Raw genomic sequence first — 288,358 nt, forward strand, 5'->3', positions numbered from 1 at the left:
GGCTCTTGGAAGAGGATGATAGAGGTTGAAACATTATGCACAGGGTGGGGGAAATGGATGCAGGAAGCGTTTCCCCCCTCTTTCATAATACTAGAACTTGGGGGAGCATCTAATGAGGTTGATGGGCAATAGATTTAGGGCAGACAAGTGATGTGAAAGACCCTCTGCCTGAGGCCCTGGAGAGCCACTGCCGGTCTGAGTAGACAATACTGACTTTGATGGACCTTGATGTTCTGATTCAGTAGAAGGCAGCTTCGTGTGTATGCCTGAGATTTGTGTATTGATGGTATTTTAAATTTCTCACTACTGCTCCCACGCCAAGCTACATCTTTTGTGGTGTTTTGATATAGGTGTCGATGTGGGAGGAGATTCAAGACACTTGTGATGAAGCAGATAACAGGAATTGCTTGCAATGGTTGGCGTGGAGACCAAGAATTTCTCTTGCAATTCAAGTGTTATTTTCTGCAGTTATTGTTGTTGGAAGTTGGCACTGTGTGTATGTTGTATGCATTTGAGCTTTGCATTGAAATGTTACAGACCGGAGTTGTTGAATACGTGTTAATAATCTGTATGTATCTGACCATCGAGGTTAGTGATCTGCGTATATCTGACAACCAAGGTTCATGAGCTGTATATATCTGAAAAACTTCAAGCTTTACATGAAGTGTGCTCTAGCGTGCACAGTTTCTGTGATGTCTATAAGACTGGACTGCAAGCAGCATGGCTTTAATAACATGTATTTGACTTGCTAGGATATTGAGATTTGATAGCCATCAAATTCATAATTATTGTGGCGGGAAGTGGCATTTGTACGTGTCACAATAAACTGTGGTTTGTTACTATGTCCAAAGCAGCAAAGTGGACTTTGTATGTATGTTTTGTGGTGATCATTGTTTGTTGTGATGTCCAGATTCACAATTTGTATTCCTGTTGTGTTTCTGACACTTGGGTAACTGGGCGTATGGGATCTTTTCCCACAGGCTCTGTAATAGCCAGTGCTGTTTAGCTTTTCAGTTCTAAATATAAGTTGGATGGATGGATGTAATCTCTTTTCATGTGCTTTCTGGCTATATATAACCCCTATCAGTCGATAATACTATTTGCAATAGGTTAAGCTGCCAGGAAGTATATAATAGTAATTGAATGTAACTTTGACATTTATTTTAGTAGACTGCTTGATGCATATTTTTCCCATTTATTGTGTAATAAACCTGAGTCAAATAATCTCTTCCCTCTTCCAGTTCTTCACTGAAAGCAGTCAGTCAATGTGACATATTCCAGAAGAGATAAATCAAGGAGCATTTACTTAGTTTTAGATGAGACTGGTTACTTTTAACACCTTGTTTCTCCCCCATATTTGCTCTTGAAGAAAAAAGCCCCACGGATTTCAGTGAAATTAATTCCCGAGTAAGAATTTCTCTGCAAGAACGTGATCCGAGGAGAGCTGGCATGCCTGTGGCCCAGTGAACTCAGCTACAGTTAATCTCTAGGCTGGATCTTAATCTTACCAGTTAATAATTCTGCTGCAGTCAGTGATTTCGGTCCAGGATTTTGGCTCTGGGTTTGCATTCAGATATAGCAGCCCCAATTTTTAAAGAGGCAACGGGAGTAGCTGTCCTAGACTTTCACAAGCAGGGGCCACATTTCAGAGTTTCACTACACTGGAATGGGGCGATGGTCCTGTCGAAATTGAGTTTGGGGGATGTGTTTCGTCACCCTTTGAAGTCTCCTGTGTAGCACAAGGAAGGAGAGACACCGGCACAGTCTAAGGACTGAGCATGCTTGTTATCCTTGTGCCGTTGAGGGCTCTTAAGGGTTGGGGATACCAGGGATGTCGGGCCTTGTAGTATCGTGGATGGTAAGATTTTGAGCAGAGATTTTATAGCAGTGATTTCTTGTGGGCCTCCTGCTTGATGCAGAAGACGATTTGTGCTTTCTTGAATTCTAGGGCCGCAGAGCAACGCTGACAGAAGACAGTTTCTGCTGGAGCGGTTATTGGATGCAGTGAAACAGGTAAGAACCCGAAGCTCCTGATGGAAGAGAGTCCTTTCGTCTTGGAAACCTTCCTAATTGTAGTTGGAGCTTTCATGTCAGAGAATAATTAGGGTCAGTTGTTATTTGTTGTTGTTTTTTGTGTGCACGTATCCGTTTTTGTTCTGTAAAATAAATATGCTTGATCTTTAGCCAGCGTGGTATAGCCAGCATGGTATAGTGGGTTAAGAGCGGTAGTTTGGAGTGGTGGAGTCTGATCTGGAGAACTGGGTTTGATTCCCCCGCTCCTCCTTGTGAGTGGCGGATGCTAATCTGGTGAACTGGATTTGTTTCCCCACTCCTACACACGAAGTGACATTCCCAAATCATGGCTGGCTAGTAAGCCAAGCAAAAATGTGTGGATTCTTGTGACTTATGCAGGGAGGGTCCGTTTGCATCTGAAACACCTTGCGTCTTTGGGCTACTTTACAAGTTTTAATAAAATTGGATCTTATGCTGAGTAATGTTTCCTGTTAAAAAATAAAGTTATTTAAGATTTAATGGAGGTGGTTGTGCTTATTGCAGTGCCAGATCAGATTCGGAGGAAGGAGAGAGATCGCCTCTGATTCAGATAGCAGGTAAGTTGCTTTTGCTTTATGATGTGTGAATCGTGCCGTTTTAATTGGTGGCTGCCTTGGTGGCCCTGACTTGCAGAAAAGTAGGATTTAAATGCAAGTCAATAAAGTGTATATGCATGGGCTTTTGAGGCTGAAACTGAGGGGTTACGGCCCTGACCCAAGATTGACATAGCATTTGGGGGGCTTCTACAAACACAGGTCGATGATTCAGAGACCCCTATCCTTATGACTCTGTGCCCTTAGTTGTGGCCTTTGACCCAATGCAAGAAGTTGTGTTCTGAAGTGGAAATCGGGGCAACCTCAATACATGTCCTGGAACTAGGGTTGGGAAATACCTGGAGATTTTGGGAGTGTAGCCTAAGGACGACAGGGTTTTGAGAGAGAAGGGACTTCAATGCCATCGAGTCCAATTGCCAAAGCAGCCATTTTCTCCAGGGGGACTGATTTCTGTTGCCTGGAGATCAGTTGTAATAGCTGGAGATCTCCAGCCACCACCTGGAGTTTGGCTGGCAGCGGATACTGGGTGCCAGCCTTCAGTGTGATTTCCCCTACCCCCACAGTCTTTTTTGAGATGAAGGGGGGAAATCCTGTTGCATAAATATAATTAAGCAGCTGGAAATCAGGATATCTGAAGGACCACCCACTCCAGTGTATTCCTTCCGAGCATTATAGGCCCGACTTTATTTTCCATAGTACTGGGTGCAAGGCAGATGAGAAGATGAGCCTTTTCCATGGTGGCACCCCCAACTTTGGAATGTCCCCCCCCCCCAGCTAATTGGCTGGCACTGAATCTCCTGACCTGATGGCAGGCAGAGGCAGTTTTTATCTAGACCTTTTATTAGATCTGGAGGCCAAGGCGGTCAGCTTGGGCTCTGGGTCTCCACTGGTGCGTGGTGTGGTGGTTAAGAGCGGTGGTTTGGAGCGGTGGAGTCTGATTTGGAGAACTGGGTTTGATTTCTCGCTCCTCCATATGAGTGGCGGACGCTAATCTGGTGAACTGGGTTTGTTTCCCCACTCCTACACACAAAGCCAGCTGGGTGACCTTGGGTTAGTCACAGCTCTCTCAGCCCCACCGACCTCCCAGGGTGTCTGTTGTGGGGAGGGGAAGGAAAGGTGATTGTAAGCTGGTTTGAGTCTCCCTTAAATGGTAGAGAAAGTCGGCATATAAAAACCAACTCTTCTGGTGACTTGTATTAAATCATAATTGGATGTTGTGGGTAGGAATGGATACAGTGTGCGTGTGTTGGGCTTTTCTGGGGGTTACTGGGCGTAGGGTACGATTACTTCTCAAGAAGTAAGGCTTTTCTGGGAAGAAGAATCTGCAAAACTTCCACATTTTGCAGTTTCCCTTCTCTTTCATTTGAGCTGTTTATAGCACTTGCGATTTTGACTTTTTTTAAAGGGGCGTTCTGAGTTTCTGACAGTTTATGCTCATTGTCTGACAGCAGAAGAACAGGAGCCAGTGGGGTGTGATGGTTAGTGTACTGGGATAGGATCTGGGAGACTCAGGTTCAAACCCTCACTCTGTCACGGAAGCTTTCTGGGTGACCTTGGACCAGCCACACGCTCTCAGCTTAACCTACCTCACAGGGTTGTTAGGATAAAAACAGTTTAGGCCTCTTTAGCTTGGAAAGAAGGTGGCTGGGGGGAGACATGATAGAGGTCTATAAAAGTACGCATGGTATGGAGAGAGTAAACAGGGAGAAGTTTTTCTCCCTCTCCCATAATACTAGAACGCGGGGGTCATCTGCTGAAGCTGGAGGGTGAGAGATTCCAAACAGACCAAAGGAAGTATTTTTTCACACAACACATAGTTAAATTGTGGAACTCCCTGCCCCAGGATGTGGTGACGGCTGCCAACTTGGAAGGCTTGAAGATGGGAGTGGATATGTTCATGGAGGAGAGGGCTATCCATGGCTACTAGTCCAAATGAATACTAGTCATGATGCATACCTATTCTCACCAGGATTGGAGGAGCATGCTGAATATATTATGTTCTGTGGAAGACAGGCAGGTTAATGCTGCTGCAGTCATCTTGTTTGTGGAGGCACCTGGTTTCTGGAGGCACCTGGTTGGCCACTGTGCGAACAGACTGCTGGACTTGATGGGCCTGGGTCTGATCCAGCGTGGCTTTTCTTACATTCTTATGTTCTTAGGGGTATAATGTCAGCCACTTTGGGTCCCCATTGGAGAGAAAGATGGGGTATAAATGAAGTAGATCAAATGTTAGAAAAAAGCCCATCCCTTCCTGGTTTCTTTGGGAGATCGTAGAAGACAAGGAGCTCCCTGCAGACATTTTAGCTTCCTCTGGCAGAGGGATGGTCTTACGCAGGCCCATTCTGGTCTTGGCTGAAAATACTCACTTAGGCCCCTTGTGGGTGGGCAACAGCGACTACCGTTTGTGGTTTGATGGCAGTGTTCAGTGTAAATGACTCCCCAGGTAAATGGAGCATTTAGCATCTAATTCTAGTTCCTACTCTTGCCTCCATAACCCACAGCATTTCTCATTAAGCTTGCCCGTTCTTTTGCAGAGTTACATGCCTGTGTGCTCAGTTCGAATCTGTGCTTCAGCATGGTTTGAAGAGGACCCGGGGACTAGCCTTAACTGCAGCGGCAATCAAACAGGCAGCAGGCTTCTCCAGTAAAACGGAAATGGGTAATTTGGGCTTCCAAAAGGCTTTGCTTGTTTTTAAAAGGCTTTGTGGTGTTTTTTTTTTTTTAAATTGGTGTGTGAATAGTTGGTAATAGATCTAATTTTAGCCATACAGATAACTATCATTATAGCTTGTCTTTCTGCCTCTCCTTACCCCATTTTGTAACCTTCCTGCCCTGTGAGCATGAGGGGTTGTGAGCAAGTAGGTTGCCCCCTTTCCCTCTCTGGTCCTGTTTCTATGTCCCTAACAGCAGTCCGACATAAAGAAATGAATCAGGTGATGCTTTTTTTCCCTAGCAGGAAAGTAAGTTATGGGGGGGGGGGAAGTTTCAGTTAATTAACTTTGGATCTGGCTACCTTGCAGGCAAAGGGAGCTTTGGAAGCCAACAGCAGGTTGCCAGAGGGACCTAGCTTTGCCTGATCCAGACCTAGAGAGACCTCTTGTCTGGTGCCCCCAAGTGTTTTTAGGAAGCGGGTGGGGCCAGCAAGGCTTCCTGATTGAGTATAGGGGATCTGATTGGCTGTGCAGATTTTTTTTAAATGTTGCTTTGGCAGCCGCTGCCACCGCAGCACAAGGATCTGCTCTGTGTTGTTGCAAAAGTGGGGGCAGTCACGTTGCCGCTGGCTTTGCCTCCCGTGGCGGCCATTTTGTCGCTGCGCACACTGGGCCGAGTTCCAAATGCGCCAGCAGGCTCAAAAAGATTGGGGAGACCTGCTTCAGAATGTTTGTTTATTGTCATGACCAGTGCTCTGGGGTTTGCTGGGTGCATGTCTTGGAAGGTGAAAAGCTGCTATAATCTTATAACCCCTTCTGAGGCTTTGAGTGTTTTTGGCATCTGTTTTTAATTCTTGGTTAAAGAAATAGTTCTTGCCCTAAAGCCTCTTTGTTAATTAAAAGGAAATCACCTAAGCAGCAGGCCGAAACATTAGTCCCTTCGCTTCGGCTACCCAATGACGATTAAACGTTGAGCTAAATGACCTCTAAACACAGGAAATTAGGTTTGGCCCTAAAAGATGGATTCTCTAGGGCTACGGCAGATAGTTTCAGAGCCATTATGTGCAAGAAGATCCAGTGGCGGGTTACAGGTTCAAACAGCTGTAACATAATTCTGTTTTAAAGGGATTCAGCCAGCAATACAGTTTTCTGAAATAAACCCATCGTGTGGTTAGCTGCTTGAATGCCCAACTTGAAAGAATCTGGGGGTGCATGGTCATACAGCCTGGGAGCTTGAGAAGGGAGTTGACGAAAACAATTACTTGACGTTGAAATTCCTTTAGAACTAATTTAGATGACTTCAGCTGCAAATGTGTACATTTTTTTCCCTCCCAGATCCTGTATTTTGGTACTACGTGAAAGAAGTTCTTAACAGGCATGAACTCCAGCGTTTCTACTCTCTGAAGAACATTACGACAGACACGGGCCGAGGCCGTGCCTGGCTCCGTTGCGCGCTGAACGAGCATTCTTTGGAAAGATACTTCCATATGCTGCTGGCAGATAAGGATCGGCTTAGGTAATTTCTGCGTAGTGCCTTTCCTGATGGGTAAATTAGCGTTGGCAAGGAAGGAGCCCTTTGAGGCAGCAGAAAGGGCAGTAATTCCTAATTTCAGTTGATACATGAACACATACATGAATATGCCTTATACTGTCTACTCAGACTGGAAGTGGCTCTCCAGGGTCTCAGGCGTGGGGGGGGGGTCTTTCACATCACCTACTTGCCTAGTCCCTTTAACTGGAGATGCCGGGGATTGAACCTGGGACCTTCTGCATGCCAAGCAGAGGCTCTACCACTGAGCCACGGCCCCTCCCCTATATTCCTGTTCACCTGTGAAGGGTTCTGAAACATGGGGCTCTCCCGTCTCCCATTCTTTGAAGGGTGGGAAGGCAGATTTTTAAAGAAAACCACTTTCAGACTGGACCTATACAAAATTTGCTAAATGGAGAAGTGATTTAAGCCTAAGGGAGACTGAGGAATTGGGCGTATACCAAAGAGCTTTTTAAAAGCTTTTTAAGATTCTAGGCACCTTAACCGACATTCATTCTGTGTGGTTGGGAGAGCCAAGACTGGCCCAAGGTCACTTGGCAGATTTCATGGGGAGGAGTGGTGAATCGAACCCAGTTCTCCAGATTATGTAGCTTTCTTTCTTTCTTTCTTTCTTTCTTTCTTTCTTTCTTTCTTTCTTTCTTTCTTTCTTTCTTTCTTTCTTTCTTTCTTTCTTTCTTTCTTTCTTTCTTTCTTTCTTTCTTTCTTTCTTTCTTTCTTTCTTTCTTTCTTCACAGTGTCTTCTATGAAGACTGGTCTTTCATGATGGATGAAGAACGCTCCAGTATGATACCAACCATGGCAGCTGGTAAATTAAGAAGACTGTTTTCGCTTTCTTGCCCACATCGGGATGAAATGGGATGTGTGCTGGGATATTATTTATCTTCAGTAATGACATTCTAGGGGGCATTCTGTTGAGTTTTGGGGTGCGGAGTTACGCTGCCTGAGGGATCTCCCTTGCTTTACCCAAAGGTCTGAACCCGATTCTTTTTGCAATCAACATCGATAACAAGGATTTAAATGGACAAAGCAAAGGTGCTTCCACAGTGTCCCACCTTCTCAAGGAATCCACTCAGAATGTTACCTCGCTGTTGAAAGGATCCACCCAAGGGGTCAGCAGCCTTCTGCGGGAGATCACGGCATCTTCTCCCGTTTCGATTCTCATCAAGTCAGATCAAGACACTGACCCGTCGCCTGTTTTTCCAAAGAGCGCTAGTGGTGGTAAGTGCTACCAAGATGCCTGAGGTATTTACGTGTGTCATGGAGGAGAAGAAGAAGAAGAGTTGGTTTTTGTATGTTGATTTTCTCTACCTTTTTAAGGAGAATCAAACTGGCTTCCCTTCCTTACAATGTATAATGGGGTATACAATGTATACAAGGGGGGTATAAATGGAATACAATAAATAAAAACAAAATAAATATGCTTTTCTTAAAATCAGATCGTATAAACATTATTGAAAGTATCAGAAATAATAAGAACAAAGTAGCGAGGCAGAAACGAGAGAATGCCTGGAAATAAATAATGGCCCATGCGCAGTGAAGCATGAATGGTGCAAAGTTTGTGGAGTAGTACTTTCCACCTCTTCCACGCAACCAAATTGTAGGACAGTTAGTTCTTTGCAGTCCCCAAATCCCTTTGAAATAACCATTTCTGACATTGCTTAAGCATGGCAAGCCCTGACAAAATATTTGTGCTCTTCCCTGCCACGGTCTCCTCTGCTGTACTTGAAAACTGCCTTATTCCATAATAAGGCTTTTAAAATAACACAACCATGCCTATTTGTATTGCATGTGTGTGTGAGAGAGGGAGCAATGTTCAGTTTTCGCCTCTCTCTTCCAGATCTGAATTACGGAAATGGCGGGAGGAGGAGAAGGAAAGTCAACATTATTTCCTTTGACGACAAGGAAGACGAACCAGATTTGGGCAACGTCTTTCGGGTGACTGTTGCCGACGGAAGCTCGGAAGGGAACTCTGACTGGTCTTCAGGGCACGGCTTGTCTTCCTCTGGCCCCCTGGCTAAACTGAATGGGAACCCGTTGATGACTTCGTTCAAAAACGATCCCGTTCATCTGAATGGAGACATTGGTTTCCGGAAGCTGGATGTTAAAAGTATAGACGATGATGATATTGAAGATAACGAAGAGACCTATGGCAAAATCATGGGAATCCACAGCTTAGTAGAAGAGTCAGACTCCTGCGGAAAGTGAGTATCCTGGGTGGTACTAAGGACAGAATATTGTGGTCCTTAGGCCTGGAGCTGTTCTTGCACGACATGCTCATGGAGGAGAGGGCTGTTCATGGCTGCTGGTCAAAATGGATACTAGTCATGATACATCCCTATTCTCTCTAGTATCAGAGGAGCAGGCCTATGGTATTAGGTGCCGTGGAACACAGGCAGGACAAAGCTGCTGCAGTCATCTTCCTTGAGGGCTTCCTAGAGGCACCTGGTTGGCCACTGGGTGAACAGACTTGATGGACCTTGGTCTGATCCAGCATGGCCTTTCTAATCTTCCTGCCTGCCTGCCCTCCATCCCTCCTTTCCTTCTCTCAAATATCAGAGAAGCATATGATATTAGGTGCTGTGGAACACAGGCAGGACAATGCTTCTGCAGTCTTCTTGCTTGTGGGCTTCCTAGAGGCACCTGGTTGGCCGCTAGGTGAACAGACTGCTGGGGACTTGATGGGCCTGGGTCTGATCCAGCATGGCCTTCCTTATCTTCCTTCCTTCCCTCCATCCCTCCTTCCTTCTTTCCTTCTCTCTAGTATCAGAGGAGCATTCCTATGATATTAGGTGCTGTGGAACACAGGCAGGATAAATGCTGCTGCAGTCAGCTTGCTTGTAGGCTTCCTAGAGGCACCTGGTTGGCCGCTGGGTGAACCAACTGCTGGACTTGATGGACCTGGGTCTGACCCAGCAGGGCTTTCTTTATGTTCTTATGTTTTTTTTAAAAAAATTTTTGGAAACTGTTCAGAAAGACCTGAAAAAGACAGCAGATTTCACTTTTGAGACCTGCTTCTGGCTGGCTGACCCTGTCAGGCTGAGAGAAAAACTTACCAAATTCCAGTCAACGCAGCATTGCCAGTTATTTAGGGGGGAGAGTGAGGCAACCTCTAACGGTCAAAAAAAGCATGCGTAACCGAGGCAAAGCCCCGAAGTAGTCGGCGAGGTGACTGCGAGGAAACAGCCATGCGTAAATAGGCAGAGTGTTCCTTCGCGTGGGAGCACGCGTGCTGTCCTACTGCAGCAGCTATTGCTATTTTGCTTTCAGACTAGTGGAAAACAGTCAGCCTGGATTAGATGACCACACACCGTTCCTTTTTCTTAAAATTTAGACCCTCTCAGGGTGTGACGGGCAGCTTGCCGGTCAGCACTTGGGCTCCTCTGCAGACCCTGAACGACGATTCTGACGTGTTGTTTCCTGTCAGCGCCGTTGGCTCCTGCTCCCCAACCGGTGGGTATTTATTGCCTGGTTTAAAAAATAATGTTGAATATTTCTGTGGCCGGATTCAATGAAGCGTGAAGAGTGTCTGACAGGAACAGTTATTAAAATGCATGCCGTTGGAGCTGGCTGAGGGGAACGGCTGTCCTTGATGCTGGGGTTCGTACAGCTGCAGGAAAGCCCTTGGCTTTCTGTTGCCCCCTCTTCCCTAGCCCCTCTCCCCAATGATTTTGGGAGGATTTCTTTGGCATTGCAGAGAGAGCAAGAGAAAGCTCTGTATTAACCCAGGAAAGAGTGTTTTGATGTCTAGCTTCCCGTATATTGCTGTGCTGCCTTGTCTATATGTGGTTGGAAGATAACAACTGGAGCTCTGAAAAAATACAGATTATTTTTTGTATAGCAAATAAAAAGGGAGTTTTTTCTTTCTTTTACAACATGGGCACAAGAATTTCCTAGCTAATACCCAGTCCGGGGGCTTTTGATTCTTAATTCAGCACTGAGGGGCTTTTGATTCTTAATTCAGCACTGAGGGGCTTTTTTGGCTCTGTAAAAAAATTGTCATATTTGCAAAATCTGAGGGAGATACCAGACTCTTGCTTGTTCCTTAATACACTGTCGGGGTTTCCCCATCTCTCTCCATTATTTTTATCCTTTAGCTGTCTCTTAACGGCTCTTGATATTGCAGTGGAATATAATGCTGTAGAGTCCACCTTCCAAAGCGGCCATTTTCTCCAGGTGAACTAATCTCTGTTGCCTGGAGATCAACTGTAATAGCAGGAGATCTCCAGCCACCACCTGGAGTTGGGCACCCTATACACAGGGCATATTTCTGAGGCAGTCTGATTCAGTGATGCCGCTCGTATGGGCTGCGTTGATCTCCACAGAGAGTGTCGGGGAAAATATGCTAAATAAACAAGAACCTTGATTGCTTGATTCTGAGAAAAAAATGTGTCCGTCTTAAATAAAGACGTTCAGTAATAGGCAGATCTCAACCCTCTTCTCCCCCTTCCTCCCCCTAGCTGGTTTCCTTGATTATAATGTTTAATTTAATGAATCAAAGCCTTACTTCTCCAGATCAGGACTCATCCCGGTGGGACTTCCTTGTACAGCTGAGAGCAAATGTTAATGAGGCTGGGTACAAAACATAATGTGGAGGGGGGGGGGCGAAAAGGCATGGCGCGAGCTGGAGCTGTGCTTATGATATAATTTATTCTAATTATCTGTGCGCGATTTTAGATATCCTGGAGAACGGCGATGGGCACGAAAGTGCCAATTTCGTGGTTGAATTGGATCAAAGGAACGCTGAACTGCACTACAGGTACATAGCCGATTGGACTATTTCACTATTAAAAAAAAAAAACAGCTCAAATTGTTAGACGTATTTTGCAGGAAGAGATCTTGTTTCTGAGCTAGAAAATAAGCAGGTCCCTGAAGGCCAGCTTAAAAGAGCCAAGGTTTCACATTCAGTGGACCTTGTAGGCCAGGGGTGGGGAACGTTTTTCCTGCCAAAGGCTATTTGGATATTTATAACATTATTCAGGGGCCATACACAATTATCAGCTTAAAAACTAGCCTGCTATATTTGGTCAAATGTTTAGCCAAGAGGCATGACGGGACGGCTCCGAGTGTCTGCCACGTAGAGCGACTGGCTTTTAAGCTCTGCTGTCCCCAGCTGGGCCCAAGAGATTCAGCCAGGGCAGCATCCTTTTGAGCTAGAGATCTGCCAGTACCTATGAAGGGCCAGACCAAATGATTTCGCGGGCCTTATGCGGACCCCGGGCCTGACGTTCCCCACCCCTGTTGTAGGCAGTTGTTTCTAAAATCTACAGGCCACCAGTCTTAACTACTACTCCACTCTGGCTCTCTTCTAGCCATTATTTAGTTTACAGGATTTATACTCTGCCTTTCTGCCCTCTTAAGAGCCACTGAGCAGATTGGTGCCCTGCGTTTTTGAAAATCTGGTGTTCTCTGTTCTTCTGTCGATAGTCTTTGCTTCTTTTTTTTAACAAAATAAAAACAGGGGAGAGGCTAGCCCTCGTGCCCAAGAGAACCCTTCAAACCATCTGTTGCCATCGGCCAGCGTGCCAGAATCCATGACAGTGGGTAAGTAGCAGCTGAACTAGAGTGGGAAGAAAACACATTTTTAAAGTTCTTCAGGTTTCATCCGTGCAGATGAGTGGGTGGGGTGCTTTGGGGCTCGGGCAGAGCCTCTGCTTGGCATGCAGAAGGCCCCAGGTACAGTCCCTGGCATCTCCATTTAAAAGATCTTGGGAAGGAGGTACTGGTAAATTCTAGTGGATGAGGGAGTATCTCACCAATTGCTTCTTTGTTCATAATTTTACAAGTCTTTATTGTGATCTCGGTTGAGTGCAGGAGCAGATTATTGTAAAAGGTTTTATTAATATATTTTGTTTATACTCTGCCCATCTCCTCCAGTGGGAGCCGTACGTTATTCTCCTTTCCTCCGTTTTATCCTCTCAACAACCCTGAGAGGTTGAGCTGAGAGTGTGGAAGCAGCTTTTTTGGGAAAAAAAGCGAGCTTTACCCAAGCAAGCTTTTTTGAAAAATAAACATTTTATTAAGGGTTTTTAAGGGTACAGAAGGAAAAGAGTGATAGAGAAGGGGGGGAATATTAAGATTTCTGTGTCCAAGCTGTTCCAGTACATTTTAAACATGTCTCATAAATTAGTTTGGTTTTGGGTACACCCTTTGGTATCTTATAAACTACACAGCATGTTCTTTTATAAACCTATCTTAATCACCTGTTAGTTTCTTTTCTACTAATATTATCAGTAACTCTGTTAAAAGCTAGCACTATTTAAACCAGCATTAAAATATATATAACAAGTTGGTATGTTAAATATAATTAGCAAGATTCATTGTAATGCATATTTGTCATATAGTGGTTGCCATTTGCGCTTAAAATCGTCTCATGCTTGTTGTTGTTTTATCAAGCCGGTTAGTTTTGCCAACGAAGCAAAATCAAATGATTTGTAAATCCATTCGTTCATTGTGGGTATCTTAGAGTCTTTCAGGTATAAGGTGTCCAAAGTTCTGGCCGCAGTAGCTGCATATTGACAGAATTCTTTATGAATTGGATTCACTTGTGAGGGGACAATTCCCAACATCATAAATTTAGGATTTAGTTCAAATTGTATTTGCAAGATACCTTGGATTTTGTGACGGAGTGGGGAATTTGAACCCGGGTCTCCCAGAGCCCTACTCCAGCACTCTCACCTCTGTGCTAGCCCAAGTCCCACCGCTTCACCTGTGGGCGGCTCTTAAACCATTGTTTGTGATGCTCGAACACAGAATGATACACGATTCTAGCAGAGGCTAGGTGACCGTCTGACAGCAGTGCTGATTCTGTGAACTGAGGTGTAGATCCTGCGAGGTAGGGCAGGAAGGGTTAGTGCTCGGCTCTTGTGGCCCTTTCTTACATCTCCAGGGTAATGCCCTTCGCCACTTTGGGGTCAGGAAGGAATTTTCCTCCGGGCCAGATTGACCAGGGATCCTGGAGGGGGTTTTTTGCCTGCCTGTGGGCACAGAACAGGACCCACTGGGAGTGTAGGGGTGGGAAGGTACATGTGAATTTCCTGCATTGTGCAGGGGGTTGGACCAATAACCCTTGAGGTGCTGTGGCTCAGTGGCAGAGCCTGTGCTTGGCATGCAGAAGGTCCCAGGTTCAATCCCCAGCATCTCCAGTTAAAGGGACCACGCAAGTAGGTGATGGGAAAGACCTCCGCCTGAGACCCTGGAGAGCCGCTGCCAGCCAGAGTAGACAATGCTGACTTTGATGGACCGAGGGTCTGATTCAGTAGAAGGCAGCTTCATGTGAGTTCCCATCTAGCTCTGTATTTATACGAAGGTTTCCTGGTTTAGAGTGAACCCCAATTGGCTGCAGTTGCTGAACTGGTTTCTTCTTTCACCCAGCGCAGCTGAGATTCAGTGCGAGGAACAGCACCTCTAAACAGAAAACGCCAATAACATGGCAAGTCAGCACAGCATCTAAAAATGGTATAAACATAAACGGTGAAGAAGCAAGCGTTCTGCCATCTTAAAATTCTGGAGCGGCAGGGTGAGAATCCCTCTCCTCCCGTTGCTCTCCTGTTAAGAATTCCCATTTTAAAAGCAAGGTTTTCTTCCGGGCGCATGGGAACGCTGCTTGTCATGGTTTGAAGGAGGGAAAGCCCCCACTGCGAGCCATAAGAATACTTTCCCCAAAGAGTACAGGTAATGGGCTGCAAACATGCTGGTTGGCAGTAGGGGGAGGAATTGTTCTTTCATTCCCTACCCGCGTGTTCTGCAAGTCAATTATTTTAAAGTTATGTTCTGTATTTTAGTGGGTGATATTTAACCTCGTTTTCCAGCTATGCTAAGAATTGATTTAAACATAAACATGAACATTGTCAGTGCTAAAACTAATGCTAATGATTTGCTTTGGAGGAGAGAGAGTGTCGCGCAAAGCTGGGTGTGGGAACTGTTCACTGACATAGCCTTTATTTAGAATTCGCTGTAAAGGAAGTGTGCAACTGGAAACTCAGAGTGGATTCTACTGGTTCTTTCTGGTACTTATCTGGTCACTGTGTGTGTGTGTTAAGTGCTGTCAAGTCGCTTCCGACTCATGGCGACCCTATGAATGAAAGTCCTCCAAAATGTCCTATCTTTGACAGCCTTGCTCAGATCTTGCAAATTGAAGGCTGCGGCTTCCTTTATTGAGTCCATCCATCTCTGGTCACTACTGGCTGGTAAATTACTGTTGAGGGACATCTGGGCCACCACCTTTGGCTCAGGGTGGATAGAACATTTCCTCTTCTAACTATATAGTAGGGTTGCCAGCTCTGGGCTGGGCAGTACCTGGAGATTTTGGGGGCAGAGCCTGAGGAGGGCGGGGTTTGGGGAAGGGAGGGACTTCAGTGCTATAGAGACCAATGGCCAAAGCAGCCATTTTCTCCAAAGGAACTGATTTCTGTTGCCTGGAGATCAGTTGTAATAGCGGGGGATCTCCAGGCACCACCTGGAGGCTGGGAACCCTACTCTGTAGCCTCCAAAATTCTCCCCTCTCCCTTTTAAATGTTGGCATTGTTGGAAATTTTGTGCAGGCTAATGGTGGTGGTTTGTGTACTTAAAAATAATAATAATATGGCGTAGTGGTTAAGAGGGGCAGACTCTAATCTGGAGAACCAGGTTCGATTCCCCACTCCTCCACATGAAGCCTGCTGGGTAACCTTGGGCCCCACCTACCTCACAAGATGCCTGTTGTAGGGAGGAGAATGGATCATGACTGTAAGTCGCTTTGAGCTTCCTTAAGGTAGAGAAAAGAGGGGGTATAAAAACCTTCTCTTTTTCTTCTTCTTCTTCCTGTAAAGTATGGAGGCAGCGCAAAGTGCCATTATGGCTATTTTGTTCTCACCCTCGACTCCCACTGCAGGATCGAGGTGGGTAGAAGGAAAGGACACGTAGCGCTGTTTGTTTTCATATTTGGCCTGCTAAACCATTGATGTCATATCCTGTCCTTTCTTGCAAGTCTCCACTTCAAACACGTGTGCCCAAATCTCGAAGGAGCAGCTGCTCCTAAGTCTTGAAATGCTCTAACGGTGTTCTCGAGCAAGAGTAGCAAGCAGTAGGATTTTTTTTTTTAATAATAAAATGTTTTTTGGAAAGGGTCTTCTAATAGCTGCCCTTCTGCCCTCCTGTCATTAGGGGAATGGCTTCCAGCTTGTTGCATAGCAACATAACTCTATAAATGGGTAGCAGGTATAAAATGCAAAGCACAGCATGATAATAAGAGGCCGCACGGTGCACAGCAAGTGGTTTTTAGTGGTCATCTGTGTATTCAGAGCCAGGGAGTTACAGGCAGACTGAAAGGAAATGTTGTTGTGCTCCTTTCTTTTCCTTTCAAGCCAAAAAGTCATCGGTTCCTTTCACAGTTTTGTGATATGCAAAAGCCTAGTAATTTGATTGTACGATTCTATGTCTAATTGTGTTGTATGAGTGTATTTATTTGGTAGGATTCTGCCCGGCCGTGTATGAGTTATATGTGTGATTAGATTTTAACTTGTAATAAATTTATATAGATATTGTGCACTGACGTGACTTTTTAATTGTTCAACTTTTTAACTGTATAACTTTTGGCCTTGTATGTTTCTTTTTTCTTGACCTTTTTGGGTACTTCATTCTGTTTTTTAGGGTTAAGTCCCCCCTTTTTTGGGGGGGGGGTACAGATGCCAGGGATTGAACCCGGGGCCTTCCGCATGCCAAGCAGGTGCTCTACCACTGAGCCACGGCCCTTCCCCAGAACACATGAACATGTGAAGCTGCCTTCTACTGAATCAGACCCCCGTTGGTCCATCAAAGTCAGGATTGTCTACTCAGACCGGCAGCAGCTCTCCAGGGTCTCAGGCAGAGGTCTTTCACATCACCTACTTTCCTGTTCCCTTTAACTGGAGATGCCAGGGATTGAACCTGGGACCTTCTGCATGCCAAACGGATGCTCTACCACTGAGCCATGGCCTCACTCTATGACTCTCCAGGGTCTCAGGCAGGGGTCTTTCACATCACCTACTTGCCTGTTCCCTTTAACTGGAGATGCCAGGGATTGAACCTGGGGCCTTCTGCATGCCAAGCGGATGCTCTACCACTGAGCCGCGGCCCCTCCCCGATTTAATAGATGCTCCCCTTGTTCTCCTTAGCTGAGCTTCGGCAAGCCATTGTGGCCATGATGACCAGGAAGCACGAATTGGAAGAGCAGAGCAGGTAAGAAGATCATAACGCCACGAGGACAACCACGTTCCTCCGCTACGGTCTATTACAAGAAGGGGGGTATCCTTGGAGAGGACGCTTCGCCACATCGGGTAGACCCCCGTTCAAATTTGACTGGGACTCGGTGAACATTTGCAGCGTTCGGTTGAAACTGTCCAAACCTGCCTCGAGGATAATGGAGGTTGACTTTCGTGGGGTTTGCAGGTTTCTGCTGTCTGTTGCTGGAACAGGATGGCTGATCTCTGTGATCAGATCCCCCTAAACGTGCCCGTCTGTTGATTTAGAATTTAGATAGAAGCCTCACATGCCCAGTTCTGGCTTATTACACGTAGCTGTAATGTACAGGGACTCCCTCCTTGGTCGTTCAGCTGGATGTTTGGTCTGTCAGCCGATACGGTGTGTGAACGGCGATTGGTGGCCGCGGTAATGCTTGTCCCCCTTTTCTCAGATCTCTGCGGAACCTCCTCGACGGAGAGATGGAACACTCTGCGGGGCTACGCCAGGAAATCGACAGTCTGAAGAGGAAGGTTTCGGAACAGGAAGAGCGCTATGCAGCGAAGATCCAGGCCTTGGCGAGGTAGGGAAGTGTCCCTTTGCTTCCCCTGGCCAGTGTGGGTATGTGGGCGGTGCGGCTGAAGCAGGGAAGAGAAGAAGAAGAAGAGTTGAACACACGAACACACAAAGCTGCCTTATACTGAATCAGACCATCAAGGTCCATCAAAGTCAGTATTGTCTACTCAGACTGGCAGCGGCTCTCCAGGGTCTCCAGCAGGGGTCTTTCCCATCACCTACTTGCCTAGTCCCTTTAACTGGAGATGCCCGGGGTTGAATCTGGGGCCTTCTGCATGCCAAGCAGAGGCTCTACCGCTGAGCCATGGCCCCTCCTCCTTGGTTTTTATATGCCGACTTTCTCTACCACTTAAGGGAGACTCAAACCGGCTTACAATCACCTTCCCTTCCCCACAACAGACACCCTGTGAGGTCGGTGGGGCTGAGAGAGCTGTGACTAGCCCAAGGTCACCCAGCTGGCTTCATGTGTAGGAGTAGGGAAACGAATCCAGTTCACCAGATTATCCTCCGCCGCTCATGTGGAGGAGTGAGGAAGAAGAAGAGTTGGTTTTTATATGCCAACTTTCTCTACCACTTAAGGCAGAATCAGACCGGCTTACAATCGCCTTCCCTTCCCCTTCCCACAACAGACACCCTGTGAGCATAAAACATAAGAGCATAAAAAAGGCCCTGCTGGATCGGACCCAGGCCCATCAAGTCCAGCAGTCTGTTCACACAGCGGCCAACCAGGTGCCTCTAGGAAGCCCCCAAACAAACACAGAAACGTTGTATCTATGTTTCTGCTGTTTCCTGTTGTAAGCTGAATGTTTGATTTTGAAATTGTCTCCAAAATACTGTTACCTTTGCCGGCTTCATATCTGCAGTAATGTTTCCATCCCTAGCGATTTCTCCCGGAGTCTTCCTGTGCTCCTGCAGAGTAGAGAAATGCTTCCAACAGTGTCGGGAGGGGGGGGGGGGAAACGCAATATCATTCAATGTTTATACAAATAGGTCAGCTGTCAACCTCGGTGCAGCCACAAATGGATCTAAGGATTTGCAGCGAAACCTCAAATAACAAAGAGGCATTCAAGTGTTAGATTGCATTGTCTCTAGTGGTGTGAAACGCACCGTTTAAACTTAAGTGTGCTGTGCTCTGTATCAGCTGTTGCGTTTTATAAATGGCAGAGTCCCTTATGTTGATTCTCATCTAAGTCAAAGTCGATTGCAGTTTGGCTCAGCACTGGGTACTTTCTTTTGTTTTCCCTAAAGAACCGGAGGCTGTTGTTTGTGTTGACGTAGCTATTCTTGTACTCTGGCACAGCTATACCTTTGTGCTAAAAACTGCTTAGAGCATGTGCCAACATTACTGCAGTGTTGCTATCCTCCACAAATTACTGATTACATGAGTAACCTAGGTTCCAGGTTCAAATTTATTGTGTATGGCCAAAGGCCGTTACAAAATGTACGAGTAATCTGCTTGCTGGAGCAGTAGAAATGTTGGATGAGCCGCCTCCTGCAAGATTACTTCTTACATGGACAAAAACATGTTGCAAGTTTCTCTATTTGTGGGAGAGATCTTGGAAGAGTTTGCCTTTCTGGTAAGAGAGAGCCAGGGCCATGTGACAAGATACTTGTGGGAGGTTTTTAGCGCAAAGTTAGACAGGCAGGAACACAAGAGAAAGCTTATGTTTTCCCCATTTGGACTTTGACCAAGAACCAACCCTGGTTTTGATAGCCAGTTGGTTTATTAAAATTTGTGTCCCGTCTTTCTGCTTGACTCAAGGCGGCTGGTAGCATTTTATATCTGGGTTCAGAAAGCACGTGTCCTTTTTAAAAAATCCATTGACAATTAATTTCATTGCCCTATCAATTATGAATTAGAGATCACCAAAATGTAAGATATATAAAAATATTATTTTCTTGACTGTTCTTGTCCTCTTAGAGAAAACGAGGTCCTGAAAGTACAGCTAAAGAAATACGTCGGAGCTGTCCAGATGCTGAAAAGGGAAGGTCAGACCGTGGAAGGTGAGCGTCACAGGTTTCTGAATACACACAAGACACACCCCTTCCTTTTGTGGCATCATATGGCAGAGCTTCCTATTCGATGCAAAATTAATTGCTAACGAGTCGTTGATGTATTCAGTCTTGGGGGGGGGGTAGAAGGAGATACTCTCCATCCTTTAGGCCGCAGCACTGTTACGCAATAATTTTTAGATGCCGAGGGAGGCTATTGCATTGCTAATATCTCTCCCCGCCCCCAAGCAAGGCTTGATAAAAGAGCATTTGATGGTTCAGTCTTGCCAGTCTTGTGCGTGTTGTGAACAAGTGATAAGGCAACTTGCTTTTATTTAAGTGAAAATTGCAGTAAGTGCCGCTTCAGATCCCTGCAGCGAGCCGACTCTCTTCTTTGAAAGGATGACAACGGGCAACTATTTATGGCTTAAAAAGTTGCTGTTTCTCCAGCAGAACTGAAAAGAGATTTCTTGAAAACCTCATTTCCTTCAAACACTCCTTTGTGATTTTTTTTTTTAATTTTTGCACAGGGGAAGAAGTGTCTGTATGTGTATATAAGTGTGAGTTGTACAGGGTACTCGTGAAGCCTGTGACAGCATTTTCAAAGCGTTAGGCCACTGCCTGTGTGCACCAATACTGTAAGTAGTATGTTCTAGCTGGATCACTTGCGGCTCTGGGCGTAGAGCTTGATTTGAAGGTGGCCTGGAAACAGCAGTTGGTTCAGAACGTCAGCAGCCAGGCTGCTAGCTGGTAAGAACAGAAGGCAACATATCTTCCTAGTACTTAAAGAGCTCTACATACTTCCAAAGAGCTGGCTTCCAAAGAGCTTCTGCAAAAAGTTTTCTTGAGGATCCGGCCCCTAGGGAGGAGCCGTGGCTCAGTGGTAGGGCATCTGCTTGGCATGCAGAAGGGTCCCAGGTTCAATCCCCGGCATCTCCAGTTAAAGGGACCAGGCAAGTAGGTAATGTGAAAGACCTCAGCCCAAGACCCTGGAGAGCCGCTGCTGGTCTGAGTAGACAGTACTGACTTTGATGGACCTATGGTCTGATTCAGTAGAAGGCAGCTTCATGTGTTCAGATCAGGTAAATAGGTCATTGAGCTGCATTAGAATAAATGGGAAACCTCGCATACGACCTGATTTCCCTCTACCTGGTTGCACACCACCGTCTTCTGCCAAGAAATGTTTTCAAGTCTATATACGTTTGATTGTTTCAGCGTAATGATCTGTATTGAAATTATTCACGGAGAAACGATCTTTTGAAGATGCTCATAATAGGAGAAATTATCCTTCATTAGATGCTGGCAGTTTTTGTGACTAGTGTAATTATGGTGTGTGTGTGTGTGTGGTGGGGGGAGGGAATCTTGGCTAGCTGAATTCTGCTGTGTTACAATTATGGAAATGAAGGAGCTATAAGAATAGAATCGGAGTGGGAGGGTCAGGTTTTATAGAAGGGTAAAAAACGGGGTGGGGAGCAGAATGATAGCGAGGTTTCTAAAAATGAATGGTTCCACGCCGTTCCTTCCTCTGCTGCCTTTCATCAGCTGTGGGTTAAATTCCCCCCCATCACTGCTACTAAGAATAAACCAGAGCTGCACATGTGCTATAATTTGTATGATTGAAAGGATGTTTTGTTTGGGCCTGGGTTTATGTAAGGGAAGCGGCTGTATCACTACGAGTCTTGCCGATAGGTAAGTTACGGTGCGTCGGCTGCTTGGCATTAAATACACGCTCGGGGCACATGGCAGATAGTGAAATACTCGGGCCGGGGCCTGAAGAGCCCTTGCGTCCCCAAGTGGGGTGGTGTCTTTCAAGCGACTTAGGAAATGGGGGGGGGGGACTCTATCCAAAGCAGTTTGTGGTACTGCACTGGGGTGAGACCCTGACCTGGCTAGCCTGATCTCGTCAGATCTCAGAAGCTAAGCAGGATTGACCCTGGCAAGTATTTTGGATGGGAGGCCACCAAGGAATACGGAGGCAGGCAACGGCAAACCACCTCTGACACGGTGACACGGAGGCAGGCAACGGCAAACCACCTCTGGACGCCTCTTGCCTTGAAAACTCCGCCAGGGGTCACCATAAGTCTGATGTGACTTGATTTTGATGTTTAAAGCTCTTCCCCTCGACCAGGGCCAGATGGGATAGCCTCCCGAATGAGATCAGGGCCCTGCGGGACCTCCAACAATTCCACAGGGCCTGTAAGACGGAGCTATTTCCGCCGGGCTTATAGTTGAGGCCAGCGACGGTTCTCCCTATAAATCCTGGCCTCCCTAGTCCTTTTCCCCATCCCGAGGTTGAGCCCTTCCCCCGATTTAGTCCTTTCCCCCATCTGTTATGCTGCAGACCATTGCTATGTGATTTTAGCGCCATCAATGAGACTATTTATTGAATGATTTGGGCTATTTTAAATGTGTTTAAATTATATTTTTAAAGGGTTTTTATTGATTTGAATCTGTATTTGTGAGCCTGGCCTTTGGGTAAAAGTGTAATAAAATAAATAAAATAAAAATTCACGGCCTAGGAGTCATAGGACAGGCTCCTCCCATATTCTCCATGTACCACCTATGGTCTTCTGGCTGCTACCCGTTAGCTGTTCCCTTCTCAAGGGCGTAGCTCAGCCTGGGTCTTCTAGATCATGTGTGGAGTCTCTGATCTCTATATAATGCAGTCTTTGCAAGCCATATAAGCATGCTCTGGTTTTCTGTGCGATTGCAGGCTGTTGTTTTCTCGATTCATGCTTCCGAAAATCCAGCTTGCCTTTGCAGGCTGCGGTTTTGCTGTTTGATTGGCGCTTCTCCGCCGGTCTTAAAACCAGCGTCAACACCATGTGAATTTACCCTTCATATATGTCTTTGAAGAGCCCCGTGGCGCAGAGAGTTAAGCTGCAGTACTGCAGTCAAAAGCTCTGCTCACAACCTGAGTTCGATCCCAACAGAAGTTGGTTTCCACGTAGCCAGCTCAAGGTTGACTCGGCCTTCCATCCTTCCGAGGTTGGTAAAACGAGTACCCAGCTTGCTGGGGGTAAAGGGAAGATAACTGGGGAAGGCACTGGCAAACCACCCCGTAAACAAAGTCTGCCTAGGAAACATCGGAATGTGATGTCACCCCATGGGTCAGGAATGACCCGGTGCTTGCACAGGGGACCTTTACCTTTTTTTATATATCTTCCAGACCTGGGGTAGTGTGTGGGGTGGTGGTGGTGGTGTCTTTAACCTTTTTAAAGGAAAAAAATAATAGCGAATATACTTGTTAGCAAAGGCTTTGGGCCTGTGGAGCATTGTGTGTGTGTTTAACTTTGGCTTATGGTTGTATAATAATGAGATAGAATGTCCAGTGAGCGGCTTCTGCCTGTTTCCTTTGTGTTGCCAGTCGTTTTATCAGTAGAGTACCAGATTGCCTTAGGAGTTTTGATTCCTGTCCTCTTAGGACTTTGCCAGCTGCCGGGTCAGTGCAGCCAATCTGTGTGAGTTGTCCTTGGCTGGCAGATTCACACATTTATTCTTGGTTTCTTTTTCCTTATGGGGAAAAGGATTCTTTGGCAGCTTTCAACAACCACATCGGCGGGTGTACATTCATCCTCTTAGCATGGCACGGCTGAATTTCACTTCTCTCCTTTGCCAGAATGACTCCTAAATTCACTGAGCTGTCAAATAAAAGCCATGTAATCTTAGGAAAAAAAATAAAAAAATTAAGGCCAAGCAAAATAATACACAACACAACATCGAGTTGGATGTTAAGGGTGGTGGGAACCCTGGCTCAGCAGGAGAGCATCTGCTTTGCATATGGAAGGTCCCAGGTTCAATCCCTGGCATCTCCAGTTAAATGGAGTACGAGATGCAAAAGACCTGAGAACAATTGGTGCCAGTCAGAGTAGACAAAACTGACCTTGATAGACCAGTGGTCTGATTCAGTGTAAGTCAGCTTCATGCGCATCTGAGCAATAGTTTTAGGGGAGGGGCCGTGGCTCAGTGGGAGAGCCTCTGCTTGGCATGCAGAAGGTCCCAGGTTCAGTCCCAGGCATCTCCAGTTAAAGGGACCAGGCAAGGAGGTGATGTGAAAGACCTCTGCCTGAGACCCTGGAAAGCCATGGAGAGGGGCCGTGGCCCAGTGGGTAGAGCCTCTGCTTGGTATGCAGAAGGTCCCAGGTTCAATTCCCAGCATCTCCAGTTAAAGGGACTAGGCAGGCAGGTGATACTGACTTTGATGGACCAAGGATCTGGTTCAGTAGAAGGCAGCTTCATGTGTTCAACAAAAGATCTTTCCAGCTGTGGTCTTTAAAAGGTTGTTTGTCAGCACCTTGTGTAGAATGCTAGCTTCCATGGGTGCAGGGTACGCCTGGCTGGAATCAGTATTTGGGGAACAAACTTTAATGATACTGTTCAATTGAACTACTGCAATAACTACAGATTCCCCTGAAGAAGCCTCTTGGGCAAAACACATAGGGAATTTTTATTCTGAGTAATCTTTTAAAAATCTTTTTTCCTATTTTGGCCTTATTTTTATTTCCTTTTATTATTATTTGTGTGCAAAACTGCCTTACACCCACAAGATGTGAATTTTCCTTGTGCCCTGTTTTGCTTTGAACATCTAGGCCCGAAGAAGTGATCTGTGTAGCTCGAGAGCAGATGAGTGTATATAGCTGCTTTTCTCCTGAGTCTGTCTGTGGGTCCATTTTTCTCAGCAGTGATTGGCAGCTCTTCTACATCAGCTCAAGCAAAGAAAGGTCTTTTCTAACACTTGCTATTTAAGGTCCTTGACCTGACCAGGCTATCCAGACCTAGGATCTTGTCAGACCTAGGAAACCAGAGTGGTGTAGTGGTTAAGAATGGTAGTTTGGAGCGGTGGACTCTGATCTGGAGATCCGGGTTTGATTTCCCCCCTCCTCCACACGAGCAGCGGAGGCTCATCTGGCGAACTGGATTTGTTTCCCCACTCATACACATGAAGCCAGCTGGGTGACCTTGGGCAAGTTACAGTTCTCTTAGAGCTCTCTCAGCCCCTCCCACCTCACAGGGTGTCTGTTGTGGGGAGGGGAAGGGAAGGTGATTGTAAGCTGGTTTGATTCTTCCTTAAGTGGTAGAGAAAGTCGGCATATAAAAACCAACTCCTCCTCCTCCTCCTCAGCAAGGTTGGCCCTGGTTAGTATTTGGATGGGCAACCTCCAAGGAACACCAGGGTCGTGAGGCAGGCAATCGCCAACCATCTCCTAATGTCTCTTGCCTTGAAAACCCTACGGGGTCACTATTAGTCAGCTGTGACTTGGTAGCACACACACACAAAAAAACCCTGTATTTTAGTATATATTGTATACACAATCACTATCTGCAAAGACTCTGACTCACGTTAATTAAAAACAGGGGAGCAGGAACAAGTTTCCGGTTGCCCAGATGCAGCATTCGGTTGCCTGGGGGCAGTCAGGCGGTGGAGTATCGGTGCACCTGAGCTTAACAGGTTTCTGCTGTATCCAGCTCCAACAATCTGCCTATTAGGGTGGCGGTGACAAATGTTGGGAGGGGATGGGAGCTTGACCCATTTCGAGTTAATTATCACCAGCAGAAACGGAGACGTGTCAAAATCGCCGGTAATTCCTAATTGGCCCCGAATGTTCATTTATTTAGGCCATGGCTGCTGAAGTCACAATGGGTGGGGGGTAGCGCGCACTTGAGCCACTGATCCGGCTGTCGGCCGCAGCATACCTCGAGACGAGAACGGGTCGATTCCACAAATAGCGCAAGCACCCGGGCGGTGCGGCTGACAAGCCACCTGCCTCCTCCAGCTGTCTTAACTGCTTGTCAGGTCCACTGAACGTCTCTTGCCTTGAAAACCCTACTGGATTGCCATAAGTTGGCTGCGACTTGACGGCATCTTACACACAAACACGCACACACACGCATATTGTTGCAGTAGCCAACCTGTTTGTCTAATGTAGAGGGTGGAAGGGCACTGCTGGCATATGATGGTATAAATCATGTTAGAAGGCGAACAGGAGCATTGTGTTTGCCTTAAGATTTAAAGAATGTAGATTTGGTTTTTGTTCAGTTTTTTAAAAAAACAACAACTAGAAAGGATTGGGTTTCTTGCAGAATGAATCTCTACTAGTTTAAATCGACACTTTTGCACTTTATTTGGGTTTCAGTACTGCCAAGCCTTTGGAACGTGGAGAGTGAATTTAGCATTCCTGAACAAAAACAAGTAGAAAATAACGAGGAACTAGCCAGCTCCTATGAGAGAAAGCTGATTGAGGTAAGAATATTTTACTGTGCAAAAAAAAAAAAAAAGTAATGCGAATTGTATAATATGTCTTTGCTTTGGCAGCAGAAATATTTTACAGTCCTAATGCTTGGTTTTTGTTTACCCCTGTGAAAGCGCATTTTTAGGCGGAGTTATACCGGGGTTTGGGGAGGGGAGGGACTTCAGTGCCATAGTCCAATTGCCAAAGCAGCCATTTTCTCCAGGGGAACTGATCTCTGTCACCTGGAGATCAGTTGTAATAGCGGGGGATCGCCAGCCACCACCTGGAGGTTGGCAACCCTATGTGGAAGTGATTCTAATCATGACCTGGGCAGCAGTTCATCTGGGGTCCGTCAAAGCAGTCCACATGGCACAGACATGACCAGTGTCAGCTGACAGTGGTTTGACCAGTTGGAGCGGGTGATGAGCCCAGAAGTATTCCATGTGGTTTGCAAATGCTTTGGAAATAGAAGCCTAGATGGGTTTGCATCGGCAATAAATCATCAGGTCCCAAAGTTCAAAATCCAGATGTTTCCAGGCTATGGGGAGAGGCTGTGTGGCTCAGTGGTAGAGCATCTGCTTGGCATGCAGAAGGTTCCAGGTTCAATCCCCGGCATCTCCAGTTAAAGGGACTTGGCAAGTAGGTGATGTGAAAGACCCTTTTCTGCCTGAGACCCTGGAGAGCCGCTACCAGTCTGAATAGACAATACTGACTTTGATGGCGCATGGGCCTGAATCAGTATAAGGCAGCTTCATGTGTTAGGGGAGGGGCCATGGCTCAGTGGTAGAGCATCTGCTTGGCATGCAGAAGGTCCCATGTTCAATCCCAGGCATCTCCAGTTGAAGGGACTAGGCAAGTAGGTGATGTGAAAAACCTTTTTCTGCCTGAGACCCTGGAGAGCCGCTGCCAGTCTGAGCAGCCAGTACTGACTTTGATGGACCAAGGGGGGTCTGATTCAGTATAAAGGCAGCTTCATATGTTCATGCTGTGATCTGAAAATGGCCCAGCCAGCTCCTGTATGAATTTCCTCCTACAAAAAGAGCTGCAAAGGATTGTAGATCTCAGTGCAGAGGTGGCTCTGATCACACCATCCTGGCCCCACCAGGTGTGGTTTCAAGACGTAATATGCTGGCCATCCCTTGGTGTCTTCCAGTCAGTAAAGACCTGTTGTCTCAGGGTTGCTTTTCCATCCTCAACCAGAGTTGTAAATCACTTTGGGGGTAGAGCGGCAGCAGTTTAGAGAGGCCATTCCCACGAGGTTGCCTGGACCGCATCAGCCTCCAGGAGATCCTTCACCAAGAGAGTTTATGATAGCACTCAGCAGATTTTTTCGTCCTGGTGTGAGGAGAAGGCAATTACCCCATTTAGGGGACACGTTAGAGAGTTCCTTAAGTTCCTTCAGACGGGGTTGGCTAAAAGCTTGGGTACCAGCCTCTTGAAGCATCAGGTTGAGGCTCTCTTGGCTGTAGTATGAGCCGAGAAGGAGAAGAAGAATTGGTTTATATATGCCGATTTTCTCTACCTTTTAAGGAGAATCAAACCAGCTTACAATCTCCTTCCCTTCCTCTCTCCACAACGGACACCCTGTGAGGTATTGGGGCTGAGAGAGTTCGGAGAGAGCTGTGACTAGCCCTAGGTAACCCAGCTGGCTTCATGTGGAGGAGTGGGGAAACCAAGCCAGTTCACCAGATTAGATTCTTCCGCTCCTAACCACTACACCTCGCTGGCTTTCACACAGAAAGGGCAGGGTTTTTCTAGCCACTCGTATGTCAAGAGATTCATCAGGGGAGCCGGCATCCCCCTGGTAATGTGTGATTTCCTTCTTGGAGCTTAAACACCATGATGAAGGCTCTTTCCACTGTGAAGGGAAATTTACGGTAAGTGAAAAAAAAAACCTCTCCATTCTTTGCCTGAGGCTCATTCCCCTGCCTCTCAAGACAGCCAAAATGTAAGTAATGGTTTTACTCAGTGTAAGACAGCTTCATACGTTTGCAGCTTTCGTTTGCCTCCGAGCCCTCTGCTGGTTTTTCAACTGCTCAAATAGCCCTTTTCTGAAGCGATTCTAACAGGATGCTGGATGCTGAATGTGTGGAGCAATTGCCTTGTCTCAGTTATGATTTATGGCTCTCTTGTGTCGCTGCTGTGCCCGGATCACCTACGAAGGTGAGTCCCAGTCCAGCATAGCCATTAAGACTGCGAAACCTTAGAAATGAGCTGCAATTTTTCACCGTTTGTTGGACTGAACTGACTGAGATGTTTGTCTCGCCGCATGGTAGCGGCCGTTTACAATCTGCTGCTTCCATCCCCACACACAGATTTTTATTTTTTTTTTGGATCAGTGGTGAGAGGCGATCACTGTAAAAATGGAGCTTGCTCCTCGATTGTGCTGTAATTTGTTTTCCGGTAAGGGAGGCACCAGGTTCGAAATGAACTTGGGAGTTTGGAGGAGGGGGGGACTCCAAAAAAGTTGCATCCTAAGCAGGCAAAGCTCAGGTCGGGCAAGACAAATGGATTCTAATGCGTCATAAAAGCAGATTTCAAACTAAGGGTTACAGGATAGGATGTGACGTTTGCCACGCTGGAGGATGCTATAAACAGCCGACGCAGTGGGAAGAGGCGTAGACCTCTTTAAGAAGAAGAGTTGTTTTTTATATGTCGACTTTCTCTGCCACTAAAGGAAGAATCAAACTGGCTTACAATCACCTTCCCTTCCCCTCCCCACAACAGACACCCTGTGAGGTAGGTGGGGCTGAGAGAGCTGTGACTAGCCCAAGGTCACCCAGTTGGCTTCATGTGGAGGAGTGGGGAAACCAACCCGGTTCACCAGATCAGCGTCCACCGCTCTTAACTACTACACCACTTGCATCGCGCGTACTTTCGCAAGAAACCAGAGCTTTTTGTTTTCTTGGCGGGGCTAGGTCAGTCAACAAAGAAGACAAAAAGCAGCTGTGTTTTGATATCTTTGTTTGCACATCCTGGACAATGTCTGTTCTTTAGGGGGTTGATCCCCACGAGGGACTGTTATTATTTGCATTGTCCTGTTTTGTTTTGGACTGGCAGCGATCGCTTCCCGAAATGGGAAGTTTGGCGGAAAGTGACGTGCTGGATGACGCCATTAGAAAGTACTCTTAATGAGAGCACAAAATCTCGCTTTCCTTGCAGTTTGGTCCAATTTAGGACTCTATTCATGGCCTGCTTTTATTTACGGCACAAATTGTTCATCAGCATTAAAGCGCCAGCTTTGCTGGAGCTGATCTTTTGTGATGGCCTGAAGTGCGGCTTATCGTGAGGCCTGTGGGAGCCAGCCGGAGTGGCGGAAACTTCTCTCGTTCCATTTCACCCGGGGGCAGAAAACCAAGATGGGTGAAGGAAGGCAGGCGTTGTGTGCAGGATTGTACATTTCATGTCTCTTGATCCCTGCCCAGAATGAGTTTTTAGGTATAAGGACGGTCCATTGAGTGCAGGGAACAGCTGACTTGAAAGCAGTTACTAAAGTCTTGCCGTCGAGGTTCCCTGCTTCCAAATGGGCCATCTCTCAGCTGGGTGTCCTCTTGGTGGTCTCCTCGCTATTCTTGGTGTGTGTGCGTGTGTATTTTCGTTAGCTTCTCTCCCTTGTGTGACTCTCTTGTGGTCCTGCAAAGCTCGAGTGTTCGGGTTAGTCATACGAGAGCACTTAAAATTATGGGGAGGGGCTGTAAAGGGACTAGGCAAGTCGGTGATGTGAAAGACCCCTTCCTGAGACCCTGGAGAGCTGCTGCTGGTCTGAGTAGACAATACTGACTTTGATGGACCAGGGATCTGGTTCTGTAGAAGGCAATTTCATGTGATGTGGAAGACCTCTGCCTGAAGTTTAATGTGATGTGAAAGACCCTGGAGAGCCATGTAGAGGGGACCTGGCTCAGTGATAGAGCATCTGCTTGGCACGCAGAAGGGTCCCAGGTTCAATCCCCGGCATCTCCAGTTAAAGGAAGTAGGCAAGCAGGTGATGTGAAAGACCTCCGCCTGAGACCCTGGAGAGCCGCTGTCAGTCTGAGTAGACAATACTGACTTTGATGGGCCAAGGTTTCTGATTCAGTATGAAGGCAGCTTCATGTGTTCATGTGTTCGTGCTCGTGCAAATTTGACTTGGCATGACCCAGTAGGGTTTTCAAGGCAAGAGACGTCCAGAAGTTGTTTGCCATTGCCTTCCTCTGCATAGCGACCCTGGTATTCCTTGGAGATCTCCCATCCAGGACCGACCTTCCTTAGCTTCTGAGATCTGACGAGATCAGGCCAGCCTGGCCCATCCTGGTCAGGGCAACAGAGCCACAGAGAGCTTTAATATGCTACTCATGCAGACCTCGTCTTTGCGCTCCTGTATTCCGGCAGGCGCACGATGGTGTTCGTTTATGAATATTTATGGGAGGCTGAGTCTCAGTTTCTGTCAGAAAAAGGTTGAATTTGGCGTTTGAAATGTTTGACAAATTGTACAGCTCTCTTCAAATCCTGCTGGCATGAAGCACTTGAGAAAATGATCTACGGAAGCATGTTTTTGACATATTAATCCAAGCCTTGTATGTCCTGGTTAGGTTTTGTCATTATTATTTTTTTAATATCTCTTTAAAATCTCGAGGTTAGACTGCGGCAGGGCAAAGAAATGGTGTTTCTCCAGTGACGGTAGGCTAATGTCTGCTAGCTTGTCTCGTTCTTACTACCACGGGCGTCTGACGATGAGGAGCGTACTCGATTTGCAGTCCAGCCCCACGCGATTACCACTTTGCAGCAAAGCTTCCAAAAAGTCAAGTCTGCTGGTTTGCCATAAGTTGGCTGCAACTTGTCCGTGCTTTGCACCCACACACACACACACACACACACACACACACACGGCTGTCACTGGATGGTTTTGGTCTGCCCTTTATCGCTGCTGGCATTGATCATTTCATTTGTTCTTTTCGTGCCGCGTACGTGCACACTTGCTTCCCTTTATGCATTCAGAGTATGTAATTTGTACATGGCACGCACGGAGAGTGCTGGCAAAGCTCATAAGCTTTACGAGAGGCGTGGTCAGGTCTGGTCTCTCAACGTGAACCTCTTATTGGTGTGTAGGAAACAAGCGTCCTCTGAAGGTGAATGCTCAGATGACCAAGTCGAAGGCTTTTCAGTGCTTGGGACTGCGAAGGGCCATGCAAACGTCTGAAGATCTTTGTAGCCGTGAAATTTACACTTAAAGCACACCTTGCTTACAGTTTAGAGAACTGTTTGTTTGGAAGGGGGGGGTAGAGCGTGTAATGTTTGCAAATATTTAGCTAAATCAGATTGCACCAAAACGAAAAGGAATTTCCCGCCTTTGCACCTTTGAGCGAAAGAAGCAAAACGGAATGCTTTGATCGTTCCCGTGGTCGGGAGAGGCAGGTTGCACATAAATGGCTCCTTTACTTTGAGCGGCCAGGAAAATGAAGTCAGGGGCAGACGGCTGCGGCAGTGAAAGACACTCAATTGTCCCCAAGCGGGTGGGGAGAAAACAATCCACGTTGCCGTTACTGTGTCAGGAATTACTTGGTAGAAATAACTGTGAGCACCTTTTCCAGATGTCCGGGTGTCGTTGTGACACAATCTATGAACAATTGTTGCTCCTCTTTTTTGCCGCAGGATACAGATTTCTGTCAGTAGCTTCTAAGGATCGTTGCATCTTCCTGGTAACAAAGCTTCATGAGTTCGTGGTTCTGGAAATAACTGGCTGCATGGATATGTTTATTCCCCCCCCCCACACACACACACACAACTTCCTTTCTATATTCGCTTGCATTTGTAAAAATTACTTATCTCTTCAGCATTTCAGAAATCGTATTTTCCAGTTTCAGCTGTAAATTTACAAGGGAGATCTGAGTCTTTTCTTTGATTCCCCACTCCACCCGAGCCACGGACTCTAATCTGGTGAACTGGGTTGGTTTCCCCACTCCTCCACAGGAGGCTTGCTGGGTGACCTTGGGCTAGTCTCAGTTCTCTCTGAACTCTCTCAGCCCCACCTACCTCACAAGGTGTCTGTTGTGGGGAGAAAAAGGGAAGGCGGTTATAAGACTCTTTGGTTCTCCTTAGAAGGTAGAGAAAGTCGGCATATAAAAACCAACTCTTCTTCTTATTGCAAAAGTAACCTGTCACTGTATTTTGCAGTCAGCAGGATAAGACTGCTTTCACAATCACTGTGCAGCTCTAGGGTTCTAGATTTCCCCCCTCCTCCAATTCTATGTATACTTGCTATTGCAGAACACTTTATAATTAACCAAACTAAAATATCTAATCTGCAGCTGTCACAACTGAAGTATAGCGGGCTCACAGAACAATAGATAAAACAGTTGTGAAGTACGTTAATCATAATGATATAGGGGAGACCAATAAATGATCCTGATCCAATCAGGACTTTTGCATCAGTCATTTAAAGGATCACAACTTCAAATGCTGTGTAATTACATCAGGACATTTTGGAGTGTGTGTACTGGAATTCAGTAGGCAATCAATTGTGTAATATTTCTCTAAGAAGTCAAGTTCATGCAAACACCAGCTGTCCATGGAAGAAAGAAAAACATAATGGCAGATAATGAGCACTAACTTGCATGTATAACACAGATAACACACTGTAGTGAGCTTGGGGGTGGGAACAGGAGATGTCTTGAAAATGATGATGCTGGAAGGAGGTCCAGGTGTTTTCATGGCTAGGAAGAAGGGGGAAAGATGCTCTTTGCCGGAAAATGCCATCCTTTCCAGCTGGGAGAGACAACACACCAGCCCTCCTTTCATATGTTCACACCACTTGATCGGAGGGTGCAGGTTTGGCGGGCTGGAGACCCAAATCTTAGCACCCAGATTGGCTGAAGACCCCAGAGCACACGTGAGGGTGGGGTCTGAAAAGGGGAGCCGTTCCTTTGTTTGGGGCTTCCTTCTGGTACAATGCCCACCCTCCAAAGCATCCATTTTCTCCAAGGGAACTGATCTCTTTACTCTGGAGATGAGCTGTAATTCTGGGGGATCTCCAGGACCAATCTGAAGGCTGGCACCCCTAGGAGGGAGGGACCTCAGTGGGGTACAGGGCCATAGAATCCACCCTCCGAAGCATCTGTTTTCTCCAAGGGTGCTTTTCTAAAGCAGAATACTGTCCTTTGAAAGGCTACCTTTTAGGTAGTTTTTTTTTTTTTTTTTTTGCTGAAGACACAGTGCCTGTTGAACCATATATTTTTAAAAGGAACGCACAGCACATATACACTTCGATTGCCGTAGCCACATCTAAAGAGAGTGTGATGATTTGAACCAAGCCGGCATCCAAAATAGTTTCCAGGTGTTCTTGTTCACCAGATGGAGCAGGTTGCCTTTGGATAGCGGAATATCGGCACCTGTGTGATATTTATATCTGAACTAGACTGTCTGCACAAAAGGTAAGGCATGTTAATGCACACGGCCAAATTCGGACGTGGTGAGAATTGGAAGCGCAGCTTCTGTTTTATACCCCTTTCCCCCCGCTTGTGGCAACGTTTGGAGTTGTTAAGCATACAGCGTTATATTCTGCAACTTTATTTACTGTTTTGCCTTGTGCTAGGGCCATAGTGGTATAATGTTTGGCAGTCTTAATTGGTGCTGTCGAGAGTAGAAGGCTGGTCTCGGCTGCAGTAGCCACCCCACCCTCCGATTTCTGCTTGCCATGTCTGTAACATCTTGTATGAAAACAGTGCTTTCACGTATCCTTAATACAACTGTCAGGACCTGACAAGAGCATTGCAGAATAAGCCTGTTCTTTTTTTCGTGACATGCGTTGCTGCATAAATAGTGGGGTGTCAGGAGTTATCTATATTAAAAAAAAAAAAAAAAAAGCAAGCCGAACTCAATTCTTCTGCGATTTATGGTACTGGATTTCAGGATTCTTTTTGGAGAATCAGGTGAGGAAAGGGTTCTTTTTCGCGTCTTGTTTATCCCTCTGAATTTTGGTCGCAAACAGATGTTTGGCAGCTTGAAAAGAGCCCCCTGAAAGCAGCGGGATTGAAAGGCTGAGGCCAAGTTGTGTGTTTTTGGTGTGTTTCTTCCTCCGCCCCTCCTGCTCTGTGTAAGCTCGCGCATGTTACATATTCATGAAATAGCAACCGTGACTTCAGGGCAAAGCAACTTCAAGCACCCTTTTGATGCAGTAACAACTGTGACAGGAAGTGTGCAAGAATAAAGCAAGCAGCAGGAGTTGGTTTAGGCCCGTTCCACCAGCTATGTTCAGGTAGCGACTGGAGGGTTTTATGAGGCACTTTTGTGGCCCTGATCCTGACAAAACTTTGAGGCTCCTTAAAGGTAGAGAAAAGCGGGTATAGAAAACATCTCTTCTTCTTCTCCGGCATGGTGTAGTGGTTAAGAGCGGTGGTTTGGAGTGGCGGACTCTGATCTGGAGAGCCGAGTTTGATTCCCCGCTCCTCCACGTGAGCGGTGGATGCTTATCTGGTGAAACGGGTTGGTTTCCCCACTCCTCCCCATGAAGCCATCTGGGTGACCTTGGGCCAGTCGTAGTTCTCTTAGAGCTTTCTCAGCTCCACCTACCTCCCAGGGTGTCTGTTGTGGGGAGGGGAAGGGAAGGTGATTGTAAGCCGGTTTGATTCTTCCTTAAATGGTAGAGAAAATCAGCATATAAAAAACAACTCTTCTTCGTCTTCGTCTTCATCTTCATCTTCGTCTTCCAACCAAGCTATATATTTTTTAAAGAACAAGATCTCTTATACTCTTGCGCTGCTTTGTTATTTTATGCTGGCCAATGGCCGTAACTGTAAATGTATACTCTTTTGCATTGTAATTCAGATATTCTTCCATTTGTGGTGGGAAAAGTTCATAATTAGACCAGCTTATTTGCTGCTTTATCCTTTAAAAAATAACATTAAAGGAAAAAGAAACTGGCAGTGAGCAAATTAGCAATTGAAAAATGTGTGAGGGTTTATTGATGGTGGGGAGAATAAAAATGGGTGCCAGCAGGGAACTTGTGGTAATTATAGAGCAAGTAATTGAACCCAGAGTTAGTATAACTCTTTGGCTTCTCATGAGTGATAATTACTACAATAGTATGAAACCAGGTAAATTGTTGCACAACATGCCAGACAAATTAAATCTCATGCTGCATTGCCCTTTCCCCCTCTGATACGAGGAAGTAGAAAGATAAGAATTGGACCTAAAAAAAGCGTGATTTGAGCTTGCAGTGGGCCTCACCCATTAAAACTCGATCCTCCGCTCTCTTCCGGCAAACTCTCTTGTTCGCGCCTTGCGCCATCTTGATCGCACGCTCTCCAGCGTACGAGCGCACCGATCTTTTAATTAAGATCTCATCTTTGACACTCTGTGTGTCGTTTATATGCTAGTTTGAGGATGTTCTCCTAGGTTTGGCCTTGGTGTTGGATTAATAGAAGGCCCACGTATCTCGTTCGTTTGTATGTGGGGTCTGGTGGCGGGCACGGAACATTGGCCCCCTCCGTTACCTTGGGTTGGTTCTTCCTTTCTAAAGAAAAGCCTTTAAAGAAAAGTCTGTGAAAATAGACACACGAGGCTGCTTTATACCAATTCGCACCATGTATGGTCTGCTCTGACTGGTAATGGGTGCTTCAAAGGTAGCAAGGGGTCTCTGCCAACTTTGCTACCAGACCCTCCTTCTTAGTGGAGATGCCAAGGGACCAGGGACCTTACAAGCAAACCATTCTGTTGACTGCGACCCAGCTTATGAGCATGTGAAGTGGAAGGGAAGGTGGTTGTAAACTGGTTTGAGTCTCCCTTAAATGATAGAGAAAGTCGGCATATAAAAACCAACTCTTCTTCTTCTTCTTTTCTACTGAATCAGACCAATGGTTCCTCTACACAGTACTACCCACTTTGACTCTCCAGGGTCTCAGGCAGTGGTTGAACCCACTGTGGTTGAACCCAATACTAGCTGCATGCGTAGTCTGTGCTGTGCTGCTAATCTTAAGCACCACTTAAAACAGAATCAAACCGGTTTACAATCGCCTTCCCTTCCCCTCCCCACAACAGCCACCAGGTCAGAGTCCACCGCTCCAAACCATCATTCTTAGCCACTACACCACACTGTCTCTCACGTATATTTGGCAATGCCCGTCAGAAGTCTCAGAATCCCTGCAAAGTTGGAACAATCAGAGTTTTAACTGTGCGCCACGAGCATCAGTATGCATGCATGTGCAAATAAGACACACAAATTTGTGCTCAACTGCACAGTTTATCCATGGTTCAGAATGTTGGCTTTTGAATGACTTGGGTGCATTTGTGTGAGTGTGTGTGTTTTTAAAGATGAGAATAGGAATACTGTGTCCAGTTTCGGGCTCCACAATTTAAGAAGGATGTTGACAAGCTGGAGCGTGTCCAGAGGAGAGCGACCAGAATGGTCAAAGGTCTGGAATGTATGCCCTATGAGGAGAGACTTAAGGAGCTGGGTTTGTTTAGTCTAGAGAAGAGAAGGTTAAGGGGTGACATGATAGCCATGTTTAAATATTTGAGGGAACTAGCTTGTTCTCTGTTGCTTCAGAGACTAGGACACGGAGTAATGGATTTAAACTAAGAGAAAAACGATTCCACCTAAACATTAGGAAGAACTTTCTGACGGTGAGGGTGGTTCGACGGTGGAATGCACTGCCTCGGGGTGGGGGGTGTCCCCATCTTTGGAGGTCTTTAAGCAGAAGTTGGCTGGCCATCTGTCAGGAGAGCTTTGATTGTGGGATCCTGCATGGCAGGGAGTTGGACTGGATGGCCCTTGTGGTCTCTTCCAACCTTGTGTGATTTTGTGATTCCCCATCTATGGCTCACTGTTTTTCTTTCAGTACTGATTGCTGTATTCTTTGCCATCTCCACTGAAATGTTGAAACGTTGGCTGCAATCCAGAGAATGTGCGGTGACGTCCAAGCGCCCCACAGGCAATTGTCTTTTTGCTGCTGCCTTGGTTTTCTTTTCCTAGTGGCAGATTCTTTAAGGGAAGTTTTGGAAGGAGATGCCCTGAACTGGATGGCCCAGGCTCGCCCAATCTCGTCAGATCTCAGAAGCTAAGCAGGGTCGGCCCTGGTTAGAACTTGGATGGGAGACCACCAAGGAAGTCCAGGGTCACTATGCAGAGGAAGGCAATGGCAAACCACCTCTGCTGTTTATCAGAACAATGCATCCTGATCAAGCAAAAACGATCAGGCTCGGGAGGATGCAGTTCTCTTTAGGGTTTCATTGTCGGATTCTGAAATTTTGCCTCTGCATGCAAATTTGAGTTTCAGAATTTGAGGTTTGTTAATAAATAATGATAAATTTAAATTTTATTTGAGGCTAGTATGCCAGGTAAAACAGAAACGGACCATACAGAGTATATGTTTACAACCGAGGCCAACAAAATTAGGAATCATCCAATTTTACATTTCCACAGATTTAAGGAAGTACATTGAGGCGACGTAGGTTCATTGCTACTGGACAGTATTTTGGGACCTGCGTGGTGATTGGTGAGCTATCTCCCAGCAGAAACCTTTTGGTTTGCTAATATATCCTGTTTCCATTTTGAATTCAGATCCCTTGTGAAGAGTGACAGGTTACCATATGCCACACTGCGTTTACAAAAATATATATATATCATGTTTCACTATATAATTTATATAGGTTGAAGAAGCTGACTAGTTGCTTTTTATGGTGAAGTGGAACTGTTGTCTTGAGGCTGATTGTTCAGGAAACAACTGGGATATGAATAAAGAATGCTTTAATTGCTAGCATGGAAGACATTGTGTGTTTGATCTTATCCAAACAACCTAGCGTTGAGTAATTAATGAGGGAGTCTTTAATTAAATCAAACGAGGCTGTGAAGTGAGTCCCTGCAATGGAATTAAGTAGAAGAGAAAGCAGAGCAAGCGCAGAGAAGAAGGCAGCGAAGGGCTGGAATTAAGCAAACCTAATATGGATATAGGATGGAATGCACACATTTCAGTAACGAACCCGTGAAGCTGCCTTATACTGAATCGGACCCTTGGTCCATCAAAGTCACACACACATACGTAAACCTTTATTGGCATAATAACATCATTATGGCATACATTAGTACGAGCATCATGAAAAAAAATCATATTCTATCATAAACTGTTCATCAGCTAAAATCAATGCATAAATAAAATTGCTAAGTCTCTCCATCACTGTGTAGTGGTTAAGAGCGGTGGTTTGGAGTGGTGGAGTCTGATCTGGAGAACCGGGTTTGATTCCCCACTCCTCCCCATGAGCGGCAGAGGCTAATCTGGTGAACTGGATTTGCTTCCCGGCTCTTACACACGAAGCCAGCTGGGTGACCTTGGGCAAGTCACACTCTCTCAGCCTCACCTACCCCACAGGGTGTGTCTGTTGTGGGGAGGGGGAGGGAAGGCAATTGTAAGCCAGTTTGATTCTGCCTTAACGGGTAGAGAAAGCCGGCATAGAAAAACCAACTCTTCTTCTTCCTTCTCATATCACAACAAGTGATACCATCCAGACTCCTCCCCCTCCCCTCCCCCTCCCCTCCCCCTCCCCTCCCCCCCTCTCTCTCCCCTCCCCCCCTTTTCCTGCTTTCCTGCTTTCCTTTCTAAAGGGCTTTTAGATATTTCTTACTACATATTATGATATGATAATATTATTAGGATGTGTGATAAGTTATAATTCTGTACTGACCACTGAAGAAGGCCTTTCCAGGCCAGAACGCGTCTGGTCCTTTTTGGATCTCATATTGGTCAATGAAAGATTGTACATCGCAGTTGTTCACGTTTGTATATGTTGCATGTGTAAGTGTCTGCTTTTACTAGGAGTTTCATGTTTTTAATCTATATGTGCACCTTATTAAAATTTATATATTTGTAATTTTGGCATTTTTCAGCTCAACCTCTTTGGTTTGTAATTTTCTCATATCTGCCACTAGCTGTAGCTGATCCATCAAAGCCAGCATTGTCCGCTCAGACCCTGTCGCTTGTTTTGCATCTTTTGCAGGTGGCCGAAATGCACGGAGAGCTGATCGAGTTCAATGACAGGCTGCATCGGGCGTTGCTGGCGAAGGAGGCGCTTGTGTCCCAGATGAGGCAGGAACTCATCGACCTGAGAGGACCGGTATGTTTCATTTTAGTGCGCATTCTAAACCTTTCGTGCTGCAGAGGCAGAAAAGCTCGTAAAACGTATACGTGTAAAGTTCCGGATCGTATCCAGTTTCCCCCTAAAATTCAAACCCAGAGTAACAGCCACCTCCTTGGAATTCATATCGCGTACGCTTAGGAGAAGGCAAGACTCACTGGAAAAGACAATAACGCAAGGAAAAGTTGAAGGTAGCAGGAAAAGAGGAAGGCCCAACACGAGATGAGATCGACTCCAGCCATGGTCTTCAGTTTGCAAGACCTCATCAAGCTGTTATGATGATAGGATGTTTTGAAGGGCATTAATTCACAGAGTCGCCATTTCGGAAACAATTTGATGGCACGTAACTCACACATGAGCATGTGTTTCCAAGGGAACTTCAGCTTCCTTGTCAAAGGGTTCCCATACTGCTCCACTGATATGCACTATCATGGTGTCTCTGCTTCTTGTTTCATTGCTATTTGTTTACATTATTTCCTTCCTTTTTGATCAGACTGATCTACAAAACGGATAATGCATAATTTTTTTTAAAAACCAGATTAAAATGCAAGCAATAATCCAATCAAAACAAGAGAGAACATCACAAAAAGCAAAACAAACTAGCGTTGCAGACTTATGCATGTTCGGTTGGGACCAATCCCCACTGAGTTCTTATTTACTTCCAAGAAAACATGCATAGGGTAGTGCTGGAATGAAGCAGCAAAAATACCAACAGGGTCACCATAACAAAGGACTGCTGCTGAAAGTTAAAAGAGAAAGTGCCAAAGCAGGACTACATCAAGAAGACAAAAGGAATGACTACAGGAGAATTACACAACTTAAAGATTGACAATAAGGAAATTGAAATTGTTAAAGGTTTTCTATTCCTTGGCTCCGTCATCAACCAAAAGTGAGACTGCAGCCAAGAAATCAAAAAGATATTGAGACTGGGAAGGGCAGCCATGAAAGAGCTAGAGAAGATTCTGAAGTGTAAGGATGTGTCACTGGCCAAGTTAATTCATGCCATCGTATTCCCTTTTACTGTGTATGAGTGTGAGAGCTGGACAAGGAAGAAAGCTGATAGGAAGAAAGTAGACTCTTTTGAAATGTGGTGTTGGGGGAGAGGGTTACGGATACCGGGGACCGCCAAAAAGATGAATCAGTGGGTTATAGATCAAACCAAGCCTGAACTGACCCTAGAAGCTAAAATGACTAAACTGAGGCTGTCGTATTTTGGTCACATTATGAAACGACAAGAGTCACTGGAAAAGACAATAATGCCAGGAAAAGTTGAGGGCAGCAAGAAAGGAGGAAGACCCAACAAGAGATGGACTGACTCAATAAAGGAAGCCACAGCCCTCAGTTTGGAAGACCTGAGCAAGGCTGTCAAAGATAGGACATTTTGGAGAACATTGATTCATAGGGTTGCCATGAGTCAGAAGCGACTTGACGGCACTTAACACACACACACACACACACACCATAACAAAACCAATTTAACAATTAGCAGAAATGTATGGCTCAGGAACCTGTTTCCGCATGCCTTCCTCCCCACCCACACACAGCGTTGCTCGGTGCAGAAAGGTCAGCAAACATAGGGGCAGAATAAATCTCCCAAGGATGGGAGACCGAGAGTTCTGTGGCCACCATGGGAAAGTTATATCTCTCCCCTTTTAACATATAAATCGAATGCCTCTATCTCTGACATAATGCCTTTTTTATTGAGTGACAAGGATCCCAAGGCTACATTGTCAGTGGCAAGATTTATTTCAGGCCTTATATCCCTCAAACATTAGTTTTATGCTGCTCAAGATCAGTGGATCAAGGAGCTTCTAAAGGAAAGGTTAAGTTTGAATAAAGAAGGATAAAAAGAATGTTTCAGGTGATACAGTGAAGAGTGCTGCAGCTGACCGAGCTGTAGAAAGGAGAGGAACTTACCAAGTTAATAGTTTTCTGACGTCTTCTGCGAAGAAGTAAGCTTGTTAGGGGCAAGTGGAAGTATCTTAACCTCTTTGCACACAAAAAATAGTTTTAAACAGTCTAGCCGAGAGAGAAGTTTGTAAAACGTATTTTAAATCTGTCAAGAGATCCCTCTTGGGATGGATGTTCTTTCCGTAACTGCATTTTTCATTTCTCTTGCAATCGGCAAACAAGTTTGCATTTATATACAAGATCCCTCATTGCTCAAGTATATGGATTTGATGCACTTTGCAAAGTGTGCGTAATTGCTTGAACAATTTCCTTTTTCTAAAAGATGGAAGCTAAGAAATTTCGGGACATAAGTTAACGGTAACTTATTCAGTCTGTCAAGTGTAAATGCACTGTATAAGCAGTTGTAGACAAAAAACAATTTGCTGTTATTTCCCGAGTTTCTCAAATAGCAAGGATAGAAAGGAGGAAGGGGAAGAAATGAAAATAGAAATGTCAGGCATAGGTGTGGGAACCGCTGATAGTTTCCTCTTTCGAAGAAGTCTTTATGTACCTTCCCATAGGAGCATGCACAATATATTTGTTGTCTTGGAGCATGGAAGTCTACAGCAACATCTATGGAATTGTTCCTTTTTTGCAGCTATAAAAGTAACGTTGGCAGCCCCAAAGTGTCTGGACAGATGTATTTAATTACACACCACATGTCATTTACAGGGGGAGAGTTAATATGGAGTTGAAGCCACAATGTCAATTTAAAAGCTAATTTAAAATGGGGATTTTGGTGTTGGTTTTTTGGGTATGGTGGGCAAACTGGAACTCAAATTTTAGGACGCCAGCCTACCTTAGAGATGGGAAGATGTATCTCCTTAGAGTTTGCCCGCCTTTTTCGAATTCGAGATAAAACCGGTTTCTGAAAAACGTGTGCGAAACGCAGGAGGAAGAAGAGAAAGAAGAAGAGTTGGTTTTTAAATGCTGACTTTCTCCACCATTTAAGGCAGAATCAAACCGGCTTACAATCACCTTCCCTCCCCCTCCCCGGAACAGGCACCCTGTGAGGCAGGTGGGGCTGAGAGAGCTCAAAGAGAACTGTGACTAGCCCAAGGTCACCCAGCTGGCTTCATGTGGAGGAGTGGGGAAACAAATCCACTTCACCAGATTAGCCTCCGCCGCTCATGTGGAGGAGTGGGGAATCAAACTCGGTTCCCCAGATCAGACTCCACCTCTCCAAACCACCGCTCTTAACCACTCCACCATGAGGTGACCTCTGACGGTTGGAAACAGCATGCATAATCCACACAAAGACCCGAAGTCGTCGAAGGAGTGACGGCGAGTGAAAGAGCCATGCATAAAAGGCCTCCGATTAGCAGCAGATCTCTGGCCAACCCGACTACCAAGATTTACCTGTGTTCAGTATGTTCTTTATGCATTCAAAACATTTGCCTCGACACTGCGCTATGACCCTGTCCACCCCCAGTGCTTTCCTTCCCCCCCCCCTCCGCTGCAAAATGTCTTTAAAGCATCAGAGGATAAATCCTAAATGTCTCCAGCTGAAACAATGAATTTAACAATTTTATTCCTTCTGCAAACTTCAGGATTTTTTTTTTTAAAAAAAACTTACAGCTTTGCAGGGACCCTGAAGAATAAACGCCGTGCTTTAGTATGGTAACTTTAAAATATCCATCGTTCTGCAGGGGGGTGGGGGTGGAATGCAAAGTGTGACTCATTTCCCCCCCCCTTTAAATGCAGCAGAGAACCAAGCAACTAGATGTTTAAAAAAAATGTTTTCAGCATTCAGAGGCTGTGCCAAGTCTGTAAATACTGAAAGCGTTTCTTACTTTTATGGATTACGAAGCTGGTTTTCTTTTTTAGAGCCACTGCGAATGGAAAGAGAATATACCATGAGGGATCTTTCAAGTGCAAACTTATTTGCAGACTTGCTTCCCGCGGTGTGTTCCCCCCCCCCTTTCCTTTCTCGGCTCTCTGTTAAAATTTCTATGCAGGCTTGCTCTTTTTAAGCTCGATATGGGGCGGGGGATAGCTCTGGAGTCAGTACTGCCTTCGAATTTTTAGAGCAAGGGAGAAGGGAGAGACTGTGTCTAGACCTCCAGTCCGTCGGGCATTTTCTAGCTCCTGTGAATAATTGAAGATAGAAGTTAGCATTGTTGGTCTGCAGGGTTTCTTTCCACTTCAAGTGTCACCTTGGCTTTTGAACTTGGCAGGGATCTGTTTCTAAGCCATGGTTTTTGGCTCAGCCCCTCCACCCCTGTCTCTCCAGGATGTGATGCCTTGAACTGAATGCAGACAAGATGGAGAGGATGACGGTGGGAAGAAATGATATGCTAGAGAGGAATAGCCTTACTTTATTTTTTTTACTTGAAACTCATCTGAGCACGTTGAGAGTCTTGTGGTGCCTTTGGATGCCCTGCTGCTCTTTGACAAACACATCCAATCTGTCGAAAAGGAGTTGTCCTGTGAAGTTGTATTTTTCCCCCTGCGCTTCATTCTGCTAAGTGTTGGAATCGTGTGTGCTCAGTTAATGCAGCTGACTGAAATCTCTTGTTAGTTAAAGAAAGGTGGGTGACAAGAAGAACAGCACACGCTAGCTTTATTTCCCCCTAGCCATAGTACCCATGCCCATTGCCTCTCCTCCACTGTCCTGTAGAAGGTCAGTTTGGGGCACGGAGAGAGAGAGAGAGATCCTAGACGATGCCCCAAGAAAGATGGGGCTCTTGAAATGGCACTAGCGCCAGTCACAATTACCAAGATGCCTTTCTGCAAAGGTTAGATGCCTTCGTGCATAATTCCTCTAGCTCTCTCCCCTGGAAATCCTCTAGATAAAAATAATCAGCAGGTTTTGATAGCGCAGATAATGGGAGCATAATTACAATGCATTTTTAAAGAACATAGATTTAAAGGTCACCTAGCGTAAGGGTTACTGCTATCCAAAACACAGCTCCCCAGTGCTTGCTTCAGAGTATTTTGTATAGTGAATAAATTTCAGAGTAATTTTTTTTCTAATTCTTTTTAATTAAAAAAATAAAGGAAAATTAAACGTAATCTTATACACTGTTTTTTTTAAAGAACTTGATGCTTACTTCCTAGCTTACTATGACTGCAGTTTGTCAGGGAGTTAGTAAACTGTTGAATCCTAGTTAAATATCCAAGAGATAGTGAGTGGCTCAGTTCAGCTATCACATGTAAAAGGTAAAGGTCCCCTGTGCAAGCACCGGGTCATTCCTGACCCATGGGGTGACGTCACATCCTGACGTTTACTAGGCAGACTTTTGCTTATGGGGTGGTTTGCCAATGCCTTCCCCAGTTGTCCTCCCTTTACCCCCAGTAAGCTGGGTCCTCATTTTCCCGACCTCGGAGAGATGGAAGGCAGAGTCGACCTCGAGCCGGCTACCTGAAACCGACTCCTGTCGGGATCGAACTCAAGTCATGAGCAGAGCTTGGACTGCAGTACTGCAGCTGACCACTCTGCTCCACGGGGCTCTGATATCACATGAGTTGGCTTAAATTTAGTCACTGTCTGGTTATTTCACCAAGTGTGGTTCTGGTGCGCCAAGCTAGATCAAACGGCATCGTGCTGATCTTTTAACCGTGGTTAGGCTGAACTTTGGTTTCATGCGACGTACAAGTGTGGACATCCTGGGTTCTTCCTTATTATGGCCCTTGCTGCAGTGCATATCAGAAAACCAGCCGGGTCTCTTTGGGGAAAGAGCAAAGGCAACGAAACCAGGTTGCCAGGTCCCTCTTTGCCACCGGCGGGAGGTTTTTGGGCCAGAGCCTGAGGAGGGCGGAGTTTGGGGAGGGGAGGGGCTTCAATGCCATAGAGTCCAATTGCCAAAGCGGCCATTTTCTCCAGGGGAACTGATCTCTTATTGGCTGGAGATCAGTTGTAATAGCAGGAGATCTCCAGCTAGTACCTGGAGGTTGGCATCTCTAAGCAGGGTCCCCTTCCCTCAGTTCCTTCTTTGCTGCCATCAGAGTTGGTTTATTTAGCATTGGTTCTGTCCAGGCGATTGATTTTTCTCTTCCTCCATGGTCTTACTTAGCTGCTTCTGAGGTTTTTCTACCTCAGCCCCCCTCCCTGCCTGGTTAGCTTTCTACATGCAGGGAGTTTTTCGTGCCGGGAAGCATTTAAAAGGACACGGCTTTCCACTGACATTCAGAAGTGATACAGTCTACTGTTATAACCTCAGAAGTTGACTGCCCGATTCCCATCCCCTATGTATAGGCCAGGCCTCCATTTCTAAAGGATTGTGCCTTGTTTGCTGGCGGAGGCTGAAAACCCTGAAATCCCCCTTGGGGTTGTACAAAAGTGAAATCCGTATTCTTCTCCCCCTCAGAACTTAAAAGGACGAGTCAAACAGCATCTCTACAATCCACCCAATTAACCCCTGCAAATATTTCCCCCTCCGCTTTTGCGCAACCGCTGCAAATCTGGCCTCTCTGCGACAAATTTGCCTTGATTAGATGATGGGAATACAATTTTGGCTTGACAATGCCCCTCATCTGGTTAAAAATAAATTCCTCCCTTGGTTCAGAATGTAAAGAATAGCAAAGTAAATCGTGGCATATGGAATTGAGACTTTTGTGGGCCACATCAAAGGCTCACTCCCTTGAAGATTTGTGGGATTTAATCTAAAACTAGTATTTTGCTCCTTACAGTTAGATACTCTGCTGCCGCGGTTTTCGGATTTCACCGGTTCCAGCAGAACCCCAACATTTCTTGGGGACCTTACTGTCCCTCTTAACCCATTTGAAATGACATGGGAGCACAGCCATACAGTATGAAATGGCACAAGTGTTTCTGTAAAGAAATTGAGAGCCAGCGTGGTGTAGTGGGTTAAGAGTGGTGGTTTGGAGCGGCGGACTCTGATCTGGAGAACCGGGTTTTGATTCCCCCACTCCTCTACATGAGCGGCGGAGGCTAATCTGGTGAACCGGGTTGGTTTCCCCCCTCCTACACATAAGGCCAGCTGGGTGCCTGTTGTGGGGAGGGGACGGTAAGGTGATTGTAAGCTGGTTTGAGTCTCCCTTAAGGTAGAGAAAGTCGGCATATAAAAATCAACTCTTCTCCTCCTCCTCCTCCTCCTCCTCCTCCTTCTTCGTCTTCTTCGTCATCATCATCTCCTCTAGCTTCTTCATCTTCTTCATCATCATCTTCTTCTTCTTCAACTGCAACAACTCTGGCCAGCTACCTTGACCACAGCCAAATTTTAAGGCCGAGAGCCCACCCACCACAGCCATATTTTAAGGCTGAGAGCCCACCCACACCGTCCTATTATCGCCTCCACACTGCCTCTTTGCTGAGGAATGTCAGGATGTGAAAATTCTTTTTTTGTCCAGCAACTTGCCGTTTCAAGTTCCTTCCTTGTTGAAAGGGTGGGCAAACCAGCTTCCTGTGTATGAAGTGGCCCATAGCTCTTGTTGATGTGTTCACTGTTTGTGAGGGGGTCGATCCAAAAAAACCCTGTACTTTTTATGTGCAGTATATTAATTTAATTGGCTAGATAGCTATTTCCCTTTATCACATGTATAATTTTTTCTCATTCAATGGGAGAGATCATGGATTTCAAAGAGACAGGGTCCGGTAGCTTTTCGTGCCTGGAAAGCTGTTATCTGAGATGCCCTGCTTCTTCTTTTTTAGTGAGAGAATTGTGTCCCAAACCATCTTGATTTAAAGAAAAGACTGCCTTTTGGTATCTGGTGCTAGTCAGTCGGAATGTTTATATTTTCTTTTCAAAATACCTATTGCCATTTTTCCAACGTTTCCTGCTTTGTAACTCTTGAACGCCCTTTAAATTCTGGTTTGCTTTTCCTAAGTACTTCCAAAATGTCTTCTAATACTGGAGCCAGCACTTTCAAAATAGGCCTGCTTCTAGCCAGGCTGCGCTGTGCTCATGGCTACCAGGTTTCTCCCCATCTAATATCTGTTTCTTCCTTTGTCTTCACAAAAGGATTAAGCAAGCATTTTAAAGAAGGCTTTAATATCCTGAGCGGTGGTGGCAGATGTGGTTTTTATAGATATGGGACCTTTGATTAGGGTCCGGAGACAGGTTGAAGGTTCAGGGCGGACGTTCAAGCTAACAAGAATTTTGCATATCCTCTGAGGCCTGTATCTATCAATGGAAGAAGACAATGTGTTAATGCTGTTAGGAATTTATTTTGTTAGAATCATAGAATAGAATCATTGAGTTGGAAGGGACCACCAGGGTCATCTAGTCCAACCCCCTGCACAATGCAGGAAACTCACAACTACCTCCCCCCCACACACCCCCAGCAACCAGAAGATGGCCGAGATGCCCTCCTTCTCATGAACTGCCTAAGGTCATCGAATCAGCATTGCTGACAGATGGCCATCTAACCTCTTCTTAAAAACCTCCAGGGAAGGAAAGCTCACCACCTCCCGAGGAAGCCTGTTCCACTGAGGAACCGCTCTGACTGTTAGAAAATTCTTCCTAATGTCTAGACGGAAACTCTTTGGATTTAATTAATCTTTTGATTAATTTGATTTAGTTTTTACTTTCCTCCAAGTAAAGTTGGTTAATTTGGGTCAAGCTCAAGATTTCTTTTCAGTAAAGCAATTGAATGTGTCCTAGTAACGTTGGCACCATCATGGAAAATTTAAATTTATGTTAAGTGCTGTGCAGAAGGAGAGCACTCTTTATATGTAATGTAATTGTTTTTTCTGTTCTTTCCCCGGCAGGTTCCCGGAGATCTCAGCCAAACATCTGAAGACCAAAGTCTGTCAGATTTTGAAATGTAAGCTGAGGGAAAGTGTGATTTTGATATCATTTTTTGCTGCTGTTTCTAGGGAGTTAGAAAAGAAAATGGATGAAATAATGATGGGATCAAGTTCGGTGTTGTTGCTAAAGGATAAGTGTATTTTCTGTCCGGTGATATAATCTACACCGGGGAAGGGTTCACTATATCCTTTTTGTGGCAACTGGTAGAGCCTCTTAGATTTGAGTCCGGTAGCACCTTGGAGGCCATTAAGATTTTCCAGGTATAAGCTAGGGAATCCTGTTTCCGTGTGCCAAGCCACTGCGTGGTAATTTTTGTCTAAACTTCTCTGGGAATGAAAATATTGGAGTGACGATGAATGTATTTTGTTTGAGCAGTGAGTTTTCTGTGGATCCTTATTCCCCCCCCCCCCACCAACTCTCAATTCTAAACCAAATTGATCTTAGGAGGAACTGGCTCTCCCTCCATTCCAAAAACTGGCTGTGCAGTTCCAATTGGTTATCGGCAATCTCAAAGCCACCCCTTTCATCTGACTAGAGAACCAGGGTGAAAATGCATGGTTGCTTTATTCCCTGTTTCAGCCAGGATTCAGCCAGGATGGAACACACATTCGATCCTGGTTGAATCCCGGCTGAAACGGAATAAAGGAGGCTAAAGCGATCGTGCGTTTTCGCCCCCAGTGTCTGAAACTGTGGTATCCGACTGAAAGAGTGGTTTAAAGATAGGCGCTGGATGGATCTTTAAATGGATGGAGATACATCTGTGTTCTTCCTTAGACGATCTCTCTGACAAAGCGGAACCTTCTCTCTCTCTCTCTCTTTTAAAATTCAGATCAAACAGAGCTCTCATAAATGTCTGGATTCCTTCCGTCTTTCTCCGCGGAAAAGCAGCGAATGCATTTCATGTTTACCAGGTAAGTTTCATGATTCCCTTTTTCCCCAGTTGCACTTTGTATTGGCAGAACGCTCCACAGAGAAGCTTAACAACAAGAGTCATAGCGGCTCATTTTAAATTTATTTGAATATTTATTCCCTGCCTTTCCTGTTGGCTCAGGGTGGCTTTGGGGAGGCCATTGCATCGTTTTGAAAGTATGCTGTGTGAATATCTCAGGTGGCATTCACAAACTTAGGACCTTGACAATGTCTTCCAATAGCTTAACTTCCTTTGCTGATAGGGCCCACAATTATGCATGTGATTTTAATATGCCAGCGTGTAAGAAAATAATACTTTAGTGTTGTTAAGGCAGATCTGCCTGAGAGGATAGTGAATCCCACCTAAATGATGTGCGTACACTGAATACATATTTTATCTTACATGGTAACCAAGCACAGTATTACGGCTACAGCATGTATCTCCCTTCAGGTTTAGGCATTTGCATTAAAATATCATGTTTGTGTTACACTTTTGAGGTGATCGTTGAGTTCTCTTCATGTACGACTTGCCGAGGGCTCTTCAGTACAATAACTGTATTTATGTTCTCCAGTAAAATTTCCTCCTTTCCCCCCACCTCTCCGTTGGTCACGATCTCCTTGGCATTCTGCCTCTGCTAGTGCCGTTGGCTGACCTGCTGCGTTTTTTCAGTAGGAGCCGTCAGCTTTAGGACTAGACCGCTAAGGGGCCTTCCGAGATGCACACAGTAATTTTAGTTTTAGCTAATTTGTCTTTGGAAATGAACCTTGAACTTCAAGCTTCATTTTCTTTGTTTTGGTGCCCTGTGTACAAATTAACCGAAGGGAGTTGCACTTTCTGCTCCCCCCCTCTACACACTCAAGATTGCACAAAGCCTATGCTCATCTCTTGTACACACAATCCATTCCTTGGATAAACTAAGTATGTGAATGGTACTTTGAGGTGCCCTTGAATGCAGTAAAGTTGGGGGTGGGGTGTAGTAGCCACAACTCTGATTCTTCTCACCCATGTCCATATTCACAATAATTTGAACATGGATGTGTGTATGCATGAGCAAGGCAGAAACCTCTCAAGCCTTATTGTGCAGGCAAATGCAGCCTGTACTGCTCAGTATGAAAATTGGCTTGCAAATTATCTTCTACTCCTCTGCCGCTGTTTCAAAATGTTTCACTCTATCTGCAGTAGGGCTTTCAAAGCGAGATTTGACGTTAGAAAACCCATCTATCTTGTTAAGCGGGTGTATAATGTCATCTAATTCACTTTGCCATTATTCCAGTTTGTGTAATGTGATTTGACTTTGGTTTGTTCGCTGTGATGGAATCGTTTCACATGGTACAGAAGAGAAAACAACATGAGAAAGTGGAAATTGTCCCCAAAGAACACCTGTAAATATTGTGTGTGTGTATGTGTGTGTGTAAGATAACTGGTTTATTTACTGCAGCCACGATGCGCATCAGATTGATTTTGTTTTTAATTTATGCGGGGCAGGCAGTGAACTTCAGCGTGTCCAGTCGCTTTCTTCTTCAAATGATTTGTCAAGGGAATGGTTGTTCCCCATCAGTGGAAGAAGGTATCCTGAAATTGATCACAGCCCCTTTTCACTCCACAAGCAGGGCTATAAAAACGATCTTCGCAGTGCTTCCCCTTCCAGCTAGGGGGTGAGCCCCACTCAATGGTCTGCCTCGCTCCGCATCGGACAAACCTCCGCAGCTGTCCCCTTCTCAAAAAGGGAGAGCGAGAGAGACGTGTTTAGGTGAAGGAAGGAGTAAAAAAAAGGTAAAGGTCCTCTGTGCAAGCACCGGGTCATTCCTGACCCATGGGGTGACATCACATCCTGACGTTTCCTAGGCAGACTTTTGTTTACGGGGTAGTTTGCCGTTGCCTTCCGCAGCCGTCTTCCCTTTACCCCCAGCAAGCTGGGTGCTCATTTTACCGACCTCGGAAGGATGGAAGGCCGAGTCGACCTTGAGCCGGCTGCCTGAAACCAACTTCCGTCGGGATAGAACTCAGGTCGTGAGCAGAGCTTGGACTGCAGGACTGCAGCTTAAAACACTCCCAAAAAAGTCTTCAGGCATGGCAACTGCCCATGCTAGTGCCTCTTCAGCGGAGACCCTGAGTACCCAGCTGCCTTAAGAGTAGATATCGTGCCCACACTGGCGAGAATTATTTTCCCACTTCTTTGTAAAGGCAAAGCAGGCTTTTGCAACTGCCTGAGATTTCGTTCTACCTGTTTGGTCCTATGGATATTCAGGCATGCTACACAGCCACAATCGTTCCTGGGCGGTCCTCCTGGGCTCCGTGTCCTTAACTGCTTTGGTTTTCTCCCAGCCAAAATTAATTTCTCTGCCCAAGAGAACAATTATATATAGCTCGCTACAAACGCATCTGATTAGAAATTCAAAAATGAATGGGGGAAGTATTCTGTGAGTGAAAAATCCCGGACTGTTCTCACCTCTGCATTACATAACTGCAGCGCTCACTAAGAGGAGCTAAAAATACGCCCCTGTTGTAATGCGTGGGAGCAGGAGGAGCTGCAGTCTATCCCTGAGTCTTCCAAAGAGAATGGCAGTATTTTTAAAGCCAGTATATTTCTTGAGAAAACTATTTGTCAAGATCGGTGGTTTGGAGCGGCGGACTCTGGTCTGGAGAACCGGGTTCGATTCCCCACTCCTCCACGTGAGTGGCAGATGCTAATCTGGTGGACCGGGTTGGTTTCCCCACTCCTCCACACGAAGCCAGCTGGGTGACCTTGGGCCAGTCACAGTTCTCTTAAGAGCTCTCTCAGCCCCACCTACCTCACAGGGTGTCTGTTGTAGGAAGGGGAAGGTGATTGTAAGCCGGTTTGATTCTTTCTTAAATGGTAGAGAAAGTTGGCATATAAAAAACCAACTCTTCTTCTTCTACTGTGTAATACTGTCACTATCCTCAAACATAGGCCTGGCGGAACATAACCAAAATCTAAACAAATGATATCAGCAACATGTAGTTTAATAGGTTTGATGCAATCTGTATAATGGGAAAAGTCCATGTCAGTTTCTTACAGTTGCTGTCCTAAGTAGAGTTGTACTTTCTGAAGTCCATTGAAGTATACGGGGTTAAAGGGGCGTAACTGCTTAGGGTGCTTTAGATCCTGCAGGTGAGAAGCTCCTGAGCGATCAGAACGGATGAGGCTGTTGTATAGACACTACCTGCGTCTGAACGAATACTTCCATCGAGCCTTGGAAGATAACACGGGTGGACAGGAAACATCTTCACTACACAGCAGTTCGCAATCTAATGCTGAAAAGTTGTCATCTCCCCTGCCCACCCTGCTATGCTGGCCCTTGACACTGGTAGCCAGCGTAGTGTAGTGGTTAAGAGCGGTGGTTTGGAGTGGTGGCCTCTGATCTGGATTCCCCCACTCCTCCACATGAGCCGCAGATGCTAATCTGGTGAATTGGATTTGTTTCCCCACTCCTCCACACGAAGCCAGCTGGGTGACCTTGGGCAAGTCACACTCTCTCAGCCTCACCTACCTCACAGGGTGTCTGTTGTGGGGAGGGGAAGGTGATTGTAAGCTAGTTTGATTCTCCCTTAAGTGATAGAGAAAGTCAGCATATAAAAAACCAACTCTTCTTCTTCTCCTCCTTGGTCCTCCTCAGTGCAAGACCTTCTTTCACAGCCTGTTTTCTGCTTTTCTCTGTTCTTCTTTGAACGTAGGGCTGTTTGTTTTCACTGAATTTTTCTTCACAACTCCCTAAAGCTCAGTGTTTTCCCAGATCAGTTTACAACAAGATAAATGCTTCAAGGTCTGGGAGTTTTCCTGGCTGGTCGTTCACGCTCTCTGAATTGCACCGTTTGGCAGTTCATTCGCACGCACATAGAGTCATGAAACGTCGCAGTGTGAGATGCTCCAGAGAACGGAATGGAGCTCTTTAATCTCTGCTTTTCCCCAAGATTCAGCACTAAAGCTGCAGCTTGCAGGATGGTAAAGTTGATTGAGTCGGCACCAAAAAAGCAACCTTGTTCTCAGCACAGACAATATCCTAAACATCTGTGGAGGCCCTTTGGGGCTTGGACAACCTTTGCCTGGCTATCCTGCCTGGGGAGGGGGCTGTGGCTCATTAGTAGAGCATCTGCTTGGCATGCAGAAGGTCCCAGGTTCAATCCCCGGCATCCAGTTAAAGGAACCAGGCAAGTAGGTAATGTGAAAGACCTGTGTCTGAGACCCTGGAGAGCCACTGCCGGTCTGAGTGGACAATACTGACTTTGATGGACCAAGGGGGGGTCTGGTTCAGTAGAAGGCAGCTTCATGTGTGCCTGGCCCTTGCCTTCTAAGGGCACAGTGAGATCCAGCCAAGTGCCAGAGGAGATGAATGTGGCTTATGACTAGATCCCGAGGAGAAGCTTGTCTCAAAGAAGTAAAACTTGCCCAGTTAGGAATGTGTTTTTCAGTGAAGCTTTTGCATTCCAGAATTGATTTCCACAGCTTGGTTTTTCAAAGCGTCAGATGGGAGTTTTTGGGCGGTGGAGCCTGAGGAGGGCAGGGTTTGGGGCAGGGAGGGACGTCAGCAGGGTGTTATGCCATAGACTCCCCCTTCTAAAGCAGCCATTTTTCTCCAGGTGAGCTGATTGCCGCCTCCCGGAGATAAGTTGTCATCCCAGGAGATCTCCAGCCACCACCTGGAGATTGGCAACCCTAGCTGGGTAACATCTGCATATTGGTGACACCGCAGCACATACCTCCTTGTGACCCTCTCCCAGCACCTCTACATAGGTGTTAAATAGCATGGGGGATGAGATCTAACCCTGCAGAACCCCACAGGTCAGCGGCCTTGGGGCAGAGCAGGAACCCTCCAGCCCCATCCTCTGAGACGGCTGTTTAAGGACAAAATAAAACCACATCAGGCTATTTTTTTCAGGGTGACGATTGATCACAGGCTTCGTTTGACGGACGTTTTAAAACTATTTAGCCAGACTCTTAGAGAAGCAAAAGGCGGGGCGCTTCCAAATCCACGAAACTAAGCGACGGGTTTTTCAGTTTCGAAGAAGTAGCGGGGAACAATTATTGATTTAGCAACCAGAGAGCTCTTAATTTTCTCCCTCCTGCTGGCTGCATCGGGCCAAATGTTAAGATTTATTTATTTTTGCTGGCTTGGGAAAGGGCCCTCTGATGCACGCCGCTGTGCTTTTATTGCAGTTTGAAACTCCAATACCCTCATTGACAAATGAATTGTCATCAGGTTATTACCATCACACATACACCCCAACCAGATGATAGCATAATTTGTTCTTTGAGTGCTGGCCTTTTTCATATCTGGCTAGAACTGCTGCTGGGGTAGAAAAGTGCAAACTTCTGAAGTCTGCTGGGAGGTAAGAGGGGAGACTGAGGCAGGAAGAGTAGTCCAGCAGTGGAATCGGTTGCCTAGGGAGGCAGTGAGCTTTCTTCACTGGCAGTCTTCAAGCGGCAGCTAGTCAAACACTTGTCAGGGATGCTCTATTCTGATCCTGCATTGAGCAGGGGGTTGGACTAGATGGCCTCTATGGCCCCTTCCAGTTCAGTGTTTCCCCGCTCCTACACACGAAGCCAGCTGGGTGACCTTGGGCAAGTCACACTCTGTCAGTCTCACCTACCTCACAGGGTGTTTGTTGTGGGGAGGGGAAGGGAAGGTGATTGTAAGCCGGTTTGAGTCTCCCTTAAGTGGTAGAGAAAGTCGGCATATAAAAACCAACTCTCCTTCTCCTCCTCCTCCTCCTCCTTCTTCTTGCTAAGTCAATTCCACATGGTTTTTAAATGAGCAGAAATAAACGGAGGTTTTTTTTTTTGCTTTGCTCATACCACTCCCTGTTGAGATAATGGCCCTTTATTAAAGACTTGCACCAAAGCAGAAAAATGTAACACGCACCTTCAAGTTGAAATATGCAATCCTTTCCGTACAAATCGCCAATATGAGGTCCCATTGATAATCCTTCAGATCGGTGTGGTTTCAAAAAGACACTTTCCTTTAATTAAAAAAGTAGGTCAAACCAACACCAACGTATATGGGAAATATTTCTGCCATCTTTTTTTTAAAAAAAAAAATACAGTGCGTTGGGATCCTTAATTACTTAACAACAGGTTATAGCTTAATCTGTAACACTGAACTACATGATTCATCAACACTATGATTTTCTCTGCAGTGGAGTTCAGTGGGGGAAATTGGGATTCGTCTCGAGAAGGGGAGGGGGACAGAATCCTGTCTATTACAGTCAAAAGGGAAAATGAAGGAAAAATAATTATAAAGGGCCATTCTCTTACGAAAGTGAGTGGCAAGAGAGGAGCGAAATCTAAAATTATTTCAGCGTTTTGGTTTTCTGCCTTCATTAGCAGCACAGATTTCCCAGCCCAGGAATTGGGAGCTATAGTGATAGCTCTGAATACCAAAGATTCTTCATGCCCCCCAACAAATACATATCCACCCAGAGGAAAAAATTGAATTTTTCAATTAAGTCACAGGCTGTATATTATAGCGCCTCTCCCTTCCCTTGCAGGAGAGCGAAGAAGTTGAATACCGCACAGCACCGAGAGATTCTGCATTTATATCTTTGCTACGAAATAAGTACTGCACAGAATTTGTAACAACAACTGCACTGCAGCAGTTGGGGAATTTTGAGCTGTCAAGAGGTAGAGAGGGTTGGGAGCGCTTAGAATACCTTGAAATGATCCATTCCCCGTCAGCCTTTGCTGTGCAAAAACATATCTCGGGCGGTCTCGGGACAAACTAAAAAACATTTCATATGTGATAATTCCTGTAGCCAATTCTTGCTGTTGCTTCCCTCGAATCCAATATTTTCCTGCCAGTTTTTGTACATATCGATCAGCAAAATGCGGAGTGCCCCAAGAAATATGCCCCATTTGCTTTTGCGGAAATGAAGGCAAAAATGGCATGAATCATCCTAGAACTTGGGAGTGCTTCCTCAGATTTAGTGGGAACAGGGAGAAGTTTTTCTCCCTCTCCCGTAATACTAGAACGCGGGGTCACCTGCTGAAGCTGGAGGGTGAGAGATTCAAAACAGATAACAGGAAGTATCTTTTTCACACAACGCATAGTTAAATTGTGGAACCCCCTGCCCCAGGATGTGGTGATGGCTGCCAACTTGGAAGGCTTGAAGAGGGGAGTGGACATGTTCATGGAGGAGAGGGGTATTCATGGCCTCTAGTTAAAATGGATACTAGTCATGATGCATACCTATTCTCTCCAGGATAAGAGGAACATGCCTATCACATTAGGTGCTGTGGGACACAGGCAGGATAAATGCTGCTGCAGTCGTCTTGTTTGGGGGCTTCCTAGAGGCACCTGGCTGGCCACTGTGGGAACAGATTGCTGGACTTGATGAGCCTTGGTCTGATCCAGCAGGGCCTTTCTTGTGTTCTTATGAACAAGGCAGCCTGTGCCGTTGGGTCACCTGTATGACAAAATATAATTCGCGCTTTCACTTGCTTAAAAGAAATATAGTTGATTAATCATGCCTCAGTTAATTGATTAAATCTGCATATATTTGCATGTGAGTAAAACAACTTGAAGGGGAAAGATACTTTGTTTCTAAGATGACGCAGGCCCCCTCTTAAAGGTATTCCTTTCCGTGGAAGAGACAGCGAGGAATTGCTTATTCCAAGAATGGCATGTGCCATCTTTAAGGTTTTTTTTAAAAAAGCATTTATCTTAATTAACCTTTTTAGCTGATGAAAACCATTTTAATCATTTAATGAACCGATTGGTCAGGCAAAAATGTCATCTGTTAAAACGATCGACTGTCCGTTCAATCTACTGGCTCCCGGACATAGGTCAGCTATGCCTTTAGTTAAATAGAATGCCATGCCTATAATTAAAATTGGTATTTCCCCCCCCCCCAACAGGTATATATCAGGATTAAAGATGACGAGTGGAACGTTTATCGAAGATACACAGAATTCAGATGCCTGCATCAGAAATTGCAATCAAAATACCATCAAGTGAGAAGTTTCAACTTTCCACCAAAAAAGGCCATTGGGAACAAGGTAAGTAAAGACATTGTGAATGCATTAAGGATGGGGAAATACTCCTTTGAAACGGCCTGTTTCAGTAAATAAATGCTATTTTAGGAAATGTGTGAATTCCACAGTTTATTCCAGGTTGAGAGAAGAAGGGAAGAAAACTAATCTATATGGCCTGCTGGCGTGGTGTAGTGGTACCGTGCTAGAGTCACAGGTTCAAATCCCTGCTTCTGCCACGGAGCTTGCTGGGTGACCTTGGTCCAGTCACACTCTCTCAGCCTGGGCTACGTCACAGGGTTGTTGTGAAGACAAAACAGAGGGGGCGTAATGGCGTGCATTTCTTTGGGGTTCCCTTTGGGGAGAAAACCTCCCTTTTGTCACCGGCGGGAGGTTTTTGGGGCGGAGCCTGAGGAGGGGATTTGAGGAGGGGAGGGGCTTGATGCCATAGAGTCCACTTGCCGGAGCGGCCATTTTTCTCCAGGGGAACTGATCTCTGTCAGCTGGAGATCAGTTGTAATAGCAGGAGATCTCCAGCTAGGACCTGGAGGTTTTTCTTCTTTTCTAACTTCCAGCCCAATTTCCTGCGAGTCTGTCTGTGTATCTGATACTGGGGGTGTCAGATTTCTCGTTGGCCTGAAAAGGGCTCATGCTTCCTCACCTCCTGAAAAGGGCGCGCACTCCATAACCTCCTATGCCCTCACCAAGCTTACGTTCAAATCGGCCCAGGTTTTAGCTCAGTGCCCCTTGAAATTTCACTGCATTGCTCCTACGGATAAATGAACGTTATTACCATAATGAAGGCAGAGAAACTATTTTAGCAGTGGCCTTTTTTGAGAGGGGAAAAGGGAACTGCAGAGCTTTAGGCAGCCCTTGAGTTCATCTCCATCACTAATTTTCCCCCTTGCATATTATTTATTCCAGCATTTTATATTCCATGCCTCATTTAAATCTCATTAAACCTCGTAAAGCTAATGTATTCAAATGGTTTTTTTTTGTCAAATGTATGTCGCTTATAAAAGAATTGTATCGAAATTTATGTGGGTGAAAATGCACATCTATATAAAAAAAAAGAACCTGACCCAATGCCTCTTTTTGTCGGTTTGATATCTAGCCCTATCAGCATGGGATTCTTCAATCCATTAGTTTCAGACTTTTAAGAACAGCCATTTGTACTCCGCATACTACCAAGTCACAGTTAACGAGTATTAATGAAAGCAATTTACAGTTGAGAATTATTTAATATTTTAAACTGTAATTGAGGGGAATTATGCTTCCAAGGGTGCTTGTACTTAGTCAGCGCGTGCTGATGTTTTTGAGAAGAGATGCTGAGAGATCTGGACAGCAGGGGGAGGCAATTTTATCGGAGCTGCTGTTGAAAGAAGAGATCCAGGGTCCCATTTGTGGCAGCGAACGGTGCGCTTTGGAAATGGCTGCATGAAGTCTATGGGTCTCATAAGCTGGTGGTATGAGAGAGCGCTCTACGCATGGTCCCAGTGGCTTTCACAGTGGTAGTGCCACTTTCACAGTGGTACTGCCCTTTCTCACAGTTTTCGGCAGCGTATTGTGTGGGAACCACTTTGCGCAAATAGTTACAGGATAGCCTTTGCTAGGGGTCCCCAACCTTTTTGAGCCCACGGGCACATTAGGAATTCGGACGTGGCATGGTGGGCCTAGCAACAAAATGGCCACCACAGAATGGCTGCCGTAGGAAGTGGAACCAGCCACAAAATGGCTGCCACATAGGGTTGCCAGCTTCGGGTTGGGAAATACCTGAGGAGGATGGGGTTTGGGGAGGGGAGGGACATCAATGCCATAGAGTCCAATTGCCAAAGTGGCCGTTTTCTCCAGGTGAGCAGATCTCTATTGGCTGATGCTGATACATCTGAGAAGTATCAGCAAGACGGAGACATTGGGTTAGACAGGAAGGACGAGGTTAGTTGTGGAAAGGTAGATTGGGGAGTCGTGTTGAAATATGAATGCGGAAGCTATGAGAGAGGATGCCGTTCCTTGGCTTGAAGGTGGATGTCCTTGAGAAAAGTAGGCCAAGAGTGGACATTTCTTGGACTTCTCTGTTTCTTGCTGGGATTCCAGATAGTGGGGTATGCTCACATCCCCCATTTCGGAATTGACGGGGTTCTACTTGACTAAAAGCATCTCAGCTTTTTATTATTATGTAGTGAATGTGTACATCTCTGTATGTGAAAATATTTCAATAAGTTGACTCAGTCAAGAGTTACCTCTCAGTCTCGATGCTTAATCTTTCTTTACAAAGAAAAAGCATCACTGTCTTATATCTCTAACTAATGAGAGTAAAATAATTCTAATAATTTTTAAGTATATGGTTTGCTGATGTGTTCCCAAATGCACAATTTTATTGCAAATAATGTGCTACCATGCTTTTTGAATTGCAATGTATAAAGAATAACTTGAAAGCGCTTGAAAATCTCGCCACGTTTATTGCCTTATTTACTTTACTTAAGCACCTTCTTGCGCTCACAAGGCAAAAGAAAATGTTGAACTTGCTTTAAAAACTAATTTCAGTTGGCAGAGAAACTGAACGAGATTGCATTTTTAGAGTGGTGTGGGTTTTTTGCTTTTCATTTTAGATACCTTCTCTTTGGAAAAGTGCTTTAAATGTACAGAATGTGCATAGTACAGAAAATTATGGCGCCAGATATTGCATCTCTCAAATGTTCTCCCATGTGGTAGTTGATGGGGGCTTTAATTTAACCTGTCAGTTTTATAATGTTGAATATGTAATAATCAGGGTTGCTCCGTTTAATTGATTTGTCTGTTGAACCCATTATAAGCCTTAACTGGGCACCACCTTTAAAAAAAAAACAGCACAACAAGAGTATAGAAGAAGAAGAGTTGGGTTTTTATATGCCGACTTTCTCTACCACTTAAGGGAGACTCAAACCGGCTTACAATCACCTTCCCTTCCCCACAACAGGACACCTGTGAGGTAGGTGGGGCTGAGAGAGCTCTAAGAGACCTGTGACTTGCCCAGGGTCACCCAGCTGTCTTCACGGGGAGGAGTGAGGAAACAAATCCAGTTCACTAGATTAGAGTCCGCCGCTCATGTGGAGGAGTGGGGAATCAAACCTGGTTCTCCAGATCAGACTCCACTGCTCCAAACCACCGCTCTTAACCACTCCACCAAGTATACAGCCTAGGTTGCTGCTGGCCCCGTTTTATTCTGCTCTCCCAACTTTTTGAGTGTCATTGCTGACGTTTTATGAGTGTCTGACTCACCTTGAATCCCGTTTTGGAGGGGAAAGCAATGTCGCCACTTTAAAAATAAGTATAATAAATAATTGAAGATGGCAATAAAAAAAGGATAATGAAAAATAAACTAATGCCTGGCTGAACAAAATATAAAATAATGTGATCTAACATTGCATTGGATAATTTGCAAAAGCAAAATGCAGTTTTCATTGTGGACATTTTATTAGTTTTATAGCGACGGCAGGCTGCTTTGCACAGTAGGAGATTATAGATCTCTGCCCTCGAGGAGCATACAATTAAGCATTTCACAAGGGAGATAAGAAAGGCTTCATTGCAGTGGGGGATGGGGGCTTGAGATGGAAAAAGAGAGTCAAATGTATATATATGAAGAAAGAATGCTGTTCTCGCAAGGAGTGTGATCAAGAGGAAAGTCCCCAAAAAGAGATGGATTATTGTTATAAAACTCCAAGCAGCTTGTCCATGACTGTATCGAATGATCAAGGAGAACAAGACAAGCTGTGCTCGCAAGCGGAATAAAATTCAGATAGGCAGACTCCTTTTGCTGTCCAAAATCTTTGCAGTCAGGGTTGTCATCCCCACCCCCCCAATTTTTGCCAGCTCTGATGATGATGTGTTATTTTGCACACCACACAGGTGAGGTGTCCCTGTGCCCCCCCCTCCTTTCTAAGATTGCTCTCAGAGCCTAATCTGTATTCTGTGAATCAGACTCTGCTTCCTGTACCACTGGGACTGTAGAGGAAGGTTAGAGGAAGGGATTGTAGGCAATTGTTGCTGGAAGTCTGAAATAACCATCCTACAGTCACCCTAGCCTGGAAAGTCAGGGGATAAGAACATAAGAAAAGCCATGCTGGATCAGACCCAGGCCCATCAAGTCCAGCAGTCTGTTCACACAGCAGGCAACCAGGTGCCTCCAGGAAGCCCACAAACAAGACGACTGCAGCAGCACCATCCTGCCTGTGTTCCATCCACAGCACTTGATATAACAGGCATGCTCCTCTGATCCTGGAGATGATAGGCATGCATCATGACTAGTATCCATTTTAACTAGTAGACATGAATACTCCTCTCCTCCATGAACATGTCCATGCTGGAGGGTCAACAGTCCTGCTGACTTTCCTCATTCAGGTCCTCTGTTCCTCCATCTGCATCTCCAGACTTCTGGTTTCCAGCCTGTCCGCCCACACCTTCGTAGGGTTGCCAACCTCCAGGTAAAAGCTGGAGATCTCCCGCCATTACAACTGATCTCCAGATAATAGAGATCAGTTCCCCTGGAGAAAATGGCCGCTTTGGCAATTGGACTCTATGGCATTGAAGTCCCTCCCCTCCCCAAACCCCACCCTCCTCAGGCCCCTCCCTAGAAACCTGCTGCTGGTGGCGACCCTACACTTTCAGTGTATTTCAGAGGTGCGTGGCTTTGTCCTAAGCACCTAGCAAAGCAGAGTTCCTGGATAAGCCAGCTTCATTATTGTTTATTTTCTATTTACCCCCTTTCCCCTGTGGACCATGTTGCTGGCAGGTATGTTTCCCCCCCGCTATACACAAGCCACAGCAAGATAGTAAAATGACGAACTGCTAAACTTCATTAAGCGGCTACCAGAGCTCTTTGTCACTCTCCATTCTGGGCTTCTGTCCAGGTTTCTCTTTCTAATGCATTTGTTGACTGGAAACCCTGGGAGCTGAATTAGATGAGACTCAAATAAATGGGGACGCTTCGGTTTGTGCAGATGTAAACACAATCCTTGGCCAGATATCTTGGTTCCTACCAAAACAACAGTGTGGGATGCTGAAAACCTTTGTGTGTGTGTGTGTGTGTGTGTGTGTGTGTGTGTGTGTGTGTGGTGGTGGTGGTGGAAGGAAGGGGGGAAGATAATGTTTCTGAAGGGCCTGTAGAGACAGCAGATAGAATCCACAAAGCACTATATCTCTGTGGACCCCTCAGGGGGCAGCAGGACATCATAACTGACGTCCATAGGCAGCAGAGATTAACCAGATGCAGTGGTGTGAACACATGAAGCTGCCTTCTACTGAATCAGACCCTTGGTCCATCAAAGTCAGTATTGTCTGCTCAGACAGGCAGCGGCTCGCCAGGGTCTCAGGCAGGGGTCTTTCACATCACCTACTTGCCTAGTCCCTTTAACTAGAGATGCCAGGGATTGAACCTGGGATGCCAAGCAGATGCTCTACCACTGAGCCATGGCTTTCTAGGGTCTCAGGCAGGGGTCTTTCACATCACCTACTTGCCTAGTCCCTCTATCTGGAGATGCCGAGGATTGAACCTGGGACCTTCTGCATGCCAAGCAGAGGCTCTACTACTGAGCCATGGCCCCTCCCCATAAGTGCCTCTGTATTGGATGCAGCAAAGACCACACAGGCTTTCCTCACAAGTGCAGTTTCCTTCACCCACCACCTACTGCTCCTTCAAACCTCAGGGGGCTGAGCTTTTCCTCTGCCTTGCTATGAGTTGGTGCTCTCAGGTGAGTTGTGGAACTAGGGTTGCCAACTTCCAGGTGGTGGCTGGAGATCTCCCGCTATTACAACTGATCTCCAGGCGACAGAGATCAGTTCTCCTGGAGAAAATGGCCGCTTTAGCAATTGAACTCTACTGCTCTGAAGTCCCTCCCCTCCCAAACACTCCCCTCCTCAGGCTCCACCCCAAATATTTCCAGGTATTTTCCAACCCGGAGCTGGCAACCCTATGTGGAACCCTGTTTGTGGGACTGCACAAGATTCCCTAAAACTACCTTTTTTGGTGCAGCCTTTTGGCAGGTCCATGTTATTAGTGCGCATGCGTACAGAGCAACAGTGTCATGCCTTCATTTATGTGCAGATTAGCAGTAGGATGGTAAGGTAGTGCAGTGGTGGGGACATCTTCATGGCTCTGACCTTTGCCATGTTCTTCGTTTCAGTACACCTCCTTTTAAAAATAAAAGGCAGCCTGAAATTCTACTGAGCTACAAACTCAGCAAAATTGCATGGGTGAACAAACCCATAAACTTGGTACCCAGCAGATAGCTGAATGTACAGAATGGGCCATGCCCGCTGTAAGCATGTTCCCATAGAACAGAATGAATATTTCTGCAGCAATATAATAAAGAAATGAGCGAGAACCAGAAAGAGAGGGAAGAAGAAGAGCTGGGTTTTTTAGATGCCGACTTCCTCTACCACTTAAGGAAAAATCAAACCAGCTTACAATCTCCTTCCCTTCCTCTCCCCCCAACAGACACCTTGTGAGGTAGGTGGGGCTGAGAGAGCTGTAACTGGCTCAAGGTCACCTGGCTGGCTTCACATGGAGGAGTCGGGAGACCAACCCGGTTCCCGCCGCTCTTAACCACTACACCACGCCGCCTCTCATTATCACAAAAATTATCTGACAGTTGCTTTTGAGTTTAGTGGGTTTGGGCAAGAGGGTAACGGAAGAAGCTGAGGCTGGGTAGGCCCATTAATTGAACAAACCCTAGCAAAGGTGTTTAGTGGCTTCTACTGCTGTGGGTGGGGTTCGCTTCCCGCACATTATGCGTTAGCATGGTGGCCACATCCTCTCCCGTTTCTTGTCCTGGTCCAAGTATGCTTCTGATCAATCATTAAGGTTTGTGTTTCAAAATAAACACTGAATCCCGTTTGCTTCTCTTCTCTCCCCCCCCCCCCCAGGATGCAAAGTTTGTGGAAGAACGACGGAAGCACCTTCAGAATTACTTAAGAAACGTGATGAACAAAGTCATCCAGATTGTGCCAGAATTCACTGCCAACCCTAAAAAAGAGGCTCTTATACAACTGATGCCCTTTTTTATGTAAGTACCGCTCAAATGTATAGATATGCCATATATTATTAAAGGTGTTTTTCTTTCTTGTTACCGTTTTTACAATATTAACACCGGCCCACTGTGAAATATTCACAATACGGTGTTGGGTTTCATTTAAAAAAAATGAAAACCACACATTAGAATTCAGGGGGCTTGGATGTTGATAGGGAAAGGAATTATCCAAGCACACGGCTCTTTTAACAATAGGTGTACAGCTTTTTGTTGCTTAAAATTAAATATATTTTGACGGGAATGAAAGCAGGAGGGAAATCATATTGCTGAAGGTCTCTAGCGTTCCAAGCAGACTAGTGGTGTATAGGCATGCCCTTTTTTGCTTTTTTAAATTTACGCTATGCATACATATGGTTTCAACTACAATTGTTCACTAGCAGGGGGTGTTAAAAAACAGGGGGGGGGAATATAACATGAAATGAATTAAACACGGTATAAAAACAGTAATTTACAACTGCAATAAAACCGCAGTAAAGATTCTGAGCTAATTCCCAAATGCCTGGCAGAGGGGGGAAATGCCGCTGTGACAAAAGACCTAAATCCTTATTAGGGCTCAAGGGTGTTACCTGGAGCTTTTGGGATCCTGAGGTTTACATTACAAAAACCCATTCATTTCCATGACACATCGGGCCATCCTGCCAGACTGAATCCTTTTTACAGAAAGGACAATTCAGTTTTGACCAGACCACCTAGTTGGCATGGAAGTTCAGGGCCGTTACCAGACGCTTGAGGGGTGGGACTGTCGTTTACTAATTTTCTGATTGGTAACAGTAGCCTCTGACGTCAGAGATGGAGCTTTGCATGGGATTGGATACATCACCCATCACTCTTAGGTTGTTTTATGGTCCAAATCCATTGACTGTAAACCTGTGGACATTTGGGATTTTCCCGTGTCTTCCGTGGGAACTGGGGTCCACAGGAGGCTGGGTAGGGGTTAAAGACTCCTCCGACATCTTGTTACTGTAAGGAACTTTGCACGTGCTCTGAGGAACCTGGTACAGCCTTGGTAATGTGTTCTTAGCTGAGTTTGATCAACTGTATTGCTTTTTATTTGAAAGCCTGTTGGCTATGCCATTGTGTTTCTGGTTTTGCCCTTTTCCCACCCCTTTTTTAATCCAACAAGGCACTTAATTGAGCTGCGGGCTGCTCCAGTTGTGTCTAAGCAGGTGGGATTTGCACACGGGATGTAATTTTTCCCCCCACATTTGAGATCTATAGAAAGAGAACTTTGACAAAGGAAAAGAGGTGGGGGAGAGAGAGAGACTGGTGTTTAAAGCACATTTCTTATTACAAGTCAGCCTGTCATTCCCTGACAGGGAAATTTCCATAATTTCAAGATGCTTGCGCCATATTCCAGAGGGCTTTTCATTTTTTTAAAAAATGAAATGAAATAAAGCAAAATAAAAATATATGAATGCCTTCAAGTTTTAATGAGTTTGCTTGCTCCGTGTCTTACACTGCATCTGACATATTGATTCTGTGGAGAGAAAGGTTTTTTTTTTTTTTTTTTTTGCTGATTCTCTTTAAATCTCAGTGGTTCTTTTTGTACTTTCAAGCCAGAAGCAATCTGTACTTGCAAACAAAAGTTGTTCCTGTCACTTATTAGCCTATGCATCTAAATATCGTGCTTTGGACATTCTCTGTAGAATCACCTGTCCTTTATCCAAAACCTGGTATTAAAAATATGAAGAATCCCAATAAGTATCTTGCTCTAGGCAAAGCGTAGCATGGGTTCCTATCCTGGAGGGCAGGTAAATTTTTGGCCTGTGTTAATCCTTCTGTTCTCTCCCCCTTCTCTAGTATTCCATCCTGGTCCCTGATCGATTGCCTGCTACTCTCTAGGATTGATTGATTGATTTAGACTGATGAATCACCAACCTGGGGTGGGTGGGGAATAGTCACTTACCATAAGTTGCAAACTTGCCTGAGTTTTGTAGGCATTAAGCTGGGGAATAGTTTTTTATATGCTGACTTTCTCTACCACTTAAGGGAGAATCAAACTGGCTCACAATCACCTTCCCTTCCCTTCCCCACAACAGACAGCCTGGGAAGAAGGAGAGAGAGTGTGTGTGACTAGAGAGAGCTGTGACTAGCCCAAGGTCACCCAGCTGGCTTCATGTCTAGAAGCGGGAAAGCCAACCTGGTTCACCAGATTACCCTCCGCCGCTCATGTGGAGGAGTTGGGGAATCAAGCCTGGTTCTCCAGATCAGAGTCCACCACTCCAAACCACCACTCTTAACCACTACACCATGCTGGTGTTCATTCTTGCCAAAGTAAAAGCTCTTCTGAGCTTTGGAATTGTCAGGCGACAGAAGTACTTCAGCAGTTGTTTTGGAAGGGCAATATTGATTGACAAGATTAATAAAAAGCCCCAAACTCAATGCTAAGGTTCAGAGCAGGGTTTGAGGAGGGGAGGGACTCCAGTGCCATAGAGTCCAATTGCCAAAGAGGCCATTTTCTCCAGGGGAACTGATTATCGGCTGGAGATCAGTTGTAATAGCGGGAGATCTCCAGCCTCCACCTGGAGGTTGGCAACTGTAATGATTGCACCCCCCCCAAGTTATTTAGAAAAAGGAATGCCGGTATGTTCGCTTCCTCCCCCCCGCCTCTGCAATATTAGCCTGCGTCAGCCTGACAGCTTTCATTGGTAGCAAAGCACATAGAGGCGAATATAACAAATGCATTTGGAAATTACTCCATCAAGCTTTTTCAAATGTATTGAGTGATTTTAAAGCACTGTTGCAGCGGAGTGTTCTGCAGTCCAAAATAAATATGAGTTGGAACAGGCGTATGCTGTAAAAGAAACATAGCCCTAATATATAATTCCAGAACCAACACACTACCATGAAGGCACGCTGGTGAGTGTTTTGAGATTTCTTTGGTGCTCCATAGAACAGGCATGTAATATTTTCCTGTTTTACTAAGATTGAGGTTGGGGGGGTGTATTATAAAATCCCAACTTGATATTAAATCTCACCATAAAGCTTCATTCGGCTTAGCTTTCAGAGCCTGCGGCTCTTAAGCGAGATTAGCATCTAAATAAGAGCAATAAGATGTTGCTTGCTGGAGTTAATTGCTGAGGATTGTTCAACAATCCTCCCCAAATAGATAAATCATGGGCATTTATGAAATCTATTCCCACGAAGCAAATTCAACTGAGCTCCTTTGTATGCAAAGCTACCGTTGCTGAGAGAAGCTCATGAGTTGGAATTATTTTAGTGCCTACAGAACTCCCAGCTGAATGCTTTATTCAGAGACATTGGCATTTCATAGAATGGTAGAATCATAGAGTTGGAAGGGACCACCAGGGTCATCTAGTCCAAGCCCCTGCACAATGCAGGAAATTCACAACTACCTCCCCCCCCACCCCAGTGACCCATACTTCATGCCCAGAAGATGGCCAAGGTGCCCTCCCTCTCATCATCTGCCTAAGGTCATAGAATCAGCATTGCTGACAGACGGCCATCTAGAGTTGCATTTTGGACCTTATCACAGTTTACAAATTCCCTTTTAGTCAAGAAGTGCTTGATAAGTAGGGTTATCAACCTCCAGGTGGTAACTGGAGATCTCCTGCTATTACAGCTGATCTCCAGGTGACAGGGATCAGTTCACTTGGAGAAAATGGCCACTTTGGCAATTGGACTCCATGGCATTGACGTCCCTCCCTCCCCAAACCCCGCCCTCCTCAGGCTCCATCTCCAAAATCCCCAGGTATTTACCAACCTGAGCCAGGTTGGACAATAAAAAGAGAACAAAAGTCCTGCCACGTTGACAATAATGAATTTACAACTTGTTGGTGCAAGTTTCGAGAAGGCTCATTCTTGTTTAGAAAATACATTTGTAGTGCTGTTGGCAGTTATGCACGTTTTTACCCCTAGGGTTTAAAACATGAAGCTGAGGACCATTTCTGCCATGTTTCCAGCTCCAGATCTTGAGTGCTGAGAATTGCATAGACCGCAGAATTGTGCTGGGTGAACTTTTAGCAGAACTAAGAAAATTATGTCTCAAGCCAGAAGGCCTAGTTAGCAGTATGGTTCTAAAGTAATTATTTAGTATAAGATCACTCTATCTAATAATGACGTTGCCAGGCCACCCCCCACCCCCCATGCCCACTTGAGTGGTTCAGTAGGTAAAACTAAATTACCGGTATTGTAGATTAATCAAAAGGGGAGGGAAGTCCTCAGAACACACTGATGAGGGTTGAGCGTGCTCCAGGAAAGTGAAATGTCGAGGGCATGCATGAGTCCAAATAAAAAACATCTTTTCAAACCCTCCAGGAATTCTGGAGGGGGAGATGTAGCTATATGGAAATGTTCCGAATTATTCCCTTCTCTCCCTCTTCACAATTCCTCACACAAAGCTGCCTTCTACTGAATCAGACCCTTGGTCCATTAAAGTCAGTATTGTCTACTCTGATTGGCAGCAGTTCTCCAGGGTCTCAAGGTAGAGGTCTTTCACATCACTTACTTGCCACTCCTTTTAACTGGAGATGTCGGGGATTGAACCTGGGACCTTCTGCATGCCAGAGGCTCTACCACTGAGCCACGACCCCTCTCCAAGGCTCTCCAGGGTCTCAGGCAGAGGTCTTTCACACCACCTACTTGCCTGGTCCCTTTAACGGGAGGTGCCAGGGATTGAACCTGGGACCTTCTGCATGCCAAGCAGAGGCCCCACCACTGAGCCACAGCCCCCTCCCCTCCTGGGCTCCTAGCATGTTCCCTCTGATAGTAAAGCGTAATGGACCATGCTGATCGCAAAGGTAGCATAATAGGGCCACCAGTGAGCAAGAGGGAGATTTCTGAAGATCTGAAAGAAAGACTGGATATGTAGAAAGACAAGGGATTCCCAGTTCACCTCTTACCCAAAAGTAGGCGGTGACCCCAAAGAAGGCAGAAACAAAACTCCAGGCAATGGGACAGTAGAGTTCAGACCCAAGACCTGTCCGCTTGGGGGTTGTTGCGCTTCCTTCCTTTCACTCTAGTTGGTGGTAGAAATCCAGGAGACTGTTAATGGGTGTTTATATCTCCCACACATACTCTGAGATTCTTTAAACGGTTGGTGATTTATTTTTAACTTGGAGGGGAGCCCTTTGCCTTTAGCAGTTTAAACCGTTACTTAAAATGTGTTAACAGCCCCTAATTAACGTCTTCCAAACAAACCAGGAAGGCGTCTTAACATAAGGGACCTTGGTGTATAGTATATGAAATTGGGGTCAGGCGTGTCACCCGTTCCATCTCCCCTCCCCTCCCCAGGTGAGGCTGCAGTTTCTCTGGCTTCGCTTCAGCTTAAAATTCTGAAAAAGCAAGAGGATGGAGAGGGTTTTCCCCCCTGTCCCTTGCAGTTTCTCCCAGGTCTGCCATTTGTGTGCTTTGGTTGCATTGTGGACATTGGGCTTCTGTTTTGCAAATAGGATTGTTTCCATTTTAAACACCTGGGAGGGGGATCTGTTTTCAGGTAATTTCCACATCTCCCACCCCCAAAGAAATCCAACAGTATGTTGCGACCGTTGGGTGCCTGTTCCATCAAAAATGTTAACGTTTCAGCCATCTAAGAACAGGTTAAAAAACGGAATACTTTCCAAAGTAGAACATGCAACTGCTTGAAGTTTTAGGTCTTTGCTGCAGTGATGTGGTTTCCTTGGTAACAAGCGCCTGCCATCTCTCTGTCTGTCTCTCTCAAAATGGAGCACCCTCGATAGGCGGTCGGCCCGTTATGGTCGCAGGTGGCTCGTGAAATCTATTAGCAAAGAATGGGCTCTCCCCAGCTAATAAGGGAATCTCTGTTCCCGATGGCAGAAATGAGGAAAATACGATCAGAAATCTTTCCCTCTGATTACAAGCCTAGGTAAAGGGACTGTTGGTGTTTAAAAAAAAATATATATATTTTTGTGCTTGTCTGTATGAGTGTTTTCCTCTCCTCTCCCAAGCTGCATCGGTTTTCGGACTTTTCTTCCACAGTGCTGCTGTCTTCCCTGTAACAATAAAGCTGTTCTTGGCGTCAGCACGAATAGCAGTGCTTTTCTCAAACTGCTTCGGGGCATTTATCTCTGGGATCCTCACGACAGCCCTTTAAGGGAGACCAGTGCTGCAGCTGTTGAAGGCTTTCTATTCCTTGGCTCCATCATCCACTAAAAGGGAGACTGCAGCCAAGAAATCAGAAGGAGGTTGAGACTGGGAAGGGCAGCCATGGAAGAGCTAGAGAAGATTCTGAAGTGTAAGGATGTGTCACTGGCCACCAAGATCAAGTTAATTCATGCCATCGTATTCCCTATTACTATGGGTGTGAGAGCTGGACAAGGAAGAAAGCTGATAGGAAGAAAGTAGATTCTTTTGAAATGTGGTGTTGGGGGAGAGGGTTACGGATACCGGGGACCGCCAAAAAGACGAATCAGTGGGTTATAGATCAAACCAAGCCTGAACTGACCCTAGAAGCTAAAATGACTAAATTGAGACTGTCGTATTTTGGTCACATTATGAGAAGACAAGAATCGCTAGAAAAGATGGTCATGCTAGGTAAAGTGGAGGGCAGCAGGAAAAGAGGAAGACCCAACAAGAAATGGATGGACTCAATAAAGGAAGCCATGGCCCTCAATTTGCAAGACCTGAGCAAGGATGTCAAAGATAGGACATTTTGGAGGACATTGATTCTTAGGGTTGCCATGAGTCGGAAGCGACTTGATGGCACTTGACACCCACACACACAGTGCTGCTGCTGGCTTAGAGGTGGAGAGGTGAGTGTGAGAAGCTCAGGGGTTTTCATGAGTGCCTAGGTTCCTCTTAATCTAGCAGTCATCTTCTATTATCACTCCCAACAAATATTTATTGAGGGCAGACCGTGTGGCCTGGTTGAAGCATCTTTAAGGAGGTGACCACGAGACATCTGCTTTGCACATACAAGGTCCCAGATTCGGTCCCTGGCTTAAAGGATCAGGTAGTCGGTGTCATGAAAGATCTCTGCCTGAGCGATCTAGTTGGAATAGACCAGGGCAGATCAGTTGTGCTGATGCAGTATAAGGTAGCTTCACGTGAGGAGGGGCCGTGGCTCAGTGGTAGAGCATATGCTTCATGGTGGAGTCTGATCTGGAGAACCGGGTTTGATTCCCCACTCCTCCACCTGAGCGGCGGACTCTAATCTGGTGAACCGGGTTTGATCCCCCACTCCTACGTGTGAGCGGTGGACTCTAATCTGGAGAACTGGGTTTGATTTCCCCTCTCCTCCACATGAAGCCAACTGGGTGACCTTGGGCTATTCACAGCTCTCTTAGAGCTCTCTCAGTCCCACCTACCTCATAGGGTGTCCGTTGTGGGGAGGGGGAGGTGATCGTAAGCCGGATTGATTCTTCCTTAAGTGGTAGACAAAGTTGGCATCTAAGAACCAACTCTTCTTCTCACAACAACCCTAAAAGGTAGGCTAAGTGGAGAGAGACTGGCTCAAGGACATCCAGTGGGATTCAGACTGGAGTTTCCCTGGTACCAGTCTACATGACCCTGCCCCACACTGGCGCTGCCAGTAGTATTGCCTTTCAGGCCCCGGCCGTGACTGTTGCAGTTTGGGGTTTTGTGCACTCGGCAGATTCAGTCTTTCGGGCATTACTGATTTCTCCAGCTCGCGTGCTTGAATATAAAAACAATACAAGTGGAATGAAGTCCCCCCCCTTTAGGATTAATTAGAAGAAGTTAATCCAAAGCCCATTAAAGTTATTGAAAATACTCCCCAATACTTCAGGAGAGCTTTTAAGTTAGCGCAGGAGAGCATGTTTAACCAAAGGGGAACAGAACCGCTATTACAGAGTAAATTGGTTCTTATTAGAACACTGGGTTTTTAATTATTATAAATGCATTCCAGAATAGTCAAGGGAAGTTGTTTTGCAAGATAGGATCTCCCCGTTGCATTAATATTTCCCTTGTCCTGAGTAACCGGGCAAACTAGACCTTTTATTTTTTATTTTTTTTAAAGAAACATAGCTTCATGGCTTACAGCAAAATTTATAGGGGGAAGGGGTTGTTAGGAGACCGTTTTCTAAAATTGTAATCGTTGAACAAACTCCAGCCAAGAATAATTTTTAACACTGTCTGGGATTAAAGAACAGAAGACGGGAGTTGGAACCGCTTCCTCACTGCACGGAAGACGTCAATTTTAGTTTGAGAACTGCTGCAGACCTGGAAGGCATCTGTTATTTTGGGGGAAGAAAAAGCTGCAGTTAGAAATAGTCTCACAGGAGAGTGAGTGGTGGTGGGGGGGGGGGAATATTCAGAAAGCTGCTGTTAGCATTTTACATTTTTTTAAAAAAGTTGGGTGTTGTTTTTGAACAGAATTGAAGCCCCGACTATGATCCGGAGCATCCGTGTTTGAACTTCATACCAGTTTACACTCAGGGTTGCAGAATTGGTCATAGTTATGCTGTATATATTTATGTGTGGGACCTCTCCTGTCTGCTCAGAGCATTTTGTTGACTTGTGTGTTATGTGTTAAAAAAAGGCAAAGGTCCCCTGTGCAAGCACCGGGTCATTCCTGACCCATGGGGTGACGTCACATCTCGACGTTTCCTAGGCAGACTTTGTTTACGGGGTGGTTTGCCAGCGCCTTCCCCAGTCGTCTTCCCTTTACCCCCAGCAAGCTCATTTTACTGACCTCGGAAGGATGGAAGGCTGAGTCAACCTTGAGCCGGCTACCTGAAACTGACTTCCGTCAGGTTCAAACTCAGGTCGTGAGCAGAGCTTGGACTGCAGGACTGCAGCTTTACCACTCTGCGCCACGGGGCTCCTGTGTTATGTGTTAAGGGATGTCAAAGCCGCTTCCAACTCAGGGCGACCCTATGAATCAGTGTCCTTCAAAAGGTCATGTCTTGCAAACTGAGGGCTGTGGCTTCCTTTATACAGTCGATCCATCTCATCTTGAGTGTTCCTCTTTTTCCCCCGCCTTCAACTTTTTCCTAGCATTATTGTCGTTTCCAGTGACTCCTGGAATGGTGAACTCTGATCTGGAGAACTTGGCTTGGTTCCCCACTCCTACACATGAGCGGCGGACACTAATCTGGTGAACTGGATTTGTTTAGGAGTGGGGAAACCAACCCGGTTCATCAGATTAGCCTCTGCCGCTCATGTGGAGGAGTGGGGAACCAAGCGCGGTTCTCCAGATCAGAGTCCACCGCTCCAAACCACCAATCTTAACCACTAAACTATGCCGGCTCTCTGCTCTATGTTTTAATTTACTGTTTTATATTCTTTTATTTATATACTTTAATTTAGATTAAATTTAGATCAGTATGTGTTTCATTATGTGGGGTTCTGAAGCGTAACCCCCGAAGCCTCATTGGTCACATCTAAGGCAGCTCTTTGAATCCCCATTCTCTCTTCCCAAAGGGTTGTCACAATTAGTATTTGGGATATGCAAACAAATTATAGCAATTGGGCAATTATGTAATCCATTTTTGGAAATGGTCCAGGCACTCCTCTGGAGCAGTTGTACTTCTTACCATATAAGCCTCTTGAAATGTCGCTGTCGGTTTGAGTCGCCCTTGAGGACGACGTTCTTGCCGCGAGTACCGTAATGAGGAAATTTAATTGAAGGAGTCCTAAATGAGCAAAGTAGTTCCACATACATCAGTTGCTCGGAACGAGCTTGGGCTCCTAAATTGATATTTTTATGCATGCGCAGACTCTGCCTGCCTTTATGTTCGCAAGTCCCTCAAGGCTGATTTTGTCACGAGGAAGACATCGAGGGTTTCTCCTGCCGTTAATCGATTGTTTGTTAGCAAGGCTCTCAGAAGGCTGCTGTTCTACCGGCAATCAAATTGTGCCTATAGAATCATAGAATCATAGAGTTGGAAGGGACCACCAGGGTCATCTAGTCCAACCCCCTGCACAATGCAGGAAATTCCCAACTAACTCCTCCCCACATCCCCAGTGACCCACACTACATGCCTAGAAGATGGCCGTGGCCTCCCTCTCATCATCTGCTTAAGGTTATAGAATCAGCATTGCTGACAGATGGCCATCTAGCCTCTTCTTAAAAACCTCCAGGGAAGGAGAGCTTACCACCTCCCGAGGAAGCCTGATCCACTGAGAAACCACTCTAACTGTTAGAAAATTCTTCCTAATGTCTAGACGGAAACTCTTGATTTCATTTCAACCTGTTGGTTCTGGTCCGACTTTCTGGGGCAACAGAAAACAACTCGGCACCCTCCTCTATATGACAGCCCTTCAAGTACTTGAAGATGGTTGTCATATCCCCTCTCAGTCATCTCCTCTCCAGGCTAAACCTACCCAGCTCCTTCAACCTTTCCTCATAGGACTTGGTCTCCAGACCCCCTCACAATCTTTGTTGCCCTCCTCTAGAGACGTTCCAGCTTGTCTACATCTTTCTTAAATTGCGGTGCCCAAAACTGAACACAGTTACTCTAGGTGAGGTCTAACCAGAGCAGAGTAGAGCGACTGCCAGACTGTAGAAAGAAAATGTGGTCAGGAACATCATCAGCAGTTCACGCTCATGATATTAAAGTGTCAGAGAGTCAGGTGGTACCTTGAAGACCAATACCGCAGTGGCTTTGTTCTGACCCACACACGTTTGTTAAACTTCCTGATTGTTTTGCCGGATGCAGGAGGTTTTGTTCTCAGATGGCGAATACACGTGTTTGTGTGTGCCAGCTGAAAAAGAGGCAGGCAGGGCAATATTATTACGCTGTGCGGCCGAAAAACTGGACAGTCCAGGATGTCTACAGATGTGTCATGCGGGAGTACACAGGTTCAAATCCTCACTCCTCCAAGAAGCATGCTGGGTGACCTTGAGCTGGGTCACCTTGAGCCGGTCACCAGCATGGTGTAGTGGTTAAGAGTGGTGGTTTGGAGCGGTGGACTCTGATCTGGAGAACCGAGTTCGATTCCCTGCTCCTCCACATGAGCAATGGAGGCTAATCTGGTGAACCAGGTTGGTTTCCCCACTCTTCCACATGGGGCCACCTGGGTGACCTTGGGGTAGTCACACCTCTCTCAGCCCCACCTCCCTCACAGGGTGTCTGTTGTGGGGAGGGGAAGGGAAGGTGATTGTAAGCCGGTTTGATTCTCCCTTAAGTGGGAGAGAAAGTTGGCATATAAAAACCAACCCTTCCTCTTCCTCCTCCTCTTCCTCCTCTTCCTCTTCTTCCTCTTCGTCTTCCTCCTCCTCCTCCACTCTCTCTCAAAATTCCCAAGTTTAGGGACCCCTGGGAAAGGTGTTCCAACCCTTTGATCGTTTTGGTTGTCTTCCCTTCACTTTCTTCCAGTTGTAGACTGGGATGTACTTAAATCATCTTAATGCTAATTTGGGAACTCCGCTCTCGGGATTATAGACGCTGGATTTGCAGCATGAATATTTATGTGTCCATTCAAATTTTGCAAGCGAGATACTCTGTCTGCCTGTACAAGGTGAGACTCCCTAGGAGAGAGGTGGCATTGCCTTCCTGAAGTGGGAGAGAAGGTGTGTGTGGCTGTACTCCAGCGAGGAGTAATTTCGCTGCACGGTTTGGCAAAAGAAACACACTTGGCTTCTTTCTTTCATTTTAGCTTTTCCTAGGAAAATCTGGCTTCTGTCCGTCTCTGGTATTGAAAGCAGCACGCGGTTATCTCTGGGCTGCCACCAGTAAAATGTTCAAAATCCATAACTCAGTAACGGCATTCTTAATCCGTCGGCTAGGGAGTAAGAGCTTGCAGCTTTTCAGTTCCTGTTTCGAATAGGCCTGGCATTTGAGTTTTGTTGCCCTTCTGAGTCCATTAAATATATTCATAGTTGGAAAATTCCGAGTTACTCCAAGAGCTGCGCAGGCGCTTTTAACATTATCAGTAGCGTTATTGATTTCTATTTTACATAGAATCCCTGCCGAGCAGCAGTTTTTGTTGGCTTCGCAGAAAAATAATGCAGGTCACAAAATACGCTGCCTTATGTATAGTTGGTGAGAATGGGGAAACTGGAGAGAGCCAGAGTGGTGTAGTGGCCAGGAGCGGTGGACTCTAATCTGGAGAACCTGGTTGGTTTCTCCACTCCTATACATGAGTACCCAGCTTGCTGGGGGTACAGTGTAGATGACTAGGGAAAGCAATGGCAAACCAACCCCATCTCCCATCCAAGTACTAACTAGGGAGACTAATAGAGGTGGCTTACCATTGCCTTCCGCTGCATAACGACCCTGGACTTCCTTGGGGGTCTTCCATCCAAGTACTAACCAGGGAGACTAACAGAGGTGGTTTGCCATTGCCTTCCTCTGCATAACGACCCTTGACTTCCTTGGTGGTCTCCCATCCAAGTACTAACCAGGTCCGACCCTGCTTAGCTTCTGAGATCTGAGAAGGTCAGGCTAGCCTGGGCCATCCAGGTTGGGGCCTGCTGCTAATCGGCCTTAGAAATGCAGCCTTGTGCTTTTTTCTTTTTCTGATCTGGAGAACCGGGGTTGGATTCCCCACTCCTCCACACAAAGCCAGCTAGGTGACCTTGGGCCAGTCATAGTTCTCTCAGCACCACCTCCCTCACAGGGTGTCTGTTGTGGGGAGGGGAAGGGGAGGTAATTGTAAGCCGGTTTGATTCTTCCTTAAGTGGTAGAGAAAATCAGCATATAAAAACCAACTTTCTTCTTCTTAGTGCATAGTATGGGTTACTTAGCTTAAACACTTGTTATGCAGGGCAGTTGAACACGGAGGGCTTCCACTCTTTTGCAAATCATAATGGGAATATTTGCACAGTTCTTTGCCGCATATTGTAGATTAATTAACCTTTATCCCTGTCTGATCCATCCTCAGTTACTGACACAGGCCCTCCCTTGGGAAGAATGAGGTGCTGTTATAGATGCTAAGTAGATAGTTGGCACAGAGAGAGCTCCCCCCCTCCCCAAATGTTGGTTGTATCACTTGCAAAAAAACGAAAGAAAAGGACTCAGCTGGTATTCAATTGCAAAACACTTGTAAAAAAAAGCCTTCTGAGCCTTTGGGAAGCACATTAAAGAGATTCTCTTTGCAATTATTTTAAAACTTACCCTTCAGTTGGGGTTTCCTTGAATTCTACCCATAGCCAAGTCAACACTAATTACAACGGGGGGGGGGGACACACACCCACCCACACCAAAGCTTCTCTTTTCAATTATTCCGTTTGTGCGGATGAATTTGGAACGCGATTCCTTTCTAGATATGTGTTTGAAACGGCCTCTCAGCCCCCTGTGGATTTCCCAAGGGTCCCCCCACACACAACACAGCAAAGCTAAATAGTTACTCTAGAAATAACTTACAATATTCATTTGCGGCTCTTTTCCCCCTGATCACAGATTCCCAGCTTGGTTCTTATAGGGCTGCAGGGCTTAATCGGCCCGGAACGGCAACCTCTCCCAAGTCCTAAGACAATATACTCGAAAAATAAAATTTATGTTTTTGGGGGGGAGTAACAGTGAAGAGCGTTCAACTGAATGAAACCTGGGGGTTTAGTTCAATGTTTTTGAGTCTGAGAACAGGCTAGGGTTGCCAACCCCCAGATGGTAGTAATCAAACAACGGCCTGCAAGTGCTATTCAGGAGTATGGAATTCAAAATATGGCACAAGACAATTTTTTTCCAAAATTAGGAAAACAAAAATGCAAATATGCAAATCTTGCTTTTAGGTAAATATATTGAGAACAATTATCATACAGTCACACTTCTTGAGCAGAAAATATGTAACAATTGGTCTAAAGAAGACCCCAATTCATAACATAAAGTGTTACAATGTGAAGATATAAAGGCTCAATTCTTATTCAGTCTGTTTCAAAAGAGTCCATAAATATTGCACCAGTAGGCAACGGAAACAAGACGTGATACAATGGAGATACTCGGCACATTCCTATCTGTCTGTCTTACTTTGACGTCTTACTTTGCCATCCAAATACACAGGAAAGGTACACTGCTTTATGCATTGAATGAATAGTGCACGGAAAAACAGAAGGCTTGAGAAAGTTTACACGAAATGGAATTATACCGGATCTCCATTGTATCACGTCTTGTTTCCGTTGCCTACTGGTGCAATATTTATGGACTCTTTTGAAACGGACTGAATAAGAATTGAGCCTTTGAGCCTTTATATCTTCACATTGTAACACTTTATGTTATGAATTGGGGTCTTCTTTAGACCAATTGTTACATATTTTCTGCTCAAGAAGTGTGACTGTATGATAATTGTTCTCAATATATTTACCTAAAAGCAAGATTTGCATATTTGCATTTTTGTTTTCCTAATTTTGGAAAAAATTGTCTTGTGCCATATTTTGAATTCCAAACCCCCAGATGGTGGCTGGAGATCTCCTGCTCTTACAACTGATCTCCAGCCAATAGAGATCAGTTCCCCTGGAGAAACTGGCCGCTTTGGCAATCGGACTCTGTGGCATTGAAGGCCCTCCCCTCTCCAAACTTCACCCTCCTCGGGTTCCGCCCCAAAAATCTCCAGGTATTTCCCAACCCGGAGCTGGGAGCCCTAGAACTGGCCTGTGTTTCTCAAAGATATCCAGCGCTGAGGCCTACTTTATTCTTTACTTATGGTAATAAATTAAAATTGTATTTTAGCACGCATTGAGCCTTCAGTAGCAGTTTTAAGACAGACAGATAGGAATGTGCCGAGTATTTTTTCTGTGGGCCACACGAAGATCAAATCATCGCTGCTGTCAGCAAGAGAGAGTAAGGGGATGCGAAGTGTTTACTTGTTCTTTTTCCATTGCCATTTCTACAAATTTAATTTTTTAGCAGCCCCTCCAGTTTGCTGACCACCGGCAGGTAGCCGCGTTCGCGGCTCAGCAGGCAGCCTGCAGGAGAAATCAACAAGAGGATTCGGTCCCAGGAGCTGGCAGCCTGGCCCCTCTTTCCTCGTCCTCCAGAAAAGCCAATAGATGAAACCCAGGGTCATTTTTAAGGAGGGTGGGGGGAGAGGAATGTGTGGGTTTTAAAGCTTTTAATTTTTTTTACCCATATAACATTTGTTTCCATGGAAGCAGGTCTGGCCACCAGCAGCTAAAATGGAAATTCGGCTGCTTGTAGCTGTTTCCATAGAAAAGAGCTCTGGCTGCCTGGCAATCCTTTTTCTGTTTATACATTGTGGACATTTCTTCATTAGAGCCACGGTTTCATCACAAGAGCCGTGAGCCTGGATTAACTACCGGGGCAAGTGCGTTTTGCAGTTCAAACCTCGAGCGGGCAGGTTATAGAGCGGCAGCCCTCGACGTGGTACCCAGGGGCTTCACCGACACCTTTCCTGGGGCTTGTCAAGTCTTTTTAAAAAGTGGGTGGGGCCCGGTGGGGCTTTTGCCCAGTAAGGTTTCTAACTGGCCGCTGGAGATCTGATTGGCTGTGCAGATTTTTAAAAACATTGCTTTGGCGGCAGCTGCCATCATAGAACAAAGATCTGTGCTGTGTGACCCCTATTCCATGCCCAGAAGATGGGTGGCGGGGAACCTCTCCAGGATCTCTGGCCAATCTGGCCTGGAGGAAAATTACTTCCTGGCCCCAAAGTGGCGATCAGCACTACCCTGGGCATGCAAGAACGGGCCCCGAGAGCCCAACACTGATGCAAACCTTCCTGCCCTCCCTCTCATGAACTGCCTAAGGTCATAGAATCAGCATTGCTGACAGATGGCCACCAAGCCTCTGCTTAAAAACCTCCAGGGAAGGAGAGCCCAATGCATCCCGAGGAAGCCCGTTCCACTGAGTAACCGCTCTAACTGTTAGAAAGTTCTTCCTATTGTTTAGCCGGAAACTCTAAGAAGCCCTTTAGTCTCATAAAAATCTTTTCTATTCTCTTCACAGGCAAAATATTCTAGCATCCCACCTGCCCCTCCAATAGACCTTAAAACTTGACATTCATTTTAAAGGAGCCGTGTTGGGTTCCCTGCTGAGCCCTGTTTGCCTCTGGAGCCGCAGGTAGGGTCGCCAACCCCCAGGTACTAGCTGGAGAGCTCCTCCTATTACAACTGATCTCCAGCCCATAGAGATCAGTTCACCTGGAGAAAACGGCCGCTTTGGCCATTGGACTCTACGGCATTGAAGTCCCTCCCCTCCCCAAACCCCGCCCGCCTCAGGCTCTGCCCCAAAAATCTCCAGGTATTTCCCAACCCGGAGCTGGCAACCCTAGCTGAGAAGACCTCTGCTCCAAACCAAACGACTGTGGTCGCTGTTCTATGTGTTGACCAGCAGGAGGAGCAGTTGCATTAAGGATGCATGCGGAAAAAATGAGCCGAGGAGGTCTTGCCTTCATCTAGAGTTCTTGCAGTATTTTTATTTTTTGCCCTTGAGGCAATTAGCTTGGTTAATTGCTTTCGCTTTACCCCCGTCCCTTTCCAGGTTCAATTTGGAGTTGGATGCATTTGTCCTGGCAGGGTCCTGTTCAATGATATTGAATTAATGCAAGGGCAGGCATGCAGGGATAGCCAGTTAAACAAAATGTGGTGTTTAGAGATAGAGACCTCTCCTTCTTAGGGTTGCCAGATCCTTCTTCACTGCCGGATGGAGGTTTTTGGGGGTGGAGCCTGAGGAGGGCAGGGTTTGGGGAGGGGCTTCAATGCCATAGAGCCCAATTGCCAATTTTTTCCAGGGGAACTGATCTCTATCGACTGGAGATCAGTTGTAATAGCAGGAGATCTCCAGCTACTACCTAGTAGTTGGCAACCCTACTCCTTCTCCATGAGCCAACCCAAAGTGTGTGTGTTGGGGGGGAGGATATACCTTAGGCACAATATGTGATCTGAGATATCACTTGTTCTGTATCCCAGGATCCCCAGAGAACAAAGCAGAATTGCAAAGGCCCCTTTTAGCCACAGCAGAGCAGCAAAATGCCTTTGGGCCAGCTCTGAAAGCAGAATTGGCACAGTCCTTAGAACTAGGCACCCTGGCCTGGGTGGCCCAGGCTAGCCTGGTCTCATCAGATCTCAGAAGCTAAGCTGGGCCCGCTCTAGTTAGTACTTAGTCGGGAGACCACCAAGGAATACCAGGGTTGTTATGCAGAGGAAGGCAATAGCAAAACACCTCTAGCCTTGAAAGTAGGGTTGCCAACCTCCAGGTAGTAGCTAGAGATCTCCTGCTATTACAGCTGATCTCCGGCTGATAGAGATTGGTTCCCCTGGAGAAATTGGCCTCTTTGGCAGTTGGACACTCTGGCATGGAGGTCCCTCCCACCCCCACACTCCGCCCTCAGGCTCCGCCCCAAAAACCTCCCGCCGGTGGTGAAGAGGGACCTGGCAACCCTGCTTGAAAGCCCTGCTGGGTTGCCGTAAGTCAGCTGTGACTCGACGCACGCACAAGGAACTGGTGCCAGAGAGATGCATGAGCACACCTGGATTTTTTCCCTTTGTGAATCTCTTTGGCACCATGCTCGTGACTCCCCTTTCCCACTCGGTTAATTTGCCAGGCCGTTCTGGAAGACCATACCTCATTTTCAAGGGTCAGACGTGCAAGTCAGAAAGCCAGGCCTGTGAAGTGACTCATTCCAATGTGCCCTCTGTGTCTAGGGTCTGCATTACTGCTGGAATGAGGCAAGGCTGCATAATGAACACATGAAGCTGCCTTCTACTGAACCAGACCCCCCTTGGTCCATCAAAGTCAGTATTGTCGACTCACACCGGCTGCAACTCTCCAGAGTCTCAGGCTGAGGTCTTTCACATCACCAATTTGCCTGGTCCCTGTAACTGGAGATGCCAGGGATTTAACCTGGGACCCTCTGCATACCAAGCAGAGGCTCTACCACTGATCTACAGCCCCTCCCTATGGCTCTCCAGGGTCTCAGGCCGGGGTCTTTCACATCACCTACCTGCCTAGTCTCTTTAACTGGAGATGCCGGGGATTGAACCTGCGACCTTCTGCATGCCAAGCAGAGGCTCTACCACTGGGCCGCAACCCCTCCTTTTGACCATCCGAATGTTCTTCTTTTCCCATCGTCTCTCTTGCTCTGTCTCATGCACACATGTGCAAAAGCCCTCTGAACATTTGGCAACATGGCCAGTGCTGTTTTGATGTCCCATCCCAGTCTTTGTGTCAGCAAATGATCTTTATTTTGGCAAAGTGTTCTAATGAAAACCGCCACCAACAAAATGTCCTTGGATGTGCTGCTGAAGAACGAGCACCCTCCACACGAGCGGCGGAGGCTAATCCAGTGAACCGGGGTGGTTTCCCCGCTCTTCCATGTGAAGCCAGCTGGGAGACCTTGGGCCAGTCCCAGTTTGCTCCAAACTCAGCCTTACCTACCCCACAAGGTGTCTGTCGTGGGGAGAGGAAGGGAAGGGGATTGTAAACCGGTTTGATTCTCCTTATTAAAAAAAAAAAGGTAGAGAAAGTAGGCATATAAAAACCATCTCTTTTTCTAGCCACCGAGAGCCCTCTCCTCCGTGAATCTGTCTAATCCCCTCTTAAAGCTGTCTGTGCCTGTGGCCATCGCTACATCCTCTGGCAGCAAATTCCACATTTTAATCACTCACTAAGTGAAGAAATATTTCCTTTTTTCCCCATCCGGAATCTACTGCCTCTCAACTGCATTTCATGCTCTGAAAATAGTGGCTCTGGCTGGCTTGTATAATGGAGTCTTGCAGAGACCTCTTGGGGGGGCGGGGAGATAACCACCGGCAAAAAGTACAACTTTATTCCTTTTGTGCTGTAGTTTTCCGAGGAGTCTGTAGCCTGTGAATGACTGCTAGGTAAGACGCATCTTGCGATAATTGTCTGTGGTAAAGAATGGCTTCTCAAGTAAGTTCTTTTTCAGCTACTCATTCATGAAAAGGTCAGTCTGTTGCTTGGTTCGAATCGACTGAGTAGTGTCTCAGAAGGGGATGTATTACTAATGTGCTTCACCGTTTGTATCCATCCATCATTAGAACAATGTTCTCTAAAGAACATTAGTGGTTTGTTAAAAAAAATATATTGCCTGTGTGTCTGATAACGTTGCCTCTGAATTTCAGGCCACGGAGTTGTCATTTTATTCTACTACATTTTGCAAGAATACATTCAGTCATTCCCTAGTTTTCTATGCAAATAATAGCTGATCCAGTAATTGTTATGGTAGGAAGGGGGAAATGGCGCCTTTCCTTGCTGGGAGACTCACTTAGACAAAGGGTGGCCTGAAAAGTACCCTGTCACCAGCTGCCACCGCTCAGGACCTCCTGAGAACATCTAGACTGACTCACTGAGAAGGTAGCCTTCCAGCCCAGTAAAAAAGGTAACAGTAAAGGTCCCCTGTGCAAGCACCGGGTCATTCCTGACCTATGGGGTGACGTCACATCCCGACATCCAGACTTTGTTTATGGGGTGGTTTGCCAGTGCCTTCCCCAGTTGTCTTCCCTTTGCCCCCCAGCAGGCTGGGTACTCATTTGACTGACCTCGGAAGGATGGAAGGCTGGAGTCGACCTGGAGCCGGCGACCTGAAACCAACTTCCGTCGGGATCGAACTCAGGTCGTGAGCAGAGCGTGGACTGCAGTACTGCAGCTTACCACTCTGCGCCACGGGGCTCCAGCCTGGTACTAGAGCAATAACAAAATAACTTATAACCAACCTAGCAGCACCTGTGCAGTCTAGCACATGGGGAAGAGATTAAGAGAAATATCCCAGAGAAATAGATTGAACTAAGTGAAGCCGGAAAAAAATGTCTTTATAAAAAGGTTTATTTTAAAAGACTGGGTGGGGGGGAGGAAAAGGACGATTGGATTCAAAAAGGGGTGGGGAAAAAGGTAAAACAGAATACAGGGGAAAACGCACAGCAACAACAGTGCAGAGATATTCAAGAGGGAAGCTATACAGTTGAACTAACTAAGCTAAACACACGTTACCTATGCTACAGCAGGTTCCTCAGAGCATGTGCAGAGTTTCTTGTGGTAACAAGAAGCCGAAAGAGTCCTTAACCCCTACCCAGCTTCCCGTTGACCAAGTTTCCACTGAAGATTGAAAACCGAAGACAAGGAAAAATCTCAGATGCCTCAGATTTATGCTAACTGGAGTTGGACCTGAGCCGGCCTCCTTTCTAAGAATGACAAGCGGGTTTCTCCAATCTCACGCAAACCCCCACCTCTGATGTCTACTTTAACCAAACAGAGTCGTATACAATATAGGCCCACCTCCATCTAGCACTTAGTAACAGGGATTGTCCTTTGTCCAAAAGGGTCTAAGCCTGCCAGCATGGTCCAGCACAGCATGGAAGTGAATAGCTCATTCTAAGGGAACCTCTAGGGGTCCAAGATCCCAGACGCTCTAGGTGGCGTTGTTGAGCCTTGGTAATTTTTAGGGTTTCCGTCACAATGGCGTTGTCATTTTATTCCACTACATTTTGCAAGAACGTGGTCTGTAATTCGTTCCCTCGTTTGCTACACAAAGAATGGCTAGTCCAGTAAAACCAATTGTTGGGTTTACCAGGTCCCTCTTCGCCACCGGCAGGAGGTTTTTTGGGGGCGGAGCCTGAGGAGGGCAGGGTTTGGGGAGGAGAGGGACTTCAATGCCATAGAGTCCAATGGCCAAAGCGTCCATTTTTCTCCAGGTGATCTGATCTCTATTGGCTGGAGATCAGTTGTATTAGCAGGAGATCTCCAGCTAGTACGTAGAGGTTGGCAACCCTACCAATTGTGTGTGATGTGCCGTCTTGCTTTGTTTACAATGCTTTCCCCATATACGGGGGGAAGATAATACAGGATTGTTTAATGCACGCCGTGAACTTGTTTGCAATCTGTCATATCCTTTTGTTTAGTGATTTCCAACCCGCTGGAGAATCGGCAAGCAAAAGCAATCACCAGCGAGCCACGCCCCGGTTCCCACGACTGTCCCGGAGCCATCAAAGAGAGCCACGGAACCTGGAGCCTCAAAGCGGTGACCTCTGACTCTCCGAACAATTGCAACCACTAGTATCATGTACTTGAAATGGCCCCCGTTGGTTTTGTTCAGCCCTCTGCAGTTTGATTCCAGAAGCCTCTGAGAACTTCCTTGAGCTTATAGCCAGAAGGAAAACCCTTCTGTGATAAGGATCAGTGTTCAAATTTAGCAGGTCACTTTTTTTTTAAAGTAGCAACTCCCCCCCCCCCCCCATATCAATAGGAGGACGTTTTGGCCACAGTCTCCAGAACTGGCCCGTGCTTCCACTGGTTGGCCAAATAGCACGTCGTGCTTTCTCTTTGGATTGTATTGGAGTATCTTTGGTGCTGGGGCAACGGCCGTTCATTCGGCTCCTCTTAGCTTCCGAAGGCTTACATGTTATTAGAATGTAAGTTCCCCCACCCCTTTATAATTAAAGCTAGAATGGTAGGCTTATTTATTTTTAAACCTTCCAAACTCTCCTTTTTCCCCAAATTCTTCCTTTTACTTTATGCATAACAAAGGACAAGAGTGAACAGAGGCTGGTCTAGCCAAGTTTCTCCTCAGATATCCCCGGATCTTCCTCCCTACGACCGAGTGACTTTTATCAGATCTGTCACTTCACAAATGAAATGTTGTCTTTTTGGGGGGAGCGGGGGGGTTGAAGCCGAGTGCCGGAATTATTCAGTTCCTCAAGGCAACGGGAGGAAATCAAGGGCAAAAAAAGGCCTGAGGTGAGGAGAAGGATTTTTACACAAGGCGGGAGAAGTTTTTCCAGCTGTTTGCCCGTGCCCGGTTGTTGATTTCGTGCCGGTGTATTAGAAAAACCCCTTTCTCAGCATCCAAATAAGACTAGGCTCGAGGGCACCCTTGCCGCCGCTTCTGAAAACACGTGAAGTGCCGTTGCTGAGAACTGCCTAACGAAAGTGCCTATTTGCCTCATCTCTTCTGACTGATGCATTTCCAGTGAGGGTGCGGGATGGACAATTAAAAGGAAACTGGAGTGGGGGGGAAGGGGCTGTTGTATGCAGTGGTTGTGTATGCAGTGGCCCGCAGATGGCGACACCAAGGTACTGCACTTCCATGGATCATAAATGACTTCTTTGCTATTTTGCTTCCTTTAGTAACCCCTGCCCGGCATACCTCCTTGTTTTGTTTTGTCAAAGAATCATCTCTGTCTTTCCTCTGTAGCAGGGCAGCTCCCTTGAATCATGTTATGCAGATCTGAGCTTATTGCTCCACCATATCGCTAAACTGTGGTCCCGCAGTTACAAAACTGCTTTCCCAGAGACATATTGGTAAAAGGCAAAGATAGTCCCCTGTGCAAGCACCAGGTCATTCCTGACCCATGGGGTGACGTCACATCCCGACGTTTACTAGGCAGACTTTGTTGGCGGGGTGGTTTGCCAGTGCCTTCCCCAGTCATCTTCCCTTTCCCCTCAGCACACTGGGTACTCATGGGTACAGAGACATGTGTGTATGTATATATATATATATATATATGCCAATGATTAATGCGCACCCCCCACACACACCAAACAGCAGTATTATTAAAACGTTTCACAAACTCAGATTTCAATCTGCTTAGCATGAGTTGTAAGGAGCAGCCCTTGTGGACAGCAGTAATCCTGGAGATTTTGTACAGGAAGGTGTGTCTTGGTGAGAACTTTTTGGTGCGAACTGCGTTGGCGGAACCAGCATATCCACGGGGCAGAATTGCGCATGCGGGCACTCGATGGTGCAACGCGTGACTTGAATGTCGGACAGATTGCGGACCGCTTCTTCTGACTTTGGGGAGATGATTTGCACGGATGAGATCTGGACGGAGCAAGGTCACACGTTCCTGCCTTGCGGCGGTCGCCGCCACCTCCTCACACCGAGGAAACCTTACTAAGTTTTGACAATGAGATGTTAATGCAAATGCATTTGTTTTTCTTTTTTTAGCCTGCAAATCCTTCAGGGTGTGCTGTGTCGTTTCAGGGAAAGCCTGCAGACAGAGCCTCAGTTAGCAAAACCACCGACAGGAGAAAAGTTGGAAGCGTTACTAGAATAAACCACAGTCTACATATAAGAGCAGCCCTGGTGGATCAGATCTAGGGTCCATCTAGTCCAGCACTGATTTTTCCCCCCATAGCGTCTGCTGGGATGGCTCTGGAGAGCCCACAACCAGAGCATGAAAGCAGCAGTCCCCAGCAACTGACTGTCAGAGGTACAGGGCCCCTAATACAATTCATTTAGTCATCTTACCTAAGAGCTCTTGATAGATCTGCCCTCCAGGAATCTGTCTTGTCCCTTTCTGAAGCCATGTAAGCTAGGGACCATCGCCGCTTCTTGCAACAACAACAAAAATCCGAAAGTTTAACTATGCCTTGTGTGAAAGAAGTCCTTTTTTTTCTTATCTGTATTGAATGTGCCCCCCTTTGTGGGGCGTCCCAGAATTCAAGAGGGAGAAGAAGCTGGAGAGCCAGCTTGGTGTAGTGGTTAAGAGCGGTGGTTTGGAGTGGGTTTGATTCCCCTCTCCTCCACGTGAGCGGCGGAGGCTAATCTGGTGAACTGGATTTGTTTCCACACTCCTACACATGAAGCCAGCTGGGCGACCTTGGGCTAGTCACAGCTCTCTCAGCCCCACCTACCTCACAGGGTATTGTGGGGAGGGGAAGGGAAGATGATTGTAAGCCAGTTTGAATCTTCCTTGAGTGGTAGAGAAAGTCGGCACATAAAAACCAACTCCTTTTCTTCTTCAACGCATGAACACATAAAGCTGCCTTCTACTGAATCTGACCCTTGGTCCATCAAAGTCAGTATTGTCTACTTGGACTGGCAGCAGCTCTCCAGGGTCTCAGGCAGGGGTCTTTCACATTGCCAACTTGCCCAGTCCCTTTAACTGGAGATGCCAGGGATTGAACCGGGGACCTTCTGCATGCCAAGCAGAGGCTCTACCACTGAGCCACTGCTCCGGCCCTTTTTTCTTCTTCCTCTTCCTCCTGTTTGCTTCACATCTAGGAATGCACACCTAGGCAGCCCCAGAGATAGAAAAAACTATGATGTAGCATGGAATTTTCCTCCGCAGCATTCCTGCCTATGGGATTCCTGCCTAAGGGATTCAGCACAGGTGCCACAGCATACCATGAAGATCTCTGTTGTGTTAAGAGTTCACCAAAGACCCGGAAAACCGACAATTCGTAAATGTCTCACAGACTGCTGGAAGCCGACACTTCTTTCAGCTTCTTAGGCTAGTGACAGGCAGTAGCTGAGCTGGCGTCAGAGACCGTTGCCCACCGGGTGCACGTTTGTCCTATTTTCACTTCTGGTTAACGGGCTTTTCGCAGTTTTATGTTTGATTCAAAATCTTGCCCCCCTCTGTGTGACCAGAGACAACGTGGGGCCGAAAGAAATGTGCAATAGGCGCCTCCCTCAAAACATTTCCAGTTCTCTTTTTTTAAAAAAAGACAATTGCCTGTCTCCTCCCTCCGTCTGGCACCTGACATTTACTGTCAGCAGCCAGACTGGCCACAGCGATGAGCGGGAAGCTGACCTTGGCAGCACTCGAGAGTCACGCCTGACAACCAGTAGGATTGGCAGGAGCCTTCCGTGCCAGCCCCAAACGTCACCTTCCCTTTTAACACACTAAGGTGCAGGTGAGACCTCATGAAACCTTTTGCAGAGCAGTGGAGTTTGTATGCATCTGCTTTCAGAAAACCGCAGGGTACACACCCAGCTTTTCTCTGTGGCCTTTTGAAATAAGGTCTCCCCTCTCCTAAATATGCCCTTAGTCCATTAAATAATTGGGGGTGGGGGGGAATCCAATTGGTGTAGGCCGCCTTTCTGAAATCTGGCTGACTCGTAACTGTTACCCGTGGTTCCTCTGTCTTATTCTAACTGAAGTCGTAATCCTGTTGTCATTTATTTGGGCAGAAGCCTTTTTATTTGCACTGGGAATTGCCTCCAAGTGAACGCCGGTTAGTCACTGTTTCTGAGGGCTGCTCTCAATATTCCATTTCTGCCTTTTCACGTCACACATTCTTTCATAGAATCATAGAGTTGGAAGGGACCACCAGGATCATCTAGTCCAACCCCCTGCACAAGGCAGGAAACTCACAACTACCTCCCTCACACACCCCAGTGACCCCTACTCCATACCCAGAAGATGGCCAAGATGCCCTCCCTCTCATCATCTCACCCCCAGTGACCCCTACTCCATGCCCAGAAGATGGCCAAGATGCCCTCCCTCTCATGAACTGCCTAAGTTCATAGCATTGCTGACAGATGGCCATCTAGCCTTTGCTTCAAAACCTCTAGGGAAGGAGATCTCAACACCTCCTGAGGAAGCCTGTTCCACTGAGGAACCGCTCTGTTAGAAAATTCTTCCTAATGTCTAGATGGAAACTCTTTATTGGGGAAAAAAATGGCATGGCTATTCCCCTGAGTCATGGCAGCAGGAGAATAAATGGGACAATTGGTGGATTGTTTAGAAAGATTTTGTAAGATGGGAGCTTTTCTACTTAGGGCATCCCTGCATTTCAAGAGCTATAGATAACAGCCCTGGCGTATGCAGCTCCATTAAACGAAGCTTCCCGTTTAGTTAAAAAGCACGCCAAGATTTATCTAAGGTGCCGTAATGGAAGCCGTACAGCAGGCATAACAAAACAAGTTATTATATCCCATCTTGTTAACAAAGATTAATAATTTCAAAACCGAACCTGTTTGCACAACATATTGCCGGAGGGGAAGCAATAAACAAATTGCATCAATTTGAGAAATAGACTTCTAGTCGTAAAACATGGTGACAGATCTTAATACAGCAAGCCAGAGAGAGATAAGGTTCAGGAGCTGTAAATTTTGAAAAAAAAAATTGGCTCATCGGAAAAAATAACAACACACCCAATATGTTAAAGGTTCAGTTTGCCATCATGAAATGAACGCTTCGTTGTATGGGGGGAGGGGGATAATGTTTAGTTGTTAGCTGTCAAATGAAATGAATAGGAACTTATTAAGAGACTAGGGATGGCTTGGTTGGTGCAGCTATAATAAATGGGACTTGGAATGCGCGCCAACGGAGCTGGTAATGAGATGTTGCCTGTCACATCAGATTAACGATTAAAGGAATGATACCATCCTTTCAGATCTGAAAACTCTTGTGCAAGTTTTAGAACGGATGGAGAGATTCTGAAAAAAAAAGAGGACGTTTGTGGAAGGTGAGAGGGAAGGTAAGAGAAGAGATAAGCCCCATTCGGTGCTTCTAAACTTTTAGCTACCAGGAATCCTGGCATTGTTGTATCTAGCTAATACAGAATGTGCAGTCAGACTTTAAAAAAAATAGTCGTAAAATGCTAAAGTTGTCTTTAGTTGTCAAAGTCCAAACACATCCTGCCCCTCCAAGGCCCACAAAAATTTAGAAGAAAGCAATAAGAGGCAAGGAGTGGAGGAGAAAGCAGAAAAGAGTGTCAGAAAAGCTAATTACCCATCTATGATCGCCGCTTGTCAGCGGGTAAAGACCTTTGCTTTCATACAGTTCCAAAAAGGATTTCCATGTAGGCTGGAATGCCCCCCCCCTCTGTGTCTTATTGAGCATAAGATACCTTTTCATAACTCATATTTTATAAGTTCTTCCATCCGTGCCTCCAGAGGCGCCATGATTTAAACCTTGATTTCTAACCAGCCCAAGAATTCTGTTCTTCTCGATGGAGGAATCTAGATTCTAATCCGGTTGTACTTGGCTTTCTGTGTCTTCCCAAAGCACGACAGGCGACTGTCGCCCAAACTATTTGAGTTTGACCTGCAGCCTGTTCTTCGAAGATGGGGACTTTAAAAAAAAAAAAAAATTCTGACTTGGCATACAAATCTGCTTTTCAAAGAACAGAAAACTTAGTTCTCCAGTTCCTGGCCATTGTTTTTTCCATATCCACTAGGGTGTCTGACTGTGTGTCTGATATCCCTTCTTTAACCCACAATTCAATATTTCAAACTATGGCCTAAGAATATACAAATAGTCAAGTTTCTGGGGAATTAAAGAGTGACAACGGTAAGAGGTGAATGGAACTAACGCTAGTATTATCCAGTTTGCGGACTGGAACGTTGCTGTTTTCCTTATTTGCAGAGTTACGGGAATGATCTAAAACGAAGGTGAGATGCTGTGGCGAACAGTGCTGTTGCATTTCAGAGCAATAAGACAACCGCCTTCCTTTTGGTCTTTGAGCGAGTCAGAAAACAGGGGCGCTCCATTCCCTGTTCTGACTCCTCCATGTTTTTTATTGTGATATTTCTGGCCCGTTCTACCTTCCTCTGTATTAATTCTGTAATATCCCGTTATTCCCCTTGGCTTTGCCGCATTCAAGATGTGACATGTCTAAGATATCACTTTAATATATTGAAGTTAAATATGATTTTTTTAAAAAAGAGAAATGTGGTATATTTTATTACATCTTAAGAAAATATTAAATTAGTGCTTGTTTCTTTTTATTAATTTTCTTCCTCTTCCTGGCCATTTGGCCCTGTAGAATTTGCCTGTGCTGAGCAGGGGGTCATAACTGAACGGGTAGAGCGCATGTTTTGCATGTGGAAGGTTCTAAGTTCAAATTGTGGCATCTTCAATTAAAATCATGGTGGATGGTAGGGCTAGGAAAAAATTCCACCTCGGACTTTGGAAAGCCTCTGCTAGTTAGCGTAGACTAACAGTTCCCAAACGGTGCTCCACAGAGCACTTGGTGCTCCGCGAAACACCTAGTGCTCCGTAAAGAGATTGGAAAGAAAAATACTACTGACGTCCGGTTCCGTATGTAGGCGCTCAGTGAAAATTAGTGCTCTGTGACGAATTTCTCTCCTGAAAAGCGCTCCATGACTCAAAAAAGTTTGGGAACCTCTGGCTAGACTGTACTGGGCTTGAGACATCGGTGGTCCGATTGCCTTACGCAATCTCCTAGTCAAGCACATACATGCTACATGTGTGTGTGTTGTGTTAAGTGCCGTCAAGTCGCTTCTGACTCATGGCGACCCTATGAATGAAAGTCCTCCAAAATGTCCTATCTTTGACAGCCTTGCTCAGATCTTGCAAATTGAAGGCTGTGGCTTCCTTTATTGAGTCCATCCATCTCTTGTTAGGTCTTCCTCTTTTCCTGCTGCCCTCAACTTTTCCTAGCATGACTGTCTTTTCCATGCTACATAACAGGAGTTAATTTGCAGAGAGGGGCCATAGCTCAGTGGTAGAGCAACTACTTGGCATTCATAAGGCCCTATGCTCAGTCCCAGACAGCCACGGTTTCTCTGCCAGAAACCTGAAAGAGTTGTCACCTGCCAAAGCAGACAATACTGAGCTAGGTGGACCCCGTATAATGTGACATTTTCATTCACCTATGTACTTACGGCTCCTATATAACTTGGGGGAATTCACCCGCTCATTACAATCCAGACTACACCATATGCAAACAGGATGCTTGCGTTTCTGGCTCTGTTGGTTCCATGAATGCGCAGGCGTTCTTCTGCTGAGAAAGCCCTGCTGAGGGGTGGGGGGTGGGGCTGCCTTCTTGGATCCCCCCCCCATTTCCGTTCAAGTGGCGAGCAGCGTCAAATCAGAGTGACCACACTGATGGATTATTGCCTGCTGTAATGAGCCCCCAGATCTCATGTGTATGATACGACTGCTCGGTTAAAGTGGTTTGTATGTTGGGAGTATCAAGTGGTAGTTGGAACGGCCATGTCTACCCCTTGACGTGGGAGTTTATCTTTTTGGGCATACTTTTCAAGTGAAATGCTCCATTCCTCAAGGAACCGTTTCGGTTTTGCTTGTTCCATTGTGTATCGACAGGCATTGACTGAAACTTTCTCCTCAAAGGAGAAATCGCTCTTGCCTAGATTTGCATCGAGGCGTCTTGGTCTGCGTACAAATCCATTCGTCTATCTTATCGCCTTCCATTGCTGGGATGTTTCTTATCGATCCTCCAGTAATGATTTGCTAACCCTTTTCTTATTATTGCATAATTTGCAAATGGTTAAAGTCAGGTGGTTGTAATTCAATGAAACAACTGGAAAAAATGGAAACTCCAAAAATGCAATTCATCTACACCTTTATAATGTTTATAAATAGTGAAAGGAATAAGGACTTTTGTACTGGGGACCAGGCCGCCATAGATGCAAACTGGATTTTCAATTTCTTTAGATTTGAGCATAGGAAATATACAGTGTTAATTCTGATGTAGTGTATGTATATATGGTAGTCAGACCTGCTTCTATAAACAACCTGTATTATTTTAACCCATCTTATGTTACATAATTTTAAAAGCTATGTATATATAATTTTCTAAAACACTTCCTTGTATTAATATTTCTTTGTGGGGAGGGGAATACCCTGTGATGATTTTGTTACAATCTGGCGAAAATATACTACTTTGCAACTAAAGGTAATAAATGACTTTTTTTTTATGTTTAAGAGAAATTGTCGTACTGAATGCTTTTAAAAGCCAATGTGTAAATTATGTTTGCATTTAAGGGCAGGATCCTGATCTATCCAGATTTCCGTATTGAGGATGCATCCCCTCTCGACAAGCAGCTGCCGTGTGTCCATCCAAAGATTGAAATGCCCTGATACAGCACAGCCGGGAAGCAGTTATTTCACAGATGGGTCTCTTATAGGAGTCAGCATGGCAGTTTAGATCATCTGCCAAGGCCTTCCATGCTGTTAGAAATTAGGTAGGTGGTTACTGGAGACAGCACCTTTTCTGTGGTGTGGCACCTTTGCTTTGGGGACCGCCCCCCTGCACCAAAGTTCACTTGGCATCTGCGTGATCAGCCTTGAGGTGTCAGGTGAAGCCCATCCTGTGTTCACCCATGCCTCTAAGTCAGGGGTCCCCGACTTTTTTGAGCCTGCAGGCGTCTTTGGAATCCCGACACAGTGCGGTGGACACATGCACAAAAAGGCTGGCACAAAACAGTTGCTGCGGGAGGTGGAGCCAGCCACAAAATGGGCTGTCGCAGGTTACCTTCAGTTGCACCGTGAAGATCCTTCTGCTTAGGGTGGGCAGCTCCTGCCCAAGCAGTGTTTTTAAAAATCTGCTTGGCCAATCAGAAGTGTTGCTGAGCCAAAGCCACACCCACTTTCCAAAAACACTTGGCAGGTGTCTGGAAAAGTGCTGGCGAGCACCAGGGCACCCACAGGCATCATGTTGGGGACCCCTTGTCTAAGTAAAACACCGGCCTGCATCCACCCCATGTTCCAAAGTCTTAAATGCTTGATTTGATCTAGAACCCACTGGTTTGTCTTTTTGGCGGTCCATGGTATCTGTAAAACTCTCCTCCAACACCACATTTCAAAAGAATCAGTTTCCTTCCTGTCATCCTTCCTTGTCCAACTTTCACAACAATGCATAAGAATGGGAAATATGATGACATGAATTAACTTGATCTTGGTCGCCAGTGACACATCCCGATGCTTAAGAATCTTTTCCACCATGATGCTGTCACTCAAACAGAACCTCTGGACCTCCCGCTTCTTGTTTCTTTTCCTGTTACCTCACGTGATTCCCAGGTGAATTCCCAAAAAGCCAGTCTGGCCACAGCTGACACGCCCTGAAGAATTAGAAGAGTTGGTTTTTATATGCTGACTTTCTCTACTTCATAAGGGAGAAATCAAACTGGCTCACAATCACCTTCCCTTCCCGTCCCTGCAACAGACACCCTGTGAGGTAGGCGGGGCTGAGAGAGCTCAAAGAGAGCTGTGACTAGCTGGCTTCATGTGTAGGAGTGGGGAAACCAACCCGGTTCACCAGATTGTCCTCCGCCGCTCACGTGGAGGAATGGGGGGAATCGAACCCGGTTGTCCAGATCCGAGTCCACTGCTTCAAACCACCGCTCTTAACCACTACACCATGCTGGCTACGACTGCTTGAAAGCCTTTCCCTCTGCGCCAACTCTGAACGCCAATCCCGCTAAAAAATGTGATACACAAAGTGTTTTTATTACTGTACGAAACTGTAACGTGCAGGCCAATTTAAGAAAGACCCCCCCCTTTCCCCCCCTTTTTAGCACATGTGGAAAAAACACCCAAATCTTCCTTTCAGGTTAATAAGGTACATACATGGTGCATATCCATAAGAATGAATCATCGGAACGGGATATCCCTGTTTATATAAACAAGCCCTTGACGTCTACAAAAGGCACAGGTGGAATAAGCATTGGCTTGGGGGATGGGATTGAAAGGACGCTGGAAGTCCGTTTAGTCAATGCGATGCAACATGATGGATTTGCGGAGGCGACTCTTCCCACGCTCCTGGGTGACAGAAGTCTGTTGCCGGGCGAGTGATACCCGCAGATGGAAAACTTTCTCCTTCGTCGCCGGCTCCCGCACTCAGCCCACACTGCGGCGTTGAGCTGCTCTTATAAGATGTTTTGCCAACAAGAAAAGGATTCTTCTGAGCTCAGCCCCTGTTGAAAATTCCCACGGACGCATGTGGCCAGCCGACCTTCTCCAGATGGCTGCCTACGAGGGGGATTATTAGATGAAGCCTGTCCTGTGGCGGGGAAGATAAGCCCCTCAAAACCCGTCACAAGGGTACAGGTGAGTGCTTGGAAGCCCAGTTCGAGCACAAATCTCTAGTTAGAGCTGAAATGAATGCCGCTGGGAGGGGGATTGGTTGGAATTTTAATCTGCAAAAGCAAGCTGCGTGCCTTAAAATTCACCAAAAAAAATCACCTCGAGGGAGAAACGTGAAACGTGAGATTCTCTAATACATTTTGCACTAAGTTTACTTCATTTATTTCACTGGAAAATATACATCCTAACTTTGGGAAGTGGTGACCCCCCCCCCAAAAAAATCCTCCATAAAAGCCGAGGACTGATCGCAATTCGATTCTCAAATAAGTGACAGTGCAATCAGCCTCAGCATATGAAGATCAGATGGAAGCATCAAAATAGACGGGTCAGTTAGAAACTTGGACGAATGTCTGCAGAGATAAATGTCCACGGGCCACTGACCAGTTGCAAGCTACCTCTGAGAAGCAGCCCTTAAAATGCCCTGATCCCAGATGAGTGACTTTGGGTGCAGAAAATCCACTACTGCCTCAGTCCAAGTGAGATGCTGCTGCTGTCGGCTGGGACTTGTTTCGCTCCTGTGATAAGAATATAAGAAAAGCCCTGCTGGATCAGACCCAGGCCCATCGAGTCCAGCAGTCTGTTCACACAGGGGCCAACCAGGTGCCTCTAGGAAGCCCACAAAGAAGACGACTGCAGCAGTGGTGCAGAGTGGTAAGCTGTAGTACTGCAGTCCAAGCTCTGCTCACGACCTGAGTTCGATCCCGACAGAGGTCGGTTTCAGGTAGCCGGCTCAAGGTCGACTCGGCCTTCCATCCTTCTGAGGTCGGTAAAATGAGGACCCAGCTTGCTGGGGGTAAAGGGGAGACGACTGGGGAAGGCACTGGCAAACCATCCCGTAAACAAAGTCTGCCTAGTAAACGTTGGGATGTGACATCACCCCATGGGTCAAGAATGACCCGGTGCTTGCTCAGGGGACCTTTACTTTTACGCATGGCATTACAGTTCGCTCCTCAAAGCAGCAAAAAAAATGCTGGATTTTGGAGGCAGGCATGTCTGTACAAACCCTGGTTTTCGAAGCCTGAGATTTTTAAGAACAATTGGATCTTCAGTGTGGCTTCAGCAAATTCCAGCTCGTTCCCTAATCAAGCCAAAGCAAACTCCAAGCAATGAGCATAGCCTTTTAAATGAAACCACCCCTAGTAATTCAGTTAATTGTGCTTGAGACACAAGACAAGCTCTGCTCTTTGTCCAGCCCCAGTTTTGCATGTCCCAAATTAGCAATTGATGGGTTTTAATTTTGGTTTTATACCGGTGCTGACACAGTACCTGGTGTGCTTCTAAAGCACAGCTTATTCCACCCCCCACCCCTCCGTCAGTAATCTTTCTTTATTAGAAGAAGCTTTATATTAAAATGAAAGAATCGTTGCTGCACCGTCAATTAAAGAGGACCGCCCAGGAACGAAAACTTGCGCGGCCCTCGAAGTTGGCAACCATCCCCACATAAAATAAGCGGCTTGGTTTACCGCTCCGTTGGGGATGCCTGGAGCCAGAAAGCCTTTGTGATGCATTTACTCCGAGGTGTAGAGAGAGAATCAGTCTTGCAGCGCTCTTTGACGTGGTCCACCAGTGAAGCTTCAGAACTGTGGTGGTGGTGGTGATTTTATATGCCGACTTTCTCTACCACTTAAGGGAGACTCAAGCCGGCTTACAATTCCCTTCCCCTCCCCACAACAGACACCCCTGTGAGGCAGGTGGGACTGAGAGAGCTGTGACTAGCCCAAGGTCACCCTGCTGGCTTCCTGAGTTGGAGTGGGGAAACAAATCCAGTTCACCTGATTAGCCTCCGCCGCTCCTGTGGAGGAGTGGGGAGTCAAACCCGGTTCTCCAGATCAGACTCCAAACCACCGCTCTTAACCTCTACACCACGCTGGCTATATATAGCTATTAAAGAATCTTACTTAATTCTTCCCTTCAAAGCCCCCTCCCCCAAATTGAATTACCTTTTAGGCCAAACCATTCATAAGCAAACCTACAACAATACATTTTCTCGTCACTGGCTGAATAAACACAAGTTAGTTTTGAAGTCCCCGGGTCTCTTACTTATTTAAATGACACTGTTTTCTTTTCCCTCAAGGTGGCTTGCAATTCCAGGGTTGGGGGAAAGAGGGGTGGGGAGAAACCTCTGATAAGAAACAGAGAAAAAAATGGGCAAAGAACCAGAATTTACAAGGCATTTATCTAATCACTTGCAGCTACTCCAAATTTTTGCACAATAATAGTAACAACAAAGGTTCAAATAAATTCCAAAACAGATATTACAGAACACAATACACAAAAAGCAAAAGTGTTGATAATATAACATAAAATCACAACAGTGACAGGTTTGCCCGCTGTGTGTGTGTGTGTGTGTTAAGTGCCGTCAAGTCGCTTCCGACTCATGGCGACCCTATGAATGAAAGTCCTCCAAAATGTCCTATCTGTGACAGCCTTGTTCAGATCTTGCAAATTGAAGGCTGCGGCTTCCTTTATTGAGCCAACCCATCTCTTGTTGGGTCTTCCTCTTTTCCTGCTGCCCTCAACTTTTCCTAGCATGACTGTCTTTTCCAGTGACTCTTGTCGTCTCATGACATGACATTGCCGCTAGTGTCCTGTTTCTATAGCCTCCTTTGGACTGTTAACTGCAGCTATCATCAGAAACGAAGTAATTATCCTTTATGACACATAAGTAATATGAGACAATGAAGCCGTAGATTCAATTAACGCGGGCAGTGTAGATGGCTACGGGCTGAAGTGCAGACGTTTAAAATAGAATCCCAAACATTTAAAACAGCAGGCCATGCAGTTGAACCCCATTTATCCTCCTGTCAGAGAAAAATCCCTGCGGGCTGACCCCCCCCCCCCCCATCCCGTAAGACCTTGCAATAAAACGATCCTCTGGCACCTCCTAAAAACCTCTCTAACCTGTTGGTTAGAAGCTGCATTAAAGTTTTTCAGTGCAGGAACTACTGAACAAAGCATGGCAGCCTCTTTGTGTGTGCTGGGGTTGATTCTGGCCTGCTTCCCACTACTGAGCTGATAAATCTCTCTCTAGGTTGTATATAGGTCAGACCAAAGGAGGGAGGGGGGTTTCACATGACTGAACGTAACTCTGAAAGGAATTCTATACATTTTTCCGAGTGATAGAGTTTGTTAGTCTGTGGCAGCCTGAGCACACCCAAGTGTCTTGGGTCACTTCAGGGATTTATATTTATTGTAGCAGAAGCAGTCTTGGGACACTCTTAGCTTTGCCGGATGCACGAAATGCATCTTTCCTCTTGCTTCCCGGTCACGTTTGAAGGTGCTCTGATAAGGCCGTTAAGAGAACGAAGAAGACCTTCCAATGAAGGAGCGCTTGGCTTGGTTCACTGGATTTCGTACAAGAGGCGCGGCAGTGTCTGGACAGGAGACGGGATTTGAGCCATACAGGAGAAGGAGAATGATCAGTGAGTATATCACAGATGCAGTGGGGAGGCCTTACTTATTTACTCGGTGCCACTGCTGGACGCTAGTGTACCTGTCGAAACGAAAGCTCCAGCTTAGACGTCTGGATCTATCCACAGAAGGAAGGTTGGAAAGGGAGAGTAGACCCTTAAAAATGAGACTTCCAACTACCGTGAAATTTTCTTGTGATGTGAATATGTTGTATATGGACTTCTTACATTTTCTGGGTTCAGAGTATTCTGGAGAAGTTAGTGCCCTTTACTGTCTTTAACAGTTCATCGTCGTGTCTTCTGTGCAGTCCCACATGGGATGGCGCAAGCACAGGCCCATGTGCGCATGCGCAGGCCCATGCATGCCTGCACTGAAGACATTCAATGAACAACAGTTTCAGGTAAGTGCAGCTCTGTTTTTCTTGCACTTTGGACATTTCCCATCTCTGTTTCTGGAGAAAGAAGAAGAAGAGTTGGTTTATATAGGCCGACTTTCTCTACCACTTAAGGAAGGATCAAACAGGCTTACAGTCACCTTCCCTTCCCCTCACCACAACAGACACCCTGTGAGGTAGGTGGGGCTGAGAGAGCTCGAAGAGAGCTGTGACTAGCCCAAGGTCACCCAGCTGGCTTTGTGTGTAGGAACGGGGAACCCAACCCGGTTTCCAGGTCCCTCTTCGCCACCAGTGGGAGGTTTTTGGGGCGGAGCCTGAGGAGGGCGGGGTTTAGGGCGGGAAGGGACTTCAATGCCATAGAGTCCAATGGCCAAAGTAGCCATTTTTCTCCAGGGGAACTGATCTCTATCGGCTGGAGGTCAGTTGTAATAGCAGGAGATCTCCAGCTAGTCCTGTCTTTGACAGCCTTGCTCAGATCTTGCAAACTGAGGGCCTTGGCTTCCTTTCTTGAGTCCATCCATCTCTTGCTGGGTCTTCCTCTTTTCCTGCTGCCCCCAACTTTTCCTAGCATGACTGTCTTTTCCAGTGACTCTTGCCTTCTCATAATGTGTCCAAAGTACGACAGCCTCAGTTGAGTCATTTTAGCTTCTAGGGTCAGTTCAGGCTTGATTTGATCCCAAGCCCACTGATGTTGTTTTTTGGGCTGTCCAGGGTATACGGATACCTTGGACTGCAGAAGAGATAAGGGAAGGGAAAAATGTTGCGCATGCTGCAGCCTTTCTATTAAACCCACCTCTTCCCCCCAAAAAAACCCTTAAAGGCCCTTTTCAGTCTTAGCAGACACAAAACAGGCTTGCCGGATGACTGTAAGTCATGTTGTTTATTGCCTCCGATGAGATCATTTGTCTTCAACCTACAGTTGTCTAGTCTTGCGGATTCTGCCGCAGAAAAGTGCATTTTGTTATCTGCTCAGGCAGCCCTTCCAGCTGTGGTTTTGCTACTCAGCTGTCCGGCGCAAAATTCGTGTTTTCCAGCGCTTCCCATAACTGAAATTGTAATGTAGAAAAGGCTTGCGTGCGTGCGTTTAGATGTTAAACACAGAGATGTGTCGAGTCTCTTGCTGAATTATCGGTATAGGAACTTACTTCATTTATACCCTGCCTTTCTCCCGATGGGGGCCCAAAGCAGCTGTCATCGTTTCCCTCTCGTCCATTTTATCCTCACCACAACCCTGTGAGGTAGGCTGGGCCGAGACTGCGTAGCTGGCCCAAGGCCACCCAGTAGGGTCGCCAACCTCCAGGTGGTGGCTGGAGAATCTCCCGCTATTGCAACTCCAGGCGATAGAAATCAGTTCCCCTGGAGAAAATGGCCGCTCTGGCAATTGGACTGTATGGCATTGAAGTCCCTCCCCTCTCCAAAGCCCTGTCAATTGGACTCTATGGCAAATTGCTTTGCTTGGTCACTGCTGGGTTATCACTTTTCTCGCAGAAGAAATGTTTGCCTGGACAATATTAGCACACATGTATCAAAAATGGAGGTCATGCTTAGCATTACTGAGGTCTTTTTTAGGAGAAAAGGGCAAGAGTCCAGCAGCACCTTAAAGACTAACAAAAATATTTTCTGGTAGGGTATGAGCTTACGTGAGCCACAGCTCACTTCTTCAGATGAGGTCTTTTTGTTAACAAGCTGTTTTTCCACTCTTTCGCGGCTTCTTTCTGCTACCGGGGCACACATCCGTTAGCTTTTTCTTTCTCTGCAGTGATCTTTCCGGTAATAAACCTGATTTATTTTAACAATCCTTCCTTTGTTCTACTCTGCTAGCTGTAGACGTTATGAATGCCCTTCATGGCTTTTGGCATTTTCGCATGCGCGTGCGCACACCCTGTGCTGTTTTCTGGAAATAAGCCCCTTAACTACCTTAGCTGCTCAGGCCCGTGAAGGTGGGCATGAGGTGGTAGAAAGTGTATTCTGGTATCTTTCTCAGTTGCTAGATGATCCCTTTTTTTTCCAGCGTAGCAACTGATATCAGCAGTTCCTCTCTCCTATCACAGAATCCTTATTTCCCATCACTTTGAGTTCCTATAGTTGCTTTTCTAACTTTGAAAAATCACAGTTCTCCAAAGTTGGACGCCTTTATCCGTGGCTTTCTAACGGCCGGCGCCTCATTGCCATACGAAATCAACAATAGCCAGAGCCCCCCCCCCGTTGCTTTTCAGCTCCCACAACTGCCTTACGATTTGCCCATTTCCCATTCACTACTGCATCGTGGTGCCGTTTGAATCTGCGCTTTTTTTTTAAATGAATGGAGCATAAATTAGCCTTCCCGAAAGGTGCCCTAGGCAGCTGATAAAAATGTGCGCGGAATCAAAACGTGTAATCCAAACAAGTAAAAACATTGCCACAATACACATAATTAAAATAAATATAAATACACACACACACACACACACACACACACACACACACACACACACATATATATATATATATATAGACTGCCTACGGGATATTAATTGCCGGCACCACTGTTTCACAGAGACGGCACCTAAAGAAATTTCTTTGAAATGGACATCGTGTTTGTTTCCTGATCCTTCGAAAGGATCCAGGCTGAGATGGGTCGCTGGGACTGCATTCCCACGGCTGTTTTTCCTCCAGCGTGGTGTAGTGGTTAAAAAGCGGTGGTTTGGAGCGGCGGGCTCTGATCTGGAGAACCGGGTTGGATTCCCCCACTCCTCCACGTGAGCGGCGGAGGCTACTCTGGCGAACTGGATTGGTTTCCCCGCTCCTACACACAAAGCCGGCTGGGTGGCCTTGGGCTAGTCACAGCTCTCTCAGCCCCACTTACCTCCCAGGGTGTCTGTTGTGGGGAGGGGAAGGGGATTGCAAGCCGGTTTGAGTCTCCCTTAAGTGGTAGAGAAAGTCGGCATATAACAACCAACTCCTCCTCCTCCACGCTGGCTCGCTAACCAGAGCAGCGTTGCTTTCCTCCACTCTGTCCCAAACGTGCTTTGCTACAGTCTTTCCCGAAAGATCACAGCCCAAGCGGGTTTGCGCACCGTGAGCATGGAAGAGCGCACATCTGAGAACCCCTGACCCATTGCCCTCATCTCGCCATCTTACACGCTACCCCACTGGGGGGACTTTTGCTGGCTTAAAAAAAACAAAACCCACCACCTGGAATTTGGCTAACTATGTCCCATTTTTCCGCTCAACGCCATTCTTCCAAGCTGCTTTTTCTACCCATGGGAGGGTTGGGACGACAGGTGGGAGCTTCCCAGCTCCGGATTGGGAAATACCTGGAGATTGGGGGCGGGTGGCGGAGCCCGAGGGTGGGGTTTGGAGAGGGGAGGGGCTTCAACGCCATAGAGTCCAATGGCCAGAGAGCAGCCCGTTCCTCCAGGGGAACGGACCCCAGTCGCCCCAAGATTGGTTGTAATAGCGGGTGATCTCCAGCCACCCCCTGGAGGTCATATCAAAATTGTTCCTGTAAAAAAGATAAAAGAGGCTTTTTCCTTTTCAGCCTGGTTTTCTTGTCAACCTGACATGTGTTGAATATAAGGAATATTGTTCCTGTAAAAAAAGACAAAAGAGGATTTATGACATTAATGTGAGATATTGTGATTGAGTGTATGCTTACCTGGTCAACATATCCGAATTGCGACATATGATGGAACACCATTTTTCGGTACATTGTTGATTCCACGATACCTTTGTATTGTATATTTTGATTTCCCATTACATTTTGGGTTATGTTGATACGAGTCAATATTCTGTGTGTCTTTGGGTTGCACCACCTGGAGGTTGGTGGATGGTGCAACCGCAGGTTGGTGCACCACCTGCGGGAGCTGGATGATGTCGTCGTCCGTCCCCCCCAACGGACAAATTGCAGGAGGAGAAAGAGGGGGGGACGGGGAAGCAGAAAGAGGGGGAGAAATATTCATCTGCGGGTGACCTGCAGATTAGCTCTTAGCAGGCAGCCTAAAAAGGATGTAATGCGCAGAGCAGAGGGTTCGACTGAGCGCTGCTGCCTTTTTCCTCTCCCGAGTAAATACGTGCAGGCTGAGAATGCAAGTTGCTGTCCCTGACTTCTTGGACTTGTGAGGCCACGTTGTGTACTTTCGACGTTAAAAAAAACGGGGAAAGGCTACAGATAAAGCAGGCCCCTCTTCTTCTCCCATTATGTAACCTCCCTAGCTGCAGATAGTACATCTCTTTGTTATATTTAATTATAGCTCTGAATCATATTTTACACAACCCCGGGAAATGGCTTTGCCACAGGGGGCCTTCTCTCACCAGCTCCTTTTATATACATTAAGGGCTTTGCGTGTGTGCTTCTCTCTCTCTCTCTTTTTTTTTTAACAAGACAAATGAAATATGCATTCGGTGTGGGTGGCTTAAAACCTTACTCTGCCTTGCTTCTTCTGTCGCAGGAGAGCCTCGGAGAAGTGCATCGATCCATCCTTCCTTCTCTTTCGTTACCGTTGTTAGAATCCAAATGCTGAATTTGTGGGAGAGCTTTCCTGTCCCAGGGGAGGGACTGGTACACCTTTTACCTGAGCGGGATGTGATGGGAAAGGAACTTTTCCACAGGCCACAGAGGTGGCAGAAATAGCTTGAGTGGCCTAAACATCGCCCCCTCCCTCCAAAAAAAAATCTTTTGGAAAGGACCCTGGAGTAAATGAATTACTCCAGGGTACCGAGTTGTTTTCTGTTGCTCCAGAGGTAAATGAATTACTCCAGGGTGCCGAGAGACGAGGGTGCCGCGTTGTTTTCTGTGCTCCAGAAGGTCAGACCAGAACCAACTCAAAAGAGTTTCCGTCTAGACATTAGGAAGAATTTCCTAACAATTAGAGCAGTTCCTCAGTGGAACAGGCTTCCTCGGGAGGTGGTGAGCTCCCCTTCCCTGAAGGTTTTTGAGCAGAGGCTAGGTGGCCACCTGTCAGCAATGCTGATTCTATGACCTTCTATGATCATGAGAGGGAGGGCATCTTGGCCATCTTCTGGGCATGGAGTAGGGGTCGCTGGGGGTGTGGGGGCGGGAGGTAGTTGTGAATTTCCTGCATTGTGCATGGGGCTGGACTAGATGACCTGCGTGGTCCCTTCTAACTCGATGATTCTATGAATTCCCTGCATTGTGCAGGGGGTGGACTAGATGACCCTGGAGGGTCCCTTCCAGTTCTATGATTCGAAGATAAAACAGGTCCCTGGAAACGTGGGCAAAACGCGGGGAAATGCAGGGGGAGAGCGAGGTGACCTCTGATAGTCGGAAACGGCATGCATAATCAAAACAAAGACCTGAAGTCATCAAAGGGGTGACCGCGAGGGAAACAGCCATGCATAAAAGGCCACTGTGACTTCTATACATCCTTGCAGAGGTTTTAAGGTTTTTAAAACTGCCCCCCCCCGCCCTTCACTGTTCAGATTCTCAGGCCTGTTGTGACACTGTTTCACAAACAGAGAACTGTTTGACAAACTGCGGAAACAGTTGTGTAGCTCGGATTTTGAGATCCTGATGGGAGGCGCTTTATTGCCCTCCCTGAGCCGTCCCCCTCCTTCGAGCGAGGAGCTGTCAACGTGAGAGACGTGCTTTTATATCGCAGGACCTGCCATTTTATGCACGGCAGCAGCGAAAGTCTTAAGTGCAATCCCCAGAATCTCCATCTGTAAGGATCAAGAGGTAGGCGACAGGGAAGACCTCCATCTGAGACCCTGGAGAGCTGCTGCCAGTCAGAGTAAACAATACTGAGCTTGCTAGACCACTGGCCTGGCTCGGTATAAGGCAGCTCCATGTGTGCATACGAAGCAAAAGACATTAATTTCAAAACCTCCCCGCTTTAATTTTATGCTCAGCGTTTCCCATCCTCCCTCTCCTGCCTCTGCAAGATTTCAATAAAAATACTAACACACTAAGGGACTATTTATTTCCCACAGTACGTTTAATACCACGTACACACTAAACAGAAACAACTACATTTACCCTTTTGTCAGGCAGCTGTCTCCCTCCTTACCGCTTCCACATTCTCCCCTTAGTTGGCTTTTGCCTACCATTTCCGCCTTACCATTTGCAATATCGTATACTTTCCCTTATAAATATTTGCTGACTTCCCCCACTGTGTTGATTACAACCAGAATGATGCAGAGTCTAAGAACCCCAGGGGTGAGGATTGGCACGGCAGTCATTTGCCAGGCTCAATATGGTTTAGCCAGTATTTATAGAACTCCAAAGCCCGACGGTATCCATAATTGGGATATAGTTTTTTAAAAAAAGGAGGATTTAAATGTGAGTTTTTACAAGAAAATGCACAATAAAGATTTTGTTGAGGAGCCCTATTCCAGATTCGTTAAAGAAGAATTTTCTAACAGAGTGGAACAGGCCTCCTCGGGAGGTGGTGAGCTCTCCTTCCCTGGAGGTTTTTAAGCAGAGGCTAGATGGCCATCTGTCAGCAATGCTGATTCTATGACCTTCTATGATCATGAGAGGGAGGGCATCTTGGCCATCTTCTGGGCATGGAGTAGGGGTCGCTGGGGGTGTGAGGGGGGAGGTAGTTGTGAAATTCCTGCATTGTGCAGGGGGTTGGACTAGATGACCTGCGTGGTCCCAACTCTATGATTCTATGATTCTAGTCTTGGAGTACCATGCCATGAATCCTGGTTAGGCATTTATGCGGGGTGGAGCCTGAAGAGGGCGGGGTTCGGAGAGGGGAGGGACTTCAATGCCATAGAGTCCAATTGCCCAAGTGGCCATTTTCTCCGGGGGGGAACTGATCTCTGTCGCTTGGAGGTCAGTTGTAATAGCGGGAGATCTCCAGCCACCACCTGGAGATCAGGTGGCAACCCTATCCATCCAATTGGATATGCGTCTGCTCCACACAGCACTGAACATGTGAAGTTGCCTTATTACCAAGTCACACTGTTGGTTTATCTAGCTCAGAAGTATCTAGTCTGCTTAGCAGCAACCTTCCAGGGTCTCAGATAGTGGTTGGTTACACATCCTGGCTTTATGGATTAGGTCCACAGGTTACAGATATCTCTCTCTCTCTCTCTTTCTCTCTCTCTCTCTCACACACACACATGCACACACACACAGAGCTGACGACAACCTTGATTTCGCAGCATTCAAGCACAGTATTCAGAAACTTGTTTGAGGGGTAGATACACCTGAACCAGATGGGGCATTGCTATGCTGGAAATGCATGGACTGGGATGCACGCCCCACATCTAAATTCCGAGCTTGTGAAGTCTCGTCTGAGCGACATGCATAAGTATATTTATTTTTAAAAGGAATGAAATAAGGCAGAAACCGGTAATCAGGATTACCGGTAATAGGGGAGGAAGAGGAGCATTTAAATTGCTAGACATGGTGTGTGCAACCTTAGCTTGCGAGCTGATAAAAATACGGTTTTCCTTCCTCATTAGAATGTATAGATGACATATCCTCCGTCTTTGATTTCTGTGTTTCCATCAGCCCGACCTCATTCTGACTGAGCTGTTAAAATCTTTTTAGAGTTCTCTCATCCCCGGTGAAAGGTAGCAGCAATTGGTTCGTGCTTGCTGTTCCGTACAGCGCTGGAAAATACCGCCTGCCATTCCCCGAAGGAGCAAAGAAACTGAGCGGCGGAGGCTAATCTGGTGAACTGGATTTGTTTCCCCTCTCCTCCACATGAAGCCAGCTGGGTGGCCTTGGGCTAGTCACAGCTCTCTCAGCCCCACCTCCCTCACAGGGTGTCTGTTGTGGGGAGGGGAAGGTGATTGTAAGCTGGTTGGAGTCTTCCTTAAGCGGTGGAGAAAGTCGGCATATAAAAACCAACTCTTGTTCTTCTTTTTCTTCTTCTTCTTCATTACCAAGTAAAATATTTAAAGGTTTTGCTGCCTTTTTTTTCTTGTGTAAGGGGAAGGGAGAATCGCTGCGCAAATGTGTAGCTATTAAACAGTAAAGGTTATTGATCTTTACAAGCCTTATTTAATGGAGGATGATCAGAGAAACGCATGAGGGATGTATAGAGATTATCCTAATCTTTCTAGCTTTTAACCTTCTTGGCAGCCATCTGAATAATGCAAACATTATTGACTTTAGGATAATGTCTTGTTAAAAACACAAGGCGGTGTGTGTTGGGGGTAGTGGCGAAAGAACGGAGTATTTTGAAACCCAGCTTTCAAGATCAATCTTCAGTAGAGGGAGCTGAGTAACTATGTTAAATGACTAAGAGTATTTCTCCTGGTATTTAGGTTTCGGTTTTTCTTTATTAATTCTCCTGACCGCCCCCCCGCCCCCGGTGCCTTTTAGGCTTCCACACCCCAAAATTTCTGACTACAAGCTTGTTATTTGCCCCTTCTTCTTGGACAGTGATTTGCCAGGGACAAATTTTGGCTCTTGTCCATGGCAATAGGGACATTACTGATTCCATGGGGATATGCAGAAGCGCTTGGGGTAGGGTTGCCAGTGGGAGGTTTTTTTTTTTGTGGGGGGGAGCCTGAGGAGGGCAGGGTTTGGGGAGGGGAAGGGCTTCAATGCCATTGAGTCCAATGGCCAAAGTGGCCATTTTTCTCCAGGTGAACTGATCTCTCTCGGCTAGAGATCAGTTATAATAGCAGGAGCTAGTACCTGGAGGTTGGTAACCCTAGCTTGGGGGCAAGCACCGTGCCTCTTGGATCCTGCTCTTGAAATTCTATCCATGATATAATATCAAGTGTCCAACCTCAGTTTTGATCTGCATTAAAAAAAAAAACCTGTTGTATTTATATTATTCGTATTGTTGCAGAGCTGAAAACCAGGTGTTCGTGTTGCGCATTTACAAGAAGAGACTTCGGAACGTTGCATGCTGGTTTTGCAGGCGGAGAAATTAGTTCTGATTGTTGGGCAGATTTCCCCCCCTGTTCTGTACAATATCTCATGATGAATTAAGCACTCCTAAACCTCCATCCTCCCCAGTTTCAAGCAGGGCTGAGTGATCAACCAACCCAAGGCTCCCCGAGCGTTCTGCTTTTTCAAGATCATCTGTTTCCTTCTGTGTCAGCCCCCTTCCCCACAGCCTACAGCGCTCATCTGTTGTATTTTCATGAGAAAAACCTGTCACTGTTGTGTTGACATCTTGGGAAGCGTTTTGGCAAAAAAAGATGAATCTTGCCGTCCGTATGAGACGTTAGCCATGACAAATGAAAGGCAAGTGGGTGGCACAGAAGCAGCCCAGCAATTCTGTGCTGTATCCAAACAAATTAAGCCCGTCGTCGTAGGCAATGAGAGACAATTCAATCAATGTGTAGGAAACAGGTAGGAAAGCGGGAACGACGGAGGCATATCTCTTGCGCGGAATGTGTGCGCTGATCAGGTGTCAGCTTTAAACTCAGCATGTGAATATGCATATGTATATTCAGCATGTGAATATGGAAGGGAAGGGTAAGCCAGTTAGATTCTTCCTTAAGTGGTAGAGAAGTTGGCAAATAAAACCCAATTCTTCTTCCTCCTTCTCTTCTTCCTCCTTCTTCTTCCTCCTCTTCGTCTTCTCCTTCCTCCTCTTCCACTTCCTCCTCCTCCTCATGGAATGATAGAATCACAGAGTTGGAAGGGACCATCAGGGTCATCTAGTCCAATCCCCTGCACAATGCAGGGAATTCACAACTACCTTCCCCCCATCACTGCCATTGACCCCTACTCTGTGCCCAGAAGATGGCCAAGATGCCCTCCCTCTCGTGAACTGCCTAAGGTCATAGAATCAGCATTTCTGACAGGTGGCCATCTAGCCTCTGCTTAAAAGCCTCTAAGGAGAGCTCACCACCTCCCGAGGAAGCCTGTCCCACTGAGGAACCGCTCTCACTGTTAGAAAATTCTTCCTAATGTCTATACGGAAACTCTTTTGATTTAATTTCAACCCGTTGGTTCTGGTCTGACCTTCTGGGGCAACAGAAAACAACAAAGATCAGAAATGCCTTCACTCAGGGGGGGCCAACCTTTTTGAGCCTGCAGGCATGCTTGGAATTCTGGCAAAACATCCTATCTTTAACAGCCGCGCTCAGGCCTTGCAAACTGAGGGCCGTGGCTTCATTTATGGAGTCAATCCATCTCTTGCTGGGTCTTCCACTTTTCCTGCTGCCCTCAAAGGCAGGTAGGTGATGTGAAAGACCTCTACCCGAGACCCTGGAGTGCCCCTGCTGGTCTGAGTAAACAATGATGAACCGAGGGTCTGGTTCAGTAGAAGGCAGCTTTGTGTGTTCAGTCTGGCAGCAGCATCCTGTACACATGGGTAGCTCTCCTCAGGGGTCTGAGCCTGGCCGCAGCTCCCTGTAGAGTGAGAACATAAGAACATAAGAAAGGCCTTGATGGATCAGACCCAGGCCCATCAAGTCCAGCAGACTGTTCACACAGCAGCCAACCAGGTGCCTCTAGGAAGCCCACAAACCAGAAGGCTGCAGCAGCATCCTCCTGCCTGTGTACCACAGCACCTCATATAATAGGCATGCTCCTCTCATCCTGGAAGGAAGGAAGGAAGGAAGGAAGGAAGGAAGGAAGGAAGGAAGGAAGGAAGGAAGGAAGGAACAGCCCTGCTGGATCAGATCAAGGCCCATCAAGTCCAGCAGTCTGTTCACACAGGGGCCAACCAGGTGCCTCTCGGAAGCCCACAAGCAAAACGACTGCAGCAGGAGCATCCTGCCTGTGTTCCACAACACCTAATATCATAGGCATGCTTCTCTGATTCTAGAGAATAGGGATGCATCATGACTAGTATCCATTTTGACCAGTGGCCATGGATACCCCTCTCCTCCATGAACATGTCCACTGCCCCCCTTAAAGCCTGTGAGCACTTGATCGGACCTTGGGGGGGGGGGGTTGTGTGCATTGGCCCTCAGGTTCTGCTGCTCTGGTGAACGGCAGCCCCCTCTCGCGACCAAGCTTAAAGCGCGCGCCACTAATTGCGGTCAGCTCCGTACTGGGCTACTCTGGGGCACTGAAGCAGGATCGGCCCTGCTCAGCAGGCATGACGGGCAGAGATCTCTCGACAACGGCGGCCCGGTCAGCAGATATGGATGCTGGCACCTCCCTCCCCAAAAGTCGCGGGCCCTGCGTGTGTTTAATTTTGAGCTGCGCTGCAGCAGAAAACTTACTTGCGCGTCACCAAACGAAGTCGACCTTCGCCCAGTCTGGGAGAAGAATTTTGAGAGATTTTATTTCCTTTCCTTTCGTCTTATTTCCTTCTCAATAAATTAGCATCTTCGTTCCTTCCCATTGAAGCCGAAGTGGCAAACGGAAGGGGGGGGGGATCAAAATGCAAGCAACTTTTTTTTTAAAGTCTTTTTCCCAGCCTGAAAACTTCCTCCAGCCTTTGCATCCTGTCATATTCAGCGATAAAACATTTTCTGAACAACAGAACACTCTGTGTGTTCTTGCGTTTGGCCTCATCGCGCAGTGAGAAGTGGGTATTATTGTGCCTCCGGTGATGTGAGAAAAGCCACGGCGCGCAAGGAGCACAGGGAGGACTGTGAGGCACACCTGTCGGGATGTCTTATTGTTAACGCGAAATGGAAAATTGCTCGCGCCCAAAAGCGAGAGGCAGAATTCATGGAGTCAAATCGGTCCAAGGTACAAAATCTTCGGAAACGGTCAAGGAAAATGCCTGCGCTTCCGTAAACAGTCATAAGAACATAAGAAAGGCCCTGCTGGGTCAGACCGAGGCCCTTCAAGTCCAGCAGTCTGGTCACAGAGAGGCCGACCAGGTGCCTCTAGGAAGCCCACAAGCAAGACAACTGCAGCAGCACCATCCTGCCTGTGTTTCACAGCACCTACTATAAGAGGCCTGCTCCTCTGATACTGGAGAGAAGGAAGGAAGAAGGGAAGGAGGGAGGGAAGGAAGGAAGATAAGAACAGCCCTGCTGGATCAGACCAAGGCCCATCAAGCCCAGCGGTCTGTTCACACAGTGGCCAATCTGGTGCCTCTAGGAAGCCCACAAACCAGACAACTGCAGCAGCACCATCCTGCCTGTGTTTCACAGCACCTACTATAAGAGGCCTGCTCCTCTGATACTGGAGAGAAGGAAGGAAGAAGGGAAGGAGGGAGGGAAGGAAGGAAGATAAGAACAGCCCTGCTGGATCAGACCAAGGCCCATCGAGCCCAGCGGTCTGTTCACACAGTGCCAATCTGGTGCCTCTAGGAAACCCACAAACCAGACAACTGCAGCAGCATCCTGCCTGTGTTCCACAGCACCTCATAGAAGAGGCATGCACCTCTGATCCTGGAGAGAAGGAAGGAAGAAGGTAAGGAGGGAGGGAAGGAAGGATAAGAACAGCCCTGCTGGGTCAGACCCAGGCCCATCAAGTCCAGCAGTCTGTGCACACAGCGGCCAACCTGGTGCCTCTAGGAAGCCCACAAACAAGACAGCTGCAGCAGCACCATCCTGCCTGTGGTCCAAGGTACCTAATATAATAGGCACACTCCTCTGAGACTGGAGAGAAGGAAGGAAGGAGGGAGGGAAGGAAGGAAGAAAAGCCCTGCTGGATCAGACCCAGGCCCATCAAGCCCAGCAGTCTTTTCACACAGTGGCCAACCTGGTACCTCTAGGAAGCCCCCAAGCAAGACAACTACAGCAGCATCCTGTCTGTTCAGGATGAACAGAGAAATTAAAAAAGATGCTTGAGAGGAACCTGTAGCTGGAGTGCGTTTTCGTGTGTGCCATCAAGTCACAGATGACCCATAACAACCCCCCCACCATAGTGTTTTCAAGGAAATAGACGTCCGGAGGTGGTTGGCCATTGCCTGCCTCCGCATGGGCTGAGAGAGTTCTGAGAGAACTGTGACCGGCCCAAAAGTCACCCAGCAGGCTTTGTGTGGAGGAGTAAATTTCCAAACCAGCATGGCCTGTAACGCGGGGCTCTGTGATTCTTTCCGGTGTGTTTGTTTTCATTTTAATCCAAAGCAGGAAAGGATACCCAGAGATAGCCTGATCCTTTCCCCCTTGGGTCCCCATATACCTAGGCTTTCCAGGTCCCTCTTCACCGCCGGCGGGAGGTTTTGGGGGTGGAGTCTGAGGAGGATGGGGTTTGGGGAGGGGAGGGGCTTCAATGCCGTAGAGTCTAATTGCCAAAGCGGCCATTTTCTCCGGGGGAACTGATCTCTATGTGCTGGAGATCAGCTGTAATGGCAGGAGATCTCCAGCTACTACCTGGAGGTTGGCCACCCTATATATACCCCTCTCCAATTGGCTGCTTCATTAAAAGTGGAATGAGGCAGGGTCCCTGCATCTTTGGAGGAGGAGAATTTTGGGAGGCACTTAGGTGAAAGCCCTTTGGAGAAAGTAATTTATGAATTTGGTGGAGCAGGGGTGGTGGAGTCCCCGTCTTTGGAGGTCTTTAAGCAGAGGTTGGATTTCCATCTGTCGGGAGCGCTTTGATTGTGGGATCCTGCATGGCGGGGGGTTGGACTGGATGGCCCTTGTGGTCTCTTCCAACCTTGTGTGATGTTGTGATTTTGTGAATTGCAGGTGGTCATTCATCAACTCTCTTCTCAGTGTCTGTTAGCAAACGAAGTTGAAAGTAAAAGAGAGAAAGATTTACCCGTCTCCTTTTTTCCTCCCCATCTATTACACATTCTCGGAATATCCTTAGACGATCAGTACCAAAGAGTTTCTCGTTCTTTAATTTAAACCCATTTTTTAAAAGCGGGTCACCCTATGGGCCAAATTATCAAAGAGATATTCAATTGTCGTTCTTAAAAACAACAACACGAAACCAGCCTAGAAGCCAAACACGCAGCTTATTGCTCAGGGAACGCACTGCTGGGGACAGCTTTTGAGTCCCTGTAGTAGAAAAGCAGTAGCGGACACATTTCATTGCAAACATTAAAGTAATGAGCGCAGGATCTATGTAAGAGTCGGAAGAAATGCCATCAAACATCCCTGCTGAGAAGCAAATGCATCCACGGGATGCAGTCGATATCGATCATCGCCTGTTAAGGGAGAGCCAGAGAAAAAGGAAAACCCATTTCGAACTTGATGCTCAGGTTTCGCCATTTCCCACCGAATGTTGGAATGACTGACTTGGTGCGCGGAGAGTAGGTAAAAAAAATGAGCGCCGTCCTTGCTGGTAAACGGGGAGCTGCCAAAGCCGAGAGTGCTTTTCTCAGCATGGTCTCCTCTGGCTGACAGTGGCTCTCCGGGGACTCAGGCAGAGGAGCAACCGATTTCCCTGAAACCCTTTTACTGGAGATGTGTGGGATTAAACGTGGGTTCCTTGTACGTGGGATTTTGTACGCCTTGTCTTTGTGCCTATAAAGACACGTTCCGAGATCGTTTGGCCCTTTGGATTCTGCCTGGGTCCGGATTGGCAATTAAAAAGCGCATTAAAGAGCTGGATTATAACAGCACTATGCTTCGTGCTCGCCGCGTTTGTTCATCTCAGTTTTTCGGAATACCACCACGTGGTTTGCCCGCTTATACTTATTATTTGACAACTCGTCGTCTTTCTAGAGCCGTCTGTTTAGCTAGACTGAATGCTGACCCCTCTATGGTTATGCAGGGCCGAATTATAATATACCATACCCAGACAGGACCTGTCCTTGCTCTTCTGGCTCGATGGATTCATCCGCTCAAGCCCTCTTGGAATGCCGCTTTTACGAGGAACTCCGGTCACGTTATATCTCTCCCCTTTTAACATATAAATCCAATGCCTCTGTGTCTGACGCAATGCCTTTTTTTTAATTAAGTGACAGGGATCCCAAGGCTACATTGTCAGTGGCAAGATTTATGTCAGTCCTTATATCCCTCAAACATTAGATTTACGCTGCTCAAGATCAATGGATCAAGGAGCTTCTAAGTGGAAAACCATGGTAACCTAGAACTGCTTAGCAATCCGATTGAAAAACTAGCACAAGACTTTTAAAATATATATATATATACTTCTGTTGAGATATCCCTTTAAAAAAAAAATTTTTTTTTTTTTGGCAAATTGTTTGAATTGCAGAGTGGTCCAGATGACGCTGTGACGTCATAACGGAGCATCATTCCAGTAGGCTGTGCGGAGCAATCATGTAATCTTAAGGCACATCCCTCCTTCTGAATGGTGAGTTGCTTTATACACACGCCCCATCTTTTTTAAGGAAGCCCTTGGAGCTGGGAGGGGGGCAGCCTTATCTCAACATCTTCTTCAAATGGAAGCTGAATTTTCAGGAGGGAGGAACGGGAAAATTGGGAAATCATTCAAAATAGTTAGTCATCCCAGGGGGGAAAAATAGATGCTGAAAATTTTCTGTATTAACATGTTTGTATCCTGCCTTTTGATCAGAAAAGCACTGATAAAAAGCCTCACTTCAGAATGTAATAAAACAGTTATTATGCATTTAATGACAGCTGTAGCCCAGGCTAGCCAGGTCTTGTAAGAGCTCAGAAGCGAAGCAGGGTCGGCCCTGGTTAGGACTTGGATGGGAGTCCACCAAGGAATACCAGGGTTGTGACGCGGAAGCAGGCAAACCACCCCTGTTCGCCTCTTGCCTCGAAAACCCTACAAGATCGCCATAAGTAATCTGTGACTTGACAAAAATAATTGAATTATAAATCGAAGACCATTATCGGAGAGCAGTCAGCTCGTTACAAAACCAGTTTTCATTCAGTTTTTTTGCATACACCCAATTAAAAACGGCTCTCCAATAGCAGGGCAAGGGGAAGATGTTTTGGTCAACTGCTCACTGAAGTAGCCAGGTCTTCGGATAGGGATGCCAACCTCCAGGTGCTTAGCTGGAGATCTCCTGCTATTACGACTGATCTCCAGCCGTCAGAGATCGGTTCTCCTGGAGAAAAATGGCCACTTTGGCCATTGGAATCTATGGCATTGAAACCCCTCCCCTCCCCAAACCCCTCCCTCCTCAGGCTCCGCCCTGAAAACCTCCCGCCGGTAGTGAAGAGGGACCTGGCAACCCTATCTTCAGTGCATGCAGTGAGACTGGGTGGGCCCTGTAATTTAGGGGCTATCACTAAGACCTTGTCTTGTATTCCTACCCACATGACAGACATAGAGCAGGGCTTCCGACATTGATCCAAGTGCTCGGATGGGCTTGTATTGGAGGAGGAGGTCCTTCAAGTAGTTCAGTTGGATTTAAGTCTTTCGAGACGATAGCTGAAAATGGCATTTCAGGACTACCCAAAACGGAAGCCAAACTCTGACCTGTCACTGTGTTATGCCGTAAGTGGTATCATAGAATCATAGAGTTGGAAGGGACCACCAGAACCATCAAGTCCAACCCCCTGCACAATGCAGAAAATTCACAACTACCTCCCCCTCCACACCCCTAGTGACGAGAAGATGGCCAAGATGCTCCCTCTCATCATCTGCTTAAGGTCATAGAATCAGCATTGCTGACAGATGGCCATCCAGCCTCTGCTTAAAAACCTCCAGGGAAGGAGAGCTCACCATCTCCCGAGGAAGCCTGTTCCACCGAGGAACCGCTCTAACAGTTAGAAAATTCTTCCTAATGTCTAGACGGAAACTCCTTTGATTTAATTTCAACCTGTTGGTTCTGGTCCGACCTTCTTGGGCAACAGAAAACAACTCGTCACCCTCCTCTATATGACAGCCCTTCAAGTACTTGAACGTGTTGTTCAAGAACATGTTGTTCAAACATCCTTGTTTGACCATTTGTTGCTTTTACACGGCGCTCACCTGATTCTGCAATACCTATACGCACGAGAATCGGAAGGTTTCAGAATACGTAGCTGCACGCATGCATCTGTCAAACATTTGGCTGTCTTCTGTTTGGCTGGGATGCCTGCCGGTGGTTAACATCCTGCCCACGGTAGGAGACAACTTGCAGCATTGAAACAGCAATTGGCAAATCGACTCGGCACCCCGTGATAGCCCCGCCAGCTTGACTGACAGCGTTCCTGTCCCTTGAAAAAAAAGCTGGGCTCCCCCTCTGCAGCGCACAAAAGCAGCAGATCGTGGGACCACTGCAATCCTTCCCTGTTACTACGGTTACTCCATCAAGAGGCGTCTGCTTTCCTCTTGATAACGCTAGCTGCACGAGAACAGCTTGGAACTAGGAACTAGGTTTGTTGTAAAACAGCATGTCGGAGAAGGCGGCTGAGTACAAACCCCCTTGCGGTTGCCAGGAAGGGGCAGGCGGGTGGAGCTGTGATCCTTACGGTTGCCAACCTCCAGGTACCAGCTGGAGATCTCCTGCTTTTACAACTGATCTCCAGGTGATGGAGATCAGTTCCCCTGGAGAAAATGGCCGCTTTGGCCATTGGACTATGGCATTGAAGACCCCGCCCTCCTGAGGCCCCACCCCCAAAATCTCCAGGTATTTCCCAACCCGGAGCAGGCAACCCCATGTTTAGAGTGTAGGGCGAGGATCTGGGAGACTCAACTTCCAACTTTCACTCTTTCATGGTAGCTCGCCGAGGGCCAGGTAAACACACTTATCTACCTCACAGGGGTGCTGTAAGGATAAAATGGAGGAGAGGAAAATAATGTAAGCTGCTTTAAAGCAAGAGATCATTGCAAAGTTATTGGCGGTTACTGACCCAAATGTAACCCTCGCTGTGGCAAAAATTTTATCTATGGTTTTTAATGATGCCCCTTTTTAACTGTACTGTTTAGATATTATATTTTTGTATGTATGGTTATTTGTGTATTATGGATGCACAGAATTTGTTTTGCTTATGACCAGTTGGTCCACAAGCATAAAGAATGGAATCAAGGGGGGGTTACCGCACTTGTATTCCCAGCGATGTATTAAGAGTCTGAAAACGCTATAAAAAATACTGTTCGCACTTTGTTTGGCCCCTTTAGCTGTGAAGACGTCTTCCAGCCATTTATAAGCCGCAATATCCAAAAACCCTTTTAAAGCGATGTTTTTTATAACGTTTTCAAACTCTTAATACATTGCTGGGAATACAAAGTGCGGCAACCCCCAAGGAACGGAAACGGAAGCTACCTTGGGTCCCCGTTGGGGAGAAAGGCGGGGCATGACTGAAATAAATAAATGTAAAGATTTGCTGTAGTTCCCAGGAGGCATTGGTTTTTCTCAAAGAGCAGACTTGGTTGAAATGCATTTTGCGTCCCCCCTGCAAAAACACAACCCATCACCAGCTTTTTGAACATTTAGGGGGTAGCTACAATTCTGGGCACTGTTGGAACGGTGGAAATATCATCTTCCCAGCATCAAAGGCTTGTTTCCTTAGATGATAATTAGAAGCTTCTACGTGGGTGGTCTGTTGCCTAACTTAACGCAGCGGGAGCGATTTTGTGCTACATAAACAAGCGGGGAGAGGTGCTGTGACCACAAGGGCCTCTGCCACTTCTGATTAGTCGAGGCATCAGTATTAATACTATAGTCGCTAATTACGCCTGGGAAAGGAATCTTTGCCAGGCAAACTTCTCTTCTGAGCTGGGCCGATGCTAGCTTTCCGCTAGTTTGGGTGGTCAGAAGGATGCTTTCGGCTCTGCTGGAATTGACTTGAGATGGCGAAACTTACAGCTTTGATAAATCAGAATGATAATGAACAATTTTGGGGGGAATGGGAGGCTTCGAGAATGTATTGTGAAAATTACTCTTTAACGGGACCGTTTAAAAGATACTCATTGATCTAATCCCTTATTCATATTTTGTGTTAACTTTTATATTAGGTATTGATGTTGGATATGATAAGAATAGATAAATTAAAATAATATTGGGATTAGTCCTGTTAGCAAAAGATTATACAATTTAATTTTAGACGGAAGAGGGAGAGGGGAAGTCTTTTGATTGTTAAATTAGAATGATATTTGTTTTTTTTCCCTTTATTATCATTACTATATTTTTTTTATGGATATTTAAGACAAATAAAAAAATATTTATAAAAAAAGAAGGATGCTTTGGGCTCCCTCTTGGCTAAAGAGCGATCACTTCCCAAGGAAGAAGAGGAAGAGTTGGTTTTTATATGCCAACTTTCTCTACCACTTCAGGGAGAATCACACCGGCTTACAATCACTTTCCCTCCCCCTCCCCACAACAGACACCCGGTGAGGCAGGTGGGGCTAAGAGAGCTGTGACTAGCCCAGTGTCACCCAGCTGGCTTCCTGTGTAGGAGTGGGGAAACAAATCCAGTTCACCAGATTTGCCTCCGCCGCTCATGTGGAGGAGTGGGGGAATCGAACCCTATTCTCCAGATCAGACTCTACCGCTCCAAACTAGCTCTCTTAACCACTACACCATGCTGGCTCTCCATGTTCTTTTTTTGAGCATGCAGATTTATTCGTCAGCAGACTGGGTGAACAGCAAAAATGGGGACGGTGCTTGTGTCCACTCTCATACATTTACAAGAAGGAGGTGGTTTTTGTACCCCACCTTTCTCTGCCTTTAAGGAGTCCCAGAGCGGCTTACAATTGCCTTCCCTTCCCCTCCCCACAACAGACACCTTGTGAGGTAGGCGGGGCTGAGAGAGTGTGGAGAGAACTGTGACTGGCCCAAGGTCACCCAGCAGGCTTCATGTGGAGAAGTGGGGACTCGAACTCAGTTCTCCAGATTAGAGTCCGCCACTCCTGTGGAGGAGTGGGGAATCAAACCCGGTTCTCCAGATTAGAGTCTGCTACTCTTAACCACTATGCCAAGATGGGGACCCTTGGAGAATCCTGGGTGTGGGGGGGGATGAATGATTTTAATGCCTCCCCAAGTATTCTGTGGTACAAAAACACCCTTGGGCTGCTTCATCCTCCCCTTACATTGTAATGCTCTCTTCATTTTTCTGCCCCCAATGCAACCCATTGCTCCCCCACTCCCAATTTGGAAACCACGGTTTGACTGCATTTTCCAGCTCTGGTTTCCAGACAAATAACGGTTTGCCCCAAACCGTTGTCTGGTTCACAGGCCGCAGGACTCCTCGGTTAGCTGGGTGCCAAGCGTAGGCTGGTATGTGAAGCACCAAACCATGGCTGAGCTTAAGTTTGAACCAAGCCACTCTTCGTTTATCATTACGACATCTCTGCCAGACGGTTGAGTGTAGGCATCTCCATGCTGAAGATGGGAGAGAGGGCCGAAAGAATGAGAGCCCCTTTCACAAACAGGATGCTGGACCGGGTGCCGGATTCCGGTTTCCATTTCTAATGTTCAAGTCTCCCGTTTGTAACAGCGAGAGCGCCAACACTTCTTTTCAAACGAAACCGAGACGGCTTTGTTCCCCCACCCCACCCGTTGCCATTTTCCAAGTCGAAAGTCGGTCCCGTTCTGACCCCCTCCCCACGAACTATTAGGATTGTCAGTGTTTGACAAATGGGTGGGCAAGCTTTCTCGTTGCTCCCATTTGGGATTTTTGTTGTTGGTTGTTTTTAAAAGGGCCTGAAGGGTTATTCCTATGATGAATGATTCCAGAAAAGAAAACATTAAAATTAGCAACCGGAGCCAAAGTGACCTTTTGTGTAGAATCCAGGCAGGACTTTCCCGGCCTGCCTGTTGTGCCCAGAGATAACCTTAAAGCCTGGTGCATGCGCCTGATTTATGCACCACAGTGATGCAGCCTGTTTTGTGGATCGTTTTAGGCTGCTGAATATTGTTTTAGATGGTTTCCAAGCCCCCGGCTTGTTGTTATGGCTTGCTGCAACAGCCATCATTCTTATGATGATGTTTTTATGATTTTATTGTATTGTTTTCACTTCAAGAGCCGTCCTCGAGCAGGTCACTGGAGAGGCATCAGATACATTTTTCTAAATAATAAATGATGTGGGTGGCGGCGGGCTTAACCCCGGACATCTCCGGCCACAGATGTTGGGGAAAATATTTCTCTGCCTGGACTCTGGGGAGCTGCAGCCAAGCAGAACAGACACAATAGTTAGCTGAACCAAGCAGAACCCAGTGCAAATGTTTTAGGTAAAGGTAAAGGTAGTCCCCTGTGCAAGCACCGGGTCATTCCTGACCTATGGGGTGACGTCACATCCAAACGTTTACTAGGCAGACTCTGTTTTATGGGCGGTTTGCCATTGTCTTCCCCAGTCGTCTACACTTTACCCCCAGGAAGCTGGGTACTCATTTGACCGACCTTGGAAGGATGGAAGGCTGAGTCAACCTTGAGCTGGCTACCTGAAACCGACCTCCTGTCGGGATTGAACTCAGGTCGTGAGCAGAGCTTTTGACTGCAGTACTGCAGTTTACCACTCTGCGCCATGAGGATCACTGCAAATGTTTAAAAAAAACAGAGTTTTCTTCCCTTTCTACTGTGGTAGCTGGCAATCCCGAAATGATCCCATCCCCCCACCTCAGCTTTTTCAGGATCGGGATTGGCAGCTAACAGTGTAAAACACCATTAGTTTTCTAGCTCGGCTCTCCTGAGCCCGGTAGCACCTTAAAAGACTCACAAAATGTATTCCAGCATAAGCTTTAATGAGTCAGACCCCTCCGTTCATCCGATTCATCATCCGCAACAGTATGTCCTGGAAGATTAAAATGTTCCCCCAGCGTTTTAGGACAGACTGTTGCTGATCTAAAGGTTACCGTTCCCTTACAGAAGCACTTACAAAAGTGAGATTCCAACGCAAGTGCTGAAATTAGGATTCATCGAGCGATTCAACACTCTTTCTTCACCGGGCTTGAATAGGGACTGGGATTTCCTTATTCATTCTAGATACTAAGTGCTCCGCATTCTGCACCCTTTAGAGATGTCAATTGGTTTGTCATGCCTTGTAGTGCGTTTTCTTTGCATCTTACTTTATGTTCATCTTCTCTCTTCACTCTACAGATTGATTTCATTTCTGATCGGTTATTGTTTCTAACTGGCCTCTCTTTGTTAGACTTGCCCAATGCCACCTTTCTGCTGCTGGTAACTTTTAAGTATAAATATATCCCCTACAGATGTAATCTCCCATGGATGGTTGCTAGTCCTTTCGGGTAACTCAAATGTTAAGGGAATTAGATGGGGTCTCCTCGTGGTGTAGTGGTTAAGAGCAGTGGCTTGGAACGGCAGAGGCTAATCTGGAGAGCCGGGTTTGATTCCCCACTCCTACGCATGAAGCCAGCTGGGTGACCTTGGGCTAGTCACAGCTCTCTCAGCCCCACCTACTTCACAGGTTGTCTGTTGTGGGGAGGGGAAGGGAAGGTGTTTTTAAGCTAGTTTGATTCTTCCTTAAATGGTAGAGAAAGTCAGCATATTAAAACAACAACTCTTCTTCTGGGTTTTTCCCTGGGGAAGGAAAGCCAAGACCATATGTGGGTCAGGAGCCTCCTGCGTCGCTCTGCGTCCTGGCTGGGACTCCCGGAGCAGCGGCGGCTTCAGCCAGCCCACCATTTAGCCCCACGCAAAGGAATCTGGCTGTTTGTTGACTCTGCAGTCATCGTTTTAGACTTCACAATACCTTTCTCAACGTGCCTTTTCCAGGTCAGCAACCCCTAGCATCAAGCAAACACATCTGTCTTAAAATATCTTAATTGCAAAGCCGGTAGTGCTGCAGATTACTTTTTATTGCACAATTTGAGATTTATATACACTGCAGGAGTGAAGCGAAACTCTCTCCACTCGACTTTCTAAGGCAGTGTTTCGGGTGATAGATCCTTATGGGTTCGTTAGTCCCTAAGATGTGAAGCAGCGGAAATGGAAAGACGGGAAAGGGTGGAGGCCCACAGATGAATTACCCTGCTTGGACTGGTCCAATATGTTTGGCACAAGGAAGGAAAGGGCTAATTTTGCTTAATCAGATCCATCAGATCTTTCTCTATCCCTTGACTGCTCAGTTTATCTAAACTGTAGTATCTGTGAACAATCTTTTCAGCAGTGACGACCACCACTCTGAGGCCGTGGGTGTCTTCTCCCAGCTGGCATCCGATGGCAGACGAAACAACCATCTCGAGATCTTTGTAGGACCCTCCAGCGTTTCGATGGTAATGCCCGGAAAACACGGCCTTGATGCCTGTTTTTTTTAAAAAAAGAAAAGAAAGTTGGTTAGTCTCTATCATGCGTCCTTGATCGAAAGAGATTATTTTTAACTTTATTTTTCGTTTTATGATGTCACCGTGTGACACACACACACACACACACCCCGATTCAGTGTTGGCAAGGCAATTGAACAGTCCAGAGGAGGGCAACAAAGATGGCGAGGGGGTCTGGAGACCAAATCCTATGAGGAAAGGTTGAAGGAGCTGGGGATGTTTAGCCTGAAAAGGAGAAGACTGAGAGGGGATGTGAGAACCATCTTCAAGGACTTGAAGGGCTGTCATATGGAGGATGGTGCCGACTTGTTTTCTGTTGCCCCAGAAGGTCGGACCAGAACCAACGGGTTAAAATTAAATCAAAAGAGTTTCCTTCTAGACATTGGGAAGAACTTCCTGACAGTGAGAGCGGTTCCTCGGTGGAACAGGCTTCCTTGGGAGGTGGTGAGCTCTCCTTCCCTGGAGGTTTTGAAGCAGAGGCTAGATGGCAATCTGTCAGGAATGCTGATTCTGTGACCTTAGGCAGTTCATGGGAGGGAGGGCACCTTGGCCATCTTCTGGGCATGGAGTAGGGGTCACTGGGGGTATAGTGGGGAGGTAGTTCGGACTTTCCTGCATTGTGCAGGAGGGTTGGACTAGATGACCCTGGTGGTCCCTCCCAACTCTATGATTCTATCCTATGGTTCTATGAAATTTACACCAGACGCTTGTAACAATTAGAATCTATAGCTCTAATAGCCATTTGTGGGCCACAAATTTGTGGATAGCTATATCCGCAGACCGGGTCTGCGATGACAGGAAGCAGATTTTTCTCCAAAAGTGGGGGGAATACCCCAGGTTTGAAGAAAAATCTAAAAACAATTTAAAATGCACTGGTGGGGGTTTAAATCCCCCCAGCAACAACGAAAGCATTGCCTGTCCACATGTGGCCTACTTCCTCCAGCCAGTGATGAAGAGGGTGGTGGTAGCCGGGAGCAGCTACGATTGGGAGGGAGAAGAAGAAGAGTTGGTTTTATACCGGCGATCCAGTATTTATTTCGGCTGGGGGGGTGAATCGCCTAGGCTTGTGCAACGTTATCCCCTCCTTGCCCCGTGGTTCTGATGCCTCAGTGCAGGCCAACGCTCCTGCCTGCGGGATGTTTTCGGCGCACCTCACCATTTTATCACCGTCCAGGAAAAAAATCCAGTGTCTTTGGAGGCAATGAAAGGCTGCCTGTGGGAGCAAGATCGGTATTGTAGCTCCTTTGTAATTGCAAGCAGCAGCGAGAGAATATATAAAAGCTATGTAACTGGAGCAGTGAACACTGCTATGACAGGTAACATTAGTCTTGTCTCAGGCAGCTATAAAGAACCATTTTCCTACATGACAACCTTGAGCTTGAGAGACAAAGTGGAAGAGGGGGATAGCTGTTGGGTTGTCCTCTTTTCTGCACAAGCTAATGTCTTAGCCGCTTCCTCTCGCTTGCATTCTCTGGGGCAGGAGCCCTTCACGTAACCCACCCAAGGGCTTAACCATTTGCGTGGGGCATTACAGCAGATTTAGACACCCCAAATCAAAGCATGGGATTGACCACCATCAAGTGGACGGCCTCCTCGTTTCCTAACAGCCAGCGTGGTGGAGTGGTTAAGAGCAGTGGATTCTAGTCTGGAGAACCGGGTTTGATTCCCCGCTGGGTGAACTTGGGCCAGTCGCAGTTCTCTGAACTCTCTTAGCCCCACCTACCTCACAAGGTGACTATTGTGGGGAGAGGAAGGGAAGGTAATTGTTAGCCGAAACCACCACCACCACCTCCTCCTCCTCCTCCTTCCTTCCTTCCTTCCTTCCTTCCTTCCTTCCTTCCTTCCTTCCTCCTTCTTCTTCAGATGCTGAATGCGCACCACTGTGTTATTGAAATGCTAGAAATTCTCAATGGTTGTTTAGATGAATCTGGGGTTTATTTTCTGTATGCTTGATTTGCGAACCTAGGATTTGGCTACTCTTGATTTGCCTGCGACAAATGCTCACTGTACCACCTTTCATCTGACCTGGTATCCGTGTAGCCGAGAGGTGGCCTAAGGGTGTGGCCCTGGATACTACATTTGTATCACTCCTCTCTCTTACTGTCCCCTTCTTTTTCCCCTTCTGGTGTGAGAAAAAGGGAGAATGAGTGATGGGAGGAAGGAAGAAGAGGAGTGCACCCAGCGAGCACAAGCGCACGTTAATCTGTAATCCCAAAGCTCTAACGGGCAGTGAGAGCCAGCGTGGCATAGTGGTTAAGGGCGGTGGTTTGGAGCGGTGGAGTCTGGTCTGGAGAACCGGGTTTGATTCCCCTCTCCTCCACATGAGCGGCGGAGGCTACTCTGGTGAACTGGATTGGTTTCCCCGCTCCTACACACAAAGCCTGCTGGGTGACCTTGGGCAAGTTACAGCTCTGTTAGAGCTCTCTCAGCCCCACCTGCCTCACAGGGTGTCTGTTGTGGGGAGGGGAAGGTGATTGTAAGCCGGTTTGAGTCTCCCTTGAGTGGTAGAGAAAGTCGGCATGTAAAAACCAACTCTTCTTCTTCTTAAGTACAAAAGCTGGGGCGCATTAGTGGGGACAGAGAACAAGACACCAAAAGTGTGAGAATGAAAAGTGAAAGAGAGCTTGCGAGCGGGTGGGGGGGAGAAGAAGAGCAACGGTAAGAATGAAAAGGGGTGAAGGTGTGTGACGGCTTGGGAGCTGACCTACGGTGATCCCATGGAGTTTTTAAGTCAGGAGACCTTGGGAGGTGGTTTGCCACAGACTGCCTCCGTGTCACAACCCTAGTGCCCCTTGGAGGCCTCCCATCCAAATACCAACCAGGGTGGGGGCCGAGAGCGTGCGATTGGCCCAAGGTCACCCAGCAAGCTTCCACTCCGCGAGTGGGGATTCGAACCTGGGTCAGGTCCTAGTCCGATACGTTAAACCACGACACCGCGCTGGCTCTCACAAAGGCTCTTACAGCATGGTAGATTCAGCAGGGATCTGTTCAGAAGATCAAAATATTACCCGAGACCCGCATCACCGAAGTATTTCAGCATACTTGTTCACTGGTGTTTGTAGCTTAGGGTTGCCAGGTCCCTCTTCGCCACCGGCGGAAGGTATTTGGGGCGGGGCCTAAGAAGGGTGGGGTTTGGGTGGGAAAGGGGCTTCAACACCATAGAGTAAAATTGCCAAAGCGGCCGTTTTCTCCAGGCGAACTGAGACCTGTATCGGCTGGAGATCAGTTGTAACAGCAGGAGATCTCCAGCTAGTACCTGGAGGTTGGCAACCCTGTTGTAGCCTCCGGGACACCAGGCTATGCCAGGAGTGGCCACAAGCACTTTCTGCAGTGGCCACAAGCACTTTTGCAGTGCCTGTCTGCTGAGGACCTGGAGGCGCTGCTTTGTGCCTCTGCAATCCCAAAGTTTTAATGGACAACAGGGAAGCTTCCAAAATGTACAACCGGCAAACCGTGGTTTGAAAGTTGCTTGTGTGGTTTCTTTTTCCGTCTCTTAAGTAACATGGCCTCGGCAGGCAAAGCTCATACCTGGACACCTGCTTTGGTGGCCCGGAATGGGCAGAAAGGCAGGATGAAAACGTAAATAAATACAGGTTTTGTTAGGGGTCACACCGAGCCAAAGCTAGCTTGAACAGGAAGTGAGCTTGCAAGCCCGCGGTTTGTGCTTTGCGGCCCAACAGCAAACCGATTCAGTGATCACGCCAGATGGCAGCAGAGCTTCTAAAGCACCTTTGAAATGCATCTCCTGTGGTTCCTATCGGAAGCGTCTGAGCATCAAAGGAAATTGGTTTCCCTTAAGAACATTTTTCTTGAGAAACTTTCCTCTACCGCTCACTCACCATTTGCCTTGCAATAATAACAAGCACTGAGATCATAGAATCATAGAGTTGGAAGGGACCACCAGGGTCATCCAGTCCAACCCCCTGCACAATGCAGGAAACCCACAACCACCTACACCCTACACCCACAGTAACCCCCACTCCAGGTCCAGAAGATGGCCAAGATGCCCTCCCTCTCATCGTCTGCCTAAGGTCACAGAGTCAGCATTGCTGACAGATGGCCATCTAGCCTCTTCTTAAAAACCTCCAGGGAAAGAGCGCTCACCACCTCCTGAGCAAGCCTGTTCCACTGAAGAACCGCTCTAACGGTTAGAAAATTCTTCCTAATGTCTAGATGGAAACTCTTTTAATTTCAACCCATGACTTCTTCTTTTTTTTAATTTGGTAGCATACGCTTTATCTGCATGGCTTAACTTGGTGAAATGAAGGAAGTGTCAGCTTTTCAATTTATAAATATTTATGATAAGGACACAAATTTTTTAGGTTTAATTAGCCCAACTGTTAAGGACACTTCTAAGTGAGAAATGTAACTCAGCGCTTCACACCAGATGTAGGCTCCGCCGCTCAAGTTTTGAGATCTGCGGCTTAAAAAAAATTGAACTGAGTAGCTAAAAATCAAATTGGGGGAGAAAAAAAAACATTTTAATCACATGGCCTCGCAAAAAGACAGTAACGCTGATGACGTTTGGCGACAAAGAAAAGGGCATTTCTGAAATTGAATGAAGACCCCTTCTGATAGACATAATTCTAGATTAAAGGATCCTGAACTACTAAATAAGAACCACCCCACAGCCATCATTTTCTCAGCTGTGCAAATTTGAAAAGATAAAAGCTGAATCATATTATTGACAGAGGGCTTAATATTTAACACATTTCCCCAAAGCATCTAAATATTTGTGATCTACTTGAAAACGGACTGCGATCCAGTCCCTTCGTAATGAGATCTGAATATAGGACTCTTTTCCTGCTTTGGAACCAGCAGGGGGAAAGAAGAAGAAGAAGAAGAATTGATTTTTACATGCCAGCTGGGTGACCTTGGGCAAGTTACAGCTCTGTTAGAGCTCTCTCAGCCCCACCTACCTCACAGGGTGTCTGTTGTGGGGAGGGGAAGGGAAGGCGGTTGCAAGCTGGTTTGAGTCTCCCTTAAGTGGTAGAGAAGTTCCACATATAAAAACCAACTCTTCTTCTTCCTACTGGTCTGAAGTGGTACAGCTAGGGTTGCCAACCTCCAGGTGGTGGCTGGAGCTTTCCCACTATTACAGTTGATCTCCAGGCAACAGAGACCAGTTCACCTGGAGAACATGGCTGCTTTGGAAGGCGGACTCCACAGCTTTATACCTCATTGAAGTCCCTCCCTTCCGCAAACCCCGCCCTCCTCAGGCTCCACCCCCCACAAAATTGGGTATTTCCCAACCCGGAGCTGGCAACCCTAGGTCCTGCCCAGATATCTTCTCACCGAAACTAAGGAAGGAGCAGTACCTGCTTTGAGAAATCTGTCCAGCAGTTCTTGTCGGACCGACTTCTCCAGGTTGAAGTAGTCGTGGTCTTCATCGGGCGACTGGAGGAACAAGGGGATGTGCTGAAACACCACGGCGTGTCTGCACGCTCTCCCTTCGGCGCGGGCGAGCTGCTCGTCCAGCCACGCATCCTGAGCCCGCTTCTGTTCCTGGCATTTTGAGTGATCGAAGTAGAGCTGGGAATTGAGGACGAGGAAGAAAACTCCCCCCACCCAGAAGGCAAAGTAATCGTCTCCCCACTGCTGGCAATAATCATCAATCGTTTCTGGAGTAGGCGCGTTCCCAAGGTCGTGGTTGCCGCTGACAAACACCGCAGGGACGTCGTGGCTGAGGCCCTTCAGAACGTTTTTCAGGTCGCGGGTCTGCGCCTCTCGCCAAGGGGTCCCTGCAAATCACGATTAAATGCATTATTTCCAGGCCTTTCCGCTCCTTCTGGCTGGCTCGCAGTCTTTGACACCTGCCACGCAAATTATGCAAAGGGCTTGATCACAAAGCCGAAACAAAATTAGATCATCTCAAAATGTTACCATTCGGGCGGTGGTGGAAAGAAGCGTATTATTTGTAAATGGGTTTCCCGGGGAGGGAACCGGCAGTAAAACCAAAACCAACACCTCTTCCAAACTGCCTTAAGGTGATGTCAAAACAAACTTTAGATTGGAATTTGTAGCATGAAAGGCAGCCTGCATAGCGGGGGGGTGGGGGTGGGGGAAGAGAACATAGACAAGATTTTCCACCTTGCATGTACAGCCCAGGTTAGTATTTGGATGGGACACCAGTAAGGAATACCAGGGTCGCTATGCAGAGGAAGGCAACGGCAAACCACCTCTTAGCCTCTTGCCTTGAAAACTCCATAAGGGGTTTGCCCTAAGTCGGCTGCGATTTGACAGCACTTTACAAACATACACAGGGGGAAAGAGCCTAGCAAAGCAAAAAGCTTGGCTTTGTCCCTCACCGGTTTGAGCTTGGCTTTGTCCCTCACCAGTCTGAGCCTGGCTTTGTCCCTCACCGGTCTGAGCTTGGCTTTGTCCCTTACCAGTCTGAGCTTGGCTTTGTCCCTTACCGGTCTGAGTTTGGCTTTGTCCCTTACCGGTCTGAGCTTGGCTTTGTCCCTTACCGGTCTAAGCTTGGCTTTATCCCTTACCGGTTTGAGCTTGGCTTTATCCCTTACCAGCTGCTTTTCTATTTGCAAGGATTCCTCCCCACCCCTATTTGCAAGGAGTCCCCTTCTGTAGCCTCAAGCAGTTCAGCCCAGACAGAGGCTGGGCAATAAGAATTAGTCCACCCCATTTTAAACCAGGGGAGAGGACTTGATACCCACTGAGCCTCCCCCAAGAGTCAAACCTGAACTAAAGAGTCGTAGTCCACATTCTGGCAGCCACAGCGCATGGTCCCATTAAGGGTGTGTATGCGCCTGGGGTGGGGAAAACAGATACGAGGAACATGGAGCCCTCACATGGTCAGTGGAGTTCGAAACCTTCTCTCATCTCCGCCAGAACATCTGCTGCTTAAGAAATAATCTCCCTTCGTTGGCGCAGGGGGAAAAAAAGAGAGAGAACAAATCTCAAGGCAGGAGCTGGCTTGCTTTTCTGGCTGTCAGCAGAAGTGGTACCCACAGATTATTCTCCCTGAGTGCTAATCCATTTGCTAATAATCCAGTTTTTAACCGACCTTGGTCATGCTGCAGAGGGCATGTGCGCAGGGGAGGGGGGGGAAACGCATTCATAATGCATTAGCTACAGATACCTCATGGAGTCACGCCTATCTCTGGGCGGGCGTGCACTGGCGTTTTAATAAAAAGGGGGACTTGTCCTGAATGGACAAGTACGCTCTTCTATCGGGAACGGGGGCCCACCTCCTCCTCAACGTTCAAGGACAACGCCGCATTGTGGTTGGAGTTCACGCTGCGCTTCTGAACACTCAAGGCACTTCATTGAAATTACCTTGCCAGGATCCTTACAACAACTTTGTCCAGGGAACAGTATCGTGATGGGAAGGACCGAGGTGGAATGTGAATCGCTCGCCTAAGGGCCACTTAGCAAATCTCTGGGGGCTGTGATTTCCACCAGAGACCTGCCCTCCCGGGCCAAGCCGAATCCGCCATCACATGAACACATGAAGCTGCCTTTAGCAAGTCACAGTCAGTAAATCAGAGCAAAAGAAAAAGTGCACATCGGTTTTTCCCAGTGCTCCATGATGGATTTGCTTGCATAAACCAAGTGTATATTGGGTACAAATGTAAACAGGGAGCTCATACACGGGCTCCATTTCATGCTTCCCTGTCTTGGCCTGATTGGCACAAATTAAATTTTACACTAAGCTGGTTGAAATCACTGTTGGATTTTACAGCGGCTGGATAATTGCTTCAAAATTCTTGTGTGCGTGAGAATGCAGTGGATTGGCAAAGCAGATTATTTTCTTGTTTCCATCCTGGTAGCCAGGATCACTTGATATATTCCACGCTAGCAAAGACAACTGGCTCGAATCTATACTGGGGTGGGGAAGGCAGGGAGAACTTCCTATTTTCAGACCGCTTAATGGAATAACAAGGATTAAAAAAAAGGGGGGGGGGAAAAACCCCACTTCCAATAGTTAATTTGCACAGCTTGCTGCCTCTATAAAATACCTATTTCTGGAAAAAAGACAATTCAGCATGACCTGGATAGCCCAGGCTCCCCTGATCTTGTCAGGTGCTAAGCAAGGTCAACCCTGGGAGACCTCCAAGGAACACCAGGGTTGTGATGCGGAGCCAGGCAATGGCAAACCCACCTCTGAACGTCTCTTGCCTTGAAAACCCTACAGGGATGCCAGAGGTGCCAAAAATGGTGCTTTGGGGTTGGGAGCTTTTCCTTTCTCTCCCTCCCCCCCATATGTGATTTGGGGAAGGGAAAGAATGTGGGAGGGGCCTTGGCTCAGTGGTAGAGCCTCTGCTTGGCATGCAGAAGGTCCTGGGTTCAATTCCTGGCACCTCCAGTTAAAGGGACCAGGCAAGTAGGTGATATGAAAGACCTCTGCCTGAGACCCTGGAGAGCCGCTGCCGGTCTGAGTAGACAAGGCTGACTTCGATGGACCAAGGGTCTGATTCAGTATAAGGCAGCTTCATGTGTTCAATGCCCCGTTTTTTAGAACAAGGGTAAAAAACGAACTACTGTAGGGTGGTATTGCATGGCAGACATCTCAGGAACAATTACCCACAAATAGATGGGAAATTAAGGTTCTTAATTCTTTTATTTTCCCCATATGATGCAGGGTTGTTGTTTTTTAAATCTTTATTACTGTCATTGATAGGGCCTCGCCGAAGCTGAATCATGTGCTTGCTGGCAGATACCCACCATCGTGCCAGAGGCTAAAGTGGCAGGGAGCCAACAGGACCTGGGAGCGATGGCTACCTTCTTTGGACCATCTTAGGCAAAAGCAAGATCAGCTGGCAAGGTAAGGCCCAGCTGAAGCCAATCCCACGTTGATGAGGCTTTGGCCAATCCACATTCACAGCACAGTGTGGTGTAGTGGTTAAGAGCGGTGGTTTGGAGCAGTGGAGTCCGATCTGGAGAACCTGGGGTGTCTGTTGTGGGGAGGGGAAGGGAAGGTGATTGTAAGCCGGTTTGATTCTTCCTTAAGTGGTAGAGAAAGTTGGCATATAAAAACCAACTCTTATTCTTCTGACTTGGGTTGTACAAATGAGACTCCCCCAGTCTACGCGAGATTTGAATGGGGGCAGCTGCTCTGGCAGAGGCTCAGAGGCTGGGCAGATGATGGTATGAACATATGAACACATGAAGCTGCCTTCTACTGAACCAGACCCTCGGTCCATCAAAGTCAGTATGGTCTGTTCTGACCGGCAGCGGCTCTCCAGGGTCTCAGGCAGAGGTCTTTCCCATCACCTACCTGCCTGGTCCCTTTAACTGGAGACGCCAGGGATTGAACCTGGGACCTTCTGCATGCCAAGCAGATGCTGTCCCACTGAGCCACGGCTCATAAAGCTGAGCGCTGGACCCTAAAACTGGGGAAGGCATCGAGAAGCTTGCACCTAAAATGAGCCAAAAGGTTAGAAAAATAATTTTCATAGGTTAGAAAATAATTCTGGGACGCTTTCCTTCGCCACTGGAGTGTGAAATTTTATCGGTTTAGGCACCTGGTCTTTGCAGCCTTGATCCAAGAGTTTGAAAGAGAAGGGGGGGAAAGCCACGCTGCACCCTTCCAACGCTGCACTTCATTGGAACCCACCAGACACGAAGATACAAGAATCTCAATTTAGCTGGCAATTTTGCTGAAGATGCAGGAAGGCCAAATGCAACCCAGCTGGCTCTTCCGCAGATGTGCACACTAATGGTAATATTTAAAAATAAAACCAAAACTAAACGAATGCAGTAATGTCCATAAACTAGACAGACATACTCTGGAGGCCGAAAGAGAGCGGAGTCGCAGTGTGACAAATACAGGCTTAAAGTTATTCCGGGGGGAAAAAAACATGCACTTAAAAAAACTATTTAATTTTAGTTCTGGAGAAACCCCCCCCCCAAGAGGGGGCTATTAGTTCGAAACAAAAATTCCCCTTTATTAAAGGGTGAACTTTTTGGCACAGGGGGCTCCTTTTGAATTGCAAAGCTTCCGTTTTATAAGGCTCCCTGTTTCGGCAAATGCTCCTTCGGAGCAATAACCAAAAAAGGGGACTTTCGGCCAGAGATGGGAGCGCAGCGACTTGCCATAAAGTGGAAGTGTTGTTCTCTAGGAGGGTGTTTAAAGCATCGAGCACTCTTTTGCCGTTTAAGTGTGTCGTTTAATGGAAGACAACATTAAAGACACGGTATCGAAAATGCTGCCATTCTATGAATTATTCAGCTCATGAATATGTAAAGAGTAGATCAGCGCCCTTAACACAGTTTGTATTTTGTGTGTGTATGAAGCAATTCATGCACCAAACCTGCTGTGTGTGTGTGTGTGTGTGATGCCGTCAAGTCACAGCTGACTTATGGCAACCCGGTAGGGTTTTCAAGGCAAGAGACTAACAGAGGTGTTTTGCCGTTGCCTTCCTCTGCAAAACAACTCTGGTATTCCTTGGTGGTCTCCCATCCAAATACTTGCCAGGCCGACCCTACTTAGCTTCTAAGTTCAGGCTTGCCTGGCCCATCCAGGTCAGGGATATCTCTACAGTGGCCCAAACTCCACTGGATATCTCTACAGTGGCAAGAAGAAGAAGAGGAGGAGGAGTTGGTTTTTATATGTTGACTTTCTCTACCACTTAAGGCAGAATCAAACTGGCTTACAATCACCTTCCCTTCCCCTCCCCTCAACAGACACCCTGTGAGGTAGGTGAGAGAGCTGTAAGAGAGCTGTGAGTAGCCCAAGGAGCCCAAGAAGCTGGCTTCCTGTGGAGGAGTGGGGAAACAAATCCAGTTCACCAGATTAGCTTCTGCCGCTCATGTGGAGGGGTCAAAACCTGTTCTCCAGATCAGACTCCACCAGGGAAGGTGATTGTAAGCTGGTTTGATTCTCCTTTAAGTGGTAGAGAAAGTCAGCATCTAAAAACCAACTCTTCCTCTTCTTCATCATCCTTTCGAGGTTGGTAAAATGAGTACCCAGCTTGCTGGGGGTAAAGTATAGACAACCAGGGAAGGCGATGGCAAACCACCCCGTAAACATGGTCTGCCTAGTAAACGTCGGGATGTGACGTAACCCCATGGGTCAGTAACGACCCAGTGCTTGCGCAAGGGACTACCTTTGCCTTTTTTTTTTTTTTTTTACCAAATCTCTGAATTTACTGCTCATTACTGATAGAGAAGGAACCTTCCAAGGAAAGGTTACCATAAGGTACGAATTCCTTGCAGGTTCACCAACGCTAGGATTTGTTCAGGAAAGAAGACCAAAACGAGGGGTCCGTCAGCCTTTTCGACCAACACAGCCAGTAACTGGGAAGGGAGGGATATTTTTAAGCACCGGCGGGTTGTTGAGAAGCGGCCATCGTTTCCCTGCTTTCAATGCACAGCATCCGATTAAAGTGTAACATCCCGCCCGCGGAAGCGCTAATAAGGTGTCAGGCTCGATAACAATCGCTCATGTTTCCTGTTACCAGACTGTCTAGGCCTGGGCAGCGAAACCTGACAGGTTTCGGCATAATTTCCCCCATCTGGCTTCTGTTCCTTTAACTATAACTAGCTTTTTATGTCTTAAAAAATATCAATTTGTGTCATTTATACCGAGCCGTCTCATTTTCATTATAGTTAGCAAATTAAGGGCTTGGAAGTTATCCTGGCAGGTTTGCGAGTGGCAGGGTCGCCCAACGAAAAGCTCCGCAGCCAGCCAGAAGCTAGGAACGCTGGTTTCCCCAGAAAGTCAGCTGCGTTAACAGAACGTGGCAATCAGCATTAAAGGTATTTGCTCTGCTTTAAGGTTTGAACATTGGTAGCGGAGCCAGGAACTCAAATCTGAGCTGTCGACAGAGACAGCTTCCCTTTGCAACTGGAGCTATTGGCCAGATATCCCCTGTGGCTTCTTCAAGGAGTGCTTCAGTTCTACTAAACTACACACAGTCAGTAAGAAGATACTAGGGTTCCAGCCGGTCCAGCTTGGGGAACTCCTAGAGATTCAAGAATAGTGCCTAGGGAATGCGGACTTTGCAGAGGGGAGACAGGTCTTTAAAAAGGGAGATATTAGGGATGGAAGCTAGGCTGCCAACTTGGAAGGCTTGAAGAGGGGAGTGGACATGTTCATGGAGGAGAGGGGTATTCATGGCTGCTAGTTAAAATGGGCACTAGTCATGATGCAGACCTATTCTCTCCAGGATCAGAGGAGCATGCCTGTTATGTTAGGTGCTGTGGAACACAGGCAAGACAATGCTGCTGCAGCTGTCTTCTTTGTGGGCTCCCGAGAGGCACCTGGTTGGCCACTGTGTGAACAGACTGCTGGACTTGATGGACCTTGGTCTGGTCCAGCATGGCTGTTCTGATCTTCCTTCCTTCTCTCCATCCCTCCTTCCTTCTCTCCAGGATCAGAGGAGCATGCCTACTATATTAGGTGCTGTGGAACACAGGCAAGACAATGCTGCTGCAGTCATCTTCTTTGAGGTCTTCCTAGAGGCATCAGGCATGGCTGTTCTTATCTTCCTTCCTTCCTTCCTTCCCTCCATCCCTCCCTCCTTCCTTCCTTCCCTCTCGCCAGTATCAGAGGAGCATGCCTATTATATTGGGTGCTGTGGAACACAGGCAGGATGGTGCTGCTGCAGTCATCTGGTTTGTGGGCTTCCTGGAGGCACCTGGTTGGCCACGGTGTGAACAGACTGCTGGACTTGATGGGCCTTAGTCTGACCCAGAGGGGCTGTTCTTATCTTCCTTCCCTCCCTCCTTCCCTTCTTCCTTTCTTCTCTCCAGTATCAGAGGAGCAGGCCTATTATAGTAGGTGCCGTGAAACACGGTCAGGACAATGCTGCTGCAGTCGTCTGGTTTGTGGCTTTCCTGGAGGCACCTGGTTGGCCACTGTGTGAACAGATTGCTGGACTTGGTGGGCCTTGGTCTGATCCAGCAGGGCTGTTCTTATGTTCCTTCCTTCCTTCCTTCCTTCCTTCCTTCCTTCCTTCCTCCCTTCCTCCCTTCCTTCCTTCCTTCTCTCCAGGATCAGAGGATCATGCCTATTATATTAGGTGCTGTGGAACACATGCAGGATAATGCTCCTTTTGCCTTGAAAACCCTGTGGGATTGCCCTAAATCAGCTGCGACTTGACAGCACTTTCTACCACCACTACCAATTGCTAGCAAAATGCAAAATATAGCCATTTTAATCTTGCCTGAGCAGTTAACAGGCATTTATCAGATATAATCTCAGCACACCTGCCTATGATTTCATAGAATCATACTGAGAGCCAATCACTTATCTGTAGAATCCTCTCACGATAAAATTATAATGATGTTTTTAAGATAGTGAATGTCACTTTGCCTATAAAAAAAGTGTCACATGGAAGAGTTACTCAGGCTACCGTGACTGGCGTGTCGAAGAAGGTACGTGACATTTTTGTGAGTGTGTACACTGGGTCTCCTAAGCCCTTTAAAGCTTTTAAAGATAGTTATTTGAAATCTGATTAGCTTTAAAGCTCATTTATTCAGTTGTGCTCGAGAAATGTTAGTGCTTCGGCCTCCCACTTAATTTGGCTTGGAATAATGGCGGCAAGAAAGAAGGCAAAGTTCTCACGTTTCCTGTCTTTCAAAGTTTTAACTGTTGAAAACAGGGACGTGGTTCACACGCCCCGTCTCTCATGCCCCCACCCCCCAAGATGGTTGTCCCACCTTCTCCCCACACTGTAGTTCGCCGCAAGCTCTGCTCCAGCTACCGGGTCTATTTTGCCAATAGCGCGCCTTCTGCTAAAGACATAGCAGGAAGAAAACAATTGTCCCGCCGTCATCAATATTCTACTGACGTGTAAAATAGCAAGCTGCACTTATCTGCTAGGCACCTTAATGCTTATGGATTATAGCCTATGAAATGCCCGTAAAAGCTTGTTTTCCTGCTATGGGGAGGGGCCGTGGCTCAGTGGTAGAGCATCTGCTTGACATGCAGACGGTCCCAGGTTCAATCCCCGGCATCTCCAGTCAAAGGGACCAGGCAGGTAGGTGATGTGAAAGACCTCCGTCTGAGACTCTGGACAGCCGCTGCCCGTCTGAGGAGACAATACTGACTTTGATGGACCAGGGGTCTGATTCAGTATAAGGCAGCTTCATGTGTGTGTTCTTGTGCTTTTCCAAATTGTCCCCCTACAATCCCTACAAAGTCGAGGCCAGGGACTGTGGGGGAGGGGAAGCTCATGGGCGGAGCGCCATCAGACACACAGTGCTGAACTGAGGATGGGGAGGGAGGAAATCAGCCGAAATTGTCCCCCCTCTCCCGTGGCGCAGAGTGGTAAGCTGCAGTACTGCAGTCCAAGCTCTGCAGACGACCTGAGTTCGATCCCGACAGAAGTCGGTTTCAGGTAGCCGGCTCAAGGTCGACTCAGCCTTCCATCCTTCTGAGGTCAGTAAAATGAGTCCCCAGCTTGCTGGGGGTAAAGGGAAGATGACTGGGGAAGGCGCTGGCAAACCACCCCGTAAACGAAGTCTGCCTAGGAAACGTCAGGATGTGACGTCACCCCATGGGTCAGGAATGACCCGGTGCTTGCACAGGGGACCTTTATCTTACCTCTCCCGCTGACACAGGAAGCGTGGCAAAGCAAGTTTCCCATTCATGCAAGAGGGCGAGATGATTTCACCCCAACGCTCTCCCCCCTGGCTGCAGACTTCACTCATGTGCCCGAGGGTGCGAAACGTCTTTCTGCACCACCAATGCTTTGGTGGCGATGTGAGAATGGGTCCTCTTTTACGCCTTACATGGCCAGCGACCATCTTTCCCAAGTGCCAACAAGGCTGAGAATTCCGGATCTAAAGCTGTTCTAGCAGAAAGCCTGGCCATTAGCACATTGGAACAGCCCCGTTCTGCTGGTGATTTTGATCTCTCTCTCTCTCACACACACACACATACATGCACACACACACACACACTTGGAGAAACCACCTCGCTCAGCCATTAGCAGCTTCAGCAAATCATTCACCCGGCAATAAACAAACGAGGCCACGGCTCCGCACTCGTATTCATACTTTTAAATCTGCCGGTCCATAAAGCCAGGGCAATTTGTAAAAGGATAATGAAGCGCCCGTCCTAAAGGGCACGTTTTGCGGCAGGCCTGCCAAGACGACATTTACGTCGGAAGACGGCACATCAGAAAGGCCCGGTATCCGGGTGATTCTCTCACGCATGTAACCGGAGCTAAGGGTGGGGGGTGTCTCTTCAGCAGTGGTATCCCATTCATGGCAGATCTCCCAAGACTGATTCAAGGGGGGTGCCCAGGTACCTGTTGAAGTCCTTTTGTTTTTTATTCTTCACAGGTTTCGGCATAGAGACTTAGCAAGGAGAAATAAATGGGCCTCACCGGTCACAAGGGATTAAAAAAATCTATATGCCAAGGCCGATGGTGCGAAATCAGGTAAAAACAAAATTGTTTTTTACTCTGTTAAAATTTCCTACACGTTTCTCCCAAGAGGCTTTTTCAAGGGGATCTGTTAGTCTTGCAGAGGTTTTTCCAAAGAAAAGTGTAAGATCAGTAGCCAGTTTTGAGGCCTGTTTTTTTTTTTTAAGTGAAATACCCCGGAAACCTTATTGGTCTCAAAGGTGCTACTGCAGACCAACACAGCAACCCACAAAAAGTCCCTGCAATCCCACCCTCAAATCTGCTATCTCCTCTCTTCAGCAGGTAGGAGGAAGAGTTGGACCTGTTCTATGGGAGGTCACCCACTCAAGACCAGCATGGTGCAGTGGTTTGGAGAGGTGGAGTCTGATCTGGAGAACCGGGTTGGATTCCCCACTTCTCCACATGAGTGGCGGAGGCAAATCTGGTGAACCGGGTTTGTTTCCCCGCTCCTCCACACGAAGCCAGCTGGGTGACCTTGGGCTAGTCACACTCTCTCAGCCCCACCTACCTCACAGGGTGTTTGTTGTGGGGAGGGGAAAGGAAGGTAAGCCGGTTTGATTCTCCCTTAAGTGTTAGAGAAAGTGACCTGGTTGGCCACTGTGTGAACAGACTGCTGGACTCGATGGGCCTTGGTCTGATCCAGCAGGGCTTTTCTTATGTTCTTACGTCAAAGTCGGCATATAACAACCAACTCTTCTTCTTTTTCAAGTCACAAAAGGGTTGGAAACTAGCAGCTTTCCTACAGGACTTCCTCCTCAGTCATAATCCATAACCTAAATCTCGCGCTGCCCAAATTGGCACAGCCAATTTTGTGGCGAGAAAACAATAATCTACCGGGGTGGGTGGGTAGGAACATCCCAGTATTTCTAGTAACACTCAGCACTGCAAGCTTCTCTTGTGAAATGCTCAATTAAGCTTCCATAATAGCCGATTTTTAACTGTTCTCAGAATACACGGTCAGGCACGCGCATGCACAAATCAAGAAGCAAACTTCTCGTCCTAATAGCAATAATAATCCAAGGACGAGCCACTTTTAATCACCACTTTTTTTTGCCTTTGCTGCTGATTACCCGGCGCCTCTAATGGCCCGTAATGGGCTCTGAGCGCTCAGCTTGATTGCATCCCGGTTTAGCTGATAAGGATGCTATTTATCGGCCCAAGCTGCTGGAAGCCTGAGACTTTGCCGTGTTCAAAGGCCCTGACATCAGAGCAACTACCACAGCTGCGCTTTGCCGTTTGCTTTGCAGCATGCATTCTGGATTCAAATAGGTAAATATATATATTCCCTGGGTGGTTGGGGGGGGGGACTGGTTTGACATCGGTTATTTATTTTGGATTCTTTTAATTACCACTCCAGGACCAGGGTTGTGGGGTTTTTTTTACAGGGGAGGGGGTCCCACATGCAAGACGCTCTGCTTATCCCCTCACCGCCTGATCAGCCTTTGCCCCAGGCCCAATACTTCTGGCTGCCCAGAGGGAGCGGAGGAGACAAGCATGTGCTGGAATGTCCTCATTACTGTCACAGCTAATTTGCCCAGTGGGAAGCAAGAGGCAAGATGCATGATATTCATCTCAACTGATGGCTTGTACAGCCTCGATTTGCCTCGGGGTCGGGCAGGGCAGGGAAACACACGAAGCTGCCTTCTACTAAATCAGACCCTCAGACCATCAAAGTCAGTATTGTCTACTCAGACCATCAGCGGCTCTCCAGAGTCTCAGGCAGAGGTCTTTCACATCACCTACTCGCCTAGTCCTTTTAACTGGAGATGCCGGGGACTGAACCTGGGACTTTCTGCATGCCTTGCGGATGCTCTACCACTGAGCCACGGCCGGTCCCCAAAGATGGGGCTTAACTCTTCAACCTTCACTAGGTTTTGCTGACATGGAGCTGCCCAGAGGAGGGCAACAAAGACGGTGAGGGGTCTGGAGACCAACTCCTATGAGGAAAGGTTGAAGGAGCTGGGTATGTTTAGCCTGGAGAGGAGAAGACTGAGAGGGGATATGATAACCATCTTCAAGTACTTAAGGGGCTGTCATATAGAGGAGGGGGCGAGTTGTTTCCTGTTGCCCCAGAAGGTGGGACCAGAACCAACTGGTTGAAATTAAATCACAAGAGTTTCCGTCTAGACATTAGGAAGAATTTTCTAGCAGTTGGAGCAGTTCCTCAGTGGAACAGGCTTCCTCGGGAGGTGGTGGGCTCTCCTTCCCTGGAGGTTTTTAAGCAGAGGCCATCTGTCAGCAACTCTGATTCGATGACCTTTGGCAGGTGATGAGAGGGAGGGCATCTTGGCCATCTTCTGGGCATGGAGTAGGGGGTCACTGGGTGTGTGTGTGGGAGGAGGTAATTGTGAATTTCCTGCATTGTGCAGGGGGCTGGACTAGATGACCCTGGTGGTCCCGGCCAACTCTATGGTTCTAGTTACCTGGCATGCCGTGCACGAGGTCTCCACAAATCACAAAGAACTTGGGCTTTGGGCTCAGCTGGTTGACGGCTTGCACCGCTCGCTCCGTGAGCTTAAGCTCTTGGTCCCATTCGTCGCCTCCGCTGCCGCAGTCTCCAATCGCGTAGGCTTTCATCAGCCCAAACTGAGGGTCCGCCCCTTGAATGAAGTAGAACGGGGCCTTCCACTCCTTCTCCACATCTAAAAGTGACAGGGAGGGAAGAAGGAGGAGAGGGAGAAGAAAAAAACACTAGCCTTAACTGAAATTAAAAGGCAGCAGCATTCACATTGTCCACAAAGATTGTTTCACGTGGGTAGCCATGGAAGAAGTTGTTGTTTATATGCCAACTTTCTCTACCACTTAAGGAAGAATCAAACTGGCTTACAATCCCCTTCCCCTCCCCACAACAGACACCCTGTGAGGTAGGTAGAGCTGAGAGCTCTAAGAGAACTGTGACTAGCCCAAGGTCACCCAGCTGGCTTCACGTGGAGGAGTGGAGAAACAAATCCAATTCTCCAGATTAGCCTCCGCCGCTCATGTGGAGTGGAGAATTGAACCCGGTTCTCCAGATCAGACTCCACCGCTCCAAACCACCGCTCTTAACCACTATACCATGCTGGCTTAGTGTGGTGGTGGCAGAGAGTGCCATCAAGTCACAGCTGACTTACGGCGACCCCGTAGGGTTTTCAAGGCAAGAGACGTTTGGAGGTGGTTGGCCGTTGCCTGCTTCCGTGTGGGCTGAGAGAGCCCGGAGAAAGCTGTGACCAGCCCAAGGTCACCCAGCAGGCTTCGTGTGGCGGAGCGGAGAATCGAACCCGGTTCTCCAGATTAGAGCCCCCCACTCTTAACCACCGCACCACGCTGGCTCTCTCAGTGTGTAGTAGCAGAACAAAATTCAGTAGCAAATTGTGGTGCATTTTTCAAAGCACGTGCATTGTGAAAACTGCGATTTTTTTTTCCTGTGTGGGTTGGGTGGGAATAAAGAGCGAACCAGGGCCTCCATCTTTGTGTTTTGTCCAGGGCTGCAGAATTGGCTCCTGGTTTGCTGTTTTAAATTTTGGTGTTGTCATAGGAGAGCATTCTCTTTTGGAAAAAGAGAAGAAGAGTTGGTTTTTATATGCCGACTTTCTCTACCACTTAAGGAAGAATCAACCTGGCTTACCATCACCTTCCCCTCCCCCTCCCCACAGCAGACACCCTGTGAGGTAGGTGGGGCTGAGAGGGTGTGATTAGCTCAAGGTCACCCAGCTGGCTTTGTGTGGAGGAGTGGGGAATCAAACCCAGTTCTCCAGATGAGACTCCGCAGCTCCAAACCACCGCTCTTAACCACTACACCACGCTGGCAGTGCGACAAGCAACCTCTGAAGAGCAGTCTGACCTCCTACAGTGGCCAACAGAGCATCTATTCTGTTTCCAAAAAAAGTAAATCCCCTCCCAACAGGATACAACCTTTGGGCTCAGATCAAACAGTGAAAAGGTGACACAGGATTGCCCAACAGTAGAAAGAAGCGTAACCGTCGTTTTATGCTGGAAATGGGAAGACCCCAGACTGAAGCCTGGATGAGTCAGAATCCCCAGGGTGCAGGGCCTTGCAGCGGATAGTGCAGGACTACGATCTGGGAGGCCCGGGTTCGAATCTACCATGGAAGCTTGCTGTACGACCTCTGTCCAGTCACGCACTCTCAGCCTAAGTTCCCTCACAGGGTTTTTGTAAGGATAAAATGGGGAGGGGCCATGGCTCAGTGGCAGAGCCTCTGCTTGGCATGCAGAAGGGTCCCAGGTTCAATCCCCAGCATCTCCAGTTAAAGGGACTAGGCAAGGAGGTGATGTGAAAGACCTCTGCCTGAGACCCTGGAGAGCTGCTGCTGGTCTGAGTAGTAGACAATACTGACTTTGATGGACCTTGATGGTCTGTTTCAGTAGAAGGCAGCTTCATGTATTCATGTATATGTGAGAAGGGGAGAATACTGCAAGTAACTTCAGGTCCCCATTAGGGAGAAAAGAGGAGTAGTAGGAGGAGTTGGTTTTTATATGCCAGCTTTCTCTACCTTTGAAGGAGAATCAAACCGGCTTACAATCTCCTTCCCTCCCTCTCCCCACAACAGACACCTTCTGGGGTAGGTGGGGCTGAGAGAGCTCTAAGAGAACTGTGACTAGCCCAAGGTCGCCCAGCTCGCTATGTGTGGAGGAGTGGGGAGACCAACCCGATTCACCAGCTTAGCCTCCGCCGCTCATGTGGAGGGGTGGGGAATCAAACCCTGTTCTCCAGATCAGCGTCCACTGCTCTTAACCACTACACCACGTTGGCAAGAGGGGCATCAATTACAAAATAACATAACAGTAAGTTAAACTAGCTCAGCATTGTCTATTCTGACCGGCAGCCACTCTCCCGAGTTTTAGCCCAACACCTGCTATCATAGGTTCATGTACAGGAATGTACCTGGGACTTCCTGAATGCAAAGGATGTACCCTGCCTCTGATCCATGACCCCTGCTCCAAACCTACTGGTAGAAGTGGGATTCGGCACGGCCAGAGAGACTATCGAACAGGGGTGGGGAACGTCAGGCCCGGGGGCCAATTAAGGCCCACAAAATCATTTGGTCTGGCCCTTCATGGGTCCTGGCAGATCTCTAGCTCAGAAGGATCTAAGACTGGCAAGCCGCCCCCCTCCGGCAGACAGGAATAGCCTCTATTCAAGGCAGATGTGAGTTTGTTTTGCCGAGAAAAGGGACCTTTTCCCCCCCTTGAAGAAGTCGTTAGCTATGGAGCTGCTATGACCGCCCAAGAATAGAGGAGGCTAATTTTAAGTTGATAATTTTGTATGGCCCACGAATGATATTGTAAATATCCAAATGGCCCTTGGCAGAAAAAAGGTTCCCCACCCCTGCTGTAGAATCACAGCTGTGCGACACGGATGCCATTAAATACTGTATCATCAGAACTTCCTTCTAAGTTGTATTAAAAATTGCATGCTGGAATTTTGTTTCTAACCTGTCTCTTTAAGTCTTTCCCGTCACACTCTGCATTCATCCATCTGGCACTGTGCTTAGTTTTTTTTGGGGGGGGGGTTTGGCTCGGGGCAACCTTCAAATGCGACCGGGATTCATCTCGATGACAGAATTTATAATAATGTGAAGCATTTCTCTAGTGGAAAAAAGTTTTTTTAGCCTTGATTGCACACCAGGCATCCCAGTCCAAAGTACCGGAGGTGTGTGTGGGGTGGGGGTGGAAACAAACCAGTTCAGCACTCCCGACGTTGTTGGGTTGATTAATATTAGGAAAGGAGGATAAATCTCAGATCAAGACATGTAGAGTGGATACCTTTTGGGAAGGTTTAATCCAGTCGTTTTCTTGATTAGGGGGGAATCAACCATCTTCAAGTACTTGAAAAGCTGTCATATAGAGGATGGTGCCGAGTTGTTTTCTGTTGCCCCAGAAGGTCGGACCAGAACCAACGGGTTCAAATTAAATCAGAAGAGTTTCTGGCTAGACATCAGGAAGAATTTTCTAACCGTTAGAGCGGTTCCTCAGTAGAACAGGCTTCCTCGGGAGGTGGTGAGCTCTTCTTCCCTGGAGGTTTTTAAGCAGAGGCTAGATGGCCATCTGTCAGCAATGTTGATACTTTGACCTTAGGCAGTTCATGAGAGGGAGGGCATCTTGGCCATCTCGTGGGCATGGAGTAGGGGGTCACTGGGGGTGTGCGGGGGGAGGTAGTTGTGAATTTCCGGCACTGTGCAGGGGGTTGGACTAGATGACCCTGGTGATCCCTTCCAACTCTATGATTCTATGATAATAGCTATGTTAAAGTATCAGGGCCTCTGTCAGTGGTGCGCCAACCCAAGTCCTATCCATATTTCTCCTCTCCTAGTCCAACTCTCTACCCACTGTGCCACTCTAGCTGTCAATGAACTGAGGATCTCCTTCGGTACAGGACAGCTTCATATGGGACAAGGACAAGGCTCAGGGGTAAAAGCATACGCTTTGCGCCCAGGTCTCTGGTTCGACTCCTGGCATCTCCAGCAGGGTCATGTGGGGAGTCTCTATTGGGCAGCAAAAGGTAAAGGTAGTCCCCTGTGCAAGCACCGGGTCATTCCTGACCCATGGGGTAATGTCACATCCCGAAGTTTACTAGGCAGACTTTGTTTTACGGGGTGGTTTGCCATCACCTTCCCTAGTCGTCTTCCCTTTACCTCCAGCAAGCTGGGGACTCATTTTACCGACCCTGGAAGGATGGAAGGTGGAGTCAACCTCGAGTCGGATACCTGAAACCAACTTCCGTCGGGATCATACTCAGGTCGTGAGCAGAGCTTGGACTGCAGTACTGCAGCTTACTGCTCTGCGCCACGGGGCTCTTTTATTGGGCAGCAAAGCAGAGTGTAAATATATTAGCTAACACTGGGATCAGGAGACAAAGCTTTCTACTCCTGCTGTGGTGGGGCCAAATACATCCCTCGTCTCTTTCCTTGCTTTTTGTTTGCTACCAAACCAGTGTCTTCTTAGATGCACATTGCCTTGTTTTTCCTTCCCTCCAGCCAACCAAAAAGGCTGCCTTCCCCCAGTCTGTAGAAGCCTAAAACGGCCATCAGGTCTACTTTGACCCCAAACAGGTTGCTAATTGGAAGAATTACCTCCCCAGCCAACTGCAATGCTGATAGCTCTCTCTCCCCACCCCAATTCCTTGAGCAGCGGACTCTAATCTGGTGAACTGGGCTGGTTTCCCCACTCCTCCACATGAAGCCAGCTGGGTGACCTTGGACTAGTCACAGCTCTCTTAGAGCTCTCTCAGCCCCACCTCCCTCACCGGGTATCTGTTGTGGGCAGGGGAAGGGAAGGTGGTTGTAAGCGGTTTGATTCTTCCTTAAGTGGTAGAGAAAGTCGGCATATAAAAAACAATTCTTCTTTGCTGACTCAAAAGTGAGAGGAATTTGCTGAAGTTAGGCAATCGTTTTGTGAACAGCAGGATAAAGGTTTAAAAACTGCAGTTTAAAATTCAACCTGACAGTTCACGGGACACCGGGTGAAAAGGAATGCAGTTGAATGTTATGCAACGCTGGCCCTTCCCGACAGAGGTGAAACCAGAAGCGCAAGCTACTCTCCAGAGAATCCTATTGCTCCCTTCAAGCTCTTGCAACATCGGCCGGCTCTTTTGTGTCCCACTTGGTCCTGAAGGTTTCTGGCAGGTAACAAATTGCTCAGACTGTGTAAATATCACTCCATGCCAAAAGCCAACCCCGAAAGAAAAGCAAGCAAATCAGTTATTGGAGAAAACACAACAACAAAATAAATTTGCAAAAGGTTTTGGTTCAGACCATGCAGACTAGAAGATGGGCCTCATATTCTCTGCATTGCATCTAGTATCTGTTGTCTTGGTGAGATATAAAGGCGTGTTTTTTTAAAAAAAAATTAATATAAATGTACTTGCAACTAAGAACTGTATTTTCCTAGCGTTTCTGCACTGAACGTTTCTTTAGTTGACTTTCGAGCAAAACTCACTCCACCCTACTGGAGTCATAAGAACATAAGAAAAGCCCTGCTGGATCAGACCAAGGCCCATCAAGTCCAGCAGTCTGTTCACACAGTGGCCGACCAGGTGCCTCCAGGAAGCCCCCAAACAAGACGACCGCAGCAGCACCATCCTGCCTGTGTTCCACAGCACCCAATATATTCAGCATGTTCCTCTGATTCTGGAGAGAATAGGGATGCATGATGACTAGTATCCATTTTAACTAGTAGCCATGAATAGCCCTCTCCTCCATGAACATGTCCACTCCCCTCTTCAAGCCTTCCAAGTTGGCAGCCATCACCACATCCTGGGGCAGGGAGTTCCACAATTTAACTATGCGTTGCGTGAAGAAATACTTCCTTTTATCTGATTTTGAATCTCTCACCGTCCAGCTTCAGCAGATGACCCCCGCGGTTCTAGTATTACTGGAGAGGGAGAAAAGCTTCTCCCTGTCCACTCTCTCCAAACCATGCATAATTTCATAGACCTCTCTCATGTCTCCCCTCAGCCGCCTTCTTTCCAAGCTAAACAGCCCTAAGCATTTTAACTGCTCCTCATAGAGTCTTGTGACGACGTGTTTTTGGTGAGTGTGTTTTTTTTAATGAGTTTACGGGAAAACATAAGACGATATAAATTAGGGACGGGCCATTTGTAACACTGCATCACAGCAGCTGCCAATAACTGTCTCACATGCCCTCACACTGTGGGTTTTAGGATGCCTGCTTGCAGATCTTGTGCCGAAATAGCTTATTAGTCATACCGAAAGGGGAGCATTTGCATCCAGCTTTGTTCAGTAACATTTACACTGTGTCTGGACATTCCTTGCGATAACATTTCACTGTAGACTCTGTGTAACTAGGTGACTCCATCTGTCACCAGATTCTCCCCCCGCGCAGAATGGAAGGTGCTCCGTTCCAAACTAACAAGACCATCTGCAGCCACTCCGTTGCCAGAACGAGCGTGGCAGTACCTCGCACGTACTCTGGGCCGGGGAAGGTCTGGCTTTGTTTCAAGAGATGAAACGTTTCCCCTTGGAAACCCAAGAGCGAAGACGTCTGCAAGGGCTAGCAGAGCCCTGCTTCTCTGCATCCTCAAATTTGGAATGCAAGAACCACCAAAAAAGCTGTTCATGGAGGAGAGGGCTATCCATGGCCACAAGTCAAAATGGATACTAGTCATGATGCATACCTATTCTCTCCAGGACCAGAGGAACATGGCTATTATATTAGGTGCTGTGAAACACAGGCAGGAGAATGCTGCTGCGGCCATCTTGCTTGTGGGCTTCCTAGAGGCACCTGGTTGGCCGCTGTGCGAACAGACTGCTGGACTTGATGGGCCTTGGTCTGATCCAGCAGGGCTATTCTTATCTTCCTTCCTTCCTTCATCCCTCCTTCCTTCCTGCCTGCCTTCTTTCCTTCTCTCCAGGATCAGAGGAGCATGCCTATCACATTAGGTGCTGTGGAACACAGGCAGGATGCTGCTGCTGCAGTCGTCTTGCTTGTGGGCTTCCGAGAGGCACCTGGTTGGCCGCTGTGTGCACAGACTGGTGGACTTGATGGGCCTGGGTCTGATCCAGCAGAGTCTTTCTTACATTCTCATGTTTTTGTTATTTTGGCTCTGGCTTCTGCCATAAAGACTGGATCAAACACACAAACACACACCCTTCCTTTATCTGAGGTCTCTTGACAGCTCTCTCTCGGCTTTTGTCATCCACGTCCAAAATTTGAATGGTGAACCTAGAGAGAGGTACCTTGCTTCAAGGATGTCAGAGACGCGTCCAGGCCCCTCCTCTGTTTTTACCCATACAACAATCTTGTAAAGTAGGGCAGACTGAGACTTGGACTTGTTCAAAGTCACCCAGCAAATTTTGCCGGTGGCAAAGAGGGACCTGCCAACCCTAGCTTCCACCTGTCCAGACCTTAGAAGTATAACAGTCAATATCACCTGTTCCCTCTGCCCTGCCCCTCCCTTCCCCATGCATCAGTTTATTGAGAGCAGGTAGATATATTTTTTTAAACCTTGGCTTTAAATATACGTGGTTTTTCCACTGGAAGGAGGGCTGTACTGTCAAGAAACTGGGTTCCCGTCACGCAGTGTCTTGTTTCTTTCAAACACTGGTCCAGGCTGCAGCCTAGCTAAAATGGGTTGTTGACTTCTTGAGACTTGGAGAAGAGAGCCAGGTGCGAGGAGTACGCCATCACCTTAATCAGCTTCTAAAGAAAGGGAAGCTGGGAAAGTGCTTTCCACCCAATTAGTGGGAGAAGAGCTTTTGTTGAGGGGGCTGGACTTAGCCGCAGGTGGGTCTACTCATGATCAACTGACATCGTCCGCCACACATGTGACTGGCTAACCAAGATCAGGCCAACGCAGGAGTTTGGGTTCTCACCCATCATATAGCTCAGACCCTGTTCATGGTTTAAGCCTGTCTTTGCGGGCGAATCTTGTTGGCTGGAAACCTGGTGGCTTCTGGACTGGCTTGGATTTTGTGGTAACATGCTGTATTTGAACCAATGTTATTCGCTATCTAGTTAGTCTTTTAAATTAGTGTTTTTTGTTTTCTGTCCTTACTGTCCACTGTTCTTTTGTTGATATTCCTTGCACAGTTTTAATCACATTAATTATATTCTGTGGTGTTCTTGACTTCAAGAGGACTCAATGTAAAACTAGTAACTGGTCTGGGTTGGCTACAGCTACCAAGATTTTTTAATTCACTCACTTTGCAAGCATCCTATGTTGCAGAGGTGACTTTTTAAAAATTTAATCCCAAGGGAATCAGGGGAGTCCCTTTGGTTTCTGGCTGTTTGGGTAGACAAAGGGTAGCAGCTACCTAGCTGAGGTTGAGAGGATTCGCACCTCAGAGTTTTGCAATTTGTTTTGTTACCTGTCCAGAGCGTTCTTGGACTAGGTGCTCTTCACAGGTGCTGTAAGCTCTTTGGAGTCCGCATGAAGTGGAGAAAAGTGGAGAAAAAGTGCTCATGTAAATAAAATTGGCTGCTTTTTATGGGACTATTTTATGTCCTAGCTGCTTTCCTGCTAACACGCAAAAACTGTTAAGTACTTGGGGGTATTAAGACACTGTCTTAAGAAGGGTGAAGTGGTTAAGCTGATTCTTTGACATTTCTACCCCCCAAAGTGCAACCAGGGTGGAAATTTCTCCCTGAAACTTAAGGGAGAATCTCTCAGTTAAAAGCTCCATGGCTTCATCGGGTATGCACTGCCCTTGAATAAGTGCTTACACATAACATGCTTTTCCCAGGGCCAAGGAAAAAACTAGCTCTGTCTACAACCAAGATCCCCCATGTATCCTCTGAGGTTATGTCAAGGTCTCTGGAAGCCAGAGAATGCATACTTTGTCCATTATTTACTAAATCTCAGATCAACTGCTTGCTTAATAATAAATCCAATGTAACCTTTCTGCACTTTCTAAAACCCTACAATTTGCAAGTCATCAGTCCTGTGAGGTGTGGGCATTATTGCCAGTTGAGGAAACCCGAGTTCAAATCCTGACTCAGCCACAAAGCTGGGTGATTTTGCTGCTTAACCTACTTCACAAGGCTATCGTGAGGATAAAATCGGGGAGGTGAATTTTAGAGGAGGGGGAAGCGTTCTTTCTAATACCTTGCTTAAAAATAAATCTGACATTTTTTTCCCCTGGATTTTGTCAAAGTGGGTAATTTGAAGTAGCTGACCTAGTGATTTGCAACCCACTCTAGGACTGGGGAGATGTGGTTGTGCACACACACACACACACACACAGGCTGCCAAGGAATTTACTGGCTGCTCCTGCACCACTTCTCTGCGCAACCCACCTCACAGGACTGTTGTGAAGCTAATACAGGTGGCAAGCTGACAGTGTAAGCTATTTCTGGAAGGATTTTTTAAAAAATAATAAATATTTTTTTTGGCAGATATTTGCTGTCGTCAGACGCCCTGTGGAATAATCACCTCGAGACAAAGTAGTTTTGTCAAGGAGCGTTTTCTGAAGTAGTAGCACATGCCTCCACTGTACCAGAGCAAGCTTAACAGATAACAAGAATCTCTTAACTGGCACTCTAAAGGTATGCCCACCTTTCCTTGGTAAAGGACCTTTCAGTCTTCTTAATGTGAAAATACTAGTGTTTTGGTGCTAACCTACTATAATATCAAAAACATATTTCCATGACCACAACTCATGGAGAATGTGTATTTTGAAAATAATATAACACAAAACCTTATTTTCTATGGCGGGCCCACAGAAGTGAACTCAATATATTATTGGGAGCCCAATCAAACCCAATAATGTAAAACAACTACGTTAGTTTCCGGTCCTGGGAAGAGCTTTATCTGTGGCTGTGCTTCATCTCATCTGTGTTTTCGTTTTACTTATATACGTGGATTTTATCTGTATTTAAATTGATTTTATTGCTCGTTTGGAGTTAGTTTAAAGGCATACGGCGTTAGGAGTTAGATGTTTTGTCTTTCTGGTTTGTTATCTTGTAGAGGTCGACGACATTAATTTCCAAAATCTGCAGAATGATTGAATGAACACGCGACCTTTGGAAAGGGGCTAATATATGAAGCTGCCTTATATGGCCAGTCAGACCATTGGTACATCTTGAGGAGTATGGTCTCAAATGACAGCCTGTCAGGTGGTTGCCAATACCTGCCATTAACCAACCTGACACAGCCCTGCTACCAAAACTTCCAACCAGGGAAATTTGAGTGAGAGATCGTACCAAGTATGTTCCATTCAAATTTCCCTGCTCTGTCTCCAGCAGGTTGCAGGGGTACACTGCCACTGACCATGGAGGCTCCACTTTTTATTGGCACAAGCTGTGCATCCTTCACAAACACTCAAAATGCAAAGCTATTGAATCGTGAATTTCCTGCGTTGTGCAGGGGGGTTGGACTAGATGACCCTGGAGGTCCCTTTCAACTCTATGTTTCTGTGATTCTATGCCCTTACTGCCACACTCAACCAACTTGGCAAGACTGGGAGATAGGGTTGCCAACCTTCAGGTCGGGTCTGAATATCTCCCAGAATTACAACTGATCTGCAGACTACAGAGGTCGGTGCCCCCTGGAGGCTGCTTTGTAGGGTGGACCCATTATATCCACCTAGAATCGCCAGCTCCGGGGTAGGAAATACCTGGAGATGTTGGGGGTGGAGCCTGAAGAGAGCAGGGGTTTAGGAAGGGGAGGGGATTTATATGGGCTATGCCTTCTGTAAAAAGGTAAAGGTCCCCTGTGCAAGCACCGGGTCATTCCTGACCCATGGGGTGATGTCACATCCCGACGTTTACTAGGCAGACTTTATTTTACAGGGTGGTTTGCCAGTGCCTTCCCCAGTCGTCTTCCCTTTGCCCCCAGCAATGCCTTCTGTAGTTGCCATTTTCTCCAAGTGAACTGGTCTCTGCTGCCTGGGGATCAGATGTAATAGAGGGAGATCTCTAGCCACCACCTAGAGTTTGGAAAACCATTAGACCCACCTGAGGTCCCTGTAGGGTTGCCAGGTTCTTCTTCACCACTGTGTGTGTAAAGTGCCGTCAAGCGACCCCTTTTTGGGGTTTTCATGGCAAGAGACTAACAGAGGTGGTTTGCCAGTGCCTTCCTCTGCACGGCAACCCTGGTATTCCTTGGTGGTCTCCCATCCAAATACTAACCAGGGCTGACCCTGCTTAGCTTCTGAGACCTGACGAGATCAGGCTAGCCTGGGCCATCCAGGTCAGGGCTCTTCACCACTGGCGGGAGGTTTTTAGGGCAGAGCCAGGGGAGGGGTGGGACTCCAATGCCATAGAGTCCAATGGCCAAAGCAGCCATTTTCTCCAGGTGAACTGATCTCTGTAGGCTGGAGATCAGCTGAAATAGTGATGTGCTCCCTATAGCAGGAGATCTCCAGCTAGTACCTGGAGATCCCTCTTTGCCACAGGCGGGAGGATTTTTGGGGCGGAAACCTGAGGAGGGAGGGGTTTGGGGAGGGACTCCAATGCCATAGAGTCCAATGGCCAAAGCGGCAATTTTTCTCCAGGGGGAACTGATCTCTGTCGGCTGGAGATCAGCTGTAATAGCAGGAGATCTCCAGCTAGCACCTGGAGGTTACTAACAAATGATACAGCACAAGGCTCCAAAGTAATAGAATCAATTCAAAATGATTCCTTCAATATAATGACAATCACTCTATTAGTATAAATCATGTAACTATTTTATATTTTTTTTGTCATTATGTCGAAGGAGTCGCTTTGAATTTATTCTGTTACTTTGGAGCCTTGTGCTGTATCATTTGTTAGCGTTCACACATTGCAGCACCTGGAGGTTGGCAACCCTACTGAACCTGGAGCTGTCAATGCTACAGTGGAGGGTCACCTTAAGGCTAAAAACTTTCAACAAATGACAGCTAATAATAATGATGATGATAATGATGATGATAATGATGATAATAATGATAATGATGATGATAATAATATGATAATAATTATAATAATGATGATGATAATGATTATATTAATGATGATAATAATAATGATATAATAATTATTATTATAATGATGATAATGATGATAATGATGATAATTATAATAATAATAATAATGATGATAATATAATATAATATGATAATAATTATAATGATGATGATAATGATTATAATAATGATGATAATAATAATGATAATTATAATGATGATGATGATAATGATTATAATAATGATGATAATGATTATAATAATGATGATAATAATAATGATATAATAATAATTATTATAATGATGATAATAATGATGATAATAATGATAATAATTGCACCGTTTAAACTCTTTACCAGCCCCCCCTTTCCTTCTTCCCCGTCGGTGCGCCGCCCATTCGTGCCCCCCGTGGTCCGCCGGTGCGACGCTGATAAGGCGCCGGGCGGAACCGAGTTCCCCCCGCGCGACGGTTCCGGTTCCGCCACGTGCCTGCCTCTTTCCAAACTGGGGGAAGGGGTGGGGGAACCTCAGCGCACTGCATGGCCGCCAATGTACCTTCGCGGAAAACGCTCAGGGTCCTGCCTCGGGCCTTCTGGAACACCTCCTCGGCCATGGAGCCCCTGTCCAAAGCGCTGTGGTGGTTGGTGGTTGTGGTGGTTGTTTCCCCCTCCTCCTCCTCCCCTTTCTGCAAATAGAGACTGAGCCGAAGCTGTCGTGTTGTTGGGGAAAGGGGGCGTGGCTTGTTGAAAGGTGGGCGTGGCCTCGAGGGAAGTGGGCGTGGGGGTTATCCTAGTAAAAATGCAGGAGGGAGGGGAAGAATCTTCGAAGTTGCATCTAACTATAAGCCGCAGCCTTCAGTTTGCAAGACCTGAGCAAGGCAGAGGGCGTTTTGGAGGACTTTCATTCATAGCAGAAAAGGGCAAGAGTCCAGTAGCACCTTAAAGACTAACAAAAATATTTTCTGGTAGGGTAGGAGCTTATCTGAAGAAGTGAGCTGTGGCTCACGAAAGCTCCTACCCTGCCAGAAAATATTTTTGTTAGTCTTTAAGGTGCTACTGGACTCTTGCCCTTTTCTACCACTGCAGACAGGCTAACACAGCTACCCACTGTGAATTATTTTCATTCATAGGGTCGCCATGAGTCGGAAGCGACTTGACGGCACTTAACACGCACACACAGATCTGTCTAAGCTGCAGATGTGCATGTGCTATAGGGCTGCGGTTAATATGGGAAGGGCACCTAATCGGCAGCAACGCTTTTGAAAACATTGGTCATTTATGCCTGGGAGGTTTTGCTGCCTTGGATTTGCTGCTCTCTAGATGCACATTTTCCCCATCCCAATTCTCAAAACTCTGCATTGGGGTGTGTGTTATTTTTTGAGTTTTGAGAATTTGGATGGGGAAAATGTGCATTTAGAGAGCAACAAATCCAAGGCAGCAAAACCTCCCGTGCATAAATTACCACTGTGTTTTTTAGAAGTCTGCTTACAATAAATGAATAGCAACGTGACTAAGCAGTAAAACAGCGCAGCATTTTAACGTGGATTAGGAGGGGGGAAATTCTAAAATTCTCTCCCGGTGTTTTATGAAGCCGTATTTAAAAAAAAACACCTTCCTGGGACAGAGAGGTGTATTGTTTTCGACTTCCGGCTTTGTGAACCTCGCAATCAAAAATAAATAAACCCCAAGCCAGTTTGCAATAATAGTGAGCGTTATAAAACTATATGAAATATGAGCCTTTGGGAGGCTAGCACAAGTGTGTGTGTGTGTGTGTGTGTGTGTGTATATATATATTCACAATCACAGAATTGGGAAGGAGGGGGAGACAGATGTACAGAAATTGGAGAGGGGAAAATGGATGGTGCCTTAAATTCCCGCTAAACTATAGTTTCTTGGCCCAGCCTACCTTATGGGGTTGTTGTAAGGATTAAAGGGGTGAGGGGAACAATACCATGTACATCACAATGATCATCCTTACAGGGAGGGTGAGAGCTGAGTGAGTAAACCCAGTTATGTATGTCAACTTCACTATATAAAGCCACAAATATGTGGTGGGCAAATGAACCAGGATCTTCACCCCGTCTTGAAGGCTACAGAGCAATCTCATTCATCTGTGTGTTTGCCGGTTTATGGGTTGATGTTTTGTTATCCCCTTGCACCCGACCAAAAACAGAGATAAAATAATCAGGACCTCGCTGTTGTAAAAGCTGGGCAAGGATTCATTTCAGCATTTCACCCGCCAAGTTCATAAGCAGCCTTTTTTTAAAAAGGCATTTTCCATTCCATTCATCAATATCCTGCGCACTAGTCCCTGATTTTCTCCTAACTAAAAAAATAAAAAATTCAGCGACGTTGTGTGCCTCTACAATGGCTTTCTTTCACAAAGCACTGCTCTTTAAGACTCGAGGAATGTCCCCCTCTGGTTTTGGATGCCAGCTGTGCTCTCAAACAGTCGCCAGGCATTTTTCTCTCTAAAGCATCAATGCACCTTCCCAAGGCAACGAGAGCAATTTTACTTCAAAGCAGACAGGAGGGGAAAGGTGACGGGGCTTAATTTATGTATTGGACAGAACCTTGGATTCCGCATTACAGATTTCAGACCAGGATCCAGGTACCTGCTTCTCTGCCCAGACATTTATATCCGCTTCGGAGACCCTGCGGCAAATGCCCTGTATTCTGAAGGCATGTTTATTGAGGCAAGGGGCAGTACTGGCACTTTGAGGATACGGTTGCCAGTTCCAGGTTGGAAAATACCTGGAGATTTTGGGGGTGGAGCCAGAGGAGGGCAGGGTTTGGGGAGGGGAGGGACTTCAATGCCATAGAGTCCAATTGCCAATGCAGCCGTTTTCTCCAGGCAAACTGATCTCTATCAGCTGGAGATCAGTTGTAACAGCAGGAGATCTCCAGCTAGTACCTGGAGGTTGGCAACCCTATTTGAGGAACTCCCTTCTCACCACTGTCTACCAGGTATCTTCTCCACTGAGCCTTTAGTGAGAGGTTTTAAAAGTGCTTTTTTGGGAAGAAGAAGAAGACAAAACACGAGGCATTTTGGGGGAAAGGGTGTTGTGTGTGTAGTGGCTTGCTAATTTCTTCTTGCTGTATTTTATCCCGCCCTTCCAAGTAGCTCAAAACAGCATCCTCATCTCTACCACCCTCTTCCACTTTACTTTCACAACAACTCTGTAGTGCAGGTTACATTGAGTGACGGTTCCAAGGCATCGTGGCTGAGAGAGGATTTGAACCTGGGTTCAACCCTCTAACCTCTATGCCAGTTCTCCTGATCCTCAGCAACACTGTATTTGTGAACCCAAATAAGGCGGTTAATTTTATTTGATGCCCCCACTCAAGGCCTGGCGTACATAGTTCTCTCCCTCCCCCCCACCTTTATCCTCACTGCAGAGGAGCCAAGATCCAGGCACCTGATTCTGTGACCTTAAGCAGATGATGAGAAGGAGAGCATCTTGGCCATCTTCTGGGGGTGTATGGGGAGATAGTTGTGAATTTCCTGCATTGTGCAGGGGGTTGGACTAGATGACCCCGGTGGTCCCTTCCGACTCTACGATTCTGTGACCTGGCTTCCTTGTTAGTTGAACTACGCAAGGCCACTGATCCGATCAACCCCAAATATGAGTTTTAACTTGCCAATAGCATAACAGCAGGGAAGGGGAAAATGTCTCCATTTGTTTTGGAAGCTGCCAAAATTGCACCAGCCTTATCCAGAAACCCGTGCAGTAGATTGTCATAAAGATAATTGAGAATTTTATTGTGTGTTTTCTTTTGTGATTGTTTTCTTTTATTGGTGCTCTAAGGAGGGTTGTATGTAATTTGCTGGAATCGTCTTCGCTTTAGCTCTTCATAACGCCCCTTTCTTATGACCTCTGGTCAAGACACTAAATTATTTTCACGGCAATGGTACAATTGAGCTAGCCATTTGAAACCAATAAGGAGCCACTCATAAAGTAAACAGAGACAGACGGTTACTGCAGGATCAGAGTAAAGTTAGCGGCTCTAAGTGGAGCTCCTCAGAAGTTAGTCCCAATGATTTGATGGGTTTTACTCCTGGGACAGAGATCACAGGATGAAGGAATATCTGGTTCCTAGTTCTCATCAGTGACAAGACACACACGCAACCCTGAGAAGCTAAAATGCAAGGCATGGCATATATCATGATAGAAGACACACACACACACACACACCCCGCTCCTGGCATGAAGAGGAAGACTGCCTCTGGATATGGAGGTTTCATTCCCGGCCATCATGATCAGTAGCCCAGATGGCAACGGCAAACCAACTCTGCTCATCTCATGCCTGAACCACCCGTCGAAAGGGTCACTGTAAGTCGGTTGTGACTCATTCTTTTTCTTCCCGATGGGGCTCGTGGGAAACCTGTTCTTCCAGTTGCCAGGCAAGCGGGCAGCGCGCAAAGCAAACTGGCTGGCATGGGTGGTAATCAGCAGGTCACTCCTTTATCCCCTGAGCGCTTTTTGAAATTGAAACCAACTATTGAAAGCATTGAAGCATTGGATGAGCCAGGGTGGCGTTGTGGTTAGAGCGTCCGACTAGGATCCGGGAGACCCAGGTTGAGATCGCTCACTCTATCTGCCACGGAAGCTTGCTGGGTGACCTTGGGCCAGTCACAAACTCTCAGCCTAACCTACCTCACAGGGTCCTCATTTGGGGTGGGGGGAGAGTGGCAGATAAAGATCTAAATAAATTCCTGCTTATGATTTTTTTGTTTTAATTTCTTTTACACCAGTTAAATGTCATTTCATGTGTCGTTTATCAGCTCACACCACAAATACAATAACTGACACGCACATCATGTTGGGAAATGTATATATTTGGACATGGGGGTGGGAAAAACCATCCCGGGGAAACAGAAAACGGTGCAAAAAGAGAGCGAGAGAGAATTAGAATGGGGATATGTGAAATGTATCTCATCCCTCATGGCAGATCTTTTCACCAATCATCCAGTGTGTCTTCTTGTATTCAGAGGTAAATCTCAGCTGTTTTTAATGGTATATGTACCATTGGGGAGGGGCCGTGGCTCAGTGGTAGAGCATCTGCTCAGCAAGCAGAAGGTCCCAGGTTCAATCCCTGGCATCTCCAGTTTAAAGGATGAGGTAGGAGGTGAAGTTAAAGACCGGAGAGCCGCTGCTGGTCTGAGTAGACAATACGGACCTTGATGGACCAAGGGTCTGATTCAGTATAAGGCATCATCGTACAAATGTAGGTTGACCCTATTAAAACATCTGGAAGTCAAGGAAGCTGGAATATCCTGGAGTTGTCAACAACTCGTCTGCGATTCTATTGACAGCTTCTTTAGATGTGCCCTGATCTACATGAATCCTTGAGGGAGGAGTGCGATGCAATGTAGGAAATCAGACCCTGAAATACAAGCACTCAACACCGCCCGACATGTTGCTCGACACCAGGCATTACGAAAGGCTGGTTAACCTTGGTGAAGGAAGCGGGGGAAAAGCAGCTCGCTAATAAAATATTCATGCACTCTAAAACCAAAGTATCCCCCACAGCTGGTGAACGGATCACAGCCTTAATACGGCCACGTGTGAACGGCTTTGTGCTTAATGCATGCGCCACACAGCGAATGGCATGAATAAATATTTTGATTCCTGCTGCAGCCACGCTTGTCTCTCATCAGGGATTTTTTTCCCCTTCAGACCGGCCCAGAAATGGCAGGTTCGATTACAGCAAATTGCAAAGCAGAAGTTTCATTTGAGAATGCTTCTGTGCCAGATTACAAAGCCGCAGGGGTGCTGAACGGTGTCCTGGAGCCCCGCTGTTCTGTGGTACGTGGCACTTCCTTTCTGCCACTCAACCAATGCAGTGGAGGCTCTGTGAACTGAGTACAGTTCACAGAGGAGAGTTTCTGTCGCTGGCCATTGATCGCGATAGCGAAGAAGAACCTCTGAATACCAGCCGCCAGGGTTAAAGTCAGGGAAGGCCGCTCCCATCATGCCTTGATTGAGTTGGCCAGCCAACCTACGTTGCAGGGTTGTTGTGAGGGTCGAAGGGGGGAGAGGAGCCCAAGTTCCCCTCCAGGAAGGGTGGGGTGAAAATGGGTAAAGGAAGCTCAAGGGAACTTCACACGTTTCAGTGCCCAAACTTATTTATTTTCTGTGCATCATTGCATCAACCTTACTCCTAGGGTTGCCAGCTCTGGATTGGGAAATACCTGGTGAATACCTGAGGAAGGTGAGGTTTGGGAGGGGATTCAATGGTGGTTTAATGCCATAGAGTCCACCTTCGGAGGCAGCCATTTTCTCCAAGCGAACTGACCTTTGTCACCTGGAGATCAGTTGTAATAGCAAGAGATCTCCAGCCACCACCTGGATGCTGGCAACCCCACTTATTCTCCAGCGGAGACCCAGAGCGGCTTACATCCTTCTTTTCTCCACATTCTATCCTCACAATGGCCCTGTGAGGTAGGTTACGCTGAAAGAGATTGTCTAGCCAAGGTCACTCAGCAAGCTCCGCGGCAGAGAGGGGATTCAAAACGGGGTCCCCCAGATCCTAGTCTGACACTCTTAACTACTACACCACACTAGTAGAATGTAAGAAACTCTATGGCCATTTTTGCATGATCGATTTTGATGCTCGCTCAGAGCTCTTTTTTAAAATTCGACTTTACAAATGCCTTTTCACGGCCCCGACGCAAAAGGAGAAGTCCCACTCCCCCCCCACTCGCCTGCTCCTTTGTTCCTGTTTGCCTAGCCGTTAGCATGTGCATAGCTATCACGCCTCTGTTGTTTTGCATGGTTCCTTGAGGGGGATTCTTCGCGGCAAACAGCAAAGGTCGCGTTAAATGGGCTCTTTAGTAATGCGAAGCAGTTATTGCGCCGGCTTCGCAGTCACTTCCGGAATGACGGTTCGGTGTGCAAAATTTTTTTAAAAATATGCGGGGCAATTCAGCCTGGAATGTGCTGCTAATTACCATGTAAACTGACTTAATAGGCATTAACTACAGAGAGGGGGCAACTGGCATTAACTGACAGGGTTTTCTTAGTGGTGGCCCCACACATTTGGAATGCCCTTGAGACTTGCCTGGCACCTATTTCACTCTTTTTCAGGAACGAGGCCAAAGCAGGCTTTTAACTGAGGGGTTGGGGGCTCCATTCATTTAAGCTTTTTTTTTGGCAATCTTGAGGATTGTTTTTATGAATATAATTTTAGGCGGTGTATGTTGTTTTATGCTGTTTTCACGCCCTTGGCTTATTTTTATGGCTTATTTTAATATTGATAATTCTTACATTACTGTTTTATGGATTTTAAAAACCAAAAATAAACCAAATACACGGGGTGGACTAGCATAAAGTCCAGAACAAACTCCTGGAAGAATCAAAAGAAGGAACTACGTAGGGATTTATCAGTATGCCATTGTTTCTTTTCTGGCTGTCACTGTAAGCCTTTTTTGATCCAGTCATTTTTGTTATCACAGTTCCAATTGATTTTTTGTTTGTTTAACACTATTTTTTTAAGCATTGAGCAGAGGTACTCCATTTATATATAACTGATGTAAGGTAAAAGGTAAAGGTCCCCTGTGCAAGCACCGGGTCATTCCTGACCCATGGGGTGACGTCACATCCCGACGTTTCCAAGGCAGACTTTGTTTGCGGGGTGTTTTGCCAGTGCCTTCCCCAAGCTGGGGACTCATTTGACCGACCTCGGAAGGATGGAAGGCTGAGTCCACCTTGAGCCGGCTACCTGAAACCGACTTCCGTAGGGATCGAATTCAGGTCGTGAGCAGAGCTTTTGACTGCAGTACTGCAGCTTACCACTCTGAGCCACGAAGCTCCTAACTAATGTAAAGCCGGCGTTTAAAAAGAAGTGTTCATTGTAACCAGAACAATGAAGTGTTAGGGAAAACAGAAGATGATGCACAAGGCAAAATTCACATATATATTTTTTGTCCAGAGGCTGGAAAAACACTTGTCAGGGATGCTCTGGCTGATCCCGCATTAAGCAGGGGGTTGGACTAGATTAGAGAGCCCCGTGGCGCAGAGTGGTTTACCTGGACAAGGTGGCCTGCATGACCCCTTCCAACTCAGTGATTCTATTATTTGATTCCCACTCTGGATAAGTGAAACCAAAGTGTGTTTCAAGACAAACCAGCTGGGATGAGAAATTCAAAAGCATCTGTAGATATTAGCTCATCGTTCGGGCGAAGAAAAAAATGGCCGTGTGTTAGCGTGGGCTTTGCATGTACATATCTGGGGCCAGATGTTCACTAAGAAAATACTTTCTGTTCTCGGTGGCAGTGACAGCCATTTGGCATTAATTAGGCAGTACTAGCAGGGATGAAATTTCTCCGGGTAATAGGAGAATGAGTGAAGCAGCGACTTCAGATGCTGTAAGTGTGAATGAGTCACCGCACTGGAGGGGATTATCATTTTGTTCACTCGTTTGCACGCGCGCCGTGGTCACACGTGCACACGAAACCAAAGTGGGGGGGGGAGGTTAATTGCTCTCCTTTTGCCAGGAGACAGAATCCGGTTCCCCAAATGCTCCCGGGTGTCCCTTGCTGCTTATGAGCGGCATCAGGTTCATCAGTATTCTGCATCACATTGCATGGAAGTTTTTGAGTTTGTAACAGCAGATTTTTTTTTTGTGGTGTTGTTGTTTTTTTGCTAGGGTGTGGACTGAACTGGCATTGATTGTTTCCACAGCTAATCCACACTAATTGATTTTTTTTTTGTCTGAGTCATTCAGTGTGGGCAAGCTCCATTTGTTCAAGAAACCTATAATACATTCCTTGATTCGCTGTAATGAGGAGAGTTAGAGGGATGATGTAATGGATCAAGCCCAAGACAATGACCCCGTTTGTCTACCAAATTGCCATTTTGCTGGAAACAAATTTTGCACTGCAGAGACTGATGTCTAAAAGGAATTATCTTTTTTTTTTCTTTTTAAGATTCCTGGATCGTCTCTTTGTTTTAATGCAACATACTGAAAACACGCTTGCATACAGTGTCTTCTTTATGTTAAAGCTGTGACTCAATATTTAACTGACACCACAAAGATAAAGACTAATGTACATCAGCCTTGTAAATTCCACCTTATATTTCAGTCCTACAAACCCAGATATATATATATACCTTTTGTTAGTCTTCAATGAAACATATCGCCTAGGGCCTCAGAACCTGGGACCTTTCAAGGTGAACACGTAGCCTTCAACTATGTGAGGTGACAGCAGGCACGAACCCAGGATGTTTACAGGGTCCTGGTGGGCTCCATTTGGTTTGGGGGGGGGGGAAATACAAATTGCACAGTATATTTTATGCACTATTAAACATAATAGTGTGGAAAAGAGGAGCAGAAATGAAGGGAAAGAGAGGGAACGGTTGTTTTGTCTTGCTGCGGCACGCTAACTACCTCTTTGCAAGAGCTGGGTACAAGGAAAGGGGGAGAGAAAGGTTAGGCAGTTGGAGAAAACGACCTTGTTAGCGGGCTGCCGGCTGGCAAATACCGTAGCAGCCATCGGTGTGGTGTCTTCTCTTGCTTCACAGCTGGATCAGTTGTGGGGCTTAGCATGACCTGTTGGGCAAAGTTGGCTTCAGCCTCGCGGAAAGGAGAGTCTAAGCCGATAGTCCGAGTACCTTTTGCTGAGCTCAGAGTTCCCTGCCACCCCAGTGGCCAGAAAGACATTTGACTGAATGCAGCATATGGCCCTCCAGTTGACTTCTCTCCCCCCCCCCAAAGTTTGTCCTCCCCCCAGTCTAGGATTGCCAACCTCCAGGTCCCGGCACTTTTAAGTTGTGACCGGCAGGGGAAGGCTGTTGCCTCAATTTCAGTTGATGCCTTGATAAAGATTACTGAAACTTTACCCAATCCCGGGAAATAAAGTTGGCATGGCACAGATTGTGAGAGCAAGTAATGCTCATAGAAAAATTGGCAATTATACCAGATTTGAAAAAACGGCAAGGGCGTATCATGCCTATGTATTCAGATGTGTAAATCGGCATGTATATGTATGTGAGAAGTTAAAGGATTGTAAGTTTGTATGAAGTATATACAACATTCAGTAAAAGCAAATAAGGTTTATTTGTAATTTTGTTTATTATTTCGGTATTTTTCCATACGGAACACAGCAATAATGTCCAGGTACTAGCTGGAGATCTCCTGCTGTCACAACTGATCTCCAGCCAATAGAGATCAGTTCACCTGGAGAAAATGGCCGCTTTGGCCATTGGACTCTATGGCCTTGAAGTCACTCCCCTCCCCAAAGCCCGCCCTCCTCAGGCTCCGCCCCAAAAACCTCCCGCCGGTGGCAAAGAGGGACCTGGCAACCTTATCTGAGAGACCCAGGTTCAAACCACCAGCCTCGTATGGAAGCTCACTAGGTGATTTTGGGCCAGTCGCATACTTTTAGCCTAACCTACCTCACAAGGTTGTTGTGAGGAGGAGAGGAGAATGGTGTATAAGCTGCTTTGGCCCCCGCTGTGGAGAAAGGGAGGGCACAAACGAAATAAATAAATGATAACTATAGCTGAAGATGAAAAGTAGATAAATGGTGGGTTGGTGAGTGGTTGAGGAGGAGAGACTGAGGCAGGGGAAGGGGAGAGGATATGGGGGTTGTCAGGAGGAGGGAAAGGGGAAATAATGCAGGGAGGGGGATACAGGGGAAAGTGATGTACCCCCCACACAAGTCCTTGAGTGTTCACTCCCGCTCAAGAGGGCCTGGCCCAGTGGCTGGTACCACATAACTGGGTCATAGTTTTCCTAGGCAGGGAGCTGAAGACAGCGGGGCTGATAAAAGCAGGTTGGCTGTTGGGTGGGAAGGAGAGAAGGAAGCAAGGAGATGGGGAGAGGCTCCGGGGGCTTTCAGGGGAGGACAAGAGGAAATAGTAGAGGAGGGGGGAATTAAATGCCCCCCTGCAAGTCCTTGTGGGTTCCTGCTTGTGTGTGTGTGTGTGTGTGGCACAGGAAATATCGCTCACTTCCCTGATGTTGGAGGGGAGCAACTTTCGTGATAATGCATCCGAAACCAGCAAATTAACCCAAATACCACTTTTCCAGATGGGCTCGTGCTGTCTGTAGACGTTTTCGTCGTTGTCAAGTAGTGGCGGGCAGATGGATCTTAATAGCATGCAGGCAGGAGTGGCGTGATCTGTGCACCAAAAGGCAAGGGCGTCTTTTTAGGTAAACGGCGTTTGTTTCTGTCTCTGAATTCCCGGGTTATGTTTCAGCACTTCTGCAACTTGGTTTTTTGAATCAGCTGCACGGGGGCGAGCATGTGACCTGCAGAGTTAGCGCTGCAAACATTCCCCAGGTGACGTTTGACCACAATGCCAGGGACAAACACGATAGAGGCATTCTTGGAATGCTTGCACTGGGCTGTAGGGTTGTCCGGTCCCTCTTCGCCACCGGAGGGAGGTTTTGGGGGCGGAGCCTGAGGTGGGCGGGGTTTTGGGGAGGGGAGGGACTTACATGCCATAGAGTCCAATGGCCAAAGCGGCCGTTTTCTCCAGGGGAACTGATCTCTATCTGCTGAAAATCAGTTGTAATAGCAGGAGATATTCTTCTATTGCCTGGAGGTTGGCAACCCTATGCCCCCGTTCTGCTGCCCCTTGATGCTAGCCCTGATGGGGTCTCTTGTAGGGAAGTGGCGAAGAGTTGCTGTGGGGATCCAAAAATGAGCAAAGCTTCCCCACTCCCTCTCCTCCTGCGTAATTTAAATCGCCGAACCGTTCGGCCAACTCCCTTCTGTGCTAACACTCCGTCTCAAAAACACATTTCTAAATTAAACAAGCTTTCACAATCCAATTTCCACTTTAATTTGGCTCCCCCCTTAGGTACAGGGGTTCCAAATATTTCTCGACAGACGAGCTCTGTTGCCGCCTTCCAGCAGAGAGATGTCGGGTGCACACTCACCTTGGCAATCGCCGAGGCGCAGCCACGCGTGCTGGATTGCTGGTGGTGCAACGCGGGTGCCGGGATGAATGGGCTCGGCTCCCTGATGGTTTCAGTATAAACATTCAAACTAGCTTTTGCGTTTCGCGAGGCGCTTTAAAATGCATGAACGCCGGATCAGGGCACCACTGGTGTGTCAAGATCACTAAAAGGGGAGGCGAGGAAAAGCTTACTCCCCCTAATATTTAACAGACGAAAAACGGGGGCATTGTACAGACGGCTCTCATGCCAAGAATAAGAATGTAAGACCTTGCTGTATCAGACCAGTGGTCCATCCATTCCAGCATCCTGTCTCACACAGAATCATAGAATCAGAGTTGGAAGGGACCACCAGGGTCATCTAGTCCAACCCCCTGCACAATGCAGGAAATCCACAACCACCTCTCCCACACACACCCAGTGACCCCTACCCCATGCCCAGAAGGTGACCAAGATGCGTTCCCTCTCATTATCTGCTTAAGGTTATAGAATCAGCATTGCTGACAGATGGCCATCTAACCTCTGCTTAAAAAGCTCCAGGGAAGGAGTGCCCACCACCTCCCGAGGAAGCCTGTTCCACTGAGGAACTGCTCTAAGTGTTAGAAAATTCTTCCTAATGTCTAGAGACGGAAACTCTTCTGATTTAATTTCAACCCGTTGGTTCTGGTCGGACCATCTGGGGCAACAGAAAACAACTCGGCACCCTCCTCCATAGGACAGCCCTTCAAGAACAACGTGGCCCACCAATTCCTGAAGGCCAGCAACGGGTCATACAGGCCAAGGTCTTTCCCCTCATCTTGCCTTCTGGCACTGAGATTCTGAGGTTTATTGCCTTTGAATGTGGAGGTTCCCTGTGGTCATCATTGCTAGTAGCCACTGATAGAATCCATGAATCTGTCTAGTCCCTTTTTAAAGCCGCCCCTTCCCCGTGGCCGTCACTACATCCTCTGGCCACAGATTTCACAGTCCAATCGTTTGTTGAGTAAAGAAGTATTTCCTTTTGTCCATCCTGTTGGGTAAAGAAGTATTTCCTTTTGTCCATCCTGAATCTACTCCCCATCAGCTTCACTGGATGCCCTTGTGTGCTAGTATTTTGGAAATACTAGCACACAAGGGAAAAAAGCCCTCTCTTTCCAATATCTCTACTCCATGGTTAAGAGCGGTGGTTTGGAGTGGTGGAGTCTGATCTGGAGGACCAGGTTTGGTTCCCCCACTCCTCCCCATGAGCGGCGGATGATAATCTGGTGAACTGGATTTGTTTCCCCGCTCCTCCACGTGAAGCCAGCTGGGTGACCTTGGGCTAGTCACAGCTCTCTCAGCCCCACCTACCTCACAGTGTGTCTATTGTGGGGAGGGGAAGGGAAGGTGATTGTAAGCCGGTTTGAGTCTCCCTTATTAAGTGGCAGAGGAAGTCGGCATATACAAACCAGCTCCTCTTCTTCTTCTATCATGTCCCCCTTAGTCGTCTCTTTTCTGAATGGAAAAGTCCCAGCCTCTTCAGTCTTTCCTCATAGGAAAGGTCATGGCTTCCTTTATAGAGTCCATCCATCTCTTGTTGGGTCTTCCTCTTTTCCTGCTGCCCTCAACTTTTCGTAGCATGACCGTCTTTTCCAGGGACTCTTGTCTTCTCATAATTTGACCAAAATGCGACAGCCTCAGTTTAGTCATTTTAGCTTCTCGGGTCAGTTCAGGTTTGATGGCAACGCTAGGTGGCCATAACCGCCTGTAGTATTCCTAGTGAGGCCACGCCATAGATCTGCACAGGGGCTGTTTTGTTTTCGTTCCGTTTCCTAATAATCGACAGCGCAGAGTTTGTCTTTTTCACTGCTGCTGCAAAAAATGAAGGCCGGTGCTCTTAGGATATCGAGCTCGAAAGACGATGGCGCAGCTGCGCACAGCGATTGCCAGAAGGGCTACTTAACTGCACGCCTGATCCCCCTCTCTATTTCTCTCCGAATGTTAGGGATTTTCCCCGTGTCTTACTTCCCCATCACTAATCCCCTCGCCTTTATTATAACACCCTCTCTTTATTACTCAACACCTTTCCCCCGTCATAAGTTTTGGAGTCACTGACAGAACTGCAAGGGAAGCGCAGTAAGTTAATTCCTTCATTTGAATAATTAAACATTTAAAATATTCCCTCCATACGCGATATGTCGAGCTAAGGATACATTATTCATGCTCAGCCCTCACTATGTACCGAAATCGAGAATTAGGTACATAATTTTCTAGCGCTTGGGGGGGGGGGATCGTTTTCCTGACACTCACAATTTACTCATCCTCTGACAGAAGTTACCTTATTCAACACCGGGCTTGCTTCATACTGTAACAATTATACCACCCAAATGCTGGATGCCCTTCCTTTATGAAAAATGCCATGCTTGGAGAATTCATTATTTTCCCTCCCAGTTTTAAATGATGGCTGGGGTTGGTTCATTATTCTGCATCCAATAAAGAAAACCTGGTCTTCTGAACAATGGAGGGTCTTTAGAACAATGTTTTTTTTTTTTTTAAAAAAAAACTGGGTAAAACATTGTACCACGGAAATCTTTCTCTATTGGTTGTCCTTGGCAGGACATCCCGCATTCTTACCTTAAGACCATTCATTGGAAGGATGCTTGAAAGACACCCACATTAAAATGTACCTACCTGCTGCGGTGCCCTGACCTGGATGGTCCAGGATAGCCCAATCTCGTCAGATCTCAGAAGCTAAGCAGGGTTGGCGCAGGGTTAGGACTTAAAGGCTGTGTAATGTCAAGCCTTTGACCAAGAGTGTGGGTTCGAATTTCACACATCCCGAAGAAGGCATTGATTTGTCCTGCTTACTGTGTAGGCAGCTGCCCCATCCTGAGATCTCATTTACACATTAGATTGCATACTTTGCTCTCCAATCTCCCCCTCCCACTTGCGCACGTGCTGATCATTTTAACAGGCGGACATATAAAAAGTATGTGGCTCACTTGTAGAGCGTCTGATTAACGTTCAGAAGCCCCCTGGCTCAACCCCAGGCATCTCCAGTTATAAACGGATCAGATAGTAGATGATGTGAAAAAAAGGAGAGCCTCTGCCAGTCGGAGCAGACAGTACTGACCTTGAAACTCACACAATGCATAGTTAAACATCTTCACACAATGCATAGTTAAATTGTGGAACTCCCTGCCCCAGGATGTGGTGCTGGCTGCCAACTTGGAAGGCTTTAAGAGGGGAGTGGACGTGTTCATGGAGGATGGCTACTACCTTGGAAGGCTTTAAGAGTGGACATATTCATGGAGGAGAGGGCTATCCGCGGCTATGAGTCAAAATGAATACTGGTCATGATGCATCCCTATTCTCTCCAGGATCAGAGGAGCATGCCTATCACATTAGGTGCTGTGGGACACAGGCAGGACAATGCTGCTGCAGTTATCTTGTTTGTGGGCTTCTTAGAGACACCTGGTTGGCCACTGTGTGAAAAGACTGCTGGACTTGTCAGGCTTCTTTTGCTGTCCAGAGCGTCTGATCCCTACACCCTTTCTTCTAATGACGTTGCTTGTAACCAGTGGTTTTTTTCTCTCTCTCCAAGGCTGGTATCACCCTGGAGACCAGCAAAACAAATCCCTTGGTGGAGTTTAATTCAAGTGCTATTCTAAGGATTGACTGAATACTAAGCAGCCTTAAGTAACAACAGGTCAGCATGTAAGGGCATGTATGCTTGGCGGAGAGGCAAAAAATGCGACATGCACTTACTCGCGCTTGATTCTTGGGTGCTCAGCAACTCCAGGAAAGAGTTCTTAGATTTAAGAAGAAGAAGAGTTGGTTTTTATATGCCAACTTTCTCTACCAGTTAAGGGAGACTCAAACCGGCTTACAATCACCTTCCCTTCCCCTCCCCACAACAGACACCCTGTGAGGTAGGTGGGACTGAGAGAGCTCGGAGAGAGCTGTGACTAGCCCAAGGTCACCCAGCTGGCTTCGTGTGGAGGAGTGGGGAAACAAATCCTGTTCACCAGATTAGCCTCCACCGCTCATGTGGAGGAGAGGGGAATCCAACCTGGTTCTCCAGGTCATGGGGGGGGGGGAAATACGAGGTGCCCCAGTTCCGTGGTAACTCTTCTGTGATGGTTCTGCAACTTCCCTTTCAAAGAGAACAGCCTCAGCGCCATTTTTAGTGGTCTTCTATAGCGAGAACAGTGATGGCAAATGGACATGGCAAATGGCAAATGAGGAACCACTCTGTTAGAAAATTCTTCCTAATGTCTGGTCTGACCTTCTGGGACAACAGAAAACAACTTGGCACCCTCCTCCATGTGACAGCCCTTCAAGTACTTGAAGATGGTTATCATATCCCCTCAGAGCAGATATGTCCCCCGCCTCCCCATAATATTCTCATTCCCAGTGCAATGAACCTTGCACATAATTCTGGGAGCGGAAGGAGAGGAGGAGATACGTGCACGAGGATTGAGAACGCGAAGGGGGGAAAATTAATAACTAGAAACTGCCATGCCAGGCATCACTTGGCAACAGCGTGCCGAAAATGAAGACCGATGTGCCGAAGCAAGTCGCAGTTTGGAGGATGAAATATTAAAGGCAGGGTTGGCTGGACAAGAACAGAGTTGATGGTTTTCTTCTGCTTCGAAATCCCCCTGCTTGGCTTGTCACCATCAGCCAAGACTATCCGTCTGGCTTCCAGCATGTTTAGTTGAAATCTGCACTGCTCTGTCTATTTTTAAGAGGAGGCCAAGCTTGGCAATTAGCGGCACAACAGTCCTCTCCAATTTCTGAATGTCTGCATTGTCCCCTGACTCACCTTATTGTTTATTTACTGCACCTTAATGATTTCTGGAGGAAGTTATCAAGTTATCTGAGCGCATCAGCAGTGCATACCTTTGAGAAAAAGAGGGCAAAAGAAAATGGTGGAGAATAACCACCGGCTATCAAGTAGCCTGCTTGGGCAGAAGTCTAGAACGTAAGAACATAAGATCATCTGCTGAAGCTGGAGGGTGAGAGATTCAAAACTGATAAAAGGAAGTGTTTCTTCACACAACGCATAGTTAAATTGTGGAACCCCCTGCCCCAGGATGTGGTGGTGGCTGCCAACTGGGAAGGCTTGAAGAGGGGAGTTGACATGTTCATGGAGGAGAGGGCTATTCATGGCTACTAGTTAAAATGGATACTAGTCATGATGCATACCTATTCTCTCCAGGATGAGAGGAGCATGCCTATTATATGAGGTGCTGTGGAACACAGGCAGGATGGTGCTGCTGCAGTTGTCTTGTTTGCGGGCTTCTTAGAGGCACCTGGTTGGACACTATGTGAACAGACTTCTGGACTTGATGGGCCTTGGTCTGATCCAGCAGGGCTGTTCTTATCTTCCTTCCTTCCTTCCTTCCTTCCTCCCTTCCTTCCTCCCTTCCTTCCTTCCTTCCTTCCTTCCTTCCTTCCTTCCTTCCTTCCTTCCTTCCTTCCTTCCTTCCTTCCTTCCTTCCTTCCTTCCTTCCTTCCTTCCCTCCCTGCCTGCCTGCCTTCTTTCCTTCTCTCCAGGATCAGAGGAGCATGCCTATTATATTAGGTGCTGTGAAACACAGGCAGGATGGTGCTGCTGCAGTCGTCTTGCTTGTGGGCTTCCGAGAGGCGCCTGGTTGGCCGCTGTGTGCACAGACTGCTGGACTTGATGGTCCTGGGTCTGATCCAGCAGGGCTCTTCCTTCCTTCCTTCCTTCCTTCCTTCCTTCCTTCCTTCCTTCCTTCCTTCCTTCCTTCCTTCCTTCCTTCCTTCCTTCCTTCCTTCCTTCCTTCCTTCCTTCCTTCCTTCCTTTTCTCCAGTATCAGAGGAGCTTGCCTATTCTATTAGGTGCTGTGGGACACAGCAGGATGGTGCTGCTGCAGCCGTCTTGGTTGGGGGCTTCCTAGAGGCACCTGGTCGGCCACTGTGCGAACAGACTGCTGGACTTGATGGGTCTGGGTCCGATCCAGCAGGGCCTTTCTTATGTCCTTAAGACCGATCCTTTGGTCTCCCACAAATAATAGGTGAAATCTTAGGGAAACCCTTGTTACTGTCAGGGTAAGCAGTTGTACCACGGCAGAACAGTGCCTGGGCCAGCTAGGCCTGGTAAACATTGGCCTGCCCGATCAACCATCATAGATCACAGCTCCTCCACATCCTCGAGGCTTACGTTTGGGTTTGTGTGAAGGGAAGAGCAAGCAAATGTACCTTTGGTTCTTGTAGGTTATCCGAGCTGCGTGACCGTGGTCTTGGTATTTTCTTTCCTGACGTTTCGCCAGCAGCTGTGGCAGGCATCTTCAGAGAGGAGTAACACTGAAGGACAGTGTCTCTCAATGAAAATGTACCTTTCATTGCCACTAAGTGACATGACAAGTTTCTAAACGACGGAACTAAACGCTACACGAACCCAACATCCCATATTCAGCAAAGCCTCTCCTTTGTCCTTGATGCACAATATGTTTTATAAATATGCGAGCAGCTAGCAACCTAACCCACATTTACCACAGGCGGCTAGTGCCACGAGGGCTCGCTCAGGAATGAGATGCTGAATTGCAGAGGTGATGACCCTGATGCGAATGATTCATTGTTGTGGGCTTTCTAAAACCCTTTTTATACTGTGAGGCAGTAGCGTTGAGCCCAACCAGTTGAATTCATTTGACTTCGCCTATCATTTGCTGTGAAAACCCAGCTTTTCAGCAGCCAGGTTGCAAGCTGGGGGCGTGGGGCACACAACGGCACCACCACACAGCCTTACACCACACATCCTTACACTTAAGGATCTTTTCTAGCTCCTTCATGGCTGCCCTTCCCAGTCGTCTCCTTCTGATTTCTTGGCTGCCGCCTCCCTTTTGGTTGATGATGGAGGCTAGGAATAAAAAAATCTTGAACAAATTCAACACAACACAAATTCAACACAAATTCAACACAACACAGTTCTGCATTCTTTGTCAACCTGGCAATTTTAGTTGTGTGAATTCCCCACCCCCCGGAAGAGCCATTGACCGCTGACATTTTTATTCTACTCTTCTTCGGAAGATCTCAAGGCGATGTGCATACCACCATCCTGTGAGGTAGGCTAGGCTGAAAGGTAACCAGAGTGAGCTTCATACTCGAGGTAGGATTTGAATGCAGTCTCCACTGTCAAATGAACACATGAAGCTGCCTTATACTGAATCAGTCCATCAAGGTCCATCAGTCAGTATTATCTACTCAGACCGGCTGCGGCTCTCCAGGGTCTCAGGCTGAGGTCTTTCACATCACCTACTTGCCTAGTCCCTTTGACTGGAAATGCCGGGGATTGAACCTGGGATCCTTCTGCACGCCAAGCAGAGGCTCTACCACTGAGCCATGGCCCCTCCCCAGAACATAAGTAAAGCCATGAACACACTAAGCTGCCTTTTACAGAATCAGACCCCTGGTCCATCAAAGTCAGTATTGTATTGTCTACTCACACCGGCAGCGGCTCTCCAGGGTCTCAGGCTGAGGTCTTTCACATCACCTACTCGCCTAGTCCCTTTAACTGGAGATGCTGGGGATTGAACCTGGGACCTTCTGCATGCCAAGCAGATGCTCTACCACATGAAGCTGCCTTATACTGAATCAGACCCTTGGTCCATCGAAGTCAGTATTGTCTACTCAAACCGGCAGCAGCTCTCAGGGTCTTTCACATCACCTCCTTGCCTAGTCACTTTAAGTGGAGATGCCAGGGATTGAACCTGGGACCTTCTGCATGCCAAGCAGAAGTTCTACCACTGAGCCACGGCCCCTCCCCTGTCCTAGTCCAACACTAACCACTAATCACACTAAGGGATGGAGAAAAGCGATGGAATGAATGTTGGATATTGTCAGAGCTAGAACCGCTCTTTGGATAAGTAGCTTTCCCGTTCTTCTTAAGCTCCACAATGTAAATGAATCCTCCGGATTGCCAGCTGGCTGAAATAGGAGATAAAGCAACTTTTTGAAAAACTGTTTATCCAAGACAAACGTCAAGTCCGACAAGGCAAAATGAGCGGGATATATTCTCTGGCAGTCCTTGCAGACGGAAAACTTAATTTTGCTTGGCCTTATTTCTAGAAGGCATAGCCTAGTATAGTTTCTTGGGTATGTGAGCTCTGCCCTGGCTTCATGTCTCACTTGAGCTATGAATTCACTAGGTTGCCGTGTGTGTGTGTGTGTGTGTGTGTGTGTGTGTGTGTGTGTGTGTGTGTGTGTGTGTGAAGTGCTGTCAAGTCGCTTCCAACTCATGGTGACCCTCTGAGTCAATGTCCTCCAAAATGTCCTGTCGTTAACAGCCTTGCTCAGGTCTCGCAAACTGAGGGCCGTGGCTTCCTTAGTAGAGTCAATCTATCTCTTGTTGGGTCTTCCTCTTTTCCTGCTGCCCTCAACTTTTCCTGGCATGACTGTCTTTTCCAGTGACTCTTGTCTTCTCATGATGTGACCAAAGAACGATAGCCTCAATTTAGTAATTTTAGCTTCTAGGGACAGTTCAGGCTTGATTTGATCTAGAACCCACTGATTTGTGCTTTTGGCGGTCCGTGGTAACTGTAAATCTCTTATGCGGGCTCCTCTTCATGAAGCCAGCTGGGCGATCTTGGGCTAGTCACCGCTCCCTTGGGGCTCTGTCAGCCCCACCTACCTCGCAGGGTGCCTGCTGTGGGGAGGGGGAGGCGATTGTAAGCCGGTTTGATTCTCCCTTAAGTGGCAGAGAATATCGGCATAGAAAAAACCAACTCTTCCTCCTCTTCTCTGCCCCTTTTCCAAAGAAAACTGGCTCAAGAAAATCTAATGCCAGAGCCCTCACTTGAGATTGCGGGGGGGGGGGTTGTTGTCTTGGGTGACTTTTCAATCCCCAGTCTGACTTTTCAACCTAGACGGGGGTCTGTCCACTCTCTTGGAAACTGCCTGGCCATCGCCATGTGGGCTATTCCCTGGGCGCCCATCTGCCAATGCGCCAAAGGGTGACCCCCCTGTCCTAGGGCATTTATGCATGGGAGGTTTTGCCTTGGATGTGCCGCTCTCTAGATGCACATCTCCCCCATTCAAATTCTCAGAACTCTGCACGGGGAGGGGAGGGCTTATTGTTGGGTTTTGAGAATGTGGATGGGGGAAAGCGTGCATCTGGAGAGGGGCACATCCAAGGCAAAGCCCCCCTCCCCGTGCATCAATGGCCTTAGTCTCCCAGGGGGCCTGGGGGCGGGTAGGTGGGGAGCCCTGCGCCTTGAACGGGAGGGGATCAAGCAACTCTGCATGGGGGTGGGGGTTATGGTTGAGGTTTGAGAATGTGGATGGGGGGAAAGTGTGCATCTGGAGAGCGGTGCATCCAAGGCAAAGCCCCCCCCCCCCCATAAATGGCCCTAGTCTCCCGAGGGGCCTGGGGGCCGGTGGGTGGGGAGCCCTGCGCCTTGAACGGGGACGGGGTTGGGGGGATGAATCAAGCAACTCTGCACGGGGGGGGGGCTTATAGTTGAGTGTTGAGAACGTGGATGGGGGAAAGCGTGCATCTGGAGAGCGGCACATCCAAGGCAAAGCCCCCTGTGCGTAAATAAATGCCCCTAGCCTCCCGAGGGGCCTGGGGGCGAGCGGGTGGGGAGCCTGCGCCTTGAACGGGGAGGGGATCAAGCAACTCTGCACAGGGGTGGGGGGCTTATAGTTGAGTGTTGAGACCGTGGATGGGGGAAAGCGTGCATCTGGGGAGCGGCACATCCAAGGCAAAGCCCCCCGCGCGTAAATGCCCCTAGTCTCCCGAGGGGCCTGGGGGCAGGCGGGTGGGGAGCCTGCGCCTTGAACGGGGAGGGGATCAAGCAACTCTGCACGGGGAGGGGGGGGCTTATTGTTGAGTGTTGAGACCGTGGATGGGGGAAAGCGTGCATCCGGAGAGCGGCACATCCAAGGCAAAGCCCCCCGTGCGTAAATAAATGCCCCTAGCCTCCCCAGGGGCCTGGGGGCGGGCTGGTGGGGAGCCCTGCGCTTTGAACGAGGGGGGGGATCCAGCAGGTCCGATGCGGTCCTCCCCTCCTTCCCCCGCCCCTCGCAGGGAGAAAGGGGGGGGAGCGTCGCCGGGTAAAGAGAGAGTTTCCCCCTCCGGATGACTTGGCCGGCTCCTTCCCAAGGCGGGGGGGACCCCCGGCAGGCAGGGCGGCCCCCAGCCGGCGGAGGCGCTCTGGGCTCTCCCCGGGGCTTCTCCCCAGAGGACCCCCAGCCTCCTCCTCCTCCTGCGCCTCCTCCTCCTCCTCCTCCTCCTCCTCCTCCCTGCTCTCCGCCTCTCCATCCTGGGCGGCGGGCGCTACAAGTGCGGCGCGCAGTGCGCTCCCGCGCGCTCGTCTGCATCCCTATGCCGGGCGGCCCTGGGCGGCGGGGCGGCCGCCGGGCGCTGTCCGCGGTGCTGCAGCAGCAGCGGGGCTAGGGCTGGGGCTGGGGCTGGGGCTGGGCTGGGCTGGGCTGGGCTCCGGCGGCTGCCCATGCATTGCAGGCGCGGCCGGGGGCTCCCGCCGCCGCCGCCGCCGCCGCTGCTGCTGAGCCGGGCATGGGGGTCTTCCTGCGGCTGCTGCTGGGCTGCCTGCTGGGCGACCTGCTGGCCCGGCTGGGGCGGGCGCAGGAGAAGGGCGGCCCGCCGGCGGGCCTGGGCATGGTGATGCTGGGCAACCAGAGCGGGCTGCCCCCGGCCGAGCCCAGCGAGCCGCCCCCGCAAGCCCCCGAGGAGTGCCGCGGCTACTTCGACGTGATGGGCCAGTGGGACCCCTCGTTCAACTGCAGCGTGCGGGAGTACCCCTTCTGCTGCGGGACCTGCGGCTTCCGCTTCTGCTGCAAGTACGTCAAGGGGCGGCTGGACCAGGACATCTGCACCAACTACCACAAGCCCCGCTGGGTGAGCGCCGGCAAGCCCCCCATGCGCCCCGTCGACGCCTCCCACGACCCCACCCGCGACAAGACCAACCTCATCGTCTACATCATCTGCGGGGTGGTGGCCGTCATGGTGCTGGTGGGCATCTTCACCAAGCTGGGGCTGGAGAAAGCCCACCGCCCCCAGCGGGAGCACATGTCCAGGTAAGGCGCGCCGCGCCCCGGCACCGCACGGCCCCCTCCCCCCTGATGCCTCCCCGACCCTGGCACAATAGGGCCCCTTGCCCCGTCCCGAGGCATCCCTCCTGATGCCTCCCCGACCGTTCCACCGACCCCAAGCTTTTGCCCACCCCAACCCCCTCCCCATTCAAGGCGCGGGGCTCCCTACCCACCCACCCCCAGACCCCTTGGGAGTCTAGGACAGGGTGGTCCCCCTTTGGCACATTGGCAGATGGTCGTACAGGGAGTAACCCACATTTCACGCAGGGTGATGGCCAAGCGGTTTCCCAGAGAGTGAACAGACTGGGGAACACACACACACACATGCACTCTCCGTCTCAACGCATATTACAGAGAGGCACAGCCTTCACCAGCAAACGTGGCGTCAGACTGGGAAGGGCCAGGTGTGCTGGTAAGCTTCTCCCTCCCAACTGTTGCAACGGCCTGCAAACTTCTCTGCAGAGGCATGGATCAACACACACCTCCCTCCACCTGCCCCTTTTTGTTTCCAGCTACCAAAAATAATAATAAAAAAAATGGGAGCATTGCTTTCCCATCCTTTTTTCCGAAAGCGTGTGAGCCGCCTTTACTTAGATCTTAACCCTAACATTGATTTAAAATGTTTGTTTTAAATTATTGACTGGCATAATACAAAGAAAGAGCACAGCATTGAGGGTCTCCTATAAATATGTGAGATCGTAAAGGGTCCTTCTTTCGTCTGAGCTAGGGAATGTCAGGCTGAACACTCCCCCCCACACACACACACAAGTAAAATGTGGCCCAGCATGTGGTGAAAGTCTTTGCTGTGTGCGCGTGTGTGTTCGTGTGTGGTTCATGCTCTGCATCTATCAAGTGTGTGGGGGGGTACCACCGGATCGACCCCAGTTTGGCTGCCACCTTGGTTCTTAGCCTCTGCCGCCACCCGCCCCTCCCCAGATTGTAGGCACCAGTCGGGAATCAAAGCCCATTTGTCAAGTTTTCGGTCTGTCTGATTCATTATGCTAATCCCCCAACACATGAAAACAAAACAGATGGGGAAAGGCATTTGCAGATAAAATAAAAAAACAACAATTGTTAAAACAAGCAGAGAGCTCTGTTAAATGGATCCCAGGATCTGGGGAAGGGGACTTTTCCAGAGGAACCTTGCTCTTGCAAGGAAGATCTCCCGATCGAGCAGGGGACTGGTGTGCCCTGAAAAAGAAGGGTAATTCAAAGGCAGAGCACCCGCTTCCTTCTTTCCCTCCTGAATTGCACACCTGGAGTACCTTCCTTGTCCAGCGGCCTCTCTGCTTGGTGATTAACAGCCTCCCCCAGCACCGAGACACCCAAAATAGGTTTCGGAATGCATCACCATTTCTTTCTCTGGCAATTATTTGCTATTTATAAAACAGGCTGATGGGTGATCATTTTTTTTTTTTACTACCAAGGAAGAAAGCAGAGCACAGATATCTGTAGGCATCTCAACATACTTGTGTGAGCAGGTATCCTGGGAGAGACTGTTGGGGAGCGGAAGAAACCCTCCCCCCGCCACCTAACAGCTTTGAGGAACCTGATCCTCTTAATTAAGGAAGGCCGATAAGACGTGGGTCCTGTAACGCTGTCCTCTCTTCGGCCTCTCCGGTTCTTGGGAGAAGCTGTATTCTGTCCCTTTCTCATTGCACTTCTAGAGGGTGTCTACAGACAGATAGGAAAGGTGAGTCTGAACATTGTGGCGAAGGAGAACATTGCACATGGAAGCCAAGTCAGAATCAGAATGGTTCGTCTTTGTCAGAGCCGGGGTTGCATCTACGCATCCTGCAGATATTCAGTTTCAAAAGCCCAGGGGAAGATTCTGTACAGAGAAGCAAAGGCAGCTCTCTCGCTGCCCCTTAAGCCTGGAAATGTCTTCTCAGAAGGTGGTGGTGTGGTGTGGTGGTTAAGAGCGGTGGTTTGGAGCGGTGCAATCTGGTCTGGAGAACCAGGTTTGGTTCCCCCACTCCTCCACATGAGCGATGGAGGCTGATCTGGTGAACTGGATTTGTTTCCCCACTCCTACACACAAAGCTAGCTGGGTGACCTTGGGCAAGTTACAGCTCTGTTAGAGCTCTCTCAGCCCCACCTACCTCACAGGTTGTCTGTTGTGGAGAGGGGAAGGGAAGGTGATTGTAAGCCGGTTTCTTCTTCTCCTTCTCTTCTTCCTCCTCCTCCTCCTCCCTTCTTCCTCTCAAAACCCACCTTTCCCAATAATGCCTCACAGTTCCTCCATCCCTATCTTTCTCTCCAACAACAACCGAGTCCTCATGGAAATATGTATTTTTGTTGTTGGGCTCACCTTTGTTGATCTATCTAGATATATATTTTAACCCACCCTTCTTCCAAAGGATATTGCAGAGCTTGAGGAGGTGCAGAAAAGAGCAACCAAAATGATCAGGGGGCTAGAGCAACTGCCCTGTGAGGAGTGGTTAAAACGGTTAGGGCTGTTTAGCTTGGAAAGAAAGCGGTTAAGGGGAGACAGGATAGAGGTCTATAAAATTATGCTTGGTGTGGAGAGAGTGGACAGGGAGAAGCTTTTCTCCCGCTCTCATTATACTAGAACGCGGGGGTCATCTGCTGAAGCTGGACGGTGAGAGATTCAAAACTGATAAAAGGAAATATCTCTTTACACAACGCATAGTTAAATTGTGGAACTCCCTGCCCCAGGATGTAATGATGGCTGCCAACTTGGAAGGCTTGAAGAGGGGAGTGGACATGTTCGTGGAGGAGAGGGGTATTCATGGCTACTAGTATAAAATGGATACTAATGATGCATACCTGCTCTCTCCAGTCTCAGAGGAGCATGCCTATTATATTAGGTGCTGTGGAACATGGGCCGGACAATGCTGCTGAGGTCGTCTTGCTTGGGGGCTTCCTAGAGGCACCAGGTTGGCCACCGTGTGAACAGACCGCTGGACTTGATGGGCCTTGGTCTGATCCAGCAGGGCTTTTCTTATGTTCTTATGTTCAAGGAGCTCAGGATGGCCAGGTGTGATTCTCCCTTCACTGTGAGGTAGGCTAGGCTGATAGGCAGTGATGTCACCCAGGGAGTTGCATAGCTGTAGGGACTTAAACCGTATCTCCTAAGACCGGGGAGGGGCCATGGCTCAGTGGTGGAGCATCTGCTTGGCATGCAGAAAGGTCCCAGGTTCAGTCCCCGGCATCTCCAGTTAAAGGGACCAGGCAAGTAGGGGATGTGAAAGTGTTGAAAAACAGAAAGACCTCTCTGCCTGAGAACCTGGAGAGCCGCTGCCGGTCTGAGTAGATAATACTGACATTGATGGGCCCAGGGTCTGATTCAGTAGAAGGCAGCTTCATGTGTTCAAGACCTAGTCTAACCCTTTGCTCCACATCGACTTTTTGCTTGCTTTCCCCCTTCCTCCCTTCTTCTTCCTTTTGTCCTCTCCCCACAGCCAAACATTAAACTGCTCATGGCTTGGGGGTAAATTCTCTTTTTTTGGAGGGGGGGAAGACACACCGATGTGCCTTGACCATATGGGCTGCAGTTGTAAGAACACTTTCTTGGCAGCAAGCCCCACTGACTAAAATTGAACTGACTTCCACGTAGAGCTCCTTATGATTATAGAATCGTAGACTCATAGAGTCGGAAGGGACCACCAGGGTCATCTAGTCCAACCCCCTGCACAATGCAGGAATCTCAGAACTACCTCCTCCCCCCCTCAACACCCCCAGTGACCAGAAGATGGCCAAGATGCCCTCCCTCTCATCATCTGCCTAAGGTCACAGTCAGCATTGCTGACAGATGGCCATCTAACTTCTTCTTAAAAACCTCCAGGGAAGGAGAGCTCACCACCTCCCGAGGAAGCCTGTCCCACCGAGGAACCGCTCTGACTGTTAGAAAATTCTTCTGTTAGTCGTTTAAATAGCACCCTCAACGTGTCCGGCATTTTACAGCGCAGAAAGACAACGGCTCCTTGCCCTGAGGAGCTTACAGTTTCGGCACGGGGGGGGGGGGGGAGAGAGAGATGGTAAAAAGGAAGATGGAGAAGAACAGGTGAAGAAATGCTTTCGGTTCTGCGTATGCTGACGTGCGTGATCGAATATGGGTGGCACTGTGGATGGATCGTCAATAGTCATTGCGGCTGCCGCCAAGAGCACATAGCCTAATCTTCCAGTTATCCGCTTTCCCTGGTGATAAATTCCAATGAGAACATGCCTTGGTTGCTGGGGAGACTCTCAAGGAAGCCTTCCCGAAGAAATGCCTCTGGTCAGTGGACTGGTCTTGCTCCTTTGGACGGCCCTTTCCACCGCGCGCCCACGCAGGATCTCTTACAACCAAGGAAGCGCTCTCGCATGGTGTCTGCTCCGCATCCACCCCAGGAGGGGTCCCTGGGCTGCAAGAAAGGAGGGACCCCCACACACACACATGCTCTGAACCCTTCAGTAATTACTGTTTCAATTTCTCCAGTTGCAAATGTCTACTCCGCGGCTTCAAACCCTGTTACAGAAGCAAAAGATGCACAGCAATCTTTTTTAAAAAATTTTTTAAACCATTTTGCTTATCAGACTGAAGTTTTTTTGTGTGTGACAGATCTCGTGAGCTGACTTAGCCTCAGAGACTGATAGGGGGGATTGAAATACTTTAAACCCTCCCCCCTCGTCAGGCCGCTATCTGGTTGCAGGTCCTTCGCTTGGCACTCAAAAGGATCTGTCTATTGCCGTGATTACCGGTAGTTCACGATCTTTGAATTGTGATAACATTCTTAGCTGTCCATACAAGACTTCAAACTGTGACAGAGCTGGGGTTATTTTGTGCCTGTGTGTGTGAATCTGTGGATGCCTGGCAAGGGGAGTAGCTCCCTGAGAAAAGCAAACGCATGAGATGGTTTTGCTAGCGAGCCTAAGATGGAATACCTACTATTTGTTGGGTTGAAACCTGAGACTCCCTTCTGCTAAGTGAGGAGCCTTGCTGTGGAGGAAAGTTGCCTGTTGGGAGGAAAATAAAAACCCATGTCCCCCCACCCCTTTCTGGAGTGACGAAATCCTCTCTTCTCACAAGTTGTAGGACCCAACCCACCATGACTAGTATAAGGAATTTAATAAGAGTTTCGACCTAAGGCGTGTGCTCAAGTAGATTATTTTTCCCTCCCCTACTTTTCCTCTTAACTCCATGCTCCTAGTACATTATTGATCCTTATCAGGCTGTTTTATTGTTTGCCTTGGTTTATTTACAGTGTCATTTCCCCCCCCCCCCCTGCCCCTTACTTGTCTCTTGAGTGGCCTGGCTTCACAGCTTTTGTGACCAGAACAGGGTCTGGGCACTTAACTCTTAGGTATGGTGAAGATAATGAGGAGGTTGCATCATTCTCACTCACAGCATGAACACCATGGGGGAGCTCTTATTGGTTAATTTTACCTAGGATTTATCTAGGGGTTTTTTTTTTTGGGGGGGGGGGGTTTAAAAGATTGATCTCAGTCCTGGGGATCCCGGTTTCAGTTCATACGCCGAAGATTGATAAACAAACACAAGACACCCCCGTCCCCAGATTCAATGGGCAGCCCGGTCCAGCCTGATCTCGTCAGATCTCGGAAGGAAGGAGTTGGTTTTTATATGCCGACTTTCTCTACCACTCAAGGGAGAATCAAACCAGCTTACAATCGCCTTCCCTTCCCCACAACGGACACCCTGTGAAGAAGATGGGGCCGAGAGGGTGTGACTAGCCCAAGGTCACCCAGCTGGCTTAATGCAACAATAGGGGGAAGCCATGGGGCAAAAATGCATGGTCGCTTTATCCTCCTTTAATCCCTGTTTTAGCCAGGATCGAATGCACATCAGGCAAAACGCATGCATTCGATCCAGGCTGAATCCTGGCTGAAACAGGGATTAAAGGAGGATAAAGCGGCCATGCGTTTTTGCCCATGGTCTCTGTGCCCTCTTCATAGGAGCATCTGGGTAGACACTATGGGAGGAACAGGATGCTGGATGAAATGGACCTTTGGTCTGATCCGGCTCAGCTTCTACTGTGCTTATGTTGTTGTTGTTTTGGTTCTTTCTAACTCCACCAATGGCCTCCTCTATTTATTGGAGCATCATGAAACTATTATTTGCAATTCACATTTCTTTCCCCTCCCTCCCTCCCTCCTCCTAACGCGAAGAGCTGTTTCCTGCATTCTTATAACGCATTTGCCGTCTGGGGTTTTTGGTTTCGTTTCATTGGGGTGGCCTTTTTCCTACATCCAGAAAATTCTGACGGGGCGTGCGCGCGTGCCTTTCTGCGGATTACTCAACTAAACAAGCCCCGCTGCGTGCTCTTGACACCTCTGAGCCAAATTATAATATTTCCCTCCCTATTTAACACACTGCTTCTTGTAGATCTTTATGGCTTCCTCTTCGTAGCCAGATTGGCAAAACCTGCAGGTGTGGACCTGGAATGCCCAAATTCACTTGCTGACTTCATTTATAGACCCCCTTTCTTGTTGAAATGCAAGGCGGGGTCACCCTGGCTACCTCCCTTACTAGTAGGGTTGCCAGCCTCCAGGTAATCCTGGAGAGAATGAAGGCTCAGTGCTGTATAGATGATGGAAAAGATCCAAACAGCACTACAAAGTAATATCAACACAAGATAAATTTATAAAGGTGCAGGTAAGTGCAAGGAGTGAACATATGTACAAAAATTAAGGGAAACACAATCAGGTTTTTTTTTTAAACAATTAGCATAAATAGTCCAGCAAGATATGCAATATGACAAAAGAAATTGTCCAATGGATCACATAAAAATGAGGACCACGTCCGGGCACCTCTTCTGGCACCTCCTCGCTGTGGTCCTCATTTTTGACATTTTGTGTCCAGCTACCGAGAAGTACAGGAAAGTCTTTCATGGACAGCTATATTGTTTTTATGTGATCCATTGGACAATTTCTTTTGTTATATTGCATATCTTGCTGGACTATTTATGCTAATTGTTTAAAAAAAAACTGATTGTGTTTCCCTTAATTTTTGTACATATGTTCACTCCTTGCACTTACCTGCACCTTTATAAATTTATCTTGTGTTGATATTACTTTGTAGTGCTGTTTGGATCTTTTCCAGCCTCCAGGTAATAGCAGAAGATCTCCTGCTATTACAACGGATCTCCAGCCGAGAGGGACCTGGCAACCCTGCTTACTAGGGATGCTAGCCTCCAGGTGGGACCTGGGGGTCCCATGGAATTACAGCTCATCTCAAGACCACAGAGATCAGTTCCCCTGGAGAAAACGGCTGCTTTGGAGGATGAACTCTGTGGCACTGAGGTCTCTGCCCTCCCCAGGCTCCATCCCCAGATCTCCAGGAATTTCCCAACCTGAATATGCCAATAAGGTGGGAAGAGAAAAAAAAGGAGGGGAATAAAACCCAACCAAAAAACAAAAGCTGGGTACCCAAGGTTGGGTGAAAAGAAAATATATATAAGTCTATGTACAAATACTGAAAGTATAATTTATTAGAAGCGCTATGTGAAAATTAAAATTATTTAAAAGCATTAAAATAGCACAATGGCATATCCTGAGGTTGATAACCGTAACCACATACCAAATGCGTTTCGGCCTATGGGGGCCTTCATCAGAGGTTAATTAAAACCCTTTCTGAAGCCTGCACACATTTACAGAAATACAATAATGAATACAAATACAAACAGTTCAAACCCAACCAGGCATGTGTATATGTTGTAAATTCTATTCCCAATTACTCAAACATCTGGTATAATAGGTTCTTGTTGTAATCCTGGTTAGTATAAGTCTCTCATATACTATGTGTGCAGGTATCAACCAGCAGTTGCCAGCTTCAGGTTGGGAAATACCTGGAGATTTTTGGGACGGAGCCTGAAGAGGGCGGAGTTTGGGGAGGGGAGGGACTTCAGTGCCATAGCGTCCAATGGCCAAAGTGGCCATTTTCTCCAGGTGGACTGATCCCTATCGGCTGGAGATCAGTTGTAATAGCAGGAGGTCTCCAGCTAGTATCTGGAGGTTGGCAACTCTACCCCCCCATCCCCCACTGGTGACCAGCTTGGACCTGGCAACCTTACCCCTTACAAATATCTCTTTTTGCCACTTCAAGCAAGCACTTAAAAAGTAAAATAAAAGAACCTCATGATCAGAAATCCATCCAACATTTTAATGACACAATGCTGCCCACAGTCAAAAAACCACTGAATATCGTGTGTAATTAGCTAGACAGGGAGGCGTGTGTATCAAAGGGAAACTTCAAGCAGTTTGAGAGGGGAATCTGGCCCTAAATTTCCTTTTCACTGCTTGGATGTCAAGAGCATCCAGCGGGGTTTGGTGAGCTGTTATACAATTAACTCTGCAGACAAGAGTCCAGCTAAATTGGGGGCCTTGGTGTGGTTTAATGATCTGGCATTTTTCCAGCATGAGAAACATTTATCACTGGATTTAATTGTAAAATGGCTGGCCTCTGCAGAACTCACAAAAGGAGCATAAATGGGTCACCCACAGACAGGGTAGGGATAGTTACAATACTCAGGAGATCCTCTGGGTATTCAGAAAAATATATATGAATTTGTACATTAACAAAAAGGTGGGGGGAAACCACAGCCTGAAGAAAACTGTGCCAAGAGGCACAGTGTTGAGGGCAGTCAAGAGTCTTGTTCAAGGGTCAGCAACCTTTTATAATTAAAAAGGCAAGCCACGCCAACATCCAGAACGAGCGAACACCGAGCAGCCAGTATAAGAAAGCCGGTTTGCATAACAGGAACTGTAAAAAATGTAAGATGGCTGATAACTGACATGTTGATTGATAATCCGTAATGTTTCTGCATTCCAGTCTCTCATTGCAAGTCTGCAATTATGAAATAGTAATAAATATACACGGGAGCACCCCGAACAAATTGTTTTAGTGCACTGGCATATATCTGCACGTCGTTTGCACTGGGATTACTGTAGGGTTGCCAGGTCCTTCTTTGCCACCGGCGGGAGGTTTTTGGGTGGAGCCTGAGGAGGGCGGGGTTTGGGGAGGGGAGGGACTTCAGTGCCATAGAGTCCAATGGCCGAAGCTGCCATTGTCTCCAGGTGAACTGATCTCTGTCGGCTGGAGATCTGTTGTAATAGCAGGAGATCTCCAGCTAGTATTTGGAGGTTGGCAACCCAACTCCAGGCACCACCTGGAGGTTGGCAACCCTGTGATCTTGACATCATGCATCTGGGCTTTCTTAGCCTGGCTACCTGTGTGTGTGTGTGTGTTAAGTGCCATCAAGTCACTTCCGACTCATGGCGACCCTATGAATGAAAGTCCTCCAAAATGTCCTATCTTGGCGGTGCCAGAAATTGACCTAGGACCTTCTGCCTGGAAAGTGTGTGTTGTGTGCAACCAAGGAAGCAATCCTAAACATGCCTACCCAGTAGTTCCACTTTATTACTCTCAGAAAAGGTTTTCTTGGGATTGCAGCCTAACCCACCAACATATATTTTCGGTCTCTGTTGCTTGCCTTTCGCGGGCATCCTGAAAGTTTCCTCCCAAATCCTACTGTACCTTTCCTTCCCATCCGTGCCACATGGGGCATAGCTATATTGACAACATATTAGTTGTATAACGTGGCTTCCCCCAAAAGAATCATGGGAGCTGTAGTTTGGGAAGGGTGCTGGGAATTCAGAATAATCTATACAACCACTCCCTTAAACTAAATTGTGCTTTGTTTTTTTTTATTGTTAATTATCCATGGATTTTAATGGTTAGTCTTGTTTAAGATTGCTTATAATGTTTTATTGCAAGATCTGAACAAGGCTGTCAAAGATAGGACATTTTGGAGGACTTTCATTCATAGGGTCGCCATGAGTCAGAAGCGACTTGACGGCTGGCTTTGTGTGGAGGAGCGGGGAAGAAAACCCAGTTCGCCAGATTAGCCTCCGCCTCTCTTGTGGAGGAGTGGGGGAATCAAACCCAGTTCTCCAGATCAGAGTCCACCGCTCCAAACCACCGCTCTTAACCACTACACCACGCTGGCTGCTTTGGAAGGTGGACTCTATGGCATTGAAGCCCCTCCCCTCCCCAAACCTCGCCCTTCTCAGGCTCTGTCCCCAAAATCTCCCGCTGGTGGCGAAGAGGAACCTGGCAACCCTATCTGTGACCGCTAACAGGTTTACCACCCAGACCTTTCAAAACTGCAAGGGTTACAGAAGTATGAATCTAATTCTGTCCCCCAACATTTTTTTCTCTCCCTCCCCATATTTTTAGAGCTCTTGCTGATGTCATGAGGCCGGAAGCCCCCTGCACGACGGATCATATGGAACGAGATCTCAACATCGTCGTCCATGTGCAACATTACGAGAACATGGAGAACCGGCCGCCTGCCAACAACATGCGTGAGTATCTTTGTCTTTTTTTCTGCCTTCGGTGCTTTGCTGGAGACGGTTTTATGGCTGCTAGAGAGTGGCAACGAGTTATTTATAAATGAATCGTTTCATTTTCTTGCCATTAAATTCAACAGCGGGAAGGACTTTGTACTGGAAGTGGTCAAATGCCCGTAGAATGTGGATTTCATTATTGATGTCTGAACGAGTTTCCACCTCGCCCCCACCCCCTTGTTATTGTCTTCCCTTCCTAATAGAAACATCTTTGGTCATTTCATCACCTAATAGTTTATTTTGGATTTCAGGATTCATCTCAGTGGGCAGTAGAAAGAATAGCCGTGCAGCCTGAATCCTATATGTCTGAACTCAGAAGTCAGTTTTGCTTTCAATGGGACTTAAGTAAGTGACTGTAGGTTTGTAGCCTTTGATAAAGCAGAAGGGACCGGCCGGGGTACAGCCTGCAAAGTTATACAATGATAGTGTTCCGGATTTTCCCGCAGAGGTGTATTTCCTAGGCCAAAGGTGAAATAACATCGAAATGTCCCTTAGGCAGCAGAAAGACCGATAAGGGAGTGGTGGTTTTGTGAATTGTACTAAGGAAAAGAGGATATTCTGTATTTGTGGCCAGAGGTTTCCCCATCAAAACAACAATTAAATCTAGGAGTCTAGAAAGCATTTTAGCCTTTCAGCAGAGGGAGGGGAGGAGGTCAGCCCCCTGTGAACCACTTCGTAGAATGGTTGCCTCGGGTTTTTATGACTGGGTACAGGCCTGGCTCTAGACTAAGCAAAGAGCATCTTCAGCATCAGTTTTAACATGTATTCAGCGTCTCGTTTTCTAGTGCATCTGTAGCCCATTTCACCACTTTGACTATTATCTTCATGCCTGAATTATCCCTGTTGTGGGAGATGGCAAGGTTCAGTAGTGGCGGAAATGTAGCCCGCTCTTTTTGGGGTCACAGTTTTGTTAGCATGGCGCTACTTTAGGTCAATGAAGAAACGCCTCGTGCGAAACTAAAACCGCTTTTATTCTGGGCACAGAGCAAGGCTAGCTGCCGCGTAATCGCAAAACAAGCAGTCACGCTTCGCACAGCTAAGGCTGAAATACATTTTAAGTTACTTAGGCAGAATACAGAAAGGAACCTCATTGGTTGCAAGCAAGTTTTACATCACATTGCGTCATTCTGAATGCATTACACATGTGTACTGGAGATGGCATCCCATAATAGCCAAAGTAATAAACTGTTCCTTGTGGGTGTGTATTTCGTTGTGCAAACGAGCACTTAAGGTTACCCCTAGTTGGAATGGTGACCGCAGTGATTTATGTATTTATTACTCCCCTTTTGATGTTATTTTCTTGCGTCCTCTCAACTGGAATTTTGTGGTCCAACCGGAGATCAACCGGAGCCCAATACCTTCATATCTACACTTTATCACTTGCATGTCACAATCCTAGGACCCTCAAGTGTCAGTTTCCCATCACAGCTCTTCTTGTTCTTTTGACGTTTCTAATCAACGGTGGAATTCCGGTTGCGCTTTCCAAACAAAATGTTCTTTAAACCGGGGTTGCAGCGATATAAGGCCTGTCAGTTTGGCAATTCTGAAGACTTGACCAGAGAAATTGCAGAGACGTACGTTTAAGCAAACCCCATCCAGTTGCACGTTCTAAAACTTTAGCTTTATATCGAAGGTAGAAATGTGACTTTCTGATTTACTAACTCCTTTAAATTTGGTTTCCCGCTGGGTGCCTTGCCTTAGAAACAGTGAAGCAAAAGTTGTGTGGAAATGAATTTGATTTTATTACTGATCTTGTGATGTTTTCTTATTTCGGCGATATCGCAGCCACTTGTTCGTGCAGCCACTTGTTGAATGGGTAGGAGTGTTGTAAATTTTCCTGGGAATTATAAAACAAAAGTTAACACCAGCGTTCTATTGAAGACGGACTGCTTGTGTCGCAGGTTGAAAGATACCGGCTGGATATTAGGAAAACATTTTTTACAAGTAAGAGTTGTTCAACAGTGGAATCGGCTACCTAGGGAGGTGGTGAGACCCCCCTCACTGGCAGTCTTTAAGCAGAGGCTGGACAAACACTTGTCAGGGATGCTCTAGTGATCCTGCATTGAGCAGGGGGTTGGACTAGATGGTCTTTTTGGCCCCTTCCAAATCTATTCTATTCTAATTAAAAATTGCTCTTTGATTTTATAGGCGAATTGCAAGTGGCAAAATGTTTATTTGAGCCATAATTCATGTGTACTTTGTGCACTCTTCAAGTGCTATTTTTCCTTCTTCTTTTGCTGATGGCTGCCAAGCTTCTCTCGAGCAGCTTCTTAAGGACAATTTTTGTCTAGACTAAGAAATCTTTAATGAGGTGTGCTATTTTTCCTCTTTCTTTTGCTGATGGCTGCCAAGCGTCTCTTGAGCAGCTCCTTAAAGACAATTTTTTTGTCTAGAACAAGGAATCTTTAATGGGGCTGGTCTTAAAAACAGTACAGGGACTACCGCTTCTTCTCTTTGTAACTGCTGTGCACTTTTGAATGTATACCATTGTAGTTGCTGCACGGTATAATGGGTATGGATTTGGGCCAGGGTAGTATGTCCTGAAACTTTGAGCAAGGATTGGATGGATTTCACTTATTGCATTCCATATTTGTCCTATAGTTTTGCTTTGTGAAGGTGTTCCAGTTCCCACATCCTTTTCTTTACCCACTGCAATTTCTGTGAACCATTAGCGTGGATGCATGCAGCGTGTATATTTTAATAAAGTTACACATATGAAATCCGTGTATTGCCATCCATATTTACAAGTAGTTCTTCAATAACGGTTATTGGCATCTTCAGTAACGGTTATTGGCATTTTGTTGCGTGTCCAACATCCAAAGATGTTGTGATTGCCTCCACCCACCTAATGCAGGGCACTTCAACAGAAAATCTGTGTAAAGAACACATAAGCAGTTCTGTTCCATGACATAAACAACTCTGGTAGAAACCTTGTATTCCACTAAGGATTCCTATTGGACAGGAATTTGGAAACATCACTAGAATGATGCTTCTACTTGAGTCTATCTCATTCTTTGTCTTGGGCTGTGTTTGCGCTTGTCTCGAGTTAGCAAGTTGGTTGGCTTTAAGTGGTTAGGGGTTGGTCATGTGTCGGGTTGCCAGGTCCCTCTTCGCCACCAGCGGGAGGTTTTTGGGGCAGAGCCTGAGGAGGGCGGGGTTTGGGGAGGAAAGGGACGTCAATGTCAGAGTCCAATGGCCAAAGCGGCCATTTTTCTCTAGGTGATCTAATCTCTATCGGCTGGAGATCAGTTGAATTAGCAGGAGATCTCCTGCTACTACCTGGCAGTTGGCAACCCTAGTCATGTGGCATTGTGCAAGTGAACCATGGGATTCAATTGGTGCGCTGGAATCTTTGGTTAATCATGCTTCCCAAGTTTCCATTGGATTCACAGGAGAGTCGGCATTCCTGCTATGGGTAGCACGATATACCTTAGTGTACTCCATCTTGAGGGGTGGGAATCTCATGTAGTTTGCAACTAATATAGAAACATAGAGCCAGAAGAGACCTCAAGGGTCATCTAGCCCAACCCCATGCATAACACAGGAAATTCACTGCCACCTCCCCCCCTCCACACCCCTAGTGACCCCTGCTCTATGCCCAGAGGAAGACAAAAAACAACCCAAAAAACCCTCCAGGATCCCTGTGCCAATCTGGCCTGGAGGAAAATTCCTTCCTGACTCCAAAGTGGTGATCAGAGTTACCCTGAGCATATCAGAAAGGGGCCACAAGAGCCAAGCGCTGGCTCATCCCTTCCTGCCCTCCCTCTCATGATCTGGATGCTTTTAGGAGGCCATGCAATGTCATTTTTATTTGCTAGGGCTTTAATGGAATGTGAGCTACAAACACTTTTTTGGGAAGGGGAGGTTAACTGGCTTTTCATGAATCATGCTTTTGGTTTGGGTATAGATTATAAGCCACCATGAGCTATAAAGGGGAAGGTGGGATATCAGTATTTTAATAAAATAAATGATTATGGTCCTGCTGTTAGGGAAGGGCTGTTTCTCAGCAGCAGAGCATCTGCTTTGCACTCAGAAGGTGACAAGTACAATCCACAGTGTCTCCAAATTTATTTTTTTAAAAAGGTGATGTGAAAGACATCTACCTGAGAACTTGGAGAGCTGCCACCAGACAGAGTACACAGTACTGACCTTGACCAGCGGTCTGACTCAGTTTATGAGGAAGTTTAACGTGTCTGATCCTTCCACGAGTACAAACCTCCCCGTCCCAAAAGAGGTTGTGAAAATAATCTCCGAGTGAATCCCCTTACTGTGCTAGTACTGCTGTTTACCATCTCCCCAGAGCACATAAAGGCAAAAAGGTTTCCCGATGCCTCTTTAGCTAAAGGGGGGCTAGTTTTGTTTCCTATACTGCCCTTTCTTTTTGGAACATTCATGGTGGGAGTAGCAAAAGTTGAGTACCCTACCCAAGGTACCACACTGCTCTACTAGGTTGATACCTGCACACATAATATATGAGAGACATGTACTAACCCTAACCATTATTACAACTAGAACCAATCTGACCAGATGTCTGAGTAACTGGTAATAGATTTTACAACCTATACACATGCCTGGTTGGGTTTGAACTGTTTGAAAATGTAGTTATTTATTTATTTCTGTAAATGTGTGCAGGCTTAACGTGTGTTTTAATTAACCACTGATGAAGGCCCAATAGGCCGAAATGCGTTTGGTATGTGGTTACAGAGATCAACCCTAGGAAATGCCATTGTGCTATTTTAATGTTTTTAAATATTTTTAAACTTTACTTAGTGCTTCTAATAAATTATATTTTTAGTATTTATACACACATACACACACACACATTCTTTCTACCCAACCTTGGGTACCCAGCTTCTGTTTTCAGGTTGGGTTTTATTCCCCTCTTTTTTCTTCCACGGGAGTAGCAAAAGGGCAGAGGGTTGTTTTGTGGACATCTTAATCCAGACGGACGCATATTTCTTGCTTCAGCCTGCCTTGACCTTTCATGCTTGCTGCGTTTCATATTTATCTGTTTTACTATAGGGCCTCGTTTCAAACTGGTCATGCCCCCAGACTGCTGTTAACTTTGCAAATAGCAAACATGTCTCCTGCGAGGTAGTATTTGTGCAGATTGCTAATGATCAGTGGCTGATGGAGAGTTTTATGCACAGGGTTGTTTTTTGGGTGGGGGGTGGAATAAAAATGTTCTTCGATTTATTTCTTTAATATTCAGACCGAGTAATAATAGTGAGAGCTTCTTAACCAGGGATTAAATTATTGGTCCCCAGTGTCTCTGGCATGGGGCTGATGCCTGTTAAGGATGTGGTATCCTGTGGCCAGACATGGGAACAGTGAAACCCATTCTGAGTCTTTCCTGGGATGCAAAAGTGATTTGAATAATTGAATGCCTTCTAACAGCTGTAATGGTCCCACTTTACGTCTTGCACATACTTCCAGACCTATCAAGTGGTAAAGGTAAATAGCAAAGACTTGAAACGACTACTGCTGAAAGTTAAAAGGGAAAGTGCCAAAGCAGGACTACAGCTGGATGTCGAGAAGACAAAAGTAATGCCTACAGGAGAGTTAATCAACTTTAAGGTTGATAATGAGGAAATTGAAATTGTTGAATACTTTCTGTTCCTTGGCTCCGTCATCAACCAAAAGGGAGACGGCAGCCAAGAAATCAGAAGGAGGTTGAGACTGGGAAGGGCAGCCATGAAGGAGCTAGAAAAGATTCTTAAGTGTAAGGCTGTGTCGCTGGCAACCAAGATCAAGTTAGTTCACGCCATCATATTCCCTATTACTATGTTATGGGTGTGAAAGCTGGACAATGAAGAAAGCTGACAGGAAGACAGTAGACTCCTTTGAAATGTGGTGTTGGAGGAGAGGATTACAGATACCGTGGACTGCCAAAAAAACAAATCAGTGGGTTATAGATCAAATCAAGCCTGAACTGACTCTAGAAGCTAAAATGACTAAACCGAGTCTATCGTATTTTGGTCACATTATGAGAAGACAAGAGTCACTGGAAAAGATAGTCATACTAGGAAAAGATGAAGGCAGCAGGAAAAGAGGAAGGCCCGACAAGAGATGGATGGACTCTATAAAGGAAGCCACGGCCCTCAGTTTGCAAGATCTGAGCTGTTAAAAATGGGACGTTTTGAAAGACATTGATTCATAGGGTCGCCATGAGTCGGAAGGGACTTGATGGCACTTAACACACATACACAGTGGTAAAGGGATTGCTAGCAAACCCTGAGCAGAATGACCGATAATGCAAAAAAAAAAAAAAAGTGGGGGGGAAGGTTCAGCTCAGCCCAGTCAGATTTTAATGGCAACGGGGAAGGTGGGTTCTCAGCCCTGGTGTCTGAACGCCGTTCTAACTGGAAGTGGCAGTATTGAACCTGTGACGACAGCCTACAGCACAGGCACCCAGCCACCAAACGATGCCTCAGCCGCTTGCTCGACTCCACGTCAGTCAGTCAGACAAAATTACAGTCTCTTGACTTGGAAACCAGCTGGCAGACTTCTATGTACATCACGAGACAAAAACTGATCTAGAATCCCGAGGGGGGCCTTTCCCTCCTCCTCTTGGGCTTAATACGGAAACGTTAGTTTGGGTCTGAACTTTTAATTGACTCTGAAGAGTGTCATTTTAAACCTTTTCCCCTTAAACATATAGAAATATGTAAATGAAGATTGGCAGTGTGCTTAAGATAAGGCACGGAGATCTGTCTGGCTTTAATGAGAACTCGGAGGAGGCTAACAGTACAGTAGTAGTTATAAAGGGCCACCGTTGGTATGGTAAAGCATATTTAAGACCTGATCCATTCGCTGCAGCGTGCTGTTATTTGTTCTTAACCTTTTGATAATTTGTATTAGCATTGGGAAGACAGTTTTACTGGAGATATTTAATTCTAGCTTCTCTTTTTTGTTTACATTTTTTGGTGCTATAATTGGAAGGGTTTTTTTTTTTTTTTGAAAAATAATGTTTGCTTGCCTGTTCGTCTGTTTGTTTTTTGGCTAGGGTGGTTTTTAATGGCCCATGCTATTTTATTTATTTATTTTTTGCATAGAAGTTATTTGTATGGCTCCTCTCCCCCCACACTGCATCTTGCATTTTATACCTTGTTACTCGGTATTGCCTCTTATGCTACTATTTAAAAAGATAAAGGTCTGTGCAAGCACCGGGTCATTCCTGACCCATGGGGTGACGTCATATCCCGACATTTACTAGGCAGACTCTGTTTTATGGGTTGGTTTGCCAGCGCCTTCCCCAGTCTCCTTCCCTTTACCCCCAGCAAGCTGGGTCCTCATTTTACCAACCTCGGAAGGATGGGAGGCTGAGTCGACCTTGAGCCGGCTACCTGAAACCAACTCCCGTTGGGATTGAACTCAGGTCGTGACCAGAGCTTGGACTGCAGTACTGCAGCTGACCCCTCTGCGCCATGGGGCTCTTTATGCTACTATTTAGCTGCCGCTTATTTCTTCTACGGTTAAATAGTTGCTATTCTGATATCATTGTTAGTAATTTTTATTGCAAGCTGCTTCAAGCTGGATGCCATGGAGATGGCTAATAAATATCTTAAGCAAATAAAGCAAGTTGGGTTGCCAAAACAGGATTTGCAGTCCTGCCCAATGCATAAGTCTTGCAGAGGCCCAGACCTTTCTTTTCAGCATACCATCTCTCAAAATGCGACACTGTTCTCTAGCAAGCCCTGACAAAACGCTGAGTCCCAGGAGGGTGGGGTTTGGGGAGGGGAGGGACTTCAGTGTCATAGAGTCCGATGGCCAAAACGGCCATTTTTCTCCAGGCGAACTGATCTCTATCAGCTGGAGATCAGTTGTGATAGCAGGAGATCTGATATTACCTGGAGGTTGGCAACCCTACCCAGAAGGCGTTGCGATCATCCTCCCCAGCCAGTGACCGTACATCTGTCTATGCAAGTTTTTCCGTCTTAGTCATCTGTCCTTGTTGATAGATTAGCCCGGAGTTTGTTCTTAACAGCTTTCTGCAAGCTGCTAAAGTAAAATATAATGAATCTACATTTCATAAAATACAGATGCGTAAGACTTAACACAGAGTGCAATGAGGCCAGCCTTCCTTGGAAAACCAGTCATTGTTTCAGAGGAACCTAATTGCTAAATTTGAAAAGCAGAGCGTATCACTTTGTTGTTGTTGGTTTTTTTCGGCGTGTGTTACTACTCCAGTCAAGGAGCTCCATGGTATTCAGCCTGCTGGCACTCTAATAATATATTTGGATAGGTAACTGCAGGGAGGAAGCAAGTTTCTCTTCCTTCGCTTAGTAACTAACAGCTACTAAGAGAACTTTGGAAAGAAAAGAAGCAGCCCAATGTACGGCGCCTATGAATTCCATTACTACAGGCTGAAGAAGCGCAACCTTGCGAAAAACGTTTAGAAATTCCGGAAGACGTTTCCAATCATTTCCATCATCCATCACATCTATTCTTCCAAGAAATCAAGATTTTTCCCCCTTGTCTTTGAAAAATAAGTACCAAGACGCAACTTAGTCTTATTGGACATTGTTTAAGATTCTCGCAAGTGTAATCTTTAGAGGTCTTTCTTGACTCGATTGAAGAGTTACTTATATTGTGTATATAATTAGTGTTTAGTTGTATTCAATTTTCTGTTTGCCCTTCACTGTTGTCTTCACTATATTGTAATACACAGTTTGATACTTTTGCATATAGAGCTGTGTGCTGGGTTTTTTTTTTAGCTATATATACTGTACAGTACAGGTGATTCATTGTGTTAACCCCCAGGTACTAGCTGGAGATCTTCTGTTACAACTGATCTCCAGCCGACAGAGATCAGTTCCCCTGGAGAAAATGGCCGCTTTGGCAACTGGACTCTATGGCATTGAAGTCCCTCCCCTCCCTAAACCCCACCCTCCTCAGGCTTCGCCCCAAAAACCTCCCACCAGTGGCGAAGAGGGACTTGGCAACCCTACCTATTAGCTAGGTGGCTAGCATAAAGTTTGCCTATGACAGAGAGTAAGCTTATCGGACGATAATTAGCTGGATCATTTTTTGGTTCCCCTTAAAAAAAACAAAAAACGGGACTGTAATTGCTAATTTCCCCAGTCTGATTTATCTCAGTAAATAAAGGTGCCAAAAAGGAAGCCCATCAGACTGGGTCAAGTTTAAGCAATTCAGGTGGAATATAGTCACGTCCTGGAGGCGTACCTGGTTTAAAAGCTTTTATTAGACTGACTACTTCCCTTTTTTTTGTAACATCTGGCCAGCTTGGAAAAGTTGAAATCCTTAAATTAAGTGGGGTTTCTGATTTATCCCTGGCTATGGCAAAACCTTTTTTTTGTAATGCTGTTCCCATTTAGAAGAGGGAACTGGAGGTATAGGATCCACTTGGGAACTAAAGGTCTTATGTTCGTGTCAAAAATCTGTGAGAAAGAATCTTGCAAGAAGGAATGGTGTAAGATAATATCGCTTGCTGGTAAAATAGAAAGCGCAAAGTCCCTTTGCAAGCCACGGGCTTAATTTGGAAGTAGAGTTCATAGAATCATAGAGTTGGAAGGGACCACCAGATCATCTAGTCCAACCCCCTGCACAATGCAGCAATTTCACAACTACCCCCCACACACACCCAGTGACCCCTACTCCATGCCCAGAAGATGGCCAAGATACCCTCCCTCTCATGAACTGCCTAAGGTCATAGAATCTAAGGTCATAGAATCAGGTTCAGTGGTAAAGCATCTGATTTCTATGTAGAAGGTCCCAGGTTCAATGTCAGCATCACCATTTAAAAAGCTCAGGTAGTAGACAATGAGAGAGCCAGCATGGTGTTAGTGGTTAAGGTGTTGGACTAGACCTGGGAAACCCAGGTTCGAATCCCCACTTACACCGTACAAGTTTGCTGGGTGACCTTGGGCCAGTCACACACACCCTGCCTCGACCCTGGCAAGTATTTGGATGGGAGACCTCCAAGGAACACCAGGGGCATGATGCAGAGCCAGGCAATGGCAAACCACCTCCGAACATGTCTTGCCTTGAAAAATCCTACTGGGTTGCCATAAGTCACAACGTGGTAGACAACATGGGAGACCTCTCCCCGAGACCCTGGAGAGTCGCTGCCAGTCAGAGCAAACAATACCAACTTTGCTAGACTCAGTAAAAGGCAGTTTCTTGCGTTCTGCTCAAGTGTGGCCCGAAGGGTTTTGTCCTTGGCTGAGGTTACCACAGTGCATTGGGAATCAGTAGGTCTGGCAGACCTTGTTGAGATTCAAAAACGGCTCTTGTCAGACGTGATTTATCAGTCAGACTCCTTGGGAAATCGGTGAAAGAGATCTTGTCCGTGGCTGCTGTTCAGGAGAGTTTGTCACATTCATTTAGCACCTGATCTGCATTCCCCCGCTTAAGTCCCCCGAAAGCTGGCTTGAAATCAGTGGTGGGGGAAAAAAAATCCCATTAGCTTTCTAATGGTAGAAATGTAGAGTTGACTTGAAATGTACCCAGAGGGTTGGAGAGTCTGACACTGGTTGACTTGGGATGTTTGCCATCTAAAGCATTTTGGCAGATGTTCGTCTAGCCTAGGCCTGGAAACCTTCCAGACAGAATTTGTTCTGATGAGCAGATGGGCACAGTGGAGGGAAAAACTAGAAACTAACTTTTGGGGGGGCATATGGGGTTGAAGAAGGAGGTAGGCTGTATCTTAGAAATTAGAGCATTCCTGGCTCTCATTATATTCTGTGGGCCTTTGGGCATCTCCCCTTGTTGCCAGTGGGCATTCCTGTCATTTGTCTTAGCATATCCTGCCCTTATCGGTTGCTTTATTCCCTGTTTCAGCCAGGATTCAGCCAGGATCGAACGCACGTTTGGCGAAAACGCACACATTCAATCCTGTCTGAATCCTGGCTGAAACAGGGAATAAAGGAGGCCAAAGCGACCATGTGTTTTCGCCCTTGCTGTGTGTGCTATTTGTAGGAGGAAAAGGCAGGCTATAAACCTTATAAATAAATAAGTAAAACATAAAGGCCAGTGACAGATTATGCTCACCTGTGCCGTCACACCTGTTCACAGGAACAGGAAAATGCACCCCCACCTGATACTTTCACCCAAAGAGTCTCCGTTCTGCCTTTTCAGATTAACCATGGCTTGTTGCAACCTCACTTCTGTCGCCAACTAATTCTCTTTTCACGTCACTCTTGTTAAAAACAACCATAATATTGTCCCGTGTGGGTCTGCATTTAATATCAGATGGTCAAGCTGCAATATAAATTTGGCCCATTGCTAGATTTCATACGCTGCATACAGAGGGTCCCAAAGGGCTCTCAGGGAGAAGGCATTGAGGAAAGACTGGGGAGGGGCTGTGGCTCAGTTTGTAGAGCATCTGCTTGGCATGCGGAAGATCCCAGGTTCAATCCCCGGCATCTCCAGTTAAAGGGACTAGGCAAGTAGGTGATGTGAAAGACCTCCGCCTGAGACCCTGGAGAGCTGCTGCCGGTCTTAGACAATACTGACATTGATGGACTGAGGGTCTGGTTCTGTATAAGGCAGCTTCATGTGTTGATGAGTGTTCAAAGATCCTTCTCTGCCTGAGATTCTGAAGATCTTCTTCCAGTCCAAGTAGGTAATACTGGAACAGATTGACCAGTGAACATACTCTGTACCAAGGCCGTTCGACACGGTCTTATAAATTCAACCTGCAGCCGATCCCAGATCAAGGAAGACCAGCTCTTTGATAGGATTACGGGAACCTTAAAAAGGAGAGTGTAGAATGTAGATAACCACAAGGCTGCTCAAATAAACAGATGGTGTTATACACTTTATGCCCTTTGAATCAAAAGCCAACTGTTGTGCTTTTTCTAATCCATGAAATTAACACTTGAAAAAATAGGGAAGTGACTGAATTTCACAGCATTGCAGTTTCAGCAGAAATATCCACCACTTTGTTCCTTTAAATGGTTAGGGTTGCTAGCTCTGGATTGGGAAATACCTGGATATTTTTGGGGCGGAGCCTGAGGGGGTGGGGTTTGGGGAGGGGAAGGACTTTAGTGGCATAGAGTCCAGTGGCCAAAGCGGCCATTTTCTCCAGGTGAATGGATCTCTGTTGGCTAGAGATAAGTTGTAATAGTGGGAGATCTCCAGCCACCACCTGGAGGTTAAGCAACAAAAAATAGGGCACCTCCGTGCCTGTACCAATAGGTTTGGAAATTAGCACGGGATTATGGTACGCAAATACACATAAACAGGTAGTAAATAACAAATGTGTAATAAGTGCTGAAAAACAAGACAAGTGCAGAACATGAAAAATAAGCAACTAAGTATATACAAATTCACAGGTAAGTATGAAACAGTCCTTGATATGTATCTGAAGGTAACAGTCCTCTTCTGGATTTCAAGATAATCAATTCTACAGGATATCCAATATTGGTATAAATCCAAAGATATGGGGGACGGCCGTTTCACATAAGTTTCTTCAGCCCCAAAATACATCCTACATGTAAACATATTATTTAAAATAGTGCCAAAGAATTAGCCATATTACTCAATATATCATATAAAAATATACTTACATCCTTGTTATGGTAAATCAATTACATAGAAAAATAATCCAATTCAATCCGACAGTCTGCAGCAGTATTGTCAGCAAGTTCCCAACGGGATACAAGTATAATAAAATCTACAGTTCATCACTCCCAGTTAAATACAAAACAGGTGTTAGCTCACAGTTCCCGAGTGCATCTCTTTCCTGGGTTACCGTATATACCCTACTAAAAGGAAACCTACTGTTACTGACTACTAACATATGTTATTAAATAAAGCAAGAAAGATCATTTTCAAGATTCAGACCTCTAGGTTTAACTGAATCAAAAAGATGGATGAAAAAAGCCTCTTTCTGTCTTTTTTCATCCATCTTTTTGATTACTTATTGAGTAATATGGCTAATTCTTTGGCACTATTTTAAATAATATGTTTAAATGTAGGATGTATTTTGGGGCTGAAGAAAATTATGTGAAACGGCCGTCCCCCATATCTTTGGATTTATACCAATATTGGATATCCGTGGAATTGATTATCTTGAAATCCAGAAGAGGACTGTTACCTTCAGATACATATCAAGGACTGTTTCATACTTACCTGTGAATTTATATATACTTAGTTGCTTATTTTTCATGTTCTGCACTTGTCTTGTTTTTCAGCACTTATTACACATTTGTTATTTACTACCTGTTTATGTGCATTTGTGTACCATAATCCCGTGCTAACCACCTGGAGGTTGGCAACCCTATTAAACGGTAGGTGCCAGAGGCGGAACCAGGGACCTTCTACATGCAAAGCTTATTTATTTATTTAGGTGTTTATAGCCCTCCCCCACACCTTCATGGGGACCCAGAGTGGCTTATCACATCATTCTCCCATCTGCCGTTTTGTTCTTACAGCAAACAACACTCCTGTGAGGTAGGTTAGACTGTAAGAGAGTGACTAGCCCAAGGTCACCCAACAACGTTCTATGGTAGAGTGGAGGTTCAAACCAGGGTTTCCCAGATTTCTAGCCTGGTCCTCTAACCACTATACCACACTGGTTGTATGTACAAAACCACAGAGCCAAAGCATCTCCCACCTTCCCCCACTACTGTGCTGAATGCATACTTAAATTGTGGAACTCCCTGCCTGTTCATGGAGGAGAGGGGTATTCATGGCTACTAGTAAAAATGCATACTAGTCATGATGCATCCCTACTCTCTCCAGGATCACAGGAGCATGCCTGTTATATTAGGTGCTGTGGAAGACAGGCAGAACAATGCTTTCTAGAGGCACCCGGTTGGCTACTGTGAGAAGAGTCTGCTGGATTTGATGGGCCTTGGTCTGATCCAGCAGGGCCGTTCTTATGTTCTTAGGTTTTTATGAAAATAATAACAGGATATATTTCTCTTTGGTGTCTACTTGGAAGTTTGGCATATAATTGAAAATATGCTTGCCCAGGAGTAACTTAAAATGTTTTTTTGTAAAGTATTTTCACTGTAGTGTAGCTTTAGAGTATTTACTTCTGTCTTGTATTTTGTGCTTTTCTTTTTTAGTGTGAGTTGTTAGCATGTGGCTCATATCCAGCCCTCATATCCAGCCCTCGCTGTCTACTTTGGTTGGTTGGTGGTCTTGAAAGTCTCAGCAGAGATCTTAACCCAGTTTTTCTTCCTGAGCTCCCTTAATTGGCAGTGGGGATGATCAGATCTGGCACCATGATATAGATGCCACACACAGGCGACAGCTCTTTGAGAAAACCCTTCTTTCGTCTTTGCAATCTTTGTACTAACGATCGCAAGCTATATCAGCCCGAAGATATCCTGATAGTTTTCTGGCACCGCACGGTCACGGTTTCAAAAGACCAGCTTCACTCACTTACTTGCTTACCTTACTGTTCTTTTGACTCAGAGGTCTTGAAACCGATCGAGATCCCAACCCTCTTATAGCCAATCGCCGACTTTTGAGATGGTAAATTCACATAACCTATTAAGGGCTTGAAGGGCTGTCATGTAGAGGATGGGGCCGAGTTGTTTTCTGTTGCCCCAGAAGGTCGGACCAGAACCAACGGGTTGAAATTAAATCAAAAGAGTTTCTGTCTAGACATTAGGAAGAATTTCCTAACAGTTAGAGCGGTTCCTCAGTGGAACAGGCTTCCTCGGGAGGTGGTGAGCTCTCCTTCCCTGGAGGTTTCTAAGCAGAGGTTAGATGGCCATCTGTCATCAATGCTGATTCTGTGACCTTAGGCAGATGATGAGAGGGAGGGCATCTTGGCCATCTTCTGGTCACTAGGGATGTGGTGGGGGGAGGTAGTTGTGAATTTCCTGCATTGTACAGGGGGTTGGACTAGATGACCCTGGTGGTCCCTTCTATGATTCTAAGGGGGAGGACCCATACTGTTCTCTCAAGTGAGACCAGATTTCACACTCCAATAAAATATGTTCTAAGGACTCAAGCGGACCAGATCCGCATTTGCAAACTCTGTCCGAATACTCTATGCCTGTGAATTGGCCTTCCAGTATGGCTGCAGGAAAATAATTTAACCAAGTGAACATAGATGCTCTTCTATAATGAGGGACCGTTAGGTCCTTTAAGTAGTTCAGAACAGCATAAAAGAAGGGAGCTCCAAAGAACGCTGGTGAGCATACATGCCGTGCCCTCAATAAGCTACTTGTTCTAACCAAATTCCAAATTTGTTGATGATGTTCATAGTTTTGTCATCAAATCCTCGCCACTGAAGTCTATTCTTAATTATCCCCTTCCATAGCCCCATATAAAGGTCTTTCTCAATAAGATTTAAAAACTTTTCCCTCACATTGTAGATTTTTTTGCTTTAATTTAAAGGCCAAGATACACACACAATAGGGTTGCCAACCTCCGGGTACTAGCTGGAGATCTCCTGCTATTACAACTGATCTCCAGCCGATAGAAATCAGTTCACCTGGAGAAAATGGCTGCTTTGGCAATTGGACTGTGTTGCATTGAAGTTCCTCCCCTCTCCAAACACCACCCTCCTCAGGCTCCACCCCCAAAATCTCCAGGTATTTCCCAACCCAGAGCTGGCAACCCTAGCGCACGAGCTTCCAATGAATTCTGGGCCAGTTCAGCTCTAAGAGTAATACTTGACCCAGCTTGGTACACGGCAAATCTTGCAGATAAATTGTAACAGAGGTTGTTCGAACGATTCATCCATCACCTCTATCAAGACCCCAATTCCATACAATAAGTGGGATACTACCTTAGAATTGAATACCTGTATAGCTAGCACCAGGTATGTAGTTGCCACCACGTGTGAAGACCAGCTTCCAATGGTTTTTCTCAAGTCAATTGGTTCTCATCGCTTTAATATCTGATATGCTCTCGATTTGAGGGTTGCATTTTATTATTAAGACCAGCTCCAGATGGCTTTGTAGGCTAAGCATGTATCCTTCACTACCCTTGGCTTTGTCTTTTTAATGTATTGATTCAAAACTGCAGCAGATCTTGGCAGGCGCAAGAGAAAGTTGGAGGGCTGGCAGCCTTAGTTAGGAAGTTCATGAATACATTACCTGGTAACTCCTAGGCAATTGTGGAAAGACTGTCATATTGTTTCTCTAAATATTTCCATCCATGGATTTAACTTCAAAAATGTACCTTTTTGATCCCTTTAATCTATGTTTGCTGCTGTATATCATGGCTTTCTTCAGAATGCTTCATGATGCAGGTCCCATTATTATAAGATAAAGCCAAGGAAGGTACTGGCAGTGCTTAATATTTATGAAACTGCTCCATTGTGTATGTGGATATTACATCACATAATAGGAGCAAGTCTCTAGAGACACGGGACAGAGTTAAATTCTTAAATCATTCAAGGATTATCGCAATATTGATTTGAATGTATGGCTAAGTATGTTATTAAACCTCCCAAGGCATCATTTACTTTTAACGCCTGTGATTTCGACGTGGTTCCAAAACACCTGGACACGGGAGAGAAAAATCCAAAAGAAATGTAGTAGTTCCTAATTGGGCAGGCATCCAGTTTGCACCTCCAAGAACCAAAAGGGTGCAACTGAAAGAAATCTGTGTGCATAACGGTCCCTCTAACAGCACTGAAGAATTTCAGAATTATCTCATGTAGGGTTGCCAGGTCCCCCTTCGCCACCGGTGGGAGGTTTTTGGGGCGGAGCCTGAGGAGGGTGGGATTTGGGGAGGGGAGGGATTTCAATGCCATAGAGTCCAATTACCAATACAGCCATTTTCTCCAGGGGGACTGATCTCTGTCGGCTTGAGATCAGTTGAAATAGCAGGAGATCTCCAGCTAGTACCTGGAGGTTGGCAACCTTAATCGCATGTGACAATATAGATGTTATTCCTGAGAGTCAAACTTCTAATAAAGGGTGGGGTGGGGGGGAGAAGATCCACAGAGTAGTGGTTGTATTAGGTGTAAATATTTTATGCAGGAATTTGGAAGGCAGGGATTCGTCTAGATAGGAGTAGTGGTTGTTTTAGGTGTAAATATTTCATGCAAGAACGCAAGGTATCTGGCCCCTTACAGAACAACCATGTCAGTTCCTGCTGAATGACTTCATGCCTGAGGTTACGGTGAAGGTAGAAGTGGTTAAGGTTAAGATTCAATCCTAAATATTAATTGATTGTAATTTTTATGAAACACCTGTTATTTCTGATCTCATGACCATAACTATCTATGCCAATAAAGGTTGTATGTATGTATGTACAGTATGTATGTATGTATGTATGTACACAAGGTATCTTGGGGGGGTGCCCCTCCATTGGTCTGCCTCCTAGTGTTGCCTGCATGTGACCTCCCCCCACCCCCCAGAGGCCTCAGAATCAGGAAGCCATGTGCCATTTATGGTACCTCTCGCCCAACTACTTTTAAAGCCCGGATGGCCTCTTTAAAGAGATGAGCCGTGTGGGGTGGAGTAAATCCCTGACAGGCCTGGGAGACAATATCCTTATTTGTCCTATAGCAAATGGCATAATCCAGTATTGCAAACTGCTTTGTTGTTTTTTGTAAACCCATAAACTCCAGATCAGAGTCCACCGCTCCAAACCACCGCTCTTAACCACTACGCCACGTTGAGATGTAGTTATGCATCTCAGTTCCGCCTGGTCAGGATCTGTCTCTTAATTTTTTTTAATCCTATATGAAATATTCCCATATGCAATATGATTTATTTCCCCTAACATCCACTGACCCAGAAGCACTATCTTTTTAAGTTGTTACTTACTCTCACCTGTCCCTTCCTCTTGCTAGAAATAGCACAGCCATGTCTTTTTTTTTTCTGGAATGACAAACTGCCCAGATAATAAGTCCCTCCTGGTCAAGAGTTATAGAGTACCAAGGGCAAAATATCTGTTAAGTCCCATTGCTCTGAATTGTAGGTCACGTCATTGGCACAGAGGCATGGAGGAGAAACTTTTTCATTGAGCCAAAGTTGTAAAGGATTTTGGCAGAGGCGAGAGATGGTTTGTGTTAAGTGCCGTCAAGTCGCTTCCGACTCATGGCGTCCCTATGAATCAATGTCCTCCAAAGTGTCCTATCCTTAACAGCCTTGCTCAGATCTTGCAAATTGAGGGTCGTGGCTTCCTTTATAGAGTCCGTCCATCTCTTGTTGGGTCTTCCTCTTTTCCTGCTGCCTTCAACTTTTCCTAGCATGACTGTCTTTTCCAGTGACTCTGGTCTTCTCATAATATGTCCAAAGTACGACAGCCTCAGTTTAGTCATTTTAGCTTCTAGAATCAGTTCAGGCTTGATTTGATCTAAAACCCACAGATTTATTTTTTTGGCGGTCCCCGGTATCCGTAACCCTCTCCTCCAACACCACATTTCAAAAGAATCTACTTTCTTCCTATCAGCTTTCTTCATTGTCCAGCTCTCACACCCATACATAGTAATAGAGAATACGATGGTATGAATTAACCTGATCTTAGTGGCCAGTGACACATCCTTACACTTAAGAATCTTTTCTAGCTCCTTCGTAGCTGCCCTTCCTGGTCTCAACCTCCTTCTGATTTCTTGGCTGCACTCTCCCTTTTGGGTTGATGATGGAACCAAGGAATAGAAAGTCTTCAGTCTAAACCCATTCTAAATCCATTTCCATTTTTTACTCTACTCCACATCTTTAATTGCACGTTGCAATCCTGTCTCCACATAATGCTAGGCCAAGGGAATCAACATATCTAATACTAATAGGGTTGCCAGGCACCTCTTCACCACCAGTGGGAGGCTTGGCGGGGGCGGAGCCTGAGCTGGGCAGGGTTTGTGGAGGGGAGGGACTTCAATGCCATAGGGTCCAATTGCCAAAGCGGCCATTTTTCTCCAGGAGAACTGATCTCTATCGGCTGGAAGTCAGTTGTAGTAGCAGGATATCTCATCTAGTACCTGGAGGTTGGCAACCCTCGTGAAGGTGGTCCTTCGGATGATGGCAGTGGTCCTTCAGATGATGGCAGTGGTACATGGGGGTGGGGGAAGGGAAGGAGGCAGCTGAATTCCCTGGATGGATATATAATCTGAGCTAGGGAAAAGTTCATGTTTGTAACGCTCGGTCTGGTAATGAAGGTGAGCCGTTCAAGCAGCTGAAATTTAAGGCCAGAGAATATATGGACATCTCTTAATTGCCTCGATTAATTTCAGCAGCAATTGAGACCACGAAATTACTTCCGCAATTCTCGGGCAGAGGAGGGTGTGGGACATCCCAGCAGTGGCTTCCTCCCCTGTCTAGTTGCCTGCCTTCCAGTACATTTAGGATTCCTGCTTTCCACGTTAATTAGTGCGTTTCGAAGGCTGCGGAAATCTTGTTTAAAATTCATTTCCATCCGGCAAGAGGTCCTGTTATTCAGTTCACCCCTGGTGAAATCTACCTTGTCTGCCATCAGTAATAAGACCTGGCCGTCGTTTCAGCTAGAACGCCTTTTAAAAATAACCCAGCTATGGCCTGCGACCTAAATTACCGTTAAAAGCCCTGCTTTAATTAGAAGACCTTTTGAATATTTCCCCCCGCCAAAAAAAAATATTTCAGTAACACAACCAATTGCTGGTGTCGTTCTAAACACTCCTGTGCACATGAGTGTGTTTCAGCTCTCGCCCCTTTGTTGTATTATTGCTGTTTACCATCCCAGTGTTATTTCGCCGGAACAAAACAAAAAAAAATCTGAAAATGAGCGCCAGTTCCACTGGAACCGACCCAGTTGGTGGGAGCAAATGTTTTCTTGCCACCATAGAAATGGGAGGGGAGAAGAAAAAATCAGAGCCCATTTAATAGACTCTGAAGAGATTCTGGGGAGCTTCCTTGCGCAGGGCTGTCGTTAAGAGCAATGACTACTGTTAAGTTAACCACGTCAACCGCCGGCCTATGCCTCGGTGGTGGTAGCGCCCATGCTTTGCATGCAGGTCCAGTATCTGGCATCTTCAGATGTTGTTTAAAAAAAAAAAAACCAGGATCAAGTGAACATTTCATTAGCAATCTGCAAGGATTCCAGGATGGGAGAAAGCTATTGTGCCATCCCTTCTGAGAAATCCTTTCATAGTTGACTTAACAAAGGGGATTATTGCATAGCGGCTGCTTTAAGCCTTTTCAGGTCTGCTTTTGGTATTCATGACGTTCCCCGGGCGAGTTACCGTTTGAGGACTCTTCAGCAGTTTATCCTATCTCTGGTACAAACTTGTACGATGAACTTCACTCTCTGATATAATCCCGCGCAAACTATTTTCACAAGCCATAGCAGAATAATGTCAGAGATGGTCATAAAATGGGCAATACCGTGGTGATGGACTTGTAGTTCAGGCAGGATCTGTCTGGACCCCATTAGAATATATCTAGAATCATAGAGTTGGAAGGGACCACCATCAGAAGGGTCATCCAGTCCAACCCCCTGCCCAATGCAGGAAATTCACAACTACCTCCCGCCCCCACACCCCCAGTGACCCCCTACTCCATGCCCAGAAGATGGCCAAGATGCCCTCCCTCTCATCATCTGCTTAAGGTTATAGAATCAGCACTGCTGACAGATGGCCATCTAGCCTCTGCTTAAAAACCTCCAGGGAAGGAGAGCTCACCACCTCCCTTCTCCTTCTCCTTCTCCTTCTCCTTCTCCTTCTCCTTCTCCTTCTCCTTCTCCTTCTCCTTCTCCTTCTCCTTCTCCTCCTCCTCCTCCTCCTCCTCCTCCTTCTTCTTCTTCCTCTTCTTCCTCTTCCTCTTCTTCCTCTTCTTCTTGATGGGAGAGGCAGGTTTTGGCTGCCAATGGTGGGAACAGAGAGCCGCTCTCCATTCATTCTTGGGCCTGAGGTAGGAAGAGAGGCCGGCCCAAAGGAAAGGGGGCTTATAGGGTCTGGGTCAGGCAGTTCCTCCATCTTTGGAAGCGAACGGAGGAGACACACAGCACCGATGGCTGAAACGTCGCCTGGGATTCGCTGCTTATGACCCAGCCAACGAAGAAGACAATTTCCCGGGAGACTGTGTGAGCTGTGCGCTTTCCAAAGGCGAGGTTGATGCTTCGTAGCTGAAAGTAACAGATGGATTTGTCTCTAGCCAACGTTTATGCTTGCTTACCCTCCTTAACCCGCTCGAGTACCTTCAGGTACTTTGGCTGCCCGTCCCTTCCGGGGCTTGTAAACGATGCTCTCTGGATGCTTGTGGCGTTGACTCTGGATCAGAGAGAGAGACGATTGCCAAGTAGCATCAGTCGTTTTTCCCCTCCAGGAAAGAGAACTGCCATGCGTTTTCTGCTCTCCCCATCTTCCTGTTGTTGGTTTTTTTGCAAAGAGCAAGATAACCGCCGGATAAATAAGATGCTGAGTTTAATTAACACTGCCCGAGCCTGATGCCTTAACGGTCAGCTTCCCTTGATGTTCTGGATGCCCGGTCAACTGATTTTTCTTGGGGACGATGCAATTAATTCACTGAAGGGGGGCAGGGTTGCAAGGGAAAAAAGGACTCACAACGAGTCACTTGATGACAATTCTTCTTTTTTGGAAAAAAAACCACTTTCCTAACACATCTTGGCCTACTTCAGCATGGAAGATCCTCACCTTTTAAAAGTCGCAACTGCCTCATGAACCTCCCGGTGCCGACATTAAGGTGGCAAGAAAAAAGTTTACACCTCCGATTCAGCAGGAGCAGTCCAATTATGAGGTATTTCTTTTGCGGCGAGAAGTAGATCAGACCCAATTCCAAATGCTTATGCAAGAAACAGAGATCATGGTTCACCTAACATATATGGGGAAACTAGGGTTGCCAGGTCCTTCTTCGCCACCGGCAGGAGGTTTTTGGGGCGGAGCCGGAGGAGGGCGGGGTTTGGGGACGGGAGGGGCTTCAGTGCCATAGAGTCCAATTGCCAAAGCGGCCATTTTTCTCCAGGGGAACTGATCTCTGTCGGCTGGAAATCAGTTGAATTAGCGGGAGAATATAAGTATAACAACGTGATAACCATCTACATACTCCATTGGAGATTTTACAAGACTAATTTTCTTGAACTTTCCTGAATGGGATTTTTCCTGTTATGTTGTAGGTTTCACCTGTTGCTGCTACTGTTTGTTAGCTTTATACATAAGTGTGATTGGTTTAGTGTGTTAGTATTATTATTTAATAATTTGCACTTTGTTACTTCTTGGTTCGCTCCTGTACTGAATTCCTAATCTACTTGATACCAGTACAGTGGTGTCGATCTTTCCTTCCACTACCTGGCAGTTGGCAACCCTAGGAAAGTCCCTTCTGCAGTGGATGTGCCTTATACTGTACACACCACAGTACATAGTACTGTACTATGGTTTGTAGACATAGAAGAGGAGGCGGAGGAGTTGTTGGTTTTTTATATGCCAGCTTTCTCTACCATTTAAGAAAAAATGCAGGGCTTCAATGCCCCAGGATGTGGTGATGGCTGCCAACTTGGAAGGCATTAAGAGGGGGGTGGACACGTTCATGGGCTATTCACAGCTACTAGTAAAAATGGATACTAGACATGACGTATACCTATTCTCTCCAGGATCAGAGAGAGGAGCATGCCGAATATATTAGGTGCTGTGAAACACAGGCAGGATGGTGCTGTTGCAGTCGTCTTGTTTGTGGGCTTCCTAGAGGCACCTGGTTGGCCACTGTGGGAACACACTGCTGGACTTGATGGGCCTCAGTCTGATCCAGCAGGGCTTTTCTTATGTTCTTAATGCCATAGAGTCCAATTGCCAAAATGGCCATTTTCTCCAGGTGAACAGATCTCTATCAGCTGGAGATCTCCAGCTACTCCTACTGCATACATTACAGTTTGGATAAGTGCTTATGTACACAATACAGTTTGGATAATTGCACCATTGTGTTGCTTTTTGCCATAAGTGCCTGTGATTTTCCAGTAACTACCAGGAAGTTGGCAACCCTAGGGAGTGGACATGTTCATGGATACTAGTCATGATGCACACTTTATTCTATCCAGGTTCAGAGGAGCATGTCCATTATCTTAGGTGCTGTGGGACACAGGCAGGACGGTGCTGCTGCAGTCGTCTTGTTTGGGGGCTTCCTGGAGACACCTGGTTGGCCACTGTGTGAACAGACTGCTGGACTTGATGGGCCTCGGTCTGATCCAGCAAGGCTTTTCTTATGTTCTTAATGCCATAGAGTCCAATTGCCAAAGCGGCCATTTTTCTCCAGGGGAACTGATCTCTGTCGCCTGGAGATCAGTTGTAATAGCGGGAGATCTCCAGCTGGTACCTGGAGTTTGGCCACCCTAACTAAATGGTTGGCCCTGTCGTGTGGATTTCACTATCTACACGGGGCCCAGCGCTTGGCTATTAGACACAGTGGTGAAACTGCCTTACACGGAGTCGAAATATTGACCTGTCAAGCCTAGAAATGTTGTTTACCCTGACTGTCAGCTGCTCTTCAGGGTCTCGGGAAAAGAAAGGGGTTTCCCTGGTTCCTGCTAGCTGATATTCTTTTAAGCGGAGTAGGCGAGGATTGAACCGGGGACCATGCACGCGCTCTCGCACTAAGCCGCAGCCGCTCCCTAAACGTCGCAGCGTAGACGTTTCATGCCCTGCCACTCGACTTTAACATCAAACCTCGCTGTGGCTTTTTGGACGCCCTGATAGTTTGTTTCCTTGTTATTTCCAGAAAAAGGGGTGGGGGGGAGGTATGGTGTAACCTTAGCATTAAGAAACCGCTTTGACAGCGGTGTCAGAGCAATTCGGAGAGCTGCCAGCTCGGCTGAACTCCTTCGGGACTGTAATTCTGGGATGTCATCCTGGATGTGCAGTGCTAGGGAAGAGCGCCTTCCCATTACTCTCTGCAATTAACAACAGTGCGAGGGGCTCAGAAATGCCAATAATAGCCCCAGCCCACCAGTGGGAGAGCGGAGCCTTCTCTCCGGAGCAAAGACCACCCTACATGGTCTGTGTGTATGTGTTGTGTGTGTGTATGTGGGGGGGGGGGAGGATACTGAAGGACCCCTGCTATTCATTCGGGAAGTTATTGATTTCCTCAGCTTCACCATTTTGACTCAATAACCCAGCTCCCCCTTTCAGTTTTTGTTACCTCCTTGTGCAAACCGAACCATCTCAGGTCTTTATTTTCAAGCCGTTTTCCCTTTCCTCCCGCTGAATTGTTTTTCATTAAACGGATGCAGTTTTTTAACATTGCCCTAGCGTATCAGCTGAGTTTTAAAAAAAAAATGGCAGAAAGGAAGCACATGAATGGAGAATGTCAGTAACATACACGTACACATACCTTTATTGGCATAATTGTGTGTGTGTAAAGTGCCTTCAAGTCGCAGCCGACTTATGGCAACCCCTTATTGGGTTTTCAAGGCAAGAGACTAACAGAGGTGGTTTGCCAGTGCCTTCCTCTGCACAGCAACCCTGGTATTCCTTGGTGGTCTCCCATCCAAATACTAACCAGGGCTGACCCTGCTTATCTTCTGAGATCTGACGAGATCAGGCTAGCCTGAGCCATCCAGGCCAGCGCATTGGCATAATTACAGTAATGCAAACGTGCAAAACGAACAGACATTTGGGCATGGCTCAACACATTTTGTTAGCTCTAATCAAAGTCCTCCTGTCACTTTAGGGTCGCCAATAGGGTTGCCAACCACCAGGTAGTAGCTGGAGATCTCCTGCTATTACAAGTGATCTCCAGCCAATAGAGATCAGTTCCCCTGGAGAAAATGGCCCCTTTGGCAATTGGACTCTATGGCATTGAAGTCCCTCCCCTTTCTAAATCCTGCCCCCCTCAAGCTCCACCCCCAAAATCTTCAGGTATTTTCCAACCCAGAGCTGGCAGGGGATCTTCAGCTAGTACCTGGGGGTTTAGGAAAAAAACAGCACATGGGCTCACTATATATGAAACACTCTATGTTGAAATAATTTTCCAAAAAACAATTTATTTCGTGTTATTTTACATATATTAATCCACAAACTATGTACAAACAAAGTGCATCATTTATACCTGGGGGTTGGCAACCCTAGCCTAACATTATGTGGGAAAAGGATTGCAACATGCATCTAAAGGTGTGTAGTAGAGTGAAAAATGCCTTTTAAGGTCCTGCAAAGTGCTGATCAAAGCCACTCTTTGCTTAATTGAGTGAAATTCTAATTGGAATAACGGAGCTTTCCTAATTGTCATTAAATATAAATTGGCTTGCAGGTAATTGTGTTTGCCATGCACTGCGCTTGCAATTTGATGGCTGCCCAAATAAATGCTCCAAGCTGCTTTGAGGTAAAGAAATGCTAGAGGCGTGCATGGGGAGGGGGCCGTGGCTGAGTGGTAGAGCCTCTGCTTGGCATGCAGAAGGTCCCAGGTTCTATCCCCGGCATCTCCAGTTAAAGGGACTAGGCAAAGAGGTGATGTGAAAGACCTCTGTGCCTGAGACCCTGGAGAGCCGCTGCGGGTCAGAGTAGACAGAGTAGTACTGACTTTGATGGACCAAGGGTCTGATTCAGTATGAGGCAGCTTCAGGAGTTCACAGATTCGGCACAGGAGTTCACAGATCCTAACCCTAACCCTGCAGCTGGCCTTGGTTGCAGCGGTGTGCAATTGTGACCAGGCCCCGCTTGAAGATTAGGCATCCTTCTAGGTGCAGAAATGCATCTTGGATTTGAGAGCTGTATAGTGTCTACAGCATACCTACCTTGTCTTTAAAAGCATTTCACTCATTCTAGAAGAGAAAATATTTCATAGGAGATTTCCCCCCCCCCAGTACTCCCCCAAATTTCCAATTTATCCATCAGAAAAATTGGGGGGAAAGGCTGTGAGGACAAAAAGGACCCCCCATTTTTGTCCCCCCCCCCGGAAGTCCACATCTCTTGTCCAATCCTAAGAGGTCCAGCCTCCAGTGACAACCCAGGAAAGGGCAAGAGCCCTTCCATATTTCTTGAATTCAGGTATGTATATGTGTATATATTTATATTAAACGCACACATAAATAAAAATTCTGACATTTGCCACTCCAAACCCCAGCAGGGACCAGGTTCAAGAAGAGTAAGACGATTTCTTCTCCTTTCCCAAATGTAATGAGGGAAATTGCTAGAGACTGAATGTACTTCCCCTGACTCCATTCCGTTCTTTCCCCCATGGGATTATTCTGTCCCACATTCTACCTTCTCTCTCTGCTTTCCTATTTGACTTGGACAGTTTCTAAAATTAATTTTTGAGCGGAAGCACGCTTGAAGCAGTTTTTGGTTCAGCTTTAAAAAATAAATAAAAAATTACAGGTTACTGAGGTGCTCCAGTGCATTTTCACACATTGTTTAAATCACAGAACAAAAATCACTCTTGAACGTAATCACAGTGCCATCATATTAATACTTTTCCTTGGCATAATTTTTCTTACCCCGAGCCACCACTGGCTGGCCTGAGCTGGTATTTTCCCCGTTGGGAAAAATATACAAGTTGCCCGTATTTTGCTTGTATGGTTCCTCATCCCACACCGGTGGGGCTAGATTTGCCAATCTCCAGGTGGTGGCTGGAGATCTCCCGCCATTACAACTGATCTCCAGGTGACAGAGATCAGCTCCCCTGGAAAAAATGGCCGCTTTGGCAATTGGACTCTATGGCATTGAAGTCCCTCCCCTCTCCAAACCCTGCCCTCCTCAGGCCCCACCCCCCAAAATCTCCTGGCATTTCCCAACCTGGAGCTGGCAACTCTAAGTGGGGCAAATGCTAATTTTGTGGCACCATTTGAGGTTGACTCAATAAAGGAAGCCACAGCCATCAATTTGCAAGACCTGAGCAAGGCTGTCAAAGATAGGACATTTTGGAGGACTTTCATTCATAGGGTCGCCATGAGTCGGAAGCGACTTGACGGCACTGAACACACACACAACATACATTTGAGGTTGGGCAAATTATGTGGGTGGTGCTGCAATTCTTCCAAATCAAGGCCTCCTACAGCTAAATAAATAAATAAATTTTATTTGCGGCTAGTATGCCAGACGAAACGGGTAAAACCTCCTACGGCTATTTTATTAAAACTGTGCTGGAGATCTGCTCGATGGTCTTCCAGCACTGCATTTGGATTGGCCCTTCAGGTGAAGAAGTTTGGGTTTGTTCTGCACTTCTCTAGCATGCATGGAGGGGCATTGAATCTTTTTTAATGCAATTTTTTTTTACACGGGACAGGGTGTCTGGAATTTTGACTCTTAACAACCTCAGAGTGGAGTCTCCAGCTGCTATCACAAACAATAAAGCCCAAAGCCGAACAAGGATGCCCTTTGATGAGACAATCCTTTACAGTCAGAAATGTTCTTTGATAACGGGGAAGAGCAATTAGTGTCTTCTCGGCTCGCGGTCGTGCAGGTTTTCGCTAACAAGACGCGATGCCTCATGTCAATACTCATCAAGGGCCGGGAGCTTTCACCTTGTCAGTACACTGATGTGAACGGGAGCAGCCCGGTCCACTCCGCAGTATGTAGGGCATCGCGAATGCGTGACATGGCTGGCTTCTGGCAGGCGGTGCGCCTCCAACGGTGAAAAGGCCTTGCCGAGCTGAGTGAGTCAGTCTCTTGACCAGCGGGAGCCGTGGCCTAGCGGGAGACGGCAGAGCAGCATGTGCCTGCAACGGGCAAAGATGTGTTGATAGTCTCCTGCAGGGGAACAGGAATACCGATGGGTTATCGGCGAGGCGGGATCAGTCTCCCCAGAGAACAACTGCATTGCATTTCTGTGTATTTCAAGTGACTGTCTTCTTTACTTTACGTGGCACATCGGGGGTTCTTCATAATTAGGCTTCTTTTCCAGAATGCATTCCACTGGAAACCTTTGTATAACTACCTGTTAGGTTGCCAGGTCCCTCTTCGCCACTGGTGGGAGGTTTTTGGAGCGGGGCTGAGGAGGGGCTTCAGTGCCATGGAATCCAATTGCCAAAGCGGCCCTTTTCTCCAGGTGAACTGATCTCTGTCGGCTGGAGATCAGTTGTAACAGCAGGAGATCTCCAGCTAGTACCTGGAGGCTGGAGGTTAATCAAACGAAGTGGCACTTATGGCTAAACAACGCAAGAGTAAGCACTCTTATGCCCAAAAAACTTATGTATTTATATATGCACTTTAAAGAGATAACGCATGCTCGCAGCTGTTACAACAATGTCAAAACAACTGGAAAACAATCCAGAAATAGTCCAATCTCTGTGGTTCGATGAAATGTAGTCCCTAGTATCATTCATAGTTGTCGATGATAATCAAATAGGTTTCTGTTAGTCATTCCCATTTCGCATAGGCTTCTTCAATAATGGCAATCCTATGATGAAAATCCATTCACGGAACGTTTGTTCCAGAACCAGGCGTGTAACCTCTTGTTGGTGGCGGATGGCTCACTTTTCTGTCCTCATCAGGGCAACCAAGGCAGTGAACAGATTAAAAACTCAATAAAATCGAACACAAACAAATCATTAAAACAGTTAAAACCAAAGCTAAATATGCATTAAAGGTAAAGGTTCCCTGTGCAAGCACCGGGTCATTCCTGACCCATGGGTTGACGTCACATCCCGATGTTTACTAGGCAGACTTTGTTTACGGGGTGGTTTGTCAGTGCCTTCCCCAGTCATCTACACTTTACCCCCAGCAAGCTGGGTCCTCATTTTACCAACCTCGGAAGGATGGAAGGTGGAGTCGACCTTGAGCCGGCTACCTGAAACCAACTTCCGTTGGGATCGAGCTCAGGTTGTGAGCAGAGCTTGGACTGCAGTACTGCAGCTTACCACTCTGCGCCACGGGGCTCCTTAAATATGCATACAAAACCATGAAAACAGCAATTAAAACATAGTGCAAGGAGAAGGGATCACCGAGGGAATGCCAGGCGGGGGGGAAAGATGGCAATAGAACGGGACCGCTGTTGAAAGATGGCAATAGAACGGGACACACAAGTCTATCTGGGGAAAGAATTCCAGTTTTGGTGCCCTGAATGGGAAGCCTTTCTCCTAGGTTGCCACCCACTTAATCTTAGAAGGTTGGGTGCATCTGAAGCAGAGCTTCAGAAGATGACCTTCGTGTCGGGTTGGTTCATAAGGGAGTAGGCGTTTGTTCGCAGAAACCCAGACTTTTGCACGAAGCAGTGACAGAATACAGTGGTTTTCAGGGGTGATTTGTAAAGGACAAATAGCTAGTCAAAATATTATGTTGTTATTCCGCAGATTTAATAAGGATGGTGCTTGCGGTAGTAATTTTAGAAAATGCTTTACCTTTGAAACATTTTAATCAGTTGGGAGACACTTTTTAAGTGAAAATGAAGCAGGTATTATATAGCATTTCCCCATGGATGGATTTTTAATATTTCTGGATTCTACTCTGTGTCAAAAAATGATGTCTCCTTCAATTTTTCTCTCGGGAGATGTTTCTGTCGCCTAACATTTTGTTTAGTCCTTATACCATTGTATAAAGTTATTTTTCACCTCAGACAATCTGTTGGACAAGAATACATTTCCGTCATCTTTAATCTCTCATATGGCGGTACATGGAATATTTGCATTTCCAATTTTTGCTAGTAAAAAAACCCCCCAACTTGCTAGGTTTTTTATTGGCCATGATGGATTCAGCATCTCCCACTGCCCCAGACACTGCTAAATTCACATCCCCTCCCCAGCCTTTTTTCGTATTGCTTTGCTTCTCCTTCTGTGGAAGGATGGAAATTTAGGGTGTCCTGCTGGGATTCCTCCCCTTCCCAAACCCTGCCCTTCCCAGGATCCACCCCCCAAATTTCCAGGTATTTCCTTTCCCAGAGCTGACAGCCCTAGTCTGAAGGGTTTAGAGGTGGGACTGGATATTACAGACTACCTTGGGATGCTGTTGAAGAAGCATAATGTAGTGAAACTCTTTGTGTGGTTTGGTATTATCATCATGCCATGACTGTATGTGGGGAAGAACATAATGGGAATCTTTCCAGCCTAAAAAGAAGAAGAAAAACAAAACCTCCCTGCAAGAAGAAAAATATCACAGCTAGGAATATGTAAGCTTTTTCCTTGGAGGGACTTTCTCCCTTGTGCGTCAAGGAATATCAAGTATTGAAAAAATGGCATCCTCTACTTACAGTATGAATTGATCTAGCCTACCTCTTCTAAGGTACTACTATCTCATTCTGCTGCATGTGAAGACCAGGCCTTGTTTAAAAAGGAGGTGCAATCCCAAATTCCTCCATCCTATCGACACCTTGGTAATGTTCCCTGAGAACAGGTACTTGACCTTTTTGGGATCTGCATTTACATTTTCACCAGCGGGGTTGTTGGTAAGATTGTGCTCAGGCTTCCTAACTTTGCTGAATGTCAAGCGCTGTGTTTAGAGCACAAACATAGAAATATTGCTTATAAATCCAAATGTAATCTTCTGCATTTGATCTGGGTTAGAAACCTGAGCTGAGAAATCATCTGAGAGAAACAGAGGGGTTTTGAGTACAATCCGCGTAACACCCTGCACTTCATAACAAAGATTTCAAGTTAATAAAAAGCAGAAACAAAAGACACCCTCCACCCTCAAAAGTAGTTGCAGTCCTTCTTGGTGCATCTACCAGTGACCTTGAAAGTTTCATAGAATCATAGAGTTGGAAGGTACTACCAGGGTCATCTAGTACAACCCCCCTACACAATGCAGGAATTTCACAACTACCTCCTCCCCACACCCCCAGCGACCCCTACTCCATGCCCAGAAGATGACCAAGATGTGTTCCCTCTCACGATCTGCCTAAGGTCATAGAATCAGCATTGCTGACAGATGGCCATCTAACCTCTTCTTAAAAACCTCCAGGGAAGGAGAGCTCACCACCTCCCGAGGAAGCCTGTTCCACTGAGGAACCGCTCTAACTGTTAGAAAATTCTTCCTAATGTCTAGACAGAAACTCTTTTGATTTAATTATAACCCGTTGGTTCTGGTCCGACCTTCTGGGGCAACAGAAAACAACTGGGCACCCTCCTCTCTATGATAGTCCTTCAAGTACTTGAAGATGGTTCTCATGTCCCCTCTCAGTCTTCTCCTCTTCAAGCTAAACATACCCAGCTCCTTCAACCTTTCCTCATAGGACTTGGTTTAATGACTGCTAGGAGTCCTTGGGAGCCAGCGTGGTGTAGTGGTTCAGGTGTCGGACTAGGATCGCGCCATGGAAACTCGCTGGGTGACCTTGGGCTGGTCACACACTCTCAACCTCGGCCCTGGCAAGTATTTGGATGGGAGACCTCCAAGGAATACCAGGGTCGCTAAGCAGAGGAAGGCAATGGCAAACCACCTCCGAATGCCTCTTGCCTTGAAACCTCTATGGGGCCGACATAAGTCAGCTGTAACTTTACAACAGAAAAGGAAAGTCCTTGATAACGACCTATAAAAGGTAATTGACTCTGTGTTTCTCAGCCTTTACCAACTCAGCACTTTGATTCTCGTTTATAAACATTTTTTTTTAAATTGGTGCTAAATTTATGAATGGTAGCCAGTAATGAGGTGTGTGTATGTGTTAAGTGCCGTCAAGTCGCTTCCGACTCATGGCGACCCTATGAATCAATGTCCTCCAAAATGTCCTATCTTTGACAGCCTTGCTCAGGTCTTGCAAATTGAGGGCTGTGGCTTCCTTTATTGAGTCAATCCATCTCTTGTTGGGTCTTCCTCTTTTCCTGCAGCCCTCAACGTTTCCTAGCATGACTGACTTCTCCAGTGACTCTTGTCTTCTCATCATGTAATGGGGTAGCTTCATACAAGGTGAAGCAAGCAGTGGGGGATGGCCCTTATCCAGGGCCATTTTTTCCCTACCTGTCTGCCCCCGCTATCCAAGGTTTCAGGCAGAGTACACACTGCAGTTTGATTGCAAAAGCAAAAGACATGCATGTTGGTGCAGTATAGTTGGTCGGCTTGTCGGACTAGGGTTGGGTGAGATCGGGTTAATACGCCCACTCAGCTGTGAAATTATTTGGATGACCTTGAGTCAATCACTCTTCCTCAGCCTGAGCTAGCTCATATGTTTGTTGGAAGGACAGAATGAGGAAGGGAGAACCTCGTGAGCTCCTCGGAAGGAGGATAGAATAAAAAAAATGTGATTGAAAGACGATTTGCCGCTGTTGAGTGATCATGGCTGTTGAGTCTCCACTGCAGCAAGGAAGCGCATGGCTCGAGTTAATCGCAACTGAACACCTTTTGGTGTTCCAGTATTTGACAGCGTTACGAGGACAAATTATGTCCTTACATTCACTATTCAGATTGCGCATGTTCTCCCCTGTGGAAAGGCACCAGAAAAAGAGGGCACTCCTCATCTTTGAAACCTGTTCTTATGATTTAAACAAAAGGATATTTGAAGGATTTGTTCAGGAATCAAAAGAGAACATTCTTCCATTTCCTACCCATAGATTCTAGCTGTCAGATCTTATCCCAGGCCCTTCCCTTCTGGGAGATACAAGCTTCCTGGAGCTAAGTGTAAAGAGATTGATGTCAGAGGAGACTCCAAAGCCAGGATGAAGTGTAATGAATCTTATTCCCTCCTAAGGTTCACTCTCTCTGGAGAGAGAGAACAGCAGTTTCTGTTCCTCTTTTCTTAGATAACAGCACATCTTGATGGTTCTGGAAACATGGATAGGATTTAGGTCACAGTACTTAAGAAGTGCATGTTTGAATCAAATTTATTTGGAGAACAGGGCTTTTAAAACACGCATTTGCAGGGCGCTTCACGGAACAAAATGTGCACTTTTTTGTTTTCTGCATGGAAAGTAGCTAAGACCTTTGACACTGATTTGTCCTTCTGACAGGAGAAGATTTATGATCAGTTTTATTAAGTCTGTAATGCACAAACTGCTCACAGAACAAGTTTGCTGGGTGGGTGTTGTGTACATAATCACTTATTCTCCGTAGAATGGCCCTGCACTGAAAAGATCCCCCTCACAGTTTTGTCAAGAGCTGCCTAGGGAATGCCTGATGTTGCTAGAAAGAGCTGTGGGAAACACGGTTTCTCCGTTTACTCCTGATTTAAAGTTTGCACCTTTTCACATCGAGTGAATGTAGGGGTTTAGTGAGAGCAAAGTAGCGAGGGAAACCACAGCTAATCCAGATGGCTAAATGGAACCTCCATATTCTGAAGCATTATACCACTGAATGTGAATTGGTGGGGGAGGAACAGTAGGGGAGTGCTGTTTGCCTTCATGCCTGGGGGCTTCATGGGCTGCTGCCATAGCAAGGATTTCCCACATTTCAGCCACCTGACTGGTGTGGTCTTCTCATGTTCCTATACAATATAGTCTTCTGTTTCTTCACAGACCATTAACAGCCCTTTCTTTTTGCAAAAAACCCCAGCTTTTTAAAAAGGTTATTGTGTTATTTCTATGCAGCACTGCGTTTCCCATGCTCCACAACATTATATAGAAAAAATTAAAGCGGCGATCAGAGACTCCTGAGGGTCATGTGGGAATACAGCAGGTGGTTCTTCAATGCACCTCAGGTGTGAAAGGGAACCCACTGCTAAAAATGGAGAGAAAACGGATTACCCTGGCCTGCCTGGAATCTCCTTTTCAAACAGAATTGCCTCCGCAACCAGGCGGACGTGGAAAATCACTTTGGTACGGAAGCATCTGGTCCAGTAGATCCAGTAAAGCTCTTTCCACATTCCTAGATTTTTTTTGGTGATATTTAGATCTTGGAGGGCTTCCATTCCCCCCTAGAGTTTTGTGGCAACTTCTCAGGTTGTGGGCTAGTCAGTTTAATTAAATGTCTCCTGCTTAGAAAGTCATTATAACCAGAGAGTTGGTGTGGTGGTGTAGTTAGAGTTTTGGATTAAAGTCTATTATTTCCAGATATATTTTGTTTGACCAAGCTGGATTTACTCCTAACAGACATCTAACTAGATCAGTTCCCCTGGAGGAAATGGCAGCTTGAGAGGGGTGGGCTCTATGACATTACATCCCCGATGAGGTCCCTCCCCTCTCCCAACTCCATCCTCTCTCGGCACCCCCCCCCAAATCTCCAGGAATTGTGAGGCCAAAATTGGCAACCCTAGATCACTAGCATCAGATTCTATAGAGTGGTTCCTCAGTGGAACAGACTTCCTCGGGAGGTGGTGAGCTCTTCTTCCCTGGAGAAGAGGTTAGATGGCCATCTGTCAGCAATGCTGATTCTATAACCTTAGGAAGATCATGAGAGGGAGGGCATCTTGGCCATCTTCTGGGCATGGAGTAGGGGGTCACTGGGGGTGTGGGGGGGAGGTAGTTTGGAATTCCCTGCATTGTGCAGGGGGTTGGACTGGATGACCCTGGTGGTCCCTTCCAACTCTATGATTCTATACACATGTTCAGATCTTTCTTTTCCTTCTTCCCAAAATGCCTGGGCCATTTCTATGGAGGCAAAAGATTAGAGAGAAGAAAACCAGCAACATCAGTTTTGCAAAGCATTCTTTGGTTTTCTTTGGAATATACCACCACCACCACCACCCCTGATACAGAGCTAGTTAGCTTCTGGTTGAAATGCTGTGACAAGATGAATAGGATTTAATCATAACCCTTGCAACCCATTTTAACTCAAGGGTTAGTGTTAAATTGCCAACCGTCTGCATCATTGCCCTATTTATTTATGTATTTATTTATTTTGCTACCAACAAAAATGTGTTTTCTTTTAATGGCCTCCGGGAGTGTAAGGAAGGGGCCTGCTTTGTTCCGGGAGATGCGTTAAGGGCCTCATTGAGGAGATCAAAGGTTCATTGAGTAGCTAATTAACAGAACCCTTTTGAAGTCTGGCTCTGACTTTCAAACTAGAGTCCTTAAGAAGACAAATAGCGGTCTAGCGGCATGATCCTCAAACCGCTTGTGCTGATGCTCATGCGCCCAAGCTGTTCACAGAACCATAGAATCATACAGTGGGAAGGCACCACCAGGGTCATCTAGTCCAACCCCCTGCACAATGCAGGAATTTCACAACTACCTCCCCCCCACACACCCAGTGGACCCATACTCCATGCCCAGAAGATGGCCAAGATGCCCCCCCTCCCATGAACTGCCCAAGTTCATAGAATCAGCATTGCTGACAGATGGCCATCTAGCCTCTGCTTAAAAACCTCCAGGGAAGGAGAGCTCACCACCTCCCGAGGAAGCCTGTTCCACTGAGGAACCACTCTAACTACTAGAAAATTCTTCCTAACGTTTAGATGGAAACTCTTTTGACTTCTTTTTTTTTAAAATTTGGTAGCATACACTTTATCTGCATGGCTTAACTTGGTGAAACGAAGGAAGAGCCAGCTATTCAGGTAGCCGGCTCAAGGTTGACTCAGCCTTCCATCCTTCTGAGGTCAGTAAAACGAGTCCTCAGCTTGCAGAGGGTAAAGGGAAGGTGACTGGGGAAGGCACTGGCAAACCACCCCATAAACAAAGTCTGCCTAGTAAATGTCGGGATGTGATGTCACCCCATGGGTCAGGAATGACCCGGTGCTTGCACAGGGGACCTTTACCTTTTTACATTGGAAAATAACTTATTTTTTCCTGACTTCTTTGTGCTCGTAATTACAATGTGCCCTAATACCAGTAGGCTGTAGTTACAGGTTGCTGGGACCCACCTGTGTGTGTGTGTGTGTGGGGTCATTACTTTAAAGAGTCTCATGGAGATTAATATGCCTTTGATTGAATTGAAACAACACACTAACCATTAAATTATGGGGCTTCTTAATGACTGTGTGTTTCCCTTACAACATTCAATCTTTGCAGGGAACAGCCGGGTCTTGAAGGAAGATAACTGAGGTTGGTTGGTTTGTTGGTTCCAGGTTCAAAGTGAAACCCTGGATTTCCCAGTCAATAAACAGTTAATGTATTCGTTAAAACGTTTATTGAATGAACGAATGATTTATTCTGGTCAAAGACCAACACAAAAAACTTGTATTTTAAAATAATCAGATCACACGGATCAATACAGGAATGGAACTATGTCTAGTAATTAAATAAGGCTGAAATTAGGGTTGCTGGGTTTCTCTTCACCACTGGTGGGAGGTTTTGGGGGCAGATCCTGAGGAGGGCATGGTTTGGGGAGGGGAGGGACTTCAATGCGATAGAGCCCAATGGCGAAAGCCGCCACTTTCTCCAGGGGAACTGTTCTCTATCGGCTGGGGATCAGTTGTAATAGCAGGTGATCTCCAGCCACCACCTGGAGGTTGGCAACCCTAGCTGGAATGCACCTGGATATCTTTGGATTGTACCACTGGCTGTGGCCCAGGAAGATAACATGACAAGCAGAACTAGGAATTCCTCATTCCTGACGATTAAAGGGAAATGAGTAATCATCTTTGTCTGCAATACCCCAATAGCCACAATTGCTGGATTAGCATCATGCTCACGCTCCCCCGCCCCTTTTCCGGCTAGGAGCATTGCATTGACTCTAATTAATGAGAATTACACTGTTGAGATGTTCAAGGGCAATGTTATTTCAATCAAAGCATGTAGCCAGAACACAAAATCAGATAAATTATTCCAGCGCTTTCTCTCTCTCTTTTGCATTTGGCCTAGTGCGTCTTGGTTGTTGTCAGGCACCTGGGCAATTCAAGTCTCAAACTGGGAGGGGGCCATAGCTCAGTGGCAGAGCAACTGCTTAAGCTGCAGGAGGTCCCTGGTTCAATCCCTGGCATTTCCAATTAAAGGGATCAGGTAATATTAGGGTTGCCAACCTCCAGGTAGTTGAGCAAGCCAAAATCAACACCTCCAGGTAGTAGCAGGAGCTCTCCCGCTGTTACAACTGATCTCCAGCCGATAGAGATCAGTTCCTCTGGAGAAAAATGGCCGCTTTGGCAATTGGACTCTATGGCGTCGAAGTCCCCTTCCCAAACCCCACCCTCCTCAGGCTCCACCCCCAAAACCTGCTGCCAGTGGCGAAGAGGGACCTGGCAACCCTAGGTAATATGATGGACTTCCACCTGAGATTCCACCTCAGGAACACCATCACAATTAACATCTGGGGTGGCTAGTGGTATATAGTGCCAAGCACTGGCAGGGGAGGGACTTCAATGACATAGAGTCCAATGGCCAAAGCCGCCATTTTCTCCATGGGAACTGATCTCCTTCAGCGGGAGATCAGTTGTAAGAGCAGGCGATCTCCAGCTAGTACCTGGAGGTGGCAACCCTAGCACAGTCCCGTTGGCGCCTGCTCAGAAGACCTCTTAAAGAACAACATTTATAGGTAAGTGGTACCCTGTTATATGCTGACTCCTAGCACCGGCTTTGGTATGTAGACCCTTTTGGATTGCCGGTGAACGATTCGCTATAATGACTGGGGGGATGTTAATGAAGCCCTCAGCAGCCGAACACTTAAAAGCTAAACCATGTATGGCAAGTTACATTCAAATAAGCCTCAAGGCTGAGCTTGAAAAAAAATATATATAGACGGTCTTTAGTGTGAGTAAGCTTTCGGCATTTTGATTGATGGCCGGAAATCAATGAGAAGACTTCAACAGGAAGGCGCTAATTCTATTACACCTTACTTTATTAGGTTTTCTTTCTTCTAGAGTTACACTTCCAGACTGTGCAGGATCAAACACCTATTTAATAATGGCTTTGTTTCTTGCATTTGACTAGTAATGAGAAATTTCCTTTAGAGGATTTGCATTTCTTTTGATGGAGGGACACCGTGTGTTCCAGGCAGTCCTGTAGTGCTTCTCTTGGATTTAATTTCAAACATAACCTTGGCTAGCAAACCTAAAAATAAGTGTTTTCCATCAAACTTAGAGCCATATATTGGGGCTTTGAAATAATTTGTGTAGCTCAAACACCTCTGATATCTTGCAGGGTGGTGGGGGGGAGGAGGAGGCAAGACTGCCTAAATTTAAAATGCAATATTTCAAGGAATGAAAACTTTGCTAATTAAACTTCTTCAAGGCTTAATCCCCAGATTACTGTCATTCTGTTATTTAGCAATCTAAATTCATAGTACTGACTTGCACGGCAAACTACTGTCTTATTTGGGCAGATGGAAATGCAAGCATATGTTTGTGTGATGCTGAATTGCATGTTCATGGAGGGGCGCTGTATCGCCTTTGTTAGATATTGTTTATTTAGAAGAAGAAGAAAAAGAGTTGGTTTTTATATGCCAACTTTCTCTACCACTTAAGAGAGTTTCAAACCGGCTTACAATCACCGTCCCCTCCCCACAACAGACACCCTGGGAGGTAGGTGGGGCTGAGATAGCTGTGACTAGCCCAAGGTCACCCAGCTGGCTTCGTGTGTAGGAGCGGGGAAACCAACCCAGTTCACTAGATTAGCCTCCGCCGCTCATGTGGAGGGAGCGGGGAATCAAACCCGGTTCTCCAGATTAGACTCCACGGCTCCAAACCACCGCTCTTAACCACTACACCGCGCACCTGGTTTGTTAAAAGATTTGTGACCTCACTTCTCCATTTAAAGTGGCTAACTGCACATTAATGGGGGGCGGGAAGCATGCATAAAAACAGCACAAAACCTTTCAGCAAAAAGAACTATAAACATTAGTGCAACAACAACCATGGTAACAGAGAACTAGGGGTTGTAGATCAGCCCCCCCCAAAAAAAAAAACCTTTTGGCTCTGCTTTGAAAAAGCACTTGATTCAGAGACAAAGATTAGCCAGATGTGGGTAATACCCTAAAACATTAGCACCTAATTTTAGGCAACACTTATATTCACAGCTCCCACAATGTGGTATCATATAGCAGAGTTTTAACAGGGAAAGATGAGATGTAATGAATCAAAGAGAATTTCCCCAGGGGAACCAAATCCGAGGAGCTTCCAGAAGGCTAAAATATGAAAACATGGAATATTGCCATTTAGACCCAAATTCAAACACGCCACAGCAAATCAGCGTGTTTGTCCCCTTTTTGACAATACACAGTGGTATAATTTTAGGTGATGTTTACTGAGTGATTGTTGAATGGATAGGTAAGGGAGACGGCATGGGGAGGAGATTGTCTTCAGAGTCAGAACATGATTAGCAAACCCAGCTGGGTTGTATGAAGACAGAAGCAAAACAGTTTTTGTACTACATCTGCATTAATTAGGCTTGCAGAATCCTGGCTGAGTTCAGGTGGTCGGGGCTGAAACGTATTAGGCACTGCGCCCTCAAAATCTCCCACCGGTGGTGAAGAGGGACCTGGCAACCCTAGCCGGGTTTGGGGAGGGGAGGGACTTCAATGCCATAGAGTCCAATGGCCAAAGTGGCCATTTTCTCCCAGTGAACTGATCTCTATTGGCTGGAGATCAGTTGTAAGAGTGGGAGATCTCCAGCTATTACCTGGAGGTTGGCAACCCTACCCTTAGGCTCATGGCTAGGGTTGCTAACTCTTGGATGGGATGTTCCTCGAGATTTGGGGGTGGAACCTGGGGGAGGGCAAAGTTTTCGGAGGGCAAAGGAGCTTGGCAGGGATGTGATGCCATAGAGTCCACCTCTGCCCCTGGCATTTTCTCCAAAGGGAACTGATGATCTCTGTAGTCTGGAGAGCAGTTGTAGTTCTGAGAGAACTCCAGCTCTCACCTGGAGGTTGGAAACCGTACTCGGGCCACCTGGCCATGCCCAGAGAGAGGAAGAGGGGGGGGGAAATACATCTGAGAAGTTGTAGCTGGCCTCTTGCCTTTGCTTGTACTAGCTCGCAGGCAGGGCTGTGCGATTGGAGGGGGGAGTGAAGAAAGAAGCCAAGACTCAGCTTTGTATGTTTGTGGGGAGTCAGAGGGAGAGCCTAGCCATGCTACAACCCTTCCACTGGGATAAAGGTAAAGTAATGGTCCCCTGTGCAAGCAGCAGGTCATTCCTGACCCATGGGGTGAAGTCGCATCCCGACATTTACTCGGCAGACTTTTTTTTATGGGGTGGTTTGCCGTCGCCTTCCCCAGTCATCTTCCCTTTACCCCCAGCAAGCTGGGTCCTCATTTTACTGACCTTGGAAGGATGGAAGGCTGAGCCAACCTTGAGCCTATTTTCTTAGGTGCCTATTGTCTTAGGTGCTGTGGAAGACAGGCAGGATGGTGCTGCTGCAGTCGCCTTGTTTGGGGGCTTCCTAGAGGCACCTGGTTGGCCACTGTGTGAACAGACTGCTGGACTTCATGGGCTTGGGTCTGATCCAGCATGGCCTTTTCTTATGTTCTTATGAGCCGATTACCTGAAACCAACTTCCGTCGGGATCGAACTCGGGTCGTGAGCAGAGCTTGGACTGCAGTACTGCAGCTTGCCCACTCTGCGCCACGGGAGATAACCTGGATTTAAGCTGTGCTTATCCACCGGGATAAGCACAGCTTAAATCCAGGTATCTAAGTGTGCGTATTGTGAGGCGCCAGACTAATATATTGCCACTGGAGGGTGGGTTTTGTTGTTGTTGTTTTGGTGGAATCCCTGGTCTACATTTTGAATGTCTTCTAGATTATCTCCTGCCATTGAAATAGGCTGATTCAATTACGTTTAAATTCGTCCTCCTTTTTATTTAAAAGAGCGTATTGAAAGCACACATCTGTCTTTCGTTTGGTGAGCTCTCAAGAGCAAAATTGTGGATGTTTTTTTTTTTACCTCCAAGCCCTTACAGCATATTGAAAAGTTCTACCCAGCAAGAGTAATTAGGCATATTCCTCCATTTATCTCCATGAAAGAAGAGCCATCCCTGACAGTTGCTCGTGTCTCGCATGCTAGCTAAAATCTGCTTTATTCACCGAAGAAGGCTTTTAGTCAGCCAAGAGATTCGGCAGCTACAAGCCCCAAAAGGAGGTTGATGTATTTATTCAGCCGTGGCCTCTTGACAGCAAAACAACCGAAGTTGTTCTTTCCTGTGTTATATTAATTTGTCCTTTTTGGCATACCTATTTCATTCTGCTCCAAATATCATGAATATATTCATAGCTAAACAGAGGCCCAGTGTTAGGTACAGCAGGTCTGAGTCTATCACACAGGCATAGGTGAAACTCCATTGCATTAGCCATTGTCTAATAAGATTATACAGAAGCAAGTAAATATGCAAGATACAACAATCTCCTGTGTCCATAGCCTTACAACTTCATAAACTGATAAAAATCTGTTAGATCAAATGTGTGTAAAGAAATGACTCGTGCCCCCTGTTACCAACAAAATTTCATCAGTGTGGTGTAGTGGTTAAGAACGGTGGTTTGGGGAGGTGGACTCTAATCTGGTGAACCGGGTTGGTTTCCCCACTCCTACACACGAAGCCAGCTGGGTGACCTTGGGCTAGTCACAGGTCTTAGAGCTGTCTCAGCCCCACCTACCTCACTGGGTGTCTGTTGTTGGGAGAGGAAGGGAAGGTGATTGTAAGCTGGTTTGATTCTTCCTTAAGTGGTAGGGAAAGTTGGCATATAAAAGCCAATTCCTCCTCCTCCTCCTCCTTTTCCTCGTCTTCTTCCCATCCCTGCTCATCTGGCTTGAATTCTTAGAGATGCTTTCGGAAGGGAAGTATTTCGGAAGGGAAGTATTTCTTGAAATTTGGTCACAGTCTTTGATCGATGGGTATATCAGAGCCGCTAAAATTTGTTTAAGGAACACGCCATCCATCAAACTTTCCATGGGTGAACATCCAGATGGCAAGTTGAACATGGGTAAATCAGTATTTTTTAAAACCCCAAACCCCAAAAAACAGACTGAGCAGTGCTGTGTTGAAGAGTTAAACAAGGACCATCTACAAGTGTCATTCACACAAGATTTTTGCCATTTTCATTGCAATGAACACCAGAGGCATGTTTGAGCTCCAGATATAGTTCGCAGAGACTTGTTCGAGCTTCCTTTTTCTCATATTGTCTTTGAAATTCTGAGCACTCCCTTCAAGACCTACAAGAATTTCCAAAGAGTTTCTCTATGATCATATATTGACCATCTGTTCAAAGTCTCCTGTCTAACAGACTCTCACAAACTTGCAATATTTATGAAGCGTCTTCATCAGGATGTACAAAGCTGTGCAAACTCTATTGTTCAGTAACCACAGCAGAAACTCAGCTTTGAAAAAAACAACACACCCAAACATATGAATTAATATTTATTTATCCAAAACATTTATTCTCCACCTTCCTCCAGAGACTCAAATGAGTTTGCAAACGCAACACCAGTTTGGAATATAGATAAAAAGATTTTTTACAAATGATTACAACTCCATAAGCAGTACGTTCCGGCTATATACAAGCAGAGAATCTGCTCTAACCCTCCAAGGCCTGGTATTTTATAATCCTCCACACACAAAAACTTTCTCTGAAACAGGACTGCTTTAGAGTGTTCTACATGAAAAGACAAGCAATTCCACAGCACCAGACCTACCAAGAATACCATTTTGTGTGTGTGTTAAGTGATGTCAAGTCGTTTCCGACTCATGGCGACCCTATGAATCAGTGTCCTCCAAAGTGTCCCATCCTTAACAGCCTTGCTCAGATCGTGCAAACTGAGGGCCGTGGCTTCCTTTATAGTCAATCCATCTCTTGTTGGGTCTCCCTCTTTTCCTGCTGCCTTCAACTTTTCCTAGCATGACTCTGGTCTTCTCATAATATGTCCAAAGTACGACAGCCTCAGTTTAGTCATTTTAGCTTCTCGGGTCAGTTCAGGCTTGATTTGATCTAAAACCCACTGATTTGGTTTTTTTTTTTTTTTTGGTGGTCCAGGGTATCCGTAACCTTCTCCTCCAACACCACATTTCAAAGGAATCTACTTTCTTCCTATCAGCTTTCTTCATTGTCCAGCTCTCGCACCCATACATAGTAATAGGGAATACGATGGCATGAATTAACCTGATCTTGGTGGCCAGTGACACATCCTTACACTTCAGGATCTTTTTTAGCTCCTTCATGGCTGCCCTTCCCAGTCTCAATCTCCTTCTGATTTCTTGGATACCATTGCCTGGGCTGAAAACAGAGTGGTTTAATGGAGGGCACAGCAAGGATGGCCCTGATCCGGATAGCCCAGGCTAGCCTGGTCTTTTCAGATCTCAGAAGCTGGGCTGGGTCCATCTTGTCCAGCGTCCTGCTATCCACAGTGGCAAGGCACATGTCTCTGAGAAGCTTATGATTGCTATAACACAACAGCTGTCCAGTGTCTACAGTGGGTGGATGCAGCCTGATTGGCCATGGCAACTTTTCATTATCTTGCCCATTATAGGGTCCCTGATTAGTTGGGACAGCATGGCGGGGGAGATGAAAATAGTAACGGTGAAGAGAGGGGGACAAAGTGGTTACTGAACAGCCTCTAAAAAATCTAGTAAAGTAGACTTGAAGGTTTGGCGTTTTGCACCTGTGAAACACCCTTTTCGTCCCAAAATGTTCCATAGCTGGGAATTTGTTCACAAGAGCCTAGGGTTGCCAGGTCCTTCTTTGCCACCGGCGGGAGGTTTTTGGGGCAGAGCCTGAGGAGGGTGGGGTTTGGGGAGGGGAGGAAACTCAGTGTCATAGAGTCCAATGGCCAAAGCAGCCATTTTCTCCAGGTGAACTCATGACCACATGAACACATGAAGCTGCCTTATACTGACTCAGACCCTGGGTCCATCAAAGTCAGTATTGTCTACTCTGACCGGCAGCGGCTCTCCAGGGTCTCAAGCAGAGGCCTTTCACACCACCTACTTGCCTGGTCCCTTTAACTGGAGATGCCGGGGATTGAACCTGGGACCCTTTTGCATGCCAAGCAGGTGGTCTACCACTGAACCACAGCCCCTCCCCAAACTGATCTCTATCGGCTGGAGATCAGGTGTAATAGCAGGAGATCTCCAGCAGTACCTGGAGGTTGGCAACCCTACAAGAGCCCTCTGCAGCAGAGAACATTTCAAGATAACCTTTCAGTGTCCCTCAGGTGTCCTGTCAGTAATGAAATACATGGATAGTGTTGGAAAAACTGGAAACATCAGTTATTTAAAAGGATGGAAGCGGGTTTCTCCGAGGCCAGGCTTTCTGCCAGTGGCTTGTATAAGCAATGGTCTAATTAGAAACAGCACATTAATCTCAAGAACAGCCAGGCTCTTATTTGGAACATGTTTAATGGCCTACTCACCTTCTTTCTCCATGCTTACATATATAATCTCATCAGGCCTTTTAATCTTGTCAAACGCATTCATTGTACAGCACTCTTAAGCCTGTTTCGCTTTGTGCTTTCTCGGATAAAATGCATAGTAAATAAAACCCACACCTCCCCTTTTTCCGACAGAAAGGTTCCTTCGTTGTCGCAATGGCTCCCGGTTAGGGGACTTTATCATTGGGCTGGTGGGTGGCTCCCTCCTGCCGGCCATCTGAGCCAGGGGGAATCCGGGGCGGTTGCCCTGGGACCCCCATTGGGGCAGGACCACCCTCCAGCCAGCTGCCCGAGCCATGGCTTATTTCGGGTCATTTGGGCATGGGAGTTTTACCTGAGGTTTGTTGCTGGCTGGACCCACACTTTCCAGTAGGGAATCTCTGCACCAGCAGTCTCCAAACTCAAATCAGGTCCCACCCCTTTAAATGCTGCTTTGTAATTAACTTCTTTGCAGTGGTCACTGTGAGAGAAGATCCCCCCCCCAAAAAAAAACCAATTGCTACATAAAAAAGCATTTTAAAAACAAAAACCGGAGCAATCTGAAAGGAAGGAGGGAGGGAGAAATCCAAGCCTAGGTTTTTAAAAGGAAGTATTTGAATCCCCGCTCTTTACACGCTGCTTTGTGACTGGCTGTGAGAGAAAGCAAGCTTCTGTGTCCAGTGCTTTGCGTTCTGCATGGAGATTTCAGCCGGGCTGAGCTCAGGGGAGAGGGAAGAGTCAGGTTAACGGAGGAATGGGAAGACCCGGTCATTGCGAGGGCTGGCAGCGAGGTCGTTTCTAGTGGACAGACAACTCATGCAGAACTCCAAGGAACAACCGAGTCAGACAGGGGGTGAATGCGAGTCCAAATACCCATGCATAAATGACCTCAGTTTCCCCTGTGTTGAGCACAGCCTGGCTCAAGCAAAGCAGCCGCTGCCCTCTGCCTCTTGTCTAAGGTTCCCAACTCTGGGTTCAAAAATACCTGAAGATTTGAAGGTGGAGCCTGGGAGAGTGGGGTTTAGGGAAGGGAGAGACCTCAGTGGAGTATAATGCCGTACAGTCCACCTTCCAAAGCAGCTGTTTTCTCCAGGGGGAGTGGAATAAATGCTTTAAATAAGCAAATAATAAATAAGCAATGTATGTAGCCTGGAGTTGTAATTCTGGGGGATCTTCAGCCCTCACCTGGAGGTTGGCAACCCTGCTGTGAGACCTGAAGCTGGAGGGTGAGAGATTCAGAATCAGATAAAAGGAAGTATTTCTTCACACAATGCATAGTTAAATTGTGGAACTCCCTGCCCCAGGATGGGGTGATGGCTGCCAACTTGGAAGGCTTGAGGGGAGTGGATGTGTTCATGGAGGATAGAGGCTATTCATGGCTACTATTAAAAATGAATATTAGTCATGATGCATCCCTGTTCTCCCCAGGATCAGAGAAGCATGCCTATCACATTAGGTGCTGTGGAGCACAGGCAGGATGGTGCTGCTGCAGTCGTCTTGCTTGTGGGGCTTCCTAGAGGCCCCTGGTTGGCCACTGTGTGGACAGACTGCTGGACTTGATGGGCCTGGGTCTGATCCAGCATGGCCTTTCTTATGTTCTCTGTCCTTGAAGCGGGTCAGTGCCTTTCAGCTGACTATTCTCTTAGAATTGACCCCTTCCTGAGAAGTGGTATGTTATCTTATTCAGTTAGTTACCTGCTAAGCAGTAGAACGTGTGAATCATACCTGTAATGGGTACTGTCTCATTATTATTCGAAGCAGTGCTGTGCAGTTAAAACCCTTCCTGGCATCACTGTTTGTTTATTTCCTTCCCTTCTTCTTGCAACGGTTCGCCCCTTTAAAATGCTGTAAGGCTTTGGTTTGCCCGTAAAGTTTTCCTAAGTTTACAGTCTCTTCCTACCATGAATTATTGACTGAGTGCCCCAGGGTGCGCACCAAAAGCAAAGAACCTGATGTGCTTGCTCATCTGTGCATTCTTTTACAGTGTGACTCCGCTTTGGCAGGGTGGGAAGCGAAACCCCTCCGTCCAGAATTTCATTCCCTACGTCCCCAGCACAGGCGAGCTGAACAGTGTGGTTTTATAACGCCAGTCAGGCCTTTGCTTCCTTCGTCGATGGCCGTTCTTATGTAAGCTGCAGGTAGGTTAGTCACTTGCCCTATTTACCTGAAAGGAGGGCTAGTCCCCACCCCCACCCCCACGCACGTTGTCAAGAGGTGGCTGCCAGCAGAGGACTTGTTGCACCTGTCTTGGAAAACAGGCTGTGCATGGAATAGCTTTACGCAGTTTCACTTGAATTGAAAGTACATCCCAAACTCTTGGGGGTTCGTTTTGGGGTTGCTGGTTTGTATGCATGTGTAAAAGCTTGGGGGGACTGCTACGTCTAAGGTGTATGCATGCTGAATCTTTCTGTGTAACACCAGTCCCTAACTGGAAGTACTCGGGAAAGAAGCTGTCTCATGGATAGTCATTTGCTCTTTGGACTGTTCTGGTAGATTCTGGCAGCTTGTATCTCTGTTCCGCCCACTCTCCGTTCTGCAAAGGGCTGCATAAACAAATGTTTAATGCTGGCAGGTCATGTTGCACATTAAAGGAGCAAGATGTGTTTGTGTGTATGAGAGAGAGAGAGAGAGAGAGAGAGATTACTTCCTTCCTCCAAGGTTGAAAACACTTATTCCGCTCTCAGCTTTTCCTGTAATACCTGCTCCTTTGGAGGGCTGCTGCTTCATACATTTTGCAAGAATGTTCACATGGAAAGTGCTTCCAAGGAAGAACAGTTGCGCGGCCTGCATGTGGCTCATCCATGCCACGCATAGGTGCATGGGCAAATTTTGAGCACAGCTTCTCAGCAGGTGGGCAACCAGCAGAGTAAATGCATGAGCATTTGTGTGCGATAGGGTTGCCAGGTCCCTCTTTGCTACCGGCGGGAGGTTTTCGGGGATGGAGCCTGAGGAGGGCGGGGTTTGGGGAGGGGAGGGACTTCAATGCCATAGAGTCCAATTGCCAGAGCAGCCATTTTTCTCCGGGGGAACTGATCTCTATCGGCTGGAGATCAGTTGTAAAAGCAGATCTCCAGCTACTACCTGGCGGTTGACAACCCTAGTGTGCGATGGGCTTCCCTTGCCAGTGGGGTGTAGGAGTTAGAGAGTCTCAGACTCGGAGCTTAGAGACGGTTGTTCAGATACCTTCTCTGAGGTGCACCTTTGCTGGGGGCTCCTCGGGTCAGTCTGTTTCTGTCTCTCAACTGAACCTACCTCGCAAGTTCGCTGTGTGAATAAAACGAGGAAGGGGGACTCATGCAGGCAACACCAAGCTCTGTTGGAAGAAGGGCGGGTTAACAAAAATTACAAAAACCAGTCCCCAAAATTAAACTCAAGGGAGACCACAAAGGGAAGGGAGGTAGAATGAGATGGAGGATGATCATGGAAAGAAACATAGAATCTTAGAGTTGGAAGGGACCACCAGGGTCATCTAGTCCAACCCCCTGCACAATGCAGGAATTTCACAACTACCTCCCACTCCCCACATCCCCAGTGACTCACTACTCCAGGTCCAGAAGATGGCCAAGATGCCCTCCCTGTCATCATCTGCCTAAGTTCATAGAATCAGCATTGCTGACAGATGGCCATCTATCCTTAAAAACCTCCAGGGGAAGGAGAGCCCACCACCTCCCGAGGAAGCCTGTTCCACTGAGGAACCGCTCTAACTGTCAGAAAGTTCTTCCTAATGTCTAGACGGAAACTCTTCTGATTTAATTTCAACCCGTCGGTTCTGGTCCGACCTTCTGGGGCAACAACTCGGCACCCTCCTCTATATGACAGCCCTTCAAGTACATTTGTTTCAATGCATGTCCGTTTCAATTCTTGGGTGGGAACTGCATGCAATTCATGGTACCGTCCAGCTTCTATCCATGCCTGGCCAGTGACAGATTTTAGAGTCGTTTCTGAAATGCTTCTAATCCTTCTCTCTGGATTTTGTGTCGGCTCTGAGCTGAAACCCAAATACCTTTTTATTTCCAAATTCCAATGCAGTGTCTTGCCGGTAGGTTCAGTTTCTCTGATTCACTTGTGTTGGTTTTCCTTTCTTACATTCAGGGTGCACTGATACAAGGAAAGCAATCTCAGTTAATTGCAAGCAGTATAACACTGGGGGGGGGAGGGAAGCAATCCTGAAATTGTGCACTCGGGGGAAAAGAAGATTGCTTTTTTTGTGTGTTGCATGTAGGGCTGTGTCCGTCATCGACTAAGAGGGGCTGCAGTGGGAAAGAGAATCCACGCCCTCGCAGGTCCTCCACTTGTCTCTGCCCCACAGCAACCCTGACAGTCAAATGCCTGCCCATAGCATGGCAAACCAGGTACGGTGGAAATCCACACACGAAAAAAGAGGGGAATGAAACCCAGCCTGGAAAACAGAAGTTGGGTGCCCAAGGTTGGGTGGGATAAATGAAATATAAAAATAATGAAAATATAATTTATTTGGAGCGCTATGTCTAGATTAAAAAAATTGTTTAAAAACATTGAAACAGCACAATGGCATTCCTTAAGTTTTGTTTTCACTAGATTGGCAACTGCACACATCTTATATGGCAAACATATATAAACCAGTATAAGAAGAAGAAGAAGAGTTGGGTTTTTTATATGCCGACATTCTCTACCACTTAAGGGAGACTCAAACCGGCTTACAATCCCCTTCCCCTCCCTACAACAGACACCTTGTGAGGTAGGTGGGGCTGAGAGAGCTGTGACTTGCCCAAGGTCACCCAGCTGGCTTCATGTGGAGGAGTGGGGGAAACAAATCCAGTTCACCAGATTAGCCTCCGCCGCTGAAATCAATGTCCTGATAATGTGGCAATTAATGTTTTGGGCTTTGTGTTCATGTGTGGATTTTCTGGGCATCCAGTAGGATTGCCAGGTCCCTCTTTGCCATCGGTGGGAGGTTTTTGGGACGGGGCCTGAGGGGGGCATGGCTTGGGGAGGAGCTTTCAGCGTGGCCAGCAGAGGAGAGTTGGGTTCAAATCCCTATCCATCTTGGGGGTGCAATTGTTGTCTTTCCAGCTTATCCCTTCTCACAGGGTTATTTTGAGGACGGGACGCAGAGGGGGAAGAATTCAGAAGGCCAGTCTGAGTCCTCAGTGGGATTTTAAAAAAGATTAATAATGAATAAATAAGCAATACCTGGTATATTGTCGAAGGCTTTCACGGTCAGAGTTCATTGGTTCTTGTAGGTTATCCAGGCTGTGTGACCGTGGTCTTGGTATTTTCTTTCCTGACGTTTTTCGCCAGCAGCTGTGGCAGGCATCTTCAGAGGAGTAACACTGAAGGACACGGTCACACAACCCGGATAACCTACAAGAACCAATTCCTGGTATCTTTGACAGGCAACAGCTGTGTGTATTTGTTACAAGGAGAGGCATTGGTGTGGGGAGGCACATTTTAGGTGCATTTTGTAGGGCCTTGGAAAAACCCCACTAGCCCTTCTAGCTCCCTTCTTTCTGCACTTGTGTCCATTCATCCAATATGTTTTAAATAAAGAACTGTGTTTATTTTCAGTATAAAAAGGGAAGGAAATGAGAGGGAAATATAAAGAGATTTTGAATTAGATCTTTATTTTATTTTTATTTTTTAAAAAGAAAAGGAATGAACTCCAGCTATTTTTACCTCCTCATGAATCTTTCATTACAACTTCCCACAAGACACCTCCTGTTGTTCTCCAACTGTTCCCATAAAGTTGTTCACTTGAATGGAAAGGGGAAGCAAGACCAAAGGAACAGAGATGAAGCAGAGAGGGAGGCTTTTCAGCCAATGGCCCAACCATGGCCACGCTTTAAAAGACAAAAATTAATTTAAAGTAGCCATGCTCCTCTTCTCTTCTCTTCTCTTCTCTTCTCTTCTCTTCTCTTCTCTTCTCTTCTCTTCTCTTCTCTTCTCTTCTCTTCTCTTCTCTTCTCTTCTCTTCTCTTCTCTTGCAAAAACGCATGGTCGCATTAGCCTCCTTTATTCCCTGTTTCAGACAGGATTTAGCCAGGATCGTGTGCAGTTTCGCTCCTCGCCTCTCCTCTTCTCTGGAAATCCTTGATGAAAACTGCTTGTGCGTGTGGGTGAATATACTCTCTATGTATGCATGCCGGCGACCATGCATGGGTAAGGGCAGAGCTTGCCACTACGGTCTTTTACCTCTCCTCGAATATGTTTCCCTCCCACTCCCTTTGTAATTCTGTAAAGGAAGGACAAATGTTGACAGAATGTGACAAACGCTTGGTAGTCCAATTATAAAGCTGAAAATCCTGACTTCCTTTCGCTTTTTGCCATTGCTATTGATGAAGGCCAGGGTGGTATAGTGTTTGGCGTGTCATAAGAACATAAGAAAGGCCCTGCTGAATCAGACCCAGGCCCGTCAAGTCCAGCAATCTGTTCACATGGTGGCCAACCAGGTGCCTCTAGGAAGCCACAAACAAGACGACTGCAGCAGCATTTATCCTGCCTTTGTTCCACCGCACCCAATATAATAGTCATACTCCTCTGATACTAGAGAGAATAGGTATGCAGCATGACTAGTATCCATTCTAACTAATAGCCATGAATACCCTTTTCCTCCATGAACATGTCCACTCCCCTCTTAAAGCCCTCCAAGCTTGCAGCCATCACCGCATCCTGGGGCAGGGAGTTCTACCATTTAACTATGCGTTGTGTGAAAAAATACTTCCTTTTATCTGTTTTGAATCTCTCACCCTCCAGCTTTAGCAGATGACCCCCGCGTTCTAGTATTACGGGAGAGGGAGAAAAACTTCTCCCTGTCCACTCTCTCCAAACCATGCATAATTTTATAGACCTCTATCATGTCTCCCCTTAGCTGCCTTCTTTCCAAGCTAAACAGCCCTAAGCGTCTTAACTATAGTATCAGACTATAATGGTGTAAATTCCCAGTTTACAACAAAACATTTACAACCTTTTACAGTTTACAACCCTTGGGTCACTCTTCCTCAACCTAACATACCTCAGAAGATTGCTGACCCCACTGAACTTCATGGAACATGGGTAGGGTTGCCAACCTCCAGGTAGTAACAGGAGACCCCCTGCTAGTACAACTGACCTCCAGCCGATAGAGATCAGTTCCTCCGGGGAAAATTGGCTCTTTGGCCAATTGGACTCTACGGCACTGGAGCCCCTCCCCAAACCCCACCCTCCTCAGGCTGCGCCCCAAAAACCTCCCACTGGTGGCAAAGAGCGACCTGGCAACCCTAAACATGGGATTATTATTATTATTACTATTACTGTTACTACTACTGCTATAAATATCATAATCATTATTGTCATCATCATTACTATTATTATTAATGACGACGATGATAATAGTAACAGTAATAGTAATAATTATTATTATTTAGGGTAAGTTATAAATTTGAGGGGAATCAGGTCAGGCAATTTTTTATTTTTTGCTTATTTTCTCTCTTACTATAAATAAGATCTTCTGTACAATGTTGCCATGGTGAGATTTTTATAATGTGCTTAAAGGCACTGGTTACAGAAGTATTTTTTACACCATCTTCATTTAAATGTGAATTTTGGACACCTTTCAGGGGGGACAGAGAGGGAGAGAAGGGGAGGAAATTGCAATTATAATTTCTTAAATACACTCTTACGCTTTTCTTCTCGCCTCCGTCGTAGGCTAAATAACTGAGTTTATCTGAGTTCATTTTAGACACGGTGAGATCTGATTATTATAGAGACGAAATTAATAAAATGTTAGATTGGTGTCATTTTGCATCTCTCCAGCCAAGCCACATGCGCTAACACTTCTTGTTCTTTTTTGTTCTTTTTTTAACATTTCTTGGTTCTCTTCCTGCTTATTTGAGAGAGGATTTTGCCTTGAAAACCCTACTGGGTCACCATAAGTCAGCTGAAACTTGATGGCACTTTACACACAGACACACACACACACACACACACACACACACACACACACACACAACCATGCAGAGGAAGGCAATGGCAAACCACCTCTGTTTGTCTCTTGCCTTGAAAACCCTACTGGGTCACCGTAAGTGCAGAGGAAGGCAATGGTAAACCACCCCTGTTAGTCTCTTGCCTTGAAAACCCTACAGGGTTGCTATAAGTTGGCTGTTAGGACGGCCCTTTACATACACCCACATGCAGAGGAAGGCAGTGGCAAACCACCTCTGTAAGTCTCTTGCCTTGAAAACCCTACTGGGTCACCATAGGTTTGCTGCAACTTGACAGCACTTTACACACACACACCTTTCCTTTTTTGTCAATAACAGAGCAGGGAAGCTCTTTCAGTTAGTGAAACCATGGGGGAATGGAAGGGACTCTTTCTACCCTGCCTGTGCCTCTCCGATCCAAATTGTGTGTGTGTGGGGGGGGGTCGGGGTCCCTACTCGGCTGTAATTGCCACAGGCAAAGGTTCTAGGGGATCTGTGATCTCCATCACTTCTAGTTTGACCCAGAGACATGTCAGATCGTAAGGGATAAGACTGCTCAAGTATCTGCATGATTAAGAGTTCCTAGTTAAGCGTGCGCTAAACTTTGCATGTACGAAGTCTGTTATTTCGTTGGAGAGTGCTACCCGTGGTAGCCGCGGGCTGAACCATGCCCCCCAAGCAGTTCTCCTAATTAGGCTGTACATCTATTTACGCCGCCGAGCTGATGATCCCGCTGAACCTTCCCTCTCCTAGTTATTCAGCAAGAGTACTACGTTTCCCCCTCCGTCTAGACATTAAACGCACCAACGTGTGCTTTTTTGGCTGGCCGTAACACCATAATTATCCCCTGACCTACCATTACGCATAACGGCTTGTGCGACATGAATTGCAGCCATGTGAAAAGATTCCATTGGTTCCAAGGCAAACCAGGTGGAAAATGGAAAGGTTGCAGGCCCTTTAGATGGAGGTACAAAGGTTTCACATTGGATTAGCATGGCAAAAAATACCCTTGCATAACAATGAAATAGCTGCTTTTGGGGAGAGTCTTTTGATTTCCTAAGGAGACATAGAATCATAGAGTTGGAAGGGACCACCAGGGTCATCTAGTCCAACCCCCTGCACAATGCAGGAAATTCACAACTACCTCCCCCACACACCCCCAGTGACCCCTACTCCATGCCCAGAAGATGGCCAAGATGCCCTCCCTCTCATGAACTGCCTAAGTTCATAGAATCAGCATTGCTGACAGATGGCCATCTAGCCTCTGCTTAAAAACCTCCTGCATAATCCGGATCTCTTTCATTGTTCATGTATTCTTTGCCAGGCTTCTCAGTGTGTGTGTAGGGTTGCCAGGTCCCTCCTCGCCACCGGCGGGAGGTTTTTGGGGCGGACCCTGAGGAGGGCGGGGTTTGGGGAGGGGAGGGGCTTCAATGCCATACAGTCCAATTGCCCAAGTGGCCATTTTCTCCAGGGGAACGAATCTGTATCGGCTGGAGATCAGTTGTAATAGCAGGAGATCTCCAGCTACTACCTGGAGGTTGGCAGCCCTAAATTCAATTGATTATACGGAAATAGTGCGCAACACTTCTGGGATCATAAAGCTTATGAATGAAGGTGGAGGGATGGCATGTTTTGAATGGCTCTCCCCCTGTCCCCAAGAAGAAATCTCCATGCATGGGGAATGTTAGTGCACATCACAGGAAAAACCTCTCAATTCTCCTTGTTCCTGATACGCTAGATTTCTGTGTGTAAGAAGAATTCGAATGTTCAAATTCATTACCAATGATAAGTTAAAGAAATTATTTGCAAGATCAGCTATCAGCTGTCAGTCAGTCCATCCCTCACTTGTTCCTTCTCGGGGCTGGGAGGGTAAAATGAAGGAGGGAAGAAGTTTGTCCTCCGCTCCTTGGAGAAAGTGCGCCGTAAAAACAGATAGATTTCCGTCTTCGGATTCTGCTATATGAATTACTATATGAAATTCGCGTGTCACTGGTTTTTTTTTTTGTTGCCACTGATCCAGCTGGACTTTTCAGGGACTCTCGCCCGACAAATTTGAGGCTGGACTTGAACCATTCAGGGCCTTTTGTGTAATATCTGCTTAGGAAAGCTACCCGGTTATTTTGTGTAGTTTGTCCCTTTTATGCCCGATCTTCCTTTATTTGGCAAGAGTAGCTCTTGGTGAGGGAGTGGAAGCGGAGCAATTGTGGAGCAGAATCAGCAATTTATTCTCATAAAAGGGAAGCGTCACTTCTATTTAATACCGCTACACATATCAACACATGAAGCGGCTGTATCCCAGAGTCAGAACACTGGCCCGTTGGTTTGTTTGTTTTCCTCATTTACAGTCTGCCTTTCTCACTGAGAGTACAAGTAGATTGCATAGCGTAAATCAGTGGTTCCCAAACTTTTCGGGCCACCACCCCCCTGGTTCCACAAACCCAACCCCAGCGCCCCCCTACCCTATCCTATAAAAAGCATTCTTCAAAATAGGGCTTTGCATGACTCACTAAAGAAGATATTAACCATACAATTTCAAAACAGTAACGATTAATTGCACAACTATTCAAAATCAAATTAAAACTTTTTAGTTGCAGTTTATTCAACAAAACTGATGAGCTTTATCCGGCGGTACCAGCTCTTCAAAGTCTGGGAAACAATTCTGATAGTTCCCACCAAGTTTGCCAGCATGGTGCCATAGCTTGACCTATTGTAAATTAGTGAACAACACAGATGAAGGGGCCCACCTCTAGCGGCCCCCTGCTGCCCTCTTGCCTCTTAGTTCCCCCCTAGGTAATCCCACTGCCCCCCAGGGGGTGGTACTGCCAACTTTGGGGAACCATTGGTGTAAATCAAATACAGTCAACCAGATGGGGCATCCAATAAACACAGCAATAGGGTCTAGATTGCAGAAATCTAAAACAGAGCTAAAACAAATTTGAAACAAAGCATTTAAACACCACATGTTAAGTGATGCAGAAATTGCATAGTAGGAGCATACTTATAGCAACAGTCAGAACACAGTACTATAGTCCACAGTCCTATACATTTACCAATGCACCTTTCTAAACCATTTAATTACAGTACAGCCCTATTAAAGAGGTAAAGATAGTCCCCTGTGCAAGCACCGGGTCATACTGACCCACGGGGTGACGTCACATCCCGACGTTTACTAGGCAGACTATGGGGTGGTTTGCTATTGCCTTCCCCAGTCATCTACACTTTACCCCCAGCAAGCTGGGGATGGAAGGCTGAGTCAACCTTGAGCCGGCTACCTGAAACCGACTTCCGTCAGGATCGAACTCAGTTTGTGAGCAGAGCTTTTGACTCTGTGCATAAGAAAGCTCTCCTGAATAATTCTGTTTTGCATAGTTTGTAGAAAGCAAGGAGAATAAGAGCCTTCCTCACCTCATCAGACAGACCGTTGTATAAGCTGAGGACCACAACGGAGAATGCACGCGTGCAGGCCGTTGTTGACTTTGCCCGTTTGCAGGGTTGCACATGCAGAAGGCTATGCTCAGAGGAGCAAATTTGCCTTGGTGGAGCCTACGGTCCTGCAAATCGGATGGACCAAGGCCACGAAGAGCCTTGTAAGTGACAGCCAATACCTTGAATCGAGCCTGGTCACTGATGGGCAGCTAATAGAGTGATTGCAAAATGGGAGCAATATGCCTGTTCCACCTAGCCTGTTCCACCTAGCTCCATGGCGTTTTGTAACAGTGGGAGTCTCTGAACTGACTTCAAGGAGAGACCAATGTAGAGTGCCTTACAGTAATCTAGTCTCGATGATACCATAACATAGATCCAGGTGACCAGATGGGCTGTGTCAAGTTAGGGTGCCATCTTACAGGGTAGACTGAGTTGGAAGAAAGTGTTCAGTATTGTCTACTCTGACTGGTAGCAGCTCTCCAAGGTATCAGGCCGACAAAATTGATTTCTTTGCTGTTTTCACTGGCAGTACACAGGATTGAATCGGCGACCTTCTGTATGCTTAGCCACTGAACCACAGCCCCTCATTTGCTTTCTAATGAGAATGTACTCATTTAATTTGTCTCCATGCCATGCTATGGTTTGACAATAACAATGCCACAAATTTAAAACTGTCTATGCGTGTCCTAAGACAACCTATAGAGACTTCCGAAGCTGCCTTCGGGTTTTCATAAAAGGTTTCAGTAGCCCACTTAAGGAAATTCTCTCTTGCTTGCTCAAAAAAAAAGGATACTTTGCAAGGTCTCTTTTATCATAATGGGTTGGAATGGGTGGATTTCCCCAGTTCTGTTCATTTATTGCTCTGGAATTTCACTCAGTTCCACGTTTCACACCTCTTTAGTTCCAGCTAAACTAGCAGACTGTCTAAAATTTCAACATGTCTGCACAATGTTGCACTTTAACAATACCTCCCGTTCATTTTTAACCCCCCCCCACACACACACATAATTAATGTGCACTTGCACATTGATAAAACATTTCGGAAAAGCAATGCTGATGTGATGATAGAATGATTGTACATGCAGATTCTTTTTCTGTAGTGCCTTGCTGATGTATGCGTGAGTCAGCAAAGCGCCACACTAATGGGAACCTGTTCCTTCTTCTCTCTCAATGTGTGGAACTGGGAGTGTTGCATGCAGTCACGGGAAGGATAGGAGGGACTGTGGCTCAATGGTAGAGCATCTGCTTGGCATGCAGAAGGGTCCCAGGTTCAATCCCTGGCATCTCCAGTTAAAGGGACCAGCCAAGGAGGTGATATGAAAGACCTCTCTGCCTGAGACCCTGGAGCCATGGAGAGGGGCCATGGCTCGGTGGTAGAGCCTCTGCTCGGCATGCAGAAGGGTCCCAGATTCAATCCCCGGCATCTCCAGTTAAAGGGACTAGGCAAGAAGGTGATGTGAAAGACCCCTGCCGGAGACCCCGGAGAGCCGCTGCCGGTCTGAGTAGACAATACTGACTTTGATGGACCCAGGGTCTGGTTCAGTAGAAGGCAGCTTCACGTGTTCATATGTTCAAGGATGCCCGTGGATCCACAAAGTGGGAGTTTGTGGCTTTTCCTCCCCCCCCTTACCCCGATACTCTTCTCTCTCAACACATTTCACCACTTTTAAGTTCTTATGAAAGTGGAGGAGAGGAGAATTGGGGTGGGGGGTGGGGGGGAAACCCTGCACTATTTTTCTCAGTTTCCTTTTTTTTTTTTTTTTAATAAGTGATATGTCGCAGCCAGTTCTCATAGATACAGCATGTGCTGGTTACCTAGGAAACAGCTGGAGAATGGGGTTTGATTGGCTGTGTTGTCAGATGGAGTAGCAGGAGTAGGAGCCAATTTTCTGGGGATGGATGCATGCAGGTGAAGGCAGACAGCAAGGTAATCCCCCCCAAAAAAAAGTAGTTACTGGTAATAGAACTTGCATTGGAATTTAGATACAAGCGTCTTGGTTGGACCCAGGGGCTTAATTTTCTTGCTGTGGTTCCAACAGAATAATAATAATAATAATAATAATAATAATAATAATAATAATAATAATAATAATAATAATAATAGTCGAACAGAAGCGTGTGATGGATTTTATTTTAATCTCTGTGTTTTCTCTTTTGCGCCTGTTTTCCTAGTCGAAATTAGGACATGGGAAGGTTTTTGCCGCTCTCTAGATGCACATTTCCCCCCATCCAAATTCTCAAAACTCTGCACGGGGGGCTTATTGTTCAGTTAGGAGCATTCGGATGGCGAAAATGGTTGCGCATTACAGCTTCGTCTGGTTGTCCCCAGACACGGGGCAATGCAGAATGGGTGAAGAAAAGTCCCGAGCAGGAATCTGTCCTAAAACTCTCCAAAATGTCTCCGCTAAATGGGGTCATTCTTGAATGTGTAATTTGCAACTAGGCTGGTTTCATTTGAAGATTCCTCCTCCACCCCCCTTTTCTGATTTTTGCTTCTCTCTTGCAAAGAAGAAACCTGTGAGTCTTGGATTCTCTTACACCACTTTACTGTTTCTTCAGGCTGCGTTTTCCCCGTTTAACAATCTTATTTGCACCTCGGTGGAGGCGTAAGAATGGCGCGTATGGATGAATGGTAGTAAAAGAAAACAAGACGGCAACGGAAATTGAGCAGACGGGATCCGAGGCTGACATACAGAACTGAAAATAACAAGGATTGGCTCAGCCCTATTTGTTACACCCCTTTTTTCAAATGGAGGATAGCTGCTACAACTACTGCCTCTCCCCTCCCCGTAAAAATTATACATCGCTCAAGGCTCTTCTCGGTCTGCTTGTATGATTTAACTCGTGGTAGCGGCTTGCTGAGAGCCAAACTATATGCTACGGCAGCCGTGAGTTTGACCCGTGACCGCCAATGCCATTTTATAAAAAGGGGCACCATGCCCAGTGGTTATAGCCCTGATATCCTGCAACGTACTAGCCATGTAGAAGGCCTAAACTAAACCGGCTTGCTCTCGAACGCTCCTGCGACCTTTGCTTGGATCAAATCACTGAGCCTTTGCAAACACTGCAATTTATCCGCCATCGCAGTTTTTGTGGTGAGACCAATAAAATAACAGCAGCCAGGTTCGTGTATATTGACACAAACTAAGATGAATTGTGTTATTTGTCCTCTGGAAAGGAAAGGGAATCTTTCCCAACAATTTTTTTAGGAACCATAAGACATGTACGCTGTGAGAGCCAGCCTGGTGTAGTGGTTAAGAGCTGTGGTTTGGAGCAGTGGAGTCAGATCTGGAGAACCGGGTTCGATTCCCCCACTCCTCCACATGAGCGGCGGAGGCTAATTTGGTGAACGGGATTTGTTTCCCCACTGCTACGCCCAAAGCCGGCTGGGTGACCTTGGGCAAGTCACAGCTCCTTTAGAGCTCTCTCAGCCCCACCTACCTGCCAGCGTGGTTAAGAGCGGTGGTTTGAAGTGGTGGACTCTGATCTGGAGAACCAGGTTTGATTCCCCACTCCTCCACATGAGCGGCGGAGGCTAATCTAGTGAACTGGATTGGTTTCCCCACTTCTACACTTGAAGCCAGCTGGGTGACCTCGGGCTAGTCACAGCTCTCAGCCCCACCTACCTCACAGTGTGTCTGTTGTGGGGAAGAGAAGGAGATTATAAGCCGGTTTAATTCTTCCTTAAGTGGTAGAGAAAGTCGGCATATAAAAACCAACTTCTCCTCCTCCTCCTTCAAAACCATAAAACAACATCATTAATGTCAAGGCAGGAAAAACAATTAAAACTTTCCCAAAAAAATTAAAAGGTAAAGGTAGTCCCCTGTGCAAGCACTGGGTCATTACTAACCCATGGGGTCGTGTCACATCATAATGTATACTACGCAGCAGGGCCGTCTTAACAGCCTTATAGCCCCCCCCAGGCAAAACAGTGCCCCGGGGCCCCTACCTACACAACCCCTCACTGGAATAAAAATGTAAATGGTCAATAAAATTAAAGATATATTTATCGGCGCTTCCATAATGAACAAGTTCTTACATGATACGTCAGTATTTATTCTTAATCCAAATCCAGATTGACATTAGTGTTGTCCATTAGCTTTAGTAAAACACGTGCTAAATATGCAAGTCACAACGTACATAGATCAGCATGGGGCCCCTAGGCTCGTGGGGGCCCTGGGAACTGCCCAAGGTGGCCATGCATTAAGACAGCCCTGCTAGGCAGACTATGTTTAGGGCAACATGAAAAGAATCTTGGAACATGTTTTTCCCTCCCTGGGTGAGAAGTTAGGGCTTGGAGAAACTGATTGAGGTGCGCTAACATTTGAGTCATCTCCCAAGGAGCAAATGCGTTAATGGACAAAGATCTCTCTCTCTCTCTCCTCCCTTGTCTCCAAGGGTGGAAAGAAAGAGAACATTTTGATGAGCCATCTTAAAAAATGGGTTTTACCGGCTGACAAATTTCAGAACCCAGAAGGAAAATAAAAGCTTCATTCTTGCTGAACTTTGAGTGAGAACATAATCCTTTATTGCTCGCCTTTAATGGCTATAAAGGCTTCCAGCGAAATATTTCAGTCTTTGTCTGGTTTGTTCTTGGCCAAGTTCAGGCAGTAGGAAACAATTTTACTTCCTGGTGAATATACAGACAGATGGATTTTTTAAGGAGGAAAAAACAAACTGATGGGGACCTATTAATTTGTTTGATAGAAAAAAAGCCTATTTTAATGGGTTTAAGGATTGGCCATCCCATAATTCATCTTTTGTATGGTGTCTTGACACACTTTTTTTTAATTTCACCCATTTCCATTGTTGGTCTTGTTGAATTTGTTTGTGTTGTTCCTACCACTTACGCACCATTTTTACGCCAGTCATACAAAAGAAACCCCAACCCCGTCAGGGTTAGTGGTTGCAACACCACCGAATTTCACTAGTATGGTAGGAGGGGGGAAAAAGAGGACTGCGACTTTATCCTGAATGAGGAAGAACCCATGTCACAAAGAGCATGTCACCAAAATTTGGTGACATTCCTACAATGGGCACATCCTAGAAGACAACCTGGAATAGACTACTCCGCGTCCCTGTTATTGGGGTTCTTAATTTGACATTGAAGCAAGTAGGTGATGTGAAAAACCCCTGCCTGAGACCCTGGAGAGTTGCTGCCGGTCTGAGTAGACAATACTGACTTTGATGGACCAAGGGTCTGGTTCAGTAGAAGGCAGCTCCATGTGTTCACGTGTGCCTTTTCGTTCTCTTTGCCTCATCTCTTGGATAATGTCCATAGTTCCCATCCTTTGTCTGTCTGTCTCTTCTTTTTCTCCTGTCTTCCTAGTGCGATCCCACAATTACCTTTTTTTTTTTTTGACTTGGGGTTCTCTCTACAACCCTCAGCCATTCTGCTCCATCAGACAATATAATTAATTCCTTGTTTTTTTCTTTCAAGGCCCTAATTTACCACCCCCAAAACAGCGATAGGAAAGGCGCTTTGGAATTCCACCTCCCATGGATCACTGGCATAGAAGAGTGTTTGAAGGGGGAATAAAATGCCAAGTGGAAATAAATGAATTTGAAAGTCGATACTGAACATCTGTTAAGCACAATAAAGGTGCAACGTGGAGGGGAAGCTCTTTCCTTCCACAGATCTGAAGCTATCAGAGTAGGATAACAGAAAATAACATGTGCAGCTAACATATTGCGATTATGCTCAATTAAGGCTTTTCCATACTTCCCAGACTATAGTAAGATGACACCGCTTCTATTTTTGCAGTTGCTGCAGACGGTGTGAATTAGTTCACGCTGCTTTCTTTCTTTTTTGCTTTGTCCTATCTATTAAAATAATGGAAGGCATACATTTTGTAATTTGTACGGTGCTTAACACAAACACCGGAGATGGCACTGCTGCGGAAACAAACCAAAATTTAGCATGAACAGACTCCGTTCGTTAATACAGAAATTGTAATTCATCGAAACGAGGGAGGAAACAGACCCAGGCTTCCCTAATCAGGAATGCCTACCTAGATTAGGCCTGAAGTGAGCAGGAAGAATATGAATGTCACGCTGAAACGTCAGGTGATGCAGTGTACTTGAGGGGCTGTCATATGGAGAAGGGTGCCGAGTTGTTTTCTGTTGCCCCGGAAGGTCGGACCAGATCCAGTGGGTTGAAATTAAAACAAAAGGGTTTCCGTCTTGACATTAGGAAGAATTTTCTAACTGTTAGAGCAGTTCCTCAGCGGAACAGGCTTCCTTGGGAAGGTGGTAAGCTCTCCTTCCCTGGAGGTTTTTAAGCAGAGGTTAGATGGCCATCTGTCAGCCATGCAGTTCATGAGAGGGAGGGCACCTTGGCCATCTTCTGGGCATGGAGTAGGGGTCACTGGGGTGTGTGTGCGGGGGGAGGTAGTTGTGAGATTCCTGCATTGTACAGGGGGTTGGACTAGATGACCGTGGTGGTCCCTTCCAACTCTATGATTCCATTCTTTTCTGTTCTGTTCTAGTGGTTAGAGGATAAGGTCTGGAGAACCCTGGATTCAAATCCTCCACTCAGCCATGGAAGCTCACTGAGGGATCATGGGCCCATTATTCTCTCTCAACCCGATTGACCTCACAGTGTTGCTGTGGTTGGTTTCTGGTTGTCGCAGCTTGCTTTCGTTGACTGACTTTTTGGGATATTAATTTCGGTTGTCTTAAATCGTTTTAGTCCTGACCTGCATGGCCCAGGCTAGCCTGATCTTGTCAGTCTTGACTAGTACTTGGATGGGTGGGCCTTCAAAGAATACCAGGGTCATTATGCAGAGGAAGGCAATGCCAAACCACCTCTGTTAGGTTCTTGCCTTGAAAACCCTACCGGGTTGCCCATAAGTTGGCTACAAGCCAGCTAGAGAGCCAGCGTGGTGTAGTGGTTAAGAGCAGTGGTTTGGAGCGGTGGAGTCTGATCTGGAGAACCGGGTTTGATTCCCCACTCCTCCACGTGAGCAGCGGAGGCTAATCTGGTGAACTGGATTTGTTTCCCTACTCCTCCACACGAAGCCAGCTGGGTGACTTTGGGCAAGTCACAGCTCTCTCAGCCTCACCTACCTCACAGGGTGTCTGATGTGGGGAGGGGAAGGGAAGGTGATTGTAAGCTGGTTTGAGTCTCCCTTAAGTGGTAGAGAAAGTCTCCTTCTCCTTCTCCTTCTCCTAGATAGCACTTTACATACACACACATGAAGAGGAAGGCAATGGCAAATCACCTCTGTTAGTCTCTTGCCTTGAAAACCCTACTGGGTTGCCATAAGTCGGCTGCGACTTGATGCCTCCTTACACACGCACGCAAATCGTTTTAATTATTATTATGTGGTAAAGTTCCCCAGGTACTTCTAAAGTAGAACAGGGTGTACCTTTTATGACTGGGCAAACTAAAGCGAGAACCATGCATGTCACCTTGGAATATGGAATAGTTACTCAGAAAATATTGGGGCGGAACTACAAAATGCAATTTTTTTGAAAGCAGATCCTTTGACAACACCTTGAACTAGCGCTGGGTTATTGTCTTCTCAATGTGAACTGAATTGCTGGAGGTCCGTGTCAGGACAAATTAAATACAAGCACGAAAGCTCCAGAGGGGCATTTGTGTACCTGTTGACATACCTGTTTGTCACCACCGGTCGACCTAGCGAAAACTCAAGCAGAGTAAGGGGAGAAGAGGCAGAGGTGCAGAAATTCAGATTTCTGTTGACCTTGAAGTTTGTACAAAATGTCCCCCAGATTCCAGAATATGTGCATTTCAATAAAGGCATGGCATTTCATCTCAGGAACAAAAGCAGCCCATAAGTTTAGTCATCGTAGTTTAAATCTTTTTATACTATGACGACTGCCCAGGTGGTAATGGGAGTCCAACTCATCAGCATGAACAGGAAAATTAAGGGAAACAGCATGGGTGTGAAATCGCCCATCTGGGTGGTTTTGCCATTACAAAGTAATTCGGTTAACCCGGTTTGGGTTTTTTTATGAATCTGCTTCCCAGAGTGTTATGGGGGAGTTCTGATTGCAACTAATTCCTTATTTTGACGGATGCATATATTCATATCTGGCAGCCAGGTAATTATTGCTGGGGTATAGCGTTGCTTTGCGCGCTCTCCCCTGAGCATGGAAGCAGCATGAAGCCATAGCGCTTATTTGCTTCCTGCGCCAGAGTCACTAGCTACAAGCTCACACGCATAGCATATTAATCACAGGACGGGGCCACGGCTTAATGGTAAAGCACATGCTTCATGTGTGCAAGGACCCAGGTTCAATCCCTGTTAAACACAATCTCGGGTAGCTGTGCTAGGAAATATGGGACCTTGGAGACTTGCTGCCCAAAAATATCATAGAATCATAGAATCATAGAGTTGGAAGGGACCACCAGGATCATCTAGTCCAACCTACTGCACAATGAAGGACATTCACAACTACCTCCCCACCCCCACGCCCCCAGTGACCAGAAGATGGCCAAGATGCCCTCCCTCTCATCATCCGTCTAAGGTCACAGAATCAGCATTGCTGACAAATGGCCATCTAACCTCTTCTTAAAAACCTCCAGGGAAGGAGAGCTCACCACCTCCCGAGGAAGCCTGTTCCACTGAGGAACTGCTCTGACTGTTAGAAAATTCTTCCTAATGTCAAGACGGAAACTGTTTTGATTTAATTTCAGCCCGTTGGTTCTGGTCCGACCCTCTGGGGCAACAGAAAACAACTCGGCCCCTCAAGTACTTGACAATGGTTATCATATTCCCTCTCAGTCTTCTGCTCTTCAGGCTAAACATACCCAGCTCCTTCAACCTTTCCTCATAGGACTTGGTCTCCAGACTGCTCACCATCCTTGTTGCCCTCCTCCGGACACATTCTGGCAAAGGCTCCCAAACTTGAGGATTTCCAGTAAGATTTCCAGTGGCTAGGGGTGGGGCTTTAGTTCCATGTATAAATACTCACCTTTTGCCGTGACTAGAATAAATTATTCAAAAGAATAAGCAGTATGCAAATGCACTTAGTTTGCATACTGTATATAGTAGAATTTAGCCTATCTTGGTACAAAGCTGTTTGAGGGGGGAGGTGTTGCAGACCACAAATACTCTCGAACCAAATAGTTGAATCATTATGCCTCTACGTCTTGTTGGGGGGGGGTAACCAAGAGCGTTGCGCCTGTAGGAGAGCAGAGGTCGCAAGAGGCGATCAATACCTCTTTGAGCCACACACAGAGGCTTGAATCTTCGCAAGTAATTCATCGGGGAGGTATAAAAGACACTCAGAAATCAATAGGAGAGCATTTTGTTAAGTGTTTAAAATGGATTCAGGGAGCTGAAGAGGTTTGAAAGGTGCCAAATGAGCACCACTTTATTTAGCAAATATCTCTAGGTATACGGGAACCATTATATACCGGGCTTTTAAAAAATTACTAACTGAACACGAGTAAGTCTAAAGAATGGAGCAGGTAGAACAGTCAACATCACCTGCCACCTTCACTGTCTTTTAAATAATTGAGGAGTGACGTTGCTTCCAATGTGAACGCAGAGAGCACTGCGCCGCTTTCATTGTAGGAGCTTCCAAATAATGTCAAGCAAGGGCCCATGAGTATATTTGGTCAGGTCCTTCTGCTTTCCCCCCGTTCCTGGAGCTTGATGACAAGGGTTTCCAACCTCCAGGTACTCCAAATCTAACACAAATCAACCATACAAAGTATAGCTAAAGAACAGACTGTATTATACAACAGCATTGACAAACACATACAAAAAGTCCTATTTCTTAAGCATAAAGACACAAAGGCACAATATTCCAAGGTTTCCAAAATTCACTATCCTAAAGACAGACAAGAAGTCCAACAGATACCATTTAAAGGCTTTTTTCTTCTTTCCAGGTAAGTGTTACTCAATCCCAAAGCAGGGATCAAAAGTGAAGAGGAAGACGGCCATTTCAGTTCTTCATCAGAATGGTATCCTGAGAAGGAACCTGTTGGAAAACTGTTAAGAAATAAAATTGTTGGTATCCTGGGAAGGAACCTTATGAAGGATTCTTGGATATGGATTCTTTAATATGAAATAAGAGACGGGATATAAGGTTGGTGAAGTGGAGCTGAATATGAGAACTTATACTCTATAAAGACACAGAGGTGTCTATTTTGGCTTACTTGACAACCTCCAGGTACTAGCTGGAGATCTCCTGGTATTACAACTGATCTCCAGCCGATAGAGATCAGTTCCCCTGGAGAAAATGGCCGCTTTGGCAACTGGACTCTATGGCAAAGTCCCTCCCTTCCCCAAACCCTGCCCTCTTCAGGCTCCGCCCCAAAAAATCTCCAGGTATTTCCCAACCAGGAGCTGGCAACCCTGCCACGTGGTGATTTGCAACTTCTCGTTGTAATGTCTAGCATGGTTTTCCATGTTGATCCTTTGTGTCAAATGAAGAGCTGTTGTTTTTTTAAAATCAAGGAATACCTAGTATTGGCAAACGAGGTTCCAACTGGACTCAGAGGTCCACAAGGAAACCCACACAAGACACAGTCGTCAGGGAAAGGAGACATATTCTGGATTTATTTATGTTTTTTAATAGACTTTGGAATCGCATCTATCACAGGAAAGTGATGGCGGTGCTCTGTAATTCCTTATTTACAGCACTCTGAGCTGTTTGTATAAATTGCAAGGCAGGAGAACCATTTACAAAAAGAGGTGTGATTGTGTAACTACCCCTTTTAAGCGCCACGGAAACGAAGATGATGCGTGCCGTTGAAAGAGCCTCATTCATCAGACATCTTTCAGATGAGCCCTGTAGGTGGGGGGAGCTGCTTTGAGCGCTCCGTTGGTATATTTTCAGTACACCTGAGACACGTATGATGGGGCCACAGGTAGAATGGGGATAGTTTTGTTTTCTGTTTCTCCCTGGTGCTGCCATGTTAGATCCCTTATGCACATCGGACACTATTGGACTTGGTCTAAATAGAGACAGGGAGTGGGCCAATGGTCTACCCTCCTCTAAACAACAGCCCTTCAGATACTTAAAAAGTAGGCTTCCCAACCTCCACGATAGGGCTGCCAACCTCCAGGTACTGGTAAAACTAGTAATCAGCCTGCTGTGATGTTGGTTATACTCTATAAACCAACATTTTTCTAAAAAAAAAAGAGGGACCTGGCAACCCTAACAATTGCTATGCAGGCAGCTTCTATTGAAATCAACTCAGGGCTGTTTTTGCGATAACCTTACAACGAAGAGGAACCCCCTCACTTTCTCTCTCCTGCTATGCAGTATGGTGACCCCATTTTTCAGCCTTTAATTAAGGGTGGCGACCCTGGTTGTTTATCATTAGTAAATACATTAATCTTTGTTTTTGGACAGAAATTCAATAATAGCCCTGTTGCCCGGCAGGAATGGGAGTGGGGGGAGACGAGTGATATATTGTCCTTTGATAGCCGTGATTTATGAGGCTCTTGCTCTGAGGAGAGGAAGAGACTCCGTGGCTGAATTACGGCCCCACAGCATGACCACATAACGTCTTAAGTATCCATAAAACTATAGATGACAGCGGGGAGTCGAGTGGAAACCCAGACAGGCAGAGGTAACGACAGAGGAAACCAGCAGGGATGGCCCAGTCAATTGGGAATACCTCGCAGCCCTGTTGAAACACGGCCACGGATCTCAAACTCAGATCCAGTTCTTTTCTCGTTGACTCCTGGAAACCTCAAGTTGACAAAAGTCAGTAAAATTAGAGGATAAGGACGTTTCCTGAGGAGTTAGGTATGCCTTCACAAGGGTCCCCAACGTGGGTGCAGTGGTGCTCACCGACACCTTTCTTGGTGCCTGCCAAGTAGGGTTTGCCAACCTCCAGGTACTAGCTGGAGATCTCCTGCAATTACAACTGATCTCCAGCCGGTAGAGATCAGTTCACCTGGAGAAAAATGGCCACTTTGGCCATTGGGCTCTATGGCATTGAAGGTCCCTCCCCTCCCCAAACCCCGGTTAAAACAATTAGGCAAACAGAGATGTAAAAGGTCTCAACCTTAGGACTGCTGCCGGTCAGAATATTGTCTTTGGTCTGACTCGGCACCAGGCGGCTTCATGGGATCGTGCGTCTTGGGTTTAGAACTTGGCGTCAAGTGGGAAATGGCTCCAACTCCCTCAACAGAAAACAAAATATTGATCGTGGTATTTGTGGACACTTTGGGGAATGATTGTCTATCACTGCATGCTGCAAGTCCGGTGAGGGGAACCCTCTGCCGTTCAACGCACCGGTGGAAACCTGGACATTTATTAATGCAAGTCCATACATCATGCCCCTCGGTAGAACCCTTATCTGACACAAATCAAGAACAGAAGAATAATTTTTTTTTAAAGTGTATATGTAGTCGGCAGGGTGGAAGGATTAGAATAATGGGACACAGGCACAAAGATGCTAAGCACAAAATTGTGCTCCTGCAATGTATGTTCAACCCGTACATCAACAGGACAGATTGTGTTCTGAATAATGCATTTAATACAGCAAAGACTGGAGGTAGCTCCAAATAACTCGGGGGTGGGGGGTGGGGAAGGAGTGGTGTTTGGTGTGCAGGACAATTAAAGGGAATTTTGTAAAGGGCTTTCTGATCTACCTCTGAACGACATTCATTATTTATAGCTGAGATCCAATCACATGAATATTTATAGGGCCACACGCTCCAAGAGCAAGCAAGAAGAGACAGTTACTGAACTGGGGAGGGTTTCTTTTTAAAGGCAGAACAAGAGCTCTTCAGGCGGAGAGCCTCTGATTGCCACAGGCAAAGTTTGCTATGAGCTGTCCCCACTGATTTAAGGAAGACAGCTGCCTACCAAGGACCCCAAACAAGACACACATGAAGAAACCCACCCCGTTTTCCCCTTGTACTGCTATTAAAGCAGCAGGATGTTTTGTTTGGGGGGGGGTACAACTTTGTGTGGAGGGTTGGGAGGTCCCTTTCTCTGAGAGGTTTTGTGATTTTAAATGTGGAAACTTAGACACAATTTGGCATTTCTTTATTGATTGCAACAGATGTGCTACTGCTCGAGATAAGTGGATCACAATGTGTGTTGAAAAATGGACCCCAGTTCCAGAGGTGGAGATTGTAGCTAAGGGTCTGGAGATTGTAGAGGGGTCTGGAGACCAAGTCCTATGGGGAAAGGTTGAAGGAGCTGGGTATGTTTAGCCTGAAGAGGAGAAGACTGAGAGGGGATATGATATCCATCTTCAAGTCCTTGAAGGGCTGTCATAGAGAGGAGGGTGCCGAGTTGTTTACTGTTGCCCCAGAAGGTCGGACCAGAACCAACGGGTAGAAATTAAATCAAAAGAGTTTCTGTCTAGAAAGTAGGAAGAATTTTCTAACAGTCAAAGCGGTTCCTCAGCGGAACAGGCTTCCACGGGAGGTGGTGAGCTCTCCTTCCCTGGAGGTTTTTAAGCAGAGGCTAGATGGCCATCTGTCAGCAAGGCTGAGGCTATAACCTTAAACAGATGATGAGAGGGAGGGCATCTTGGCCATCTTCTGGGCATGGAGTAGGGGTCACAGGGTGTGTGTGTGTGGGGGGGGAGGTAGTTGTGGATTTCCTGCATTGTGCAGGGGATTGGACTAGATGACCCTGGTGGTCCCTTCCAACTCTATGATTCTGTGATTCTAAATTTTTAGCTGTTGTTGATCCTCACGTGACTTGCGGTGGCAAAATTCCTTTCGGTGGCATTCAGTAATAACAGTGATGTCTCATAATATAACTATGTCACATGATCATGTTCCTTGATTCCCCCCCCCCCCCAATATGTGCCTTCAATTTGCAGGATCTGAGCAAGGCTGTCAAAGATAGGACATTTTGGAGGACTTTCATTCATAGGGTCGCCGTGAGTCGGAAGCGACGGCACTTAACACACACACACACACATATGTGTGTATGGCTAGTTGGTCTGCAAGCATGAATAAAGAAGTGAAACTCAGTGAAGTGAAGTGAAATTCAGACATCACGAAAAGCCACAGTTAAGTGTAAAATTGTGGGTAACGAACCAGCTACCAATCCTTTTTTGAAATCTCGGTTGGCACCAGGCAGCAAATCCCCCCAACATGGTTGGGTTCTCTGCTCTCAGCGGCACGACTAACCAGTTTGACTAAGCCACAATTTATTGTGAATGGAGTTTTTGATAAACTTCCTAGGATCATTGATGGAGCACGTTCTGCGTGCAGCTTAAAACCTCTGGGACCTCCCCTGGGTTAACCAGCCCTTGAAAGGTTTCTTGTGAGTTAAAATCGGAGATTATTTTTGGTACACGGAAAAGTGCTCTAGCCGCTGTGAATGTGGTGGAGGACGGCTTGAGACTGACAGACAGCAGTGTTTTTCATCTGTACCTCTATAATGAATCTCATTTCCCTATTCAGATGTCGACCACTTAGTGGGGGGAAAAGCTTTGCAGGGAGGGTAACATTTCCCTGTTCTTCTGTGCTACGCTTTTAAAAGCAGCGACTTGGTTGCTAAGTTATTAGGGGTGGGGAGAAGAAAGTTCTGCTATATCGAGTTTTATAATTATAATCCATACAGGTTTATCCAGGTGAAATTTTGTAGTCATGTCACATTAAAGGAGCTATGGCTTTAAGGGTAGGGGGACTAATTAAAATACCAACAAGAGAACTTCGCATGGTGTGTGTGTGTGTGTGTGTGCCGTTCATGCTGAAATAGGTCTGAAGTCAGAACATAAATCCCTTTCAGATGGCTCACACCTGAGGAGACTTCAAAAGTTCTCCTTTGAAGTTTGGGCAAGTCCTTTGAAGTTGTTAAATATGCAAAGAGATTCAACTTCATTACGTGCTTTTGTAAATTGGGGTGGGGGGGAGAGAAAAAAACCCACAGCATTTGATTGTTATTTTGAAGACAGATTTGATAGCTAACAGGCTAATGAAGACTTTTGAAATCCCCTACAAAGAACCAACGATCGTGGCTGAACTCTGGGACAGAAATAACCCCTACTGAGAATTCAGAGCTGGATTCGCAGTTCTGCTTCGGGAGAAAATGTGACGGAGCAAACCAGGGCTGTACAGCGTCCGGCCCTCATGGCAAAGACTGCTGGTGATTTAAAGGGACTGTGTGTGATGTTTACCCCTCTGGTGCATTTTTAATCCTGCCCTTCCTCCAAGGAGCTCAGAGCGGCATTCATGGTTCTCCCACTGTAATTTTATCTTCCTAACAGCCTCGCTAGGCTAGGCTGAGAATAAGTGACTAGCTTCCAGCGAGGTTCATGGTGGAGTGGGGATTTGAAGTTGGATTTCCCAACTCCTGGTCTGACATAAAAACATAAGAAAGGCCCTGCTGGATCAGACCCTTTAACCGCGGCCCCGCTCTGGGGATGGAAGCTCTGATGGGGCTGGAATGCCTCCTGGTGTCTTGGGTCTTTGCACGATGCCAGTGGAGATACTGGGGCTGTGGCTCACTGGAAGAGCCTCTGCTTTGCTTGCAGAAGGTCCCAGGTTCGATCCCCGGCATCTCCAGTTAAAAGGACCAGGCGGTAGGTGACGTGAAAGACCTCTGCCTGAGACCCTGGAGAGCTGCTGCCACTCTGAGTAGACAATACTGACTTCGATGGACCAAGGGTCTGATTCAGTTTTAAGGCAGCTTCATGTGTTCATGTGCTGCTACTGCCAATGGTTCTTGGGTTGCTCTTCAAAATCCCAAGTAGAGGGTAAGGCTACTCCAAAGCTGAGGGCAGAGATGTCCTGCTCTCTTGGGTCTCTTCCTGGTCTTTCTGGAAGGGAGGCCACTTCCTGCTGAGCGGGTTCTCAGATCCTCAACTCCATTGCCTCCAAACCTACAGACTCTGGGATATTATGTTCTCCTTGTACCACTTTTGCTGATCCTGGGCATCTCCTTTCTAGTTTGGTCGGGAATCCTTACACCAAAATTGCAGAATGTGCTTGCAGAACTTAAGAACACAAGAAAGGCCCTGCTGGATCAGACCAAGGTCCATCAAGTCCAGCAGTCTGTTCACACAGAGGCCAACCAGGTGCCTCTAGGAAGCCCCCAAACAAGAGGATTGCAGCAGCACCGTCCTGCCTGTGTTCCACAGCACCTCATATAACAGGCATGCTCCTCTGAGACTGGAGAGAAGGAAGGAAGGAGGAAGGAAGGAAGGAAGGAAGGAAGGAAGGAAGGAACTGCTCTGCTGGATCAGACCAAGGCCCATCAAGTCCAAGTTCACACAGTGGCCAACCGGGTGCCTCTCGGAAGCCCACAAGCAAGACGACTGCAGCAGCAGCATCCTGCCTGTTTTTCCACAGCACCTGATATCATAGGCCTGCTCCTCTGACCCTGGAGAGAATAGGTGTGCATCATGACTAGTAGCCATTTTTACTTGTAGCCATGAGAAAGTGAAAATGTTTACCCGCTGCGGTCCATCATGCCGGATGCATGCCAAGATTACTTGTTTTTTCCTGTTCACAACCTTTTTTCACGGGGGAAAAGTGCTGACGTTCCTGAGCCGGTCATTGGCCTCTGGCTCATTTTGTGTGTGAGTGGGTTTGTGTAGGCCCTGAACTGCATAGCCCCAGGCCAGCCTGTTCTCGTCAGATCTCGGAAGCTAAGCAGGGTCGGCCCTGTCAAGTATTTAGACGGGAGGCCCCCAAGGAATACCGGGGTCGTGACGCGGAGGCAGGCAACGGCAAAACCAACTCTGAACGTCTCTTGCCTTGAAAACCCCACCAGGGGCTCGCCATAAGTTAGGTGCGATTTGACGGCAACAAAAATATGTATATATGTTGTGTTCCTACTTATTTTCTTGTGCTAATGTTAATCTTCAGTTTATTGCCAGGTACCTAACTATATAGCCACATTAAGCAGAGCTTAATGGACTGTTAATGGTCCTTAGCTAGGCATGAATCAGGGAAGACTCAGGTGTTCTCTCCCCCCCTCCCAGTGTTGTGTGGTTGCACACCAATTGTTGTAAATTGCTTGAAACATATTACTTTGCACAGAAGGAAGCCGAATGTCCTTAGAAAATTGCTGTCTTCGTAGAAACCTGTTTCCTGGATTTCAGCCATTGCTGAATCACTAGCCTTGAATGAATCATTCTCTATCCTTTAAAAAAAAAAACACACACACACACACCACCATTAAAGCTGATCATGAATAAAGGTTTAAACGTTTGCCATATACAAACAATGGCAAGGGATGCTCAGCAATGTGTTTCCTTCGCTGAGTGCGTGCCACAACGGCACATGATGCAGGCATCGCAGGAAGTCGAGAAGTTATACTGCCACAATGGTCCATGCAAAATCCAGAACCAAGAACAGAACCCATGTAATCCCTTTTATTGGGACCGGCACAATCGTCACAAAAAGAGGTGTACAAGTTTTCAAGCTCACCAGAACTTTTCCTCAGGCTGATTACACGTGAAAGAGATCTGGGAGTCTTAGTGGACCACAAACTGAATATGAGTCAGCAGTGTGATATGGTGGCTAAGAAGGCCAATGCAATTCTGGGCTGCATCAAAAAAAGTATTGTGTCTAGATCAGGGGTCGGCAAACTCATTAGTCAAAAGAGCCAAATATCAACAGTACAACGATTGAGATTTCTTTTGAGAGCCAAATTTCTTAAACTTAAACTATATAGGTAGGTACACTGTTTATTAACTTAATAAACTTTAATTAAAGCTTTAAGTCTTAATTAAACTATAGGTACACTGAATAAAACTTGATATCATACTTAATAGTGATCTTGTTTATTGATAAAAATTAAATTGTAAGTCCCTGCCATTTCCCCCTCCCCGTCCGGAGTCCTCGTCTGGAGGCCTGGTCTACCGCCATAAAAGCCTATTGGTAGACCTGGCCTCCGGCTGAGTCCCATTGGGAGGCCAGGTCTACCCATTGGCTTTCTTGGCAGTAGACCTGGCCCCCGGAGGCCCATAGAAGCCAATTGGTAGACCAGGCCTCTGAAGGGGGACTTTTCCCCCTCCTCGGAGTCCAGGTCTACCGCCAAGAAAGTCAGTGGGTAGACATGGCCTCCCAATGGGACTCAGCGGGAGGCCAGGTCTACAAAGGAAGCCCGCCCTGCCCAACAGCTTATAGGCGGGGAGGGCCAGGAACCGCCGAGCCGCCCGCCCAGCAATTGTGCGGCTAGAGGGGAGAGGAGGCTTTAGCCTCCCAACCACTGAGGGCAAGGGAAAGGGGGACCCGGCCATTCTCCATGGCGGGGGGGAGGGAGAGATAGCGCGCCAGCTTGCCCGCTCTCGCTCTCTTTCAGGCGCGCCGGCTCCGCAGCCCGGCTGCCGGCGCGAGTGGGCGCAAGAGCAGGGGCTCCGAACCAAGTTCAGAAAGCCGAACTCAACAGGCCAAAGAGCCACATGCGGCTCTGGAGCCACAGTTTTGAGACCCCTGGTCTAGATCAAGGGAAGTAATACTACCACTGTGTTCTGCATTGGTCAAACCTCACTTGGAATACTGTGTCCAGTTTTGGGCTCCACAATTTCAGAAGGATGTTGACAAGCTGGAGCGTGTCCAGAGGAGAGCGACCAGAATGGTCAAAGGTCTGGAATCCATGCCCTATAAGGAGAGACTTAGGGAGTTGGGTTTGTTTAGTCTGGAGAAGAGAAGGTGACTTGATAGCCATGTTTAAATATTTGAAGGGATGCCATGTTAATGAGGGAACTAGCTTGTTCTCAGTTGCTTCAGAGACTAGGACACGGAGTAATGGATTTAAACTAAGAGAAAAGTGATTCCATCTAAACATTAGGAAGAACTTTATGATGGTGAGAGCGATTCGAAGGTGGAATTCCCTGCCTCGATGTGTGTGTGTGTGTGTAGTCCCCGTCTTTGGAGGTCTTTAAGCAGAGGCTGGATGGCCATCTGTCGGGAGTGCTTTGATTGTGGGATCCTGCATGGCAAGGGGTTGGACTGGATGGCCCTTGTGGTCTCTTCCAACCTTGTGTGATTTTGTGATTGTTGCAAAAGTTGAAAAGACAGAAAGGTAGAACCCAGATTTTTCAGGCCATAACGGTCATTTATGCATGGGAGGTTTTGCCTTGGATTTGCCACTCTTTGGATTCACATTTTTTCCCATCCAAATTCTCAAAACTCAACAATAAGCCCCCATGCAGAGTTTTGAGAATTCATAGGGGGAAAATGTGCATCTATAGAGCGGCAAATCCAAGGCAAAACCTTCCGTGCATAAATGGCCAACGTTAAGGTCGTGTCTTGCACATATAATCTAGTGTAACATGCTAAACTCTACGCTTCAAGGTGCGTTGAGCTGCACTGAGACAACAGTGAAGGTCACGTCAGCAGTCTTTATTTATGAGATCAGACGATTGCATCAGGCTTCTTTCTGAGTGACATGCGCTTTTATTAATGCGCACCTGTGCGCTGGCAACATAGGCGGGAGGAAGAGGCAAACGAAAAAGACACAACCGAAAGCTGTGGCGCTCGTGAGAGAACGTGTAAATAAAAAGGAGCAGCAGGGTTCTTAACGTCTCTGTTCCATTTTAGAAACACCGCTAGGAAACTTGAAAGTCAGGCTCCGGGAAGCAGATTTAGATAAGTTCAGAAGTACACCGAATTTCTGGCAGGGCGACAAAAGAGATTCTTGTTTCTGGCTTGCATGAAAGGTACACAGAGCAGAGTATCGGTTAAATGGAATTGAACATTGTGTACACCCGTGTTTGAACTAATATGGGAAAGACAAAGCCCCAGTTTTTGTTGACAAAGCCCCAGTTTTTGTTTTTTTTTACAATTCCCCCCCCCCCCCCATCGTTTCTTTGGAAGCTAAGAAAGTAGCTAGCAGAAGGCGGCAAATTTCACAAAAGTGCTTGCAGGACTTTTAGAAAGTGTTGGGGCAGTAACTCGCAAAGGGTTTCAGAACTGCTACTGCCAAGTCTCTAACTAGGGGATGTGTTGCTTCTTAGAACCAGGTAGCTATAATACAGCGGTTGCTGTGTGGATCTTCCTTTCCCTGCCACTGGAGGTAAATCAGCTTGGAGGGAGGGGGGAGATTTTGCTTGGAAACTGACCCATAGGAAGGGGGTAAACTTTCCCTTTGTACCTGCCGTTCCTCCAATCCAGTCTGCATAGGGTTGCCAGCTCCGGATTGGGAAATACCTGGAGATTTTGGGGATGGAGCCTGAGAAACAGCGGGGTTTGGAGAGGGGAGGGCCTTCAATGCCATAGAGTCCAATGGCCAAAGCGGCCATTTTCTCCAGGGGAACTGATCTCTATCGGCTGGAGTTCAGTTGCAATAGCAGGAGATCTCCAGCTAGTACCTGGAGGTTGGCAACCCTACCAGGGACTGATGGGGTTAAAACTGTGACTTGGGGCTGCAGAGGAAGAGCAGCAAAACACCCAGGCATTGGGAAGGGCTGTTCGGCTCCCCGGCTCTCATAATAACTGTGTGAAGCCGCGCTGGAGTCCCTCTGGGCGTAGTCCCTTCTTCTCTCTTGCTCGCTTAGTCAAAAACTCTTTCTCTTGTTTGGAGGTCCTTGTGATGTTTTGCCTAAGCAGGAACCTCTTGGTTTTATCCTGAGTTTTTTTGCTTGAGGCAAATTCTGCTGGAACTGGGAACGCTGGCACCAACGTCGCCTGGTGCCATCTGCGTTCTGAAAACCCAGCCACAAACAGCCCCTGCCATTTCTCAAAATGCTAAGTGAAATCCCCCTTTCTCTTTCTTCTCTCGTCCTTGCGAGGCTGCTATGCTGATCCTGCCTTATGGGCACTGACTCGCATAATCTCCTTGGGGCTTAAAGATCAAATAGCTTTTGTGTTGCCGCATTTTATTTTATTTTTTTTGCCTGCCAGGTAAATCACCTGCGGGGATTTATGAAAAGTAACGTTATCGCCCGACAACTGAATTGCCTCAATGGAGTCCAGAGATTGGATAGGAGGCGTCAGATGTAGTTTCACCTTCGAAGCTATAAGTAGGGTTGCCGGCTCCAGGTTGGGAAATACCCGGAGATTCTGGGGGTGGAGCCTCAGGAAGGCAGGGTTTGGAGAGGGGAGGGACTTCAGTGCCATAGAGTCCAATTGCCAAAGCAGTCATTTTCTCCAGGGGAACTGATCAGTTGTAATAGCGGGAGATCACTTATAATAGTGGGAGATCTCCAGCCACCACCTGGAGGTTGGAAGCCTTAGCAATAACGCTGGCCAGTCTGGGTTGCCTAGGAATAGAAACCCACCTCTTCCAGTCTGAGGGTTTCCCCAGGAGGTGAAGTTTCTTCCACATGAGCAGCGGAAGCTGATCTGGTGAACTGGGTTGGTTTCCCCACTCCTCCACACGAAGCCAGCTGGGTGACCTTGGGCTAGTCACAGCTCTCTCAGCCCCACCGACCTCACAGGATGTCTATTTGTGGGGAGGGGAAGTTGATTGTAAGCCAGTTTGATTCTCCCTTAAGTGGTAGAGAAAGTCGGCATATAAAAACCAACTCTTCTTCTTCCTCCTCCTCCCATGCAAGTGCCAACCAGGGCTGACCCTGCTTAGCTTCTGAGATCTGACAAGATCAGGCTAGCCTGGGCTATCCAGGTCAGGTCAGGGTGTACATTAATCCCCTCTTTTCTTGAACTGAGGCCATTGGGTAGGGTGTCAGGCTGTGGCCAAGGTAACTGAGCCCAGCAGAGAATGCAAGAACCCAACCTCTCCCTCACAAATCATAGAGTTGGAAGGTACCACCAGGGTCATCTAGTCCAACCCCCTGCACAATGCAGGAAATTCACAACTACCTCCCCCCCATACCCCCAGTGACCTACACTACATGCCCAGAAGATGGCCGAGATGCCACCTAAAGATGGCCAAGATGCCATCTAAAAAGAAACTGAAAACATCAATTCTCCCTTATTCTGCTGAAATTTTTTGTTTAAAACCCGCCTGCATGCTATTTAAGCTGTGAAATTTGGACGCAACACAAGTGCATTGGAAGTGTATCCGAGATGCCTCATGAGGTTGACAGAGGAGTGTCCCAAGCAAAAAAGTGGACGACGTCAACTCTTTGAAAGAGAGGAAATGAGGGGGGAAACGGACCGGCAGTAATGGCAGGCCCAGTGTGACCTTTACTATGCTCGTGATTACAGCTATTATCTTCTTAATTATGCACATTTTCACATGCGTGTGATCTGCTAATACCGGCCAACCACCGTCTTGGAGTCAATCGAGGCTGTGCTATTCTGAGCTCTAGGCTAACAACGGAAAGTACCCCAGCTGAGAAGAACAGCTGAGTACCTCAGCTGAAAGTACCCCACTGAAATGTCCCGATCCAGATACGCCTCATTTATGTTTACTCTGCCCATTCATGTCGCAGACCGTTTCTTCCGGTGTAGGCCCGCGTGCCAGCTTGGATCCTACATTGTTCCTGCACTGCCTCAGTTTAGCAGCCAAATTAAACCCATCATATCCAAAAGAGCTTTTGATGGAAAATGAAGTTCTGCTGAACTTGGTCATGGGAAAGAAGGCTTCTTGCTTGGTGAGTGATGGAAATCGTGCTCAGCGTTGTCCGGTTTTGTCAACTGTAGTATGTTATGTTTTTAGCCACCTTCTCTAAGTGCGCTAGCTGTGTCTTTTCCTTCATGTGAGCCAGCGTGGTGCAGTGATTAAGAGCGGTGGGTTGGAGCGGTGGAGTCTGATCTGGAGAACTGGGTTTGATTCCCCACTCCTCCACATGTGTGGCAGATACTAATCTGGTGAACTGGATTTATTTCCCCACTCCTACACATGAAGGTAGCTGGGTGACCTTGGGCTAGTCACACGCTCTCAGACCCACTTATCTCTCAGGCTGTCTGTTGTGGGGATGGGAAGGGTAGGTGATTGTAAGCTGGTTTGATTCTTCCTTAAATGGTAGAGAAATTCGGCATATAAAAACCAACTCCTCCTCCTTCTTCTAAAACACGTTTGGCCACAGTTATCCATGCTCTAATCTCATGCATGCTAGACTACTGCAGCATGCTCTATGTGGGGCCGCCTTTGAAGACAGGTCAGATGCTTCCAGTAGTTCAAAACACAGCAGCAAGACTACTGTCCAGTGTCTATCACAGAAAGCATGTTGTGTTTATGCTAAAAGATTTATATTGGCCACCCATTTGTCTCTGGGCTCAGTCCAGAGTGCTGGTTATGACCTTTAAAGCTGTACATGATCTGGGGACCAGGCTATTTGAAGGACCACCTGGGAGGAAACAGGAAATGGAGCACTTAATTCAGTTTGCACATGTGAGGATGGTGCCGAGTTGTTTTCTGTTGCCCCAGAAAGTCGGACCAGAACCAACAGATTGAAACTGACATTAGGAAGAACTTTCTAACCGTTAGAGCGGTTCCTCAGTGGAACAGGCTTCCTCGGGAGGTGGTGAGCTCTCCTTCCCTGGAGGTTTTTAAGCAGAGGCTAGATGGCCATCTGTCAGCAATGCTGATTCTATGACCTTGGACAGTTCATGGGAGGGAGGGCATCTTGGCCATCTTCTAGGCATGGAGTAGGGGGTCACTGGGGGTGTGTGGGGGAGGTAGTTGTGAGTTTCCTGCATTGTGGAGGGGGTTGGACTAGATGACTCTGGTGGTCCCTTCCAACTCCATGATTCTATGATTCTAGGAGCAAAATCAATATGGGGATAAGGAACTGGGACACACCCCTCTTGGCCCACCTACCCCAGGAGGCCAATTGGCTAACTGCCATTCAATCAAGTGATGACCATCATTCAATCTTGATGACCATAGTCCTAAATTCATCTGTTTATCAGTCTGGTGAAAGGGTGGGGGGTGAGGAGTCCCCGTATTGACTCAGCTTCCTGTGTAATAGACCTTGGCACATTTACTTTCATTACAGCTGGTAATAAGTGGTAATGTTTTATTGCAATCACTGGGATCTTTGGCTCATTGGTTTCAATGTAATATTAATACGTTGCAATATTAATTCAGAGCAACCAAGTGTTTTTGTATTCAAATTGCCACCAGAGAAGCATCCATTATATGGATGATTAGAAACCTGGGGATAATGGAAAAGGGATGGGATTCCAGGCTGAGATTACATTTGTTGTTTTTAGTTCTGCAAAAAAACCCAACAGCAACACCAGGAGTGAATAGGTTGGTTGGAATACCAGTAGGGTTGCCAACTTCCAGGTACCAGCTGGAGATCGCCTGCTATTACAACTGATCTCCAGCCAATAGAGATCAGTTCCCTTGGAGAAAATGGCCACTTTGGCCATTGGACTCTCTGGCATTGAAGTCCCTCCCCAAACCTCGCCCTCCTCAGGCTCCACCCCAAAAACCTCCCACCGGTGCCAAGAGGGACCTGGCAACCATGCAGTTGGACTAGATGGACCCTTGGTCTGATCCAGCAGAACTCTTCATGCATTCTCCTAAACAAGGTTGTGGTTGTGGTTGTTGTTATTTGTAATAAGGGCACGTTGTGATTTTGCAATTAATCTTAAGAAAACTGAGAAGTAAAACCCTTCATATTGTAAAGGGGGAAGAAATGAAAACAGTACAAAAGTACAAGAAAAGCTATGCAGGGAAGTATGTATGCTGATAATTATACACTATACCCAGATCAACTGGTCGAATTTAGTGCCTTATTTAAATGCATTGAAAAACGTAACATACGGGCAACAAAACCTGTGTTTAACAGATTGTTCCGACAGGACGAATGTGCCAGGGAGGCGGGATTGGCCACAGCGTCCCACTGTTTCCACGCTCAAAGGGATAAAAACAGCCTTGTTGTTGGCTAAGGGGAACCTGCCCTGCCTAGCTCGGTTAAGGGCCTTGCGGGAATAAATGAACTGTGGGCCAAAGTCAAAAAGCTGAGCTGAACGGTTGACTTGCGAAGGCGTCTCGGCCAAGCAAGCAGTTTGGGGACCGCAGTTCAAGAAACTCTCGAAATTAAGATTCTCGACGGTGAGCTGCTCCGTTCTGCGGGATTACTTGCGGCCACCTAAGTATTAAAATATATTCATAGCTTTTGGTATTTGGAAACCACCGTGTGTGGGTGCTGGTGGTGGGTCAGCCTTGGAAAGCTCCATAGCAGGAAATTTGTGTGTGTGTGTTTTGAGCCTTTTGAGCTTTCATTAAGAAGAAACGTTTTATAAAGAAAACCCTTTCCTGGCACCATGACAATCTTTGGCAACAGCAGAGGAATAATAGAGAAGATTATTGTGGATCCAGGAGTTATAATATTTCCCTTCAGTATACTGAGAATACTTTGCCGTCTGTACGCGCTCAATATTTCTCTCCCCCCCCCCACCCAATTTTCATGAATCTTCTTATTTTTAGGCTAGGCTATAGATGAATACGTGCTCCAGTTCACCTCCGCGGCTTCTGTGCCGTCCCACGGGGGGATCAGGCTTGCGCAAGGCCTGCCGTGGAGATCGATTCGAAAGCTGTCTGGCTCTCTCTAGAAGGTTTGGGGCGTTGTGCCAGCCCTCTGATGCAAGCCGGGGTTTTCCTGCCCAAACCAGCTCGTGACGGATCTGGGGAGTGTGCACCCTTCCCTCTGTCCTATCTTCACCGCTGTGGAGACGGGACACCTCTCTCTAGCTCACCCAACTTTCCTCGGAGTTGTCACCTCCCTGGTTGGTATTTTTCGCTCTTGTCAATGCGTCTCAGAGCCAGCATGGTGTCGTGGTTAAGAGCGGTGGTTTGGAGCAGTGGACTCTGATCTGGAGAACCGGGTTTGATTCCCCCACTCCTCCAAATGAGTGGCGGAAGCTAATCTGGAGAACCGGGTTTGATTTCCCCACTCCTCCACATGGGTGATGGAGGCTAATCTGGTGGACTGGATTTGTTTCCCCGCTCCTACGCATGAAGCCAGCTGGGTGACCTTGGGCTAGTCACAGCTCTCTTAGAGCTCTCTCAGCCGCTCCTACCTCACAGAATGTCTGTTGTGGGGAGGGGAAGGGAAGGTGATTGTAAGCCGGTTTGAGTCTCCCTTAAGTGGCAGAGAAAGTTGGCATATAAAAACCAACTCTTCTTCTACTACTAAAACAGAGAGAGAGAGAGAGAGAGAGAGAGAGAGAGAGAGAGAGAGAGAGAGAGAGAGAGAGAGAGAAAATAAATATTAGCCATTTTCAGCTCATTCCAAATTTCCAACTTATTCCAAAGAAGATGGCCTTTCAACTGTTCTGTTCCCAAATGTTTAGGGCATTAAAAATTAAATTCATACCAGCAAATGGGAAATGAATTGGAAACCAGTGAAGCTGGATTCCAATTGAGGAGATATAAAATCTGCCATTAAGATCTTGCTGAAGATGTAATGTCAGATGAGTGCTAGGTAGATGCACCGAAAGCAGGGTCATCTTAGCAGTTCACATTGTGGCATTCATTCCCCTGGGATGTTTATGTGCTCCCTTTGTCTTGCCACCTTTGGGGGGCAGGGAAAGATTGGGTTGCTGCTTCTCCGTTTAAAAAAAAAATGGCCCAAGCAATTCACAACCAAACTCAGTACGTGTTAACATTTAATAAAACTCATTTTGTTTGTATGTTTGTTGGGAAATCTTTTTGTGGTACAGCAGCAGAGGAGAGTTTTGCAAAGCAAAGGTAAATGAGAGAAATTCAGGCAGGTGAGAATTAGTCTCTGTTAGCAAATGTGACTCTTAAAGTCAGCAGCTCACTGGAAAAGACTCATCGGTGCTATATTCATTGGCATCTGAATGAATGACTGCAATTAAACTGTTTAGATATGTGCAGGCCAGGAAATTAATGAAGCGTGCCTGGTATTCAGCTAAAGTCCTTCTTCAGCAACCAAGAAAACGGTTAACAATACAATCTTGTTCTGAATGAGGGTCAGGTAACAAAAGGAACAACTAAAAACCTCTCTCTTTTTATTGAGATTGGGAGAGTGTGCTTTCTACACCTTTGATGCTAAAGAAGGGATGATAACCGCTTCTCAAGGTCTGGACCCGGCTTTCATGCAATGTTTGCTTTGTTTTGCTGTCGTCGCTTCAAGACTGCTTTAAATGTCAGAGAAGTATCGTATGCCTTGGATAATGGGGGCGATTCAGGGAAGACCTCGACAGAGGCGGGTTAGCAGATCTCTGCTTCAGGGCTCCTTGAGGTCCAATCTGCAGAACAAAACTCTGTGGGGCGCCTGGAGGACAAAGACACTTATCTGTTCCTCTGAGGCCACACATTTATGTAGTGGTTAGGTTGTTCGGCCATAACTGAGGGAGACAGCCTTTCCGTCTTGTAGGCCACTTACACGCAATCAGTGCAAAAAGAAGAAGAAGAAGAAGAGTTGGTTTTTATATGCTGACTTTTTCTACCATTTAAGGCAGACTCAAACCGGTTTACAATCACCTTCTCTTCCCCTCCCCACCACAGACACCCTGGGAGGTAGGTGGGGCTTAGAGAGCTCCAAGAGAGCTGTGACTAGCCCAAGGTCACCCAGCTGGCTTCATGTGTAGGAGTGGGGAAACCAACCCGGTTCACCAGATTAGCGTCCGCTGCTCATGTGGAGGAGTGGGGGAATCAAACCCGGTTCTCCAGATCAGAGCCCGCCGCTCCAAACCACTACACCACGCTGGCTCTGAGTTGGGAAATAACTGGATATTTTGGGGATGGAGCCTGAGCAGGGTGTTGTTAGTTGAGGGGAGGAACTTGAATGGGATATAATGCCATAGAGTTCTCCTTCCAAAGAGGCCATTTTTCACCAGGTGAACTGATCTCTGCCAGCTGTGTAGGGTAATGTGCGCACTTATTTGCAGGAGTGCCTCTCTCCCTGTGCTCCACAACAACAACTTCGCTCAAGTCAGCAGTTTGATTTCTGCAAAATCAACCACTGCCCTTCCACATGCGTTTTTCCCGTCGTGGCCCCTCTCTCTTTTTTAAACATATTCATACCCCGCCTTTCCCACCATCCATGGCGTGGGCAGGGGAAACTGAGAAGGACTTTGCTCCAGCTCCAAGGTTTGAATTTCAATTATCGATTTAAAATGGGCAGGTCAAACCTTTGTCATTTTGGAGATTATATTCAGCGCCGTGTTTAATGGGTGTCGTGCAGTTGCAACCCGGTCGTTTGAAAACGGTCCAGATGGAATCCTAAAAGCTTTCAAATGGGTTAGTCGTGTATGAATTATGGGAGCATTAGCAAAAAAAATTTCCCCCCTAACGTTTCACAGCACTGCAAATGTTCTCAAGGGAGCTGTGCGTTGCCCCTGGGTGTTCCCATTGGGCGGGATTAATTACCCCAAAAGCAATTTTAAAGTAAGGTGGAAGTCCTTGCAACTTAAATACCCTTTTAAAGAGGCTGCTCTGCCTGATTATTCTTCCAATCAGCTTCATGACTCAGCATATTTTAAAAAATAAAATTAAAAAATCCCAGGGGAACCTACCTCGGAAAAGGTCTTGAGCGGGTTTTTTTTTTTTTGTAAAACACACACAAAAAAGCATAAAATTAATTGGGAGCAGAGAGACTTGCGGGCGGCCATCGCTCCCCTTGCAAAGTTAATGGCGTCATTAAAACCTCTTCCAACCGAAGAGGGGTCTCTCAGAGGTTTCTAATAATTATTGCATTCCATTATATCAGAGGCTGCAAGAATGCTTAGGAGACGGTTTTAAAGTTTCATTAGTCTCTTGGCCCCCCCACCGCTGGTACTGTAACGGACATACTGGAAGTACCGTTGCAGCGGAAGCAGCAACTGCTCTTCGTGGTCAAAGACGCTTCTGGATGTGGAAACAGAATTCCAGTTTGTGGACACTTGGGAGTGCCGTTTGCCGGCACGGTGCCATAGCCTGGTCAGTCGTAAAGAGTTGGGAATATTTAGTCTGGAGGAGGTTGGGGGGACGACATGATTGCTCTCTTGAATTATTTGAAGGGCTGTCGCTTAGAGGAGGGCAGGGAGCTGTTCCTGTTGGCAGCAGAGGAGAGGACTCGCAACAATGGGTTTAAATTGCGGGTGGAAAGGTAACCAGCTGGATATTAGGGAAAACATTTTTTTTTACAGTAGGAGTAGTTAAGCAGTGGAATCGGCTGCCTAGGGAGGTGGCGAGCTCCCCCTCGCTGGCAGTCTTCAAGCAGCAGCTGGATGAACACTTGTCAAGGATGCTCTAGGCCGATCTTGCATTAAGGAGCGGGTTGGACTAGATGGCCTGTATGGCCCCTTCCAACTCTGTGATTCTATTACATAAGTGAACAACGTGGTTGAAGGCGCCCACCTCCAGTGCCCCGCACCCCCTTGCCTCTTAGCACCCCACCCCCCAGGAATGATCTCCAGGATCAGAGGAGCAGGCTAAATATATCAGGTGCTGTGGGACACAGGTAGGGCGATGCTGCTGCAGTCGTCTTGTTTGTGGGCTTCCTGGAGGCACCTGGTTGGCCCCTGTGTGAACCGACTGCTGGACTTGATGGGCCTGGGTCTGATCCAGCAGGGCTGTTCTTATCTTCCTTCCTTCCTTCCCTCCATCCCTCCTTCCTGCCTTCTTTCCTTCTCTCTAGTATCAGAGGAGCATGCCTATTCTGTTATGTGCTGTGGGACGCAGGCAGGATGGTGCTGCTGCAGTCGTCTTGCTTGTGGGCTTCCTAGAGGCACCTGGTTGGCCGCTGTGTGAATAGACTGCTGGACTTGATGGGCCTGGGTCTGATCCAGCGTGGCTTTTCTTATGTTCTTATGTGGTGATGGCTACTGTCTTGGAAGGCTTTAAGAGGGGAGAGGACATGTTCATGGAGGAGAGGGGTATTCACGGCTACTAGTTAAAATGGATACTAGTCATGATGCAAACCTATTCTCTCCAGGATCAGAGGAGCATGCCAGATATATTAGGAGCTGTGGAATACAGGCAGGATGGTGCTGCTACAGTCATCTTGCTTGTGGGCTTCCTAGAGGCACCCGGTTGTCCCCTGTGTGAACCGACTGCTGGACCTGATGGGCCTTGGTCTGATCCAGCAGGGCCTTTCTTATGTTCTTATGTTCTTACCTCCCACTTTGGGAACCACTGCTCTAGAGGAATGCAATGCAGGGGGGGAAAAGAGAGGAATCCCAGAGTCACCAAGAATTGGAATAGGGGACACCGACTTATCCTGAAGCAAAAGCTTATTCATCCATACAGCTGGGCTTGCCACAACGCGGGAAGCGGCTTGCGAGATGGCCACCGAGGTCTCCTCCCTTTGTTTTGAAAGCGACGGGGCTTTAGCCGAAGGCCGCTGGAAAGAAACGCACGCCTTCACGAAAGGGCTTGGAATAGGGATGCCGGCGAAGCACACAATGCCGCATGGCGCATGCGGTCCCCGTTCGGAGGAGTCGTGCCGTCGGAAATACAAAGCAATTGGAGCCGGGAGAAGTGAAACAAATGAAGAGCTCAAGGGATTGCCCGAGACAACAAAATGTTACGAAACGTTCTGGGCAACCGGGCTTCTGCCTGGCTGCATCTACAAAAGGGAGAATCATCCTCACTCTGTGACTTGGGCTTGTATTGATTCTGAGTCCCTGGCTCCTAGGGAGCCGCTGAAAGCTTTGTGGTGGGGCTTTTTGTGCACAACCACAGGAAGCATCCATGAACGCGACTGTCATCGCCTTCTGCAAGAAGCTCAGAGTAGTAACTGCATTCCTGCTTGAGCCTCGCCATGTCCCTTTATCGTTCATTTGTATTTATGTATGCGTTTTTATGATGAAGGTATAACGCCGCAGAGATGTTACAGCTAGGGATCAGGTTATATGAAGGAAGACCTTGCTCCCTTTAGAGAGCCAGCGTGGTGTAGTGGTTAAGAGCAGTGGACACTAATCTGGAGAACCGGGTTGGATTCCCCACTCCTCCACGTGATGCCTTCTGGGTGACCTTGGGCTGGTCACAGTTCTCTGAACTCTTTCAGCCCCACCTACCTCACAAGGTGTCTGTTGTGGGGAAGGGGAGGGAAGGTGATTGTAAGCCGGTTTGACTCTCCTTAAAAGGTAGAGAAAGTCAGCATATAAAAACCAAGTCGTCGTCTTCATCGTCGTCATCATCTTCTTCTCCTCCTCCTCCTCCTCCTTCTCCTCCTTCTTCTTCTTCTCTTCCTCCTCCTCCTTCTCCTCCTCCTTCTTCCTCTCCTCCTCCTCCTCCTCTGTTTCTATGAAATTTGGCATTTTTTTCTTATCACACCCTTACTCCAAGGAGCTCAGGGAAGTGTGCACCCCCCCTCACACACACACACCCCTCCACTAATAAAACAACCCTGTGGGGAGGATTAGGCTGATAGAGGATGACCGGCCCAAGATCACGTAGCGAGCTTCAAACCTGCGTGTGGATTAGAACTGGCGTCTTGCAGGTCCTAACCCAACACTCCCAAGAAGCACTGGCATATTCTTCACGGACGCTCAGCTGCATCCAATGGCGCATATCCACTGGATACTAATCGTGAGTGGGGATGCCACACCACAAACGATGATAATGCTGCATGGCATTTGCTAAAAGAATCCCCCCCCCCATTTTTTTCAACTTCTCCCTTCAGATGCCTACGTAACTCTCATCCGTGCTATGAAATGCACTGGCATCTTTCAGAGAGCCTTTTTGTTCTTCTGCACAACCGTCTATCTAAAGACTGATACGTTTGCAGCGACAATCACCATGGTAACAGGGCTCTTTGCCCTAGTTATAAGGGGTGTTACTTGGGGTATTTTATATATATATATATATATATTCACACACAAAATTTTAAAGACGATGCAACTTTTTTTTTTATCCCCCCCACCCCAAAGGTTTGTGGAGCATTTTGGCAGAAGCCAGACTTCTGAAAGTTGTTTGTGCATGCTCTTTGATCTTCAGGTATTTTTTGGTTCTGATGGTCAGAGCTAGTTTGTGCAATGTGTACCCAAGGAACTGCAAATTCCTGGGTGGCCTTCTTTGGTAGTGATTGATATGTGTGTGTAGTAGGGTTGCCAACCTCCAGGTAGTAGCTGGAGATCTCCTGCTATTACAACTGATCTCCAGCCGATAGGGTTCAGCTCACCTGGAGAAAATGGAGATCTGAGGTCTGCAGCTGGATCTTGGCTTTTTGAGTTGGCAACATCTGAGGAGAGGCAAATCCAGTTCACTGGATTAGCCTCCACCGCTCATGTGGAGGAGTGGGGGGGATCAAACCCGGTTCTCCAGATCAGAGTCCACCGCTCCAAACCACCTCTCTTAACTACGACACCATGCCGGCTCTCACTTACAGCCCACCCTTACACTGGAGCCCAAAGGATGGGGGGCGGGTGTAACTTAATGCCTCAAAACTGTAGCATGGAAAGCAGACATATCTGAATTATCAAGGATGAGTATCAGAAAATAGGGGTGCTCCTGCTAAATCAGGACGGTTGGCGCGGATGCAAGAGGTCACCATTACAAGAAATTGCAGGCTCCTAGGTGGATCTAGATCTAATTATATCTCCATTGCGGCAGGCAAATGGAAGGTTCTATGGCAGTGATGGCAAACCTTTTAGAAACCGAGTGCCCAAACTGCAACCCAAAACCCACTTATTTATCGCCAAGTGCCAATACATCAATTTAACCTGAATACTGGACATTATTGCTAGGGTTGCCAGGTCTCCAGCCACCACCTGGAGGTTGGCAGCCCTAGTAGGGGAAGGGGGAGGGATGGAAAGAGAATGAAGGAACTGGGGAAGGAAGAAAGAAAGGGGGGAGGGACAGAGAAAGAAAGAAAGAAAGAAAGAAAGAAAGAAAGAAAGAAAGAAAGAAAGAAAGAAAGAAAGAAAGAAAGAAAGAAAGAAAGAAAGAAAGAAAGAAAGAGGTATGAAGGAACTGGAAAAGGAAAGAGAAGGAAGGAACTGGGGAAGAAAGGATGTAAGGAAGGAAGGAAGTGTCCTGGGTCGGGCCTCAAGCCCCACCCAGGACTTGCTCCAGGATGCACACCCGAAGTTCTCCCCACCCCTTACCGGCAGCTCTGGGGAGGCGGCGAGGCGACGGCGCGGGACGGCGGAGACGTTGGGCCCTGGTGCGGCGGCATTGGGCACCTGCTGTCGGGGGCAGGGGAGGAGGGGGCGGCAAGAGCGAGGGCGAGCGCACCAGCACTTGCGACCCCGCCAGCCTGCGGGCGACCTTAGGGGGCGGGGAGGGAGAAGGCAGAGGCGACGCAGCCACGCCCAAGCCGGAGGACACGAGGGTGGCTCCGGCTACCCCACAAGCTTACCACAGGAGTCAGGGACGAGCGCGAACGGGGGAGAGGGGGAGGACGGCGGGAGATGGCAGGCCTTTCTCCGGCGGACGCGCAGCTGTTGAGGGGCCGCCTGGCCCTCCATGAGCGCCCGGAGGAGGAGGCGGGCAAAAATGGCAGGGGGAGAGGCGCCTGAGGAGGGGGACGGTGGCGGCTGCAGCCTGGAGCTGGACTGCTGGGAGCCGCCTGAGGGGGACAAGGAGGAGGAAGGCAGTGATGAGGAGCTGCTGCTGGAGCCTAGAGGAGGAGGCCCCGCCTCATTGCTGCTGGCCTCCCCGCCGCCTATCAGCTGTTGCGGGGCAAGAGTGGGGGAAGAGGAAGAAGCCAGCCGCGTGTGTGGCAGGAAGCTGACCCGCCGACGCACGGACGGTGGGGGGGGGAGCTCAGCTGAGAGAGGGAGGGGCACAGACGACCCAGGAGGCCTTTTGGAGCTCACCCACGCGTGCCGGCAAAGAGGGCTACGCGTGCCGGAAGTGGCACGCGTGCCATAGGTTCGCCAACACGGTTCTATGGTTTATGAATTTGTCTTAATCTGATAATAATACAATTGCTTTTCCCACGTAGTTCAAGCTCACATCGTTCTTTAAGAAAGAAATATGACCTGTAGGCCGCTGAACAGCTTTCCGTGAAAGAGGAGCATTTTGGAAGCATTTTGATGAATAGTAGCTTTGTGGCTCTTTCTAAGGTGGAACCAGAAATACATTTTGCAACCCGGTGTGGTGGACTGGCTGGGATACGAGACCAGGAACAGGGAGGCCCAGGTTCAAGTCCCCAGAGGTTGATTTTAAGCCAGTTGGACTTCCTGCCTACCCTACCTCTGAGGGTTGTTGTGAGGATATTCTCAGGACCAACGATACATGGATTCACGCCCTACCCCACAGTGTGCTTACTTCCCGGTAAGTGTGCTGAGGATTGTTAGTCTTGTAATCTTCAAAGCGCTATTTCTGAACTTTGTTAATGGGGAGGGGCCATAGCTCAGTGGTAGAGCCTCTGCTTCATGCAGAAGGTCCCGGGTTCAACCCCCGGCATCTCCAGTTAAAGGGACTAGGCAAGGAGGTGATGTGAAAGACCTCCGCCTGAGACCCCGTAGAGCCGCTGCCAGTCTGGGTAGACAATACTGACCCTTGATGGACCAAGGGTCTGGTTCAGTAGAAGGCAGCTTCACGTGTTCAATAGAGAAAGCAGAAGAGAGCCATTTTTAAAAATCTATTTTCATTCTAATCAATGTGTCTGATTTGATTTACAAACACAGGAAATTCAAGTTCTATTCTTAGCGTCTATTGTGAAGGCACCCTTGCAAGCACTTTGAACGACTCCAATGTGGCATATCTCTTGGCAAAGGTTTATTGAAATTTGGCTGGGCGGGGGGCAGGTGGGGAGTGGAACAGGCTCCAAAATGAGTCCGTTTTTATGTGCGTTCAGTTCCTGATGCTCTCTCTCAGCCAGCTGGTAATAAATACCATCATCAACTGCAGGTGCATCAGTGCCATTAAAGAGGTAAAGGTCCCCTGTGCAAGCACCGGGTCATTCCTGACCCATGGGGTGACGTCACATCCCGACGTTTGCTAGGCAGACTCTGTTTTACGGGGTGGTTTGCCAGTGCCTTCCCCATCATCTTCCCTTTACCCCCAGCAAGCCGGGTCCTCATTTGACCGACCTCGGAAGGCTGAGCCAACCTTGAGCCGGCTACCTGAAACCGACTTCTGTCGGGATCGAACTCAGGTCATGAGCAGAGCTTGGACTGCAGTACTGCAGCTTACCACTCCGCGCCACGGGGCTCCTCCCATCAGTGCCATTACTGCCAATGAAATATCCAAGATCCCAACCCAGGGCAGGGGCCTTTGAAATATGATGACTGAAGGAAGTGGAACTGGAGGCAATTGGACTCTATGGCATTGAAGTCCCTCCCCAAACCCTGCCTTCCCCCCAAAACCTCCCGCCAGTAGCAAAGAGGGACCTGGCAACCCTACCTTGGAGGTACATAAGATTAAATAGCAGTTTAATAGCCAGGCAACTGCTTGGAAGGCTGAACCAAGATGGCAGCAGCACACAAGGGCGGGAGAAGTCACAGAAGGGCAGCAGGGACTACTGGTTGGAGCAGTGGTGTGTGTCGTGGGTACTTGACGCTCGCATTTGGCTGTTAGACTCTTCAGGTCCAAAGAGTACAAGTGACCGCCTTTGGGTCCTCAACATCCAGCCTATGAGAGACGTTGGTCCCAGACCCCATCAAGAATAGAAACAAAACCCGCACCCTTTTGGCTTCTGTTCTGTTCCTCCTTCGGAAATTGCCTGTGGGCTGATGAATTGTTTCTAGACGCTTTTTCCGGAGAGAGGTCAGCGAAGCAACGGTGTTAAGTGGAATCCGATGGCGTTGGCAGTCACAGAAGGCTCAACGGGGTTGGCAGGGTTAAGGCTGAGCTTTCCTCTTTGTTTGGTTTCTCCCGCTCTGGCTTTCGTGAAGCGGGAAGCCATCACGGGCAGACTGCGTTTCAATACTGGGGACGGGCAGGAGCACAGGGAAGGTTTTGTCTTTTTCTTGAACAGAATGAAAAGAAAAACAGACAGCAAATACCTAACGCAACAATTGCCAGTTTTTTTGCAGGGCAGGAAACCAACAAACGTGACAACAACAAAATACTACCAAAAGCAGGAAATCACAATGTTTTTTTTTTTTTTAAGCATGAGCAACGTAACCTTCCTGATGTTCACAATTTGCAGACTTTTCAGCAAAGTGGATGCTGCCTTGACGCATTCAAAAGGGTTGTTCCACTCAAAATGCGTGAGATCTAGTGGCGGCTGACTTGACAACCCATACTGGGCAGGAATAGCCGAAAGGTGTTCATTTGAGGAACAAGGCCTCTTCTCCTGATTGCATCAGGAGGAAGCACCTTGTATCGAAGGAAGGCGCCGCTGTTAGTAGGACATACCTGTGGGATCCAACTGACTGGGAGAGGCAGTCCGGAAGAGGCAGTCCGAAAGGACCACAGTGGTTGAGCCTGGAAATAATTTTAACTCTTTGCACGTTTAATGACCTTCCATACGTTATTAGCCCTGGAAAGGAAGAAAGTCAAGGCTGCTAGCGTCAGCTAGATGCAAGCCTTCTTCTTCTTCTTCTTCTTCTACACATGAACACATGAAGCTGCCTTCTACTGAATCAGACCCTTGGTCCATCAAAGTCAGTATTGTCTACTCAGACTGGCAGCGGCTCTCCAGGGTCTCAGGCAGAGGACTTTCACATCACCTACTTGGCTAGTCCCTTTAACTGGAGATGCTGGGGATTGAACCTGGGACCTTCTGCATGCCAAACAGATGCTCTACCACTGAGCCACAACCTCTCCCGTCGTCGTCTTCTTCTTCTTCTTCTTCTTCTTCTTCTTCTTCTTCTTCTTCTTCTTCTTCTTCTTCTTCTTCTTCTTCTTCTTCCCTGCTTTCGGTCAGCATATAAAAACCAGCTCTTCTTCTTCTTCTTCTTCTTCTTCTCCTCCTCCTCCTTCTTCTTCCTCCTCCTCCTCTACTTTTTCCTCTGATGGTTGACTCAGTTGCTGGTAGGATGAAAGAGGCTTTCAGCTAGGCTTGCCAATCTACAGGTGGTGGCTGGAGATCTCCCGCTATTACAGCTGATATCCAGGCAACAGGGATAGGTTCACCTGGAGAAAGTGGCTACTTTGGAAGGGGGACTCAATGGCGTTATATCCCACTGAACTCTCTCCCTCCCCAAACCACGTCCTCCTCAGGCTCCACCCCCCAAATCTCCAGGTATTTTTCAGCCCGGAGCTAGCAACCCTACTTTCAGCACGAGCTACATCCATCGAGATAAAAGGGTGCAAAAGATGGTTCCCGTCCTCTCTCGGGTGGACCTATTTATGTTAGTCAGAAGCTAGAAGAAGCTGGATCTGAGCGCGATGGCTCTCTGATGAGTGTGCGTGTACACTCTTCTTTATTTGGGTGGTTTATGCACGTGTTCTGTGATAGGTAACATTAATAATGCTAGCAGGGTTGGGGTAGGCTGCGGGACTGCGATGTACTCTTTCTGAGCACCCGAGGACAGCCGGGCTGTCAGTATGTCATCTGTAATCTTCCTTTGCCTAATCAGCTGCGTATTGTTGTCTCTGTGTCACTCCGGAGTGGCCCGAGATTCATTCTATTCTGAATCCAGTCTCTCAAGGGTTTATGATAAACAGACCTATTTATTCACAGTAAGGTTTGGGGGTAATTTTTTTTTTTTTTTTAAGTGAAACGCTATCTGCAAAGAGCATTTCAGCTTTGGGCTTGGGGGATTTTAACCAACGGTACCTCACGCATGGATTTAAACTTGTGCATGGGGAGAAAAATTTAAAATCTACCTAGAGGGGATTTGAGGGCAGAGCATCATGTAACACCCCAAGAGGCCCGGAAGGGTCTTTTCTCTGAGCTTTCTGGCATGCTTTTTATTTATTTATTTTTTAATCTATTTAGTAAAATTTACAATTATACAAGGAGCCCCGTGGCGCAGAGTGGTAAGCTGCAGTACTGCAGTCCAAGCTCTGCTCACAACCTGAGTTCGATCCCAACGGAAGTTGGTTGCAGGTAGCCGGCTCAAGGTCGACTCAGCCTTCCATCCTTCCAGGGTCGGTAAAACGAGTCCCCAGCTTGCTGGGGGTAAAGGGAAGATGACTGGGGAAGGCACTGGAAAACCACCCTGTAAAAACAAAGTCTGCCTAGTAAACGCTGGGATGTGACTTCACCCCATGGGTCAGGAACGACCCTGTGCTTGCACAGGGGACCTTTACCTTTGCTTACAATAATACAACATTAAAAAAACACATGCGTTTTGCTGAATGTGTGTTTGATCCTGGCTGAATCCTGGCTGAAACAGGGAATAAAGGAGGCTAAAGCGACCATGCGTTTTCGCCCCATGTCTATTGTTGCTGCAGTTTATGGTAACTGCAATGTTTGGGGATTTAATCATCTTCCCCTAGCTGTATGGGCCCCATATCTGTATCAATGTTATGACATTTAGAATCCATCTGTTCTGCATCTGATATAGTAACTTCAGCCTCCTCATTCAAAATACCATCATCAGCATTTTAATCTGCTGTATCACAGCGTTCGGTTCGTTCAGCTCATTTGTATCTTAGTTTCTCCTCTGTGGGTTACCGACGCATCTGTGCGCATTGATAAAAAACGCTGCGAAAGAGCTACCTCGGTACGATCTTACCCTGATTCCGGTGAAGATCCTTTCTGTGTAGTATACTACCGATGCACGCATGCGCTCCTGTGCGTTGTTCAAACGCCACTAGAAAAAGAAATTTCGGTGTGATTGTACATTCAACCGCATTAAGGCTGCCTTCTATAATCAGTAATGCAGAGATAGCCTGATCTGGTCAGATCTCAGAAGCTAAGCAGGGTCGGCCCTGTCAAGTATTTGATGGGAGACCTCCAAGGAATACCAGGGTTGTGACGCAGAGGCAGGCAATGGCAAACCAGCTCTGTTAGTCTCTAGCCTTGACAACCCCGCCAGGGGTTTCCATAAGTCAGATGTGACTTGACAGCAAAAATTTAAAAAATGCAGAGATAGGGATGAGATGAACAAATGCAGTGGTGGTGTGAACCATCGTTTGCCCCATATATTGGAGACGGTGGCACAGTTTTTAAAGTGGGTAGCCGTGTTAGTCTGTTTGCAGTAGTCAAAAAGGGCAAGAGTCCAGTAGCACCTTAAAGACTAACAAAAAAATTTTCTGGTAGTTTTTAAAGATTGCTATAAAAGTCCACCAATCAGTTAATTAGATGGCGGTACCTATTAACAGCACCACTCGATACAATTGCCTTTTAACCATTTTGTAAAGGCTACGCTAATATTTCTATTCCTTTTGTAACCTTCTGTGCTGTGACTTTATGCCAATAAAGGAATTATGATGATGATGATGATGATGGCTACTAGTAAAAATGGATACTAGTCATGATGCATGCCTATTCTCTACAGTCTCAGAGGAGCATGCCTATGCTATTAGGTGCTGTGGAGCACAGGCAGGATGGTGCTGCTGCAGTCGTCTTGTTTGGGGGCTTCCTAGAGGCACCCGGTTGGCCACTGTGTGAGCAGACTGCTGGACTTGATGGGCCTTGGTCTGATCCAGCAGAGCTTTTCTTATGTTCTTATGTGGTGATGGCTACTATCTTGGAAGGCTTTAAGAGGGGAGGGGACATGTTCTTGGAGGAGAGGGGTATCCATGGCTAGCTACTAGTCATGATGCATATTAGTCATGATGCATACCTGTTCTCTCCAGAATCAGATGAGCATGCCTATTATATTAGGTGCTTTGGAGCACGGGCAGGATAATGCTGCTGCAGTCGTCTTGTTTGTGGGCTTCCTAGAGGCACCTGGTCGGCCGCTGTGAACAGACTGCTGGACTTGATGGGCCTTGGCCTGATCCAGCGTGGCCTTTTTTATGTTCTTAAATAGTTTTAAAAATGGAAAATTGGAGGACTCTTAACGTGGCCGTGACACACGGCCAGGTAATTCAGAACTCCTAAGTCTGATGGAGGAATCTAGTCAGAAGCATCCAGATGTGATCTTAATTGGTATGTGAGCTCATGCAAAAAGATACTCTTTTCTAGGATGTGGGCTCAAGGCTACGTAGTGATTCTCATGTCTGGTGCTGACTCCCGCCCCCTTCATTTCTGCATGACCGTCTTTATCTGCTCAGATTGCAGCTCTTGTCTCCAATTAATGGCGTCTCAGGATCTTTGTCTTCCTTTGCACATGGACATCATAGACCGCTGTGCAACATTATCAGCATGAATCTCATTTGTTTACATATATATGTGTGTGTGTGTGTATGTATAAAAGGGCTGAGTTCTAGCAAGTAATGCTTAAGTTTCTTCTGCTGGATGTTATTCCTATAATTAGGTAACTAAATTTAGAGGGTAATTGTGGCAGATTTCACAAGCACTTCCTTGTGGGCCGCCCAGACCACTGAGTGCAACCCGTGCCCTACAATTAATGCGGCCGCAGGTGCCACTTGACAAGACCTCCCAACCTGACCTCCCGATTCTTCCTTAACAACCAGCAATCTGTCACTGGAAGGGATCGGCCAAGTTCAGTAGCTCATTTCTCTACAGGTCTCAATACCGTCAACCTCCACACCCGGGGAGATGCTTATCCTATTAAGAGAATCATTTTCCTAATTTATTCTTGGTTACTAAATTCCTAATTGTATAATTAGGCATTAGGTTTCTTTGTTGTTGTCTCTATATGGTAACTATAGGCTTACAGATTTAACTGTGTCCCACCCCCCCCTTTCATTTTAGGAGAAGCTTGGCATAAAAATTGAAGATAGTTTTAGGGAGGGGAGGATGTAGAACGGTTATGTCTGTGCCCCTAAAGTGGGATATGTTCATACTGATCCGCTGACTCCATTCAGTAGGGTTCACTCCGAAGTGAGTATGCACTACCTCCTTAGTGTGTCTTCAGATAGCAACTTCCTACCATCATAGTAGAGAAAGTTGACATATAAAAATCAGCTCTTCTTCTTCTTCCTCCTCCTCCTTCTCCTCCTCCTCCTAACTCACCTTGGCTGTATGGGGGAGTCTTTGTGGGGAATCCTCCTCATCCCAGACTAGGGCTGGACGATCAGGTTAGATCCTAACAGAGGCAGCTGCCTTGAACTCCAGTGCTTTTAAAATGATAAAGGACAGGTGGTGGCAATACAGTACAACAGTACATGGTGGCAGTAGGGTTGCCAGGTCCCTTGTTGTATCCCATTGGGAACGGTTAACTCAGTTGAAACGTCTGTACAACTATGTTGGATTTAGAAAATATCCTATTATTGGAACCTAAAAAGTGAAGTCTTCATAGTTGGTTTGCATCCCGGCTGGGAGATTGATATTGTGTTTGGAAGTACGGGTGAATATTTTGAAATACCTGATTGAACGGAACTGAAGAAGAAACTAGAAACGATCGTCTTCCTTTTCACCTTGATATTATAAAGTTTTGAACACTGTCTGTGTAGCGACTGTGGATCTTTGTACCCAAGAGGACTATTGAAATTGTAACTGTACATTATTGTATATAGCTTGTGTGTTTCATCTTGTTTCTTCTTGCACTGAATACACCTTGTTATACCATGAATGTTGTTCATGTGGCTTCATTGTTAAATCTTCTTGTTATCAGCCATTCCTGCAGTACCTGGAGGTTGGCAACCCTAACATGGCGGCAAGTGCAAACGCATTTGAACTTTTGGGCCCACCCCTATCAGCAGCGGAAGAATGATACTTAGGATAATAAACTGGCTGCAGAGCAGAAAGCGTTAGGCCTTACATTTCCAGAGATTTTACTGCTGCAATAAAATTAAAGCCTGTCAGGTTTTTCAGACACTGAGGCTTGTCTTGTTCCGGTGACTTTATTCTGCGCCAAGACAGTCCAAGACATCCTTTAAAAAAAAGAAAGAAAGAAAGAAAAAGAAAGAAAATACATTTCTGGGAAAGATTTTGACATGTGCCTTTGCTCTAACTAAGATTCACGGTTGCCTTGCTGGTTTCCTGCGCCGGTGGAATCCAAACAGCTAAATCGTTGGAGGGAAGATTAGTCTTTTTGCTTTGCTTTGTTATTTTTTTGGGGGTAAGACGTTTCAAGGTTCCACAGAGGTGTGTGTTTGTGCGCACGTGCCGAGAAGAAGCAGGGTTGTTGGTCCGCATCAGCGTTTCTGGAAGGGAAACAGCTGGGAGGTGAAGAGGAGGTCCCTCTGTCGTAAGGCCCTTTATTTGCAATCTTTTGACCCTTGTCTTTCTTGCCACCGTGAAATCATCCAACATACCGAATAAATGTGGGTAACGGATCCAGCGCAGGCGTTCTAACAATGAGCAGAAGCAATTTAGAAGGGGAGACGGGATTTTCACAAAAAAAAAAAGCTTCGCCCTTCGCTATCTTTCATGCATTTAGTTATGGGCTAGCAAATGGTTGTAGTTTCTTTCGATGTTTGTATTTTCGTCACTGGTTTTGATGCTCCATTTTTATTTTTGCTGCTGTTCATTCTGTGGATTCATTGAGCGTCATCGACTCTAAGAGTGCAGGTTACAGCTAGGATTGCCAACTTCCGGGTATCATCTGGAGATCTGCTATTACAAGTGATCTCCAGCCGACAGAGATCAGTTCCCCTGGAGAAAATGGCCATTGGACTCTATGGCACTGAAGCCCCTCCCCAAATCCCGCCCTCCTCAGGCTCCGCCCCCAAAACCTCCCTCCGGTGGCAAAGAGGGACCTGGCAACCCTAATTACAGCATCCCCTACCAATGCCGCTGGAAGACCTCCAGTTAGGGTTGCCCGGTCCCTCTTCTCCAGGTTTTTGGGGTGGAGCCTGAGGAGGGCGGGGTTTGGGGAGGGGAGGGGCTTCAGTGCCATAGAGTCCAATTGCCAAAGCGGCCATTTTTCTCCAGGTGAACTGATCTCTATCTGCTGGAGATCAGTTGAATTAGCGGGAGATCTCCTGCTACTACCTGGTAGTTACGCAATAGTAAACACCTATGCTGCAAAATGTGTATCACAAACCAAAGTACAGCACGAGGCTCAAGTAATAAAACTGTCGATATTGCAAGGCTGTCAGATTAGTCTGACAGGTGCATGGTAGATCAGATGGATCTGAAATGATGCAATCAGCCTGGAAACTCCCTGGAGAGCGAGAGGGAGCTGACCTGATCCGGTTATGACCAGTAGGCTGATGCAATGCATGAGCAATGTCATGATGACTAGGCATCTGCTGTGTTTGGTGGCTGCGACCATCAAGTGTATATAATGGAGTGAAACTGAAGCTCAGTGTGCAATGCTATGAGCGGAGTGAGTGTGACAAGTATTTGTATTGTATCTTTGCACTGTAAAATAAACTACACTTTTCTAAGTAGCAGAGGACCTTTCTGATGGTGTTATCCTGGACCGACTGCCAATCCTCTGGCATCCGCGTCATAAACAAGCAAGAAACTGCCTGGCAGTTGGCAACCCTACCTCCAGCGAGGGCAAAACCCTTTCTCCCAGCATCGCTGGTTTAGTTGTTGAGCTGTTCTTGCGGTTAGGAAGTTGCTCATAACGTTCAGCTGAAATCCACCCATCTGTGACTTGCCCTTTGGAGGAGCACGGAGCAGGTCTTCTTCGCCCTCTTCCATGAGAGCCTTCAGGCATTTAAAGGACACCGTCACGTCTTCTCTCCGTCTTCTTTTCTTCAGGCTAAACATAGCCCGTTACCTTCAACCTTTCTTCGCAGGGTTTTATTTTCCAGACCCCCCCCACCCCACGCACCGGTCACTGCCCTCCTAGGAACCTTTTCCAGTTTCTCTCTGCCTTTCTTGCGGTGTGCCATTTGTATTGTGTGCGCACACCATGGGGTTTTCTGTTCACATTATGTGATATTTATGAGTACAGCGTACATCCTTGATGCCTGTGGTACCTATAGACTGTACAGAGATGATTTATTAATGCACAAATGATGCTGGGGGGAAAATGTGTTTGTTTTACAGGGGAAAAACGTTATGGTACAGTAGGGTTGCCAAGTCCCTTTTCACCGTCGGCGGGAGGTTTTTGGGGCAGAGCCTGAGGAGGGCGGAGTTTGGGGAGGGACTTCAATGCCATAGAGTCCAATTGCCAAAGCGGCCATTTTCTCCAGGTGAACTGATCTCTATCGGCTGGAGATCAGTTGTAATAGCAGGAGATCTCCAGCTATTACCTGGAGGTGTGTGTGTGTGTGTATGTGTATGTGTATATATATATATATATATATATATATATATATATATATATATATATATATATATATATATATATATATATATATATATCCAGATCAGCATAGAACAGAACTCTGTTAATTAATTAATTTACTAAAGCAACATAACCCTCCCAGGAAACCAGGCTGCTTACAAAAAACACCTAAATAAAGCTTAAATAACAGTTTAAAGGGATACATGTCAACTGAAATAAAACCGAGGTGGTTCTGAAGCCGCTGGCCATAGGCTGTGAGCCACCGGCTAAGATCCCTTTAGCTCGCACTACAAGACTTGTGCCTTTGCTTTAAGTACCTGCAGGCGGGAGGGAGACGAACGCTCGGCAGGACATACTGTAGCTGGCAAGATGTTCCCCAAAATGCCCTTGCTGTGCTCAAGGAGCCCCTGGCCATGCCCGGGCTTTAAGTACCTGCAGGCAGGAGGGAGATGAACGCTCAGCTAGAGGTTCTGCAACTGGCAAAACGTCCCCAGTTTCCTCAGAAAGGATCGTGCAATTGACAAGGCGCTCTCTTTTTTAGCATTTATGTAGGGCATGTTTTTATAGGACAGGGAACGGCTTTCAACAGTTTAAAGGGTGTGGGGAGGGGTGGGGGAGAATGGTGGATGAAATCATGGTGAGGAATGGCCGCGCTCGGGGAAACAGCATTGCCGGCGGAGGAATGGAAAAGGAGCTTTTCCGGGGGGTTAATTGCTGCGGGGAAACGGCTTTTTCTGGTCTGATAATTTCTGTGCGGTGGTAGCGTGGCAGATTTTAAAATGCACTTCTGCCTTGATTTCTCTGAAGAATGTGTGCTTTCAGTAGCCAGGGATAACAGTGCAAGAGGAACCGCTGAATTATGCTGCCTGAACCCTTGTCAGGGATGCTTGAGGCTGGTTGGACTACATGGCCTGCATGGCCCCTTCCAACTCTGTGATCTTTGCCCCACCACCTCCTTGTATCTGGTCAACCTGCTTGGGTAGAAAAGTAATACATTGATTATGAAAGAGCGTGCTTGATTCATACGTAGCTTTCCCTGGTATGACACGTGCCGTGGTTAAGAGCGGTGTTTTGGAGTGGTGGACTCTGATCTGGAGAACCGGGTTTGATTCCCCACTCCTCCACATGAGCAGCGGAGGCTGATCTGGTGGACTGGATTTGTTTCCCCACTCCTGCACACGAAGCCAGCTGGGTGACCTTGGGCGAATCACAGCTCTCTCAGCCCCACCTACCTCACAGGGTGTCTGTTGTGGGGAAGCGAAGGTGATTGTAAGCCGGTTTGAGTCTTCCTTAAGTGGTAGAGAAAGTCAGCATATAAAAACCAACTCTTCTTCTTCTTCTTCTTCTTCTTTTTCTTCCCTGCTTTCGGTTTTCATGCCACCTAAAGAAGCAAGTCATGTTTAAAACATGTATATGGCCTTCATAATTCAAACGATGTGCCGAATTTTGTACGTGGGGACTCTTTCTTTGAATTCAAAAATATCTGGCAGGCTGCATCCCTAAGAGGTCAGGTTTGAACAGCTGCTATTTGAACGCTTGCAATCTTCTTATGCCGTCCCCTCTTGTCCACCCACTATCGATCTGGTGCATGTGATGGGTTGAGCAAGCTTCGTAATCTGTGCGGATGTGTTGTATTTAACGCTATCCCATTCGTTCCTCTGTGATAACTTTCCACATTTAGTGCGAGAGATTTGGGCCATCAGGCAAAGGACTGGGTCCACGGAGACAGAGAAGGCCTGCGGATTGAGAAATCTGAAATTATTCCCAGAACCAACCTTTATACTGTCTAGATTCAGAAGGTTTCAAATAAGAGGAAATTGGTTCTAGTGGTAATTGTTAATCTCTCGTTGAAGCCCTGGTCTCAAGATGTGCTTATTTTTTCTATAGAATGGGAAATGAATGTTTATTTTATGCTATATATTTCATAAAGCATACCTAGCCCCACCCAGCATGGTCTCCAGGCTTACATAGAATATCAACAAACCAGAGCAGTGTAGTGTTTAGAGTGTAAAACTGGGATCTGGGAGACCCAGGTTTGAATCCCCTCTGAGCCATGGTAACTTGTTGGGCGACCACCATAGTCCAGTCATTCTCTCTCAGCCTAACCTTCCTCATGAGTTGGTTCTTGAGAGGATGAAATAGAGGAGGGGAGAATGAAGTTGTAAGCCACTAGGGGTTCCCATGGGGGAGAAAAGTGGGGTATAAATATCTCACTAGAATTATCAAAATGCACAACTACATTCGTGTCTTAGTAGTATGGTTGAAACCAAACCGCCAGCATTGAAGCAGCAATAGCAACGTCTCCCCCATCCAAGAAACATGGCCATTAAAACTATTGAAAGCTTAGCTGAAGTGGACGGACTTCTCCTGATGCCTAAAACTAGGGTTGCCAACCTCCAGGTTCTATCTGGAGATCTTCTATTATAACTGATCCCCAGCTGATAGAGATCAGTTCCCCTGGAAAAAATGGACACTTTGCCAATTGGACTCTATGGCGTTGAAGTCCCTCCCTTCCTCAAACCCCGCCCTCCTCAGGCTCCGCCCCAAAAACCTCCCGCCAGTGGCAAAGAGGGACCTGGCAACCCTACCTGAAACACACCATATCTAAGGAGGGAATTCGGTAATCAGAGTTCAGTCATAGGAACAGGCCTCTCTCCAGTAACCACCCGCCTATATTCCAAACTCGGGGGTTCCCAAAGATGGACTTCATTAGAGACCAGTTGTCCTGGAGATCAGTTGTAATAGCGGGAGATCTCCAGCCACCACCTGGGGGGTTGGCAACCTTAACCATAAGACACTACGGTTTATAAATCTGGGCTCTACAGAGTTCAACACCGAGTCTATTAACCACGGTATCTTGTGAGAAAAAAATCTTACTGTTGACAACCTAGTTGAAGATGGATACCTTTTAGGTGGGGATGCAATCAGTAACGAAGCCAAATGTTCTCATATTAGGTAAATACAGAAAACGGCCTCATTTGGGGTGGCGGGAGGACTGCAGGTGACAGATTACTTTTCTCTTCTTTTCATCTGTCAAGTCAGACTAGCAAAGTAGTTAACATATTTTACCATAATATTAGAGACAGTTTAGCATTAAGAAACCATTAAAAAATTTAAAAAAAATATTTCTCGGAGGTATTAATTAGGGAAATTTTGCTCTGTGCTCATAAACCCTTTATGCTTTCCCAACTAAGGAGGCCATTTTCATAAATAATTCGAAATGTTTGCCGTTCTGATTGCAAAGGACAAGAATTTTAAAGGCCTGGAGGGAAGGGGGATTAAAGATAAAGAGTAAAAGAGCCATATCAGTCTCAGCACACACACACTCACACACCACTGTTTTTAAACAGAGACTGTGCAAGTGAACCTAATTATTGCTGAGATATGGGGTGAGGAATTTGAAATTATCCACGGATCCAACTTCTGTATTACTTGGATCCAGCAGGGAGAGTTTTCAGATAACAGTCCCCTGCCCTTGTGCAATCAAACCATTTATGGTTGGACCAAATTCGGAGCAGGGCTTGAACTACTCACGTGGCAGAATGATAGGGTTACCAGGTCCCTCTTCGCCACCGGTGGGAGGTTTTTGGGGCGCAGCCTGAGGAGGGTGGGGAGGGCTGCCAATCTCCAGGTGGCAACTGGAGGTCTCCCACTATTACAACTGATCTCCAGGTGACAGAGATCAGTTCCACTGGAGAAAAAGGCTGCTTAGGCCATTGGACTCTACGGCGTCCCTCCCCTCTACGGCGTCTGTATTTAATGAGGTCGTCTTCCGATTTTAAATGGAGCCATTATAATGACAGCAGTAGCTACCGTACAATAATTAAAGGTGTGCGGATGTTGCAATAGATCATTGCGGCATCCTGGGCAATTTCAGGTTCTCCGGATCTCACCTTTAGGGACTGCAGAAAAACCAGCTCACTGTGTCCGATTGTTCCAGGGAATGGGGTTCAGACCCAAGCCAATTTCCCCCTAATTCATTCCTTTTGTTGTTTCATAATTTCGTGCTGTGCTGTGACCCACTCCTCTTTAATTCTAGTTTAACTAGGAGGGTTTCTAACATTAATTCTGGAATTGGAGTATGGACATCGTGCCTAGGGTTGCCAGGTCCCTCTTCGCCACTGGTGGGAGGTTTCTGGGGTGGAGCCTGAGGAGGGCGGGGTTTTGGGGAAGGGAGGGACTTCAGTGCCATAGAGTCCAATTGCCAAAGCGGCCATTTTCTCCAGGGGAACTGATCTCTATTAGCTGGAGAGCAGTCGTAATAGCAGGAGATCTCCAGCTAGTACCTGGAATTTGGCAACCCTACCAGCAACCCTGTTTCAGCATGCTTCTAGTGCATGGAACAGAAATGTACTTTAAAAAAATGGCAGAATTGCCCTTTGCATGTCAATGTTTTCAACAGAACGACTTAGCAAAGGGCATCAATTTCCTCCACAAAAAGAACAAGTAATGCAGAGCAGAAGGGATGTGGGGGGAAAAGGGAACTTTATGGCCTTTAAAGTTGAATCGCTGAAGCAAGCGGTGGAAGACACCTATTAGATGATTGGATTTCGCCAGTACTGGATGATTTCCTAATTGGCAATTAGGGTCGCATTTGTCTGCCTTTTAGATCATTTCACCATCACCTTTTTTTCCCCCTCCGTTAGAGAAATGAAAAATGCTGCAGGCAGTTTTTGTTAATGCGATAGCTTTGTAGCTGGTAGAACATCTGCTCCCTTGATTGACTCTTGAGGAGAGCGTCTTGAGTGAATTA

At 46.8% G+C, this 288,358-nt stretch overlaps 3 protein-coding genes and 1 non-coding gene across 4 annotated transcripts in view; 3 read left to right on the forward strand and 1 right to left on the reverse strand.

Moving 5' to 3' along the window:
* The first annotated feature begins 1,947 nt into the window (after window positions 1-1,947).
* SNX29 (sorting nexin 29) lies at window positions 1,948-84,345 on the forward strand. The gene is made up of 20 exons (XM_056866565.1): window positions 1,948-2,013; window positions 2,557-2,609; window positions 5,141-5,265; window positions 6,593-6,773; window positions 7,541-7,611; window positions 7,776-8,024; window positions 8,644-9,007; window positions 10,138-10,256; window positions 11,481-11,562; window positions 12,265-12,347; window positions 16,937-17,000; window positions 17,455-17,583; window positions 19,498-19,580; window positions 25,703-25,809; window positions 38,762-38,878; window positions 47,523-47,578; window positions 48,392-48,473; window positions 56,346-56,486; window positions 63,360-63,499; window positions 84,216-84,345. The coding sequence occupies exons 3-20, from the start codon at window positions 5,262-5,264 to the stop codon at window positions 84,343-84,345; spliced, it is 2,202 nt and encodes a 733-aa protein (XP_056722543.1). The 5' UTR covers window positions 1,948-2,013; window positions 2,557-2,609; window positions 5,141-5,261.
* A 36,970-nt stretch (window positions 84,346-121,315) lies between these two features.
* Window positions 121,316-151,906, reverse strand: CPPED1 (calcineurin like phosphoesterase domain containing 1). The gene is made up of 4 exons (XM_056866206.1): window positions 151,849-151,906; window positions 139,333-139,551; window positions 126,890-127,312; window positions 121,316-121,552 (listed from the first exon to the last, which is right to left on the reverse strand). Exons 1-4 carry the CDS (start codon window positions 151,904-151,906, stop codon window positions 121,323-121,325), a joined length of 930 nt encoding a protein of 309 aa, XP_056722184.1. The 3' UTR covers window positions 121,316-121,322.
* A 4,426-nt stretch (window positions 151,907-156,332) lies between these two features.
* Window positions 156,333-156,401, forward strand: TRNAA-AGC (transfer RNA alanine (anticodon AGC)). The gene has a single exon. It is a non-coding gene; the product is annotated as a tRNA-Ala (tRNA).
* A 17,305-nt stretch (window positions 156,402-173,706) lies between these two features.
* The window catches only part of SHISA9 (shisa family member 9), a 135,952-nt gene continuing 21,300 nt past the window's right edge, over window positions 173,707-288,358 (forward strand). The window contains exons 1-2 of the mRNA XM_056866205.1: window positions 173,707-174,227; window positions 184,441-184,568. Coding sequence (XP_056722183.1) covers window positions 173,707-174,227; window positions 184,441-184,568 — 649 coding nt within the window. The remainder of the gene's footprint in view (window positions 174,228-184,440; window positions 184,569-288,358) is intronic.

Source organism: Euleptes europaea, chromosome 21 (assembly GCF_029931775.1).
Source record: "Euleptes europaea isolate rEulEur1 chromosome 21, rEulEur1.hap1, whole genome shotgun sequence".
Taxonomy (NCBI): Eukaryota; Metazoa; Chordata; class Lepidosauria; order Squamata; family Sphaerodactylidae; genus Euleptes; species Euleptes europaea.

Bases quoted from the DNA above. Each gene is read 5' to 3' on its own strand.
- CPPED1 (XM_056866206.1), bottom strand. From the start codon at position 151,906: ATGGCCGAGGAGGTGTTCCAGAAGGCCCGAGGCAGGACCCTGAGCGTT. The intron at 127,313-139,332 runs GTAACTAGAACC...CGTGATTTGCAG, and splicing joins CCTCGTGCACGGCATGCCAG to GGACCCCTTGGCGAGAGGCG. The intron at 121,553-126,889 runs GTACTGCTCCTT...TAAAAAAAACAG, and splicing joins GGACAGATTTCTCAAAGCAG to GCATCAAGGCCGTGTTTTCC.
- SNX29 (XM_056866565.1), top strand. The intron at 17,001-17,454 runs GTAAGAAGATCA...CCCTTTTCTCAG, and splicing joins GAATTGGAAGAGCAGAGCAG to ATCTCTGCGGAACCTCCTCG. The intron at 48,474-56,345 runs GTAAGTTTCATG...CCCCCCCAACAG, and splicing joins ATGCATTTCATGTTTACCAG to GTATATATCAGGATTAAAGA.